We start from the raw sequence: 233,408 nt of genomic DNA, 5'->3' as shown, positions 1-233,408 counted from the left end.
TATCTGTTTAACTTCACAAAGATGCTTCCTGACTTATCAGTTTTTCTAGCATTTTCTATTTTCATTTTGCCTCACATGATACAGTTCAAATAAAGGCAACACAAATAATAGATGTACAATCCTGTCATTCTCCACTGTAACAGTGACAGAAAGCCAGAAACAGTATCTGTTTAACTTCACAAAGATGCTTCCTGACTTATCAGTTTTTGTGTAAGAGAATGTATTGGAATGCAATAGAGTAATTGGAGCAAACAGCTGGTATCTACCACCAACCTCAGTAGAACTTTAGCTTCAGTCCAACTCACAGTAGAAAAGAGAAAGGAGTAAGAGAACACCATGGAAATGGGTAATTTTGCAAGGTGGAAGTAGTCATGTCAGTTCATAGGGTACCAAGTTAGAAGCATAAATATGAATCGAGGAAAAAAAACTTGTTCATCATAAAAAGAGGAGTAGGATGAAATGTAGAAATTGCATTGGATCAAAACAAATCACACAAGAGATTCTGCAGATGCTGGAAATCCAAAGTAACTCATACAAAATGTCGGAGGAACTCAGCAGGTTGGACACAGAGTGGAATAAAGAGCTGATGTTTTGGACGAGACCCTTCATCAGGACTCAAAACAATGTCTTCTTTTCAACATTAAATCAGAGAAAATATTAGGTAATTCACTGTTGAACTAAGATTTGGAAAGGAATAGGAAAAGCTCAACTTATCAAGAGATGCTGCAGACTCATTACCACTCCCTTGTCCCACACTACTTCCACTAAACTGGAAAGAACAAAAAAAGGGAGGAAATTAAGCAGATTTAAGTGTGTATGGGGTGACTTTCCCAAAAGCATTGCAAGTTTTTTAATATTTTATTTTTGTCCATTCCTGTTTCCAGACAGTCTGATTACTTTTTAGTACAACTGAGAAGGCAAGTCATACAACTGGTCCTGCATGCCTTGCAAGGAAGATGGTTTAATGGCTGGAGAGTGAGGGCACACCTGGGTGGGATTGTGGGATTGGGTTTGGAGCAAAGGACTGAGACTGCTGTAGGGAGTTGCTCTCGAGCAAGAAGTGGGGTAGAGAGAGCAAGAAGTGACAGAGTTAGTGAATGGGAGGTTGTACGTGGTGATAGGAGTTGTATGGAAGAAGGCGAGTGGCAGGTTTCTGGGAAACAAAAAAATAGTGGCCGATTGAGTGGCTTATCATTGGTGATGAAGGCAGTAGAGAGGATTTAAATAAAAGAAGGAAGGAAGAGTTTAAGGTATTGTTGAGTTTTGAATGTGGACCTGTTTCTGATATCAATCCAATGAGACTAACTAGAGAGATATTGTGGATGCAAGCCCTTTCTAAAGATGGGCACTTGCAGTATTTTGTAAAGATGGTAAGCAACGTGGGAAAGCTTTGGGGTTTAAATCTGTGGAAGGAAGGAAAGTAACACCAAGGAATTATATTAGTTTTGGGGAGTAGTCTCTGGAGTTCTTCTAGATGTATCCATGTAAAAATAATTTAGTCGGGGGAAAAGTTGTTGCACTAAACACTTGAAAAGGTTTTGTGATGGAGTAAGAACAGACTGCTTAAATTTGATGGAAAGAAATTGCTGGATAGAATTAATTTACATTATATGAATAATAGGGTTTAAGTCTTGTTGCCATCCCCTCGGAGATGTTTTCAATGCCAGAAGTTTGGCCACGTAGCAGCTGCATATAAAGGTAAAATGCATTGTGGTAGATGTGGTGGAGAATCATGATCATGGCAGTTGTGGAGAAAGTGTTAGGCTAAAATACAGCAACTGTTGAGGAGAATGTAGCTGTGTTTATGCAGCGTATCCTGTATATAAGAAAATTATGTCAGTGCTACGTGTTCATGTGGACAAGGGGATATAATATGGAGAGGCTCTGCAGAAAGTACAGAAGACAGGGACCTAATAATATTCAGAACACAGATAAAGACAGTGTGTAAAATGCATTATTGTATAACAAAGGATTTGTTGATTGTTGATAAACTTTCATGGTAAATGTGGTGAATTGTATAGCACAAGATAAAAGTAAAAAAGAAAAAACTAAAATTATATTAAAAGCTGCAGAAAAACATTTTGAGATAAAAGACTTAACTCTAGAAGTTGTTAGCGATGCCTTACAAGGAGGAGTAAATATTGTTCGGACTTCAGAGTAGGGTTGTTAATGTTTTTCCTTATCCTAAAATGGAATGCCAGAAGTCTGTTAGGTAATGTTCAAGAATTTAAGAAATTTATAGATTTACCCAATAAGCCTGAAGTTATATGTGTACAGGAAACCTGGTTGAAATCTTGTCTAAGTTTTAATATACAAGTTTATGTTGATACTTAATAATACACAGTTGAGAAATTGAGGAGGGGTGGTTACCTTACTCAAAAATGTGTTATGGAAATTGGGGTTGTTTATGAGTCAATTGTGGTTGAAATTTGGGGAAAGAACAGTAAAGTATAGATAATAACTTTTATAACCCTTATGAAAGGTTAACACCTGATATATCGGAAAGTGAGCATGGAAATGGGAAAGTAAGTCCATATAGCATGGGTGTTTTAATGCTCATTGTGCTAAGTGGGGTTGTAGTGACACAAATGTAAATTGGACAGTGGTGGAAGAGTTTCTGCAAGAAAAATGTTTAGTGTGCTTGAATGATGGTAGAAGTACAAAGTTAAGTCTATTTGATAACATTGTTTCTGCTATAGACCTTACGCTGTTATTTGAGGATGTCACAAGTATGTGTAAACAGGAAGTGTATAATGATACAACAATGGTGAGTGATTATATCCCCATTATCTGCACAATAGGAATAGATGTATATCAGCAGAAAGGTTCTCATATCCCTGGATGGAATTTTTAAAAGACAAATAGGGATGTATTTGATGAATTATGTGATTTCCTGATCATTTGATTTTATAGAATATTAGTTGAGTAATAATACCTTGTGCTTTATACTCAACCCAATAGCAAAGGAATCAGTTCCCAGATCATTGGGAGATAATAAAAGGAAAGCTGTTCCCTGGTGTCAGATGAATGTCACAGAGCTGTGAAGGAGTGAATAATGCTTTTCGGAAAGTTAGGCATTATATTTTTCATATTAGATCAAAGAGCTATAGTTAGAAAGGTGTGGGGGGGAGGTTTGAAAACTTGATGCATTACCAGTTTTCTATGGTGGGGAGAAGGTTGCAGTTACCAGCTCTGAAAAAGCAGAATTTTTAGGAAAAGCAGACGTCAGTGTACATAGTTCAGCCAAGTAAGTGAAGAACAGAGGTCTAAGAGAGAAACAGTCTTGATAAGCAATCCTTAGATTGTTGAGAAAAAATTGTTCCAGTTCCTATTTGAATGTTGAACTTACAATATCTAAACTTAAAAGGGCTGTTAATAGTGCTGGTTACACATCACCTGGGAAAGATGATATTTGTTATAATAATTTACATGGTTATCAAATTTGAAACTTATGTTGGTTTTGAAATTTTTTAATACAATATGGGTTGAAGGATGAACTTCCTACTTCCTGGAAATTAGTGGGTGTTACTCCTATACTGAAACCTGGTAAGGATCAATCAAATTTTTCCAGTTATAGTCCTATTTTGCTAACCTCACATTTATGTAAGATAATGGAATGAATGGTTGTAGCAAGGCTTTCTTATTTTGTGGAAAGTAGTGAATAATTTGCTGTATACCAATCTGGATTTCGTAAAGGGAGAATGACCATGGACTTGGTGTTAAGTTTGTAATCTGATATTCATGAGGCCCAAGTTAATAAGGAATCAGTGGTAGCAGATTTCTTGATGTAGAGAAAGCTTATGATATGTTATGGACAGAAGGGTTGCTGCATAAACTGGAAACGATGGGAACCAGTGGTAGAATGATCAATTAGATTCAAGATTTTCTTTTATGTAATAGAAAGATACAAGTGTTGGTGGGAACAACATTTTCATAGACAGCGGCTATACGTTATTAGGAGTTTGAAGAGATTTGGCATGTCAACAAATACATTCAGAAACTTATATAGTTGTACTGTGGAGAGCATTCTGACAAGGCTACATCACTGTCTGATATGGAGGGGCTACTGCACAGGACCGAAAGAAACTGCAGAAGCTTATAAATTTAGTCAGCTCCATCTTGGGTACTAGCCTACAAAGTACCCAGGATATCTTTAGGGAGCGGTGTCTCAGAAAGGCAGCATCCATAATTAAGGACCTCCAGCACCCAAGGCATGCCCTTTTCTCACTGTTACCATCAGGTAGGAGGTACAGAAGCCTGAAGGTACCCATTCAGTGATTCAGGTACAGCTTCTTCCCTTCTGCCATCCAATTCCTAAATGGAAATTGAATCTTTGAACACTACCTCACTTTTTTTTGATATACAGTATTTCTGTTTTTGCATGTTTTTAAATATAGATTCAATACAGATAATTGATTTAGTTGTTTACTTACTATTATCATTATTTTTTCTCTCTGCTAGATTATGTTGAACTGCTGCTGCTAAGTTAACAAATTTCACATCACATGCTGGTGATAATAAACCTGATTCTGATTCTAAGGAGTATGAGATAGAGAATGGGACTCCACAGGGGAGTGTGTGTAGTCTACTCTGTTTTAATATTATGATTAATGATATTTTCTTAAATGTTGGCACAGACTTTTCCAGATCATTATATGCTGATGCTGGTGCAGTGTGGAAGAGAGGCAGGAATAGAAATTACATAGTTCGGAAAATGCAGACTGCTATTAGTGAAGTAGAGGAATTGGAACATCGCTGGGGGGGTTAAATTTTCTGTTGCAAAGACTCAAGCTATTTGGTTTTTTTTCAAATTGATCTCGTTATATGGTAAATCTCTGAAACAAGAGTCAGTGGTAAGGTTTCCAGGCATGTGCGTAGACACAAGGCTAATATGGAAGGTGCATATGAATAAAATTCTTGAGAAATGTAAAAAATCCCTCAATGTGCTGAGGTGCTCAATTGGGGTGCAAGTAGGAGGTCACTTAAACAAATGTATATTGCTTTGATCAGAACTATTTTTGATTTTGGATGTGTTGCCTCATCAGCACTAGCTTGAGCTGGATTTTGAACTTTAATTGACTTTAAAGCCCCTAGTTAAAGTCCAAGCTCAATCATTGAGATTATGTTGTGCTGCTATTAAATTATCCCCAATTTTGGCATTACTGGTAGAAATGGGTGAAATAACTTTACATCTATGCAGGTTACATCTGGGTTATCAGAAGAGGATATAAAGATGTTCATCCAGTATTGGTAACCTTAGAAGAGTGTTGGGTACAATGCATTCATAAGGTCTTCAGTTTTGGGTGGATGGGAAATAAATGGTCACAAAATCTTGGATTGCTCAGTGTGGAATAAGGTGCCAGTGTACACCTTTCTGTCACTCCTCTGTGGGTTTTCCCTTTGTCTGAGGTTGATTTGGTTCTTCAGGAAAAGATCAAGATGAAAGTGATTGCATATTAGTGGCATAGCAAGGCAGATATTATGGCTTCTTACATATCTCCACAGATGGTTCAAAAGATCAATTGACAGGTCATTTTGGTGTTTCTGTTTATATTCCAAAGTTTCATGTGACTATTAAGAAAAGATTATCAAACAAAGCATCAGTACTCATATCTGAGATTGCTATCATTTTCGTCTTAGAATGGATCAAAGAAGTTTGCCCTGATTATGTACAGTACTTTTGTGCTCTGATCCATTTTTGGTTTTGACATCTAATAAAACAGCTATTTCAAATTATTGGGCAGACATTCTTCTTGAGATTAAACAAATATACATTTGTTTAAGTGACCTCCTACTTGCACCCCAATTGAGCACCTCAGCACATTGAGGGATTTTTTTACATTTCCCAAGAATTTTATTCATATGTACCTTCCATATTAGTCTTGTGTCTACGCACATGCCTGGAAACCTTACCACTGACTCAACATCTGTTGAGGCTGCAGGGTCTAGGTGTGTGTATATATTTCTTATGAGTCCATGCTAACGTTGAGGTTGAAGGAAACGAGGTGGCAGATATTCTAGGCAGCACTGTTCCCTCTAAGCTGTGTGGGTGCATGGCTGCGCAGAAACTGAAACACTCCCACACACATAGCCTTTGTTGCTGTGCAGCTGGAATAAACATAAATGAGAAAAAGTTTATGAAATGTGATTTTTCTCTGTTGTACAGTATTTCATTACATTCTTTCAATTCAGAAATAAAATCTTAATTGAAGATATTTCAGTTTTCATTCTAAATATTCATAGTATGCACGTTACAAAAAAAATGAAAGCGCCGCGTAATTTTCAGGCCAAGTAAAAATTTACTGCTCAGACAAATGGTTGGTCCATGCAGCTGTAAAAAAATTAGAGGGACTTGCTAGTCAAGCAATCAATGAAAATTAAGGATATAAATGAAATGGTGCCTTTGCATAAAGGGGAAGTTAAAACCATAATTCAAAAGCGCATTTGATCATTGTGGCAACAAATTAAGGATAAGGAAAAGAAAGGTTGCTATATATATAATTCAGATGGTGGGAACTCAACTGGGAGATTCATGTGAAAGGAGGGAATAAGTTATACCAATGTGTTTTCGTATTGGACATATTAGGTTGAATATTGTTCAGAATTAATATGCATAATACTGGCATTTGTACAGAGCAGCATACAGTATACTGTTTGCAGCTCCTATGAGATGCAAAGGAAACAACTACCGGTAATTGCTAAACTGAGATCTTTGGGACAGACATAGTTTAACTGGAAAGTTTGTTAAGATATCACTGCCATGTAATGTATATAAGTGTGTACTTAACTTTCTGAAAAGCATTAGACTTTTTGATATTTTGATTTTTGTTTGGTGGGGGTGGATTTAGTGGGCGTTTATACTTCCTGTCTCCGCTCCACACTCCAACTCAGTAGATGGCGGTAATGCACCTCATGTTGGTCTGCCAACCGCTAATAAACTTTGCGAGAAGGAGAGAGAAAGTCATACGGCTGGGAAAGCTGGCAGCTGGGTGCACCGTGCGTCGGGACCACCGACGTCCCTCGTACAATTCCAGTTGCCTGTGACGCCAGAGAAGCGAGCGAGCACGTGACCTCGCCGCAAACGCTTCCTTCCGTGTTTTGGTGGAATCCCCGGCCGCGCGCGCGCGCGCATGCGGAGCGAGTGAGGGAAGACGGGAGCGAGCAGGCGGGCGGAGCGTCGGGAGCGAGCAGCCAGGGAGAGAAAAAAACTGCGGCGCAGAGCTGTGGGCAGCAACGAGAGCGGCAGTGGAGTCGTTGATATAAACAAAAATCAAACCCCCTCGGAGATATCCCTGATTAGGGACGCAGGTAGACAGAAGGAGAGAAGACAAAGGCTCCAGGCCCTGAAGTGAGGGAACGACGCTCACCAACTGCCGTCTTCTCCTTCCCCGTGTAGGTAGGCAGCCAATGTTATTACCCTGCAAGCCTGCTTTGTCGCCATTTTGGCCCAGTGTTTGTTGTTATTATCATCGTGGGTTTTACCAGCCGCGTTACGCCGTCCTTCCCATCTATTGTCGTTGCATTTTATAACCAAACGTACACTGCTGATTCTTTTTTACCCCCCGTTGCGCCGAGCCACCCGTGCCCAATGGAAGGTTATTCCAGTGTCAGTTTATTCGTGTTTTCTTTCATTTGTTTTGTGGCCTAAACTTGCAGCTTGTGTTTGTTAGTCCACAGTTCCTATTTGTGTACCGCAAAGTGGATTGTTGGAAATCTACTTTACAATGTTTTTTTTTGACGTGGGATGTGGTTGCAGTTTATCTGTTCGGACTGGATCGGTAAAGATGGAACCTTTGTTTTGAGTGTCTTCCACTTACAGGCATTAAACAACGCAAATAATGTTTGAACGAGCCTGTCCCGTGTGTGGGTTTAGCTGTCCACGGCTGCCATTTCTGACAAAGTGGAATATTATCTCTTCACGGCTACACTCTACTCGTGTGAAGGATCCTAAACCATCTATAATTTAATGTCGTATGTTTATATATCGTGTTATTCATTGGCATTGCAGACGTTATCAATTACTTAGATCAGTTTCTAATAATGTTTACGGCAACTCTTAAGTTCTTCGTAGAAGTTTTAGTTTACTTTCTTTATCACCCTCTTCAGTGTCATGGATATGTTAACTTCGGTGGAGCCCAAACTGAAATTATTTTGCATTTCGTAATTTTTACCAATGTGAATTAATGACATAGTTTAGACACGAAGTTCATAAGCATTTTTATACTTGAAATATTAGTCTAATGGTCATTGACGTGTTAACATGAACAATTATGAATTTGCACATTCAAGTAGGTGTGCTTTATCACTCCGGCATCATTTCATAAATTTAGCAAGAAAATTCAAATATTTTCAGTTTATAGGCAATATGTTATACTCAAAGACATTCTGAGTTGTATAGAGAGACAGGAGTCTGGAATTTAAATCAACAGACAATATGCTGCTGAAACTTGGTTCTTAAATCTGCTAAGATGTATTCTGACATCCCTTGGTATCTAATGACCAAAACATTTATGGAGTTTGCCTTTTCTCCTTTAGCCCCTTTACCCAGCAGTGAAGAGTTTCCATTCACTTAGTACATTGTTTCCAGCAGTTCTGTTTTGTATTCAATGCCTTCTATGCTCACTTTGATTGTCAAAACATGGAGGAACCATCATAGACTGGTGACTTCAGTGTCTGAGGCCGATGTGCGAGCATTCTACAGGAAGGTGAAGTATCTGGCCCACATAGGGTACCTGGTCAAGTACTGAGGACCTGTGCAGATCAACTTGCTGTAGTGTTCACTGAGATCTTTAACCTCTCGCCTCAGCAGTCTGAGGTACCCACCTGCTTCAAGCAGGCTTCAATTACACCGGTGCTTAAGAACATGGTGACTTGCCTCAATGTCAAGCATCCAGTAGCACATATCCACAGTGATGAAGTGTTTTGAGAGTTTGCTGATGAAGCATCAACTCCTGCCTGAGCAGCGACTTGGATCTGCTCCAATTAGCCTACCAGCACAACAGATCCACAGCAGATGGCTCTTCACTCAACCTTGGAACATTTGGACAGCAAAGGTGCATACATCAGGATGCTTTTTATCCGCATTCAATACAGCTCCTTCATCCCCTCAAAGCTAATCAGTAAGTTTCAAGACCTTGGCCTCAGTACCTCCCTGTGCAATTGGATCCTCGATTTCCTCACCTGCAGACCCCATTTGTGTTTGGATTGGAAAGAACATCTCTTCCACAATTTCCATCAGCACGGTTGCAGCACATGGGTGTATGCTTAGTCCCCTGCTCTACTTGCTTCGCACTTATGACTGTGTAACTAAGCACAGCTCCAGTACCATATATAAGTTTGCTGACAACACCATTGACATTGGTTGAATCAAAGGTGGTGACAAATCAGCATAAACAAGGGAAATTGAAAATCTGGCTGATTGGTGGCACAACAACAACCTCTCACTTAAATGTGAGCAAGACCAAGGAGGTGATTATTGAATTGAGGAGGAGTAAACCGGAGATCTATGAATCATTTCTCATTGGGAGATCAGAGATGGAGAGGGTCAGCAATTTTAAATTCCTTCGTGTTATGATTTTGGAGGACTTTTCTTGGGCCCAGCATGTAAGTGCAATTACGAAGAAAGAATGACAGAGCCTCTACTTCCTTAGGAGTTTACGAACATTCGGCATGATATCTAAAACCTTAACAAATTTCTATAAATGTGTGGTGGGGAGTATATTGACTGGCTACATCTCAGTATGGAAACACCAAAGTCCTTGAACTGAAAATTCTATAAAAAAGTAGTGGATAGGGTCCAGTGCATCATGGGTAAATTAACCCCCACTATGAGCATATCTACACTGATCATTGTCACAGGAAAGCAGCGTCCATCATCGGAGATCTCCACCAACCAGGTCTTACTCTCTTCTTGCTGCTGCCATCAGGAAGAAGATACAGGAGGCTCGGGACTCACACCATCAGGTTCAGGAACAATTATTACCCCTCAACCAGCAGTCTCTTGAATCAAAGGGGATCACTTCCTTCAAATTCATATTCCCTATCACTAAACTGTTCCCACAACCTTTCAAGAGTCACTTTCAAGGACTCTTCTCATGTTCTCAATATTTATTGTTTGTTTATTTTTTCTTTGTTCTTTGCACACCGGTTGTTCACGCTGTTGGTGCAGTTTTTCATATAATTCTGTTATGGTTATTCGATTTACTGAGTATGACAAAAGATAATGGATCTCAGGGTTGTATATGGTGACGTGCTTTGATAATAAACTTGCTTTGAGTTCTACTTTGCAATCATTGTTGTGGGAGAATCGCTTCAGATTGCTCAAACTCTAGTTGGGATATAGCAATATACTAAAGCAGATTGATTGGCATTTTTTTAAAGTTATTCTGGGATCTGTGGCGTGAACTTTTGATTAGACTTCTGATTAATAAAGTAACTACAAATGGGTGAAATTGCAAAACTGAATGGCTTAGAGAATTTCAGAAGGTGAAGTTCACAATTTACTAAAAAGTTTGTTCAATTCATAATGGAGGGAATAGTGAAATAAGGACACAGTCAGAAATGTGGAAGGTTACATGTTTCCTTGAGCAACCAAATCTAGTTAACATATAAAAACTATTTCTCCATTTATTTCCCTCTTTATTTATTGTCCATTGATCATCATCATTAATATATGCCATGTTGTATGATGGTCTTCCATCTGTTAACTTTATCCATGACCATGATCGTTCTTGGTAAACTTTCTACAAAAGTGGTTTACCATTGCCGCCTTCTGGGTAGTGTCTTCTTCTGGGCAGGTGACCCCAGCCATTATCAATACTTTTCAGAGATTGCCAGCCTGGGGTCAAAAATCATAAAACCAGCACTTGTGATATGCACCAGGACTTGTGAGCTGCTGATACGACCATCCACTATCTGCTCCCATGGCTTCAAGTGACACTGATCAGGGGACTAAGCAGGTGCTACCCTTTGCTCAAGTGTGACCTGCAGGGCAGCGGAGGGAAGAGCGCCTTACACCTTCTTTAGTAGAAATATATCTTCACCCCACCATACAAATTGTCCATTAACCACCCCTGATTTTTTTCAAAAGGCAGTTGTACCAATGGTAAGTTGGCATCAACATGTATCCTAACATCCAGCATATCTCAAAGTGTGGGAGGAAACTGGAGCATCTGGGCAAAATCCATGTGGTCATAAGAACAGCTTGCACATTTCATGAGACAGCAGCAGACGTCAGAATCAAACCCTGGTTGTAGAAAGTGAGAAACAGCTACCGTACCTCCTGAAGTGGGTAAAGGCATTTTGTAAATTAATATTTTGATTTGCCTGATTTGCTAAACTGGACAGCATTGGAAGATTGTAAGATTAAAACAGAATCAGAATGAAAGTGGGGCTCAGCGTTGTCAACTTCAGAACAACATGGAAGATTGGTTTAAGTCAGGAATTCCCAGCCTGGGGTGTATGGACCCCTCGGTTAATGGTAGGGGTCCATGTAATAAAGTTGGAAACCCTTGGATTAAGTCTTGAAAAGTTGACCTTATTTAGATTAGCGCTTGGTGTCTCTAATTCAGAATATTTTGAGGGGGGACTTTTGAAGGCAGTCTAACGGAATTGTCTTGGTCAGCTCATTCAGAAGGATATTACTATTCTCCACCTTAACCAACTGCTGATCAAACACAGGTGTGGAGAATTTCAGATTTGAAATATTTGAGTCAAGAAATTTCTCTTCATAGTGTTAACAGCAGTCAGAAATCCTACACACATCAGATCAGGAAGAGCTATCTTCCTACAATCATCAAATTTTTGAGCTGACTTCGACAACTCTTATCTTAGCTCAGTACACAATGGATTACCTCCTGCACTAACATGGACTTTTCTCCGATTGTGTCTATTTTATATTGGGTATTGTTTGTCCCAAGATGTCTGTGATGTTGCTGCAAGCACATTTTTCATTGTACCTGTGTCTCACTGTAATTGCGCAAATGACAATAAACTTGACTTGACTCCATTGCCCTTTGACTTTGTCCCTGATTCAAGGCCCCAGATCTTTTAAACCTACCCTTTTCAAAATCTTGCAAATGATCTTGCAAATCAATCAAATGATGGAAGGAGAGGGAGTTTCAAATATAAGAACCTCTCATTATTCTAAATTTCATGATCCAATAGACTGTTGAAAGTTTCCAAAGCAAGTTAAACTTTTCCTGAGCATGGAGACCAAAATTTCACCAGACATGCTGATGATAATAACTTGATTCTATTTCTGAATTGCATTCCAGAAGTAGTCTCACCCTAGTGTTGTATGTTGTACCAAGATTGCAGTAAAAGATAGCATGCAATTTGCTTTACTAATTATTTGCTATTCTTGCATAACAACTTTCTGAATCTTTTGAACCAGCATACTGAGTTCATTCTGTTTGACAACATTCATTGATTTTTATTTCATCTTTCTATTCCTCACTGAATAATTTCACATTTTGCCACATACCTGAACTGTTATGTTATAGCCAGCTTATTTCATATTCCCAATAAGTTTTGCAAGCTCTTCCCCATAGCTAATTGTTCCCACTTTATTTTGAATTATAAGTAAAAGTTCCTTTGTAATTGACCTTTTGATCAAAGTTAATGAAAACAGTAAATATCTTGTGGACTCTGGTAATCCTTTATACACCCAATTATAAAAATCTACCCATTAAAATAATCTTTCCCCCCTCTCCCCGTTTTACATTATCAAGTTGGGCAGTGTGAGCAAGGAGGCCTTTGCTGGGTTTCCTGCACTGAGATTATTTCCCTATGTGCCTTAGTCACAAGAATTTTTATTTCTAGGGGTGGTTGTCACAGAGTTATAGAAGAAATGGGCCCTTCAGTCCATCTACGCCATGTTAAGCTATTAATTTGTCCAGTCCTATTGACTATAACCCTCCCTATCCCTCCTGTCCATGTACCTATCCAAATTTCTCCTAAATGTTGAAATCGAACCTGCATCCACCACTTGAACTGGAAGCTTTTTCCACTTTCACCACGCTCCAAAGTGAAGGGTTCCCGCCCAACATCAGTAGAAAAAGCCTGCATGCATTTACCCAATCTATATCTTCATAATTTTGTATACTTCTATTCAAACTTCCCCCAAACCTCTGCATTTCCCATTTTGCTCTTAATATTCCTTTGGATTCTCCTTCACGTTGACTGCTGGAGCAACTTCATGCCTTCTTTTAGCCCTCCTGATTTCCTCCAAGTGTTCTCTTGCATTTCTTAAACTCAAGTACCCCATTTGTTCCTTCCTGCCAATACTTGCTATGCACTTCCTTCTTCTTAACCATGGTGTTAATACCTCTCAAAAACCAAGGTTCCGTAAATCTATTAACCTTGCCTTTTATTCTGTCAGTAACATGCAAACACTGTACTCTCAAAATTTCACTTGAAGACCTTCCACTTACCAAGAACACCTTTGCCTGAAAACAACCTGTGTCAATCCAAAATTGACAAATCCTTTCTGATACCATCAAAATTGCCTTTTCTCCGATTTAGAATCTCAACCTGAGGACCAGAGCTATCCTCCACCATAATTATCTCGAGACTAATGGAATTATGATCACTATATGCAAAGGTGTTCCCCTACTACATAAACTTCTGTCACCTGCCCTATCTTATTCCCTAATAGAAGATCTACTCTCCAGTTGAGACCTCTTATGTACTCTTATGAATCTTTTCTGAACACATTTAGCAAACTCTATTCCATGCAGCCTTTTTGTAGTATGGGAGTCCCAGGAATATGCCAAAAGTCAAAATCATCTACGATCACTATCTTATGTTTGTTGCAACAGTCTGTGATCTTGCCACAAATTTGTGTCTGTAAAGTCTGCAGACTGTTGGGTGGTCTATAATATAATCCCATTAACGTGGTTGTGCCCTTCTTACTCCTCAGTTCCACCCATGCAGACTCAGTAGATGAGCTTTCCAGTCTGTCCTGTCTGAGCACTGCCATGACATTTTTCCTGACTAGTAATGCCACCCCTCAGCCTTTAATCCCTCCTCTTTCATGTCTAAAACAATACAGTGGCAGAATATTGAGCTGCCAGTCCTGCCCCTCCTGCAACCAAGTCTCACCAATAGCTACAGTGTCATAATTCCACATGCTAATCTATGCATTAAACTCATCCACCTTTCGTACAATACTCCTTGCATTGGAAAAATACACAACTCAAACCATTAGTCCTACCACACTCAACCTTTTGTTTCCTGACTTTGTATGTAGGCTTAACAAAATCTTACCCTGTAACCACTCCATTATCTGCTCTGGTGCTCTATTCCCACTCCCTTGTGGTCAACAGCTCTCATTTCCACGTGAAACATGATTGTTATATTTCTGAAGGCCTGAAGAATCAATGTTATGATAGTAGTTTGCTGGTTAGATCCTTTTATTGTATTTGAGTGAACATTTGTGTATATTTGTATCTTGCAAGCATTCCTGCATATTCTTTAACCTCTGACATGATGTGCACTCTCCCCTGCACTCATTAAACCTGCCATATCATTTATCTGGATGTTAATGTAAACATAATATCATACAATGAGTAATTTTTTGATGAGCTGTGGCATTTTTCTTGAAATATCTCTGAAAGATCTGTTCAGAATTTAATTGCTCTTTGTGAAACCTCCTTATGCACAAATTGGCTCTTTTGTTTGTCTGTAAAACTGACCATTTATTAAAAATAATTAACTGCGAATGACATTTTGTGAAGACATAAAATACTGTTATGTTTCCATGTCTTCCATCCTTTGAATGTCAAGACACATTTTCTTTTCATCAATAGATGCAGGTGCAATATTTAGGTTATGATGTACATGGGAGTCCTCTTCAATTTTGATGTGTGTTTTATCAGGCAGTCTAAGTTAGGACATATTTAATAGAAACAATTACGTCATATCTCTTGATTGTCATTGATTCCATTGTTATAAAATAACATAATGCTTAGTTTACATCACCAGTAATTCATGGGCTTTGGTTAGGTTCAAGTCTCCAATCATAATTTTGTTCCTGAAATGTACGTCCAATTCTATCAATGCTAACAAGGAAATAAGAATACATGTTTTGCAAAGCTTTCAACCTGAACAAAATATGAGAAGATTCAAACTCAAAGGCTTGACTGTTGTGGGATCACATTAAGTTGCTTCTGAGATTTTTTTTGTATCAAACTATCAATAGGTACATTTAATGTCAGAGAAATGTACACAATATACCCTGGAATTCTTTTTCTTTGCAAACATCCACGAAAACAGGAGTGCCCCAAAGAATGAAGGACGATTAAATGTTAGAACACCAAAGTACCCCCAACCCCCCCACGCAGATATGACTTGCCTGCAATAAAATTATGGATGAATGGTAAGTAGCAGCTGCATCATGCCTTGATTCTATAATGCTGGCTTTTAAAATTGTATAACAAATCTGCTTTAATTTATGACAACTTGAAGATGCCAGCAACATTGGATTTCTGACCATATCCTTAAGAAATGGTTTGTCCCTTAATGTTGTAATAACAACGGTTTCATTTTATCAAATGAAAATTTTTTAAAAAGCTGCAGATGCTACACATCTGAGAAACAAGTAGAAAATGCTGGAAACACTCAGCAAGTCAGGCAGCATCCACTGAAAGAAAAATAATTTTTGTGTACAAGATCTTAGTTCTCTCCTAATTTTGCCAGACTTGCTGATTGTTTTCAATATTTTTGTTTCTCTTTGTCATAGGAGGAAAGTTTTGATTTTCTTTTAAATTCTACTTGTTTCAATGTTTTTTTTCCTGAAATACTTAACGAGCAACTAACTACAGCAGTGATCTCTTGTGTCATTAGGAAAGGGGCTTACCGAGAGATTTCATTTCAGTGCCAGTTTCTTTTTGTAAACTAAAGCAGTTGTGCATTTTGGGTAATCTGTCAGTTCCTCTACATGTAAGTTCATAAATTTTAGTAATGCATTACTTTTTTTTCCCATAATTTTTTGATGTTGATCTTTTCCACGATATCGCTGAACTTCATTGTGTGATACCTGGCCATTGATTTTGAATGTAACTGACGTGTGATTCTGCTTTTCTTAACGAGATAAAAGGTCACAAAATTCAGTCTATGAGCTTCAATGCCTTTTTGAATCTCAACTTTGATAAACTGAAGTTTGAATGTTTTTCAGTTTACAGGCAATCCAATGCTGTTGGGAGGGGATTGTGTTCCTAGAAAATGATGTGTATAAAGATTTTCAGTGAGGCAAAGCCATGTCATCTTGCATGCATCAAGAAACATTAAAAAAACATTTTTTTTCCAGATGACAGTGCATTTTATACTTTTCCCCCACTTTTTTTCTATGTGAGAATGCATTTTATACTCACAATTTTAGGTAGTGATTTGTGAATTCAAATTTCTGTAAGTAAGGGGTTCATCAGAATTCAGTCACTCCTGTTATTGACATAATGTCTTACTCTTTTTGTTGTTTAATTCTAGCTTATCTCTGCTTGCTTTCAATGGAGTTGAGTTTCTTATGATTATTCTCTGATTTCATGAAGTTAAAATAATTGTTACTGTTTAGTTACATTTTTAGATATATTTAGTTCCATAATATCGAAGCACTGAAAGAGGACCTTTTGCACATTGAGTCTTAGTTGACTCCCAGCAGAACAATGGCATTGATCCAGTTTCTCCCTTTTATTTCTCTGTAACCTCTCTTAGTTTCACAGTGACAATATCTGTCTCTCCTTTTCCCCCTCCAACCCCTTCTCCACCTTTTATCCTGCCACCAACAATACGTGTAATACACCCAATCAACCTTGGGTGCAATCCAGAGCCCATGGGGGAATCTGCAAACTCCACAAAGAAAAGGTCTAGATTTGACACTAGTAGCTATAGAGTAAAAAGCCACCCTGCTTTATGGTGTGTCATTGTGTCATCCATAGTATTTTTAGTGTGATTTGGGTCACTGGTTTCTAAATAACTATTCGCTTGTTAATAGTTGATGGCCTGTTGACCGATTGCTAGTAATGCTCCTTGGGGAACATAACTGATCAATGCTTTTCTAAGTAGTTCACTCATTTTAAAAATGACCTGGTCAGTAGACTTATTTCATTTGTAAAACATTTCAGAAAGACTAGGGGAATGGACAAAGCAACAGTAAATTCTATTTGATGGGTAAATAAAAGGCTTGTGAGGCTTCTGTCCTTGGTTCACAGTTCTCTAACCTGAGCTGCTGGTCCAGTCATAATTTGAGGAAAGATTGAACAGTTTCCACTTAGTTTTTTTGTATGCATCATGAGCATCTCAAGGTGGAACACAATCATTGATTGAGAGATCCTGGAATATATTTTTTGCATTCATTCATTTACAAGACTAAATGTGTTTGTGGAAGGTTGACGAGGTTCATGTGATAGATTACAGCCATAATCTGAAGGAATATGAAGACTTATTCTTGTAATCTTATGTGTTGTGTTGTCTTATGGCATATGGACACAGACAACTTGGAGATTTGAATCTATTTGTAAGAGGATTGAAGAAAATGAAGTGAAAAGGCAGAGATTGGGTTGGGGCAGTGGAGCCTGTGAAAAGATAGAAGCAAACATTGCACTGTTTTTTAGATCATTACTTGATAGCAAGTGTGACAGTCTGGTATTCTAGTGTGAGGACTAGAAAACAAGATGATCAGTATGGAGTTGTTCACTAAAGAGCAAGGGATATCTATCATTAAGGATCCCATCACTTCAGACATGCCCTCTTCATTTTGATAGCATCAGGAGGAGGTACAGGAGCCTGAAGAAACACATTGTGTTTTAAGAACAGCTTCCCTTTCACTATCAGATTTCTGAATGGACAACAAACCAACTCATGAACACCACCTCACTTTTTTTTTTTTTGCAGCCTTTTGCTTATATTATGTATATATTTGTGTGCGAGTGCGTATTGTGCGTACATCTGTTTGTGTGTTTCTATACATAGACTGGATTCAGGTTAATTGAGATGCATCTGGATCAGTGTACTTTGACCAATTAAGCAGGTGCCCCAATCAGCCAGAGTTTCATGGAAATAGTTAAAAAGCTATAAAAAATGATAAACTACTGTATAAGAGTTGCAAATTATCTACTTAAATGAAATACAGAACAAATTTTAATACCGCCAATGCTATTACGGTGCGATAAAATTGTACATTACTTCCTTCAGAGGTATTACTGGAGGAATTTACTGATGTGAATGGGGTGTCCAAGTTGGTAGTGAAGGGGCTTGTCATGTCCATTCTGGGGTAGCTCACTCACCTTTGGAGTCACTCGGCTCTCATCTTTGGCTTCAAGTAGCTATTCGCATGCGACAATGGATACCCCAGTGAAATGGGACATGCCTGTTCTAGCATGTGAAGTCAGCTCCGATGGACTTGGTGGATAAAATCAACATGGCCAAGAATGTAGTTCTGCAATGCCTCATGGAGAGTGAAGGGCATGGAAAGGCACAGAAGAAGTTATGGTTATCCACTGCAACCAAGGAAGACCCCAGTTTGAGATGACAACTTGTACCACTGGACCTGGACTTCCAAAGCTGGGCAAGTGGAAATGTCCACTTTAAAAACTCTCCCACACAGGTTTCACTGTCGTTGTTGGATACAATGGACAACCAACATGCTGCCGTGTTCTTTTGGTTGACTGTAAATGAACAAAATTAGCGCAGATACCTAGTGCAGAAAATGGATTGCCTTCACACAGTGCTTTCGATGATTGCATCCACCAAATCTTCATTTTCATTGTATCATTCAATATGATTGTCAATACCTTAATTCTCTGTAGTTCCTAACTTGTTGAAATAGTGAAATTGTTCCATTTTCACTCCTGGTCATTTCGGGTGTCTCCAATCCCGAATGCTTAAAACTGCAGTCAGCAAAACAATTCTGAATTGTCTTGCTGCTTGTTTCTCAACATCAGTGACAAAAATCACTGACAAAAAAAATGATGCTATTAAGCGCCATAGTGACCCAAAATAAATAAAAGGAATCCTGGCTATTCTCAATTGTAAGCGTTGTTCCAAATGGATTAATTACTGGGGGGGAGAGAGAGAGAGAGAGAGAGAGAGAAAAAAGATAGGTCTATATAGAGAGAGATACTGCTCTACAAAAGTCATTGGCACATATATAAAGCTGAGGTGCCGAGGTGCCTGAGACTCTTGCATGGTACTGTACTTGTCAATGTGGAGTGGAGAACGAGATTGTAAATACGGTGGGAGCAAAGGATGTTGTGAATGGCGAGGGTTGAGCACCTTGGGAGGTGCAACAGGTGACAGAGGAGTGACGGGGCGGGGAGTGGCGCAGGTGCAGACGCACCCAGCCCTGAGACACAGGTAAGGTCATTTGATTCCAGACAATTGGTTTATTGTTCTTTATAGAATGTGTGTCTGGTGTTTCTTGCTCCCTCTATTAAAGCTGATTCTGATAAGTTAGAAAGTTGTCAGGACAAAGTTGCTATACATACACATCTGGATAAAATCTGCTTTACTGAAAATGATTGAAACAATTGAATTGTGTTAATGGAACCAATCATTGATAATGGAGGTAATGAATTAGATTATATCTGGAGTACTGATCAAATTTAATTCTCAAGGGTAACATTTTGAACTAGAAAATAATTAGAAGAAAGGTTCCTTGTTCAAAGAATCTTAGCAATTCAAGCTAAAACAGACTGGGTTGATTTACTAAAGATCAGTACGAACTGGAAGAGATGTTACAGGGCAAAATAAAGTGAAATTTCATTTACCCACAGGTAATCTTGTTTGACCAGCTATATCTAGTAGTCAGCTGTTTTTCTTGAGAGTCAAGAGCCCATTGAATGGATTGTTGTGACTTTGTGACTTGCATACTGAACATTGAAGCAATGAAGATAAAGTCAGACTGGTTCTCAATTTGGAAATTATATTAATTACACTATAAAATTGTGGTACATTGTGGTTATTAATTACATTATAAAATTGTGGTATAGCATGGAGGAAGGATATTTGGTCCATATCTCTGCCAGCCCATTAAAACAACTATCCATTTGGACCTGTTGTGCTGCCTGTTGTTTGTTACTTTTCAGTTTTATTTCTTTTGTATGTGTTCTGTTCTCTTTTGTATATATTAATATGGAATCTGTTTTCTGTTTATTTCAGACTGACAATTTAATGCTAATAAAAATACTTCAGCTTTTGCCTAGATTTTCCAGTTGGATTATTGTTCTTCTTGGCAAATTTAAGAATTATTCGTTCACAACTTTATTCATACTCTGCATAAAGTTGAATGTCTCTTAAGTCTCCCCATAGTCTTAACTACTTCAAGAAGAACAATCTCTCCACAAAAATGAAGTTCTTTATGGCTGAATAAATTTGGTAAATATCTTCTGCTCCCTCTGTAGGGTATGAATATACTTTAATCAGTGTCCAGATTGAACTCTAGACACCAAAAGAATAACAAAAATATAACTGCTTATGTAAATTATTTGTCTTTCAAAAGCCACAGATCAATTTCATTTTTTAAATCAGTTTAGCTTGTTTTGCAGCTTCATAAAATTGGAAGATGTTAGTCAATGTTCTTGCAACTTTAAAAAATTGTCTTGTTTCATCTGCTTTTTTCCCCTTTTATTCCCAATTTTAACCCCCTAGCATTAAATTGTTTGCTGTAGTTTGGAAGTCTTCCTGTTGTTGCTGATTATGGTTACAAAATTTGTCGTCTACTAACATGAACTTCTGCAGTGATTCTAATGTGACCACTTGTTTTGACCACTGAGTTTTACTCTCCAATCTGAAAACAGGAATTTACTACAATGCTCTGATTTTTGTCTCAGCCAATCATGCTCAAATTCTTAAATTCTATAGACTTAAAGATTGCTGATAAATTTACTTCACGAAATCCTAATGGGAATTATAGACATTTCAACATGTGTAGTTTTTTTAAAAAGGAGAATCTCAAAGATGCTGACAATGTCATTCTTCATGGTCTGCTATTTTGCAGTCATTTCCTTTGGTATTGAGGCAAATTAATTGAACTGATGTGAACATTAAAATATTTAAAACCTGATCTTATTGAAATAATCCCCGCAAATGTTAGATCTTGTTACATGAAGTCAAAATGAGTTTTTCATGGTGTGCTGAGCTGGACTAAAAAAAGTATACAGTACAGTTCCCTCAAATAGATCAAAGGTTTTTAAAAAATATATCATAACACTAATTCATATAGTGGTCAAATTTCTATGGCCTAGTTTTTCTTCAGTGCTTTATAAAACACTGTAGGCAACTTATCAACATTTTTAGCTGATTTTGCTGAGGAGGCATAGTATGATTGGCTACTCAGTCGCCGGCCTATCATAGATGCCAGATGACCAACTAATTGCTGAAGTGTGCATGGCCACAACACAGAGATTATTTACAAATGTTATTCTTTCCCCACTAATCACAAAATGCAGATCTTCACTGTCTTAAAATTTATTGATTCTAAAGAGCTTTGGTTTTGGTCATCAGATACATTTTCTTTAATAAATGGATGTAATCTTGCGTTTTTCACCAAAGCAGCCATCAATTTTGGACCTGTTTGAATAATCTCAAACTTTCTACAATTTGAATTCCTTTATAAGTTTTATTTTTTGGGGGGATTTCTGTGTAGCAGGAGATGATGTACATGCAGGAATTTTGGGGTATTTTTGTATGATGTTTCGGATATCATGCAGTTTTGTCATTGTTCGTAATCAAAGACTTGAAGCTCTACTATGTAGATGTAACTATCAGTTTTACTTCAAGGTAATTTCCTGTTCTGGCATATTCATAAAGACCGGGCAAATGACTCTTTTTTGACTTGAGCATGGACATTTATATGGGAATAAGAGTCATACGACCTGGAAGCAATCCCTTAGGTCCAATCATCCATTCCAACCATGGCACCATTAACCTCAAAGCAATATCCCTGCCAAACTGTAGTTCACATGTCCCTTACCTTAATGGTATTGGTCAATGGCATTAAAAAGGTTGGGAGCCCCTACTCTAAACTTTTCCTCTCCATATACTTATGTAAATATCTTTAAAATGTTCATTCATAAACAAGAGAAAATCTTCAGATGCCGGAAATCCAAGCAACACATGCAAAATGCTGGACGAACTCAGAAGGCCAGGTAGCCTCTATGGAAAAGAGTACAGTCGACGTTTTGGGCTGAGACACTTCAGCAGGACTGGAGAAAAAAAAAATGAGTAGAAGATTTAAAAGGTGGGGGGAGGGGAGGGAAAACACAAGATGATAGGTGAAACTGGTGCGGGGGAGGTGGAGAGGTGGTTGTGAAGTAAAGAGCTGGGAAGTTGATTGGTGAAAGAGATACAGGGCTGGAGAAGGCGGAATCTAATAGAAGAGGACAGATGGCCATAGAAGGGGGAGGAGAACCAGAAGAAGCGATGGGCAGGCAAGGAGGTAAGGTAAGAGAGGAAAAAGTGGATGGTGAAGGGGGGGGGGGGGCATTACTGGAAGTTTGAGAAATCGATGTTCATGCCATTAGGTTGGAGGCTACCCAGACAGAATATAAGGTGGCGTTCCTTGAACCTGTGTGTGGCCTCATCGCAGCAGTAGAGGAGACAATGGATTGACATATTGGAATGGGAATTGGAAGTGGAATTAAAATGGGTGGCGACTAGGAGATTCTGCTTTTTCTGAAGGATGAACCGTAGGTATGGGATCTCCCCTTTCTCCAACTTTGTAACTCTCACCAATCAACTTTTTACATCACCCCCACCTCCTGGTTTCACATTTTGCCTTGTGTTTCTTCCTCCCCTCCCACCACCACCACCTTATTCTGACTCCTCAGCTTTTTTTCTCCAGTTCTAGTGAAGGGCCTTGGCCCGAAACGTTGACTACTCTTTTCCATAGATGCTGTCTGGCCTGCTGCATTCCTCCAGCGTTTTGTGTGTGTTGCCTTGAGAATGTTATTATTTTGAAAAAGAAAGGAAATAAACTAACTTGTTTTGCAGCTATGTTCTGTAATCTGATATTTTCAGGGGAAAATACATTTTTAAATGAAAATTGGCAAAAGACAAAACTTCCAAGTTTCTAGGGGATTACTGGCCAGATGTGCCTGCCTGGAAATGCCCGTACTAACACGTATACCATGCGTTGATGCAGAGGCTCTATATTACCAGCCTTCAACATGCCACCAAGTGTGGTCTGAGTAGAAGATAAAAGTTGATAAAGCCCTTGTCTTGAAATTTCCTTTTGTCAGACAACAAAACTAAGGCCAAGGCTTAGCATATCCCAAAGCTCTTGTTGACTTTTAACAGTTTGTTTCTGATACGTGGTGAAAGTTATAACCTGAAGTTAAAATAAATAATTAAATATTTGGAAGGAATACCTGAAACAAAATATAACATTCAAGTTGTATAGAAAAAATTTAGATAAGTAATTTGTTTTCAAAAATGTTACCTTGAAATTCCCATTGAAATCAATGAAGTCTCAGATTCATTGCAGGATCTTATTTATGAGAATGGAAATGATTGGCAATTGACATGACTTAAGGCTGGGAAATCTCAGTAAAACTGTAAATAAGACTTTGTACACACACAAACATGGACTTTTAGATCTTCTGTGAACACATAGGTGCACTCTGACCATAAGCACTTCCATAATCTTTTTCTAGTTAATACATTCCCACATGTCAATTCTTTCCTACCTTTTAACAGCTGATTCTTTTGAGTCTCCATATCGCTGCCCTTATTCTCACAGTTCCCTCCCTCCTTCTCATATCCTCATTTAGGCTTTTTTCTGTCATTTTCTTGCTCCCTGATTGTCTTCTCCATTTGTCCTTGAGTCTAGGAGTGAGGCCTTCCAAGCTATACTGCTGCACCCTGATTGCTGATTAGTGCTGCTCAAGTGCGCTCAAAGTCCTTGCAGCTGTGCTACTCAGAGTTTGCGGCCCAGAACTGCTGAAATTCCCTGGAATAGCTCAAGAGAATTTTTAGATTTTCATCCACATCTGCATTTTTAGCCCCCACTTTCCACCCGACCCCCTTGCTGCCCAATGTCAGTAGATCAGTGATTCTGTGGGTGTGTTGTTAGCTGTCGCTGCATGATCTGGATGAATGAGGGCAGTATATCATACAGTGGGACAAGAGATGAGTGGGAGCATCTCATCAGTCAGCATGTACAAAAGAACCTTATCTTTTTCTTTAACCAATGCACTGATATTTTGCTGTACTGTTTTTAAATGCATGGGACTTCTCTGTCCCATGCGTTTCTCCTGAATTCTATGCATAGAGCTCGATTTGGTAACTTTTTCATGTGATTTTCATGGATCTGTGCTGTTTAACTTCACTTTATACAAATGAGTTATTACAAAATGCTTTTGCCTTTTTTAAACATGCCAAATGAAAGCACCACTTGCTAATTCTTTTTGTGCTTGATATCTTAAATAATGCTTAGTTACATAACATACACTTCATAGTGACATGATTGAACCGAGTAGTTTTATCTTACATCAATAATTGAGAAAATGATGAAATCAATAATTGACAGCTGACTTGAATTGCTAAAACACAGGTGATTTTTATTTAAGGAAGGAACGTTAAATAACATTAGCTCAGCCAAAGCCAAGCGATTTATATATGTTAAAAGGACCACAATTTTGAAATTTAGGACAAGTGTGTACTTTGCAAGCTGTTAAAGAGAAATGTTACTTCATGAGGATGCAGGTAAGATGGTAGAATGGACAGGTGTGTGTTGGCATGGCTAAACAAGTAATTCAAAGTATGGGATTCAAATAAATAATTATTTTTTCTAAAACCTCTTAAGTATCAGAACTTTACCTTAGATGCTGATCAATATGCACACTCAATACTGTCTGCTCTGCTCATAGTTTCCAGATGACATTCTTCGCCTCCCCCCCCCCCCTCCCCCCGGCTGATTCGGAGCTGCATCGCACATTGGACATGGGGATCTGCACTTAAAAGATCCTAGCATCTTTCTGTTGCTCACTGGCTCTCAAAACTTCCAAATAGTTTTAAATGTTTGTAATGTTTCTAATGGATGTGATAGAGGTGATGGAAATGCAGCAACATTTGAAATAAATTTACATAATCTATAAAAATTATTTGAATGTAAATAGTACTTAATAATTAGCAACAGTGAAGTATTTAAAACATTTATCTGTACTTTCTTCACAAGCAAATTAATAGAGAGTGTTCATACACTATCAGCCCCCTCACCCTCCACCCCCCAAATAAAGCTGAGAATTGGGAGTGAATAACTTGAGTGCCTCTCTTCACCAAGTCACTGCTTCATTGTTGACTCACTGGTCAGTCTAGCATTGGAAATGGCAGTGGCAAGTGATCTTCATGTCATTGAATTTGAAGTGTGGAAGTCTGAGATATCATGAGATGTGATTGGCTGATAGCCAATAATTTCCTTTTGCTGAGTGGTATTGTTTCATGATCAAGAGTAAAACAACAAAAAAGGATTAGAAAAAATGTGCCTTGCTTGAAAAACACCACAAAGTACAAGTTTGCCAATTGCCAGTTTGAATCTGAACTTAATAATGGAGAAGACCCATAATTTCCTCTTTAAGTTTATGTAAATTATTTAATTATACAGGAACATGAACAGCAAAATGCTGGAAATCTGAATTAAAAAGAGAAATAACTAGAAAAACTGAATAGGTCATGTAGCATCCTTGGAAAGAGAAACAGTTAATGTTGCAGGTCTGGGACCCTTCATCAGAACTGACAAAGAGAGAAGTGGAGGCACAAGAGGCTGCAGCTGCTGTAATCTGGAGCAAAAATTAAAATGCTGGTGTAACTCAGAGGGTCAAGCAGTGTCTGTGGAGGTAAAGGTCTGATTGATGTTCTGGGTCAAAATTTGATGTAGGATTTCGACTTGAAACATTGACCATCTCTTTGCCTCCGCACATGCTGAAACCCTCTAAGTTCCACCAGCAGTTTGTTGTTAGAGAAAAATGTAATAGCCTTGATAGCAGAGAGTGTGGAGAAGGGCAATGGGTAGAACCAAGGAAATTTTTCTGATAAAGTGGAAATAAGTGAATAAAATTATGTGGTATTGGTGGGGGGTAGGGGGAATAAACCTACTAATGTTATTGCTCAAGGGAAAATCTTGCTCACATTTCTCTTTACAGTTTAGAGCAATATTTAACAGATCTCAAAAGAGAATAGTAAAGCTGTAAAACATAGGGTTCAATGCTACAGTCAGAGAAGATCAGAGGGAAAGTCAGCAATCACAAAGGTTCATTAGGATTGATTCTTGGCTTGATTACTGTTAAATCATGTATGCTTAATTGCTCTTGAATCAAACATGTGTCATTAGTGCAATATGTAAGAATTGAATAATGCATTCATATACACAATACACTAACATAGCTCAGAGGATTTTGAATTAGGAACTGAATAGCTTTTTTGCAGAATAAATCATGAGTGACTTGTTCTGGTAACATGCACATTTATGTAACTTGTGCTTTTGAACTTCCTACTGATGGTTTATCGATTTAATTTATAAATACAGTATATTCAGTTTAATTGGGACACATCGGGACCAGTACATTAAGTGGCTGTCTCAATTAGCCAAAGTTTCATGGAAATTAGTTGAAGAGGTATATTAAAAAAATGCAAACTTGTGTTTAAGTAATAAATTATGTATTTAAATGAAATACAGAATAAATTGCATCACTACCAAAACTACTACAATACTAGAAAATTGTGTTAGTTCTGAGTAGTTATGGACAGAGGAGTTCATTCAGTGTATACTAATGTGTTCTTTTGATTGACTATAAATGAGCAAAATCAGTGCAGACACTTACTGCAGATAGTGGACTGCTTTCACACAGTGGTTTTGACGGCAGCATCTTCCAAATCTTCAATTAAGTGACATAATGTCCCAAATAAATGAGGAGAATCAACAGCTTTTTTCTCAGGCTACGTCCACACTACGCCAGATAAATCCGTAACTGAAGCTTTTTCTCTTTGTTTTTACCCTTCGTCCATGGCATTTTCGTCCCCCGAAACTGGAGATTTTCAGAAACGCTCTCCAGGGTGTGTAATTTTGAAAACGCCACTTGGCCGGAGCAGTGTGGACGGGGTAACTGGAGAAATCGAAAAACGCTGTCATGACGTGCCGGATCAGATTGTGACAGCAGTGCGCCATTTCAATGTTTTCTTGAACGCAACCTAACAGTTTCAGAACAGGTGGCAACGAGACTGAAGCCAGAAGAGTCAGAAATGTACTCACCAAATACTTTGACCCATAACTTACTGAATAAATAAGTATGCTCACTTTGCTCTGTTTTCTGTCCTTGCTCATATGAAGGTGGTTTACCTATTTATTCAAGTACTTCTCTGACAATAGATGTGTAACAGCCTAATGTAACGTTATATGGAAATACAAGATATACTGATGCAGACGTGTTTTATGCATTTAAAAGGGACTTTATTAATGCAATAGAGTTTGTCAGTTTTTCAATGTTCGTCGTCAACTGGCTCATACTGTCCGTGAACTCCCTGTCGGTTGCCTGCATACGTTCCAGTATTTGGTTTTTTTTACTTTTAAGTCCTCCTGCGCGAGAGCCAACAGCTGTCTGTCTTTTAAGTTTTTCTAGTCTGTAACTGAACAAACGTGCACTATCTTTCATGACAAGATTCAACACTAAACATGTCACTTGTTTTTGGTAGATGTGTCCTGTGCATGCGCAGTAGGAGGAGATTCGCCAAAATCTCCGTTTCAATGTGGACAGAGATATTTTTAAAAACGCATAGTGTGGATGCCTATCATTTTTACTCGAAACCGGCGTTCTCAAAATTATCTGGACTAGTGTGGACGTTGCCTCAATCTGTTTTTGTTCTTTAGATTTGTCCCAAATCAGCAGCTTTCCTAATTAATTGATGGCCCAATTAACCAGAATCTATTGTATTTGCTAAACCGCTGATCCAATTGAGTTAGAAGAGTGGTTGACTGATAGGAAATGACATTACTGTTTTTAGGTGAACTGATGCCCTTATGGAAGGTGTTGCTGATGAAAGACTGGAGAAATGGATTCTATGTGAATCTCAGATGCTATTCTTTATTACCCATCAGTTTGTATATGCTATTGTCTGTATCTTCCATCTTCTTTGAATTGCTGACTTGGTTCCTGGGACAACTTTGAGAAGTGTGTTTTGTTTGTAGTGGATCTATTTTTATATTTACATTCTGCCTGAAAAACTGTAGAGAAAGCATTTAACATGGACAAATAGTCCAGATTTGCATTTCCTGTTTGGCTCTGTTCTTGGACAAGCTGGAAGTTTATAGTGAATTTCATGAAGTTCAATACTGCAAATTAGGAAAGTAATGATTTTATTTGTTCAGTTGCATTTTGAGCCGTTTTAAAATAATGGATCATTGTTTATTTTAAAATTAATTTTATGCTCCATGCCATTTCTAATAAGCATGATTGGACATTTAGCCACAGAAGTACAATACTGTGCAAAATTCTTAGGGACATACATATGCCTAGGACTTTTGCACAGTACTGTAGTAATTTTATGTATTGCACTCTACTGCTGCTACAAAAAAAAAACAATTTTCATGGAACACACACAAACTGCTGGGGGATCTTGACAGTAGAGGAGGCCATGGATAGACATAGCAGAATGGGAATGGGACGTGGAATTAAAATGTGTGGCCACTGGGAAATCCTGGGGGTCCTGCACGCATGCTGAGCTCGTTGACTTCATTAACTTTGCCTCCAACTTTCACCCTGCCCTCAAGTTTACCTGGTCCATTTCCAACACCTCCCTCCTCTTTCTTGATCTTTCTGTCCCCATCTCTGGAGGCGACTTATCTACTGATATCTACAATAAACCTGCAGACTCTCACAGCTACCTGGACTACTCCTCCTCCCACCCTGTCTCTTGCAAAAATGCTATCCCCTTCTCACAATTCCTCCGTTTCCAACGCATCTGCTCTCAGGATGAGGCTTTTCATTCCAGGACGAAGGAGACATCTTCCTTTTTTAAACTGTTACATACCCTGTAACTGGGTCACTTACCAGCAAAGATAGAGAGGTCCGTTGAAGTCTGATGGTACTATTTTTTAACAGTATTTATTGATAAAAAGACACAAAATAATATCAATGCAAACATACAGATAATATACTTCGTCAATACTAAATCTAAAAGCGCGGGTATAATAATAATCAATAAGAAATAGCTCTATCGTTGTCTAGGGGATAATGTATTGTCCGATGGAAATATAAAAGTCACTGTCATTCAAGCTGCAGCTCTTTGGTTGGAGAGAAAGACGGGTTAAAACTTGCCCATTCCTTTTATGATGTCAATCCTTCGAGAGTCGTTGGGAGTTGAGTTCCCCGTTGTTAGCTAAAAACCGTCTTTCCGTGGCAAAGGTCACCGATTCCGGGCAAATGGAAGCGGACGCACGTGGCCTTCCACCGGCTTTCGCTATTACGGGATCACTAGCGTTTCTTCTGGTGCGTCTGAGGGGCTGTTCCCACAGACCCTCTTTTATCCTGACTCACAGGGTCTCAGATGTCAATCAGGTTGAGATGATGATGCAATCCCTCCACCAACCTCCCCCTCGGTTCATTGCCTGGGGCGTCAATGCATCGTCCAGGATGCAATACACAAGTCCATCTCCAAGAGACAATAACCGGCATCAATGGGTCCGTCTCTCGGAGGCCAAGGCACATTCCGCCTTGTGGATTCGGCATGTCTTTCTCTCATTTCCTGGGTCTCCTGAATTGACTCAATAGTGATCTTGCGATTCTCACAAAGGAGGGGGCTACCCCTGCACCCTTTGGCCCCTCAGAGCTGTGGTACATTCATAACAAAACAAAGGGGCTTCCCTTCTTCCACCATCAACTCTGCTCTCCCATTTTCCGCACATCTGCCCTCACCCCATCCACCCGCCACCCCACTCGGGATAGGGTTCCCCTTGTCCTCACCTACCACCCCACCAGCCTCCAGATCCAATGTATAATTCTCCATAACTTCCACCACCTCCAACGGGATCCCACTACCAAGCACATCTTTCCCTCTTCCCCCCCCCCCCTTCTGCTTTCCACAGGGATCACTCCCTACTCAACTCCCTTGTCCATTCGTCCCCCCCATCCCTTCCCACCGATCTCCCTCCTGGCACTTATCCTTGTAAGCGGAACAAGTGCTACACCTGCCCTTACACTTCCTCCCTCACTACCATTCAGGGCCCCAGACAGTCCTTCCAGGTGAGGCGACACTTCACTCGTGAGTCGGTTGGTGTGGTATACTGCATCCGGTGCTCCCAGTGTGGCCTTTTATATATTTGTGAGACCCGACACAGACTGGGAGACCGTTTCGCTGAACACCAATGCTCTGTCTGCCAGAGAAAGCAGGATCTCCCAGTGGCCACATGTTTTAATTCCACGTCCCATTCCCATTCTGATATGTCTATCCGTGGCCTCCTCTACTGTCATGAGTAAGCCACACTCAGGTTGGTGGAACAACACCTCATATACCGGCTGGGTAGCCTCCAACCTGATGGCATGAACATTGACTTCTCTAAATTCCATTAATGCCCCTTCCCCCCCTTCTTACCCCATCCCTGATATGTTTAGTTTTTTCTCTCGCTCTCTGCCCACCACCCTGCCTGTTCTCCATCTCCCTCTGGTGCTCCCCTCCCCCTTTCTTTCTCCCTAGGCCTCCCATCCCATGATCCTTTCCCTTCTCCAGCTCTGTATCCTTTTTGCCAATCACCTTTCCGGCTCTCAGCTTCACCCTACCTCCTCCGGTCTTCTATCATTTCGCATTTCCCCCTCCCCCTCCTACTTTCAAATCTCTTACTATCTTTCCTTTCAGTTAGTCCTGACGAAGGGTCTCGGCCCAAAACGTCGACAGTGCTTTTCCCTATAGATGCTGCCTGGCCTGCTGTGTTCCACCAGCATTTTGTGTGTGTTGCTTGAATTTCCAGCATCTGCAGATTTCCTCGTGTTTGCAAATGTCATGGAATATGTGAGTGATAAACCTGGTTCTGATATTGGTCTCTATTGTGGACTGAGAGTGGCATGGGGCCAGGGAGAGGGGAATCGTAGTTGAGAAAAGGGAAGGGAGAGGATAAGGAGCAGGAAGCACCAGCGAGACATTCTGCAATGATCAATAAACTGATTGTTTGGAATCAAATGACCTTGCCTGGTGTCTCAGGGCTGGGTGTGTCTTTACCTGCACCACCTCACTGCCTGCCCCTGGCACTCTGCCAGCTGTCCCACACCCCTCCTGCCGCGCTGCACCTTTGTCATTGCCAGCATCCTTTGCTCCAGCCAGATTTACAAACTTATTTTTTGCTTCACTTTGACATATACGGTACTGTGCAAAAGTCTTGGGCACCCTAGCCTTATAAATGTGCCTGACTTTTCCAGAGTACTGTAGCTTGTCAGTATTATTTCTTCACCACTTTAAGATCTGGTCATGAATCCTAACTCTTAAAAAAAATCATTCATTTGTTTTGCAATGCCTTGTGTTAAATTCCTCAGCATACACATCACCAAGAATCTCATGTGGTCTGTACATACCAGCTGTGTGGTGAAAAAAGCACAACAGCACCTCTTTCACCTGAGGCGGTTAAAAAAGTTTGGTATGGGCCCCCAAATCTTAAGAACTTTCTACAGGGGAACTTTTGAGAGCATCCTGAATGGCTACATCACTGCTTGGAATGGGAATTGTACTTCCCTCAATTGCAGGAGTCTGTAGAGAAGTGGTGTGGACAGCCCAGCGCATCTGTAGATGTGAACTTCCCACTATTCAGGACATTTACAGAGATAGGTGCATAAAAAGGCCCTGAAAGATCATTGGGGATTTGATTCACCCCAACTACAAACTGTTCCAGCTGCTACCATCCGGGAAACAGTACCACAGCATAAAAGCCAGGACCAACAAGCTTCAGGACAGCTTCTTCCACTGGGCCTTCAGACTGATTAATTCATGTTGATACAGTTGTGTTTCGATGTCATTCTGACTGTCTTCTTGTACATACTATTTATTATAAATTACTATAAATTGTACATTGCACTTTTAAAGGGAGGTGTAACATAAAGATTTTTACTCCTCACGTATTTGAAGGATGTAAGTAATAAAGTCAATTCAGTTAAATTCAATTCATGTAACTTTGTATACCTAGTAAGGTTTGGCCCAGAGAATGTCAGGATTTGCATTTTAAATTATTCTTGACTTTACACACAAGGGGACAAAATGGTATCAAAATGATGAAAATACAGAATAGCTCAGGATATTTTAATACATTTTCAAGAGATGTTAATAAACTATTGGTTATAACGTATTGTCAAACTGCTACAGATCATCTCGAGGATATGTTGCCATGCAGTGTATGGTGCGTCCGATGAAGTCCACATGATCCACAGCAGTCACTTGTCTGGGCTGCTCTGACAGTACATTCCATGACAAATTGTTTCATGTCATGGAGTGCACAATGCTACCATAAGAAAAAGAAATAGCTTTTTTTTTTAGCTTAACTTCATAAGATTTGAATAGAATACTGTTTAGATTATTGGCTACAGCTCAGAGATGGACAATATTCTCATTTAAATACTGAACCAATTGAGGTGACTGGATGCAATTGTTAAATGAGTATGAATAACTAAAGATTTTGCATTCAGTTAATTAAGTAAACTCTGGAATTGAAAAGCTGGTATCTCTTTAAATTTTCCATAAAGCTACTTCATCTGGTTCACTGCTTTTTCCTTTCATTATGAGATCAGAGAGCCTCAGCCTGGTGTAGTAAGTTGATATAGATTCACAGCAGTGTCATTGTTGGTTAACTGCCCTCTTTAATGGCTTATCGGATCAGTCAGCAGGAGGGCAATGAAGAAGGGAAGTAAATGCTGTCCTTTTGTAGATGAATTAAAAAATACTATTAATTTTTATGTTGGGTGTTTGGATGCTGGAAATCCAAAGCAACACACAAAATGCTGGAGGAACTCTGCAGGTTAGATAGCATCTTTGGAAATTTATAAACAGTGGACATTATGGGCTAAGGCCCTTCTTCAGGACTGGAGAGGAAGTGAGAAGACACTAGAATAAAAAGATGGGGGGAGGGGAAGGAGCACAGCTATAAGGTGATAGGTGAAGCCAGGTGGGTGGGAAAGGTAAAGGGCTGAAGTGGAAGGAATCTGATAGGAGAGGAGAGTGGACCATAGGACAAAGGGAAGGAGGAGGCAACCCAGGGGACTTAATAGACAAGTGAGAAGAGGAAGAGGCCAGAGTGGGGAATAGAAGCAGAGGGAAGGGGGAGGAAATTTCTTTCTGTCACCATAAGGAGAAATCGATGTTCATGCTGTCAGGTTGGAGGCTAACCAGATGGAATATGAGATGTTGCCAATTTTGTCCTCTTCTACTTCGGAGAGACCCGTCATAAATTGGAGGTCCACTTTGTTGAGCACCTCCACTTCATCCACCAAAAGCGGAATTTCCCACTGGCCAACCATTTTAATTCCTATTCCCATTCCGACATGGTGGTCTGTGGGTGCCTCTTGTGCCTCAAGTGAGAAAGGGGCATGCCCTGGGTGCTGGGGGCCCTTAATAATGTACGCTGCCTTTCTGAGACACTGCTCCTTGAAGATGACCTGGGTACTTTGTAGGCTAATACGCAAGATGGAGCAGATTAAATTTACAACTCTTTACAGCTTCTTTTGGTCTTGCGCAGTAGCCCCCCCGTCCTCCCCAGTGCCAGATAGCAATGCATAGGAGGGCCTGTCAGGATTTCTTTTACCATTTTAGTCTGCAAGGTTTATGAGTAAAAGCATTTGAAAGGCGTTATGGTGTTAATTTTCACTGCTGAGATGAGAGGAGCGTTGTTCGAGTAGCAAGGTGAGCCACTCTTAAAATCTACAGCTGAGGGCTAGGTGGTCAGTTTACTATTGTCTCTAAATATCAGGCAATTGTGGTGGCAGTTTTTGTTATCTGCAAAGCGGAGGAGATACCAATGTGCAATTTGGAGCTCCATAAACTGGAAATGGTGTTGGAACAAATAAAATAATAACCACCTTTTCAGGTTTTGTTTGGAAGGGTTTTTTTTTCAGAATTAGGTTTTAATCACTGTCTTATGACATGAAATTTGTTTTGTGGCACCAGTACAATGCAAAGACAGTTACTGTAAATCACAAAATACATAACCTGTATTTTACATAATCACATCATACCCTGATGATAGCATGTCACGGATGGTGAGGTTCCCCAAATATGTGGAAGGAAATGTGTCTGTTTTTAATGAAGGTGATGATTGAGAGCTCCTCTCTAAGCAACTGAGTGCTGAAAGGCAAGATCAGCTTTCATCTTATCTTTTTTTTTATTTAAGTATGCACTACTTGTATCAGTTGGTGTAACATGTAGAAATGGTTATATGTGCAAATATTTAAATTCCTTTGTGGTGAATTCTAGTTGTTCCTAAACTATTATTGCCAGTATCTCAGATGGGTGCTACATCAGAGAAAAAGGTATTCAGATGTAAATAACATGTAAATGACTATTATCCAAATTATCATTCAGTATTACATTATTTGCTTCTGCAGCAATCTGGACTTGTTACCCATTGCAGAGGGTTTCAGTTTATTTCCAGTGGGGGTGGAGGTGTGGTAAAATGAATATTGACCAGAAAGATGTTGACTGAAAATGGTCGCCTAGCTTCATACAATTGCTTGTGCTGCTGGTTAAGTTGTTCATGATGAGTATGGAAAATTGTTATTGAAGTTTCATTGTATTTTTTCAGAACTATGATTCTCCACCTTAGTTATCTTTTTGTTTCTCTTTAATGCAGGTTATTACTGGAAACGCCAGGATTATACTGACAGAGCAAGGAAAAGCATGTTTTTTGGTTTGGCTGTAGAGGATGAAAAGATGTGTCTTACTACAATCAGCTCTGAACTATAAAAAGTGAAAGCTAATTGGACAATTGACTTTCAATTAACAAAAAGTATTTGAAAGAGGGAGAAACATTTAAAAAATTTTGTTTTGTTTAGTATTTCTGGATGTACTGTGTAGAGGTTAGATTTAGAATTATTGTGTTGATTGTCAACTTTTAGGATAAAAACTTTTTGAACCACAGTTTCTAAGAGTCACCTGTAAAAATGATGGAAATGAGATGATTCAAACAGATGGTCAGACTAAATTTGTAAATGTGAACATTTATTGCATTCACAAAATCCAATATATAGACACACCGCTTTTTTAGTTCTAATTATGTTGTAATCAAGTCTTAAGCAGGCAGTAAATTTGTCCTTTTTTGTAATGTAATTTGTTTTCCCTCTCTGTGTCATTTCATTGAAAATATTAATGAGGTGAGCGATGTTCTTCCTCCTCTCAGTTTAAAAATAAATTAGCTGGGTAAACTCTAGGTTTATTTCTAACACTTGGAAAAAGCAGAAAATAAAATGAACAGCTGAGGGTTGGATTGAGGTGCAAGCGAGCACAGAGTGCTGCTTCTGGTCCTGAGTGGCCAAATCACTCTTGCCAGCATTTATCAATCTGTCTTGGTGAGCAGAAGAAACGTCAGTGCCGGAAAATCAAAGCTGAGGGCCCAAAGAGCTCTGCTTGGAGGTAAGGTGTTGCTTCATGATCTTGGATTAATTTAGATATAACTTCAGAGAGTTAAGTGAATTCACTTTGCAGCTTTCAAATAATGTACTTGTTTTCTGATGTATAACTCTTAAGTTTCTAATCTGTAAATTTCTGAATTTTTTTGAATAATATAAGAGACCTAATGAAGTTTCTGTCTCCAGAAGAATATCTTTGCTCATGTGCTGTTTGAGAAGGTTGAAATACTGCTTATTATTTCTGCATCAAACCTGCTTGCTTTCACTTAGTTTGGATTTAAGCTTTTAAAATTGTTGAATGAGGGAGTGTGGTTGAAAGGTGGTTAGTTTCTTGTAGTTCTTCATATTTCAGTGCAGTAGCTTTCTCCAGTAATTTTTAGGAACAGAAGATCTTAATGATAGGGATAGGTACTTCATTTGAATCACTTGGAACAATGATCTCACCAGGAAATTATTTTCCAACAGTTTAAGATCATGAATCCCAAGATCCCAAGAAAAAATCTTGCCCCTTTCTCTACCCCTGCTTCCTGAATATCAATGTAAAATTGTGGGAATTGAAGTAGGAGAGTTGTGGTGAAAGATAGAAATGTTTGTTTTTTCATGACCTAAACCGTTTTCATGGCTTGTATTGGGTTTGGCAATTGCACGAAAACAGGGGAATCTAGAACTAGGGAGGCACAGGTTTAAGGTGAGGGGGAGAAATTTAAGCAATCTGATAAATAAATGGGAAATATCTGCAATGAACTGCTGGGGAGGTTGTGTATCCCAATACAGTTACGTTGTTTAAAAGGCACTTGGACAGGTGTTTAGATAAGAAGAATGTTGAGGAATACTTGTAATGCAGGCAAATGGCAAAAGTGTGGATAGACAATGGTCAGTATGGACAGGGAAGCTCCCTTTTCTGTCCTGAAAAATGCTGGAGGAACTCAGCAGGTTAGGTAGAATTGATGGAAATGAATAAACAGTCGACGTTCCAGGTCAAGACCCCTCATCATCAGGACTGGAAAAGAAGGGGGGGGGGGGGGGAATTTGCCAGAATAAAAATTTCTGTGATTTTGCTATAAGAATTTCAGGTATATGTTGTTACATCCTCTAAAACACAAACTTTCCTTACGTACAGCTGAAGCACCTACAATATGGAATGCTTAATAATGAATGTCATGAGATAGTTACAGGCAAGTCAGTTATTTTCCAATATCTTCGATGACTTTGGACTTTATTTTCTGTTTTGAGCAGAATATGCAGGTGAAGTGTTGATGGTTGTTGCTGAGGCAGATTCAAGTTGTACATGAAGGGTAACAAATGAAAGGCTCTCTCTTTATCGTAGACTATTGCAAAGTTGCTTTTGTGTTATTCTCTGCTATGTCTTTTGAATGTTTTTAGCTAAAGACTTGAGACGATGGTTTTTAGAAGCTATGAATTAATTTAAAGAGCAAGAAAAATTTTTAATGTCAAAATGGATTAATCAATGTACTTGTTAGTTGGAGGATTTAGTGTTTTTTTGGTTTTTTTTCTTACTGTTTTTCATTTATGCAGGATCCTGGCCATGAGGTTTGATACCTCACTTCGTTGACTGGAAAACACTGGACCTAAATGGCGCAGCATGACTTTGTACCTGCTTGGCTTAATTTTTCAACATCTCAGTCTTCAGCTAAGGTTTGGTTCAAAACTTTGAGATAGTAATTTGTTTAGTTTTAAGTGTATGTTCAGTCAAAGATTGTTTCATTGTATTGATAAATCTTAATAGTATATTTTCAGTTGAAGCCACAGAACAAATAGTTACAGTATTAGAATGCTGCAAGGATTGTCCTTGTTCTCAGTTGCAACTACATTTCCAAACTGCAGTTTAATCTGCCACCACTGCTGTCTTCCACAATGCATTCCGGGCCCAGTTTTGTTTTTTTAAATCCTTGTCGTGTTGGTGGGGTGGAAAATCCTTGCCAGAATTGTTGTAACTAATGTTTAAAAATACTGGGAAAAGATACTTGTGAATTAAACATAATGAAGATGGACTATTGCCTCAATTAAATCTGTTGGTGTTTACCTGTCATGCAATTAATCATCCGTATTTCTTCCAAATCACAGATTTATCATTCCCTCTGTCTACCTGTCCTCCAATTCAGTCTTCGGTGTTGACACTGCTACTGCTGTGATCTTTACTCTAGAAGTTTTTTTTTTTCTGATTCATTAATTGGATAAATGCAATTTGGTAGCTCAGCATTTATTGTCCATCCTTCAGGGCCCCATATCCAGGTTGTTTCCTCAGCAGAGAGCATGCACATAACTCTATTTGAAGTTTGTGTTCTGACTAAGCCAGATAACAGATTACCATAAGACCACAAGATGTAGGAGCAGAATTGGGTCATTTGGCCCAACTAGTGTGCTCCGCCATTTCATGGCTGATCCATTTTTCTTCTATGCCCAGTCTCCTGGCTTCTCCCCATATCCTGTCATGCCATGACCAATCAAGAATCTATCAGCCTCTGCCTTAAATATCATAAAGATTTGGCCTTTACAGATTCACCACTCTTTGGCTCACAAAACTCCTCCTCATCTCTGTTCTAAAAGGACATCCCTCTATTCTGAGGCTATGTCTTATGGTCTTAGACTCTCCCATTCTCTCAACATCCACGCTAACAGGGCCTTTCACCATTTGATAGGTTTCAATTCTGAATTCTTCTCAATTTAAGTGAATCTAGGCCCAGAGCCATCAAACACTCTTCATTTGGCAAGCCATTCAATCTTGGAATAATTTTCGTGAACCTCCTTTGAACCCTGTCCAGTTTCAGCTCACCCTTCCTAAGTTAAGGGGCCCAAACCTGCTCAGAGTACTCAAGTGAGGCATCAGCAATGTTTTACAAGGTGTCAACATTACATCCTTGCTTTTATATTCTAGTCCTCATGAAATAAATGCTAACATTGCATTTGCCTTCCTTGTTACGGACTCAACCTGCAAATTAACCTTCAGGGAATCCTGCATAAGGACTCCCAAATCCCTTTGCACCTCAGTTTTTTGTATTTTCTCTCCATTTAGAAAACAGTCAACCCTTTCATTTCTTTTACCAAAGTGCATGACCATACACTTCCTACACTTTCCATCTGCCATTTCTTTGCCTATTCTTCTAATCTGTCTCATCCTTCTGTAGCCTCTCTGCTTCCTTAAAACTACCTGCCCCTCCATCTATCTTCATACTGTCTGCAAACTTTGTAACAAAGCCATCAATTTCATCATCCAAATCATTGATATATAACTTAAAAAGAATCGGGCCCAACTCAGACCCCTGTGGAACACCACTCGTCACTGGCTGCCAGCCAGGAAAGGCTCCCTTTATTTCCAATCTTTGCCTTTTTCCAGTCAGCCATTGCTTTATCAATGCTAGAATCTTTGCTGTAATATCATGGGATCGTAGCTTGTTAAGCAGCCTCATGTGTGGCACCTTGTCTTAAGGCCTGTTGAAAATCCAAGTACACAACATCAACTGATTCTTCTTTGTCTATCCTGCTTGTTATTTCTTCAATGAATTCCAACAAATTTATCAGGCAAGATCTTCCCTTGATGAAACGATGCTGACTGTGACCTATTTTTTCATGTGCCCCCCAAGTACCCTGAGACCTCATCCTTAACAATCGACTCCCAACATCTTCCCAACCACTGAGGTCAGACTAACTGGCCTGTAGTTCTTTTTCTTCTGCCTCTGTCCCTTCTTGTAGAGTGGAGTGACACTTGCAGGTTTCCAGTCTTCTGGAAGCACTCCAAAATTTAGTGATTCTTGAAAGATCATTACTAATTCCTCCACAATCTCTTCAGTCACCTCTTTCAGAACTCTGGGGTGTACACCATCTGGTCCAGGTGATTTATTTACCTTCAGACCTTTCAGTTTCCCAAGAACCTCCTCTCAGGGGTCACACACTTCATGACCCCTGCCATCTGGAATTTCCACCATATTGCTAGTGTCTTCCATCATGAAGACTGATGCAAAATGCATTCAGTTTGCCCGCAATTTCCTCATCCCCATTACGAACTCTCCAGCATCTTTTTCCAGTGATCTGATAGCCGCTCTTGTCTCTCTTTTACACTTTATACGAAGAAACTTTTGGTTGTACCTAGGTTGTGGGAACATTTTAATCATGGGGCAAGTGAAGTTGACCATAAGACCATGTGTGAAATTTTCCCCTTTTGTTCAAAAGCCTAATAATTGAGGGGTAATAATTATTCCTGAACCTGGTTGTGTGAGTCCTGAGGCTCCTGTACTATCTTCCTGATGGCAACAATAAGAAGAGAGCATACCTTGAGTGGTGGGGATCCATGGTGATGATGGATCCTTCTTTCCTGAAATAGCGTTTTGTGTAGATGTGCCCAATGGTGTTCAACAAGTCAGGGTGGATGCATTGCATTGAAATACATAGTACGGAAACAGGCGCTTCAACATAATACATCCATGCTAGAAGAGATGCTTTTCCAGAGCAGTCCCATTTGTGTGTTTGGTCTCTATCACTCTAACCTTGTACTATCCATGAATGTGTCCAAATGTCTTTTAAATCTGTCACTTCCTCTGACAGCTTGTTCTATATACCCACCACTCATGTTGTGAAAATGATAGCTACTCACAACTTAAATCGGTGCCTTCTAGTTTTAGATTCCTCTACCCTGACAATTCAATGAGAATTCATCTTATCTGTGCCCTTCATGATTTTGTCTGCCTATTAGGCCACCCTTCAGTCTCCTATGATCCAGGGTGGAAAGGGCCCCAGTTTCTCCTTGTAATTCAAGCTCTTTAGCTTAGTAATGTCTTTATGAATCTTTCCAACACACTTTTCAGCTTAATGTCATCTTATAGCTCAGTGGCTATGACTACACAGAATGCCAAGTGTGATCTCACCAACATTTTGTGCAGCTGTGATATGATCACAACTCTTGAGTTTATTGCTCTGACCAATGAAGGCACACATGCCAAACACCTCCTTCGTACAATTTTACAATCATATAATTCTTGATATCACAAGCAAATTTCATGCCTATCCCAGGGATTGTTTTTCATCACAGTTGCAGAAGGGAAACTGTTTTAACTGTTACCCTGAAGATCTCTGGTGATGCACCCTATGAGAACTTGCCTCAAGCAACCTTAACATAACTTAAATTTCAGAAATGTTTAACTAGGAAATAATTTATATGGGAGGGGATGGCTACTGGAGGGAGCATACAGAAAATTATAACTTTTGAGTCCTTTCTGTTGAACCAGAATTATTTTCCTTACCAGCTCTTGGTTTGCACATTTAATGTAGAGTCAATTTACTCACCATACTGAACACGATAAATATATGAATTACATCATAAGCTTCATTAATTCAAGCTTTACAAGAATCAGGTCATGATACAGTGTTTTTGCTATTAGAGCAGTTGATACTTTTTTTAAAAAAAAATAGATTTTGCTTCTTAAATGTATTTTAAACATGAGCAAGATACAGGTGAATAGAATTTACCCACCTGGCCCCTCAGCAAGTAAAATTCTGTTTTATTGTGGCTCCAATTCTTCTTCTGTGGCCAGATCCCCATAGCTCTCAATCCTCCACTTAATAAAAATATCTACTTCCCTTTAAATATTTCTAATGAAGTATCTCTTGAAAAACTGGAAAAACTTCACAACCCTCTGGGGAAGAGTTCCAGTAATTCACTGGCTGTTTTAAATACTCACTGGAATTTAGAAGATTGCGGGGGGATCTTATTGAAACGTATAAAATTCTAAAGGGATTGGACAGGCTAGATGCAGGAAGATTGTTTCCGATGTTGGGGAAGTCCAGAACGAGGGGGTCACAGTTTAAGGATAAAGGGGAAGCCTTTTAGGACAGAGATGAGGAAAACTTCTTCACACAGAGAGTGGTGAATCTGTGGAATTCTCTGCCACAGGAAACAGTTGAGGCCAGTTCATTGGCTATATTTAAGAGGAAGTTAGATATGGCCCTTGTGGCTAAAGGGATCAGTGGGTATGGAGAGAAAGCAGGTACAGGGTTCTGAGTTGGATGATCAGCCATGATCATACTGAATGGCGGTGCAGGTTGGAAGGGCCAAATGGCCTACTCCTGCACCTATTTTCTATGTTTCTATGTTTCTAAATGACTGTCCCTTGAAGCTATGTCCCCTCATCTGAGACTCTCCCATGTGAAAACATTTTGACAACTACTTTATCCTCGTCCTTGTTAACATAGAACACAAAATAGTACAAAACAGGCCCTTCAGCCCACAATGTTATGCCGACTCTTAAACCCTGCCTCCCATATAACCCCCCACCTTAAATTCCTCCATATACCTGTCTAGTAGTCTCTTAAACTTCACTAGTGTATCTGTCGCCACCACTGGCTCAGGCAGTGCATTCCACGCACCAACCACTGTCTGAGTAAAAAACCTTCCTCTAATATCCCCCTGAACTTCCCGCCCCTTACCTTAAAGCCATGTTCTCTTATATTGAGCAGTGGTGCCCCGGGGAAGAGGTGCTGGCTGTCCACTCTATCCATTCCTCTTAATATCTTGTATACCTCTGTCATGTCTCCTCTCATCCTCCTCCTCTCCAAAGAGTAAAACCCTATCTCCCTTAATCTCTGATCATAATGCATACTCTCTAAACCAGGCAACATTCTGGTAAATCTCCTCTGTACCCTTTCCAGTGCTTCCACATCCTTCCTATACTGAGACGACTAGAACTGTACACAGTACTCCAAGTGTGGCCTAACCAGAGTTTTATAGAGCTGCAACATTACCTCGCGACTCTTAAACTCTGTCCCTCGACTTATAAAAGCTAATACCCCGTAAGCTTTCTTAACTCTCCTATCTACCTGTGAGGCAACTTTCAGGGATCTGTGGACATGTAGCCCCAGATCCCTCTGCTCCTCCACACTACCAAGTATCCTGCCACTTTCTTTGTACTCTGCCTTGGAGTTTGTCCTACCAAAGTGTACCACCTCACACTTCTCCAGGTTGAACTCCACCTGCCACGTCTCAGCCCACTTCTGCATCCTATCATTGTCTCTCTGCAATCTTCGACAATCTTCTACACTATTCACAACACCACCAACCTTTGTGGCGTCTGCAAACTTGCCAACCCACCCTTCTAGCCCCCCACATCCAGGTTGTTAATAAAAATCACAAAAAGTTGAGATCCCAGAACAGATAGTTGTGGGACACCACTAGTCACAACCCTCCCAATCTGAATGTACTCTCCTCAGCACGACCTTCTGCAGGCAAGTCAATTCTGAATCCACCTGGCCAAACTTCCCTGGATCCCATGCCTTCTGACTTTCTGAATAAGCCTACCGTGTGGAACCTCGTCAAATGCCTTACTAAAATCCATGTAGATCACATCCGCTGCACTACCCTTATTTATATGCCTGGTCACTTCTTCAAAGAACTCTTATCAGGTTTGTTAGACATGATCTGCCCTTCACAAAGCCATGCTGACTGTCCCTGATCAGACCATGATTCTCTAAATGCCCATAGATCCTATCTCTAAGAATCTTTTCCAACAGCTTTTCCACCACAGACATAAGGCTGACTGGTCTATAATTACCCGGACTATCCCTACTTCCTTTTTTGAACAAGGAGACAACATTCGCCTCCCTCCAATCCTCCGGTACCATTCCTGTGGACACGAGGACATAAAGATCCTAGCCAGAGGCTCAGCAATCCCTTCCCTCACCTTGTGGAGCAGCCTGGGGAATATTCCTTCAGGCCCCAGGGACTTAACCGTCCTAATGTATTTTAACAACTCCAACGCCTCCTTTCCCTTATTATCAACATGCTCCAGAACATCAACCTCACTCATATTGTACTCACCGTCATCAAGTTCCCTCTCATTGGTGAATACTGAAGAGAAGTATTCATTGAGAACCTCACTCACTTCCATAGCCTCCAGGCACATCTTCCCACCTTTATTTCTAATCGGTCCTACCTTCACTCCTGTCATCCTTTTGTTCTTCACATAATTGAAGAATGCATTGGGGTTTTCCTTTACCCTACTCACCAAGGCCTTCTCATGCCCCCTTCTTGCTCTTCTCAGCCCCTTCTTAAGCTCCTTTCTTGCTACCCTATATTCCTCAATAGACCCATCTGATCCTTGCTTCCTAAACCTCATGTATGCTGCCTTCTTCCACCTGAATAGATTTTCCACTTCACTTTTAAACCCATGGTTCCTTCACCCTACTATTCTTTATCTTCCTCACCGGGACAAATTTATCCCTAACATCCTGCAAGAGATCCTTAAACAACAACCACATGTCCGTAGTACATTTCCCTGCAAAAACATCATCCTAATTCACACCCGCAAGTTCTAGCCTTATAGCCTCATAATTTGCCCTTCCCCAATTAAAAATTTTCCCGTCCTCTCTGATTCTGTCCTTTTCCATAATAATGCTAAAGGCCAGGGAGCGGTGGTCACTGTCCCCAGATGCTCTCCCACTGAGATCTGTGACCTGACCTGGTTTGTTACCTAATACTAGATCTAGTATGGCATTCCCCTAGTCAGCCTGTCAATATACTGTGACAGGAATCCGTCCTGGACACACTTAACAAACTCTGCCCCGTCTAAACCATTGGAACTAATCAGGTGCTAATCAATATTAGGGAAGTTAAAGTCACCCATGAAAACAACCCTGTTATTTTCACACCTTTCCAAAATCTGCCTCCTAATCTGCTCCTCGCTATCTCTGCTGCTACCAGGGGGGCCTATAGAATACTCCCAATTAGAGTAACTGCTCCCTTCCTGTTCCTGACTTCCACCCATACTGACTCAAAAGAGGATCCTGCTACATTACCCACCCTTTCTGTAGCTGTAATAGTATCCCTGACCAATAATGCCACCCCTTCTCCTCTTTCCCCCCCCCCCCCCCCCATCCCTTTTAAAGCTCTGAAATCCAGGAATATTGAGAATCCATTCCTGCCCTGGTGCCAGCCAAGTCTCTGTAATGGCCACTACATCATAATTCCATGTATGTATCCAAGCTCTCAGTTCATCACCTTTGTTCCTGATGCTTCTTGCATTGAAGTACACACACTTTAGCCCTTCTACCTTACTACTGTTACACCCTTTATTCTGTTTCTCTTTCCTCAAAGCCTCTCTATATGTTAGATCTGGCTTTACTCCATACGCTTCTTCCACTGCTCTATTGCTCCGGGTCCCACCCCCCTTGCAAATTAGTTTAAACCCTTCCAAGCCACACATTAAGTTCTGATATTTTCCATTAAAGCACCACTCATTCATTTTGGCTCTAAAGAACACAAACCCAGCCTCTTGATAGGACAATTTTCTCATCCCAGGAAAAGGCCAGAGGTTGTGATTATAAGGCACTGGTGATGACTCACTTTGAGTATTGATCACAGTTTAGGGCTCCTCATCCAAGAAAAGATATGTTGGCATTGGAAAGGGTCCAGAGGAGGTTCACAAGGATGATTCCAGGAATGAAAGCGTTATCAGAGTAGATGTGGAAAGGATGTTTCTCATTGTGTGGGTATCTGGGGCAAGAGGGCACAACCTCAGGCTAGAGAGGTGTTCATTTAAAACAGATGTGGAGAAATTTCTTTAGCCAGAGGATGGTGAATTTGTGGATTTTGTTACTAAAGGCAGCTATGGAGGCCAGGTCACTGGGTGTATTTAAGGCTGTTTAATAGGTTCTTGATTAGCCATGGCATCAAAGGTTACGGGGAAAAGGCCAGGGACTGGGGCTGAAGAGGGGAAAGAAAGGTCAGCCATGATTGAATGGCAGAGCCGACTCGATGGGCCAAAATGGCCAAATTCTGCTCCTTTGTCTTATGGTGCACGCTATCCCTACTTGAGTAAGGGAATCAGAACTGTGCACCAGTCCTTCAAGCATGGTCTCAGCGACATTCTGTACAATTATAACAGACATTCCCTGTCTCTAAACTCCAATCCCTTGACTATAAAATCCAACATGATGTTTGCCTTCCTAATAACTGACTAAACTTCTTGTGATTAATATAATCATAACTTTTATTCATATTCATAACCTATTATGTTTTAAGTGTTAATATTTTATGGTGTTTTTAAATAAAGATGATTTGGCAGTAATAAGTAATGGAAATACTGCAGTTAATATGTTAAACCATTTTATACAATTGTGATTTTACTTTTTAGATAAGCTTTCTAGAAACATACGTAATTCAAAATACACAAAGTGCTTTCCAGCCAATTAACTGTTTCAGATAATTTGTACTTTATTATCTCACTAAATATTTACTGCACCTAGTTGATTTTGTGGCCTCGCAAGGTGTAGCTTAAGTCGTGCAGCAAAATAGCAACATTAGTGAAAATACACTTGTAGAAGGCACAATTAATTTCACATATTTGAACATCTTTTTTCTTATAGTCTACTACTACCAGTGAGAAACATGGTGATCATTTTGCCCGGGGTGATGGTCGATTTGGATTGAGTCGTAGAAGACATAACTCCTCAGATGGGTTCTTTACTAATGGTGTACTCCGAGCTGCTGGAGGTAGGAAAGGTACAAGTTAATGGTTACACATTTCCAGTTCTGGATGAAAAATTGTAACACTTAGTTTCAGATGGTATTGCAAAATGTTTTCAATTACATGAGGTTTTTCTTCGGTTTTATTTATTTCTGGGTATATATGAAGAGGAAGCTTTGTTTTATTTTGAAATGTTGTAGCGGTGTGCTACACGCAGCGCTAAAATAACGACACGGAGTTGGTAAACTGCAGTTAAAGAAGATTTTATTCGAACTTCACAGCCTTGCTTTAAAGCTTCCCTGATCCCGCCCTCCCCAGGCGCGGATGCTGTAGGGGGCACGCACTCACAATCCCCCGCAGGCTTTTCTTTTTGTTGGTGAAGCAGACCTGGCGCCCTTTTGGGACTGGCCTTTATGCCGGCGCGCTGGCTATTTGTGAGCCGGTTCGAGTGCGCTAGGAAGTGGGTCGCCACAATGTGATTATATTAATAAAATATCTGGTATAGTGAATTTTCTTAATACTTCATTCACAAACCCATAAGGAAGCTTATGTGGGTCAAAGATGACCCGGGACTCAGGTCGGCTGGTGTTTACAGGATTCCTTGTGAATGCAGAGCAGCCTATATCGGCCAGACAGGACGCACGGTGGAAACCGCATCAAGGAGCAACAGAGGTGTATCCGTTTGCGTTACCCAGAGAAATCGGCGGTAGCAGAACATTGCATTTGCAATGGCAATAGGAATGACTTCAGTAGGTACTACAGTGCTGCGCTAGTGGCTTGTGGGACCATCTGGTGAGGGAAGCCATTGAAACAAAACTAGAGAAAAATAATTTTAACAAAAATGAAGATCTCGCTCTAAGTAAGAACTGGAATTTGATTGTAAGCAAGGTGGGTCAGTGGAAAGCTAACTGATTGAGGACTAATCAATCAGGAAGGATGGATGACTGGGGTATATTTACCACCGGGTTAGACATGCTTAGGCATTATCTCTGATGATGGTGACAGAGTTTGTCATCGAAGTGTCAGTTAAAATCAATACCCGTACCCAGCTGGTAGCCTGGAAAGAGTTTGTTCATCATATATGCCGGGAAAGCACAAGATCCTTTTTCAGTTTTCTTTATGTTTGGTCACGATGGTGGCATATTCCCGGAATGAGACCAATGGCCAAACGTGGCAACATTCACTGTTGCTGCATTGGTCTCTCAAATTTCCTGGCAAGCACATGAGGGAGGGTTGCTTTCAGTGACATGTCCCAACATCCTTGTAGCTTGAAATAGCTTTTGACAGGGCATTCACCTTTTGTAACCATTTGGAGAAAATTGCAGTTAAAGCTTCAGCCATAAGCATGCAGGTAGCATTTGTGGTGCTGACACAGTGGTACTATTGCCCTTGACTCTTGCACTTCAATCTGATTGAAGTACTGCCAGAACTCATTGATGCGTAGCTGAACCTGGCATCTTGGGCACTATTAAAGTTGTAAACTGATTATACTCCATGGTAGAATTTTGCAAGGGTTTTTTAAAAAAGTACATGTAAACAGTTCTTAACTCCTTTTTCACATTGTTCCGTTCTGCCAATTGACCAGATAATTTTGTTTCCTAAGCCCAAGATTTTCTTCAGCTCTAACCCAGCTTGATGTTTCCCACTGCTGCTGCATATCACTTTTTGCATTTCTCAGGATGCTGAGAATTGTCAGACACTCCCACCTACCGATCCATTAGGACCTCACTAACTTTCGCTTCCAGCCCCAGTCCCCAGTTTTAAAGAACTCTTTCAAGTCCATCTGCCCTTGACTTGTAAAATTCATCAGTGCTGCTTGGTAGAGAAAACAAGTTTGGACTTGGAAAGCTCTTCTGAACAAGGAACTCACTTGAGACCAAAAGTCTAGGCTGCTTTGGCTTCGCCAAAATCTAAGTACATTGGCAGTTCTGAACAAAAATTGAATGTAAATTGGGTGATGTAGTCACTTGATGTATATATGGTGAATCAAACTTCCTTTATAACTCTGGTAACCAGCATCAATCATTGGATTGTCCAGTCACATTCAACTCTCGATAGAAATGTCATGGAAATTACCTTTTGAGTCCATTCCCTCTTATGAAAAGCTATTACAAACTCATAAACCTCTGATGGGCCACTTTATCTGCTCCCTGTACTGTCTGATTTTGTTTGCTTTTTTAATACAGTTACATAGAGATTCATCTGAGGTGGTAGAGAACCATATTTGGGCAGAAAAAGTTAATGTGAGCAGTGAGTACTAACTGAAGTTTGTGATTGCTCCGAAGTGTTACCGTCCTACAACTTATGATGATATATATATATATAGACCCCTGTAATTTATGTAGGAAAAACTTCAGCATAAGAAACAAAAGTACCTGGTTAATTAACAAAATGGAAAGTTATCATGAATAAACACAAGCAATCCTGCAAATGCTGGAAGTCCGGAGTAACACACATAAAGCTGACAAGCCATAGAGGTGTTGTGGACAGCGTACAGTCGGCCCTCCTTATCTGCGAATTCCGCATGCGCGAGTTCAACCAATTGCGAAAACCTGGAAGTGCTCTTCCAGCACTTGTTCAAGCATGTATAGACTTTTTTTCTTGTCATTATTCCCTAAACAATGCAGTATAACAACTACTTTACATAGCGTTTATATTGTATTAGGTATTATAAGTAATCTAGAGATGATTTAAAGTATATGGGAGGATGTGCGTTGGTTATCATGGATCGGGATTGAAAAAATCGGAAGTTCTCGTACTAAGTAAGTTGGAACAGGTACATCCGGTATTATTTAGCGTCAGTTAGTCAAACGTTTGTCTTAGTGTATAGTATATATTTTACCTTTCTATGCATATAAAACAATTAAGAACGTATGTTTCAGCGCCGGGCTCAGGAACAGAAGTTCTTGGGACTTGGGACAGATCGCTTCTGAGTGCGCTCTCCACCGTGCCGGGTTGATATAGAGGATCAAAACCCAATAATTAAACCACTGCGTTGCTTAGTAATAATTGTAGCTTTCATCGGGGCACAGCCTTTCTCACTTATCCTTTAAAATTGTTCCAATCGTTTACCGACGTAGCCTAACGCTTTTACAATGACCAATGGTGTTTCACCTCTTTCTGATCGCTTTATTATTTCCACTTTATTTTCAATCGTTATCGTGATTATTTTCATGAACAGAAACACTGCGGATTCAGATCTCTGCCACTGGGTCCTAATGAACACAACACTGAGCCAGGTTAAATAAGGTCTTGGGGTCCGCTGGGTCCTGAGGTCCACCGCATGGAGACAGGTTGAATAAGGAACTTGAGCATCCGCGAATTTTGGTATCCGCGGTGGGGGGGGGGGGGGGGGTGTCTTGGAACCAATCCCTCGCGGATAAGGAGGACCGATTGTATTCAGGACCCCAAACAGGTTGGCGGCAAAGTACCTGATATACCACCTAAGTAGCCTCTAACCTGAAAGCATGAGCATTGATTTCTCTAACTTCTGGTCATTTCCTCTCCTTCGCCCTGCTTTCTTTTTCTGTTTCCTATTCTGGCTCCCATTTTATCGTTTCTCAGCACCTCCCTTTTGTGCCCCTTCTCCTTCCCTTTCTCCCAAGGTCCTCTTTCCTCTCCTGTCAGATTTCCTCTTCAGCTGTTTTCCTTTTCTACTGATCACCTCCCACCTTCTCCCCCCCCCCACCCATCACCTTCCAGCCTGTACTCCTACCCCTAGCTCCAACTTTCCCCCTTCTTTTATTTCAAGTCCTGAAAAATTGGCTCTCTATCTCTCTCCATAGATGCTGCCTGATTTGTTGAATTTTGTGTGAATCACTTAGGTTATTGTGAATGGAGTAAAGAGAAGGTTTTCATATGCTTTCAGTACCTACTGTATACAAAAGAATATTTCATCACATTTGGAGATGGAGTAATAATGGCTATCCTTTAATCTATGCATTTCTATTTGTTTCCAAAACTTTGCTTCTCCGTTGTCAATCTAGAGGATGATTTGTTTACTTGCTGTATTTTTGTCAGATAAATAATGAGCAATATTACTATGGTTAGTTGTTTTTACTGATTTTGGATTTCAGGCAAGATTTTATTAGGCAATAATGTTATGAAACATTGAGTTAGTCTATCATCAGAGCAGCAGACAGGAATAATACTGTGCCTTATACTTAACTAAAGTTGTCATTTCACTTGTCAAGTCTTGATGGTAAACATCAGGTATGAAATAACTTGTAGGAGTACACCATCAATGATAGGATGTAACTGATCTTTGCAGAAATATGGCAACATTGACCATAGGTAAAGGCTGCTTTGATTTTTAACAAAATCTACTTACCTGGTCAATTGGAAACTAGGACTTCATGGAAACTAGACTGACCAATTTAAGATATCTTTTCCTGTGCCACCTTTTTGAAGTAGAATCGAAATTAGTCACTTTTTTCTTGTAAGCTGGAGGTTTTTTGCATTTATGTTGTTTTTATGTGTTTTTCAGCCATATATTTTCGATACAAAATTAACAAATTTGAATAATTATAACAATTTATATGCCTAAACATATTTTCTGTTCTTTAGTTTCAACTTGAAATTGTTTCCAATTTGTTTTGTTGAGAGACTCCTTTTCCATATTAAATGGCTTAGATTCCATAAATCTTTGTAGTTCACTCAAATTTAGTTTGGGAAAATCAAAGAATATATATAATCTGCAATTTTAATAAAATAAAAAAAGCAGCAAAACTAGATGTGAAAATTCACACCATCAATGCATTTGCAGTTTTGTTTAATGAAAAGACTAATACCTTGCAATTTGTTTAATTTTTAGATGGTTGCTATCAACCTTCATTACTTCGTCATGATTCTGTTGATTCGGGCGTATCTAAGAATGTTCAAGTTAACCTTGCTGGAAGTCAGGGTTGGAAGGAGAATGCAGCTTGGCACAGTGTAACTAGAGGTCATGATGTAGTCAATCAGCGTGGTGGTGGTGGTGGCCATAGGCACTGGAATGGCAACTTCCACAACCGGAAAAGCTCAGGATTCCAGGACAAACCACCAGTTGAGGTCAAGGAAGAGAAAAAGGAAGAAAAGGATGAAAAGCTTCAATTTGAAGAGGAAGACTTTGTAAGTATTTTTGTAGCATCTGTGCAATAGCTATTTTGAAATTAAATGTAGACTAGAAAATGGGAATTCTATTTCAAGTATTAAGTTTATTAAATTATATTGGATAAACTCTCTTTAAACAGCCGTCCTTGAATCCTGATGCTGAAAAGCAGCTGAGCCAGAGCAGACCTGTGAGCACACCTGCAGGAGTATGGGGTAAGAAGACAGTAGCATGTATTTAGATTTGGGTTCATTTATTTAATTGTACATTGAAACATACAGTGAAGTGCATTGAATATTGTTGTGGCGTCACAGTTATTGTGGAAATTCATATAGTTTGAAAGATACTACATTGTGTTTGCTTGCTCTTCTTGTAAGTCTCAAGTATGCTCTGAGTTTCTGTATCAGCTGCAGGCTTTATCAGACAAAACAAGTTAACCTCAGTGTGCCTGATACTGGAGGGCCATAATTGGAAAAGATAATGGGGACAAGATGCAAAATTAATCTGCCACCAGTGGAGTTTAAAAATAAGAAGTCCTTCACAATACAGAACACTAAGTATTCATTCAGGTTTTCATTTCCTAAGGGGACATTGTTGAGAAGTGAAATCCTCAGCATTTATAAGTTGGGGTAAACTTAACTTCTGATCTTAAGTGATGCAGTAGCTTCCCAAATGTGGGACAAATTCAAAATTAGATTTAGGCAATCAGTTTTGACCAGTATTAGTATGCAGGGCTGATATCTGTAAAACTTTGGTTTAAGTCAACTGTCGATTCACTTACTGGCCCCTCAGTCAGCTCACCCTGTATGTAGTACTTCTATATTTTCAGAGCAGAGTGAGCAGCTGATCAGACTAGCAAAGATCATCTGCTGTTTGGGGTGAAGCATGACTATTGCAATCACCTCTGACTACTACTTCACCCTCCCTTCTGTTTTTTTTAATCCTCGTCTGCTTTCACCTCTCACCATCAGCCTCTGTCTCCCAATTCCAGCCATCACTCCTCTTCCTTCACTTAGGACCTATTGGTCCCTGTCTCATCCCTCTTTGTACTGACTGCTGTACCTCTCCTCTCTGTCCTAATGCAGAGTATCAACCTGAAACTTTGACAATTGCTTTCCTGCCACGAATGTTACTCAACTTGCTGAGTTCCTCCAGCAGTTTGTTCTTTGCCTATGACAATGGTCTTCGTGACTGAAGAGGGAACCATGGCTATAAAAGAACATTACATTGCTCAGAACAAAGTCATAATTAAGTCTTGATTTCTAATGAAGGTTTCAGTGTGTTCAGTGAATGTGGTGTACTAAACTTCATTATGGGAAAACTTAAATTGGAATGCTCTTTCAGTTAATGCAACATAATGAATACTATCATTTATCAATTGATTCTAAGAGGCAGGATCTACTAACATTTGAGTAAACAAAGACTAGTCAACATAGCTTTGCATGGGAAATCATGTTTCTCAGATATGTTATTTTTGTTTTGGAAGTGAATGAGAGGATTGATGAGGGCAGGATGGTGCAGTTTGAGAGGGAGAAGATAAAGTCAGATGTATCAGTGGAGTAAAGAGAATTACAGAAGCATGACCTGTGATTGGAAGGACACACTAGGAAGGATGATGGCGGGACAGAAATGGCTGGAGTTTCTGGGGGTAATTTGGGAGGTGCAGCACAGATGCATCCCAATGGAAAAGTCATATTCTAAAGGGAGGATGAGGCAACCATGGCTGACAAGGAAAGTCAAAGACAGTATAAAAACAAAAGAGGGTGCATATAATGTTGAATACTGGGTGAATGAGTAGTCTTTGGAGTACTGCGTCTGTGTCTTTATTGATGCTTTGCTGCATGCTTGAGTGCTTGGTGGGGGTCGCCGATGCTTTTTTTTGTGCTGGGGGGGGCTTTGGGGTTTGAACATTTAACTGTCATTCATTCCTTGGGGCACTCCTCTGATTTTGTGGATGTTTGCAAAGAAGAAGAATTTCAGGATGTATATTGTATACATTTCTCTGACATTAAATGTACCTTTGAAACCTAATATAGCAAAAATTAGTGGGAAGTTAGAGGATTGGGAAGCTTTTAAAAACCAACAGAAGGCAACTAAAAAAAGCCATGAGGAGAGAAAAGTTGAAATATGAGTGTAAGCAGGCCAGTAGTACAAAAGAGGACACCAACATTTTTTCAGATATATAAGGAGTAAAAAGGAGGCTAGAGTGGATATTGGATTGCTGGAAAATGATGCTGGAGAGGTAGTAATGGGGGACAAAGAAATGGCGGTTGAAATTGATAATTCTTTTACATCAGTCTTCACTGTGTAAGACACCAGCAGTATGCCAACAATTTTAGTGTCAGTAGAAGTGAGTGTATTTGTTATTAAGAGAAGGTACTTGGGAAGCTGAAAGGTCTGAAGGTAGATAAGGCACCTGGACCAGATGGATGGGCTACACCGCAGGGTTCTGAAAGATGTAGCTGAAGAGATTGTGGAGGCATTAATAATTCTAGTTTCTAGAATTGTTCTGGAAGACCAGAAAATTGCAAATGTCACTTCAGTCTTTAAGAAGGGAGGGAATTAGAAGAAAGGAAAATATAGGTCAGTTAGCCTGACTTTAGTGGTTGTGAAGATGTTGGAGTGCATTATTGAGGATGAGGTTTCAGGGTACTTGGAGGCACATGATAAAATAGGCCAAAGTCAGCTTGGTTTCCTTCAGTTGACATCTCTCCCGACAGATTTGTTATAATATGTTAAAGAAATAACAGGCAAGGTAGACAATGGAGAGACAGTAAATGCGTTTACTTGGATTTTCAGAAGGCCTTTGACAAGATGCCATGCATGAGGCTGCTTAACAATGTATAATAGATTGAAGGCCTGAGTTAAAGAGAAAGGTTGGGCAGGCTAGGACTTGATTCCTTGAATGTTGGAGACTGTGGGAGAGTGATGTTCAAAGGTTTTTCAAAGGTGCATTTAATGTCAGAGAAATGTATACAATATTCATCCTAAAATACTTTTCCTTTGAAGCCATCCACATTCAGAGCAAGAAGGCGGCAAGTGAAATGGCTAAGGATTTCCAGAGCGAAGGCATTTTACTACTCGGTAAAAGAGAAGTAAGACAGCGCAGGTGTGTGATGTCAGCCAGTAGAGCAGGAAAAGTTTAAAAATAATGCCATATTGAGCACAGAGTGAGAGGTAGCAGAGTGATAGGGTTTTGGCTCAATGGGCTTAGGCGGTAACAAGGCGAGGTAGGTTTACCTGTGTTAATTGCGGAAAGGAAGTATGTGTGTGAGGCCGGTTTTTTGTGCTCAGTGTCAGATGTGGAAAGTCCTGGAGTCTCCCAGCCTCCCGGATGGCTATATCTGCACCTGGTGTGTCGAACTGCAGCTCCTGAGGGACCGAGTTAGGGAACTGGAGATGCAGCTTGATGACCCTAGTCTGGTCAGGGAGAGCGAATAGATGATAAAGAAGTTATAGGCAGGTGGTCACACTGGGGCCACGGGAGACAGACAAGCGGGTAACAATCAGGAGAGGAAAGGGGAAGAGCCAGGTACCAGAGAGTACCCCTTAACAATAAGTACTCCTGTTTGAGTACTGTTGTGAGGGACAGCCTACCTGGGGGAAGCAACAGTGGCTGTGCCTCTGGCACAGAGTCCGACCCTGTGGCTCAGAAGGGTAGGGCAAGGAAGAGGAAGGCAGTAGTGATAGGAGACTCTAAAGTTAGAGGGTCTGACAGGCGATTCTGTGGACGCAGAAAAGAAACTCGGATGGTAGTTTGCCTCCCAGGTGCCAGGGTCCAGGATGTTTCAGATCGTGTCCAAAATATCCTGCAGCAGGAGGGAGAACAGCCAGAGGTCGTGGTAGATATTGGTACTATGACATAGGTAGGAAAAGGGAAGAGGTCCTGAAAAAAAACTACAGGGAGTTGGGAAGTAAGTGGAGAAGTAGGACCGCAAGGTTAGTAATCTCGGGATAACTGCCTGTGCCACGCGCCTGTGAGTATAGGAATAGAATGAGGTGGAGGATAAATGCGTGGCTGAGGGGTGGGAGCAGGGGGCAGGGATTCAGATTTCTGGATCATTGGGACCTCTTTTCGGGGCAGGTGTGACCTGTACAAAAAGGATGGGTTGCACTTGAATCCCGGGGGATCAATATCTTGGCGGGGAGGTTTGCTGAGGCTACTGGGGAAAGTTTAAACTAGAATTGTTGGGGGGGGGGGGGTGGGAACCGAACTGAAGAGACTGGGGAAGGGGCGGTTGGCTCACAAATAGAGAAAGCATATAGACAGTGTGTGAGGGAGGATAGGCAGGTGATAGAGAAGGGACGCGCTCAGACAGACAGTTTGAGATGTGTCTATTTTAACGCATGGAGTATTGTGACAAAGCAGATGAGCTTACAGCGTGGATCAGTACTTGGCGCTATGATGGGGTGACCATTACAGAGACTTGGATGGCTCAGGGACAGGAATAGTTACTTCATATGCCCGGTTTTAGATGCTTCAGAAAGGTCACGGAGGGAGGCAAAAGAGGTGGGGGCGTGGCACTGTTGATCAGAGATAATGTCACGGCTGCAAAAAAGGTGGACGTCATGGAGGGGTTGTCTACGGAGTCTCTGTGGGTGGAGATTAGGAACAGGAAGGAGTCAATAACTTTACTGGGTGTTTTTTATAGGTTGCCCAATAGTAACAGGGATATCGAGGAGTAGATAGGGAAACATCCTGGGAAGGTGTAAAAATAAGAGTTGCCATGATGGGAGATTTTAATTTCCCAAATATCGATTGGCATCTCCCTAGAGCAAGGGGTTTAGATGGGGTGGAGTTTGTTAGGTGTGTTCCAGAAGGTTTCTTGACACAGTATGTAGATAAGCCTAGAAGAAGAGAGACTGTACCTGATTTGGTATTGGGAAATGATCCTGGTCAGGTGTCAGATCTCTCAGTGGGAGGACATTTTGGAGATAGTGATCATAATTCTATCTCCTTTACAATAGCATTGGAGAGAAATAGGAACAGAAAAGTGTTTAATTGGAGTAAGGGGAATTATGAGGCTATCAGGCAGGAAACTGGAAGCTTAAATTGGAAACAGATGTTCTCAGGGAAAAGTACAGAAGAAATGTGGCAAATATTCAGGGGATATTTGTGGAGTTCTGCATAGGTATGTTCCAAGGCGACAGGGAAGTTATGGTAGGGTACAGGAACCATGGTGTACAAAGGCTGTAATAAATCTAGTCAAGCAGAAAAGAAAAGCTTACAAAAGGTTCAGAGAGCTAGGTAATGTTAGAGATCTAGAAGATTATAAGGCTAACAGGAAGGAGCTTGAAAAGGAAATGAGGAGAGTCAGAAGGGCATTGGAAAGGAGTCCTTCTTCCATGAGAAGGCCATGGCGGGCAGGATTAAGGAAATTCCCAAGGCATTGCACAAGTGTGTGAAGAGCAAGAGGATAAGATGTGAAAGAATAGGACCCATCAAAAGTGACAGTGGGAAAATGTGTATGGAAACGGAGGAAGCAGCAGAGGTACTTATTGAATACTTTATTTCAGTATTCACTATGGAAAAGGATCTTGGTGATTGTAGTGATGACTTGCAGCAGACTGATAAGCTTGAGCATGTAGATATTAAGAAAGAGGATGTGCTGGAGCTTTTGAAAAGCATCAAGTTGGATATGTCGCCGGGACCGGATGAGATGTACCCCAGGCTACTGTGGGAGGCAAGGAAGGAGATTGCTGAGCCTCTGGTGGTGATCTTTGCAACATCAATAGGGATGGGAGAAGTTTTGGAGGATTGTGGATGTTATTCCTTTATTCAAGAAAGGGAGTAGAGATAGCCCAGGAAATTATAGACCAGTGAGTCTTACTTCAGTGGTTAGTAGGTTGATGGAGAAGATACTGAGAGGCAGGATTTATGAACATTTGGAGAGGTATTAGGAATAGTCAGCATTGGTTTGTCAAAGGCAGGTCGTGCCTTATGAGCCTGATTGGGTTTTTTGAGGATGTGACTAAACACTTTGATGAAGGAAGAGCAGTAGATGTAGTACATATGGATTTCAGCAAGGCATTTGAGAAGGTACCCCATGCAAGGCTTATTTTGTAAAGTAAGGAGGCATGGGATCCAAGGGGACATTGCTTTATGGATCGAGAACTAGCTTGCCCACAGAAGGCAAATAGTGGTTGCAGACGGGTCATATTCTGCATGGACCAGTGAGTGGTGTGCCTCAGGGATCTGTTCTGGGACCCCTACTCTTCATGATTTTTGTAAATGACCTGGATGAGGAAGTGGAGGGATGGGTTAGTAAGTTTGCTGATGACATAAAGGTTGGAGGTGTTGTAGATAGTGTGAAGGGCTGTCAGAGGTTATAGTGGGACATTGGTAGAATGCAAAACTGGGCTGAGAAGTGGCAGATGGAGTTGAACCCAGATAAGTGTGAGGTGGTTCATTTCGGTAGGTCAAATATGATGGCAGAATATAGTATTAACGGTAAGACTTTTGGCAGTGTTCAGGATCAGAGGGATCTTGGGGTCTGAGTCCATAGGACGCTCAAAGCAGCTGCGCAGGTTGACTGGTTAAGAAGGCATATGGTGTATTGGCCTTCATCAATCGTGAAATTGAATTTAGGAGCCGAGAGGTAATGTTGCAGCTATATAGGACCCTGGTCAGACCCCACTAGGAATACTGTGCTCAGTTCTGGTCGCCTTACTACAGGAAGGATGTGGAAGCCATAGAAAGGGTGCAGAGGAGATTTACAAGGATGTTGCCTGGATTGGGGAGCTTGCCTTATGAGAATAGGTTGAGTAAACTTGGCCTTTTCTCCTTGGAGCAATGGAGGATGATAGGTGACCTGATAGAGGTGTGTAAGACGATGAGAGGCATTGATCATGTGGATAGTCGGAGGCTTTTCCCCAGGGCTGAAATGGTTGCCACAAGAGGTCACAGGTTTAAGGTGCTGAGGAGTAGGTACAGAGGGGATACCAGGGGTAAGTTTTCTTTTATGCAGAGAGTTGTGAGTGCGTGGAATGAGCTGCTGGCAACGGTGGTGGAGGCGGATACGATAGGGTCTCTTAAGGGAATTCTAAAGAGATACGTGGAGCTTAGAAAAATAGAGGGCTATAAGGTAAGCCTAGTAGGTTTTCTATGTTTCTATATAAAAACAGAGACGTGCCTCCAAAGACTAAATGACAGTTAAAAGTTAGAACCCCAAAGTCACCCCCCAGCTCTGTTCCCCCACGTGTTAGCAGCAGCAAGCAACTATCCCCCTCCCCACCAGCAGAAAAAGCATCGGCACCTACAAGCGAGCACTCAAGCATGCAGCAAAGACACAAAGTACCCTAAAGACTACTTGTTCACCCGGTATAGGTGTATAGTTATAGGGGTGTATAAATCATGAGGGCACTGATGAGGTGAATTGAATTGAGTTGACTTTATTATTTAAGCACAGCAACATTGAAAAAACACTGTTCGTGGAACATGGAAAGAAAAGTGGGGTTTTAGCCAAATGCAGCAAATGGGACTCGTATAGATGGGAATTCTGGTCGGCATGGATAAGTTTGGTCAAAAGGCCCATTTGTATGCTGTTTTGTTCTATGATTTGGTTTAAATGTTCACTTATCCTATTTGATAACGTAATTCATGTTGTTGTTATTGTGACAGAAGAAACATCTCGGGTATTTGAAAAACCACAAAAGACAAAATGTATTGGGTTTACACTGACCTTTATTGGAATCTAATTTCTGGATATAAGAGGGTGTTGAAGGAATGATAATTTCCTTTGGATTTTCAGTAATTATCTTAGAATTGTACTCAAGTTTCTGAGGTGCATGGGAATCTTAAGCTTATTACCACTGGTATGTGTGAAGTGCATTAAATAATGTTGTTTCAGCGAAGCTTGCTGCCTGCACTTCAGCATTGTATTGAACACAGTTGAGCATTTCTGGAATCATTCACAGTTAATGCAGCAGATGTTATGTAAGCATAGAAATTACACGTTTGTTTTGATGTTTGAAATCCTAAATTAAAAAGATTAAACAATTTTTCAAAATTCTTTATCCATATGAATCCAGAAAATCCTCCAAGTGCCAAGCAGCCTGTTTCCAAGATGCTGGTCATCAAAAAAGTTTTGAAAGAGGAACCAATATTCTCAACAAGCTTTTCTTCCTCAGGAAATCATCTTTCAAGCGGCAACAAAAACACTGCAAGCCCAAGTGTTTACAAAAATCTGATACCGAAACCTACAGTTCCTCCCACAAAGGTAGAGCAGTGCGTTTCTTTTTATATTAATTTTTCAAAGGCATGCTAAACTCTGAAATGAAGGTAATTGTGAAGATGAACATTTTTTAAAAATGAATAACGCACTAGTAATTTCCTATGAATTCCAAATTTGATTTTATTTCATCTTCAGTTGATTAAGTGTTAAGTGTATCTTGTAAAATTGCACTTGGCATAATATTTTCATCTTATTAAGCCCCATTCCAGAAGATGTTTTCACATATTCTGGATGAAAGTAACTGCAATAATAATTCATGGAGTGTAATCTGCAATATCATTATATATACTTGGAGTAAATGTTTGATGGGACTGTAAGTATAATCTACTGTATCAGTAACAGCCAAGAATGAGTATGTCAGGCACTAAAGGTTAAACAGTTTCATTTAATTTTCATTCAGGATACAGGAGAGGTTCTAGCTTTTTACTTTATAATGCAGTCATATATACTGATTGTACCTCTTTATATACAAGTAATTTTCTGCTGGATCAAGTTTGGTCTTTAATATCCACTTGTTTTAACCCCTTCTAGCATGTATAGATCTGATAGTTTTTCAGTAATGGTGTGCAACTCTTTTGGAAGTATCATAAGGTGTTATGTATGCCCTGACCTCCAACCATCATGTGGCATTAGGACAAGTACTGTTGGGATGGGAAACAACTTCTTCCCCCAGGCTGTGCTAGTAGCATTATACTGTTCACTTTTTAACTTGAGTTGTAAATGCACCTTTTTATTTGTTAATTTACTTGTAGTACTATTACTTTCTGTGTTGTTTTTGAGTTATATGTACTGTGTTGTGCACCCTGGTCTGAAGGAGCATTGTTTGTTTGGCTGTATACATGTTGAAATGACAATGAATTTGATCTTGAACCTGAATCCTTGTACCCCACACTGTGCCACCATTGTTCCTTGTACTTCATACAAGAATATAATATTTCCCATCATTCATAAATGAAAGGTTTGCATGCACTATTACAGGATTAGCAGTAACACAAGATTTATTATCTAAAATCAAACCATTTGGAGAGGCATAATATGATTAGGAATATGTCAGCATGGTTTTGTGAAAGGCAGGTCATACCTTACGAGCCTGATTGAATTTTTTGAGGACATGACTAAACACATTGAAAGTAGAGCAGTAGATGGAATGTCATTTGACAAGGTACCCAGTGCAAGGCTTATTGAGAAAGTAAGGAGGCATGGGATCCAAAGGGACATTGCTTTGTGGATCCAGAACTGGCTTGCCCACAGAAGACAAAGAGTGGTTGTAGACGAGTCATATTCTACATGGAGGCCGGTGACCAGTGGTGTGCCTCAGAGATCTGTTTTGGGACCCCTACTCTTTGTGATTTTTATAAATGAAGGTTGGAGGTGTTGTGGATAGTGTGGAGGGCTGTCAGAGGTTACAGCGGGATGTTGATAGGATGCAAAACTGGGCTGCGAAGTGGCAAATGAAGTTCAACCCAGATTAGTGTGAGGTGGTTCATTTTGATAGGTCAAATATGATGGCAGAATATAGTATTAATGGTAAGACTCTTGGCACTGTGGAGGATCCGAGGGATCTTGGGGTAAGAAAGCATACGGTGCATTGGCCTTCCATCAATCGTGGGATTGAGTTTAAGAACTGAGAGGTAATGTTGCAGCTATATAGGACCCTGGTCAGACCCCACTTGGAGTACTGTGCTCAGTTCTGGTCGCCTCACTACAGAAAGTATGTGGAAACCAAAGAAAAGGTGCAGAGGATTGGGGAGCATGGATTACAAGGATGTTGCCTGGATTGGGGAGCATGGCTTATGAGAATAGAAACATAGAAAAACCTACAGCACAATACAGGCTCTTTGGCCTACAAAGTTGTGCCGAACATGTCCCTACCTTAGAAATTACTAGGCTTACCTGTAGCCCTCTATTTTACTAAGCTCAATGTACCTACCTAAAAGTCTCTTAAAAGACCTTATCGTATCCGCCTCCACCACCGTTGCCGGTAGCCCATTTCATGTACTCACCACTCTCTGTGTTTTTATATAAAAAAACTACAACAACAAAAACTTACCTCTGACATCTCCTCTGTACCTACTCCCCAGCACCTTAAACTTGGGTCCTCTTGTGGCAAGCATTTCAGCCCTGGTAAAAAGCCTCTGACTATCCACACGATCAATGCCTCTCATCATTTTATACACCTCTATCAGGTCACCTATCATCCTCTGTCGCTCCAAGGAGAAAAGGCTGAGTTCACTCAACCTATTCTCATAAGGCATTCTCCCCAATCCAGGCAACATCCTTGTAAATCTCCTCTGCACCCTTTCTATGGCTTCCACATCCTTCCTGTAGTGAGATGACCAGAACTGAGCACAGCACTCCAAGTGGGGTCTGACCAGGGTCCTATATAGCTGCAACATTACCTCTCGGCTCCTAAATTCAATTTCACGATTGATGAAGGCCAATACACCATATGCCTTCTTAACCACACAGTCAACCTGTGCAGCTGCTTTGAGTCGTATGGACTCGGACCCCAAGATCCCTCTGATCCTCCACACTGCCAAGAATTTTACCATTAATACTATATTCTGCCATCATATTTGACCTATCAAAATAAACAGGTTGAGTGAACTCAAGTCTTTTTTCCTTGGAGTGACGGAGGATGAGAGGTGATCTGATAGAGGTTTATAAGATGATGAGAGGCATTGATCGTGTGGATAGTCAGAGGTTTTTTACCAGGGCTGAAATGGCTAACATGAGAGGGCATAGTTTTAAGGTGCTTGGAAGTAGGTACAGAGGAGATATCAGGGGTAAGTTTTTTACGCAGGGAATGGTGAGTGCGTGGAATGGGCTTCTGGTGATACAGTAGGGTCTTTTAAGAGACTCCTGGATAGGTACATGGGACTCAGAAATTACCTAGAGTTATCCATAGCCCTCTATTTTTCTAAGGTAAGGACATGTTCGGCACAGCTTTGTGGGCCAAAGGGCCTGTATTGTGCTGTAAATTTTCTGTGCTGTTGGATCCATGGCCCTTGTTGTCTCAAGACTGCAGACCATGCTTGATGGTCTTGATCACCTCAGACTCTTTCCATGTGGAGTATGAGGAGGCTAATTAAAAAATATAAGGGAGGCATAATCTCTTGAACAATCTATCCAGCAACCTAAACGAGCGCTTCTTGCTTAACTGGAGTGTTGGTCATGCTCAGATAATTTACAACCGCTGCAGAATTTTTTTAACTGGAGAGGATGCAGTGTACAAATAATACTTTAAAATGATGACTTGCCATTTCAGTAGAAGACACACTGAGCCGTCGAGAGGAGTAGCTCATCTACCATCAGTGTATTGTGTGTCAGTGAAATCTGTGGTGTAAAGATCTTTGTATCACAATTCTGGCAATTTTGTCAAACCTTGTGGATTGGATTGCTGTCAATTTTAAATGTTTTTGATGGAAATTAATGCAGCAGACAATGATGTGGTTATGTAAAGGAGAGGTGACTTAGCAGGGAGCAAGTCTTAAAGGTTGTCGGCATTGTCACTGGTGTTTTAAAGCTTATTCTAAAACTAAAAGTGAAGTCATTGATTAACAGGCTTGGTGATTTTGGTGTTTCCGATGATCAGACTGGTGGGCTTCAGGGAAATGAACCAGTTTCAACTGAAGCTCATGATTTCCCTTGCTTTCCTTGTGTCAACAAATGCTTTCTGGGTTCTGAGGTCATTGGCCTTTGAACGTATATTAGGCCAGAGTATAGATTTATACTCTGGCCTAACCTCTAATTCCCCCACATCCCAGTCCCTAAATTCCCAGACCTTTAGCTCCTTTCTGTCCCTAAAACCATCCTTCTGAACCTAAAACTTTTTTTAAAAAAAACACTAAATCTGAGAATGTTGATATTTACCCATTTCTTGATGTGCATTTAGCCATCATCTCATCTGGTATCAGCAAGTGGAGATAGCAGGAAATCTGGACAGTAGCTGAGCACAGCACCATGCCCAGTATTTCTTTGTGATTGTGTAACATATATTGATGACACCTTTTGAAATCCCATTACATTTTAGTCTCTGTGCTTTATTCTACAACAATGCCTGATTTATCTTGAAATCTAAAGATGTAAACCTGCATCAGACAAAAATCTAATGCCTATGTGATACGTACTTCATCTGTTTTACTCGTTCTATTAAATAATCTCGAGTTAATAGGTATCCCAGTACATGCTGTACTGGTTGGTTTTTCACTTGATTTGTTTACTGTAGCCTTTGGCATTATCTATTTTTACTGTTGCAAATCGGTTTATGTGCTATTGTAATACTATTCAGTAATGTTTATTCTTTGTTGTACTGTATAATGCTTTCTGATTTCTACACCATGTAGGTAGATAATCCTCTTGGACATTAACCCTGAAATAGATGTTTGAAAATTTCCAAAATTATCTTGTTTCATTTGGTACAATTTCCAAACTGAAATGTATGACCTAATCTCCCACCAAAGTAGTCTGGCAAGTCCCACAATTCTATCACGTATAAAATTAATTTTAAAGAAGCGAGCTCATCAGCACCACCTTGTGGTAACTTGAATTGGCAGTTTAACAGCAATGTCCACAGCTGAAAATTTAAATTAAAAAGCAAACAGCAAAACTTTTGGTTATTGAATATAGATTTTTTTATTGAAAAGTAAACTTCTTAAAATTGTTCAACTCTATCCTTTGGAAAAAAGACATATGCTGGACAAGGAAAATACAGTATTTAAAGGCACCCTGAGAATCAAGATCATACCAGATTACAGAAGGAATTAGAAATTTGGGCAAAGCAACGAGTTAAGTGAATTCTCTCCAACTGAAAAATGATAGGTAATGATGTCAGAATCAGGTTCATTTTTCACTGGCATATGTCATGGAATTTATAGTTTTGTGGCAGGAGTACAGCACAATACATAAAATTATTATAGGTTACAATAAAAATATAAAAATAGTGCAGTAGACAGATAAATGTTAATCTGGTGTCAGAAATTGATAATTTGTAAATGATAGCTGGAAGGCAATGTGATTTAATAATGTTACAATTTGCATCAAAATGCAGGAAAACGAACAGATTTGCAGACTAGAGAAAAACAATTTGAAACCCCACATGCATTAACTAGGAAATATCATTATATCAATGAGTTAGATCTTGAGGATTGTAAGCAAATTCTTTTCTTTTTCTTCTGCAGGATTAGATCAATATTGTAACATTGGCTCGGACATATTTGAAGTTCTTGTGCCAGCTCTTTAAGCAATAAAAGAATGTTGAACTGATCATCAAGATAAAGAAAAAATAGGCAGAAATAGTTCAAAATTGTGAGGATGTAGCTGTCAAGCAAGATTAGCTAGTCTAGACCTCGATTCTAAAGGAAGATCTGTAACCAGGTTTGATTGACTAGAAACTGATGCATGTAAGAGAAGTAAGAGAGCATTGACATATGTATTAACCAGTCAGTTAACTGAAGAAATATTTCTCTGCATTAGAAAGTGGTGTTTGTAGACACGTAGTTGAAATGACTAATAAAGAAAGGGAATGGAGTGACACAAAAGCAATGGAAGAGAAAATTCAAATGGGACGTCATGGATTATTTGGTCCAATTGTCTGATCTTGTGCTATTTTTGAATGCATTATTTTTATTGAAGGCACTTGTGAAAATGTATATTTGTTGCACCCTGCAATTAGATTTCCACATTTCCTTCCTGTTTTCCAGATATTAATTTATTCAAAATTGATCATTCCTTAATGTTAACACGAGGAAATCTGCAGATGCTGGAAATTCAAGCAACACACACAAAATGCTGGTGAAGCGCAGCAGGCCAGGCAGCATCTATAGGGAGAAGTACTGTACTTCTTACTTATAGGTGCTGCCTGGCCCACTGAGTTCCACCAGCATTTTGTGTGTGTTGCTTGATTCCTTAATGTTCACTCATTTCATTTGAATTCTAAGTTTGAGAGTTTCTGTACTGTGTTCTGTGGATGAACATATCTGCATGACTGACAATTCAACAATCTGGATTGATACGCTCAGCAACTGGTTTAACTTCTGAATTCAATTAAATTTACCGATTCAGATGTTTTCTGGTTCTGTACTCCTATCCTCCTTGATTAAAACTCTCATTTATGCTATAATTTGTAAACAGAGTATGTCAACCATGCATTTTGCAGCCATCATTTTCCAGAACAAATTCAGCAATCTATGGTGCTTTCAAATATTTTATTCACTTCTCATTGCTCTTTTTGCTTAACTTTTAGCTCCTTCCTATATTCTCATTCTATTTAATACATTATTTTGTATTGAAAGTGATGAAGTTTTACAATGTGTCATATTGATCTTATATTCTTTAAGCTTTTGATAATTGTTTTTAAATACACCACTACTCATGTCCTCTCATTTGAATGTAGGTGTGGCATTTAATATCAGAAAGGCTATGTACGTAAACTATGGAAATGGATAATTAAATATCTTGCATAGTATTCCCCTCAACTGTGTTTTACATAGTCATATTTATTTTGAAACAAAAAAATCTTGTTGAAATTCTGGTCAAAAGAATGAATAAACACTTGTTAAGTTATGAATATGACTTTTACATTGTATTTCTTTGTGAAGTTGCAAAAGATACACAAATTGTCCAGTATTTCCTTCACCAACCCCAGCTTATGTTTTTCTTCCCACTGGGCAAAAGCAGGTACTAGAAGAAACTGCAGACAAATTCATGTAAATATTGATCAGTATTTTTTTCATCTTGCATGCATAATTAAATCCCTGCAGGTGGACCCTGAGTTTTAAACACCCATACAAATGAGCAGTGGAGCGAATGGGGATGGGTTTGCATCTTCTTTCAGATGAGAACATGGCATTTCCACATGCTTTCTCTCCCATCTCCCCACAACTACAGCAGATGGTGGCTGAGTCATTGAGGCTGGCTGGCTGCTGCTCACTGTCCTGTTCAGCTGTTTTTGTGATCATCTCCCATGTATTGTGAGAAATTCAAGTTACCATCTGTTCTGAATAAAATCCTGTTGTAACCTGGGGATGCCCTGTATTGATTATGTTATGAGAACCTCTTTCAGATACTTTTTGTAGTATGCTTAAATAATTTGCTGTAGTTCATGTATATTTGTGCAAAGGTAAAGATAAAAATGTATTAAAGGTCCAAAGGTTTCCTACCATGTATTTGCCATGTCCGACAATTTGGTGGTCATTCTTTAAGATTTGTTGATTTTCATGGACTCCTTCAAGTCTTCAAAGTTTATGTAATCTTGTGCTCAGAAAATTAATAGAATTGCTTTTTTCCCCATGTGTTCTCAATTATAGCAAGGCCCATGGAAATCTGCTGGAAGGGAGAACAAACCTGGCTTGCATTTTTCTGGCCAAGATTCAGCATTTACAAGCCCTATTGCAATGATCAAACCTCCAGCACAGTTCAGTAGCACTTCTTGTCACATCTCCCCGAAAGAGGTATGATAATAATGAAAATTTTCTTAACACTGAACAATATTGTCATTTATTTTCCTTATGTCAAAATGGCAATGTGTTTTGAAAATCGTCTTAGAAATTCTAATCTAGCTAGAATTCTGAAATTACCCAATTATGGGAAGCTCATCTACAAGAAAATGTGCAGGAGCTGGAAATCCAAGCAACACACACAAAATGCTGGAGGAACTCAGCAACCCCAGCAGCATCTATTGAAAAGAATAAATAGTAGACATTTTGGGCCAAGAGCCTTCATCAAGACTGGAAAAAAAAACATGAGTTTGGATCAAGAAGGTGGGGGAGGGGAGGAAGAAGTACAAAATAGTAGGTGATAGGTGAAACTGGGAGGGGGAGGGGTGAAGTAAAGAGCTGTTGGGCGAAAGAGATAGAAAGCTGGAGAAGGGTGAATCTGATAGTAGAGGACAGATCAGAGGGAGGTGATGGGCAGGTAAGAACATGAAGTGAGAGAGGGGAATGGGAATGATGAAAGGTGGGCGGAGGGGTGCAATTATTGGAAGTTCGAGAAATCAATGTTCATGTCATCAGGTTGGATGCTACCCAGACGGAATACAAGGTGTTGCTTCTCTGAACATGAGTGTGGCCTCATCAGGGCAGTAGAGCTACCATGGAAATCTAATCACTAGCATATTCTGAATTTTTTTATTGTGTGCTTCTTACTCCAAAGAGTAATTTGTCTGTATGTGAAATGATGGGAGTTTGCACTGATACTGCTCTTAAGTGCAAAGTATGGAAGGGAAGTGTTATTTTATACATGTTTTAAAATTGCTTTTATGTCAACAGCTTCATACTTAGAGAATGTCACAAAGTGGAGTCCTTCACTCATTTGCGTCATGACTAACCTGTGCCTTTGTTTCATTTAAGTTCCATATCCCTTGATATCTAAACCTCCAAAAATATAACACATTTTGAGAATTTTAATTGACACTACATCGTAGAAAGTTCCAGATTTTAGCTAAGTGCATTATGATTTCGCTTCTAAATGAGGGAACATACTTTTTAAGATATGTCCTCTTGTTTTCAAGTTCTCTTCCAGAGGGTTTTTACCAAAGGAAACAGGTTATCTGTATCTTCTGTTAGATTTAATTTCATTTTAAAGGTCTCTCATTTGTCATGCCTCTACCTCCTGCATTGATTTTCTAATTGTCTTAAAGCTGACTTGAAAATTTAACATAATCCTGTGGTGTATGTACTTTGTCTGCTGGAGCATCATTCCTGTCTTAAGTTTCATTGAAATGTCATAGTGAATATTTTTGAACTTTTGGTTACAAAGCTTGCAAAATTCTTCAGAGGAACAAAATTAAATTTGGTGTTTGTGAAATCAGATGAATGTACTTTGTACCTCTGTCAAAATAGCATTGCTAATCAAAACTTTTAATCCCCCATGCTGATGCACACATTTTGAAATGCATTTTTAAATGATTCAGCAGTTCATTTGACAGTTGTGTATGATGTATGCATCTTCAACTTCAAATAATAATTGAAAATACATACAGTATATTTTAGTGACCTTAACAGGAGCAAAATTAATATCTTTTGTACTGAGTGTGAAAAAACATTGTTTTATTCCCAGACTCCTTCAAGCACCACTCCTCCTATCGAGATGAATACGAGTCGACTAATAAAAATGACTCGTGTGAAGACTGACAAGAAGAGCGAGTTTTTGAAAGGATTAAAAGATGACCGGAATGGTGAAATCTCAGAACATAGAGATTTCAACAAATTAGAAGTTAGTGAAATTATGGATTTTCATTTAATATGTAATATTTGCTGGGTCAACGTGGCTTGGAATGGAGTTGTCTAGTCCCACAACCTTGCCTGTTTCCAGCGCTCAGCCATTACTTAAGGTCATGTGAAGGAACGCAAATTGGCCAAAGTCTGGCTGCTGTGATAGTGGGGGTCATGATGTATCTTAGTTTTGGTACTTCTGTCTGAAAGTGGTCAATATGTATTGCCTCCATTCAGACCAAGATGAAGTAGGATAGCAGAGCTTCAGCCATATCTGGTCATTCTGATACTGCTTGGCTCTGGATTTGGACCCTACTGTACATGTCATGCTGTAATGCAACTTCTCTGAGCTGGCATTTCATGGCATACCTCAGTGAATTGGAGTTGATCCCTGGTTTCATGATAATGGATGACTGAAGGATATGCAGGTTAATTTATCTCAATGCTCAGTTATCAGAAGGTAGATCTGTTCTGATTCTATTCCATTTGATGCAGTTGTAGTGCACTTCCCATGAAGAAGGGTACAGATACATCTAAAGCTTGCACACTGGCTACTTTCAGTGATTTCGTGGGCAGGAACATGGGCCGTAGGTGGTTTGTGAGGACTCCTTGTCTTATTTCACTCACTGTATGTCACAGACTTAGTCTGGCATTGGTATCCATCGGAACACAGCCAACGGAGGCAATGGTAATGCCACCAAGCCACTCTCATAAGCCATAATGTTCCCTACTCCCAGTACATTCTGTGCCATTAGTATATGCAGTGGTGCTCCCAAGTGTTGCTGATCATTGAGTAGTATTGATTTATTAGTGAGGGAAGATCTTAGATGGTAATCAGAAAGTTTTCGTGCTAATATTTCTGATGCCATGAGGTGGTGCAAAAAAGATTCACAATGATGTTGTCTGAATTGGAGGGAGAAATTGGATAAGCTTGGTCTTATTTTCCAGGTGTGAGGGAGAGTGAGGAGGGACATATTAAGGGTGCATAACATTATGAGGGGCATCGATGGGATCTAAGGTCAGTATCTTTCCCATAGCAAGGGTGTCTGAAATTAGAGCGCATAGATGTGAGCTGTGAGGGAAGATTTTTAAAGGAGAAATTTCGCACAGTTGTGGTAGGCAGAGCTGTTTCTAGGCAATATAACTCTATGGATTGGTTTCTGGAGTGTGACAAGGGCTAGTGTCTCCTGCCTGCACACCTAGTAAGGGGAAGTAATCAGGATCTATGGTGGAGTGATTTGGCACATTGTATGAAAGGTATAATTTGGTGATTGTGTCCACTGTTGTTTGATTATTCCTTGAGACTGCTTGCAATTTGGGCGTGAGTCCCCAGGTGATGGTGAAGTGGACTTTGCAACATAGGTAGACCAGGTAGACTTCGCAATTTCTAAATTAGGAGTCTAGGTCGATTTTAAAAATAAATAAATAAATAAATTTGTTTTCAGTTAGCAGTGCAGTCAGTTGAGTGACTTGCAAGTCCATTTCAGAGGGGGTTTAGTTTTAGCCCTACTATTTGTTCTGGCATCATATGTGGTACTTATGAGATTAAAATGCTAGGATGTAGATCATTAGCAAACCATATGGATCTTTACAACACCATAGCAGTTTTTGTAGTTGTTACTAACTGCTTGTTTTCTTCCCAAAGAGAATTAAATGTATTTAAATTCCACAGCTGGCATAATGAGATTTGAATTTGGGTCCCTAGATTGTAAGTCCATGTCTCTAGGCTGTAAGTCTGGATTATAGAGCATATAAATATCATCTTCAAGTTATATATTTTTATATTTAGATCCTAACTCAAATTCCTGTCTAGTGACAGACTATTGGGAATGTTCACTTGGAGGTAAATGGGGAAATTCTGTTAACTTTGGCTTGAAGTGATGCATTTAATGACAGATCTGTAAAGTTTGAAGGGTAGAAGTAATGATTTTGGAGAATCAGTAATGTTAAAGTCCCCCTATGACTTGATACAGAACTATCAATACTGAAGTTGTTGATAATTTTTCAGCTTTCACAAATATTCAGTTTCTATTAATGTTGTTGTGTTTATGCGAAAGTTCTCAGACCAAGAATTAAACTGTGTCCAAGTGCATCGTATCACTGAAAAATAATGAAGAAAATATCCTTCCCTTTAATTTGTCATGACATAGAACTTTCACTTCTGCTCACATTTCTAATAGTTCTTTTTAATGTATTATTTTGTGCTATCAAGTTAATTGGCATACTTATATAATTCCTTGTGCTTTTTAAAATCAGAAACAAAAAAACTTTAAGAAAAATTGTTAGCAATAGCCTACAATTCAGACAACATATGTAGAGAGGAAAAAAGCAGCTAACATCATCCTGATGAAGTATTATACATACAGTAGTTATTGCATGTTGATTTCCATTTACTTATCAAAATGTTACTCCTTTTTCAAAAATTTGAAATTAATTGAAGCACTAACTTCTAAAATCAACATTCCAAAGCAACCATTTTGCAATAGCACATAATTTACTTTAACTTTTTTTTTTACCCTACCCTGTAGGACTGTGTCCATGATATTCCAGAGCACCAGGAAAATGGGAAAGCAAATGGTCATCAGCATAATCTCTCCTTCTTTGGTCCAGAAAAAAACTACCTTTCCAGTTCTCTTGAAGCAGAACATAGGTATGAATATCTAGTTGTTTGTGAGACTTAGAAAAAAATAATTTAAGTTCTTTCATCACATTGGATGATACTTTTAGATTAAGGTTTGGTAGAGACTGTTGGATCTCTGACAATCAACAGAGAGAGACGAATTCTTTGAAGAATTGAATACAAGCAGCTTTGTTGAGTGTAGGTTGACAGTGGACAATTGTTTTTAATTTCAAGTGACTTAACACAAAATGCATGCTCTTTCAGAAGGGACTGTGATCCAGATGAAGGAGCTTTATGTCACTCATGCCCAGGAGAGATGATCTTACTCAAAGCACTTCAACTGGATGAAGCATTATCTCCACATCTGTCACATGATGTTCACAAGACTTTTGTATGTTTGTGTGAGATCAACTCATTCTGTCAATTCTTTGTCAACTCCTACTACCTCTGCTAAGGGTTGACTTCTCAAATGTGGGAAATAGTCAATGATTTTGAGGATTTCCAATGAACCTTTGTCATCAGAAGGCAAAGTGTTGCATTGATGGCAGGGTTTATTTACTTAGATATACAGCACAGAATATGCCCTTCTGGCCCTTCAAGCTTTGGGCCATGAGCAACTCACCCATTTATCCCTGTACTAATCATGGGAGAATATGCATTGACCAGTTAACCGACTAACCTTTGGACTGTGGGGGGAACCAGAGCACCCCGAGGAAACCCAAGCATTCCATGGGGAGGATGCACAACTTCATTACAGAGGACACTGGGATTGAGCTCCGAACTCTTGTTTTCCTTTAAACGCTGGAATTAAACCTGTTTTCATATATCCATTAATGAAGGTTTTATTTGTCCTTGACAAACATGCTTAACACCAACTCTGGGAAATCCATCTTGATGTAGGTCAAGTGGAGCCCACTTGAAGACTACAGTGTTCCTCTTGGATGAGCCCATGCAAGTAAAGTCAATTTCAACAGTACAGCTGTCCACTGAATTTTGAGAAGTGGGGTTGGTGCTTAAGATCAGCATGAGATTCTAACAGTTGAAAATCTATGTACATCAATGGAGCACTTCCAGGCAGTGATAATATCTGTAGAGTGAAGGTCCCTTTGTAAACTTCTGAACTTGAATTTTTACACAGATTATTGAAAGCAATGGGTTGGCAAGAGAGCCCTGAGAATGATGATAACTTCTCACCTCTGACTGAAGATGAGCTCAGGGAGTTTCAGGTTAAAATTGAGCAGGTGTGTGTTACAGCATTTTAAAAATACAATTTCATTGAATAGTTCTTTGTTTAAATGCAAGATTAATTGTGTTTTGTTGGTCAACTAGTAATATCATGAACTTGAACTCAACAATCCCATTTGATATTTGATCTTTGAATCTTTTCTGTCCTTCCTAGAACAGCACATTTCTGTTATATATTTTGTGTATTCGTTAATTACCAGTGCTATTTTCAAATCAAAATATAGGTTATATTTGACTACTTAAATATAGAAAAAATGTTCCCCAGGACTGCATGGAGTTTAAGAACATACGAAACAGGAGCAGAAGTAGACTATCTGCAGATGTGGCAATGGACTCTGTTCTATCTACCTGCCTTTTCCCCATAACCCTTAATTCTCCTGCTATGCAGCAATCTATTAAACAGTGTCATAAATATACTTAATGAGGCAACCTCTACTGCCTCTTTGGGGAGAGAATTCCAATGATTCACACCTCTCTGGGAAAAGCAGTTTCTCCTCATTTCCATCCTAAATCTGTTCCCCAGAATCTTGAGGCTATTTTTCCTAGTTCTAGTCTCGGCTATCAGTGGAAACAACCTTCCTGTCTCAATATTATATATCACTTTCGTGACTTTATGTTTCTTTATGATTCCCTCTCTTCACTCTGACTTCTAACAATATTTATATCTTTCCTCATTCAAGGAGACCAGAACTGCACTCAGTACTTCAGGTGTGGCTTCAACCATACCCTGTGCAGTTGCAGCATGACCTCCCTACTTTTAAAATCAATCCCTCTAGCAATGAAGGGCAGCATTCCATTTGCTTTCTTTAAAGCCTGTTGCATCTACAACCAACATTTTGCGATCCATGCACAAGCACTCGTAAATCTCTGCACAATAGCATGCTACAATCTTTCACCATTTACATAGTAATCTGATCTTAATTCTTCCTTCCAAAGTGGATGACCTTGCTTTACCAACGTTGTACTCCATATGCTTGCCCACTCATTTAACCTATCTACATCTCTCTGTAGATTCACTGCATCCTCTGTACATTTTGCTTTTCGATTCAGTTTAATGTCATCAGCAATCTTCAATGCACTTCAGTCAGCCTCCAGTTCCAAAACGTTTGAAGAAAATTAAAGCCAACTCAAAATATGAATGGCCATAATGAAAGAACTGCTGAATCAGAGATGAACTTTAAGCAGAAGGAAGGATTTGCAAGAAGTGTTATGATTGGAACATCATCCTAATAAAAAATAAAGTAACATTGTTCCAGTTTGGTTCAATAAAAAGTGTACGTTTAATTTAGAATGGTGTCAAAATCCCTTTTCAGGAGTTGAAGGCTTTATGTCGTGCATTGTTACATGTGCATTGTTTTAATGTTCTACATTAAACCTGTTCAATTGGATATGAAATACAAAGAGATTAACTTGGTATGTTCTGATCATATGAAATTTGCTCTGTATTTTAATGAAATCTTAGATTGTTTTTTTTTTGGTGTGAGTTACTCAAGTAATTATTCAGTAACCTCCTTATTATAAATATCTAGACTACCACTTGAATGGCCATGTAATACAAGTCTGCTAGGCAGGTGTTGAAAATAAAATTTCATGGATATAAATTCTATAGAGTCAGAGTCATGCACAAACACACCCTTTAGTTGATGAGTTTTATTTAGTTCATGGAATTTTATATCCATGAAATGAATTTATATGCTATACATGTTCAAACCGTATTTGTGTTTTGGTTAAATTCCTTTAAGATTATTTCTCATATTTTAATTCTGGCCATGTGCCAAATGATTTATTCCAACCATTTCAGTCCATTCAAGAAAGTATGACGTAGTGTTGAGCTGTTGAAAACAGATTTTGAATCTACACATCACTTAGATAAAGTTCTCCTCTCCATCTTTTTGTCTCCCTTCCCTCTTTCTTCTCCTTGCCCCACCCTCCTTTCTCCTCTGTCTTCCTCATCATCATCTTTGTCCTTCAGCCCAATTATGAGGAACATTTTTTATTTTGATAAATTAGGTTTGATCAAGCTTCTTTTAAAGTTGGTAAGAAAACAAAAGCAATTGCATTTATTTTCGCAGGTTAAGTATTTGTATTCACTTTTATAGAACCCATCAACTCTACATTATTCTTTATTTTGCACTATTTATTTATTTTGTGATTAATAGTAACTTTATGTCTTTGCACTATACTGCTGCACAACAACAAATTCAGGCCATATAAAAGCAGTGATGATAAATCTGATTAACAACTGAACGTTTTTTTTAAAAATCACATCTTATATGAAGACTGGCAAATCCAAATTCATTTAATTGTTCTTTTGCAGCTGAAGAAAAATGGCTTTAGGAAAAATGGTTTTCAATTGAAGAGCCCATGTACAGCTTTACATTTTTCCCAATGGAGAGGCACTTTCAGTCCGGGGCTTCCTGAAGACTCAGATTCTGAAACTAGCAGTAGTACCAATTCTGATGATGATGCCTAAACTTGGTACAAATGGAATTCACGATATATGTTTTCTTATAGCTGAAGGACTAAACTTACTAAAGCTCTTTTGGCACAGAGTTATATTTTTCCATGCACAAAGGGAGATGATCATATCCCAAAGAAGAGAATTTGCTTGTCAAGCTTTTTTTCTTTTTCCTTTGATCCGCTGGTCCTGTCGAATGCTTCGTAGAATGAAATATGTCAATAAAGAAGAAAGGGGGCAAAGCACATAACAAGTAATCATTTGCAAGGAGGAAAATGAGTATTTTTTTTCAAAAGCTTGGAAAAAAACATTTGCAGACAATTAGTAGGAATAGCAATGTGATAGAACAAGCAGTATAAGTGACAAATCATAATATTGATGATAAATTGTCAAAAATAAATGCTAACTACATACGTTTTTCAATGTCGTGACATTTTGGGAAGTTGAAACAAACTTTGTCACAAGAGGTTTATCTCCATTTCTTTGGTACAGTTGTAAAATATTCACAATAGGATCTTTTAAGTTCTTCAAACAGCCTTGATATTCAGGGTGGAATGTAAAATATAAATTTTGTGAAATTTCAAAGATTAAGATTATTTTGATAACGTTATTTACAAATTTAAAAAAGTGGCTATCACATATGAATATCTGTATGAGAAAAACTACTGCATTAAAATAACTTGGAATAAATATTTTGCATCAGTTTGCCAAAATGGTTTGTGTTTTAACAATTTTATTGAGATATTTCTTTAAGTTGCTGTATAAATAAATGCTTTTGGATTAAATCATCGACAATGAAAATCAATTAAGCATATGCTGGTATTGAGCTGGAATGCATTACATGATCAAACAGAGCATTCAGTACATGAGTTCCAAAATTACTGCCTGTCGATTAAGATTTCAACAAGCCTGTAATTGTTATTGAGGATCATATCCATTGAGTGTTTCTTGAAAGTTATAAAATATCAACTTTGTTTTAAGTAATTTTAATTTTTTTTTAACTCTGGATGGTTATTTGATTGTTATCTTGGAATTTGGTGAATGCATTTGCAACTTATCCCACAAAGATAATTGCTTTCTGAGTATCAGCAAAATCCTTGTGATGATCATTTCTTTTTGTAAAAGATTGGAAATTTCAGATTTATTGACCCCCCCCCCCCCCCCCCCCGCCACAGCTACCATTTGAAATTCTGAAAACTTGAATGGAGTTGTTCTGTGCCACTACTCTCATTAATGAAGGTGATAAAAAGAGGATTAATCTCAAAGAAACCTTGAGTTGGTGTGTCCACAAATATTGCATGGTTTATGTGTTGCATTCTGGATGGCATTGGTATGTTATCACATGTTGTGGTACTCAAAAAAAGCACAATTTTTTTCCAGTAACGATATGAAATGGGAATAAAATTCCTGCACACATAGATTGTCATGACATCATTAAAGCAAAACTTGATATTCTATTTTATACCTGGAGAAGCTAAGAAGAAAGTCAAGTGCAGCAAATTAAAATCAAGTACCGGTAGGTTGACTTCTAAATGCTGAAGTCAATAATTATTTACAAGAGACTTCTGATGGACTCAATTTGTGTAACTAACAGGACAAATACAGCATTAGTTCAATTGATTTCAAAGCTTTTGTGATGCCATATTAAATTCTAAAAGAAATATTAGTGCATATTTCTAAATATGAGTACAAAAGGTAATAAATTGATTGACTTAATGTCACTTTTGCTTTCTTGTTAATGTGGCAATGTAGCTTGTGCAATTAAGTAGGATTATGGCAGTCATTCTTGCAAAGACTGCCAGTTCGAAATGCCTCACCCTCCTGGAGTATCTTAGCAACAGTAATCTTTATACCAAACAAAACACCACTCTGAAATGCTGTCCGTAATGACTATATCTTGGAAGAAATAGAAAAATTGCTTCAAAATACAGGAGAAGCAGGTTTGTTGCAGTGGGATGATGGGGTTGGTGGGAATTGAAGGCGTTCTCTGTATTTTGCTTCAATTTTATACAATATGCTGGTAGTTAGTGTTTTTGTTGATGTTGTCAAGCAAACATCCGAATGCAAATGATTTAAAACAGCACCTTTTGAATTTGCTGTAGAAACAATTAGTACCAAGTTCTGCTAGTCATTGATTTTGCAGTTAAATATTAGGACTTTTTTGTGTTGGAAAGAAAAACTGCGCTGCAAATTTAATTTCCCAGATTACTTGAAATAAGTGAAGACAAAGATCAGAAATGATATTGAGGTAGTTTTATTCTCTGAATCCTACAAAAAAAAACAAGAAAAACTTTTGAATACCTATTGGTACAATGTTTTGTTATTTCTGTAGAAAGATTGAAAACTTATCTGATCACAGATTTGTGAGTTGGAGTTCTACCAAGCTTTTGCCTTAAAGTAATTGAAGAAGACTTGTACTTCAGAATGGTCGATTCAGGGAATTTCCATTGCCACAATTGTAACATGAACTTCAGATCCTTGGGGTTATTGGAGAAGCACAAGGACAAATTTTGTATTGGCAGTTGTGTTGAAGATTCATTCTTGTTAAATGAAAATCCAAGAAACAGCCTGCCTGGAAATCATGGAAACAAAATTAGCAGAATAAATGAAACAAGAAAAATAAACATTCCAAATCATATGGTAAGGCAAACCATGTTTTCAATGTGTACATTTTTATTATATTTAAAACTATTGTGCAGTGTTTTGTATTTTTAATCCCCATGAATTATTAGATAATTGCAGGTGCTTATTTTCTTTGGTATTCTACCTTATCCTCACCTCCCATACTGTAAATTTGTTGAGTAAATCTTGTCTCTTTTCCATGTGGTGCTGCCTTCTTTTCTTTATAAGGTGGTGGACTGTGAGCAGAAAGATCCATTATAGTCAAAGCTCTTCTTAATCACAATAAGGAGCGTAAAGGGAGACATCTTGCACCTCTTAATTCATCCATTTTGAAAGCCAATTATAAATTATCTTTCAGTGAACTACTCCTGTAAAAATTTGTACACTTCAAATGTTCGGATTGTAGTGACTTTCGGTAAGCCCTTATACAATGTGCTGTTTATGAAACTGTATTGTCTCTCACAGTTCTGTCCTTGTGGGCATGGAAATTTATAATGTGTCATGAATTCCTTTATTCTGTTTGAAGATTTTTCCATTTCCGGTGCATTAATGGAAATGTTATGCTATTCCATTTATGTGCTACGGATTAATAGAATTTAGTTATTCTCATTCAGTTTCAATTGATATCCACCCCCAGAAGAATGTTCTTTCTGGACTGATTGCTAAATATATGATATCTCTGTTATAGGAAGGGAAATATGATATCACAAGAAATTTTAAAACCAATCATCCTAATCTTGAGTTGGCTTTAATGGACCATATGAAGGTTTGCACCTATATTTTGGAAGAAAGGGCAAATTACTTCTATCACAAGTAATAGTGTTTTAGGAGAGAATAGCATCATGGTGAAAGAAATACTGTGATTATGAACTTGGATTTTTCTGAAAGATATTCAGTAAAATGACCTGAAGTAGAGGTCAGACTGATAACTGCTCTCAAATGCCATCAAAGTTTCTGTATAAATTTTTGTTATTTCTCTCCAGTTTGTTTCCCCTTGAAATTAACTTCAATGCAGCACTTTATCTTACAAAGCTTTTCTTGGGAAATGCAACACAGATTCCAGAGCTGTTTATATAATCCTTTTGTTTCACCTTCTCTGTCTTGCCTACCTCTTAAATGTTTACATTTAGTTCCTTAAATAAATGGAGTGCAATGAAGTCATTGCAGATGAGTCTTACTTCAGTGGTTGGTAAGTTGATGGAAAAGATCATGAGAGGCAAGATTTATGAACATTTGAAGAGTCATAATATGATTAGGAATAGTCAGCATGGCTTTGTCAAAGGCGGATCGTGCCTCGCGAGCCTGATTTGAATTTTTTGAGGATGTGACTAAACACATTGATGGAGGTAGCGCTGTAGACGTAGTGTATATGGATTTTAGTAAGGCATATTGAGAAAGTAAGGAGGCATGGGATTCAAGGGGACATTGCTTTGTGGATCCAGAATTGGCTTATCCACAAAAGACAGAGTGGTTATAGATGGGTCATATTCTGCATGGAGGTCGGTGACTAGTGGTGTACCTCAGGGATCTGTTCTGAGACCCCTACTTTTCCTTAATTTTATAAATGACCTGGGTGAGGAAGTGGAGGGATGGGTTAGTAAATTTGCTGATGACACAAAAGTTGGGGGTGTTGTGGATAGTGTGAAGGCTGTCAGAGGTTACAGCAGGACATTGATAGGATGAAAAACTGTGCTGAGAAGTGGCAGATGGAGATCAACCCAGATAAGTGTGAAGTGGTTCATTTTGGTAGGTCAAATATGATGGCAGAATATAGTATTAATGGTAAGACTCTTGGCAGTGTGGAGGATCAGAGGGATCTTGGGGTCCGAGTCCTTAAGACACTCAAAGCTACTGCGCAGGTTAACTCTAGTTAAGAAGGCATATGATGCATTGGTCTTCATCAATCGTGGGATTGAGTTCAGGAGTCGATAGGTAATGTTGGAGCTATATAGGACCCTGGTCAGACCCCACTTGGAGTACTGTGCTCAGTTCTGGTCGCCTCACTACAGGAAGGATGTGGAAGCCATAGAAAGAGTGTAAAGGAGATTTACAAGGATGTTGCCTGGATTTGAGGGGGGCATGCTTTATGAGAATAGGTTGAGTGAACTCAGCCTTTTCTCGTTGAAGCGATGGAGGATGAGAGGTAACATGATAGACGTGTATAAGATGATGAGAGGCATTGATCGTGTGGATAATCAGAGGCTTTTTCCCAGGGCTGACGTGGCTAGCACAAGAGGGTTAGATTTTAAGGTGCTTGGAAGTAGGTACAGAGAAGATGTCAGGTAAGTTTTTTATGCAGGGCGTGATGAGTGAGTGGAATGGGCTGCCAGCAACAGTGGTGGAGGCAGATATAATAGGGTCTCTAAAGGGACTCCTGGATAGGTACATGGAGCTTAGAAAAATAGAGGACTATGGGTAACCCTAGGTAATTTCTAAGGTAAGGACATATTTGGCACAGCTTTATGGGCTGAAGGGTCTGTATTGTGCTGTAGATATTCTATGTTTATAACTGTCTTCCTGAAATATATGCTTTTGAATAGTAGTTAGGTGTATACTTGGAGTGGATGAATGCAGCTTCAGAACAGAAGCAGCTCAATACCATACAGGACATAACTTGGTTGGTGGGCACCCCACCCACAACCATTCCATCACTCATTCCCTCAAAGCACAGTAGCAGAGTTTGTAACATCTGCAGGATATACTGCAGCAAATCAGCAATACTTTTGAGACAGCACCTTTCAAATTCACAACCTGTACTTAGAAGGACAAGAACAGCAAAAGCCTGGGAACATCACCCTTGGAAGCTGTTCTCCAAGCCTGTTGCTTGGAAGTTGTTGCAGGGTGGTGCGGCTCATTGGGCTGGAAGAGGCTGTTCTGCGCTTAAATAAAAATAAAGCTGCACACCATCCTGACTTGTAAGTGTATCACTGTTTCTTCACCATTGTGTCAAAATCATGGAGCTCCATTCCTAACAGCATTGTGGGTATACCTGCACTTGAAAGATTGCAGCGGCTCAAGAAGGCATCTCACTATCACCTTCCACGGCAATTAGAAATAAACAAAAGCTCACAATCCTTGAAGGATTTTAGAAAAAGCCACAAGCCTCAGGATTACAGACCAAATGCAGGAAAGCAGAGTTAGGCCAGGCAGCTCTTCAAAAATTGGTGCAAGTATGTGGCCTCCTGTGTTTTATGTTTTCCACAATTTTCACCTATCTAATTAACTTCTCAAAAAATTTCATATTGGATGTTGCATTAATTGTTCTTAAATACTTTTAATGTTTGTTAATATTATTCAGAGTACAGCATCTGAGACTGAATTGGTAGCAATTGCCTCCAAATCACAAGATTGTGAATTCAAATCCCACTGAAGAGATGTATTTTGAAGTTGGATGTTTAGATGATTCTGAAAATGTGGGAATTGACTTACAACAGAGACTCTAAATGCAGCTGGCTATACTTTCTGGAGTTTCCTAGAGGTTCTGCAGCGATTTTTCAAAAAGAACAAGGAAATAATTCCTGGCGAATATTTATGCTTCTAATCAACATTGGGCTAAAACCAATGATCCTTTCATTATAGAGCTTTCCTGAAGAAATCTGGCAGCAGTAACACTATAATAGTACATTATTGCTGTAAAGAACTATGTAAGTGCAAATCTTTATTCATGTCAGATGCTCTATTGTGGGCATCATCCATTTTTATTATTTAGGGATACAGTGCAAAATAGGCCCCTCTGGCCCTTTCAGCCACACTACCCGAGCAATCCCACAATCCTGATTAACCCTAACTCAATCAATGGATGAGTTACAATGAACAATTCACCTATCTGGTATGTCTTTGGACTGTGTGAGGAAACTGGAGCTCCTGGGTAAAACCCACACATTCCACAGGGAGTCTCTGTAGAGGGCATTGAAATTGAGTTCCAAGGTCTGGAACAGTCCGAGCTGTAATAGTAACCGCTACACCACCATGCTGCCCTTATTACTGTTTTACCTTGGAACTTCAGCTGTCTGCTTCTGTTGATGCAAATGGGGGAAAAAAGTTATATTTCCTAAAGAATACCGAAGTGATATAGTAGATTGGGATTTGGAAACTAATTCCTGAATCATTGTAATCTATTCTATGCTTCATGTAATGTGTTGTATATGTGTTTTGTCAAAGAAAAAAATCTATGTCATCTGACTATGGCATTTTTAGATAAGCCAATAGCTGAGATTAATTTAGTGATTCTTTAGTATTCGGCAACTTAATACATAAAAGCACACAGACATGGTTAAGAGGTTCAGTTGTTCAGACCAAATGTCAGAATGGGGAAAAAATGTGATCAAAGTCACTGACCATGGAATAATTGTCAGATGGGATGGTTTGAGAATCTCATAGGATTTTCACACAAGTCTCGAGAATTTACAGAGATTGATGTGAACAACATAAAAACATCCAGTAAGAGGCAGTTCTGTGGGTGATAGAGGAGAATGACCAGACTGGTTCAAGCTGACAGGAAAGTGACAGTAACTCAAATAACCACTCGCTACAACAATGGTGTGTGGAAGAACATCTCTGAACGTGATGAACCTTGAAGTGGATGGTTACTGCAGCAGAAAAGCATAATAGGTTTCACTCCTCTTCATAATAAAGTGGCCACTGCACGTACTTCAAGGGACTACAAGGAATTTTAGCTGCTGTTAATTGTAGTTCAATCGGATTACTTAAGCTGCAACTTTTTTAAGGCGAAAAGGATTTTTGCTGATTTCTAGCATCTGTACAATTCAATACTATCACTTGCTGACTGAGGACAATCCCCATACCTCGATCGAAGCACCTTTTTGTATGCTTTATAAAGCTGTTTAGTTCTTTATACTGTAAATCTTTTTTCTAGAGATTACTTATTGTAACCCAATGGTGGTTCATTTATTCAACTTGAGTTGTAACACTCATCAAGAAAGAACATTTAATTCTTATCCTCGCTCCTAATATTTCCAGGAAAAGAGAAATAAAGAATGGAAGGTACTTAACTAACATGAGAAAACTAATCATGTTTGTATCAATTCACTTAAGGAAAGAGAATTGAAACTCCCACAGTTTCGCCAGCCAGAAGACAGTTTGTCTGACAGTCGTGCCTTTAGAAAATTGACTGATGAGGTAAGGCCAAACCCAGATGAAAGAATGTATTAAATAATGGAAACTGATGATATGGAGTCATAAGATTACTATAAATTAAAAATTTGTAGTGTTCATGGACTGATCTAAAATCTGATGACACGGGGGAAGAAGCTGTTCCTAAATCGTCGTGTGATTCCTCAGTCTCCTGTACCTCATACGCAATGGTAGTAACAAGATGAGGGCACATCCTGATGGTGGTTCTTAGTAATGGATACTACCTTGAAGCAGCACCTCTTAAAGATGCCCTCAGTAGTGGGGAGAGTTATTCATGTAATAGAATTTACAACCCTCTGCAGTCTCTTGCCATCCTGTGAATTGCAGCCTCCATACCAAGCTTGATGCATTCAGTCAGAATGATCTCTGCAGTACATCCATTGAAATTTGTAAGTATTTGGTGACATACCACAGCTCCTCAAACTCCTAGCACAGTAGAGCTCTAGGTGAGCAGTAGAGTAGTGAGCCAAACATGCAACCTTGAGGTGTGTTTGTTTCTGGGAATGGGTAATGATGGCACCAAAGTTCAAGTTCAGTTTGTTGTCATTCAATTGTACACATGTATGTCGCCAAGTGAAACAATATTCCTCCAGACCAAGGCGCATAGCACAGTACATTTAACTCTCACATGCAACACATAAAATAATATTACCAAAAGTAAATTAACAAGTGATAATGTGCATTTATGACACAAGTTTTAAAAAGTAAACAGTATAATGTTACTGATGTTATGCTGGCGTTGTCTGCATAAGTTATTAGTGAAATATTTACAGTATATTTAACTTATCAGTGTATCACTTTCATTAATTCCACTGCAGTGATCATTCTGGAGGCTTGCCTTGCAAATTATAAGCAGGAAGCATGTTCGGTTTTTTTCCCATTCTTATCAAGTTAGTTTCCCTCAATTATTCCACAGATAGTCAGTGTCATCATTTTGATGAGCTTTGAGGTTGTATTTGTATCCCAGTTCAGAGGAATTTGGGATAGAAGCCATCTTTAAGCCTGTGGTACCTGCTTTCAGGTATACTCTACCTGATGAGAGAGAGAAGAGAAGACAGGTTGTCCGGCGTGACTGTCTGATTATGCTGGCTGCTTTACTGAGGCAGTAAGAAGTCTGAACAGAATTCATGGAGGGGAGGCTAATTTCCATGTGCCCATAACTTTTTGTAGCTTCTTGTGGTCATGTGCAGAGAGGTTGCCATATCATGCCATGATGGCATTTTTATTGAATGCTTTCAGTTAAAAGTTGGGGTCAAAATGGACATGCCAAGCTTCTTTAGCCTCCAGAAGAAGTAAAGACATTTCCTTGGCCATGGCAGCTACTTCTGTATTCGCCAGAGAAGCATCTATAACTGGGAGCAGCAGTATTATGAAGGAGGTGTTTAAATATCATGGGACACAAAAGACTGATAAATTCCCCTGGCTCAATGAAATCAAGCCCTGGATACAATGAGGGAGGAAATAACTGGGGCCATGATGGAGACTTTTGCATCTATATTGGCCTAGGTTTGGTGTCAAAATTCTTTTAATGCTGATTTTTTTTTTTAAGAAGGACATCAAGTTAGCCAACTAACTCTATGTCATCAAGTTTTGTTAGTGTTAGAAAAATTAATGGGAGAAAAGATGAAGGACTTGTGTACACTTGGAAAGGCAGAGGCAGATCAGGGACAGAATTTCTACCTCACTAATTTAACTACATCTTTTGAGGAAGCATTTAAGAAGACTGATGAAAGCCGCACACGAGATATTGTCTGAATTGGCGTTAGTAAGGCATTTGACGAGGTCCTTCATGGTTGGTTGGTTGGTTAAGAATTTCAGGTGTTACATACCCCGTAACTGGGTGTCTGACCAGCAGAGAAAGAAGAATCCGTTGGAGTCTGGTGGTACTATATTCAAAAGTGTTTATTAGTAAAGTAAGCAAATCAATACCAATAATGCAAATATATAGATAACACACATTAGCAATAATAAACCTAAAAGTGTAGGAATAATAATAAGCAATAATAAACAAGCTCTATCGATGTCTAGGGGTAAATGAATTGTCATAGAAAAGTATAAAGTTCAGTTCATGGTTACTGAGGTAGATATGGTTGTTATGTTGTAATCGTTGGAGGGAGAGAGAGAGAGCGAGCGAGATGTAACAGCTACAGTCAGGCAAACCTTCCTTTTCGTTCTTGATCCGTCGTGTTGTTGTGGCCATTCAGTTATGACCCCTCTGTCCTTCAGATAGACAGTTCTTCTGTGGTGGACTCGTCACTCTGGCATGAGTGGACACACACACAAGTCCCCACCGGCCCTGCTATAACACTGTGAGTTTTACTGACCGACCTCCTGGTTCAGTCTCCGAAGCCCCACACCTTCCCGTGGGTTCCAACACTCAATCAGCATCCACTAGTGTGTCTCCTGGTGTGTCTGAAGGGTGTCTCTCCAGACCTGACTTTTATCCCTACTCACAGGGTCTCAGCTATCAATCAATTTTGAATGGCTGTGTCCATCAAACCAGCCCACTCCGGCTGTTTAACACTGAGGAATGTTAATGAACAGAATGGTATAAGATAAATAACCCTCTCAGAAGTCATAACACGGTGAATCAACAAGTCTCTCTCCCCTCTGTTATCTCTCTCTTATCTGTAGCAGATGTTCTTGCATGTTTTCTTTTCCATCTCTCTCTCTCATGAGCAGCATAGCAACAGTAATGGTTTGTGCTTCTCCCGGGGGGGGGGGGGGGGGAGGGGAATATGGGCAACTCTGCACCCCATTGTCCATCAGAACTGTTCATCCTCCATAACACAGGCATGTGGAATCCAAGGCAAACTGGCTGATGGGATCCAAATTTGATTGGAGGCCAAGTGTAGTAGTGTGTAGATGATTTTTTTTTATTGGACATCCATAATCAGCAGTGTGCTGCAGGGTACAGTGCTGATATCCTTGAAGTGATGATGTATTTGTGGTGAACTACCGTAGATGTCGGATTATAAGCCGCTACTTTTTTCCCACATTTTGAACAGCTTTGAACACTGCGGCCTTTACTACGGTGCGGCTAATGCATGATTTTTTTTCATGCCGCCAAAAACATTTTGCCTCGTAACAGTAGACCAATAAAATTGATGAGTAGTTCACAGAGGTCCAATGAAATTGTACGATAAATCAAGCGCACTTTCACAATTAAATTATTGTAAATCAGTCATTTGTACTCACCCTCATCAACATGGAAAACACTCGAAGAAAAGCATTGTGCTGCCTTTATGGCAGTTATTTAGTTTATAATATTTTCGCTTAGTAATTCATTTGTTAGTTAAAGTTAGAACTGTTTTAACTATATTTGTTTTCTGTACTACATCCCGGGATGCTATGACGTCACACCCGGTTTCGCCGCGTCTTGTGGGATACCGGTTTGCGATAAACGGGACGGCGGGGGGGCGAGCGGCGGAGCCAAAACGCTGCTTTTAAGTTAAAGGTGATCAATAACTTTTCCTGGTAGGCTGCAGTATATATATTTTTTACCAGTCGTTAGGAGATATTGGAATGTTGTTCAGTAAAAAAGTATACGCAACGTATATTTAAAAGTAGCCACGTTACAGGCACGGTTCGAAAAAAAGCATTTGCAATATGTATTTGTTTATGTTACCATATGGATTTAATTAAAAGTTAAAAAATCCTCACGTGTAATATCTTTCTGTGTAAGTATCTCATATTACAACGTGGGACACCTGCGGCCGAAAATCCGGTGCGGCCGAAAATCCGGTGCGGCCGAAAATCCGGTGCGGCCTAAAATCCGGTGCGGCCTGTACAAGTACAAAATTGATTTTATTTCTAAAATTAGAGCCAGCGGCTTTTAATCAGGTGCGCTCTGTGGTGCGAAATCTACGGTAGATATACCTGTCTGACTGCTCCTGTGGCTCCTCCCACAGACCCTGCTGACTGCTCCTGTGGCTCCTCCCACAGACCCCTGTATAAAGGCGACTGTGGGCTGCTGCTCTCCCTCATTTTCCCCAGGATGTAGTGTTGTTTATTCTTCCAGTCAATAAAAGCCGATATCTCGTTTCCTAAGTCTCAGCGTGAGTTATTGATGGTGCATCAGTATTAACAAGTTAAATGTGTATGAGGATGATATGATTAGTGTGACTGAGCAGGTTAGCAATGCTAATTCTCCTGCTAACCTTGCCCCTTTGCCCAATTAGTCACTCTTTGTTCTGTTCCTGGTCTAGTTTCCCCAGTAGTTCAGACTTTGCCCACTGGTTCTCCTGTTCTTGGGAGTTCACTGCTCACATACCCCAACAGTAAAACAATCGCTAGCTTGGCTACTCAAAACAATCCCTTCAGTTAACATGCTCTACTGGTTTATAACTCATAAAAATAAGGATTCTAGCCACAGGCTTTCCCAAGCAGTTTCATTTATCTTTACTCACACTTAGCGGTGTGTAGGTAAATTTGTAGAATGGCCCCAAAAGACCCAAGGGGCAGTTTGCGGCATTCTAAAATAGTGGCAGGGTTCGTGGGAGCCGGTGCACTACACCCTACACAGGCAATGCCACTGGTGGGGAGGCATTATTCTTTTATATTTATCTGAGCATGTGGACATGGATCTATGGGTTTAACTAAGGCATTTGTTGTGGAATAAAACTGTAGGATGTTAGAATCCCTGTTTAAAATGTTCCAATTCTGCATTTGAAATAATTATTATGGTCTGGTCATGTGATTTACAACCCCCTCCCCCCCAAACCAACAGCAGTATTTCCTGGTTCCTCTAGGCCAGACAGAGGCAGATTTAAAACCCTCAGTCTGGCTTTGCCATAGAAATGTTTGCGGTTGGTGCAAAGTTATATTGGAATGTTAAAGGTGAAATGTGTCATGGAGAAATCCTCTGTATATTTGTAAATTTTTGTACATGCTTGCTTTTCATTCGTCTACTTGCAAATTTCTTTTTCCTCACAACTTTAGGGCAGCTTTTTCCTCCTGGCACTAAATAAAACTGCTTTGCACTAATATGCTGTTACAGCTTACCATCTGTTTTTTTTTTAAACTGGTGACCCTCGTCAGGGTCAAAAAAGGCAGTATGCATCAGATGAACTGAGGGACCAGTTTCTTTGCTGTGAAACTCTGATTCCATGACTAGTAAGGGTAAATGAAAGGGAAACATTTATAATAACGAATAAGAAAATTGCAGAGAAATGAATACTATGTGACTGTCTTCATGGAAGAAGACACAAAACTGCTAAAAAAAAAAATAAATTTGGAGAACCAGAGGTCAAGAGAATGAGGGATCAAAGAAAAGTATTAGTGGAGAAGTTGCTGAGTGTGAAAAGTATTAAGCCCGAGGGACCCTATGTTCCACATACAGAGTTTTGAAAGGATGAGTTCCGGAGGTGGTGAAATTCCTGGTTATCATCTTATAAAATTCTTGGGTATTTAAATTGTTCCTGTGGTTGGGAGAGTAGCAAATGTGACTCCACTATTTTAAAAACAAGGAGAGAGAAAACAGGGAAACACTGACCTGTTGGAATGATGTCAGTGATAAGCAGAGTCCTAAAATTTCAAATGAAGGTAACAATAGAGCACGTTGAGAAGTGTTTGGGGCTGAGCAGAATTGGCATGCTTCTATGAGAGAGATATCATATTCAAAGGTTTCAAAGGTACATTTAATGTCAGAGAAATGTATAAAATATACATCCTGAATTCTTTTTCTTCACAACCATCCACGAAAACAGAGGAATACCCCAAAGAATGAATGACAGTAAAATATTAGAACCCCTAAGCCCCCCCCACCACCCATGCATAAGCAGCAGCAAAGCAAAGATCCCCCCTCCCCACCAACAAAAAAAAGTATTGGCGAGCCCCACCGAGCACTCAAGCATGCAGCAAAGCATCAATAAAGACACAGACTTGCAGTACCCCAAACACTACTCATTCACCCAGTAACTCGACATACCACAGGCTTTCTCTCTCCCTAATAAGGGAAAAAGAGATGTCCCCATTTCACAGTGAGAGGGGAGACATAACAAAACAACTTGCTGATTTATGATGTTAAAAGTCTGTTAAGTCGCTTTTACTGAGCTCTGTGCCCAAAGAACTTAGGTTTCTGGGCACACAGCCAGCAGCCAGCTTGCTGCTTTCAATCTTCAGTCTCCCATGACATACCAGTTTCCTGCGGAGTCACCGAAATCGAGTCCGCCCGCTTCCAGAGCCACGAAATCCTGGAGCCCTGAAGGTGCGCTGGTTTTCGAGGCCGCGTCCTTGGTATATCGAATAGTGGTCAGTCATGAGACTGCAAGAGCAAGTTCCATTCCCGCAAAGAACCGAAGTCAACGTGTAACTCCAGGTCAGGGTCTTCAAAAGAACCCCCAAAAAAGGGAAAAAAACCAATCCATTGGATTCTCACAGGATGTGACTGGTTGAGTTGATATACAAGAAATCAATGAGCCTTGTATACAGTGCCTATGAAAAGTATTCACCCCACCCCCTTGGAATTTTTCAAGTTTTATTGTTTAAAACATTGAATCACAGCGGATTAAATTTGGCTTTTTGTTACACTGATAAACAGAACAAAATCTCTTGTGACAAAGTGAAAGTAGGTCTTTACAAAGTGATCTAAATTAATTACAAATAAAAAACAAAATAATTGATTGCATCAATATTCACGCCCTTCAAGTCAGTATTTACTGGATGCACCTTTCACAGCAATTACAGCCTTGAGTCTATGTGGATAGGTCTCTATCAGCTTTGCACATCTGGACACTGCGATGTATCCCCATTCCTTATAAACCTGCTCAAGCTCTATCAGATTGCTTGGGGATAGTGAGTGAACAGCTCTTTTCAAGTGCAGCCACAAATTCTCAATTGGATTGAGGTTTGGACTGTGACTTGACCACTCCAGGACATTAACTTTGTTGTTTTTAAGCCATTCCTATGTGGCTTTGACTTTATGCTTGGGGTCATTATCTTACTGCAAAACAGACCTTCTCCCAAATCGCAGTTCTCTTGCAGACTGCATCAGATTTTCCTCCAGGATTTCTCTGTATTTTGCTGCATTCACTTTACCCTCTGCCTTCCAGGCATGCTGCTGTGAAGCATCTCCACAGCATGATGCAGCCTCCACCATGCCTCACAGTATAGATGGTGTGTTTTTGATGTTGTGCAGTGTTTGGCTTATGCCAAACATAGCATTTAGTTTAATGGCTAAAACTTGACTTTGATTTCATCAGAATCAGGTTTATTAACATTGGCACGCGTCGTAAAATTTGTTAACTCAGCAGCAGCAGTTCAATGCAATACATAATCTAGCAAAAAATAATAAATAAGTACATCAATTACAGTATATGTATATTGAATAGATTAAAATTATGCAAAATATAGAAATATATATTAAAGTGAGGTAGTGTCCAAGGGTTCAATGTCCATTTAGGAAGGGGATAGCAGAGGGGAAGAAGCTGTTCCAGAATTGCTGAGTGTGTGCCTTCAGGCTTCTGTACCTCCTACCTGATGGTAACCGTGACGGAAGGGCATGCCCTGGGTGCTGGAGGTCCTTAATAATGGACACTGCCTTTCTGAGACACCGCCCCCTGAAGATGTCCTGCGTACTTTGTAGGCTAGTGCCCAAGATGGAGCCAACTTAATTCACAACCCTCTGCAGCTTCTTTTGGTCCTGTGCAGTAGACCCCCCCCCCCCCCGGCATACCAGACAATGATGCAGCCTGTCAGAATGCTCTCCACGGCACATCTATAGAAGTATTTGAGTGTATTTGTTGACATACCAAATCTCTTCAAACTCCTAATGAAGTACAGCCGCTGTCTTGCCTTCTTTATGACTGCATTGATATGTTGGGACCAGGTTAGATCCTTAGATCCTCAGAGATCTTGACACCCAGGAATTTGAAGCTGCTCACTGTCTCTACTTCTGATCCCTCTGGGATTGGTATGTGTTCCTTCATCTTGCCCTTCCTGAAGTCCACAATCAGCTCTTACGTCTTACTGACATTAAGTGCCAGGTGCTGTGGCACCACTCCACTAGTTGGCATATCTCACACCTGTACGCCATCTCGTCACCACCTGAGATTCTACTAACAATGGTTGTACCATCAGCAAATTTATAGATGGTATTTGAGCTATGCCTAGCCACACAGTCATGGGTATATAGCGAGTAGAGCAGACCATAGAACCTTCTTTCAGCAACTTCAGAGTTTCTCATGTGCATTCTGGCAAATTCTAGCCGAGATTTCACATGAGTTTTTTTTCAAAATGGGTTTCTCTTTGCCATTCTCCCATAAAGCTGTTACTGATGAAGCACCGGGGCAACAGTTGTTTTCTTCCATCTCAGCCACTGAAGCTTGTATCCCTTCTAGGTTGTCATAAGTCTCTTGTGGCCTCCCTCACTAGTCCCCTTCTTGCACGGTCACTCAGTTTTTGAGGACAGCTGCTCTAGGCAGATTTACAGCTGTGCCATATTCTTTCCATTCCTGAATGATTGACTTACCTGTACTCCAAAGGATATTTAGTGATTTGGAAATTTTCTGTATCCATCTGACTCCTGACTTGTGCTTTTCAATTACCTCTTTGTGAGTAGCTTGGAGTGTTCTTTTGCCTTCATGGTGTGGTTTTTCCCAGTATACTGTTACGTACCCCGTAACTAGGTCACTTACCAGCAAAGATAGAGAGGTCCGTTGAAGTCTGATGGTACTATTTTTAAAAGTCTTTATTTATAAAGGGGCACAAAAATAAGGTTAATACAAACATTCAGATAATATACGTCGTCAATACTCAATCTAAAAGCGCGGGTATAGTAATAATCATCAATAAGAAATAGCTCTATCGTTTGTCTAGGGGATAATATATTGTCCGATGGAAATATAAAAGTCACTCAGTTCCTGCAGGCTTCAGCCTTTGGGGACCACTGGGTTTTCACTTGTTGGAGAGAGAGAGATTTGTGAGAAAAGGAACTTGCCCGGGTCTTTTGATGAGGCCAATCTGTTGAGTCGGGGGAGTTGGTTCCCCGTTGTTAGTTCAAGAAAATCGTTTCTGTGGTACCCGCCACCGGCTCCCAGGCAAGGGAACCGAACGCACGTGGCTTCCTTCAAATGGCTGCCCGCTATTACGGGATTGCTAGCGTGTCTTCTGGTGCGTCTGAGGGGCCGTCTCTACAGCCCCTCTTTTATCTTGACTCGCAGGGTAGTAGATGTCAATCAGGTTGGGGGTGATGCAATCTCTCTCTCAACCAGCCCACTTTGCCCGAGGGCTTGCACGTAGCCTAGTCCCCAATCCACAAATGTGTCTCCAAGAGACAATGGCCAATGTCGCGTTATTTTGCATCGCCGGGGAACGAGGCATCCGGCACGTCTCTCTCCCATTTCCTGGGTCCACTGACCCACCCCCTCCCCCCCCCCAGTGCTCTTGCGATTCTCACAAAGGAGGGGGCTGCGGGCATAATACCTCCCCTCTTAAAAGCGTTTTTTACCAGCAGTTAAAAACGAAGTAGTACAGAGTCTTACAGGATTTTAGAATCTAACACAATACAAAAGCTTTTATTTTCACTACAGAGCAATACAGTTAAACATTTAATTCAACATCTAAACAGTTAACGATTACAGTGTCACTTCCTTTACTAGCTTAACATCTTGTACCTTACTAAAGTCTTATAGCATCAGATTTCAACTTAATAACCACCTTTTTTTTTCAGCAAACAAAACTAACGAGTTGTGATCTTAAGCTTACATGTATATTACCACAGGTCATGCAAATACCAATTGTTATGTTGCTTTCAACTTAACAGGCAGGCTTCCAAGGGGTTTGTCATTATTCACATGCTTTGCTGAAATCCCGTACAACCGGCTGGGTTATTTAAAATGACGCCCTTCATTAACCGTCGTCTCTTTTCTGGTGAGTCCCTACGGGAGGAACTCGGGTAGTTTGGCGAGGTAAACTCTTGCCCGCCTCGTTCATAGGGGTTATTTTATCAACACCATGTCCCAAACTTAGACCATTTCCACCCAATTCTTTAATTTTACACAGGTGGCTAGCCCTCTCGTCAGGACCCTTCAGGCTATTGGTTTTTAATTCGAACTCTTTGTTCAAGCAGCATTTCAGATTCTGCCTCGTCATACCCCATTCTGGAATAGCAATAGGGTGGGGGGCCCCGGCATCTCCCGGCTTAATCTGTAAGCGATCTGCAGGGTTTTAAATTTCTTCATTCGATTTGGGAACTGCAGATTTCCCGTTTCCTTCACTAATAATATTTATCTCCCCAGTTTTGAGCTCCGCATTAAGTTTCACCACCCCTTCAAGCACAAACATCAGGGAACTCTCACTTCCCACGATTACCAGGGTTAACCCCTTTTCCACTGAACCAAGTCTATCTGACCCAAAAGGACAGCCATCTCGTTCAGCTGAATCAAATACCTCAGACCTTTTCTGAGCTCCGTGACTAGGTTCAGGACCACGTGCATCCCCATCTTGGACACACTCAAACGGGACATTGACCTCTTCCAGGCTTTCAATATCTGTACCTTTTTCAAATTCTAAATTCCCCTGATCCTCCCAGTTACTCTCTGGGCGACTCCCTTCCGGAGTAAACTCAACCCCACGGGCTGAAACAACCCCATCTGCCAACCAAGCAGACTTCTTCAAGGCAAGGGCACCCTTTTCATCTAGGACTGCCCTCATTTCATTGTCGGGAACACCTTTAGAATTTTCAACTTCGTCAAGCAGGTCTGCACACCAGACAGATCATCCATGTCCAACTCTGGACCTCTTAACCGCTCTAACGGTTCCTCATCTTTATTTTCTGCCTCTAGAAACTTGCCCCTCGTTAAGGGTAGATCTACCTCCTCTCCCTTACTCTCTTTCACTTTACTACTCTTCGCTTTACCACCCTCTAAACCCTCGTGGCACAGGGTCGGTAAAAATGTCTCGGCCAAATCGAAACTGGCCAGATTTAAACTGCTCTCGTTCTCAGCTGCCGCTCTCGACAGGCTGCGAGTGACCGCGCATGCGGGATAGCTCTTGGAAGCTATGGGCGGAGCCTCAACATGCACAGGTGGTTTTATCAGTGTCATGGCTGTCCAAACCTTACTCCTGGCTAAATCGTTACCAAGGAGGACATCCACGTCAGTTCTCGGGAATTCTGATGGCACCCCTATTTCAACTGGTCCAGACACCAGCTCACAATCCATAATGACCTTATGTAAGGACACCATTTCTATCCTTTTATTTATTTCCTTCACCGCTACCATGCCCGTTTTTCGACCAAACTCTAGTACCTTACTGCTGATCAACGACAGCTCAGCCCCCGTGTCTCTCCAGATCCGTACGGGAATTGGTGGGTCCCCCTTCCTCAAAGACACGGTTCCGTGAGACAGACAAGTCTCAGACCCTTCTCGTACTCTGTCTACCCAGGGCTCTCTTGTCGATTTACTGATTACCACGGCACATCCGATAGGGACTGCTGCTTTCCCTTTTCCCGTCTCCCTCCTTGGAGCAAAGCACCGAGACACAACATGCCCGCTCTTCCCACAATTAAAACAGGTCAAGCCCGGAAATCTCTGGCCGTCTGGCCTTTCCCCCTCAACCTTACCACCAGCTCCCGGCGGGACCTCTGCCTCAGCCGGCGGACTTTCTCGATCGTTCCCACGGTCCCTCGGGGAACTTTTATTCGAGGAAAACTTTGCCTTGTGGGTTAGGGCATATTCATCTGCGAATCTAGCAAATTCTGATATGGACTTATTCGGCTTCTCATTCAAATACATCTGGATCTCCTCCGGAACACAACCTTTAAATTCCTCAATCAAAAATAACTCCCTGAGACGCCCATAATCCTCGCCCACTATTTCTGCGGTGCACCAACGGTCCAAGAGCACCCCCTTCTCATGGGCAAACTCGGTATACGTCTGATTCCACCCTTTCCGTAAATTTCTGAACTTTTGTCTATATGCTTCAGGTACTAGCTCGTAACCCCGGAGAATGGCCACCTTTACTTGGTCATAATTCTCTTCCCCTTCCTCCTCCATGGACAATGCCGCATATGCCCGCTGCGCCTTCCCCCTTAACACACTCTGTAACAACGCCACCCACTGTGCTCTGGGCCACTTCTGATTCACTGCCACCTTTTCAAAAAGCAAGAAATAACTATCAACATCCGTCTCCTCGAACGGGGGTACCAACCTCAACACCCGACTAACATCAAACCGCTCCTCTTGGTCCGACCCCTGACTTCATTGCTCTTGCTTTAACTTCTCCATCTCCAAGGCATGTTTCCTCTGTCTCTCTGCCTCCCTCTCCTTCTCGGCCCTTTCCTCCTTCTTCCCAGCTGCTTCCAGCTCTTTTAACTGAAGTTCATGCTCTCTTTGCTTCTCAGCTCTTTCCTGCTCCCGTTTCACCTCTAACTCCTTTAGCTGGAGCGCATGCTCCCTTTGTTTGTCGGCCCTTTCTCTCTCTCTCTCTTTCTCTCTCTCGGCTGCTTCCAGCTGCTTTAACTTAATTTCATGTTCCCACCTTAATTTCTCCAACTCTAACTGAGCTGTCCCACTAGCTGGTACCTTTTCAGGGATATTTTCCAATACCTCAGCTGCAAACACATTCTTCTCAATGTAATACTGAGTTATGGCCCTTCGCACCTCCCGCTTTTTCATTGACGACCTCACCTCTGCAAGGCTTAACCCCTTCGCCAAATTTACTAAGTCTGATTTGGTGGCCGCCTCTAGCGCCCCCAGAGTCGGGTTTCCTATAAATTCATCCACGTCCATCTTTGCTGGTTTCCTGTCTGGCTACCCGCGTACCAGATCCAAGTTTGGACTTACAAGCCCGATTCACTGGCCCTCAAATTTGGTATCAAATCCTGAGACGAGATCCCCAAGTTGTTATGTACCCCGTAACTGGGTCACTTACCAGCAAAGATAGAGAGGTCCGTTGAAGTCTGATGGTACTATTTTTAAAAGACTTTATTTATAAAGGGGCACAAAAATAAGGTTAATACAAACATTCAGATAATATACGTCGTCAATACTCAATCTAAAAGCGCGGGTATATTAATAATCATCAATAAGAAATAGCTCTATCGTTTGTCTAGGGGATAATATATTGTCCGATGGAAATATAAAAGTCACTTAGTTCCTGCAGGTTTCAGCCTTTGGGGACCGCTGGGTTTTCACTTGTTGGAGAGAGAGAGAGATTTGTGAGAAAAGAAACTTGCCCGGGTCTTTTGTTGAGGCCAATCCATTGAGTCGGGGGAGTTGGTTCCCCGTTGTTAGTTCAAGAAAATCGTTTCTGTGGTACCCGCCACCGGCTCCCAGGCAAGGGAACCGAACGCACGTGGCTTCCTTCAAATGGCTGCCCGCTATTACGGGATCGCTAGCGTGTCTTCTGGTGCGTCTGAGGGGCCGTCTCTACAGCCCCTCTTTTGTCTTGACTCACAGGGTAGTAGATGTCAATCAGGTTGGGGGTGATGCAATCTCTCTCTCAACCAGCCCACTTTGCCCAAGGGCTTGCACGTAGCATAGTCCCCAATCCACAAACGTGTCTCCAAGAGACAATGGCCAATGTCGTGTTATTTTGCATCGCCGGGGAACGAGGCATCCGGCACGTCTCTCTCCCATTTCCTGGGTCCACTGACCCACCCCCTCCCCCCCCCCCCAGTGCTCTTGCGATTCTCACAAAGGAGGGGGCTGCGGGCATAACAATACTGACTTGCCAACAGTTGAACCTTCCTGATGCAGGTGTATTTTTACTACAAATCACTTGAAACACTTTGATTGCACATGGATCTCCAAAAATAGATCTCCATTTAACTAATTATGTGACTTCTAAAACCAATTGGTTGCACCAGTGATGATTAGTTGTCATTTTAAAGGGGGGGAGGGTGAATGCTTATGCAATCGGTTATTTTGTGTTTTCATTTGTGATTAATTTAGATCACTTTGTAGAGATCTGTTTTCACTTTGACACAAAAGAGTCCTTTTCTCTTGTCAAACAGCCAAGTTCACTGTGCAATGTTGTAAAACAATATAACATGAAAACTTCCAAGGGGGTGAATGCTTTTTATAGGCACTGTATTTGTAACTTCAAAAGAGTTTGTGAAGGGTCTCGCACAGGAGGTTGGTTAGTTTGGTTGGAGAACACAGAATTGAATATGTACTGACATGGACTGAGAGCTGGTGTTTGGTCTGAAAGAAGAGTGTGAATAGTTGGCAGCCTGTGGCCAGTGCCAGTAGGACCCAAGATAATTACTATATTTAGTAACAATTTGGCTGAAGGAATAAACTGTTATGCTCCCAAGTTTACTGATGATGCTAAACCAGGTGAGGGTGTGAAAATGTAATGAATATTCAGGGTTATAAAAATGTTGCTTTAGTGGGTGAGAACATCACAAATGCAATATAATGTGGAAAGAGGTTATCTGGTTCATTGCACAGAATAGAAAAGCAGAATAATTTTTAAATGATGATTGAGTGGGTAGCATTGAAGTTCAAGGTGACCTGGATGAGCTTGTGCACGAGTCACTGAAGGCCACCATGTAGGATGGCAACTACTATGTTATCTTTTATTACAATTGAACGAATACAGGAATAAGGAAAATTACTGCAATTATGCTATAACTCTGAGGCTGAATGAGACTGCACATGGATTTTAGTCTGCAATTTCCAACTCCTTGCCTAATGTGTGCCTTCCTGAGAGGGAATGCAGCAAAAATTCATTACACTGATTCCAGGGATTGCAGGTTAACTAAACGATGAGAAATTGAGTAGACTGGGATTGATTTGAAGATTATGAAATCTCACTGACACTCATCAAATTCTTTCAGAACTTGGCAGGCTAGATGAGGGCGGATGTTTCTTATGGCTGATGAGAAAGGAGCTCAGGACTGATGTTTCAGAATAAAGTGTTCAGGTTTAAATGACGGTTCTTCACTAAATAGATGATGAGTCTTTGGAATTCTCTACCCTAGAGGGCTGTGGAGGCTCAATAACTGGGTTTATTCCAAATAGGATGATAGTTTTTTGGGCATTGAGGGATGGAAACCTCCAGTAAAATGGTGGTGCTCACACACAGTGGCTTCTACAGGGATAACCAAAGGTGTTATGGTCCTTTTTAAAAGTTATTTTTTGCAATCACAAGATCCTGCTGGACATTAAAAACTTAAAGTTCTGCGAGTTGCTCATTGGCAGAGAAACTGAAGGAACTGGACTCGGTGTGGATCGTGCTGCCGCCTGCATCAAAGAGGCATTGGAGGAGTCAGTGCATGAAGGCGATGTGCAGTCTAACAGCAAGTGATCATCTTGGTCTCTTGTGATCACAAGACCCTGCTGGGCATAGCTAATGTGGGATGTTGCAAGTCCGACTCACTTGGCGGACTGCAGGAGAGCTGTGTGCCCTAGGTGATAGTGACAACTATGCTTCAAGCCGCAGTGTTGCCTGTTCACAGCCATCGAGGGAAGAGGCATCGGTGTGCTCCACCAAGTGCCAGAGGCAGTGAGGCATGATGTCCAAGCTGGAGTTGGTGCTGCCCACCCCCCATCCCTTCCGGTGTTCATTCGGCAGAAGACAAGCCATATTGTGTTCAACTGCCTACTGCTGCAACATCCATGAACTCAGGGACTTGCACTATATTTTTGCTTGTATGACTGAATTTTACTGCTGTCTTATGTGCTATATGTGCCTTTTGCTGTTGATGACTATCAGTGCTGTGTTTTGCACCTTGGCCCCAGTTACGCTGTTTAGTTTGGCTGCATTCATGTACGGTTGAGTGAGAGCTAAGCTTGAGCTTGAAGGGAGGTGGTGCAAGAAAATGGAGATCAGAGAGAAGATCATTGAAGGGATAAGTGAGAGAGTGGGATCTGAGCCAATAAAAAGAAGCATGGTGAAACTGGAAAGGCCATTTTGGCATGGGCCAGGGTTAAGGTGGGAGGCTTTGGCAGAACAGGTTTCAGTGAGAATAGACGGAGGCTAAGGGTGCTTCTGAGTCATTTGGAATAACTTAGTTAGAGCCGAAGGTATAACAAGCCACAGTGAATTCGAAACTTAAAGGTTTCAGAAAGAAATCACAGGTAAGTGCAGGTAAGTTTTTTGTTGTCTGTAAATCCTTGGTCCTTAATTCAATGTAGGCAGGGTAGTAGAGAGGTTGGTGGAATGCTCCTTCTGTTAATAGGTGGGATTTCAGGGTACCTAACAACCTCCCTGATGACTGCATCTGTGGGAAGTGCACTCAACTTCAGCTCCTGATTGACAAAAACCTCACAGATGAAGCTTTTACTGAGGTAGTCATGCCAAGAGTGCAGACTTCAGATAATAGATGGGTGAAAACTTGGAGTAGAGTAAATAGTGCAGTGCTCCCTGTGCCCATTTCTCCTCAGCTACAAGTGCACCCTGGGGGCGAGACAACCTATCAGGCCGCAGCAGCAGCTGGACTTGTGGCACTGTGGCCAGGCTTCAGGAAAGAGGCTCAAGAGCCAATGTAATCCAAGGTAATAATCTTTGGATTACTCTCGATGCTACGTGCTAGTCAGGGCAGAAATAGGATGATAGTAGAGATGAGTGAGTGGCTGAGTAATTGGTGCAGGTGGTAGGGTTTCAGCAGGGAAGAGTAAAGTCAAGCAGAATGATAGTGGTAGGAAGCTCAATAGGGGAATGGACAAGAGATTCTATGGCTGCAGAAGAGAATTCAGGATGATCTGTTGTCTTTTTGAGGCATCACCAGTGGAAAGGATGAGTGGTGTCAACATCTCTGAAGGTCTAACCTGGGCCCAACATGTTGATGCAATTACAATGAAGGCATGATAGCCATTAGGAGTATGAGGGGACTTGGCATGTCACCAAAGGCTCTCGCAAATTTCTGCAAATGTACTTTGGAGAGGTTGCATCACCAGCTGGTCTGAAGAGGTCCCTGCACAGGATGGGAAAGAGCTCCAGAAAGTTGTGAACTCAGCCAGCTGAGTCATGAGCACTAACCTCCATTGCAGACATCTGTAAAAACATGGCATCCATCATTAAAGCCCCTTCCACTTTACCTAAGACATACCTTCTTATTGCCACAATCAAAGAGGAGGTACAGGACCCTGAAGACACACATTCAACAGTTTCTTCCCCTCCAGCATCACATTTCTGCATGGATAAGGAACCTATGTACACTACCTCACTATTTTGTTCTTTCTGCACTGCTCATTTAATTGAATATTTTAATGTATATTCTTATTGTGGCACAGTTCTTTTACTATTATGTTTTGCAATGTACTGCTGCCACAAAACAAAACAATTCATGACGTACAATATGTCAGTGATACTGAATCTGATTCTTATTTTGATTCAGGAGTTCCGGTTCAGGATGTCTTAGAGTAGCCAGGGAATATTCTCAAGGGAGAGGGTGAGCAGCTAGAAGTCATGGGGTTCATTGACACTATCGACAAAGATAGAAAGGGGGAAAGAGATCCTGTGGAATGAGTACGGGGAGTTAGGAAAGAGTCTGAAGAGCTAAGGTAATCCAAGGTAATGATCTTTGGATTACTCTCAGTGCCACATGCTAGTCAGGGCAGAAATAGGATGATGGTACAGATGAATGAATGGCTGAGAAATTGGTGCAGGGGGTAGAGTTTCAGCCTCTTGGATCATTGGAACCTTTTCTGGGGCAGAAGTAACCTGTACAAGAGAGAGGTATTGCTCCTAAACTGGAGAGGAACTAAGATCCTGGCAGGGAAGTTCGCTAGTGCTACTAGGGAAGTTTTAAACTAGTTTGGCAGGGGGATGCAAACCAGATCTCTAGGTCAGAAAGTGGAGGAATGAAGAGGAAGATAGATGTCAGGGGCAGTAAAACCAGGCAGGAGCGAAGTAATAGGAATCATGGAATGGATAGTTTGAAGTGTATGAATTTTAATGCTAGGGGTATTATGGGGTATTATGATGAACTTAGAGCATAGAGCTATGAAGTTGTGGCCTTATAGAAACTTGTTTGAGAGAGGGACAGGAATGGCTGTTTTGATGTCCCAGGGTTTTTTGATGTATCAGAAAAGATAGAGAGGGAGGTAAAAGAGATGGGAGAGTTGCACTACTAATCATGAACAAAATCACACAGCTGCAGTCATAGGGGACATAATGGATGTCTTGTCCACTGAGTCTATATGGGTAGAATGCAAAAACAGTGCAATCATTCTGATGGGACTGTATGACAGACTCCCCCAGCGGCCACCAGGAGACTGAGGAACACATGCAAGCAGATAAAGGAAAAGTGAAAAATCAATAGGGTTGTTGTCACGGGGAACTTCAATTTTCTTAAATTGAGACCTTCTTAGCGCAAGTGGTTTAGAAGGGGCAGAATTTGTTAGGTGCATCCAGGAGGGTTTTTTAAAATCAAAATGTAAATAGTTCAACAAGAGGAATGACTGTACTGAGCCTAGCCAGGTCACTGAAACTTCTGTGGGTGAGTCATTATGGAACAGTGACCAGAACACAACTCAAGTTTTAAGTTAGCTGTAGATAAGGATTAGGATGGAACTTGTGGGAGAGTATTAAACTGGAGCAGGGCAAATTAGGAGAGCGTTAGGCAGGAACTAGGGAGAGTTAAATAGGAACAGATGCTTTGGGGCAGGTTTCCAGCTAACGTGTGTGATGCACCATCAATAACTCTCGGAGATGTGAAGCGAGAGATAGGCTTTTATTAGCTGGAAGAAAGCACTGTCAGCAGCAAGAGACCATCACACAACATCCTGGAGACTGAGGGAGGAGCAGTGCCTCCAATCGCCTTTATACAGGGGTCTGTGGGAGGAGCCACAGGAGCAGTCAGCGGGGGGGGTGGGGGGGGCGTGTCCAGACAGGTATATGTAGTTCACCACAGTGTGGAGGGTGTTTAAAGATCAACTGCATAGAGTGCAGGACAGATGTGTACCAGTCAGAAGGAAATTCAAGGAAGGCAAAGTAAGAGAGGCTTGGATGTCAAGAGAGGTGATGAATTTAGTCAAGAAAAAATAAAAGGATGTAAAGCTTAAGAAACTAGAATCACTCAAGCCCTTGAGTATCATAAAGAAGCCTGAAAAGAACTCAGGAATGGAATTAGAAAAGCCAGAAAGGGCCAGGAAAAGTCCTTGGCAAGTAAGATTAAAGAGAATCCCAAGGCATTCTATTCAAACATCAAGAGCAAAAGGCTAAGTCAACTCAAGGATAAAGGGGAAAGCATTTGCTTGGATGTGGAGGATGTGGGTGAGTTTCTTTACATCAGTATTTATCAAGGGCAAGGACATGGAGGATAGGGAGATCAGTGTTGTGCATATTGATATGCCAGAGTATTTCAAAGTAAAGGAAGAGGTGGTTTTGGGTCTCCTAAAGAGCATTAAGGTGGATAAATCCTTGGGGCCTGATGGGATATACCGCAGGATATTGAAAGAGGCAAGAGAAGAGATTGCTGGGGTTTTGACCAATATTTCTGTGTCCTCTCTAGCCACAGGTGAGGTTCCAGAGGACGGCAAAGTAGATAATTCAAGAAGGGAATCAGACCAGTGAGTCTCACATCAGTGGTAGGGATGTTACTGGAGATAATTGGGGATAGGATTATTGAGCATTTGGAAAACCATGGCCTAACTGGGGAGAGCCAGCATGGTTTTGTGCAGCGTAAGCCATGTTTTACGAATTGAGGTTTTTGACAAGGTGACCAGTTGGTTGATGATCGTAGAGCTGAGGATGTCTACATGGAATTTAGTAAGGCGTTTGACGAAGTCCTTCATGGGAGGTTCATCCAGAAGATTAAGATGCATGAAATCCATTGAGAATTGGCCATTTGGATTTTGGACTGGCTTGCCCATCAAAGACTAGTAGTGGTTGAAGAGTCTTGTTTTAGGAGGAGATCCATGATGACTGGTGTGCCACAGGGACCTCTGTTGTTTGTGATGAATACCAACAACCTGGATGAAAATGTCGATGGATAAGTTAGCAAATTTGCACATGATACGAAGATTGGTGGATAGCCTGGAAGACTGACAAAGAATACAGCGGAATTCAGATGAGTTGCAGATATGAGTGGAGAAATGATAGACTGAAGTGCTGCACTTTGGGTCAAATGTAAGTACAAGACCCTTAACAGTGTTGATGAGCTGAGGGATATTGGAATGCAAGTTCATAGTTCCCTAAAAGTGGCTACACAGGTTGATGATAGGCTGGTTAAGAAGGCATATGGCATGCTTGCCTTTATTAGTTCAAAAGTCAGGAATTTATGTTGCAGCTTTATAAAACTCTAGTTAGGCCACATCTGGAGTATTGCAAACAGTTCTGGTCCCACTATTAAAGGAAGGATGTCGAGGCCTTGCAAAGAGTGCAGAAGAGGCTTACCAGGATGCTGCCTGCTTTAGATGACAAGAAGATGGGCAAACGTGGGTTTGTTTTCTCTAGAGCAATGGAGCCTGACAGGAGAACTGATAAAGTTTTATAAGATTATGAGAGGCAGAGATAGAGTAGACAGACAGTATCTCTCCAAAGTATAGGGTTGGAATGTCTAATACCAGAAGGCATGCAGTTAAGGTGAGATGAGTAATTTCAAAGGAGATGTGAGGGGCAAGTTTTTTTTTTAACACAGAATGATGGGTGCTTGGAATATACTGCCCAGGCTGATGATGGAGGCAAATACATTAGATACGTAGAGACTTTTAAGAGATGTTAGACCATAAGACCATAAGGTACAGGAGCAAAAGTAGGCTATTCAGCCAATTGAGTATGGCTGATCCAATTCTTCCAGTCATTCTCACTCTCCTACCTTCTCCCCATACCCTTTGATGCCCTGGCTAATCAAGAACCTATCTATCTATGCATTAAATGCACCCAATGACTTGGCCTCCACAACTGCTCGTGGCAACAAATTCCACAGATTTACCACCCTCTGACTAAAGTAATTTCTCTGCATCTCTGTTCTAAATGGACGTACTTCAATCCTGAAGTCGTGCCCTCTTGTCCTAGACTCCCCTACCATGGGAAATAACTTCACCATATCTAATCAGTTTGGGCTTTTTAACATTAAGAATGTTTCTATGAGATCCCCCCTCATTCTCCTGAACTTCAGAGAATACAGCTCAAGAGCTGCTAGATATTCCATGCAATAATCCTTTCATTCCTGGAATCATTCTCGTGAATCTTCTTTGAACCCTCTGCAATGTCAGTAAATCCTTTCTAAAATAAGGAGCCCAAAACTGCACACGATACTCCAAGTGTGGTCTCATGAGCGCCTTATAGAACCTCAACATCACATCCCTGCTTTTATATGCTATAGCTCTAGTAATGATAACCAACATTGCATTCACCTTCTTCACCACCAACTCAACCTGAAGGTTAACCTTTAGGGTATCCAGCAGAAGGACTCCCAAGTCCCTTTGTATCTCTGCATTTTAAATTTTCTCTCCATCTAAGTAATAGTCTGTCCAGCTATTTCTTCCACCAAAGTGCATGACCATACACTTTCCAACATTGTATTTCATTTGCCACTTCTTTGCCCATTCCCTAAACTATCTAAGTCTTTCTGCAGGCTCCCTTCTTTCCTCAATACTACCCGCTCCTCCACCTATCTTTGTATCATCGGCAAATTTAGCCACACATCCATTAATTCCATAGTCCAAATCATTGACATACATCGTAAAAAGCAGCGGTCCCAACACCGACCCCTGTGGAACTCCACTGGTAACCGGCAGCCAGCCAGAATAGGATCCCTTTATTCCCACTCTCTGTTTTCTGCCGATCAGCCAATGCTCCACCTGTGCTAGTAACTTCCCTGTAATTCCATTGGCTCTTATCTTGCTAATCAGCCTCTTGTCAAAGGCCTTCTGGAAGTCCAAGTACACCACATCCACTGCATCTCCTTTGTTTATTCTGCTTGTAATTCCTTCAAAGAATTGCAGTAGGTTGGTCAGGCAGGATTTTCCTTTCAGGAAACCAGCTGGCTTTGGCCTATTTTGTTATGTGCCTCCAGGTATTCGGTAATCTCATCCCTAACTATCGATTCCAACAACTTTCCAACCACTGATGTCAGGCAAACAGGTTTTTTGTTTCCTTTTTGCAGCCTTCCACCCTTCTTAAATACTGGAGTAACATTTGCAATTTTCCAGTCATCCGGTACAATACCAGAATCTATTTTTCTTGAAATATCATTGTTAATGCCTCTGCAATCTCTCCAGCTACTTCTTTCAGAACCTGAGGATGCATTCCATTAGGTCCAGGAGTTTTATCCACCCTCAGACCGTTAAGCTTCCTGAGCACCTTCTCAGTCGTAATTTTCACTGCACAAACTTCACTTTCCTGACACCCTTGAATGTCTGGTATACTGCAGATGTCTTCCACTGTGAAGACTGATGCAAAATGTTCATTCAGTTCCTCTGCCATCTCTGTCTCTCATTATAATATCTCCAGTGTAATTTTCTATTGGTCTTATTTCTACCCTCAACTCTATTTTACCCTTTATATAGTTAGAAAAGCTTTTAGTATCTTCTTTGTTATTAGTCGCCAGCTTCCTTTCATGATCCACCTTTTCCTTCCTAATGACCTTCTTAGTTTCCTTCTGCAAGTTTTTAAAAGCTTCCCAATCCTCTCTCTTGCCACTAGCTTTGGCTTCATTGTATGCCCTCTCTTTTGCTTTTACTTAGGGTCTGACTTCACTTCTCAGCCATGGTACTGTCCTTCTTCCATTCAAAAATTGCTTCTTATTTGGAATTATCTGCCTTACACTTCCCTCATTTTTTGCAGAAACTCCAGCCATTGCTGCTCTGCTGTCCTTCCTGCTGGTGTCCCTTTCCAGTCAACCTTGGCCAGTTTCCCTCTCATGCCACTATAATTTCCTTTATTCCACTGAAATACTGATACATTAGAAATTAGTTTCTCCTTCTCAAGTTTCAAAGTGAACTCGATCATATTGTGATCACTTTCTCTTAGGGTTCCTTAACCTTGAGCTCTTTTATCACCTCCGGATCATTGCTCAACGCCCAATCCAGCACAGCCAATCCCCCAGTGGGCTCAGCAACAAGCTGTCCTGAAAAGCCATCCCTTGGACATTCTACAAATTCTCTCTCGAGGTCCAGTACTGGCCTGGTTTTCCCAATCCACTTTCATGTTAAAATCCCCAACGATTATCATGACATTGCCTTTCTGACACACCTTTTCTATCTCGTGCTGTAATTTGTAATCCATATTGTGCTGCTGTTTGCAGGCCTAAATTTAGATAGGTATGCAAATATAAGGAAGATGGAAGAATATGGACATTTGTAGGCAGAGGGGATTAATTTAGTTAGCAATTTGATTGCTAATTTAATTCATCTGGCACTATATTGCGGGTTAAAAGGCATGTTTCTCGGCTGTATGGTTCTATGTTCTATCAGCCTAAATACCTTGACAAATTGTGGAGTAGGTTTCATTCTTAAGATTTGAGAAACTCTGTTGGAGTGCATTATATTTGGAGCCAGAAGTAGAGGGAATGAGTTATTTATAATTCATATTTTGTCAGTTTGGAGTATTTTCTCACCAGGCGACCAAACCAGACTTCACAATAGTCTAGTGTGAATCAAGGATGACCAGGACAATCTACTTTTTGCAACTGTTTTATTCAATTTTATTTCATAGTTGAAGAAATTTTGTTTCAGAAAACCTAACTTGTCAATTTTTCTTGCAAAATCTATAGATTACTGCACCTTTCGATCAGTATCATATATTGGATTACAAAATAAAGCCTCAGCAAAACTAATTGATAAGTTTCACGTTTGGACCAGATTAGAAAGTGTAACTAAAAGTTTGCTCCAGGGATATTGACTTTGAAATTCTCACAACAGAGTCGTGCTTTTTCTTTATTGTTCCAAGTTTATGACCCTTTTGTTTTTGTCCCTTTGTTTTCAATATGTATATTCTGCAGCATTTCATTTCTAACAATAGATCACTGCATTTGATTTTTTTTGCTATTTTTACATTCATTTAGTTTCACAAACTACAGATGTCAATTGAAGGAAGCTTGCCCACGTATAGATCTTGGCAAGAGGAGGTATGTAAAAGCTTGTGGTTTTCTTACTTGGGTTGGTTGCTACATGCTGTGTACATCAACATGAGCCTCATGTTGAGATTCCAATTGACATTTCCTTTCCACTTCAACTAAGCGCAGAAAAAGGTGATTTCAAGTTGCTCCTTACATGCAAGGAATTTAGCAAAGGAGACCATTCAGCCCCTCACTAACCTTTCAGTACAATAACCAGCCCAAAGCTGACCCTCTTAGCTTTGGGTTGGCTATTATCCTGAAAGGTAATTTTCTTTCTGTATTCCTATAATATTTCCTTACTTCAAATATTTTTGCACATCTCCTTTAAAAATACAGGTGTCTTTGTGTTATTCACTCATTGTCAAATCATTTATGGATGTCTGCACAGAAGTTTGGCCTTCCCAGTTAAAGTATATATTGTAAACACCAAAATGCTGAGTGAAATTTCCAAGGGAACTCTCATTTAAATACAACATGACTGATTAATTATGGTCAATCATTTGTTGCTGTAACACAAGAGCTTCAAACAGCGCACTCAGTAATCCTTGTGTTACCATTTAATTCACAGTTGAAGGCTGTGACTGTCCCAGTAATGGTCTGTTGAACAAATGATTCCAATTTAGGGTGAAGCATAGCTAGAAATGTCACACCCAGAAGACAAGCTGGACACAAAGCCCTTCAGTATGAATCGAGCCCAATATATATGTTATTGATATTTTACCTGATGGCATATTTCTCAGAATATTGAAAGAAGCAAGTGAGGAGATTGCTGAGGCTTTGAAAAAGTATCAGTTACAAATATGGCTGGAAAAGTGCAGATGGAGTTTAATTTATGGTAGTGTCCAGTGATGCACTTTGGAAGGCCACTGAAAGGAAAATATAGACAGTTAATAGCATTAAGGTACAGAAGGATCTTGAAGTTCAGTTCCATAGCCACCTGAAAGTGAGTACACGACTGAATAAAGTGGTAAACAATGAGCACAGCTTGCTTGCCTTCACTGAAAGAGGTGTTGAGAATTAGAGTTAGGATGTCATGCAGTAGTTATATACCACTTCAGCCAGATCACACTTGCGTGCAGTTCTAGGCATCCCATGAATAAAGGATGTGAAGACTGGAAAGGGTGCAGAGGATATCTACAAGATGCTGGCTGGATTAAAGGATACAGGCTATAAGAAAAGGTTGCTCAAACTTGGCTTGATCTCCCTTCCCTGTCAGGGACTGAGGAAAGATCTGCCAGGATTTTAAAATTATGAGAGACACAGATGGGTTAAACAGTCAGAATCTTTTCCCTAAGGTAGAACTGTCTAATGGAAGAGGGCATGCTTTAAAGGTTGTGTGGAGTGTGGTTAGTTTAAAGGTATTCTTTACAGTTGTTTTTTTTTTTAAATGCAGACTGCTAGGTGTCTGGACTGGATTACCAGGGGTTGTAGTGGAAATAGGCAGTTTGGTTGAGCTGAAGAAGTATTTTGATGAAGACAAATATGGAATGAAAAGAAGATAACACAAGAAGAGGACATTTAGTGCAACTGGACATCAAGATCAGCACAACACTATGAATCACTGACCTATCCAGCGTTATGTTGTTCTATTTATGTTCTACTGAAAGTCATCTTGGAGAAAGATACAGGATTAGTGATGGAGCAGTGAAATGCAAAATGGATGAACCATTTTCCATGGTATCAAAGAAAAATAGAAAATTGGTGGACAAAGCCTCTATCATTTTGGCATGATAGGCTTTCCATAGTCTTGCATGAAAAAAAGTTAGTGTTAGGTATTGAAGAAACTAGTTGAAAAGAATATCCCTTGGTCTTTGCTGAGCCTGCTGATTATTTTACTTTATGAGCCTTGATCAATTCTTTTAAAAAACAGAAAGGTCATTAATGCGTGAAAGGATAACATCAGATCTTTAAATTTTCACTAATATCTAGAAGTGGATACTGTAGCAACCACAGGTGCTCCTGCTTGATGGTATTCAGTTACTCTCAATGAGATGAAATTGTTAATTCCAACTTCTATTTCTAGAATATGGAGTGAATTTAAAACTACTGTGTAATTTTTTTTTAATGAAAATTTGTTAAATTTTCTCAGTTTTCTTGAAATTTGCTGTCAAGACTTTTAAAGCTTTGTGAAGTTGTATTAATCAATGTTGTTCTCAGCAAGCATATTGTGCTTGGATTCACCCTTGGTTCTACCTCCTCTCTTTGCTTGAACCCCAGATGTATAGCATAATCTTAGCTTAATTTACACAGCATTTGTTAATGAATAGCTTTGTCACACTTGCAGTGTCTAATTGGTGCATAATGATCATGTTGGTAATATTGGTAAAAACAATTATGTGCAATAACTCAAGAAAATTGGCATAATTTGTTTGTGGAAGTTCAACTAAGAAAATTTAAACTTTTTAAATAAATAAATATTCAACAGTCTGAGGTGAGCCCCAGAGTCCAGCGAGAGTGGGAGCACCTAGAACGTGTACGAGAAATATCTGAAATGCATGGCCGATATCTAGCAGACATTCAAGCTCGTAACAGGGAACTGGAGGAGCAAAGAGAGGGTAAGGAGCTTTATACAATCTTGCCATCAATTGCCAACTAAAATGGACTTAGCTTTAATTAACATTCGTTCTTCAGTTATAACAAATATTTGTAGATAAAGGTAGAGTTTAATTACCAATTCTCATAGAAAAGCATCATAAAGTTCTTCTGGAATCAACAATAACACCATGTTTTCTTCAAGGTGTGCACCATCCTGACCTGAAAGCTTGTTGGCATTCATTCATTATTGCTGCGTCAAGATCCCAGTGAAAATAGCAATGATTGGACCTTGTGTTAGTTGGAAAAAGAGACCTATCACCATTTAGAGTCCGATTGGAGATGAGCATTTTATTCTTTTTTGTGCTAGAACCAGCCACATCTCCTTAATAACCTATGACAAAAATTGAAACTTTAAAAAAAAATACCATAACATAGAACAGTGCAGGTCCTTTGGCCAACGATGTTGTGCCAGTCTTTTAACCTACTCCAAGATCAATCTAACCCTACCCTCCCACATAGCCCTCCATTTTTCTTTCATCTAAGTGCCTATATAGGAGTATCTTAAATGTTCTTAATGTATGTACCACCCCTGGCAATGCATTCCACACACACACCATTCTCTGTGTTTATAAAAAAAAAACCTCTCTCTGACAACCACCCCGCCCCATAATTTCCTCCAACCACCTTAAAATTATGGCCCCTTGTTTTACTTTTTCTGTTATGTTTAGTAATTTCAAAATGTTAAACTAATTCAAATGAACTCCAACTCAATTGAAAATGCATCTCAACTATATACATCACATGTTATATGATGTTGAGTTGTCATCAACTCATGGCAACCCTATAGATAGTGTAGTTGTCCACAGATAGGGTTTTCATGGCAAGATACAGAAGTAGATTGCCAGTTCTTATTCCACACAGATATTGCTGCTGCACAGGTTAGGACCAGTCAGATTTGATCTCAGGGCCATCTGCCTAGAGGTCCAGTGTTGATATCATTACACCACCGGCTGTATGTTATATAATACAACTCCCATATACAGGCACCCACAGAATAGGAAATTTTAAATTGTCCCATTCAGGCCTAAAGACTTGATCACTATGGAGGCTTTTGTATTCTTGTGGGATAACGTCTTTCCTCACAAGGGAGGTCACTCTGCCTGGCAGGTGAGACTTGTGGCTGTGAAACAATCTCAGGTTCTGAGGCCACCTCCATGGTGGTTGGAGGAGATGACTCTGAGATTGCAGGAATTGGTTCTAATAGCTCCGGACACCTTTCTTCTCATGGTTTGTGCATCTTGATCTTGGGAAAATGCTTTTAGTTCACTGGAGTATTGTCTTATTAATCCTTCTATTTCCTCCTTTACAATCTGATCTCTTCTCTTGGTTTCCTCATCCACAACATGATCTGATGAATTTTCTGTTTTCATACCTCCATTGACTCCTTTCTTAGCCTTCCATTCATCAAGCTGGGCTTTGATCTGCCTTTATAAGCAACTACCTTTACAAGCAACTTTCATCTCCCACTTGAAGTTCATACAATAATTTCAATGCACACAGAGTAGATTCTGGTTCTTAATACTCACAAAAGATGAATGCTTGCAACTTTCCTGAAGCTCCTTAAACTCTGCCAGCTAAAACCAAACCCATTTCTTAAGTAACGGCCTCATTAATATATCAGCTTTCTCAGATATGTTACCGACAAAGACTGCTGTAGTCAGACCACTGCTTTTGAGAAGCATAGTCCTTCCATGATCTAATATGCTTTCTAACCAGAAGCATAAAGGTTGGCACCAACACCTCTTTACTCTCTGTTAGGGAATGATTCCTGGTGTTCGACATGGAGACAGTTGTGGAATCATCCAGTACCTTTCTTAATTCACTTTCGGTTGACTTAATTGCAGGGAGTGTGGCATGCAAATGGTAGATGGATCTCTAATCAAGTTGTAGTTGTCTCAACCAATCACATCCCAACAATGTTAGTCCTCCTGTTTTTACGACAGACAAGCCCAATGTGGCTTGTTGGTTGTTGTATTTCACTGAATTGAATGTCATTCCCACAGGAGTTGTCTTTTCTCTAGTATAAGTTCTTAATTAGATATATGCAGGCTTTGGTTTAGAATGTTTGAAATGCCTGTCAAATGTATTTTGTGGAATGCCTGAAGAAGCTGAACCTGTGTCCAATTCCATATTAATTTAATACTTCTGGTGTAAACCCTATTGCTTGTCTATTGTTAGTTTTTACATTGTAAGTCAGTCTGGTGTCACACTCATCACTATCAGATTTTTCATTAACAGCATGCAGATTAGTGCTCTTTTTGAAACTGCAACTTGACTTTTTAGCTTTTTTTCTTTTCCCTGTCCAATCCATATATTTTTGTCTGCCCAACATGCTCCTGGTATGTGTCCTACTTTGTTGCATTTTCTGCAAGTTTTGCCCTTAAACCTGCATTGGTCTGGTGCATGTGAGCCCCTGCTACAATGGTAACACAATGTATTCAACATAGCCAGTTTCTGTTTAGATGTTGCAATTTTCTTCATGCTCACTTTCATTCTTGACTGCAATTCAATTGTGTCTCAGCTGTTTCCATTGAAACAACAATTTCAACTGTTCCTTTAAATGTAAGCTATACTTCAGTTAGAGCTGTTTTTGAATGTTTTCTCACAAGATTCTGCTAACTAAATGATGCCTCAGTGTATCAATAAGTCCATCATTGAACTGACAGTGCTCAGGCAATCCCTTCAATTCAGTGACTTATGTTGAAATGGATTCCCCTTCTTTTAGATTCCATAAGACCATAAGATATAGAAGCAGAAACAGGCCATTCGGCCCATTGAGTCTGCTCCACCATTCAATCATGGGCTGATCCAGTTCTTCAAGTCATCCCCACTTCCCTGCCTTCTCCCCATACCCTTTGATGCCCTGGCTAATCAAGAACCTATCTATCTATGCATTAAATGCACCCAATGACTTGGCCTCCACAACTGCTCGTGGCAACAAATTCCACAGATTTACTACCTCTGACTAAAGTAATTTCTCTGCATCTCTGTTCTAAATGGACATCCTTCAATCCTGAAGTTGTGCCCTCTTGTCCTAGACTCCCCTACCATGGGAAATAACTTTGCCATATCTAATCTGTTCGGGCTTTTTAACGTTTGGAATGTTTTATGAGATCCCCCCCTCATTCTCCTGAACTCCAGAGAATACAGCCCAAGAGGTGCCAGGCATTCCTCATACAGTAACCCTTTCATTCCTGGAATTATTCTCGCCAATCTTCTCTGAACCCTCTAATGTCCATATATCCTTTCTAAAATAAGAAGCCCAAAACTGCACACAATATTCCAAGTGTGGCTTCACGAGCGCCTTATATAGCCTCAACATCACACCCTGCTCTTATATTCTATAGCTCTAGAAATGAATGGCAACATTGCATTCACCTTCTTCACCACTGACTCAACCTGGAGGTTAACCTTTAGGGTATCCTGCAGAAGGACTCCCAAGTCCCTTTGCATCTCTGCATTTTGAATTCTCTCTCCATCTAAATAATAGTCTGCCCGTTTATTTCTTCCACCAAAGTGCATGACCATACACTTTCCAACATTGTATTTCATTTGCAGCTTCTTTGCCCATTCCCCTAAACTATCTAAGTCTCTCTACAGGCCCTCTGTTTCTCAACACTACCTGCTCCTCCACTTATCTTTGTATCATTGGCAAACTTAGCTACTAATCCACAAGTCCAATAGCCCAAATCATTGACGCACATTGTAACAAGCAGCAGTCCCAACACTGACCCCTGTGGAACCCCACTGGTAACCGGCAGCCAGCCAGAATAGGATCCCTTTATTCACACTCTCCGTTTTCTGACAATCAGCCAATGCTCCACCCATGCTAGTAACTCCCCTGTAATTCCATGGGCTCTTATCTTGTTAAGCAGTCTCATGTGTGGCACCTTGTCAAAGGCCTTCTGAAAATCCAAGTACACCACATCTACTCCATCTCCTTTGTCTACCCTGCTTGTGATTTCCTCAAAGAATTGCAGTAGGTTAGTCAGGCAGGATTTTCCTTTCAGGAAACCATGCTGACTTTGGCCTATTTTGTCATGTGCCTCCAGGTATTTCGTGATCTCATCCCTAACGATCGATTCCAACAACTTCCCAACCACTGATATCAAGCTAACTGGTCTATAGTTTCCTTTCTACTGCTTCCCACCCTTAAATAGCAGAGTAATGTTTACAATTTTCCAGTCATCCGGTACAATGCCAGAATCTATCGATTCTTGAAAGATTGTTGTTAATGCCTCTGCAATCTCTCCAGCTACTTCCTTCAGAGTCTCCAGGAGATTTATCCATCCTCACACCATTAAGCTTCTCAGTTGTAATTTTCACTGCACAAACTTCACTTCCCTGACACTCTTGAATGTCCAGTATACTGCAGATGTCTTCCACTGTAAAGACTGATGCAAAATACACATTCAGTTCGTCTGCTATCTCTGTGTCTCTCATTACAATATCTCCAGCATCATTTTCTATTGGTCTTGTATCTACCCTCAACTCTCTTTTACCCTTCATATACTTAAAATTAAGCTTTTGACATCAGTCGCCAGCTTCCTTTCATAATCCATCTTTTCCTTCCTAATGACCTTCTTAGTTTCCTTCTGCAAGTTTTTAAAAGCTTCCCAATCCTCTATCTTGCCACTAGCTTTGGCTTCATTGTACGTCCTCTCTTTTGCTGGTTTTAGGGTTTGACTTCACTTGTCAGCCACGGTAGTGTCCTTCTTCCATTTGAAAATTGCTTCTTATTTGGAATTATCTGCCTTACAATTCCCTCATTTTTCACAGCAACTCCAGCCATTTCTGCTCTGCTGTCCTTCCTGCAAGCATCCCTTTCCAGTCAACCTTAGCCAGTTTCCCTCTCATGCCATTGTAATTTCCTTTATTCCACTGAAATACTGACACATTAGAATTTAGTTTCTCCTTCTCAAGTTTCAAAGTGAAACTGTTCCCTAAGGGTTCCTTAACCTTAAGCTCTTTTATCACCTCCGGATCATCGCACAACACACAATTCAGCACAGCCTATCTCCTAGTAGGCTCAACAACAAGCTGTTCTAAAAAGCTATCCCTTGGACATTCTACAAATTCTCTCTCTTGAGGTCCAGTACTGGCCTGGTTTTCCCTATCCACTTTCATGATAAAATCCCCAACGGTTATCATGACATTGCCCACTGACACGCCTTTTCTATCTCTTGCTGTAATTTGTAATCCACATCCCAGCTGCTGTTTGGAGGCCTGTATACAACTGCTATTAGGGTCCTTTTACCCTTTCCATTTCTTAACTCAACTCCTAGAAGAACAGAGTGATCTAGGAATAATGATGCATAGTTCCCTGAAGGTGGAATCTCATGTGGATAGGGTGGTGAAGAAAGCTTTTGGTATGTTGGCCTTTATAAATCAGAGCATTGAGTATAGGAGTTGGGATGTAATGTTAAAATTGTACAAAGCATTGGTAAGGCTGAATTTGGAATATTGTGTACAGTTCTGGTCGCCAAATTATAGGAAAGATGTCAACAAAATAGAGAGAGTACAGAGGAGATTTACTAGAATGTTACCTGGGTTTCAGCACCTAAGTTACAGGGAAGGGTTGAACAAGTTAGGTCTTAATTCTTTGGAGCGTAGAAGGTTGAGGGGAGACTTGATAGAGATATTTAAAATTATGAGGGGGATAGATAGAGTTGACGAGGATAGGCTTTTTCCATTGAGAGTAGGGGAGAATCAAACAAGAGGACATGAGTTGAGAGTTCAGGGGCAAAAGTTTAGGGGTAACACGAGGGGGAACTTCTTTACTCAGAGAGTGGTAGCTGTGTGAAACAAGCTTCCAGTAGAAGTGGTAGAGGCAGGTTCGATTTTGTCATTTAAAGTAAAATAGACAATAGACAATAGGTGCAGAAGTAGACTATTCGGCCCTTCGAGCCTGCACCGCCATTTTGAGATCATGGCCGATCATCTACTATCAATACCCGGTTCCTGCCTTGTCCCCATATCCCTTGATTCCCCTATCCATAAGATACCTATCTAGCTCCTTCTTGAAAGCATCCAGAGAATTGGCCTCCACTACCTTCTGAGGCAGTGCATTCCACACCCCCACAACTCCCTGGGAGAAGAAGTTTTTCCTTAACTCTGTCCTAAATGACCTACCCCTTATTCTCAAACCATGCCCTCTGGTACTGGACTCTCCCAGCATCTGGAACATATTTCCTGCCTCTATCTTGTCCAATCCCTTAATAATCTTATATGTTTCAATCAGATCCCCTCTCAATCTCCTTAATTCCAGCGTGTACAAGCCCATTCACTCTAACCTCTCTGTGTAAGTGTGGTGAACTACATATCCCTGTCTGGACTGCTCCTGTGGCTCCTCCCACAGACCCCTGCTGACTGCTCCTGTGGCTCCTCCCACAGACCCCTGCTGACTGCTCCTGTGGCTCCTCCCACAGACCCCTGTATAAAGGCGATTGAGGCCTGAGCCCGGCCTCATTCTCCAGGATGTAGTGATGTTCATTCTTCCAGTCAATAAAAGCCGATATCTCGCTTCTTACGTCTCAGAGTGAGTTATTGATGGTGCATCAGTAAGACAGTCCAGACATCCCAGGAATTAACCTCGTGAATCTACGCTGCACTTCCTCTACAGCCAGGATGTCCTTCCTTAACCCTGGAGACCAAAACTGTACACAATTGGACAGGTATATGGACAGGAAAGGAATGAAGGGTTATGGGCTGAGTGCAGGTAGGTGGGACTAGGTGAGAGAAGTGTTCGACACGGACTAGAAGGGCCAAGATGGCCTGTTTCCATGCTGTAATTGTTATATGGTTATATAGAGACTCTACACCTTCCGATCCTACGTCATCCCTTTCTAATAATTTAATATTATTTCTTATACACTGGGCCACACCACCCGATACACTGTATATCCTTGGACATTCAGTTCCCAATGGCAACCATCCTTTATTCAAGTCTCAGAGATGGCCACAATGTCATACTTGCCAATCTGTAGCTGAATTTCAAGACTGTCCATTTTATTTCTTATGCTGCATGCATTCATGTACAACACTTTCAGTCCAGCTATTCCACTTATGAAACCTAAAGTGTTCTGCAATCAACAATGTATTTCATTCAAAATGGTCCTGCGTTGTATTGACAATATCAGCAAATTTCATTTCACATTTCTGCTGGTTAGGTTAGAGCAGTCAAACTTTGAAGCCAACTGTATGCCTTTAAACCCTGTGCACACAGGAAAATTGGCAATTGTTACTCATTGCCTGTTTCATTTGCTTCAAAATATTGTTGAAATTGCTCAGTATATATGAGCCAGTTACCTGTAGAGTAATCAAACTCATCAATATTTCCAAAGTAGCCAGTCATTTCTGCCTTTTTGAAAATGATTGTTGTCACCCTGTACTTATTCTTAATGAACAAATGAATTCTTCCATTTACTGCCTGCATTTTTTTTAACTCGACAATTTCTGTACATGCTGGGCTGTGTATTCACTTGTACTTTTTTAAAAACTCAAATATCTTGTTGCCCTTCACATGCTCAAAAGTCATCTCAGGTTTGTTTTAAAAATACCTCCATCAACAATGTTATTTTTTGTAACTTTAGAATGCTGAGTAAGACTCTGGGAATACGGGTCTAATTTTGTGTTTGCTTTAAGCAAGGCGCACAGGTATTATGTGGTAGTATGATGATGTATATAATTCACGTATTTATACTTATAACCCATAATGAATTATTTAAATGAACAAGAAAGTTTAATCAAACAATATAGATACATGATTACTCAAATGTTATTGAAATATTAAATACTCAACCATTTCTCCCTTGGGAAAATGTCGCTGGATGTCCAGTCTATCTATTGCCTCTTATCATTTTATACACTTCTATCAAGTCTCCTCTCATGCTCCTTTGCTCCAAAGATAAAAACCTTAGCTCGCTCAACCTTTCCTCATAAGACATATTCTCTAACCCAGACAGCATCCTGAAGGACCTCTACACCCTCTCTAAAGCTTCCATATCCTTCCTATTAATAAGGTGACCAGAACTGGATGCAATTCTCCAAATGTGGTCTAACAAGACTTTTATAGAGATGCAATGTTTTGTTTCCCCCCCCCCCCCCAAGAAATACATCAGCGGTTAGAAGAGCTTTCATCTAAAGAGCACTTCACAATCCACATTGAGCAGATGTTGCTGGAGCTCAAGGCAAAGGAGGAGAAGAACCAGCAGTCACTGGATGCACTCCGAGAGCAGATTGAACACCTTCATATGGACACTGTGTGCGTATCAATGTCAACTGGAGATGCATAATTACATTAATTTTGTTTTGTTCTATTAATTATTCAGTAAATGTTCCGGTTGGCCTTAATTGCTTTTACTATTTTTGAGACATTTACTGTTTTTTATTTGGAAAGCCAAACAAAAACATTGGTTTGAATCTTACTCGTAAGTGGAAGCATGTGTTAGGAGGTTCCATGCATGCAAACTCAAACCGGCTTTGGGATGCTGAATCTGTAATTTTTGTTTCACAGTTTCAGTTAAGATGGTCAAACGTCATTTTGACAAGATGCCCCATTTTTTAAAATCCTGCGAGTTATTTCTCAGCTTCTCTGCCAAGTTAGACCTAGTTAAGTTTCATGATCTGAGTATTTAGTTAGGGATTTTAGGATAATGGATTTAAAACAAATGACAATGCAAGTTCATTTAAGTTTAAAGAAAATAATTTTTAACTTCTGAATATTGTAAATAATGTTAGCCTCAACATATTTTTAAATAATTTATATTTTATCTTTAATTGTTCCAGCAACATTTAGAAACTGTTAAATCACCTTCGCAGCATTTGTAATCAGTGAAAGTTGTGACAACGAATGCTGTCCCTCAAATCTTTCAGTCCCTTTAGCTCACTGCTGGAGGTGCGGCCGTTGCTCAGGCTATGTGGCTTTGGTAAAGTCGTTTATTATTATCATGTGTACTGAGGTACAGTGAAAACTACATACTGTCAATATAGATGAATTCATTACAACAGTGCTTGGGCAATACAAAGTAAAACGGTAAGAGTTTATATAAACTGTTACAGTGCAAGGAAAGTGCAGTGTAGGTAGACGGTAAGGTAAAAGATACAATGACCAAGTTGCTGAAGTCAAGAGACCTTGAGCCAAGTGGGTATGTGCTTTCAGGCTTTGATTCTTCTGCCAGATGGAAGACAGAGTAACTAGAGTGGGTAGAATCATTGATTATGCTGACTGCTTTCCTTTTTTTAAAAAATATATTTTTATTGAAGGAATTACACAATACAGAATACATAATAGATTACATTTTCCTCCATTTTGCTTTTATATCTTACCCCTAACAAGCCTCCCCTCACCTGCCCTCCCAGAACATACCATGGCAGCTAATGTATTTACAATACAACGTTCACAAATACAAGTACGGACATTTCACAGCCATACCCCCACACTACTTCAAGACAAAGGCCCACACACATCCACAACATGTCAGATGATCCAAAATGCACTCATATTTCAATTCATCAACCTCAATCACCCTGTGAGGTAAATCACATGCATGTTAAAAGGGAGGCAACTTCCCAAGTACAATCAAATGCCCTCAAACTAGTAGGTAATTTCTTAAGACTCCCAAAATATGACAAGAAAGGTCCCCATTTCGAATAGAACTTTTTCACAGACCTCCTCAAAGTGAATTTAATCTTTTCTAATTTCAGAAAAAGCATTATGTCCTCTAACCAAGCAGTAGTAGATGGGGGAGCGGCAGATTTCCAGACCAGCAAGATTCTCCTGTGGGCCAATAGTGATGTAAATGCAATGATGCTTTCATGAGGCAGCTGGATGTGTAGATAGGGTCCCATCGAGGGAAAGCCTGTTTCCGTGATGTGCTAAGCTGTGTCCACAACTCTGTGACTTTTGCAGACATAGGCAGAGCGGTTGCCATACCAAGCAATAATGCACCCAGATAAGATGCTTCCTGTGCTGAATTGATAAAATTTGCAGAAGATCGAAGGGGCATGCCAAAATTCCTTTGCTTCTTGAGGAAATAGAGGCACTGGTAGTTTTCTTGGCCATATTGTCACTGTGGTTGGCCCAATATTCAAAACTGATGTAATTTTATGTATTCTGGGCAATATTTTGATGCAAATATTCTACTTGTTAATAAAACCATAGCACTACACTACAGCATAAAAATAGGCGCTTTGACTAATCTAGCCTGTACCAAAACATTAATCTCCCTAGTCCCATAGCACTCCACACCCCTCTTATCGACGTACGTATCCAAATTTTTATTAAATGTTGAAATTGACCTGCCGTCCACCACTTCCACTAGCATGCAAGAGAAAATCTGCAGATACCAGAAATCCGAGCAACACACACAAAATGCTGGAGGAACTCAGCAGGCCAGGCAGCACCTGTGGAAAAAAGTACAGTCGACTTTTGGGGCTGAGACCCTTCAGCAGGACTTGCACTAGTACTTCATTCCACACTCTCGCCACCCTCCAAGTGAAGAAGATCCCCCACACGTTCCCCTTAAACATTTCACCTTTCACTGTTAACCTATGATCTCCAGTTGTAATCTCACCCAACACCAGTGAGAAATGCCTGCTTGCATTCTTCCTATCTATACTCCTCATATTTCTGCAAGTCTCTATCAAATCTCCCCTCAATCTTCCACGTTCTAGGGAATAAAGTCCTAATCTATTCAACCTTTCCCTATGACTCAGGTTCTCAAGTTCCTGCAACATCCTCATACATTTTCTCTGCACTCTTTCAATCTTAATTACATCTTTCCTGTAGGTTGGTGACCAAAACTACACACAATACTCAATTAGGCTTCACTGACCATATAACCATATATAACCATATAACAATTACAGCACCGAAACAGGCCACCTTGGCCCTTCTAGTCCGTGTTGAACACTTCTCTCACCTAGTCCCACCTACCTGCACTCAGCCCATAACCCTTCATTCCTTTCCTGTCCATATACCTATCCAATTTTACTTTAAATGACAAAATCGAACCTACCTCTACCACTTCTACTGGAAGCTCATTCCACACAGCTACCACTCTCTGAGTAAAGAAGTTCCCCCTCGTGTTACCCCTAAACTTTTGCCACTTAACTCTTAACTCATGTCCTCTTGTTTGATTCTCCCCTACTCTCAATGGAAAAAGTCTATCCACGTCAACTCTATCTATCCCCCTCATAATTTTAAATACCTCTATCAAATCCTCCCTCAATTTTCTAAGCTCCAAAGAATAAAGATAGATAGATAGATAGATACTTTATTCATCCCCATGGGGAAATTCAACTTTTTTTTCCAATGTCCCATACACTTGTTGTAGCAAAACTAATTTACTTAACTCAGTAAAAAATATGATATGCATCTAAATCACTATCTCAAAAAGCATTAATAATAGCTTTTAAAAAGTTCTTAAGTCCTGGCGGTAGAATTGTAAAGCCTAATGGCATTGGGGAGTATTGACCTCTTCATCCTGTCTGAGGAGCATTGCATCGATAGTAACCTGTCGCTGAAACTGCTTCTCTGTCTCTGGATGGTGCTATGTAGAGGATGTTCAGAGTTTTCCATAATTGACCGTAGCCTACTCATCACCCTTCGCTCAGCTACCGATGTTAAACTCTCCAGTACTTTGCCCACGACAGAGCTCGCCTTCCTTACCAGCTTATTAAGACGTGAGGCGTCCCTCTTCTTAATGCTTCCTCCCCAACACGCCACCACAAAGAAGAGGGCGCTCTCCACAACTGACCTATAGAACATCTTCAGCATCTCACTACAGACATTGAATGACGCCAACCTTCTTAGGAAGACCTAACTTGTTCAACCTTTCTCCGTAACTCAGGTGCTGAAACCCAGGTAACATTCTAGTAAATCTCCTCTGTACTCTCTCTAATTTATTGGCATCTTTCCTATAATTCGGTGACCAGAACTGTACACAATACTCCAAATTTGGCCTCTCCAATGCCTTCTACAATTTTAACATTACATCCCAACTCCTATACTCAATGCTCTGATTTATAAAGGGCAGCATACCAAAAGCTTTCTTCACCACCCTATCCACATGAGATTCCACCTTCAGGGAACTATGCACCATTATTCCTAGATCACTCTGTTCTACTGCATTCTTCAATGCCCTACCATTTACCATGTACAAAAGACAACTAATGAAGTCAGTTTCAGTATTATCTGGAGTAAAGGAAATAATAGAGACATGAGAGAGGAGTTGGCCAGAATCGATTGGAAAAGAACAGCAGGGATGGTGGCAGAGCAGCAAAGGCTGGAACATCTGGAAGCAATTTGGAAGGCACAGACTATATACAACCCAAAGTGGAAAAAGTATTCTAAAGGCAGGATGACACAGCCATGGCTCACAAGAGCAGTCAAAACCAACATAAAAGCCAAAGAGAGACTGCTGAAAAATAGAGCAAAATTTAGTGGGAAGTTAGGGGATTGGGAAGTTTTTAAATACCATCAGAAGACAACTAACAAAATAATTAGGTAAAGGTGGAATACAACAGTAAGCTAGACAATAATGTTAAAGAGGAAGAGGATACCAAAAATTTCTTCAGATACATAAAGTGTAAAAGAGAGGCAAGAGTGGATATTGTTCCACTGGAAAACTGCGCTGGAGATGTTATTATGGGGCACAAGGAAATGGTGGACAAATGGAGTAAGTATTTTGCATCTTGTATTTGTGGAAGACACCAGCAGTATGATGGAAGTTCTGGGTAACGGGGGGAGGGGCATGAAGTGTGTGAAGTTACCATAATTAGAGGGAAGGTTCTTGGGGAAACTGAATGGTCTGAAGGTATACAAGTCATCTGGACCAGATGGTGTACACCCTAAGGTTCTGAAAGAGGATGGTGAAGAGATTTAGGAGGCATTAGTAATGATCTTTTATCACTGGATTCGTGAAGACTGGGAAATTGCAAATGTCACTTCACTCTTCCAGCAGGGAGAGGGGCAGAAGAAAAGAAATTATAGGCCCGTTATAAAGTAGATCGTAGTCAGCATGGTTTCCTCAAGGGAAAATCTTGCCCGACAAATCTGTTGGAGTTCTTTGAAATGCTCCTCCACCTGTCTTGGAAATCTTATAAATCTTGTAATCTTTGACTTGTAAATCTTGTACATCTTATTTTTTAAGGTAACTTATTTTTTCTGTTGTTTTTTACTTTTCTAATATTTGCATATCTGTGCACTTGGAATGCTACTGTGACACTGTACTTTCCTTTGTGATCAATAAAGTATCTATCTTTGTATTGTCTGCAAACCTTGCAACAAAAGCCATCAATTCCATCATCCATATCTTCGACATAAAAAGAAATGGTCCTAACACAGACCCCTGTGGAACACCATTAGTCACAGGCAGCACATCCTTTCTCCGATAAGGGACCCAAACCTGCTCACAACACTCCAAGTGAGCCCTCACCAGTGCTTTATAAAGTCTCAACATTACATTCTTGCTTTTATATTCTAGTCCTCTTGAAATTAATGCTAACATCACATTTGCCTTCCTCACCATTGACTCAACCTACAAATTTACGTTTAGGGAATCGTGCATAAGGACTCCCAAGTCCCTTTGCACCTCAGTTTTTTTTTTTGTATTTTCTCTCTATTTAGAAAATAGTCAACCCTTACACTTCTTTTACCTTTACCATGACCATACACTTCCCAACACTGTATTCATTCTGCCATTTTTTTGCCCATTCTTCTAATCTGTCAAAGTCCTTCTGTAGATTCTCTAATTCCTTAAAACTACCTACACCTATCTTCATATGACCTGCTAACTTTTCAACAAAGCCATCAGTTCCATCACCCAAATCACTAACATATAACATAAAAAGAGCTGGTCCCAACACAGACCCTGTGGAACACCACTAGTCACTAGCAGCCAGCCAGAAAAGGCTCCCTTTATTCCCACTCTTTGCCTCCTGCCAATCAACTATTGCTTTATCCATGCTCATATCTTTCCTGTAATACCATGGACTGTTGTCTTGATAAGCAGCCTTATGCGTGGCACCCTGTCAAAGGCCTTCTGAAAACCCAAGTACACAACATCAAACAATTCTCCTTTATTGATCCTGTTTGTTATTTCTTCAAAGAACTCCAACAGATTTGTCAGGCAAGATTTTACCTTGAGGAAACTATGCTGACTATGGCCTATAAAGCACTGGTGAGGCCTCACTTGGATTTTGTGTGCAATTTTGGGCTCCTTATCTGAGAAAGGATGCTAAAATTGGAGAGGGTTCAGAGGGGATTCTCGAAAATGAATCTAGGATTGAATGGCTCGTCATATGAAGAGCATTTGATGGTCCCAGGCCTGTATTCATTAGAATATAGAAGAATGAGGGGTGACTTAATTGAAATCTATCGAATAGAGAAAGACCTTGATAGAGTGGATATGGAGATGGTATTTCCTATGGTGAGAGAGTCTAAGACCAGAGGACACAGCCTCTAAATAGAGGGGCATCCTTTTAGAACAGAGATGAGAAGGAATTTGTTTAGCCAAAGAGTGGTGGAAATCATTGCCACAAGCAGCTGTTGAGGCCAAGTCTTTATATATATTCAAAGCAGAAATTGATAGATTCTTGATTGGTAAGGGCATGAAGGGATGTGGAGGTAGGCGGGAGACTGGGGCAGAGAGGAAAAGTGGATCAGCCATGATGAAATGGCAGAGCAGACTCAATGAGCCAAATGGTCTGATTCTGCTCCTATATCTTATGGTCTTATGGTTTTGAATGCCAAATGACTGAACCTTCTTGACCAGCCTCCCATACAGGACCTTGCTAAAGTCCACGTAGAAAGCATTCACTTCATCAACTTACCTTGAAAAGCTTAAACAGTTTGGTTAAACATGTCTTACTGTGCACAAAGCCATATTGACTCTCCCTTATCAGTCCTTGTCTATCCAAATATTTGTATATTAGTCCCTTAGACTGCCTTCCAATAACTATCCCACTACTGACATCAGGCTCACTGGCCTGGCCTATAATTTCCTGGATTATACATAGACCCTTTCTTAGACAATGGAACAACATTAGCTATCCTTCAATCCTCTGGCACCTTACCCATGGCTAATGATATTTTAAATGCCTCTGCCAGGGCCCCTGCAATTTCTGCGCTAGCCTCCCACAAGGTCAGAGAGAGCACCTTGTCAGGCCCTGGGGATTTATCCATCCTAATTTTCCTCAAGACAGCAAACACTGCCACCTCTGTAATCTGTAGAGTTCAATACCTCATTGCTGCATTTCCTCACATCCGTAAATGCAGTGTCTGTCTTCCAAGTAAATACAGATGAAAAATACCCATTTAAGAACTCCCCCATTTCTTTCAGCTCCACTCAAAGATTACTACTCTCTTCAGATTTTGTCCCTTGCTATCGTTTTGCTCTTAATATATCTATAGAAGCCCTGAGGATTCTCCTTCATCTTGTCTGTCAGAGCAACCTCATGCCTTCTTTTTGCCCTCCTGATTTCCTCAAGTGTTCTCTTGCATTTCTTATACTCCTCAAGTACCTAATTTGTTCCTGTCTGGCTATACGTGCTCCATTTTCTTAACCAGGATCTCAATGTCTCTCAAAAGTCAATGTTTTATTTTTTATCTGTTAAACCTGGTATCCTTGCTTTTTATTCTGACAGGAACATACAAACTTTGTACTCTCATATTTTCACCTTTGAAGGCCTCCTATTTATGAACTACATCTTTGCCAGGAAACAACCTATCCCAATCAACACTTACCAGATCTTTTCTGATATCTTCAAATTTGTCCTTTCTCCAATTTAGAATCTTAATCTAAGGACCAGACCTCTCCTTTTCCATAATTACCTTGAAACTAATGGCATTATGATTTCTGGATGCAAAGTATTCCCCTACACAAACTTCTGTACCAGCCCTGTCTCATTCCTTAATCGACTTTGTATCGCACTCTCTATAGTGGGGACTTCTATGTAGTGATTAAGGAAACTCCCTTGAATACATTTGACAGACAATTTCCCATACAGCCCTTTTACATTATGGGAGTCCCAGTCATTACATGGGAAGTTAAAATCACCTACAACCTTGTTTCTTAACTGCTTAACAACTTTGTTTCTTGCAGCAGTCAACAATCTCTCTGCAAATTTGTTCCTCCAAATCCCGCACACTGTTGAGTGGGTCTATAATATAATCCCATTAAACTGGTCATGCCTTTCTTATTCCTCAGTTCTACCCATAACACCTCACTAGACAAGCTCTTCAAACTGTCCTGACTGAGGACTGCCATGACATTTTCCCTGACTAGTATTGCCACTGCTCTCCTTTAATCCCTGCAGCTCTATTACGTCTAAAACAGTGGAACAGTGGAACATTGAGCAGCTAGTTCTGCTCCACCTGCAATCAAGCCTCGCTATGGCTACAATGTCATAATTCCATGTACTGATCCATGCTCTAAGCTCATCCACCTTTCCTACAATATCCCTTGTATTGAAATATATGCAGCTCAGAACATTAGTCCCACCACGCTCAACCTTTTGATTCCTCTTTCTCTACAACTGCTCCACTAACTGTTCTATTGCTCTGGTTCCCATTCCCCTGCAATTCTAGTTTAATCCCCCCGCCCCCCACAACCTATGCAGCACTAGCAAACCTTCCCACTAGGATATTAGTCTCCCTCCAGTTTAGGTGCAAACCATCCCTTCTGTACAGGTCAGAATAGAATACTGTAATATTGGACAGATTGCCATGAATGATGTTTGCAAATTAATCATTAGCCAATAAACAAAGTATCCAATTGCATCCAGCATAATCACCAACTCTCTCTTCCTCTTTGCATGCAAATATTCTATCATACGACTATAATTATTAGGATCCAATGCACCAGTTAACACTTCTTAACTGTAATTCCCAACTGATGGTTTTTAGAAATAAAACTTTAATGGCTTCAATACAAGCCATTTTGTAATCCCTATGTGGTACATAATTTTGATCTTAAATTGACATATAATGTTGTATTTCAATATTTTTCTGTAAACAAATTTGATAGTTAATAGAATAGATAGTAAAATACCAAAATACTGCTGATGTTGAAAATTTAAAATAAAAACAGGTAATACTGATTCTCAACTGCCTGTTGATGATTGACCTGAAATGCATTTCTTTCTTGCAAGTTCTGTTTGATCTGCTGACTGACTTGAAGTAGTTTGCTGTTCCAGTTAGAAATTGGGTTAGAATGTCAACATGACCAATGTTCATCCTGGAACTCTAAAATAATCCTCTAAAAGATTTATCTCCTAAGCACTCACTTTATGAACATTTCACCTGAAAATCATTCTATTCTTGCCTATTTCTCAGGGTAAGTCTGTTCTTTAAATTCTGCAATTTACTGATTTGTAATTATGTCCTTGTCATAGTGTCAAACAGAATTCAGTCAAAGTTTCGGAGAACTCTTCAGTGGAGAAAAAGGAACATAAAGTGCCTTTTCCTGTGGTGTCATTTTCCAGTTCTGAAAGCCTATCTGCTGAAATAGGGTTAGTAGAAAAATCATTTGAAATATTGCTAGAATGCAAAATTATTTGCCCACTGGTGAAATTGACCATCTTTTTCTGTACTGAAGCAATAATATTCAGAATCCTATAATTTGCATGTCTGTTGAATCAGCCATTTATTGTTGCTCTAGCACTGACTGTAGAAAGTGCCACCATGTGCTTCCACCCAGTATGATAGACAACTGTTCACTTCTACTCTAGTTTTTGGCATATGGTCTTTTTGCTGTCTATGTTACTAAGTGGAAAGGTGGGTTTGTGAGTTGAAGGTTGTTGCAGCTTACAATGAAACATTGGCAGAATGCAGAGTTGTGCTGAGAAGTTGCAGATAGACTTCAATTTGGAAAAGTGTGAAGATAAACTTGTAGGCAGAGTACAAGTTTAATGGCACGTTTCTCAGCAGTGTGGTGGATCTTGTGGTCCAAGTCTAGAGATCTCAGATTTGTTTGAGCAAGTTGATAGGGTGGTTAAGAGGGTGTCTGGTGTGTTGGCCTTCATTGGTCAGGGGACTGAGTTCAAGAGCAATGAGGTCATGTTGCAGCTCCAGAACACTGTATTTGGCGTATTGTGTTCAGCTCTGGACACTTTATGATAGCAGCATGCAAACTATCCTTAAGCCTGGTGTTTTGAAACTTCTGTCATTTGCCCAATTGAAAGGGGGAAAGAGATAGTGAACAGGTGTGAGGGTCTTTGATTCCTTTGGCTACGTTCCTGGGGGAAAGTGAAGGGTATATTGAGTCAATGGAGGAGAGGCTGTGTTTCCAAGATGGACAAAGCTCTGCAATTTCGTAACAACTTTGGTATAGCAGTTGCCATACCAAGCTGTAATGTATCTGAATAAGAATCTTTCTATGGTGTATCTGAAAATCAGAGTGGGTCAATGGGCAATTGTCAGTTTTTCTTAGCCTTCTGAGGAAGTAGAAGTGCTGTTGTATTTCTAACTTTCACATACGGCATCTCCTCGGCATTTCTTTTATCAGCCTTCTGTTGCCTTGAAAAGGAGGCCAATGTTAAAAATAATCTTAAGATTCCTGAGTCCTGTTGAGTATTTAATAAACTCTTAATTTACTATCTGTGGGTTCAATTTCCTTGACACAAATAATTAAATGGAAAAATTAAAATTCTAAGTACCAGTACATCTGTGGAAAATTCATACATAAGAACTTTGGTTTGTTTAGTTCTGTACTGTATCAAGAACTTTTCTTCACCAGTAAAGGGCAGTTTAGATTGATGAACGTGAACCAATATGCTGGCCTGTGGTATAGTAGCATCCACACTGGACTTCGAATCCGGCTGGCTCATGCATGCTTTCCATCTGTGCTGGGTTGAGTGTCGAGCTAGCAACTCAGCCTCATTTAAAAAAACAGACAAAAAGTGCTAAAGAAATGGCAAGGTTGCCGCCCAAAGCGCCACAAGGCACGGAAAGGAACGACAATATGGACCAATAGAATCATCAAAACCAAGATTTTTCTTTTAAACAGGTAGCCTAAGCCTATCTGACAAGATATAATGAAGAAAATATTATAAAGGTGGTACGTCCAGTCATTAATATTTGACAGGACATGGCCTAGGCAGCCAATGAAGAACTGAGCATGCAGATTATTCCATGCCTACAGCAGTCACAACAAGTGTAATGGGTAGTGTCAGTGAATATTGGTGCCAGGATATTGTAGACAGCTTCTGCAGTAAGAGAAGGAGGAAGTATCATTGTCATTAGCTGATTTGATGAGACTATATTTGGCCCAAGTCGATGATCTAAAGAACTATTGTACACAGCAACTATCGGGTATATTGGGAATGTGAATTAAGTAATTTAAGTGATTTATAATTATGCTAAGAGCACTGATAGCAATTGTACAAAGTGCCTTGTTAAAGAATGGTATTGTTTGTCTTCCATACATAGCAAAGTTGAGCTGCTGTAAGACAAAGAGAAGTTGCCAAGATACCATCTCTCACTGTAGAAATGGTTCAAACAATTTGCTGCCATCCTGTCAAATTTTGTTAAAGCAATAATGACAAGGTTTCATATTTGGTGTCTTTTGCTCATTTTAATATACAGTCTCCACTTTTTTATTCATAATTCATATCAATTCCAGTGGAAATTGCCAGATATAATGGCTGTCGGTGAGGAACTAATGAGTGGCTGTCACGTTCCCAAACTCCTCTACCCCAGATCCATTCAAATTGGACAGAAAATTCTGTCTCCTTCTGTTGACTGAGGTCTTGAATGATATACTGTAAACAATCAAATTTGATGCACCTAGAACCTTGTCTCATCCGATGCGTTCCCCTGTTTACTTTGTTTCAAGGCATCAGCAACCAAAGTACTTTCTGAATGTTTCCATATTAAATACTATTTGTTCAATTGAGGAATGAAGGATTTAGATGAAAGAATCCCAAGCTTTTTCTTGGTGCAAGCTATCTAGAGTCTGACATAGCTGAGAACCACTTTGGTCCAATGAAGATGTCATAGTGGAAAGTTAAAACTGGAGATACAACAATTTTTTTACATTCAGATAAAAATTAGATTTCTGAATCATAGTTTCTTCTTTCAGTGCACTGAAACTACTCTACCTTCAGAATGGTGGAAATGATCCTGCTATACTTGCCCAGATGAATGGCCTTCAGACAGAGGCTCAACTTCTGGAGAAGTCTATTCGACAACCGAAAGAGAAAAAGAAAAGTCGGTAAAATTTGTCAAATTTATAGAATCCATCTGTTTTTGGAATAATGAATGTTGCAGTTGAAATTATATTTGTCCTGCCTAACAGGATCTATTATGTTCTTGAATACAGAACATGAGCCACCTCATAAGTCACTGGATGCTGAGCTCCTGGCTGTGGAACTTGAGAACCAGCTCCTGGAAGATGAAATACTAAAACTTAAATTTCAAAGAGAAAGGAGGAAGCCTGTTGATGGTAGGTCTTTGGCTGTCAGAAATGGGGCTCATGCATACTACATGAGTAATTTACCAGAATGTACGAGTAACTATGCAGATCATCCTACTATTTAGAGGATTTCTGATCTAAGTAAGCAATTATTGGTAAAGTGCTTAGTAAATTTGCAATTTTCATTAAACTAAGAGGAGCTTGATATAGCACTGAGGAAGGAGTTCTTAAGTTTTGAAAAAGTATAGCGAAAATTACAAGGATGTTGCTGGGACTTGAGTACCTGAGTTATAGGGAAAGGTTAAATCTGTTAGGACTTTTTAGAATGTTGCTTTATTTTTACTTAGCGACACAGCTTGGTATCAGGCCCTTCCAGCCCAACGAGCCTGAGCCGTCAAATTACACCATGTGACCAATTAACTTTCAAACCCATGTATCTTTGGAATATGGGAGGAAACGTAAGCACCTGGAGGAAACCCATATGGTTGTGGGAAGAACACACAAACTCCTTACAGACATTGGGGGGAATTGAACCCAAGTCACAGACACTGAAACAGCTAACTGTTGTGCTACCGTGCCACCCCTCACCTTTTTTTCTTGGAGCAGAGAAGAATGGGGAAAGAATTGACAGAGGTATTTAAAATTATGAGGGGATAGATGGGGGTAAATGCAAACAGGCTTTTTCCCACTGAGATTGGGTGAGGTTAGAACCAGAGGTCATAGGTTAAGGTGAAAGATGATATATTTTAAGGGAACCTGGAGGGGAACTTTACTCAGCGTGGAGCAAGTGTGGAACGAGCTGCCAGTGGAAGTGGATTCAATTGCAACATTTAAGAGAAATTTGGATAAATACATGGATGGAAGGGAGGTTGCTGGGACGAGGCAGAGTAACAGTTCAACAGCCAAAGGCCCTGTTTCTGTGCTGTAGTGCTCTATGACTCTAAATTCTCTCTACTATAATTCTGAAATTAACATCTTCCTGGCTGCAAGGCTCATACTGGAATAATTTGGTGACTTTGAAACTAATTCAGAGTAGTCAGGGTGATGAAGGTTGAAGGACTGTTTGACAACAAGGGAGATTGCTCCTGAATCTGACCATACGATCAACCTTGTAATTTACATTTATTGACATGTTACTTTCGAATGGTAAAGTGGCTTTGTTACACCACCATTTATTAAGGAAAAAAACAGAAGATAAAATTAATATCTGTATTTATTAGTATCTGTGTTCAGACCTGGAAGACTATAAAGTTCATAAATGCAAGAGGAGAAACTATTCCTGAACTTCATTTAGAACTAGGTTGTAACACAAGCGGAGAAGTTGTAGTGGGAATAGGAAAGGATGCCCAACAGGTTCCATACTGTCAAGGTTAACCAGAGAACAATTTTCCTAATTTCCTTCTAATTAATTCTCTGTAGAGGAGACTGCACCTTAACAGGAATTATAATATATATGCATGAACTACTGTTTCACCTGAAACGAATGGGGTTTTAAAAAAAGACTCCATGTGGTTTTCTTAAAGTCACATCAGCAAAAGCTGACCTGCTGAAGGATGAATAAACGTGAACCAAAAGAAGAAAAATAAATGCAAGATGGGTTTTTAATTATAGAGAACAGAATAAATAGCAAAGCAGAGATCTATTGTTGTTCCTCTGAGGGTATAGATTGTATCTGAGGATAAATGTTAGTTGAAGAAATGTCAAAGTATTTTTGAATGGCCAGCGTTCTTCGTCCAAAGAGTTTTAATTATGTTGAAGTCAAAATACCAGAATGAGCTATACTCAATTTAAAATGTGTTTTAAGTAAATTTATGTATATATATCTACTCAATTATTTTTAATGAAATTTGCTCTACATACTGTAAGCATCTCAATAGATTTTTGAATAACAATTTTGCTTTATTGAAATATAGTTGCACCTGTGTCCTTCAAAGAACAGACTCCTTCCAGTTAAGCTCAGTTGTGATGTAACAAAGCTAGACCATTAATTGATTGTTCTACCTCTTCTTTGATGTGGATTCCATTGTTTCTTCTTGCTAATTTATGCATGTGCTGTGCATTAAGTTGCAGCTAATTAAAATATTTTAAAGTTGCTGTATTTTTCAGTCCTAAAGCATGAAAATACATCTACTTTGAAGAAATGAGAAATATATCCATCCTAACATTTCTGTCAGTGAAGTTTGTTGAAATCATATCTCGTTGTATTTTTTACAAATATTAAATAAAGTATTTCAGAATGGAAAAAGTTGTTTGTTGTTAATAACCTAATATTAAGTACTTTTTAAAAAAACAGCTAAGGAATATATATTGAGAAAGGGTTGATCTTTTTATAAACATAGTTCTCGCTACAGAGCCATGCAACCATTTCCATAATCACATTTATTTAAAACTACTTCTTCGCTCCCTAAACATGAGTGACATATTGCTTATTGTTATCTTGGTTTGAGATTTTCATTCTCTGGAATAGAGAAGCTATGCTATCATATTCAAGCCAGCATACAGTGATTTATAAAATCATTTAATTTCAAAGTTCAAAAAGAATTATCGAAGTACATATATGTCACCATATACAACCCTGAGATTCATTTTCTTTTGGGCATACTCAGTAAATCCAATAACCATAATAGAGTCAATGAAAAAGTGCACCAACATGGTGTACAACCAGTGTGCAAAAGACAACAGACTATGGAAACACAAAAATAAATAATAACAAATAAGCAATGAATATCAAGAGTATGTGACGAAGAATCTTTGAAAGCTGAGACCATGGGTTGTGGGAACGTTTCAGTGAAGTTATCCCCTTTGGTTCAAGAGCTAATGATTAAGGGGTAAAAACTGATCTTGACCCTGGTGGTGCGAGTCCTAAGGCTCCTGTACCACCTTTGTGATGGCAGCAGTGAGAAGAGAGCATGACCTGGGAAGTGAGGATCACTGATGATGGATGCTGTTTTCCTGCACAATGGTCCATGTAGATGTGCTCATTGGTGGGAAGGGCATTATGTGATTGACTGGGCTGTATCACCCACCATTTGTAGGATTTTTGGTTCAAGGGCATTGGTGTTTTCATGCCAGGCTGTGATGCAGCCAGTCAATATACTGTCCACCACACATCTATAGAAGTTTGTCAAAGGTTTAGATGTCATGCTGAATCTTTGTAAACTCCTAAGAAAGTAGAGGTGCTGCTGTACTTTCTCTGTATTCATACTTAGGAGATGGGCCCAGGACAGGTCCTCTGCAATGGAAACACAGAGGAATTTAAAGTGGTTGACTCTCTCCATCTCTGATCCCTCATTCCTCATGGACCTCTGGTTTCCTCCTCCTGGTCAGTAATGAGCTCCTTGGTCTTCCTGACATTGGGTAAGAGGTTGTTGTTTGGGCACCACTCAGATTTTCAATCCCCCTCCTACATGCTGATTTGTCACCAGCTTTGTTTCAGCCTGCGATAGTGGTGTTGTTAGCCAACTTGAATATAGCATTGGAACTGTACTTGGCCACACAGTCATTAGTGTAAAGTGGGTAGAGCAGGGACTATGTAAACATTCTTGTGGTGCACCCGTGCTGATGGGGATTGTGGACGGGATGTTGTCACCAAACTGAGCTGATTGGAATCTGCAGATGAGGAAATCGAGGATCCAATTGCAGAAGGAGATATTGAGGCCAAGGTCTTGAAGCATATCGATTAGCTTTGAGGGGATGGCAGTATTGAATGCTGAGCTGTAGTCAATAAAGAGGATGCTGATGATTTCTTTGCTGACCAGATGTTCCAGGGTTAAGTGAAGAGCCAGTGAGATGGTATTTGCTGTTGTCCTGTTGTGCTGGTAGGCAGATTGGAGCAGATCCAAGTCACTTCTCAGGTAGGAATTGATATCTTGAATCAACCTCTCAAAGCACCTCATCACTGTAGTGCTACTGGATGACAGTCATTGAGGCAGATTGCCTCATTCTTCTTAGGCACTGATGTTATTGAAGTCTGCTTGAAGCAGGTGAACACCTCAGACTGCCAAAATGAGAAGTTAAAGTTATCATTGAACACACCAGCCAGTTGATCAACACAGGTCTTTAGTACTTGGCTAGGAATCGCATCTGGGTCAGGTGTTTTCCATAAGTTCACCCTCCTGAAGGATGCTCGCACTTTGGCCTCAGAGACTGAAATCACAGAATCACTGGGGGCTGTGGGAAGCTCGTGTTGGTTCCTCCATGTTTTGACAGTCAAAGTGAGCATAAAGGACATTTAGGCAATCTGGAAGTGAAGCCCAGTTGTTGCCAATGCCGCTTGATTTTACTTTATTGCAAGGTGATAGCATTCAAGCCCTGTCACAACTGTTGAGTATCTTTCATTGATTCAAATTTAGTCCAGAATTGCCACTTCACCCTTGAAGTGGCTTTCCGGAGATCATACGTGGACCTCTTGTAACTGTCTTGGTCACCAGACTTGAATGCCTATGATTTCAGACTGGTGAAGAACTTCAGCACAAAACATCAACTGTTTACTCTCACCAACTAACCTGGTGAGTTCCTCCAGCATTTTGTGTGTGTTATTTATTATCATTGGTATGTGTTGTGAAATTTGTTGTTTTGCAGCAGCAAAACACAAAAACTATAAATTACAATAAGAAATATACAATCAGTGGCCACTTTATTAAGCACCTTCTCTACCCAATAAAGTGGCCACTGATTGTACATTTGTTGTCTTCTGCTGCTGCTGCCCATTCACTGCAAGGTCTGATGTGTTGTGTATTCAGAGATACTCTTCTGAATATCACTGTTGTAATGTGTGGTTATTTGAGTTATTGTCATCTTCCTGACTGCTTGAACCAGTCTGGCCATTCTTCTCTGACCTCTCTCATTAACAAGGCATTTTCACCCACAGTACCAGTGACCCAGGTTCAATTCCCATTTCTGCCTGTAAGGAGTTTGGACATTCTCCCTGTGTTAGGTTCCCTTCGGGTGCTCCAGTTTCCTCCCACAGTCCATAGATGTTGGTAAGTTAATTGGTCTTTGTAAATTGTCCCATGATTAGGCTAGGACTAAATTGGGGGTTGCTGGGCAGCACAGCTCGATGGGCTGGAAGAGCATATTCCACATTACATTTCAATAAATAAATTAATGCCGCTCGCTGGATGATTTTTGTATCTCACACCATTCTCTGTAAATTCTCGAGACAGTTGTACATGAAAATCCCAGGAGATCAGTAGTTTTTTGAGATACTCGATCCACCCCATCTGGCACCAACAAACATTCATGGGTAAAGTCACTTAGACCATATTTCTTCCCCATTGTGGTGTTTGGGCTGAAAAACAACTGAACCTTTTGATCAATTCTGTATGCCTTTATGCATTGAGTTGTTATATATGTAAAATTAAATAAGTAGAGCAAAAAGAGAGAAAAATAGTGGGGTAGCATTCATGAGTTGGTTCATTGATACATTTACAAATCTGATGGCTGAGAGGAAGAAGCTGTTCCTAAAGCACTGAGTGTGTCTCTTTAGGCTTCTGTACTTGCTCCTTCATGGCAGCAACGTGAAGATTAATTTTATCTCTTGTAAAGCCATAATTGTATCAGTGCTACTGACATCTCTTAACCAGACTGTCTTGACTTTAAGACTGTGCCTAAACAGTCCAATATCTAACTAAGTGATTTGTACAAATTATAGTCCTTTTATGTGATTTGATGCTGATATTTAACTGTCATTTAACTTTTTAATAGTTATCACTTTAAATTATAATCTTTAAATGTAATGTAATTTACAAAATTGTTTTGTGGAAAATTGGCTGGAATTATCTAAGTGTGACTCATCTGAAGTTAGTTGCTTGCAAAGACAGTGAATTAATCACCAGTTGCTACAGATCATTGTCGATCCAAACTGCGGGACCTTATGGATGTCAAGATGTGTGATTCCTGTGCATTGTGCCTCCAGCCATTGTTAGCAATTAGTCTTCCACATCTAGTGCAGGAAGGTATTCTTCTGTTCTGATTATCCCAAGTTACTCAACAGTGCCCGTGGCAGGAGCAGTAGTTGTACATCTCTAAATATATATCGGCTTAGCAGCTAGTACTGCTTCCTAGGTTTGCTTGGCATTCCACAATTGAGTTGTAACAGCTGGCTCCAATTCATAACTCACCTTATTCAAAGGTCATGCTCCAAGAGTTGTCCATGTTTTCCCCATGAGCACTTGCCCTTCCATAATAATCATGCTCCAAAACTTTAGTGGCTCATGAACTGCAGAAGCATCTTCCCATGAGATAAGCAGCCTTCGACCATCTTGTTTCAAGTTATTTGTGACAATTATAATCAATGTTTCTTGCGGCAATGCATCTCTAGGTGCTAATAATCCAGAATTTGTTGACACAAGGTATAATGTAAAACTTAAGTACAGAAATTCATGGCTTTACCAGTGGCTTTTTAATATCATCAAAATTACTACTGGGTATATCTTCTATGTGCCTATCACAGGAGGTCAAATCTTAAATTATTCATTTAATATTAAATGACCATTTAAAAGGAATGTTGATTGAAGCACCAAAAAACTGAAAGCCACCAATCAGGCATAGTTCATTCATAATTGGTGTGAGGGCACAATTATAAAACACAAAAGGTGGCTATTTGGCCCACCGTACCTTTGGCAGGTCTTCAAAAGACACATACAATTGATTACACTCTGCCTGGTTATTCATTGTAGACTATTACATTTTACCTGTTTATGTATATTTCTCTTTAGCTTTTGACAGTTAATATTTCCATCAGCCCTGCAGAAAGCATTACATTTTTATAGGCTTTTCAAATATGGTGACAAGAACAGGGATAAGTCCAAAATCAGGGCGTGTACATGTTGTAATACCTATAAAATGTGTCAGTAATTTCATTATAATTGATCTGAAACAAAATTTCTTAACACCTCACACATTCCATTTCATCTGAATCCTGTATTGTGACAGTGTGCCTATTTCTAGAAAATATTTAAAGCTGTATTCTTTCTGATTGACCAGTCAATTCATGTCTTTTGTATTTTTGAGTTTGTTCAAAGCATTTTGTATCGTTGGCTTAGACAGAATTGATCAGAATCAAGTTTATTATCACAATCATTGTTTTGTGGCAGCATTACTGTGTAATGCATAAAATTACTGTATATTGCAATAAGAGTATATAAAAAAAAAGTGATACAGAAAGAGAGCAAAAGAGTAAGGTAATGTTTATGGCTCACAGACCATTCAGAAATCTGATGGCAGAGGGGAAGAATTTATTGTGTGCCCTCAGGCTCCTTTACCTCCTCCCTGATGGTAGTAATAAGAAGAGGGCATGTCCTGAATGGTGAGGGTTGTTCATAATTGAAGCCACCTTCCTTTCTTTCTCAATCTTTTTTTATTAAGTTTTGAATTGAGGCATTTTTTTTAAAGATGTCCTCAATGGTGAGGAAGATAGCATTAGGACAAGGATTTACAGTGGCATTAGGACAAGGACTGTTTGGATGGAAAACAGTTTCTTCCCTCATGCTGTGAGATTACTTGTCACCACCTAGGTCTCATCATTATGAAATGCCAGTAGTGTTATATTGTACTTTTTGATTATTGTTGCAAATGCACCTTATGCTAAATGTAAATATTCTGGAATATGTTTTATTACTTGTTAATTTCTTTGTGGTAATATTACTTTATGTGTTGTGTGTGAGTTATTATTTTTTATTAGTTTTTTAATACATTTTCTACATAGCTACAGATTAAAAAAAACCCGGATCAAAATGAAGAACATCGATACTGTGCAAAAATAAACATAAAATAATAATATGATACAAAGAAAGATAATTGAGAAAGCACCCAAATTGAAGACATGTAAAATTAGTATCCTCCCCAAGCCCCGCAACAAAAAAAAACTCCAGACCAACCACAACACAATATAGAGGATATAAATCAGGACAATCAAACCCCCAAAACTGTAAATACACTTAGCAACAGAAGATATTAATGCCTACTACAAAAAAAAGGGAGCTGAAAGCAAGGGACCGAAAAAAAACCCTAGTTAAGAAGAAGGTTATGAAAGTACTCAATAAAAGGTCCCCAGACCTTATGGAACTTTAAATCCGAATTAAGGACTGAGTAATGAATTTTTTCAAAGTCTAAGCAGGCCATAATATCGTTAAGCCATTGAGCATGTGTGGGCGGGGCAACATCTCTCCATCTAAGGAGGATTAAACGTCTAGCCAGGAGAGAGGCAAAAGATAATATTCGACACTTAGTCGAACTCAGACGTAAATCTGTCTCACCCCAGAAACTTGTGTGTGAGTTATAAGTGCTATGTTGTGTTCCTTGTTGTTTAATTTGGCGACATACATATGTATGATTGAATGACAGTAAACCTGAACTGAACATGACGGAGCTCACTGAGATTGCAATCTTCTGCAGCTTTTTCCAATTCTTTACAGTTCCAACTCCATACCAGGCAGTGATGCAACTGTTCAGAATGCTCTCCACCGTGCATCTGTTGAAATGTACTCGTTCCTTCAGTGCCATATCCAATCTTCTTAAACTCCTCAAGACGTAGCCGCTGGCATGACTTCCTTGCGATAGCATCTATGTGTTAAGCCCAGGATAGATCCTTTAACATGTTGCCACCCGAGAACATGAAGCTGCTCATCCTTTCCACTGCTGATCCCTTGTGAGGACTGTTGTGTGTTCTCCCAATATTCCCTTCCTGAAGTCAACCATCATTGTAACGTTTATCATTGCAAGTAATTTATGTCTTTATCCACCATTAGACTAAACAATTTTAAAATGCATTCATTCTCAATAATTTGCATTTTCTTTGTTGCATTGTTATTGACTTGCTCTTTTTTCTCCACAGATGGCAGCATGTGCTTAAAAAGAAATTGGTGCTCATAGTGTTAGTTTGGTGTTAAGGCTCATTATTCCATTAAAGGGAACAATCATCAAACAAGGCTTAAAGTTAACTGAAAAATGTTAATACTAATATTGGATATCCAAAGTGAAGAGATGCTTGTGGATATTATTTCATTTTAATAAATACCAAGATACTAACAACTGGTCACATCTTCGTGTTTTACTGACTATAAATCCAACCCTTTGTAAAGCGATCCAGTATTTGTGTATGAGTAGGACAATAGAAATGCAAGTTGGCATTATAGAAAATTTGCTGAGGGAAGTAGATACTATCTGAACAGTAAAGGTATCTCTTGATTTATTGCAGAACTGGAAAAGGAGGTACAGGAGATGCAGCGTGAACACATAAACAAAATGAGTGACCTGCAAGGAGAAATTGAGATGCTAAAAAGTGAAACACACAGAATGCGAAGAGGATTGAGGTCACCTCATCATATGCCTCAGCATCCACTTCCTCCACCACCACCTCCTCCTCCTCCTCCCCCCCAACTAGGTCCAAACCAACATGCTTGGGTTCCACATATGGTAAGAACATTTCTTTCCTGTACCAGTTACAAAACTGATTGTTTTTACAGAAAAAGATTTAAGATTTCACCTTTTAAACTATTTCTAATAGGATTAGTTGGTGTGCTTGATATGAAAGCGTCACTATAGTTTAAGTAAATTTATTTAGGAATTGTTAAATGGGATTGATTAAATATTTAATTTGGACTTGTTGAGAATAATTATATAAAAGCCGATTTTCATAAAGCACTTGTCATGAATTCCACATGGTTGCTGATTTGTTATTTCAACTTCATGGTAAAAAGCTATGTAACTTATAAATATATGTAAAATTGTGTCCATGGTCATGCATCGCACAGCTGGCATATACTTTGCTTGAAATATATCTCCTGTGACACAAATCAATTTAAATTCACACAAAATGCTGCAGGAACTCAGCAGGCCAGGCAGCATCTATGGACAAGAGTACAGTCGACGTTTCGGGCCAAAACCCTTTTTGGGTTTCAGGGTCTCGGCCTGAAATGTCAACAGTATTCTTTTCCATCGACGTTGCCTGGCCCGCTGACTTCCTCCAGCATTTTGTGTGTGTTGCTTAGATTTCCAGCATTTGCAGATTGTCTCTTGTTTGTGAATCAATTTAAATTCAGTCTGGAATGATTGGAGGAAAATTATCCTTTTTTGCTTCATGTTTTAAAAAAATAAAATTAAAATTTATCAGTGTATTGCCAAGATTGATATTATAGTTGTCTCTGTTATTTTTATCCTTTTCCACCATTTACTATGCCATGTTAGAGGGCATCCATTCTCTTATAGCTTGCATTTTCTTCTCTGCATTTTGGTGAACTTGGCATTTCTCTACTTCAATGGGACATGATATCATATACCGTATATAAAAAAATGACTTTATTACTCAAATTAGTAGTAAGTTTTCGGCTAAGGTTCCTGATGCAGTCAGGGGGCACATCACCAAACTAGTCTGAAAAATAACTGGAAAAATGTTGATACTGGTATTGCAGATCCAAACTGAATCTTTGCATCTTTCAGAATGAGTGTCTCACACTTTGAACTGTCTCAAAACATAATCATCCTGATATGTGCTGATTAACTATTTTAAAGGGCACCATGAGACCTCAAACGCCTCTGATTGCCAAGCATTTCCTGGATCCTACCGATGCGTTGGGGCCTGCACCCTATGATCCAGTGTAAGTACTTATAGATTATAAACAATTGAATCTGTCTGTCAACTATGACAGGTTCTCTGCAAGTGCTTGATGCACAATTGTCCATTAGCTAACATTTCCCAGTTTCTGATGATCATTTCCTGAAGAATTTCAATTTTCACTTTTGTGATATGCTGTGGTTCTCACCAGATGCAGATTATAATTTTTTTTTCCTGTGAGTATTATCTTTATTTTCCAAAGCACTGAACTATTTTAAAAGGCATCTATTTCCTCTTTAATACTATACCATAAGACATAGGAGCAGAATTAGGTCATTCAACCCATCGAGCTTGCTCTGCCATTCCATCGTGATTGATTTATTGTACGTCTCAAACCCATATTCCTGCCTTTTCCCTGTAAACTCTGACACTCTTCTAATCAAGAGCCAACCTATCAACCTCCGCTTTAAATGCACCCAATCATTTGGCCTCCACCACAGTCTGTGGCAATAATTTCCACAGATTCTTCACTCTCTGGCTAAAGAAACTCCCCCTTATCTCTGTTCTAAAGGGACATCCTTGTAGTCTGAGGCTGTTACCTCTGGTCCTAGATTCTTCCACAATTAGAAACATCCTCTCCGCATCCAATCTGTCCAGGCCTTTCAATATTCAGTATGTTTCAATGAGATCCCTCCTTATTCTTCTAAGCTCCAGTGAATACAGGCCCAGAGCTTTCAGATGCACCTCATATGTTAACCCTTTTATTTCTGGGATCATTTGCATGAAGCGCTTCTGAAATCTCTGCAATGTCAGCACATTGTTTCTTGGATATGGAACCCAAATCAGCTTACAATACTCCAAACAATGCTTAACGCCTCAGCATTACATCCTTACTTTTATATTCTAGTCCTCTCAAAATGAATGCTAACATTATATTTGCCTTTTGTACTACTGATTCAACCTGTAAGTTAGCCTTTAGGCAATCTTGCACTAGATCTCCCAAGACCCTTTGCTCTTCTGATTTCTGAATTCACTCTCCATTTAGAACATAGACTATGCCTTTATTCCTTCTACAAAAGTGCATGATCATGCACGACACTGTATTCCATTGGTGACTTCTTTTGTCCATTCTCCTAATCTGTCCAAGTCCCTCTGCAGATTTGTATCATCTGCAAACTTGGCCAAAAATCAACAATTCTATCATACAGACCATTAACATATCACATGTTAGGTAGTGGAACCAACACTGACTCCTGCTGAACACCAACCAATGAAGGCCCTCTTTATTTCCACTCTTTCACTCCTGCCAGTCAGTCAGTCTTCTGCCCATGTTAACATCTTTACTGTAATACCATGAGCTCTTATCTTGTTTAGCAGCCTCATGTGTGGCACCTTGTCAAAGACCTTCTGAAAATTCAAGTACACAACGCCCATTGACTCTCCTTTATCTATCCTGCCTGCTATTTCCTCAAAGAACGTAATAATGAGTTGCACGTTTTTCTTTGCATTGTTGTTGACTTGCCGTTTCAGCTCTACATGATGCAGCTTTGAAGCTTCTAAATTTTGGCCCACTCTCCTTTGGCATTTGCTGTACCTCTCAGGATAGAATCCACTGTTTCTTAATAGGGAAAGGAAAGCTATGTTACTAAATGTCTGCATGCAAGTTTTTCAGGCATCCAGTGGCATAAACAAATATGAAGCAAAAGAAAGATATTTAGAATTTGTTGTGAATTTGCTGTAAGGGCAAGGAAAGAGAAAAACTAATGAAATGTCTAAACTGGCAACTAACAGGGTTGTTAATCTCATCCAAGGATTCACATCAGATGGACTCCGTGAAAGTGTTTATTTTATGCTTGTACTAGTTATAGTTCTATCCTAAATATTGTCTGTATAGCCCTGTGCATAAGTGCAAACCATTCATCAGAGAAGCTCCAGTTTTGAAATTATATTAAAATGACAAGTCCATCCAATTTAAATGATACATTGCCACTCCTTAACATTGTAATGATGACTTTTTTTATTTTGTTGGCTTCAACCCAAAAGCCAGCACTTGTATTGTTAATTACCTTTCATATTTGATGTCAGTAAAAGAAATAATGGCCTTATTTATATCATATGGTACAAAATCATTTCCAATTTATAAAAAAAACAGAAGTTTTGGATAATCTCCACCATTCAGTTACCGAAGGTAATCCATTCAGGTGCAGTGCATGGTTACTTTTGCATTTGTCTTTATTAGTTCTATAACTTGTCCTTTCTGTGATATTTAACTAATATAATGTTTGTGTCAAATTGATGTCTTTAATTTTAGGGCAGGTTTTGTAGTTTTCTATGATTTCCTTCTTGGCCTTGACCCAACCTATCGGCTCATCCGCCTCGTTACTGGTTTGTACAATAATGGACAGGAGATGGGGAAACCATCAGCCTTGCCTGCTGTGTGCTGTGAAATGGGAAATGGGCCTCACTACATGTCTGAAGGACTCAAGGGCAACTTTGGAATTTTATCTGCAAGGCAACCAGTACCAAGGTAAAAGTGATTCAACAGGTATCTTGTGTGACCAAGGTAGTCTGTTTATATTGTGCGTGACTTGTCCTAAAATTAAATTGTTGAAATGGAATATACCTAATATAGGGTTGTGACAGGAGCTGACCAGAATTCAGTTCTGATATACGGATTTAACTTTACAGATTGATATATTTCTTTTCTGTTTACCTTATTTCTAGAAATAGTTTAAAGAATGAAATTTGCACATGAAGTATTAGTGCTGCTGAAAGAAATTTTTCAAACCAGATCTAGTTCTCATTTTTACAATTTAAATACAGTCTGAAGTTCCTCCTATAGAGCCAACGAAGTTTAACATTAACTCCTGTCAACTTAAGGATTTTTTACCTTCTGATTTACAATGTCCTCCAATCGCCTTGACTTAAATCACAAACAAGCCACATCAGAAATGACAGGGTTATTGAGGTATATAAAATTGAGAAGTACAGGAAAGGTAGATTCATATCAGAGGTAGATTATACTAGAGAACACAGGTTTGGGGTAAATGAAAGTGACTCAGAGGGATCTAAATGGGACCACCTTCACTCGGTGATAAGTGGCCTTATTAAGATTAGGGGGCCTTTCTGGTCAGCAGCCGGTAACTGGTGGTGTTCCTTGGGGGTCATTATTGGGACCTCTTCTTTTCACGTTATATGAACTTATGGCTTGTAGCCTGGCTTGCTAATGGTATGAAGATAGGTGGAAGGGTAGGTAGTGTTGAGGAAGCAGGGAGTCTGCAGAAGGACTTAGATTGATTGGGAGAATGGGTAAAGAAATGACAGATGGAATATAGTGTCAGAAGTGTATGGTCATGCACTTTGGTAGAAGGAATAAAGGAATAAATTATCTAAGTGGAGAGAAAATTCAAAAATCAAAGTGAAAAAGACTTGTGAATTCTTGTGCAGGATTCCTTAATTTGCATGTTAAGTCAGTGGTGAGGAAGGCAAATGCAATGCTAGAATTCATTTCCAGAGGACTAGAGTATAAAAGCAAGGGTGTAATTCTGAGGCAAAAACAGTAAACACTGGAAACAACAGATCAGGCAGCATCTGCGGAGAGAGAAACAATTGCCATTTCAGGTCAAGAATCCTTCACTAGAAGTGGAAAAGAAAAATGTATTCTGAGTTGCAAAGCAGATAGGAATGTAGAGAGCAAAGGGGAAATGTCTGTGTGAGAAGACACAGTAAAATTTTTAAAGAAACAGTTCAAAATTTGGCAGTTAGTGACAATAGAGAGAAAGGAACAATTTGAAGAGGAAAGGGGCCACCATATCTGTGGTGGAAAATAAAGTTAAAAAGAGCAGGAGGTTACCTTGAAGTTATTAAATTTGGCAATGTGCCAAGATGGAAAAAGAAATGCTGCTTTTGAAGTTTACATTCAGCATCATTCACACTATAAAGGAGGTCAGTGCTCCAAAAATGTAAATATAATCTTAGCTCAAGGAGCAGCAACTGAACTATCACCTCTGATACTTCATGGCCTTAAAGAATTGATATTGATTTTAACAACTTCAAGTAAGTTCTCCTTTTTTCCCCCTCTCTTAATGGACATGGCTGTACTCTGCTACTTCAATTTATTTATTTTGATTCTATCTCTAAAAGGTGTTTGTTTTAGGGATGTGATTATCCTGACAGCTTTGGTCTGTACACTATCAAAGACATTCTGCCAATCCTCACCATGCTCACACTTTTTGTAGCAATGCATTCTTGTCACGTTTTCAGTTCTGGTGAAGGGTGCTTGATCAAAAACATCAAATTCCTATTGCTCCATCAGCATTAATGCTGCCTGAGCTGCTGAGAGTTCCATCATCTTCTGTGTTTTGGAAAAGATCATAAGTCCTTTATCTTTTTTATGCTTTCTTTGTGTATGTTAACAGAGTACACCCTGCCTTTGGAATCTCTCTGGTATTTGAGCTCCAAGCAGCAGGAGGCTTTGATCTGTATGGGCTGGAAATTCAGCGGCTGGTTTCCAGAGGCTGGGCAAAGATCGATATATTTGATAATCACAACCAAGTTATCAGTGGCCGATGGAAAGTTCCAATACGATCTCTACCAGTAAACCCATCCCTCAATACTAGCCAACTCAATGGAATTCCTCAGGTACATTCAGGTGATATTTTGATTTCAAAACAAAAAAAGCACAACAGTTTTTTTTAAAGATCTATTCCCATTAGTATTCATGCTGCTGCAGGTTTAAGGCTGATGATTTAAAAATACTTTTAAATGCACAAGCTCTTTCAATCCATCTTTGCAATGTACCTTTTCCTCATGGTTTCATCTCATATCTTTGCCCTTCCTTGTGAACCCTGAAAACTCTGCCTCAATGTAACTATTCTAATATTGTATATCCTGAAATGCTGAATTTAGTAACAAAGTTGTAACTTCCTTGGGGGGGGGGGGGGCCCAAAGAGGCATTACAAAATTATTAGCAGTTTCCACCAGGATAAGTCTGTAGCTGATGAGTTTCAATGTGGTTGGGACTTATACACATGTACAATTGAATGCTGAGGTTTATAACCTACAGATCAGTGGATGAAGCTACGTTTATCTCAATACAGTGTCCAGCAGTGGATCTCAGTTTTGCTAAGTATTATTCTGGGTAATCAGTTGCCTGATCCAGGCACAGTGGCAGGTTCTCCCCTCTCCGGTGGCGTAGCAGACCAATCCTCAGCGATCAAAGGCAGGTAGCCGGTGTTCACTTTCTGGATTCACCTCGATGTTTTAATCTCCCTCATTGCTTTAATCGGCAAATGATGGAAGCTTTAATCGGCAAAATGGAGTCAAATATCAGCTTGCGTCCCATCCCACAGCCTGCCGGCCATGAGGTTTGCACATGCTACCTCTGCCTCCCGGAATCCTCTCGGAGACTGCCGAGCGCTGAAGCACCCAAACGATCTCCAAACTTCTGCATTTGCCTCAATATTTCAACCTCCCTTGTTTCTTTATTCGGTGAATAATGGAAGCTTTAATTGGGGAAATGGAATTGAATATGCTCGCGCCTTGTCGCTGGTAACTCCATGCAATGAGCCAAACCCAGCACAATGCAACGTATATTCCCAGTCACTTTAGGAATCATTCATAATTGTCAGAATTTATTTTACTTTTATTTTACTGATACATTGCAGTTCAAGAACCTCAATTTTTACCCTAACCTAAACACAGGACAATTTACAATGACTCACTTAACCTACCCGATACATCTTTGGACTGTGGGAGGAAGCCAGAGCACATGGGGAAAACACATGCATTTCACAGGGAGCACGTACAGATTCCTTACAGATGACACCAAAACCGAATTCTGAACTCCAGCACCCCAAGCAGTAATAGCATTATGCTAACCGCTATGCTACTGTGGCACCCTAAGTTAAGAAGTTTATAAGTTACAGGTGTTTCCTTGAAGATTGGGATAGTGAGAAGAGAAGTTGTGTATTGCTTTGTGCATATTTAGATAGCAAAGTAATGCAACATACAGATTTTGTGTTTTTAGGAAAGCTCAGCAGAAACAAACTATTTCCAGTCTTCAGTAAATGTTCATTTGTATGCATTTGCTTAGGTTGGCAGTGCTGAGCTCTATCTGAGATTGGTAAATGCACGCGATGCTGAAGTGCAGTCAATGGCCAGTATTGATCCCCACAGTACATCCATGTATCAATATCCGCCTTTGGTAAGTTTTACTGCAAATAGAATTTGATCTTCCAAGGCAGCTATAGCAGAGTGATACCATTCCTGAGTAAGAAAAGCATTCAGGCAAATTGAGCTGGAATCTGATGCAAGGTTTCAACCCAAAACATTGATAATTCTTCTCCTCTGACAGCTGCTGTTCTGCTGATTTCCTCTAGCGGACCGCTTGTTGAGCTCGAAACCCAATCTAGTTGTGTTGTAGACTGTTACGTAAACCCCGTAACCAGGTAACTTACCAGCAAAGATAGATGGATCAGCTGAGTCGGATGCTACTATTTTCAAACGTTTTATTCAATAAGGGCACAAACGTATGGTTAATACAAAACATTCAAATCGTCAAAACTCAATCTAAAACACCGGAGTAACCATAATCAATCAGAAATAAGCTCTTTCGTTGTCTAGGGTATATAATACTGAGTCCAATTGGAAATATAAAGAGTCACTCTGAAGTCTGCAGGCTTTTCCCTTTTGGTTTCACGTGTTGGAGAGAGAGAGAGATAAACGGAAAAACTTGCCGTTTACATCCATGGAATCAGGGGAGCGATCTTCCCCGTTGTTAGTTAAAAGCGATCTTCCGTTGGTTCCAGCCACAAACCCCGCATTCGGAATTTAACGCACGTGGCTTATTTCAAAATGGCTTCCCGTTCCCATGGGAAGCGGTATCGTGCTTCTTGGTGTCTCCTTGGTGCGTCTGAGGGTCGTCCTCTTTCAGACCCTTCTTTATACTGCCTCACGGGATCTCAGGTGTCAATCAGGTTGCAGGTGATGCACTCTCTCTCTCAACCAGCCCACTTTGCCCGAGGGCTTTACAATGTCCCTGCGAGTTGGCACGTCTGCAGTTCCCAGGTGTCTCCTGAGAACAATGCCACAGTCTCCAGCTTTTGTCCCAGTGGAATGTCTTTCCATTTCCTGTGTCCATTTAGCCTGTCTCTCTCTCTCTCTCTCTTGGGTCATTGACCCCCCTTTTTCTAGGGCTCTTGCAATTCTCACAAAGGAGGGGGCTGGTATCATAACACCTCCCCTCTTAAAAAGGTTTTTACCAGCGGTTAAAACCCAGAGTGGTACAGTCTTTCAGAAATTTTGAATCTAATACAATACAGAAGCTTTTCTTTTCACTACAGAGTAATACAGTTATACATTCAAGTCAGCATCTAAACAGTTAACAAGTACAGTGCCCCTTTTCTTTAATACCTTACCCTACCATGCCCTACATCGCATACTCAATTCAACACCTGGATAAACAATCCGCTAGCACATTATCACTCCCCTTTATGTGCTGGATCTTAATATCAAATTCTTGTAGCATCAGACTCCAGCTTAATAACCTTCTGTTTTTGTTTTTCATATTGTTCAAGAATACCAGCGGGTTGTGATCGGTATAGACCACTAGGGGTCTTTGCGCCGGACAAATGTACACTTCGAAATGTTGTATCGCTAACACAAGCGCTAACAATTCCTTTTCCACGGTAGAGTAATTCCTCTGGTGTCTATTGAACTTCCGAGAGAAATATGCTACCGGGTGCTCCACTCCATCCCCCGCTTGCTGCAATAGGACTGCTCCTGCCGCCTCATCGCTGGCGTCCGTGGCCAAGGAGAAGGGGGTTAACAGATCGGGCGCTTTTAACACCGGGTCATGGCACAGTACGGCTTTTAACTTTTCAAAGGCATTCTGACAAGAATGACCCCACTCAAATTTTTCCTCCTTCTGCAGTAATTTTGTAAGGGGGAGCGCAATGTCCGCAAAATTTTTACAGAATTTCCGATAGTATCCCACCATGCCCAGAAACCTCCTCAGGGCCCTTTTATTGGAGGGTACCGGGACCTCGGAAATAGCCCGGACCTTCGCCTGCACAGGGGCCAACTGCCCGTCTCCCACCACATACCCCAGATAGGTGATCGTGGCATGACCAAACTCACTCTTAGCGAGGTTTACCGTAAGGTGGGCTGCCGACATTCGGGTAAACAAACTTTCTACAGCCCTCAGATGCTCCTCCCAGGTGTCATTCCAAACTACCACATCGTCAAGATAAGCCTTGGTGTGGGTTAACCCCTTTATCACAGCGTCTATCATCCGCTGAAATGTCCCTGGGGCATTTTTCATCCCAAACGGCATAACGTTGTACTCGTACAACCCAGACGGGGTGACAAAGGCTGAAATCTCTCGAGCCCGGTCCGTTAAAGGAACGCACCAGTACCCCTTTAGCAAGTCAATTTTTGTGATGTACCTTGCCTTCCCCAGTTGATCAATGCAATCATCCACCCGGGGAAGAGGGTAAGCATCGGTCTGGGTAACCGCGTTGACCTTCCGATAATCGGTACAGAATCGTATGGTCCCGTCCGGCTTTGGGACAACCACGCAAGGAGAAGCCCACGCGGATGAGGATTCGCGGATTATCCCAGCAGCTAGCATATGTTCAATCTCCTTCTCTACCAGCTGGCTTTTCTCAGGATTCATCCGATAAGGGGCTTGTTTAATAGGTTGGGTTGAGGTAGCTATCACATCATGTTGTGTCCCATTACACCTTCGGGGAACATCTGGGCATAAGTCTGCATGCCGGTTAACGAGCTGTATTACCTGCTCCCGCTGTTCAGGCTTTAAGTGGCCAACTTTACCCGCAAGATTCGCCAATACGACAGAGTTCTCTAATCTGGTAGGGACTATACCTATCTTGTCGAACCGTTCTGGTTCCTCCTTACCGTCCCCCCCAACTTCATCGGCTTTCATAGCCGCGCCAACAACCGGGGGGGTGGGTTCGTGATACCCTTTTATCATGTTCACGTGAACTAACTGGGTCGGCTTTCGTCGGTCGGGGGTTTCGATCACGTAATTCAGCGAGTCTATTTTCTTACGCACTGTATATGGTCCTTGAAACCTCGCCCCCAGAGGGTGAGTAGCTACCGGGAATAGGACCAGGACCCGGTCGCCCACGTGAAACTCTCGTTCTCTCGCTCTCTGGTTATACCACTGACCCATCTTTTCCTGAGAGGCTTTAAGGTTTTCGTTTGCCAAGGCGCATACTTGACGCAGTCTTTCCCGGAATTTCAGCACATAGTCGACCACACTGACTTGGGCGGTCGGGTTAGACCATTTTTCTTTCAGTAGGGTTAGGGGTCCCCTGGGCCTGTGACCGAAAACCAGTTCAAACGGACTGAACCCCAGGGAGCACTGGACTGTATCCCTTACGGCAAATAACAAAAGGGGTAAAGCCTCATCCCAGTCTCGAACGTTCTCCTGGCAATAAGCTTTAAGCATGGTCTTTAGGGTAGCGTGGAACCTTTCCAACGCTCCCTGTGACTCCGGGTGGTACGCAGAGGCCATAATCTGCCTCACCCCGAGCTGGGTCATCATCTGCCGAAATACGTTCGACGTGAATGTACTTCCCTGGTCTGATTGTATCTCCTTGGGAAGCCCCACGGTGGTAAAGAATTTGATAAGGGCCTTCACCACCGCAGAGGTCCTAATACTACCCAGAGGCACGGCCTCGGGAAATCGTGTAGCGGCACACATCAGGGTCATGATATACTGCCGCCCACTCGCAGTTTTAGGTAAGGGTCCCACAAAATCCACAATGACTCGGGAGAAAGGCTCCTCACATGCGGGAATAGGTCGGAGGGGGGCCTTAGGGATAACTTGATTCGGCTTACCCACCACCTGGCAGGTATGACATCTTTTACAATACTCAGTAACATCTTTCCTCAGATTGGGCCAATAGAATTCCCTCTGAACCCGCTCTACGGTCTTCTTTATTCCCAAATGCCCGCCTAAAGGTCCCTTATGGGCTAAGTCAAGAATGTCGTTCCGATATACTTTCGGGACTACTATCTGACGTAGCACCGCCCAGTCCTCATCGGCCTGCACCGCAGGGGGTCTCCACTTCCTCATCAACACCCCCTCCTGGAGATAATAACCCTCTGGCTCTGCCTCCAGTTCAGTCTCGGAGAGAACCGACTCTCTCAAGGATACCAGCTCCTCGTCACCATTCTGTTCCCGTACAAACTCTCTTCTGGCTAAGGACCGGTCTACCTCCTCTCTATTTCCCACTCGTTCCTCCCTACTCTCCGTTTTCCCTTCCTCGGACTCTCGTTGGTACAGAGTCGGTAAAAAAGTTTCGGCCAAATCAAAACTGGCCAGATTCCACCCGCTCTCTGTCTCAGCGGCCCTTTTCGACATGCTGCGAGTGACCGCACATGCGGGATAGAATTTTTTTTCTGAGGGAGGGTCTTCAACTCTCACGGGCTGGGTGGTCAGCTTCACGGCGGCACCCATCTTCCCACCCGCTAGGTCGTTACCCAGAAGGACGTCCACTCCTTCTCCTGGCAATTCCGGCAGGACCCCCAGATCTACTGGTCCCGACACCAACTCACAATCTAGAAAGACCCTATGCAAAGGCACGACCTCGGTTCGGTTCCCGATACCTCTAAGGGCTACCTCCCCCGTGCGAGGGCCGAATTTTAACACATTACGGCTAATTAACGATAGTTCCGCCCCCGTGTCTCTCCAAATTCGTACAGGGATGGGGGGGTCCCCTTCCCTCAAAGACACGGTTCCTTCGGACCTAAATGTCTCCCGCCCCTCCTGTATTCCCTCTGTCTGGGGCCTGCTTGTCGATTTTCGGATCGATGCAACACAGCCTATGGAAATAGCTGCTTTCCCTCGTTCCGACTCCTTCCTCGGAGCAGTGCATTTTGATGCAATATGTCCCACCTTTCCACAATTAAAACAGTTGAAACCAGGAGATCTCCAGGTTTCTTGTCTGTTATCCTCACTTTTTGTGCTAGCTCCCGGTGGAGTTTCTCCCTTAGCCGGCGGACTGTCCCTACCGTTCCGACGGTCTCTCGGGTAACTTTTTGGCGAGGAAAACTTTGTCTTGTGGGTTAGGGCATATTCATCTGCGAGCCTAGCCATCTCTGAGATGGACTGATTCGTCCTCTCATTTAAATACATTCGGATCTCTTCCGGAACGCAACTTTTAAATTCCTCAATCAAAACTAGCTCCCTGAGACGCCCATAGTCCTCGGCCACCTTTTCAGCTGTGCACCAACGATTCAAGAGCACACCCTTCTCATGGGCTAGCTCGGTATACGTTTGATTCCACCCTCTTTTTAAATTTCGGAACCTTTGTCTATACGCCTCAGGTACTAACTCGTAACCTCGGAGAATGGCCTCCTTTACTTGATCATAATTCCCGTCCCTTTCTGTGGGCAGCGCGGCATATACCCGCTGTGCTTTTCCTCGTAACACACTTTGTAACAACGCCACCCATTGCTCTCTGGGCCACTGCTGATTCTCTGCCACCTTTTCAAAGAGCAAGAAATAACTATCAACATCCGTCTCCTCGAACGGGGGGACCAACCTCAACGCCCGACTAATATCAAACCCCTCTTTCTCTCCCCCTTGAGTTCTTCGCTCTTGTTTCCGCCTGTCCAGCTCCAATTCATAGTTCCTCTGTTTCTCTCTCTCTTCTGCTTCTAGCTGCTTTAGTTTGAACACCTGCTCTCTTTCCCTCTCGGCTCTCTCGGCTTCTCTCTCTGCAGCCTTCTGAGCTGCGTCTATTTCTAGCTGCTTTATTTTAAACTCATGTTCCAGCCTTGCTTTCTCCAACTCTGCCTGATTTGTCCCACTCACTAATCTCCTTTCGGGAATATTTTCCAAATCCTCAGCTGTAAACACCTTCTTCCCAACGTAATGCAGTTGTATGACCCTTAGCACTTCCTGCTTTTTCATTGCTGGCTTCACCGCTGTGAGGTCTAAGGCCTGCGCCAAACTTACTAAGTCTGATTTTGTAGCCTTCCCTAGCGCCTCTACCGTCGGGTTTTCCATAAATTCCTGCACATCCATCTTTGCTGGTTTCTCGTCTGACTACCTGCGTAACCAGATTTAAGTTTGGACTTACAGCCCGATTCACTGACCTCCCCCCTTTTGGTGTCAAATCCCGGACGAGCCCCCACTTGTTACGTAAACCCCGTAACCAGGTAACTTACCAGCAAAGATAGATGGATCAGCTGAGTCGGATGCTACTATTTTCAAACGTTTTATTCAATAAGGGCACAAACGTATGGTTAATACAAAACATTCAAATCGTCAAAACTCAATCTAAAACACCGGAGTAACCATAATCAATCAGAAATAAGCTCTTTCGTTGTCTAGGGTATATAATACTGAGTCCAATTGGAAATATAAAGAGTCACTCGGCAGCTATAGCAGAGTGATACCATTCCTGAGTAAGAAAAGCATTCAGGCAAATTGAGCTGGAATCTGATGCAAGGTTTCAACCCAAAACATTGATAATTCTTCTCCTCTGACAGCTGCTGTTCTGCTGATTTCCTCTAGCGGACCGCTTGTTGAGCTCGAAACCCAATCTAGTTGTGTTGTAGACAAAGCCTCTTTCTTTACAAAAAGAACTGCAAGTCTCTCAGAAGATCTAGTGTTCAGTTCTAGTTTATTCTAAGCTGATAGAAAAATTGATACATTGATGGTTTATATATCTGTAAAAAAAAAGCTGAATTATGTAGTGTTACCAGATCTGTAGATTATATGAAGGATAATAGTTGTTTCTATTTATAGGTGGCTGGCCGTTCTGTACCTCCTGCTGAAAATCTGCCTCCTCCTCAATACCTCTCTTATCACACTTCTCCAGCTCATTATCACCCTCTCACTTCTCACACTGGTCATGTTGACCTCCCTCCCAACGATGGACGCAGTGACCTCCGCAAGTCCAATCAAAGGTGAGAGTGAGAAAGTAAGATTGACCCTTTCTTTGACTCCTCTTGGTGGGCTGTCACGATCTGAACTCACCATTGTTAAGCCCGAAAAGATTTACATTAATGAAGTAAAAATAACTTGTAAAAAGATCATTTTCATGATTATTACAAATAAAGTTTTCTCATATGAGATGATCTCATTCAAAGCAAAATCATATGTTGTATTTATAGTGGAAACTGTGATGTTCATCAGGTTTGTAGAATCTCATTGCATTTTATTTAACAAGACACTATATAATAATGTCAGCTCAGAAAGTACTTTTACCTTGTTTTTGAAATTCAGTTCAGTTAAACAACTGTGAAAGATCACATCATGTTTGCTGCTGATATATTGTTCTAATCCTAGTTTTAATAAAAATTATTTTCTATAAAAATGTTTTAATTGAATCAAATCTTTGTGTTATGATTGAATCCACTGTTTTGTTTTGGAGTTGTGAAGTAAAAAGTACTGAGAGTTTCAGTAGGGCAGGCAACATTGCAGATCAATAACCTTTTATCGGTTTCCATCAATTGGTTCAAATGCTTCAATTTAATATCAGAGAATGTATACAGTATGCAGCCTGAAATGGTTGCTCTTCACAGAGGCACCCATGAAACAAAAACCCCAAAGAATGAATGATAGTGATATCAGAACCCCAAAGATCCCCCCTCCACACACAAGAAGCAGCAGAATCATTGACCCATTTGCGCCAATGCCCCACCATGCAAGCAATGGCAAAAGCCCCAAAGAGACCTTGATCTAGAGACCATCAAAAACTCAGAACTTCAGTATCTCAAACAGGACCTCTGACACCAGTGGGGAAAGCGAGATTGCTCCTGCAACAACAAGAGCAGGATGCCAGCAGCTCACTGTTACGATCTTCTGCATCGCTTCTCCAAGCCCCCTGACTCAGGGACCAACAGGCTCTCACCCTGAATCAAGAGAGTGAGAGGGATCGCTCGAGTGCAGGGCCTCCTTCCAACAGCAGCACTCACCGCCTGCTTGCCCGATGTTTCAGTCAGGGAAATCGGCAAGGATCCGGATTGTCTGCAGGCCACCCCTGACGGTGCATGTCTTCAACTATCAAAACTCAGGGCTGCATGGCTGGTACGGAAACTCACTGCTTGCAGAGAACCATAGTCTGAGCTGCAGCTGTAGATCACGGACTCCAACTGAATCCCAGCCAAACTGGAAAGAAAAGCAAGACATGAGAAAGGAAGGATAAGCTGTTTCGGGAACGGTCTGGAAGAAGTTGCCTGGGTCTACGTAAACCTCTTATGCCATCTTTCCTAGCTCCTCCCACTGTCAATCAGTCATTCAACATTAAAAAAACTTTTTTCTTAAGAATACTGTTTAATTTGCTGAGTATTTGTAGTATTTTCAGTTTTAAATTGATCTTCTTGTATATACATTCCAACTGGAACTGAGGAGTCACAAGTACATTTGGATCAACTTTGCACCATACTCAATGTGACCTTTTCAGTATGTTTCATTCTTTTGTTACATGTCAATGAGGAGGGAAGACCTGCACACCAGGTTCCAAAAGTTGTCTCACTAATGCGACATATATTTTCTAAGTGGCCTATACTTTTCTAATCAAATCCTCATGCTAATTTTTAATTATGGTGACACTCAGTTTTCTTAGAATACCATCATTACCATCATTCTAGTCTTATTTTTATTGTTTATTGTTATTAAGATACAGCACAGAATAGGCACTTCTTCCCCTTTGAGCCACGCTGCCCAGCAATCTCCCATTTTAATCCTATCCTAATCACAGGACAATTTACAATGACAAATTAACCTACCAACCAGTATGTCTCTGGATTGTGGGAGAAAACTGGAGCACCTGGAGGAAACCGCCATGGTCACAGGGAGAACATACAAACTCCTACAGACAGCGGCGGGAATTGAACCCGTGTCACTGGTACTGTAAAGCGTTGTACTAATCATTATGCTACCAGGCCCCCCTACAAATTTCTGACCATTGAAAAGGAAACCTATATTTTCTACCAAAGTAGATGTCTTCAATTTTTTTTTGCTATACACTACCTTTCATGTGCTATATCTCTGCCTATTCACTTATCTGTTCATATCCCCCAGAAGCCTCCTCTATTCTCCACTCAGCTTCAGTTAGAAATCAACTTTGTGTCTTCAAATGTGGATAAATGGCCCTTGGTATCTACATACAAATAAGTGCTTTGAAGGTTATGAACACCCAACAACACCAATTTAACCCTAATAACCCTAAGACCTGGTAGGTCTTTGAACTGTGGGAGGAAATTATAGCACTCAGAGAAAACACATACATTCCATGGGGTATATGTACAGAGACCCCTTACAGAAGATGCCTGAATTGAACTGTGAGCTCCAACACCCTGAGCTGTAATAGCATTGTACTAAACACTGTGGTACCGTGGCATCCTTACGAGGTCCAAGCAAAATTGACTCCAAGCTCTTAGTCCTGGTACTCAGCACCTTTCTTTACAACACCGCTGCCACAATTACCCTCAGGAGTGGTGCCCCACTAGGCTGCATCCTCAGCCCTCTACTCTCTCGCTTTGTATGCCCAGATTCCACACATACAAATTTGCAGATGATACTGCTGTTGTGGTCTATATCTCAGATAATGGTGAGTCAGCACTGGAAGGAGGTGGAGATCCTAGTATCGTGGTGTCATGATAGCTTTTCCGTCAATGTCAGCAGAGGCTTGGTAGGAGGGCAGTGCACGTGCTGCTGTTTACATCAGTGTTACTGAGGTTTAGAGGGCTGAGAACTTCAAGATCCTTGGGAGGAGCATCAGCAATATCCTGTTCTGGTACAACCATATTGAGGACACGGCCAAGAAAACTCACCAATGCTTTTACTTCCTCAGGAGGCTAAAGAAATTAGGCATGTTCCCTTTGACCCTCACCAGATTTTACTGATGCACCAGAGAAAGCATCCTATCTGGGAGCATCACAGTTTGGTGTAACAGCTGCTCTACTCACAACTATAAGGAATTGCAAGGAGTTGTGGGCACAGTTCAGCACCTCATGGAAATCGGCCTCCTCTCCATGGACTCTGTCTACATTCCTGCTATCCTGGCAAAGCTGCAGGCATAATCAAATGCCCCACCCACCCTTAGCATTCTCTTCCCACTCCCCAGCCCCATCAGGCAGAAGATACAGACGCCTGAAATCGTATACCACCAGGCTCAAGGACAGCTTCTATCCCCTTGTTATGTAGCTTTTAAACAGTTCCCAAATACAACGAGATGAACTCTTGACTTCACAAGCTAGCTTATTATGAACTTGCCCTTCATCTACCTTCAATGCACTTGCTCTTTATCTGTGACACTTTATTTTGCATTCTGTTATTTTTTCACCTTGTACTATTTCAATGCACTGTTGTAATGATCTGTATGAACATTCAAGACAAAATTTTCACTATACTATGTGACAATAATAAGACAATTTATCCTAAACCTAGAAATTATTGTATTCATTTCATTAATCAAATCTCAACCTACATCTATATATTACTCCTTGTCCCCAACCTCTAATTGTTAAATTTTACATCAGACTGCAAAAAAGGGCTTGCAACTCTGCCAAGACATTTACTCAAGTCACTCGTCTGATATCCCCTCTCCCAAATCTTTGATACGTACTACCAGAAAGGACAAGGCAGTGGGAATGTTGGCAGTTGTTGGCTCCTCTCCATCTTCATTCTGGTTTTGAAATTTATTGTTATTTCTTTGTTTCTGAGAGTAATTCCTAGAGCTGCTTATGCAAAAGTACAAAAGAACCTTCAGCAGAAGGTCTGCAGTAGTTCAGGGAAGTCTCAGCCTGAAATGTCGCCTGTACTCTTTTCCATAAAGGCTGCCTGGCCTGCTGAGTTCCTCCAGCATTTTGTGTCCGTTGCTTGGATCTCCAGCCTCTGCAGATTTTCTCTTGTTTATCATTGGCAATGTATTTCCATAAGTAAATATTCAGCTGAAAATATTATTTAAACACAATTCATCCTATTTTTGGAAGGCAAATCCGACACACACTTTCCGATTCCATCTTAGCAGCAAATTCGTGGATGAATTCCCAAGTGGATTTACAAATTCCCTAATGCGACTCTTAACATATAACCATATAACAATTACAGCACGGAAACAGGCCATCTCGGCCCTTCTAGTCCATGCCGAATGCTTACTCTCACCTAATCCCACTGACCCGCACTCAGCCCATAACCCTCCATTCCTTTCCTGTCCATATACCTATCCAATTTTACTTTAAATGACAATACCGAACCTGCCTCTACCACTTCTACAGGAAGCTTGTTCCATGCAGCTACCACTCTCTGAGTAAAGAAATTCCCCCTCGTGTTACCCTTAAACTTTTGCCCCCTAACTCTCAACTCATGTCCTCTTGTTTGAATCTCCCCTACTCTCAATGGATAAAGCGTATCCATGTTAACTCTATCTATCCCCCTCATAATTTTAAATATCTCTATCAAGTCTCCCCTCAACCTTCTACGCTCCAAAGAATAAAGACCTAACTTGTTCAACCTTTCCCTGTAACTTAGGTGCTGAAACCCAAGTAACATCTAGTAAATATTACATCATGATGTAACATCATGACTGTGCAGAAGATTTGACTTAACAGCAAAGTTGCAGAGATTTTCTTGATTCTCATGAAGGGGATGAGGGTTCTATTTTATTTCAACTTTATGGCAATTAAATTGCTCTTGCATTTACTATACACCATTGTGCAGCAGTGTGTTTATCAGCAGGAATCCTTCATGTCAGATTGCAAGTCAGCACCAACATCGATAGGAAGAATTACTCAAAAGCCAATTTAATTGGGAGCCTTTCTAATGACTTAAGGGAGAGAAGAGAATGGAGTGAAAAGGATCCCAGTGTACAAACATGAAATGGAATCTGCAGGCAAGTGAGAGAGTTGTCCCAAACCCGACTTCCCTTTTTACAGCTGTCGAGCTGTGTCAAGAGGAATCCCCTTTACCAGGACTTCAGTCTAAGTCCCCTTAACTTCCCAAGAAGAATTCCTTGGGTATGGCAGATAAACAGTTGCATTATCATCATTAGGGATAAATGACTCCAGTGAGAAGCTGATGGTACCCATCATAATGAAGGTTTGATCTTAATGCTGGACAATTTTTCAGAATAGCTCCAAAACACTGTTGTATGTGAGTAGCAAAGGCCATAAAAGTCCAAATATCTGTTTTGTTTTCTGCATTACTTAATGATATATATTTTTAAACACAGGCAAGAGGTTAGTTAAACTTTGATTAAAAGACGCTGAACTTGTGCAGTATTGCACTCTCAACTTTAGTAAAGTTATTGGGTCTGTTCACATTGAAATAAAGATTTAGTGAATTAATAGGACACAGGTGTAAGGTATGGGAACAACTTGTAAACAGGCTTTTTGAATGGACCAACAAATAATGCAGCATTTTGAAGAGCAAACTGCAGCTGAATAGTCAGAGCAGTAAGACAGAGCATCATTTGGCTAGTGGTTACATACTCTACAAAGCAACCCAAAGTTAAAACTCCCAATAGTTTCAGAAAACTAAAAAAAAATGCTGATTTATGTTCTTACGTGGTCTGTAGATATGTGTTGGAAAGTATATTAACTGGTTGCATCATGGCCTGGTATGGAAATACCAATGGCCTTGAACAAAAATCCAACAAAAAGTAGTAGATACGGCCCAGACCATCGAGGGTAAAGCCCTCCCCACCATTGAGCCCATCTATATGGAGCGCAGTTACTAGAGAGCAGTATTCATCATTGAGAACCTTCACCACCCTGGCCATGCTCCCTTCTCACTGCTGCCATCAGGAAGAAGGTACAGGAGCTTCAGGACTCACACCCAGAACAGTTATTACCCCTCAACCATCAGGGTCTTGAACCAGATGGGATCACTTCACTCAACTTCACTTGCCCCATCACTGAACTACTGAACTGAAGTCAGTTATGGACTCAATTTGAAGAACTCTTCATCTCATGTTCTTGATATTATTGCTTACTTATTTATTATTGTAATTTTTTTGTATTTGCACCATTTGCATTATTTTGCACATTGGCTGTTTGTCTGGCCTGTTAGATGTGGTCATTCATTGATTCTATTGTGTTTCTTGGATTTACTGTCTATGCCTGCAAGGAAATGAATCTCAGTGTTGTATGTGGTGACATATATGTACTTGATAATAAATTTGTTTTGAAATTTGAACTTAAGCTAGACAACAAATATTACCTCATCAGTATTTCCTGTATAGAACAAATGAAAATAATGTCTATTTCTGTTCGTATTACTCAGGTGCCATAAGTTTAACATTATTTCTAAAAGTAAGGGAGAAATAAGACATAATCCTGTTTCCCTCTGCAAAGGAAATTAATTGCATGACCTTTTTACAAAAAATATTATGAAATAGAATTTCTAAGCATGTTCCTTCACTTACAACCCTTGAACCACATGGCCAAAATATTTAGTTCACCATGTCTAGAACCAGAACTACTTACTTGGCAATTGCGCACATTTTACATGTAAAATTAAATGGTGATGTATTCATAAAGAGGTCGGTTACCAATCTTTAGTTCACAGAATAACTAAGAAAGCTAAGTTATAGTTTTAGCCTGATGAAGGGTCTTGGCCCAAAGTGTTGACTGTACTCTTTTCCATAGATGCTGCCTGGCCTGCTGAGTTTCTCCAGCATTTTGTGTGCGTTGCTTGGATTTCCAGCATCTCCAGATTTTTTCTTATTTTTATATTTATTTATATTAACTCTCTGGTGATGAAAGAGAAAGTTCAGCTTTTTTTCCTCACACGTACATCAAAAAAGACAGTGCAAACGTGCTGTTTTGCTTCGACGAGCACAGTCCACGGATTGTGCTGGGGACAGTCAGCAAAGTGTCACCACACTTCCAGCACCAGCACACAACTCACTAACCCAATCCCTCAACCATATGTTGTTGGAATGTAAGCGGAAACTCAAGCAGTCATGGGGAGAGTATGCAAACTGCTTACAGAGGGTAGTGGGAATTAAACGCTGATTGGTGATCACTAGTGATATAAAGTCTTGCCACAGTGCTGCTCATGACGAAACATCAAATCCAAGTTAGTTGATCATAATACTTGACAACAGGAGGATCAAGACTGAAATTTGGTAACAATTTAGATGCTGTATTATACCTATTGCAATAATCTCCTCACTTGTGGAAGACTATTTACACAATCATGTAGATTCTCCTGTTCAAAAATCCACATGATAATGGAAAGCTACGTATCATGAGAGAAATGTTATGGTACAATAACCCACAAATCCAAGCTGAGCAACAATGAAAGGTGAGGCCAAAGCACTTCTAAATAAACAAATAGGCAAAAGAAGATTAAACAACCAATTTTGGTTGAATAATTCACAGTAACATCAGGGCAACCAGGAATCAAATCTTCAGCCAACTTGTGGATGCCGGTGCAGAGTGCATGGAAATGCTAAAAGGAAAAGGATAACGGAATGGATTCAAACTGATTTTACATCAAAAAGGTAGCATTTTTCTCCAAGTGTGAAACATGATATCGTGCCAAGTTTTAATCATAATTTAGTATTTCAGAAGAGATTATAGATCGTTTGATATAAAAGAATGCTGTCTGCTTAAATTTTGATATTTGTATTTTCTCTTCCAGACTTGATGATGAAAGTAACTTAGTTGTACAAACAGCCAGGGAACAGGACAATGAAAATGTACTGGATAAAGCACTTGTGTTAATTGTGGATCGTGTAAAAGGGGCCCCGAATGGAGATGGTAGCTTGAGATTCACTGGGTACCATCAGAGAACAGGGAAAGTAAATATGTGATGTATTTTCATGAACTTTCAATTAGCCTACAAAGCAAATATCCATTTAAGTTTGGGCCTTGTAGCTTCAAAACCAGCAATTTTTTAAATATATCACCCAAATATGTTTGCATATGCTTTTAAAAAATGCATTGTAGTGTATTTGTAAGACTATCTTGAATTAAATCTTCCTTTGGTAGGTGATTGATACAAGGAATTCTGGCCTGTTATGGAGCACTACTTCCGTGAAATCTAATATCAAACAAGGCTACTTCATCTTTGGAGAGCAGGAGGTAGGATTCCTGATGGAAGTATCACTGAAAAAATGTGCAGTTACTGTATAATGAGCATTCTAATTATTATTGAAAATAGTTACGTTGATCAGTATTTTATATAATATTTAAATTCTCAGCTTGTGGAGCTTGTTGATAAGTTTAGTATTTATTGACAATCTCCTGAAGTGCTGTTTCATACAAAGGACCAGGCCATGCTCTTTTCTCACTGCTGCCATCAGGAGGGAGATACAAGTGCCTCAGGGCTCGGACCACCAGGTTTTAGAACAGTTACTAATCCTCCACCATGAGGCTACTGAACAAACTACACTCATTCCACCTCTGCTGTTCCCACAACTGATGGTCTCACTTTAAGGACCCTTTATCTTGTTATTTCATGCTCGTTCTTTATTGCTATTTATTTGCATTTGCGTGACTTGTACAATTACTCTACAATAGATTTGCTAAGCATACCCACGGAAAAGAATCTCAGGGTTGTATGTGGTGACATGTACGTACTCTGATAATAAATTCTACTTTGAACTTTGGACAGCTTGGTGGCTAACATGTGCATTGGTATGGAGTTACACACGGGTCCTACTGACCAAGGAAATAAAATGGTTATTTTCATGATAATCTATTTTTATCTGCAAGGTTATTTTTATTCACATATGAGGCTGCTTACCAAATTAAGAGCCCATAGTATAACAGAAAAGTTACTGGCATAGTTAGTGCATTGGCTGATTGGTAGGAGACAGCAAGTGGGAATAAAAGTATTCTTTTCTGGTTGGCTGCCAGTGACTAGTGGTGTTTTGCTGGGGTCAGTGTTGGGACTGCTTTTTATGCTGTATACCAATTATTTAGATGAAAGAATAGATGGCTTTGTTGCCAAGTTTGCAGATGATACAGAGATTGGTGGAGGGGCAGGTAGTGTTGAGGAAACATGTAGGCTGTAAAAGGACTTAGTCAGGTTAGGAGAATGGGCAAGAAAGTGGCAAATGAAATATAATGTTGGAAAATGCATGGTCCGGCCCTTTGGTAGTAGAAATAAATGTGTGGACTGTTTTCTAAACAGGGAAGAAATCCAAAAATCTGAGGTGCAAAGGGACTTGGGAGTCCTTGTGAATTACACCCTAAGGGCTAACTTGCAGGTAGAGTCAGTGGTGAGGAAGGCAAATGCAATGTTGACATTCATTTCAAGAGGTCCAGAATACAAGAGCAGGGATGTGATGCTGAGGATTTATAAGACACTGGTGAGGTCTCACCTTGAGTATTGTGAATAGCTTCGAGCTCCTCATCTAAGAAAAGCTGAGTTGGCATTGGAGAGGGTTCAGAGGAGGTTCACAAGGATGATTCTGCAAATAAAAGGGTTATCTTACAAGGAATGTTTGATGGCTCTGGGCCAGTATTTGCTGGAATTTAGAAGGATGAGGGAGGATCTCACTGAAACCTTTTGAATATTGAAAGGCTTAGACAGAGTAAATGTGGAAAGGATGTTTCCCATGGTGGAAGGTCTAGGGATTTTGCCATGGGTGGATATGAATGTTTAATTCAAGGATTACTGGCTCAAGTTTGGGGTTATTAGTTCAGTAATGTAAAAGTACTATCATATCCTGCCCATTTATGAAACAGAGACATAATTTGTGTAATATTGCAATCACTTAAGCTAGATTAAACGTTAAAATAATACTCTGTTCATTGCATTTCGGGCGAAGTTCCAGAGAATATAGTTCAGAAATATGAAGATGAAAGTAAAAAAAGATTCTGGAAATCTCAAATAAAAACAGAACACCGGAAATTTATGGGAGGTCAGTCAACATCTGTGGGAAGATAAGTGGGAATAGTGGAAGAAGAAAGAGGAGTTTGCACAAGAGACACTTGACAGTGTTCATGATTGGCTGAAGTGTAGTGTTTGTGGGAATACAATGAATTACATTTTAAAGAAAGTGCCAAGGAAATAAAATTGAATTTGTAAAGTGCAGTGCTAGTATGGTCTAGGGCAGATAGCTTTCATGAGGAATTGAACATAGGGAATGTAGAATATTGTTCAGTCATGGAAAAAAAATGAAGCATTCGGAAGGATTCAGGATGGAGCTCTATCATCAAGTATGGTATTGAAAAAGGGATGTACAATGAACTTAGTGAAGTAGGAGTGGAACTGCCAATTGGAGGGAGTGGTACATGTTTCACAGTTTGAAACATGTCAAAATCAGAAAGGATTCTGAGTTCAGGTAGTTAACATCTGATGAACTAGCTGTGATCCTTCAATGTATGATATTCCATTTTCAAAGAGAAAAATAAAATATTATGTCTCTGTGAACTATTATCTGAATCTGTGACCCCCAAAATAAAATTCTCATGAATGAGTATATCAGCTGCACGTCATTTGTTAACATATTTACTGTAAGTCATGGGGTTGATGCAACAAAGTGTATATAAAGCTGTTGTCCTGTTGGAAGAGAGGCTCCTGGTCGATTTGATACTTCCCATTTCAGCTCCACATCCTGCTTGATGGGTCTACTTGAAATGTACGAACCTAACTGCAGTACTAGTGTCATTTACTGCTGTGAACGAGAAACTGACTACTGATTGACTTGGCTAGTGTGTTCTTTAAATCTTTCCCCATTTGTGAAGAGTTGTCCCTTGTGTGCTCTTTTAAACCTTCCCCTCTCACCTTAAAAGTCAGGCCACACTTGGATTATTGTCTCATAGCTAGGAAAGATTGTGTTGTCATTGGAGAGAGTCCAGAGGAGGTTCACGGGGATGATTCTGGGAATGAAGGGGTTAACATATGAGGAACATTCGGCAGCTTTGGGCCTGTACTCACTGGAATTCAGAAGAATGTGGGGGCATCTCATTGAAACCCACCTAATGTTGAAAGGACTCGATAGGGTGGATGTGGAGAGGATGTTTCCTGTGGTAGGTGTATCCAGAAATAGAGGACCCAGCCTCAAAATTGAGGGGCAACCTATTAGAACAGAAGTAAGGAGGAATTTTTTTTAGCCTAGTGGATCTATGGAAGGTTCTGCCACAAAATGCAGTGGAGGCTAACTCCGAGTGTATATTTAAGGAGGACGTTGATCATTTCCTGATCGGTCAGGGCATCAAAGGATATGGTGATAAGTCAGGTGTGTGGGATTGAATGGGATCTTGGATTAGCTATGATGCAATGGTGGAGTGGACTCAATGGGCTGAATGGCCTAATTCTGCTCCTATGTCTTATGGTCTTATGGTTTAAACCTATGCCCTCTCATTTTAGATTTTCTTACCCTGAGGAAAAAGACTACTCTTGACCTTATCTATGCCCCTCATAATTCTATATAAGCTTACCCATTGGTTACATGCTATCTGGGTCTCTCTTTATAACTCAACCCCTTCAGTCCTGGGAACACCCTTATGAATCTTTCATGCACCCTTTCCTGCTTAATGACATCATTCTAACAGCTAGCTGACCAGAACTGTACACAATGCTCCAAGTGCAATCAGAATCAGGTCCTATTATCACCGGCATGTGTCGTGAAATTTGTTAACTTAGCAGCAGCAGTCCAATGCAATACGTAATATAGAAGAAAAAAAAATGTATTGCATTGAACTGCTGTTGCTAAGTTAACAAATTTCACGACACATGCCGGTGATAATATATCTGACCGCCAACAACTAATGCAGCTGTAACATGATGTTCCAGCTCTTGTCCTCAGTGCCCTGAATTGACGTTTTGCCAACTGAGCCAAAAATGACAATGCTAATTTTTTTGTCCCCACAGATGTCATTCTATGATGTGATGCCTGAAGAGGATATGATTCTGATCATCCGTTTTTACCACTGGCCAGATGGAAATGTCACAACTGCACCTTGGGACATTAACCAGAGCATGGAACAATTAATGGAGAGTGAGGAATGGCTGGTGGCTTGGGGAGTGCTAAAACTGTCAGCACGTGCAGATTCTTGTAAGTTGATAATAATAGACACCAGTTCTGAACATTGGAAGTTCACAGCTGTTTTATGCAAGATTTGGCAAGTTTGTTTTATAGTAAGTGTGGTGAACTACATATACCTGTCTGGACACGCTCCCTGCTGACTGCTCCTGTGGCTCCTCCCACTGACCCCAGTATAAAGGTGATTGAGGCCTGAGCCCGGCCCTCAGTCTCCAGAATGTAGTATGGTGGTCAACTACTGCTTGTTCTTTCTTCCAGTCAATAAAAGCTGATATCTCGCCTTCACATCTCAGAGAGAGTTATTGATGGTGCATCAGTAAGTAAAAGAAACACTAAAGTCAATGATCTCCTGTGGTTGCATCTATATTCGAGAAACTGAACATGGGTTGAAAGACTGCTGTGTGGAGTCCACAGGGGTGACACTGACCGTCTGGTGCCTGCCACTTCAATTCCTCTCCCATTCTGTGTTGTACATGCTCTCCTACACTGGTTATAAGGTTGAGGGACAGCAGCTCACTTTCTGTCTGAGCACGTTACATCCATCTGATCTCAAGTTCAACAACTCCGGACCGCTTGCTTTCAACGTCTGTCTAAGAAATGGTCACTGCTGCTTTGTCATCCATCTGTGATAGTGGCACCGCTGAGCACTGCCAACAGCTTTGCATTTCAGAGCAGACAGACTTTGTGCAGTAACTTGATTTACTGATGTTACAGAAAAGAGGTGAAGGGAGTCGATATCCATATTTTCAGGAGGCTGCAAGAATAGAATGAAGGTCCGGAATAAAAGTTACCATCTTGTAGATGGAGTTGAGTTTAAAGTCACAGTTGTACACTATGGAAACAAGCCCTTTAACCTTTGCATCTCTCCAAACATCCATTATCTCCTGATTCCAATCCTACTATCTTTCTATTTGATTCTCCCCACCTTCCATCATCCCCTCAGGTTCCATTTGCAAACGCACTTGGGGTAAATTACAGTGGCCTAATAATTTTAGCAGCACACCAGTCAATTTGGTTTTTGGAGGAAACTGAAGCAGCTGGAGGAAGCTCATAGAGTCATAAGGAATGAAGCAACAAGTCTTCTAGCTGTGACATTGTGCTGTCTGTTATCAGAATAATATCAAGAATATTCACAGTGCAGAATGGATAGCATAAGACAAAGGACAGAATTAAACCATTTGGTACATTGACACTAATCTGCCATTCATGACTGATTTACTCATGCGTTCTCCTTCCTTTCCTCTGTAACCTTTGACGTCCATACTAATCAAGAACCTATCAACCTCTACAGCTGCCTTTGGCAATGAATTCCACATATTCAGCACCTTCTAGCTAAAAAAATTACTCATCTTTTCTGTTCTAAAGGGACATCCTTCTATTCTGTGCCCTCTGGTCCTAAACTCACTCACTATCGGAAACATCCTCTCCACATCTCCTCTATCTAGGCCTTTCAATATTCAATGCAATCTCACCTCATTCTTCTAAACTCCAGTGAGTGCATGCAAATGTGGCCATCACTGTGTCAATTAGATTTTAGACAGAACGGATTGTCTGTCTATGGTTATGAATGTGGAAAGGTTTATATAGAAAAGCACTGTGATAAATGGCCAAATGTATTGTGAAACTAATTGAAAACATGAATTTAACCAATTAGTTGTTCAAGCCACATGGTGGCATTCTGTAACAGTCCATCTGAGAATAAAGGATCTATTTCAACATCATCATTGGATCATCTCCTGGCCAGACATACTAGAAATGCCATTTTTCATTCCATGTGCTTTTTTAATATCATGAGTTCAAGACCTGTTCTGGCAGTGTAAGTTGGGTGATGAAGTTGTATTGCCGATCTTGCTTTCCAACAAAATGCATTGTGCAAAAATTCTTCATATCACTCATGTTTATCTTGAATTATTTGAAATTAGCATTAGCAACTAAAGCCTAACGTGGGATAGATTATTACACTCAAAGTTTATAAATATTATTTTTGGTACATTAAAAAAAAGTTTTTTTTTGTGTTAACTGCAGACTCCTTGAAGACTCAAAGTCCTGCTGTAACATGGAACACTGGGACTCACACTGTGACATTGTTTCACGTACCTGTCCCTTCTCCTCATGATCTTCTGGTGCTGGTATGCAAGAAGTCCTCCTTCAAAACTTTCCCTACCATTGTTTTAAGTCAAAATTCTTTCATCAAAAAAATTGTATTGTAGTAATATTCAAAGGGGAACCAGTCAAATTGGTTCATTACTCTGCAATATCAGTGATAGTTTGTATTGTGAAGATCTTCATGGGTTTTTGAATTGCCTGTATTGACAAACTATTTCCAAAACTGCTCTATGCCCGCTTGACAAAGTACTAAGCTGGGAATATTAAACTGTAGTATCATGCAGCTGTAGAAGAACTAAAATCATTGTCCTAATATGATAAATGCAGTCAGACCTGATGCAAATAACATTTCAAAGGATGATATAAAATCTAAACGGAAAAACGGATCCACCTCTTCAATGTTCCATACCTTATAAGAGAATCATGTTTCATTGATGGCCTGGACTCTTTAGATTTTGTGTTTTATATTCTGTTTTTTCCACTAGCTTTTTTTTTGTTGTCTTTTGCGTGATTTGTTTTTTTTTTGTGCGTTGAGAGTGGAGTTTGATGTTTTTCTTTCCATGGGTTCCATGGTTTTTCTTCGTTTTGTGGCTGTCTGTGGGGAAGAAGAATCTCAGGATTGTATACTGTATACATTCTTTCATAATAAATGTACTTTAAATCTTTGAATAAGAAGGAAAGCCACTGAATTATTGAAGGCAATATTAGGTGAGGATTATCGCAAGACAATTGTAGTTTGTTGTACAATTGTCTTTGGATCAAACTAGATTTATAATCTCAATGCCATATTGTTGTGATGTGGTGAGATTTGTCATTTAGTTGTTTGTGCTTCTCTTTTTTAAAATCTACAGTCTTTCACTTTGCTAACCTCTGTCCTCTGTTTATATTTGCTTTACTTGGTCTCCATTGTTCCGCTCTAGTCCTGAGAAGAGCCCTCAAATTTCTGATAAACAAACTGGCAAAATTTGTTCCACAGGTGCAATGCCCAGGTGCAACAGACAAGAATATTCTGACCCCAGTGAAGCAGCTCATTAGTAATGCTCATCTCAGCCGAAAAAATGAAATATATTTTGTACCAGCAAAGTGATTGTCATTTTAATTATTATATTTATTATAATTTATTAAAAAACTTGAAATAATAATATTGAAAACAAAATTAGATTATCTCAGAAATATTATTTGTAAATAGAATGGAAAAATATATCCATTTGGAATAATCAAAGTTCTATTATCAAGCTTATCAGATATTAGGAAAAAGAGAAATTGGCTTCAGTTTAAAAATTATGTAACAAGCTGTCAATTTATCTTGTTTTCATGACTGGGAAAATAGTCTGCTTGTTCTGAGGTGAAAGTGTAGAAGTTCTCATGCGTCACATTCATAAGAGATGTTGCATAAGGGTTGAAGCAGACAGAATAAAACCTGATTATTCTCTGATGTAAGCATGTCTTTCCTAAAGCCTGGAGAACACCTGCACGACATATGGCAACCTTACGGGAATGCCACAGTACGACTCCACCTGTTCACTGGCAGCAGACCCGCAGCTCTCATTGCTCCAGAATCGCCTGCTGATACAAACACACCCAAAGAATGGCCTGCCGTAAGTAGCAGCAAATTTGCTTTCAAATAACCTTTACAACTCGGACAATTTGAATGTCTATGTGGCATATTAAATTATAGAGAGAAAATTGCAATCGAATTTTTACCCGATGCGGGTAAACAGTAGCAATAAACAGAGCCATGCACTGTTGTTGGGGATGTGGGAACACATACATGTGGCACATGTGAATCAGATTAAGTATTTAAAAATTATTTAAATGAAGTCAAGAACCTGGTTCAAGCACTCTGGATGTTTCACTGCCATTCCCAAATACTGTTCAGTGCACACTAGCAGCAGAAGCAAATTTCTGCAGCAGCAGGTTTACAGACCTAAAGAGTATTTTTAGCTTGCTTTCTCGAATGAACAGTTTTAATTTCTTTTGCTGCATTATTAGAGATTTTGTTTTGCATTTTTGTTTACTGCAGCCTCTTCCTACCCCCTTTACTTTACTATCTATCAGTCATGGGAGTTTCACTCTGAGTTGCAGGCAAACCTGCTGTGAGAATGGGTGTTTGTTTAGAACTCTTCTTTCGCTCCTTGGATCAGAATTGCAAGAAGGATGCCAAGAAAATTCATCACAGTATCTGAAACAGGTGTTACAAACTTATTTTTTGTCAATCAGCACTACTTGTACAGTTTTTTTTAATTAGTTTTTTTATACATTTTCTACATAGCTACAGATAAAAAACCCCAGATCAAAATGAACATTAATACAGTGCAAAAATAAACATACAATAATAATATGATACAAAGAAAGATAATTGAGAAAGCACCCAAATTGAGGACATGTAAAATTAGTATCCTCCCCAAGCCCCGCAACAAAAAAAACTCCAGACCAACCACAACACAATATAGAGAATATAAATCAGGACAATCAAACCCCCAAAACTGTAAATACACTTAGCAACAGAAGATATTAATGCCTACTACCAACAAAAAAAGGAGCTGAAAGCAAGGGACCGAAAAAAAACTTTAGTCAAGAGGAAGGTTATGAAAGTACTCAATAAAAGGTCCCCAGACCTTAGGGAACTTTAAATCCGAATTAAGAACTGAATAATGAATTTTTTCAAGGTCTAAGCAGGCCATAATGTCGTTAAGCCATTGAGCATGCATGGGCGGGGTAACATCTCTCCATCTAAGGAGGATTAAACGTCTAGCCAGGAGAGAGGCAAAAGATAATATTCGACACTTAGTCGAACTCAGACATAAATCTGTCTCACCCCAGAAACCGAACAAAGCAATTAAAGGGTTAGGTTCTAGGTGGTGATTCAGAATATGCGATAACGTTATGAAGACATCTTTCCAAAATTTTTCCAAGCTAGGACAAAGCCAGTACATATGAATGAGAGAGGCCTCGCCCCTTTTGCATTTATCACAAAGCGGACTGATGTTAGGGTAAAATCGAGATAGTTTAGATTTAGACATATGGGCTCTATGAACAATCTTAAGCTGTAAAAGGCAATGGCGAGCACAAAGAGAGGTTGAATTAATTTGAGAATCGAGTCCCAAGTCTCATCAGATAAGGAGGTATTTAAATTATGCTCCCATGCCATTTTAATTTTATCCACAGGGGCACGTTGTAAGGCTGCTAATTTATCACGAATAGATGATATTAAACCTTTACCTAGTGGATTAATAGAAAGAAATAAGTCCCAGTTTTCTTTGTGATATTTCTTCTTTATTAGATTTTGCAAGTGTGAGGTATATTTTGGAAGGTCAAATGCAAGAGGAAAGTAGACAGTAAATGGCAGTTGCCCTCAGAGTGTTGATGTACAGAGGGGTCTTTGGGGCTCCCTGACAGTGACAACATCGGTAGATAGATAGGGTGGTAAAGATATACGTCAAGCTTGCCTTTATTACAGGAAAAGTTCTAGATTCTAGCATGGATAAAGCAGTGGCTGATTGGCAAGAGGCAAAGAATGGGAATAAAGGGAGCCTTTTCTGGTTGGCTGCTGATGGCTAGTGCTGTTCCACAGCGGTCTGTATTGGGACCGATACTTTTTACATTATATGTCAGTGATTTGGATGATGGAATTGATGGCTTTGTTGCTAAGTTTGCAGACAATATTAGGTGGAGGGGCAGGTAGTTTTGAAGAAGTAGAGAGGCTCCAAAAGGATTTAGACAGATTAGTAGAATGGGCAAAGAGGTGGCAGATGGAATACAGTGTCTGGAAGTATATGCACTATGGTAGAAGAAATGAAAGGGATGATTATTTTCTAAATGGAGAGAAAATACAAAAAAATGAGGGGAGATGGATAAACAGGGATTGTTTTTGTTGGACAATGGATAGCAATATATAAAATAGAGAGGAATGAATAGGGTAGTCAGTCAGAGTCTTTTCTCAGGGTGGAAATAACAAAGAAAACATAGAAACATAGAAAACCTACAGCAGAATACACAGAATACAGGCCCTTTGGCCCACAAAGCTGTGCTGAACATGTCCTTACCTTAGAAATTACCTAGGGTTACCCATAGCCCTCTATTTTTCTAAGCTCCATGTACCTATCAAAAAGTCTCTTAAAAGACCCTATGGTATTCACCTCCACCACCGTTGCTTACAGCCCATTCCACACACTCACCACTCTCTGCGTAAAAAATTTGCCCCTGACATCTTCTCTGTACCTACTCCCCAGCACCTTAAAACCGTGCCCTCTCATGTTTGCCATTTCAGCCCTGGGAAAAAGCCTCTGACTATCCATACGATCAATACCTCTCATTATCTTGTACACCTCTATCAGGTCACCTCTCATCTTCCGTAACTCCAAGGAAAACAGGCCAAGTTCACTCAACCTATTCTCATAGGGCATGCTCCCCAATCCAGGTAACATCCTTGTAAATCTTCTCTGCACCTTTTCTGTAGTTTCCACATCCTTCCTGTGGTGAGGCGACCAGAACTGTGTACAGTACTCCAAGAGGGGTCTGACCAGGGTCCTATATAGCCGTAACATTACTTCTCAGTTCTTAAACTCAGTCCCACGGTTGATGAAGGCCAATGCATCCATATGCCTTCTTAACCACACAGTCAACCTGCGCAGCAGCTTTGAGTGTCCTATGGACTCGAACCCCAAGATCCCTCTGATCCTCCACACTACTAAGGGTCTTACCATTAATACTATATTCTGCCATCATATTTGACCTACCAAAATGAACCACCTCATACATATCTGGGCTCAACTCCATCTGCCACTTCTCAGCCCAGTTTTGCATCCTATCGATGTCCCACTGTAACCTCTGACAGCCCTCCATACTATCCACAACAACCCCAACCTTTGTGTCATCAGCAAATTTACTAACCTATCCCTCCACTTTCTCATCCAGGTCATTGATAAAAATCACGAAGATAAGGGGTCCTAGAACAGATCCCTGAAGCACACCACTGGTCACCGACCTCCATGCAGAAATTGACCTGTCTACTACCACTCTTTGCCTTCTGTGGGCAAGCCAATTCTTGATCCACAAAGCAAAGTCCCCTTGGATCCCATGCCTCCTTACTTTCTCAATAAGCCTTGCATGGGGTACCTTATCAAATGCCTTGCTGAAATCCATATACACTACATCTACTGCTCTACATTCATCAATGTGCTTAGTCACATCCTCAAAAAATTCAATCAGGCTCGCAAGGCATGACCTACCTTTGACAAAGCCATGCTGACTATTCCTAATCATATTATGCCTCTCCAAATGTTCATAAATCCTGCCTCTCAGGATCTTCTCCATCAACTTACCAACTACTGCAGTAAGACTCACAGATCTATAATTTCCTGGGCTATCTCTACTCCTTTTCTTGAATAAAGGAACAACATCTGCAACCCTCCAATCCTCCGAAACCTCTCCCATCCTCGTTGATGATGCAAAGATCATCGCCAGAGGATCATCAATCTCCTCCCTCGCCTCCCACAGTAAGTAGCCTGGAGTATACCTCATCCGGTCCCAGTGACTTATCTAACTTAATGCTTTTCAAAAGCTTAGCACATCCTCTCTCTTGATATCTATATGCTCAAGCTTTTCAGTCTGCTGCAAGTCATCACTACAATCACCAACGTCCTTTTCCGAGGTGAATACTAAAGCAAAGTATTCATTAAGTACTTCCACTATCTCCACCGGTTCCATACACACTTTTCCACTATCCTATTTAGTGGTCCTATTCTCTCATGTCTTATCCTCTTGCTGTTCACATACTTGTAGAATGCCTTGGAGTTTTCTTTAATCCTGCTCACCATGGCCTTCTCATGCCCCTTCTGGCTCTCCTAATTTCTTTCTTGAGTTCCTTCCTGCTAGCCTTATAATCTTCCAGATCTCTATCATTACCTAGTTTTTTGAACCTTTCGTAAACTTTTCTTCCTGTACCTACTATCCTTTCCCTGTCTCATTGGAACGTACCTAGGCAGAACTCCACACAAATATCCCCTGAAGATTTGCCACATTTCTGCTGTACATTTCCCTGAGAACATTTGTTCCCAATTTATACTTCCAAGTTCTTGCCTGATATCTTCATATTTCCCCTTACTCTAATTAAACACTTTTCTAACGTCTGTTCCTATCCCTCTCCAATGCAATGGTAAAGGAGATAGAATTATGATCACTTTCTCCAAAATGCTCTCCCACTGAGAGATCTGACACCTGATCAGGTTCATTTCCCAATACCAAATCAAGTACAGCCTCTCCTCTTGTAGGCTTATCTACACACTGTGTCAAGAAACTTTCTTGAACACACCGAACAAATTCCACCCCATCTAAACCCCTTACTCTAGGGACATGCCAATTTGTATTTCGGAAATTAAAATCTCCCAACACGACAACCCTGTTATTATTACACCTTTCCAGAATCTGTCTCCCTATCTGCTCCTCGATATCCCTGTTACTATTGGGTGGTCTATAAAAAACACCCAGTAGAGTTATTGACTCCTTGTTTCTAACTACAGAGACTCAGTAGATAATCCCTCCATGACTTCCTCCTTTTCTGCAGCCGTGACACTACCTCTGATCAGCAGTGCCACGCCCCCATCTCTTTTGCCTCCCTCCCTGTCCTTTCTGAAACATCTAAAGCCTGGCATTCTAAGTAACCATTCCTACCCTTGAGCCATCCAAGTCTCTGTAATGGCCACAACATCATAGCACCAAGTACTGATCCACGCTCTAAGCTCATCCACTTTGTTCATGATGCTTCTTGCATTAAAATAGACACATCTCAAACCATCGGTCTGTTCTCTATCACCCTCTCCCTCTCACACTGCCTACAAGCTTTCCTCATTTCTGAGCCAACCGCCTCCTCCTCTGTTTCTTCAGTTCGGTTCCCACCCCCCAACAATTCTAGTTTAAACTCTCCCCAATAGCCTTAGCAAACCTCCCTGTCAGGACATTGGTCCCAATGATCCAGAAATCTGAATCCCTGCCCCCTTCTCCAATCCCTCAGCCATGCATTTATCCTCTACCTCACTCTATTCCTATACTCACTGTCACGTGGTACAGACAGTAATCCCAAGATCAATACCTTTGTGGTCCTGCTTCTCTCCTAACTCCCTGTAGTCTGTTTTCAGGACCTCCTCCCTTTTCCCACCTATGTCATTGGTACCAATATGTACCATGACCTCTGGCTGTTCACCTTCCCACTTCAGGATATCATGGATGCGATCAAAAACATCCCAGACCCTGGCACCTGGGAGGCAAACTACCATCTGCGTTTCTTTCCTGCATCCACAGAATCACCTGTCTGACCCCCTAACTATAGAATCCCCAATCACTACTGCCATCCTCTTCCTTTCCCTACCCTTCTGAGCCACAGGACCAGACTCTGTTGCCACCGTTGCTTCCCCCAGGTTGGTTATCCTCCCCAACAGTACTCAAACAGGGGTACTTATTGTTAAAGGGGATGGTCACAGGGGTACTCTCTAGAATCTGACTCTTGTCCTTCCCTCTCCTGACTGACTGTTACCCACTTACCTGTCTCCTGAGGACCCAGTGTGACTACTTGCCTGTAGCTCCTCTCTATCGCCTTCTCACTCTCCCTGACCAGATGAAGGTCATTGAGCTGCATCTCCAATTCACTAACTCGGTCCCTAAGGAGCTGCAGCTCGACGCACCTGGCACAAATGTGGCTGACTGGGAGGCTGGGAGTCTCCCAGACATCCCACATCTGACACCCAATACAGAACACCAGCCTCACAGATATACTTCCTATTCCTCACAAGTAGCTTACCTCGCCTCGACCTATTAGCACTGAAGCCTTGTTGAACCCAAGCCCTCCTACTCTGACTCTCTCTACTCTACACCCGCTCTATAAAGCTGTCTTTTTAAAATCCTTCCCTCCGGTCTAACTCGCCGACATCCATGCACTTGCGCAGTTGTGCCTCGATCAAACCGCTGAGGGAAAAAACTGTCTTTTGTAAAATCCTTCCCGCCCAAATACTAGATAGCAGAAGCTTAAGGCAAGAGGGAAAATTTTAAGTGAGATATGTTAACTATTTTTCACAAAGGGTGGTAGAGATGGTGGAAGCAGATATGACAGCAACAGTTAACAAATATTTTGAAAAATACATGAACAGCTGGGGAACAGTGGGATACTGAGCAAGCAGATGGGATTAGATTGGCAGACACAATGACTGCAAGGCCTGTTCATGTGTTTTATTGTTCTAGATTTACTACCCGCTAATTAGGGGCTCTGCTTCTGAGTCAGGCAAAAAATGAAGGTGAGGGTCGGATGAGCCAAGGAAGTAGGTCTCTGGAATAGGAGTGTGGATAAAAAGCAAGGGAGGTTTTGGTGGGGTGGAAAGTCAAGGAAAGTAAGCCCAGTGATAAAGAAAGCAGAGGTGTACATCACGTTTCCAGGGAAGGTGGAGCTGGGAATGAGGAGAAACTGGGTCAATGACAGGGGCATGGAATGAAGGTGACAGTCAAGATCCAGGAAATGCAAGGTAGGTCAGGGAATAGGGGAAGGCAATGTCACCTATTTTTAATTTATTTACACACTAATTCATTTATTGTCATCTGGATATCACTGACAATGCCAGCATTGCTCATCCCTAAACGCCCTTGATAAAATTGTTGTGAGCTGCTGTGGTCCTTTTGTTGAACGTCCTCCTACACTGATGTCAGGGAGGGAGTACCAGGATTTGGACGTGTGAACAAGATGGGACAGTGATACTTTTCCATGACAGGATGGTGTGGAGCTTGTGTGAGAACCTGTAGATGGGGTTCTTGTTCACTTACTGTCCTTGTCATTCATCAAGGTAAGGGTCAAGCGACATGCCAACACAGAATGCTGTCAAGGAGGATTATCACCAGGAAAAAAAAAAGAGGAACTTTAGTTCCTAAGTAAGAAACATCACCAAAGCAAAAGCAAAAGGAATTGCCTTGCTACCAAACCCCATACACCTGTCTTCTTGCCATATCCTTTGATGCCCTCACCAATCAGGATGCCCTTGTCCATTTGTCACTCCCAACTGATCTCCCTCCTGGCATTCATCCTTGCAAACGGAACAAGTGCTACACCTGCTCCCTCATTTAGGGCCTCAAACAGTCCTTCAGGTGAGGCAACACTTCACCTGTGAGTCTGTTGGCGTCATCTACCGTATTGGCTGCTCCTGGTGTGGCTTTCTGTACATCAGTGAGACCCGACATAGGTTGGGAGACCACTTTACTGAGCACCTACGCGCTGTCCGCCAGAAAAAGCAGGATCTCCCAGTAGCCATCCATTTTAATTCCACTTCCCATTCCCATTCCAATATGTCAGTCCGTGGTCTCTTCTACTGTCATGATGAGGCCACACTCAGGTTGGAGGAGCAACACCTTATACTCTGTCTGGGTAGCCTCCAACCTGATGATCAGAACATCAAGTTCTTGAACTTCTGGTAATGAACCCCCTTCACCATTCCCCATCCCCTTTTCCCTTCCTCACCTCATCTCCTTTCCTCCCCATCACCTCCCTCTGGTGCTCCTCCCCCCTTTTCTTTCTTCCATGACCTTCTGTCCTCTCCTATTAGATTCCTCCTTCTCCAGCCCTGTATCTCTTTCACCAATCAACTTCCCAGCCCTTTACTTCACCCCTTTTCTTTACCTCCAGTTCAGATCAAGGGTCTTGGCCCGAAATGTCGACTGTTTACTGTTTTCTATAGGTGCTGCCTGGCCTGCTGAGTTCCTCCAGCATTTGATATGTGTTGCTTTTATAACTTATCTCCACACACAATATTATTTAGCTTGTCTACATACATCATGCAAGACAATCGCCACCATCTTTGCCATTTACTGGAGGTGATGGATTTGACCTGTATATCGATGGGGCGCGATTCCTCCCAGATGCTGTCACCGTCAGCAGAGTTACTGGCCGAATGTTTGACCGGAACTATAACCAGTGAGTACAGATTGTTTTGTGCAAGAGCAGTAACTTTTAAGCTTGGGGTAGAAAATGCCATCAATTTTCATTTTAGTACATATTTTCTTTTAATCTACTGTTAAGATTAGACTTTTGCAGTGCAAAAGATTAGGCTTTTGCTTTCTCCACGACGAGACTGCTGTTGTATTTTTATATTTCAATGGGGGCCTCTAGTGGCAACATACTTGACAAATGTTCCGGTCAGAATCCAGCAATGGAAAGCTCTAGATCCAATTTACCTAAACGCCACTGGCAATATCCAGATGTAATTATAACTCCTTTGAGGAGGTGGTCATCCATCAAGGCTAGAATCCCTCCAAAAATTATAGGCCTAATTATCAGTGTTTACAATTGAGCTTCCTGAATTTGCTTCCTTATGAGGGCTGCACTGATTTGGTCAACTTAGTGTTTTTTAGGCCGTGAATTGGCTTGAGCAGCTGTTATTTTATAGAGTAATTCTGCCATGATTTCCTCTCAAAATAAGCATTGAATTATCTGTTGATAGTGGCTGACTGACCTCATTAAGGAAACATGACCAGTTGGACAAGGCATTGGATGCCCCTTAGACTGACTCAATTACAGAGTTCCAGGAGGAGAGGAGAAAAATTTGGGGGATAAAGCATGCCTAGTTTCTGGCAAAACTTTATAAATGTCAACTTTATTTGATAGTTCTTCCTTGTCTTTACCAGTGTAGAAGTATTAAGCAGTTTAGTTACGAAGCAGTTGAATGACACTGTTGCCATAAATTATATGTTAAAATCAACTAATATCAATTGCATCTCAAAATCAATGGAATCCTGGAGAAACGCAATGAACATTTTTTTCTGTACAGCCAATGTGCAAATTTAAACCTAAAGCACGTGGTTAGAACTTCCAGTTGGTTTCAAATATTCACAATCTTCGATCGTTTTTCCTGAGCTTCTGAGGGTTCATCACTTTCACTTGGACAAGCAGCAGAAGTGAAAGTCCATCCAAAGCCACATCACAATATTCAAATCTGTTGACTTGATTTTTCTTTTGCCTGAAGAAGAATGGACACTTTTCCCTTACCTCTTATATGATGGAATAAGACATTCAGAGATCATTAGTAATGTGTTCTGTTTTAGAAACGTTTATTAAAAGGGCTTCCCACTGGCTGATGTTGCAAAGTGAATGTATTTCTCAACTGATTAACATTAAAATTACGGTGAAACTCACATTTATCAGTTATATACTACTTCACATAAAACATATCTTCCTTCATCCTTTTACTTCCATTTTGTCAAAGAATTGGTCCAAGCATATCTTCGGGGATTGATCTGAACAGTAACATATTTGAGCCCTTTTACGATCACCGTGTCGAATTCCGGAACCCTCGGATGCCACCATCAGCTACGTTACTACTTAAGGTAATTGCAAATTCATAGGTATTTACTGCATATTGGCAGAAAAATAACCACAGTGTGCAATGGAATATGTGGAAATCAAGTATATATCTGCTGGGCGTCAATCCAGTAGAATAATGCCAGAAAATGAAAGCAGGATTCAATTTAACACATACATTTAATACGGGGCCATAAATAGAATGCTTAATTATATTGCTTGGAACATAACAAAGCTGTAGAGCAAAGGAATCAGTGAACGTGTATGTTATTGAAGTCTGCTTGACGCAGGAGGACAGTTCACACTCCCGAAGTGAAAGTTGAAAGATCACAGTGAACACTTCAGCCAGCTGATTGGCACATGTCTTCAGTTCTTGGTGAGGTACCCCATCTGGACTGGATGCTTTTCATGGCTTTACCCTCCTGAAGGATGCTCGCACTTTGGCCTCAGAGACTGAAGTCACAGGGTCATCTGGGGCTGTGGAAGTTCATTGAAGTTCCTCCCCTTTGATGGTCAAAGTGGGCATAAAAGGCATTGCGCTTATCTGGGAGCAAAGCTCTGTTGTCACCTATGTTGCAAAGGGAATTGAGTACAAGAGCAAGGAAATCCTTTTGCATTTGTACAGAGCCCTGGTGAGACCACACCTGGAGTATTGTTTACAGTTTTGGTATCCAGGGTTAAGGAAGGACATCCTGGCTGTAGAGGAAGTGCAGCGTAGATTCACGAGGTTAATTCCTGGGATGTCTGGACTGTCTTACGCAGAGAGGTTAGAGAGACTGGGCTTGTATACGCTGGGATTAAGGAGATTGAGAGGGGATCTGATTGAAACAGATAAAATTATTAAGGGATTGGACAAGATAGAGGCAGGAAATATGTTCCAGATGCTGGGAGAGTCCAGTACCAGAGGGCATGGTTTGAGAATAAGGGGTAGGTCATTTAGGACAGAGTTAAGGAAAAACTTCTTCTCCCAGAGAGTTGTGGGGGTCTGGAATGCACTGCCTCGGAAGGTAGTGGAGGCCAATTCTCTGGATGCTTTCAAGAAGGAGCTAGATAGGTATCTTATGGATAGGGGAATCAAGGGATATAGGGACAAGGCAGGAACCGGGTATTGATAGTAGTTGATCAGCCATGATCTCAAAATGGCAGTGCAGGCTCGAAGGGCCGAATGGTCTACTTCTGCACCTATTGTCTATTGTCTATTATCTATTGTCTATTGCTTGGTTTTGTATGATTCTGAAATCATGCTTTTCTCACTTAACAACCTTAGCTTAATCGAGATCTGCTTAAATTTAGAGAGTGACTGTGATGGTTTAATAGTTATTCCCAGTTTTGGAAGGCTCCGTTTGTGAAGTCTACTTGCAATGTTGCTGTTCCTTAAGAGCAGAGTGCTAGGAATGATGGGTTAAATGCCAGAATCAGCATGTCAAGAGTTTTCAGAGTTCTAAATGAAAGAGAATGATGATTATAATCCACAGAAATCATTTTGAGGGTCAGAAATAAAACTATTTAACACTTCGAATTTAAGAACATGAGTTTAAGATTCAAATGATTGAAATTGTAATTGATTTGCCAAGATACAGAGACGAGCTTATCCTGCATGTTGTTACGTATTTGGGGAAGGGAACAGAGAATGGAAATGTAATTTAAAAAATATCTCACTGGAATAGATTAACAGAAATTTGAGTTTACCAAGACTTCTAAAAACTGTTAATAAAATGATTCAAAGGGCAAAAGAAATAGATGAGATATATAGGGGCAATTCAATACAGAAGCAAAGAGAGGCGTGAATATGTACAGACTCATTGGAGCTCTATATTTACTTTTAGACACCCTAGCAAAGGATAATAACTTCATTTTAAAAGTGTGTACTGTATTAACTGACTCCATGTTAGAAATGAAAGGATAGTAGTGTAATCTTGTGTTGAAAATTTTTATGTATGTTCATTAGAGCAGTGAATGATGGAAACACAATAAATGCTCTGATGGGATTTGAAATTGGAATTATGATTGTCATGTGTACTGAGATACAGTGAAAAACCTGTCTTGCCTACTGTTCATACAGGTCACTATCCTAAATAACAATGCAGATAAAGTATAAAAGCTACAGAGTAAGTGTAGTACAGGTAGACAATAAGATGCAAGATTATTACAAGGTCAACGGTCCAACTTATCTCACTAGGGAACTATTTAATAGACGTATAACAGTACGGTAGAAGGTGTCTATATGCTTTAGCCTGATCTCTAGTTGATGATCGATACCTATCAAACTAGCTTACAAAGAAAGTGTAAAGGAATCAATGTTAAAGTGGATGGAAAGGGTGGAAGATTGTTTGAACAGTGGCATTACAGGCTGTTTGGGGCCTTTGTACTTGATAAAAGTGCGAATGCAGATCAAGAACAAACAGAAAATGGTTCAATTTAGATTTCTAATGCCAATGTAATACTTTCAAATTGAGTATTAATGCATGATAATCATTGATGGTAAAACTAGGTGTTGACATTTGTAATAATGAATCCCAGAATGTGATTTTTATAATGGTAGTGTTTTTGCATGTGATCCTCATAATGACTCTCAAGAGGTCCTGAGAATGTGTTTCCATTTCCAACTGGATGATATACAGGTGTTCCCTCCCCCCCTTTACAAAGGCAGAGCGTTCCTATGAAACCTTTCTTAAGCCAAAATGGCATAAAGTGAAGAACCATTAATCTATATGGGAAAAATTTCTGTAAAAGTGAAAATCCTCTTTGTAATGCGAAAACAGGTTACTAATGTAGGTCTTTTGTAAAAGTGAAGCGGACATTTGTAAAGCGGGGGACATCTGTATCTGCTTTGTAATAGTGGAGTAAGTAAATGGAACTGATATATGGAACTATGGAACTACATAGTTCAGGGACAAAAGGTCACAGATTTTAAAAATCTGGGTGGAAGGTGAACTCAGAATGTAGTGATCCACTACTCACTCCTCATAGACCTTGTTGCTACAGAGCCCATCAGTACATTTACGAGAGGCATTTGAGAGAAGATCATTTGCAGGACGATGAGGAAGTGGAAGGAAATGGGACTGATGGGAGTGCTCTGCCAGAAGTTAGCGTGCACTGTGGGCTCATGATGCCAAGCAACATTTTCAGGAGCATCCAATGTGCTAAATACTTACATTTTTCATTAAATGTGATGTTCCCTAGGTTTACACCATTGACAGATTCAGTTTGAAGTTGGTTTTGATTGGCTGGGCAGCTCTGAATGTCTTTGTGGAGTCAGGCAATGAAAGGGCCCCAAATGTGGATTCTGGAGTGGTTCAGGTAAATAATATCCAATGCACAGAATGAGATAGAAGTTTACAGAATTAAATATTATTGTGGTTTATTGCCATTCTACTAATAAAATCATTACATATAAAATCTTATTATTGTCCAATATGTTTTGATGGGAAGGGCAGAATGATCCAGTCTATAGATGTTACTTTTATTTCCCTGTTCCTAGTTCCCTCTTCAATCTCTTCCACATGATCTTAACTGCATTTTACAGGAGCACCATTGAGAGCATCCTGACAAGTTGCATCTCCACCTGGTATGGGAGCAGTCAACCAGAAATCCCTACAAAGGACTGTGAGAAGAGCTGAGAGGATCATAGGGGTCTTGCTACTATCCATTAGGGACACTTACCAGGAGTGCTATGTACGCAGGGCACTTAGTATTATTAAGGATCCCACCCATCCATCCAACATCCTCTTTGACTTTCTACCATCAGGCAGGAGACTCCAATGCATAAAAACAACAACAGTCAGGATGCGAAACGGTTGCCTCCCCAGGTCATTGGGCTTCTGAGCTCCCTGCCACAATGTATTCAGAGTATCTCTGATTAATCTGTTCTGTACCTTACAATATTTAACATCAATGCACTTTAGTTTGTTATTTATGTGTGATTCATCTGTAGATTTTATCTTTACCTTCATATAAGTTATCGTGTGTTATGTGTACTACTGTGCTTTACACCCTGGTTTAGAGAAATGTTGTCTAGTTTCTATATAATTTTATGGTATATATGTTATATTCATGTGTATAGTTAAATGACTGTAGACTTGACTTGAGCTGTTCATTAAAAGATTATTTGCTAAATTATTTATGTAATCTCTTCCACCCTACCTCTTCTCTCTCTCTCTCTCCCATTTCTACTAGCCTTTGAAGTTAAGCATTGGGCTTCCAAAAAGAAACAACCAGTGGGCACTGGATACTAATAGCCAGTGCACACTCCAGTGCTTGAGCTCTAATAATATTCAGCAAAACAAGTCCAGTTCCATTCGACCATTGCAGAGCAATAATAAAACATGTAGTGCTACTATATTAATGCTCCTTTCACCTTCTTATCCTTTAACTTTGAACAAAGGAGCTTTCTTGTCCTCCTTTGTATTTGTACCTTGCACGGATTGTTTATTGTGCTAATTTTACAATGCTACCAAGTACTGTACTATAATGATTTTGGCCTGACTCCATGTCTTTTGGCTGAATAAAACAGAGGCATTCAAATCATGTGGCTTTGAACATGAATAGTGAATGTCAAGTACTATTTGACAATGCAGATCTTCGGTGCTCCAGGTGATGCTCAATGTATGTCTTTGAAAAAGTGTTACAGGACTGTAGACCTGATTGGTCGACATAAAGTTTGAGTGCACCATTTTCTGCTGGTGGCATTAAGTCTCCCCAGTCCTGTTCAACCTGTAATTTTTTTTTGTCAACGATCATCACAATAAAAACATTTCTGTGCAGAGAAAATTTCATTAATCTTGGTGACAGTCTTGTGGGGAAAACCAAATTCTTGATCATTAATCTGAATTGTTATTCACAAATGGGTCTACACACCACAGAGCTATTTCACACAAGCATTTTGAAGGTTATTCGACTATTTATCACTAAAAGTTATCCTTCAAATTTAATGGCTTTCATAGCAATAAATCTGTATAATTGAAGGGAGTGAATTAATAGAACCTCAATTAGCTTTGATGGAAACAGATCTCATCTGTTTACTGTTGAGATGCAGAGGGGGAAGATAACAGTACTCTCAATACAAATATTGCCTGAGCTTTCTTTGAGAGATGCAGGAAAGTCAGAATTGTGTACACTATTTAATTTTGTGTGAAAACCAATCAAACATGTATAAACAAGGTTATATTCATATGTTCAAGTGCTTTATGCACAAATAAGATTAACTGCACAATCCTGATATACCTGACCTCAGCAGATTTCACAGATTAAAATGGAAAACTGACACTGAAAAACTTCAGTAAAACCAACATTGCTCCATTTGTATACATTAGTTACTCAAAGTTCATTTTTATATTTCACTTTTGCTATCTTCCGTATCATGATTTTTTTTCATGTTTTTATTTTTTTTTTTACTTTGGAAATCCAGCTGATCTTTCCCAATTTTATCCCCCTGATGTGACAGATCTCACTAAACGAAGGTGCGCACCAGCTGCGGTTGTACTATGATGGACCTGACCCAGATAAGCCATTATCAGTCAATGCTGTTACAGTAGGAAGGTGAGTCTCGTTTCAGTGCTTCAAAGTGTTGCAATGGCAACATGAGTATGAAACAGACACAAAACGCTGGAGGAACTCAGCAGGTCGGGCAGCATCTATGGAGAGGAATAAAGATATGGCATTTCAGGCCAAGACCCTTCATGAGTTCTGATGCTTCATGCACCCATGCTGAGCTCATCAATTTCATCAACTTTGCCTCCAACTTCCTCTCTGCCCCTAAATTCACTTGGTCCATTTCTGACACCTCTCTTCCCTTTCTTGATCTCTCTGTCTTCATCTCTGGAGACTAACTGCCTACTGACATCTTTTATAAACCTGCTGATTCCCACAGCTATCTCGACTATACCTCTTCCCACCCCATCTCCTGTAAAAAATGCTATTCCCTTTTCTCAGTTTAGGGATGTATCGCCAAAAACATCTTTACCTCCCCCCTCCCAACTTTCTGCTTTTCACTCCCTCCGTGATTCCCTTGTTCATTCGTCCCTCCTGGAACATATCTCTGTGAGCGACAAGAAATGCTATATCTGCCCATTTGCCTTCTCCCTTAACTCCATTCAAGGCCCCAAATAGGCCCAAGTAACACTTCACCTGTAAATGTGTTGAGGTTTTCTATTGTATCCTATGCTCCTGATGTGGCCTTTCTACATTGGTGAGACCTGACATAAATTGGGGACCGCTTTGTCGAGCATCACTGCTCCATCTGCAAACCATTGTAACTCCCATCCCCATTCTTGGAGCAACACCTCATATTTTGTCTAGGTAGCCTCCAACCTATGACATGAACATCAATTTTTCCTTACAGTATTTTTTCCCTCTCCCTTCCCTCTTCTTCTATTCCTCACTCTGGCCTCTTACCTCTTCTCATCTGCCTATCACGTCCCTTGGTGACCCTCCTTCTTCTTTTTCTCCCATGACCCACTCTCCTCTCCTATCAGATTCAGTTTTCTATAGCCCTTCACTTTTCCCACCCATTTGGCCTCACCTATAACCTTCTGGCTGGTCCTCCTTCTCCTCCACTCACCTTTTTATTTTAGTGTCTTCCCCCTAACTTTCCAGTCCTGAAGAAGGGTCTCGACCCGAAACGTTGACTATTTACACGTATTCATTTCCATAGATGCTGCCTGACCTGCTGAGTCCCTCCATCATTTTCTGTTTGTTGCTCTGGATTTCCAGCATCTGCAGAATCTCTTGTGTTAAGGAAAGGGTATTGTTATGATCTTGCTGTTGAAATTTGTATTTGTGTTCTTAAGTGCAATGGAGACACAATAAATGTTTTGATGGGATTTGGAATTGGAAATATTGTCACAGGTACTGAGATGAAGTATAATCCTTTTCTTGCATACAGTTCATGCAGATAAGATGATTACACAGAGCATTGAGGTAGAATAAGGTAAAACAATAACAATGTAGAATAAAGTGCAACAATGATAGAAAAAAGTGCACTGCAGGAAAAACAATAAAGAGCAAATCATAATGGGGTAGATTGTAAGGTCAGGAGTCCTATTTACCATGTTTAATAGTTTTATATCAGTGGGGTAGAAACCTGGTGGTACGTGATTTCAGGAGTTTGAATCTTCTGCCTGATGGAAGAGAGGTGAAAAGAGAATGTCCAGGGTAAGTGGGAAGTCTTTGATTATATTTTACGGATGCAGTGAGAAGTATAGACAGAGTCTATAGAGGAGAGTCTGGTTTCTGTGATGTGCCGAGCTACGTCAACACTATCTGCAGTTTATTGTAGTCAGGCGTAGAACAGTTGCTATACCAAGTTGTTCTGCGTCTAGATAGGATGCTCTCTATGGTACATCGATAAAAATTGGTGAGGATCAACAGTGACATGCCAAATTTCTTTAGCCTTCCGAAGAAATAGAAGCATTGGTCAGTTTTCTTGGCTGTGACATGTACGTGATTGGAGCACAGGGTAGGCCTTTGGTGATGTAGGAAATAATTAAGTATATTTATGATAACTCTGAAATTAGGATTGAGGGAAGCATATATGTAGTTACTCCTCAAAGCATAAAGAGAAATGAGAAAGATTCTTGATTAGAGAGAGCCTTGATATGGGGTTTGAAAGTATTGATCAGTGGAAAGATCACAAATAGAACTAGCAATCGGATAGTTATTTTTCAAAGAGCAAACACATGCATGATAGCGCTGAACCAACACTATCACCTCTAGAAGGCCACATCCAAACACATTTTCTTTCCTTTTAGGAACATTCCATGTGCTACATTACTGGTGAGATTGGTGAAGGTACAAACTGACAAGAACCTCCAAGTTTTTGAGAGAGACAAGGTACCCAAAAGTGAATGGATTAAACTTGGTCTTTTCCAGCCAAGGCCAAACTATGAAGATAAAGTATACTATTCAGATAAGGCCAGACCAACCACAGGTGAAAATGATCTGTACAATGCCATGGTTAACAGGTAAGACAGCTGAAAATTCTTTATATTTTAAGATAAGACATTCTTACTATATATGACAGTAATTTGGAAGTGGATTAATTGTGGTTATTTTACACATTTGCATTCTGATATTTAAAATCAATAAAGTAAGTTTTTAGGTTAGTCTTCAAAAATTATCTGATTTATCTCTCTGTAAGTATGTGTTAATTTGTATTATTGTGTTTCTTTGCCTTGTGAATTATAGGAATGTTTTATTCAAAAAAGAATGATATAAATTTAGTGACAGGTATTAAACTATATAATTATTATACTGAGTACTACTGACTTCAATGGATCATTGAAGTTCAGTGCACATTTGGTACATATAACAATGCAGCCAGGGACTTTATACTCTGATCCCTATTATTGCAAAAATAGATAAATTGTCAGATGTAATTAAATTTTCTGTTGCCATTCTCACTTTTCAAAGTCAGTCAAGCTCTTTTCTGGCTTCAATAACAGTGCCCGATCTTACTTTTTCTCCTTTGTATTAATGTGATTTAAAAAAATACTAAGGCTTATGAAGGTGCATTTATCCCAGATTAGGGCTGATAAGGTTGCAACAAGTCATGATTGTACTTTCTGTCAGATTCTAGTTCTGTTGATTGAGTTCCAACTTCATCAATGTTTGGAGCTACCTAGCAATGAGGAAATTGACCTAGGCATAAAAAAAATAGTGCAGATCCAATCAGCTAATTACTGCCTATTGTGAGACATCAGTAAAATGATGAAATCGAGAAGCCAACAACCTGCTTAGTCAGACCCAATCTGAAATTTGTCACGACCACCCAGCACTTGATCTCGTAACAACCTTGACCCAAATAAGAGCAAGGGACCGAATTCCACAAGTGAGGTGAAAGTGATTGCTCTTGACATCAAGGCAGTCTTTGGAACTTTGTGGCATCAAGGTAAAATAAGCAATATGAGGAGAGAAATGCAATGGCTGGAATCAGACTTTGCGCAAAGGAAGATGGTTGTTGGAACTCTGAGGGCCCAGGACATCACTGCAAGAATTCATCACTGATCTTTGTCCAACAGTAAGGTTAGAAAAGGAGATGAACGATGTTCATTCTGATTTACGACTGAATTGATTAGAGGTACAAGTGACTGCAGATGCTGCCATCAGCTTGAGGAACTCTGAGTCAGGCAGCAACTGTGAAGGCAAAAGGGATAGTGGACATTTTGATTTTTTTACACAATTAATCAGTTCACCCCTACATACAAATAGATCTAGACAATTTTTCAGTTTAGTTAAGTGGCAAATAACATTTATATCAAGAAAGTGCTATGCAATGACTCTCCCTCAATAAGACTTTATAAAGGACTGATGAGGCCTCAGTTGGAGTATTATGACCAGTTTTAGATAGATAGATAGATAGATACTTTATTCATCCCCATGGGGAAATTCACCTTTTTTCCAATGTCCCATACACTTGTTGTAGCAGAACTAATTACATACAATACTTAACTCAGTAAAGAATATGATATGCATCTAGATCACTATCTCAAAAAGCATTAATAATAGCTTTTAAAAAGTTCTTAAGTCCTGGCGGTTGAATTGTAAAGCCTAATGGCATTGGGGAGTATTGACCTCTTCATCCTGTCTGAGGAGCATTGCATCGATAGTAACCTGTCGCTGAAACTGCTTCTCTGTCTCTGGATGGTGCTATGTAGAGGATGTTTTAGGGCCCATTATCTTAGAAATGATGTGCTGAAACTGAAAAGGGGTCAAAGGAGGTTCACAAAAATGATTTGAGGATTGAATGGCTTGTCATATGAAGAGCATTTAATGGCTCTGGGACTGTATTCACTAGAATTCAGAAGAATGGGGGGAGACCTAATTGAAATCTACTGAATTGTGAAAGGCCATGACAGAGTGGATGTGGAGAGGATGTTTCCTTTGGTGGGAGAATCTAAGACCAGAGGACACAGCTTCAAGATAGAGGGGCATCCTTCTAGAACAGAGATGAGGAGGAATTTCTTTAGCCAGAGAGTGGGGAATCTGTGGAATTTATCTTTATGTATATTTAAGGCAGAGGTTGATAGATTTTTGATTGGTCAAGGGATGAAGGGATGAGAGGAAAAATGGATTAGCCATGATGAAATGGTGGCACATAAACAATGGGCCAAATGGCCTTTATGGTCTTATTAATGGGAGTATAACCATCTACGTTTGCTTTTCCCATGAGCAGTTTCTAATGTATCTACCTCTACCACTACTCCTGGCAACCCATTCCATACACCCACAACTCCGAGTAAAAAAACCTTATTTCTGACATTCTGCCTATACCTTCCTCAAATCATCCTAAAATTATGCCTCCTCATATCAGCTAATTCCACCCCAGGGAAAAGTCTCTGGCTATCCACTCTATCTATACCTCTTATAATTTCGTACACCTCTCACCTTCCTACCCTCCAGAGACAAAAAGCACTAGGTTGCTCAGTCTTTCCTCATGAGGCATGCTCTCTAATCCTGGCAGTATTCTGGTAAATATCCTCTGCACGCTCCCTAAACTTTCCACGTCCTTCCTATAACAAGGAGACCAGAAGACAATACTCTAAATGTGATGTAACCAGAGTTTTATAGAGCTTGTTATCAACTCATGCAGAAACTTGGAGGAATCTATGGATGCGGACCCCAAGATCCCTCAGTTTCTTCACACTATTAAGAATCTTGCCATTAACCCTTTAATCTGCCCTCGAGTTAGATCTTACAAAGTGTATCACTTCACATTTTTCTGGATTGAACTCCATCTGCTACTTCTCTTCCCAGCTCTGCATCCTTTCAATGTCCCATTGTAACCTGCAAATACCTTCTGCACTTTCCACAACATTTCATGTCACATCTGCAAACTTACTAGCCCACCCTTCCACTTTCTCCTCCAAGTTATTTGTAAAAATCACAGAGCATATCACACTCCATCAACTACCACCCTTTGCCTTCTCTGGCCAAGCCAATTCCAAATCCATGCAGGCAAGTTTCAATGGATCCTATGCTTCATGATTTTTTGGAGTCCATCATGGGGAACCTTGTCAAACATCTTACTAAAGTCCATATACACCACATCCACTGCTCTACCTTTATCAATTTGTTTTATCACTTCCTTGAAGAATTCAATCAGTTTCATGCCAGATGAACTGCTCCTCTCAAAGCCATGCTGACTATCCTTAATCAGACTATGCTTCTCCAAATGCTTGTAAATCTTGTCTCCAAGAATCCTGTCCAATAGTTTGCATACTACTGAATAATACTCACTGGTCTATAATCCCAAGATTATTCCTATTAACTTTCTTGAACAAAGGAGTAACATTTGCCACCCTCCAATCTTCTGGTCCTACTGTGGCCAGTGAGGATGTAAAAATCGTCACCATAAATCAGCAAACTCTTCCCTTGCTTCTTGTAGTAACCTGGAGTATATTGGAGAAATGTAGAAATCTTGCTGTCTGGAAAAGTTTATAGGCTTTGGAATAGAATAGTTATCTTAATTCTCAGTTCTGATAAAGCTTCTGTATCCAAATATTAACCAACTTGAATTTCAGATTTTCAGCTTTTATATTTTCCTAATGCCTAGATTTCGGAGTTGAGTGGTGTGAAACTTTTTAAGGAATTACTTGGAGCATTATGACTTCTTTGCTTCTCCCTGTATGCATCCTTTGCTGTCATAGAAACTGATTCCTGGTTTGTCTACATTCAAAGCATTGAATTAAATTGTTTTCTGTTTTCCCCTTCAAAGATTTTCCTTTGTGACACTTGTTTTTTTTTCCAAGATCTTTTATTTCAGTCCGAGAAATGGTTCCATTGATAGCTGGCAGCAAAGAACAAGACTTTAGGACAGATATTGAACTACAAAATTGGATTCATATGAAACTTTCAAAACAGGTGGATGATAAGCCGTTGGCTTTTAACTTGACTTATGTAAGCAGATACCTCACTACATATGGCATAAAGGTGTGGTAAGACAAATTAACTAAAGTTATTAATCTTTTATCAATAGAAAATAGTAAAAAGTATGGAACTTTTGTAGAAAAATAATTATATACCATGCTTGCCTTAAACATCCCATTAGGCATATTCCATTTTGAGCCTTAAGCACTTTGTGAGGCCCCCTTCACAAGATTCTTTTCTGCTTGACTGCAATTAGTGCAATGAATTTTATGATCAATACTTACAAGTGCTGCTAGACAAACCAATGGTTTTTAAAAACACCACTGGAAGGTGCCACTTAAAGGGTAAATTTTTTTTTCACATTTTTTACTTTGAATCTTAGCTCCATACTAAATTTGCACACCACTAACATTCTGCCAGTTGCAATCTCTATTTGGGCAGTTTAACAAATAACGATGAGTTGGAACACAGGAAGGAGGTGGAGAGCTTAGTGATATGGTGTTATGACAAGTGTTCTCTCATTGTCAACAAAAGAGTTGGTCATTGACCTCAGAAAGGGGGTGGTGATCCTGCTCCTGTTTATATCAACAGTGTTGAGGTTGAGAGGGTTAAGAGCTTCAATTTCCTAGGTGTGAACTTCATCGATAGCTTGTTCATGGCCATGAAAGCTCACTAAAGCCTCCACTTCCTCAGGAGGTTAGGGAAATCTGGTATGCCCCTCTCATCTCTTACCAATTTCTATTGATGCACCTCAGAAAGCATTCTGCCTGGATGCAAAGTGACATGGTATAGCAACCTGCTCTGCAAGAAACTACAGAGCTGTGGACACAGCTTAGCACATCACAGGAACCAGCCTCCCTTCTATGTACTCTGTCTACGCTTCTCAACGTCTCAGTAAAGCAGCCAGCATATAATCAAAGACCTCACCCAACCCAGATGTTCTCTCTTCTCTCCTCTCCCATCCAACTGAAGATACAAAAGCCTGAAAGCACACACAACCAGGCTCAAGGACAGTTTCTTATTCCACTGTTATCAGACTCTTGAATAGAACTCTTTTCTGATAAGATGGGCTCTTGGCCTCACAAACTGCTTCATTATGATTTGGCACTTTAACATTTACTTGCATTGTACTTTCTCTGTAGTTTTCACATTTTATTCTGCATTGTTATTGATTTACCTTATTCTAGCTCAATGTACTGTGCAATGATTTGATCTGAGTAAACAGTATGAAAGGCAAGCTTGGCGCTGCATCTTAGTACGTGTAATAATAGTAAGCCAATACCAAATGCCAATAACAGACTTGGTTGACATCTAGAGCATTTGTTTTTGCTGTGGCTCCTTACTGCTGAATGCCTCTTGGAAACTACCAGACCCCACTGAGCATTGTAAACAAATTGCATCCTAAGGCCCAACTTGACATGTCCTATACATGACAAGTTAGGTTCATGCAATGTGTACATTGAGATTGTACCCCAACTTGGCTATGGTCTTATTAGTGTACTGATTTATTTTAAACTGACTTCTATATTTTGACTTTTACAGCTATCCCTTCTTTAGATAGAAATGTTTAGTTAAAGAACATTAGTATTCAATTTGTCCAGCTGTGGTATACTGGAACTACAGGAATCCCCATGAATTGGTCAGCTCTGCAGTGTTTGGGACTAGATTTAAGGGCAGCCAACAGTCCATAAGGAATGTGGTGGTTGGTGCCAGGTCATGTGCTGGTACTATTTGGCCTCCCTGGTATCCAAGATACTCAAAAGTAACACAGCGCTTTGCTTCAAATCCTGTCTCACTGGCTGTTTATTGTACTGTAATATATGGTTCAGTGCCAATCAAAAGTATTTTCACTTTTCAGATCTGAATAGTTTTGTCATTTGAGCATACTGTAAAATCCCATCTCCTGCTCACAGTATCTGAAGTTGCCTGGTTTTCACATCTGGTTTAAGCTTATTCAAACAGAAACAAAATATTTCCATTTCATTCCAGGCTCAATGAGACCATTCAGTCACAGAGCATGGAAACAAATCCTTTGACCGGCTGAGGTTTTGTTAGCCCTCAAGCATGTATTTGCATTAATCCCACACTGATCTCATTTTATTCTCACCGCATTCTCATCTACATTCCCTCCCGATTCTACCAGTCATCCGCACTCTAGGGGTAATTATAGTGGCCAAATAACCTACCCTGTAGGAGGAAACAACATCACTCAGAAAACGTGACTCACAGGGAGAATGCGCAGAGCCACATGGATAGAAAAATAGATTCTGATTTTGGATCCCCTTATTTCAATATCTTTCCAAATTTATATGCTTGTAGTTTATTTATCTCTCTTGCTTTATTTTGCAGTTATCTGTGGACAGAGCCAATAATTTACCCTGGGATAGCTTCACATTAGCTCACACATCATTCAATCCACCAGGCGCTTACTATTACGGCAGTCCATGGGCAAAATATGATCGCCCAACGTTCATAGACAATGTAGATTTTAACAGCCTGCAAAAGTGCCCAGTATGGTTGGATAATTTTAAGGTAATATGCATTCAGCTTCAACAGTTGCATGGTAGATTATATCTGACTGCATATTTTACAACCTGGAGCTAATAATAGTCATGCTGAGTTGCTACTTCACTCTTCTTATTAAACAAATGTATTTAATCATCTATAAATACATAAACATGTTGGCACATGGCCTAGTGGGCAAGGCATCAGACTAGTAACCTGAAGGTCACTGGTTCAAGCTTCAGCTGAGGCAGCGTGTTTGTGTCCTTGAGCAAGGCACTTAACAACACACTGCTCTGCGACGTCACCAGTGCCAAGCTGCATGGGTCCTAGTGCCCTTCCCTTGGACAACATCGATGGCGTGGAGAGGGGAACGCCTGCAGCTTGGGCAACTGCCGGTCTCCCATACAAACCTGCCCAGGCCTGCGCCCTGGAAACTCCAGGCGCAGATCCATGGTCTCTCGAGACCGACGGATGCCACCACCAAATACATAAATAGGCCAGTGATGGAATTCACATGATTATCAATTCAATAATGTACTTAACAAGATTAGTTTGATATTGTTAGGACATCTTGCTCTTCTTTTCAAACTGGTACTATATGATATGGAAATTAATACTAATAAATGTAAATGACTAAGACTTCATGTCAAATCAGACAGTGTAGGATTAGGTGACAGTCTCTGGAGGGAAGCACAAAATGTTGATCACAGTCACTGTGTTATTGATCAGCTTACCAGTGTTTCTAAATATTCTAGAACTGTTCAACATGCAGTGTGATGGAAACATCTGGCGAGGTTATAGAGCAGAAAATTGTAATTCGTGATTATAGCTTTACTCCAGATGCAGCACAACTCTGAAATTCTTCTCCGGATGGCCACAAAACCAGAAAGAAAAGAACGGCAGCACAATCATCAATCCTCAAATCCCTCCTCCCCTCACAAAAAAAAGAACAAAAATGGAACGGGCACTTTGATCCCAAATCCACCGCCCCTGCAGACAAAAAATAAATGAGAAAGATCAGGAAAAAACGCAGAATACAAAAAAATCTAAGACTAAACAAAAGTCCACAGTCCAAGTCATATCCAAAATGCAGAAAACCTGGACAACATTCTTCTTTTTCGTAGCAGAGCGACCTCACTGGCAATTTAAAAAGCAGTCTCCCCTCTCCGTAACAGAGTGATCTCTCCAGCGACAGTCATCCCAAAGCAATAAAAAGGCAGGCAGTCTTTCTCCCTCATTGCTTTAACCGGCAAACAATGGAAAACTGTTTGCAAAATCAAATCGAGCATCAGCTCTCAGCCTTCTCGCCATGAGGTTCCCACAACTTGCCTCTGCCTCCTAGAATCCCCTCAGAGAGTGCAGACACCCAAATGATCTCCAAACTGCAAATCACAGACTCCAACAGTTCCAGAATCACATTCAAGATTAAAACAAATGTAAAAGACATAAAATATATGGTTTTATGATCTATCCAGAAGATGTTGGCCAAGCAATATCCTTGAAGACCTACCGTCCTTCTCATCAAAGTGCTCTTGGGGTTATATATAAGCCTGATGGACAGGGACTTGAGAAGGAACCTACATGGTCTGTGCTGCTGCCCATATTCTTGTATATGGTCATGTATATGGGAGGTACGTGTACATGGAGTTGCATAGGAAACTACAGTGCATTTGTAGGTGGCACTCGCTACAGATACTTTGGAATAGATGTATAGCGACTGGACAGATTATCAATTAACTTGGCTGGTTAGTTCTGGCAGTTGTTAGCCACAAGAAAGTAAGTTACAGGACCCACACCACCATTTTCAGGAACAGTAATTACCCCTCAACCAAAGAGATAACTTCATTTGCCCCATCACTGAAATGTTCCCCACAACCTATAGACTCACTTTCAAAGACTCTTCATCTCATGTTCTCAATATTTATTGCTTATTTATTTCTTTTTGTATTTGCACAGTTTGTTGTATTTTACACACTGGTTGAATTCCCAGTTGGTGTGGTCTTTTGTTGATACTATTATGGATTTATTGAGCATGCACACAAGAAAACAAATCTCAGGCATGTATCTGGTGACATATACATAGTCAGATAATAAATTTGCTTTGATCTTTGAACAGCCTACCCATAAATAGCTCTTACTACATGCAGCTGTGGTCTTCCATTTGTTGAGGAGATGTAACTGTCCTTCCATTTAGGGGTGATTCATTTAAGTCCTTTTGTTGATGAGATACAAGTACAGAATATGTGCCCTTGCAGAGCAGAGGGAGTAATTCAGATGATCCTTAGTCTAAGTCGGTTAGTGGAAAGTCGCACATGTTTAAGGATTTCAAAAGCAGTTGGTTCTAGGTTAAAATGCTGCAAAAACATTTTTCTAACGTGTTTCTTTAAAACCCACAGTCATTTCCCAGACGGGTTTACAACAAGTACCTCACTGTGATTATCCACCTTCATGAAGTTACTTGCTCCACACTGAAGGCTGATGCACTTAAGTATGAAATGAAGGAGCAGGCCTGGACTGCTTTACAGGTGTTTTCTAAAGGTTACTGCAACACTGCAATTTATCATCTGCCACTGTATCAAGGAGCGCCTGATCAGGTATGAATTTTTTTCTATGTATAAAAACACAGCACAGAACATCACATCACAATTACTGATGGCCTCGAGATGTAGATTTAGTTCACTTCATTTGATTTACTTCCTTGGATATTTGTACCAGCATGACCACTGCAAAAGGAATGGTCAGGAGTGATAAATGGAAAACCAAAACTTCAGAAGTTTTGGGCAATCCAGGCCAAGCTTCACTGTTTAAATTCTACCTGGTATCCAGATTGCAAATTAGGAGATAGGGACCTAGATGAATAGAACCGCAGGACGAATATAGATTCCTCCCAGTTCCCATAGCTATGCCTCATAGATGATCTGTCCACTGCAAATTATCCCATAATGTCAGTAAGAAACAAGTCTAGGGGCAATTGCAGAGAAGTTGAGGAATGAAACCAAAGTATTGCTTTGGTGGGAGCTGGAAGATACCCGATGAGTCAAATGACCTTGCTACTACAAGTACTAATGGTTCAGGACAGATTAAATCCTTTCAGCACCAACTGCACCACTGAAGAATTAGAACAGCTCAGGAACTCCTATAAAGAGAATTAAGATATTTTATAATTCTCTTACTAAGAAATTAAATTTGTGAACAATTGAATATTTTAAAATCATTGCCACTGTGATTCCTTAAGGAATCCCAAGAACATTATGAAAGGCTGTAAAATCTTCAAGTTATGCTGTCAAACATATCGAACATTGAAGAAAAACATCAACCTTTGTAGGCTGATGTCAATTAAAACATTCCCTAGAACTCAAACTCAGTAACTTACCTTTTAAAAAAAGTTCTGTAACTGTTTGTATGATAAAAAGTTAGTTTCATTTTGCATGGCAACAATTAATTAGTATTGTCACTCTGGCATCCCCAAGAAAAGTGCAACACAGCATAAGCCCATAAACAGTATTAATTAACCTCCAGTAACTTACCTGGAAAGCTTAAAAAGCTCTCCAGTGTCAAACTGTACATGATCTACTTTACCATTTCAAAAAAGAACGATGTTTACAAACTGTGAGAATTCTTCTTTCCACATCCCCGTCCCCACATAAAATCATCTGTATTCGATTCACTAAGTTTGTTTCCCAACTGTTATCCTCATTTATGCAAAATTGAAATTTATCAAAGTACATGTAAAATAAAAGGATCTAGAATAGTCTCTTCTTCAACTTCCAGCCGGGTACAGATATTAATTTTCACCAACATTTTGATGACAAACTTCGCCATCTTTATCAGGGATGATCCTAGGCATAGCTAGTTTGGTGGTATAGATCTCCCCAGTCATCCCTCCCTCCTGATTGGTTAGTACTCAACTTATCAGGTTTCCGCTGTCTGACCTTGTTTACAATTGAATTCCAGTTTTACTTGGAGTGAGGCCTTTGTCTTTGTTAAAATTCTTATTCTCTGGTTTTATTTCAATGGCTTCCTTTACCAGGCAGTTCCAAAAGCCATTGGTGCAGCACTGTAGTTTTCTGTCAAAGTCCATCCTATGGCTATTGCGAATGCAATGCTCTGCTAACGCTGATTTCTCCGGGTAACACAAATGGATACACCTCCTATGCTCCTTGATGTGGTTGGAAGGATTGCCATAATCCTGAAGAAATACCAGATGAATACCATCCACAAACCCATAAGGAAGCTCAAATCACAGTTTACAAGGGTCAAAGATGACCAAGGACTCAGGACAGCCGGCATTTACAGGATTGCCTGTGAATGCAGAACAATGTATATTGGGCAGATGGACGCACAGCGGAAACCCACTTCAAGGAGCATAGGAGGTGGGTCTGATTGGGTTACCCGGAGAAATTGGCGATAGCAGAGCATTGCATTCGCAGTGGCTGTGGGATTGATTTCAATGGTACAAAACTACTGTGCTGTGTCAATGGCTTTTGGGACCACCTGGTGAAGGAAGCCATTGAATAAGACTCGAGAAAAAGAATTTCAACAAAGATGAAGGTCTTGCTCTATGTAATAACTGGATTCGATTGTAAACAAGGTGGGACAGCAGAAACCTGATTGTTTGAGCACTAGCCAATCAGGAGGGATGGATGGCAGGGGTATAAATGCCACCAGACTAGACATGCCTGGGCATCATCCCTGATGAAGGTGGCAGAGTTTGTCATTGAAATGCTGGTTAAAATCGACACCTGTACCTAGTTGGAAGCCCAAGAAGATTTTATTCTAAAGTACATGTATGTCTCCATATTCTATGCTGAGATTCATTTTCTTGCGGTCATTCAAACTATATGTAAAGAAACACAATAGAATCAATGAACAACTGCACACAAAGCCAGACAAACAACCAATGTGCAAAAGACAACAAATTGTGCAAATCCAAACAAAAAAACCAAAATAATAATGATGAAATAAATACATAAACATTGAGAGCATGAGTTGTAGAGTCCTTGAAACAGGCCATAGATTTTGCAACCAGTTCAGTGTTAGGGTGAGTGGAGTTTATATTCTCTGGTTCAGAAGCCTGATGAGTCAGGGTAATAACTGTTCCTGAACCTGGTGGCAAGGTTCCCTGTACCAGAGCATGACCTGGATGGACGCTGCTTTCCTGCAACAGCGCTCTGTGTAGATGTGCACAATAGTGGGGAGAGTTTTACCTATGATAGGCCGGGCTGTAACCACTACTTTCCAATTCACAGTATACTTGCAGTTGTAGGTGTAGGCTCTAGCTTTCCAGCTAGTGCCTGGACTACCATTCTGGACAAGCAGTGCATCCTCATCTCTCACTATTTACCATAAATAATGGGTGTAGAAATCCAGATTGGGTTTACAATTGCCAGCTGTTGCTCTAATATTTTTGCCTGGAATTATTCAAAATACCATAAATGCCTAATAACAAGTGGCTAGAGCAATAGCATGAACTCTGCATGATGAAATCCACTTTCTCCCTAAGTCCTGATTCTAATGCTCTTCATCTTTTCTTTCATTCAGGATGTCTTGACTGCATTAGCAAAGGGAGACTGTCAGAGTATTCTGGATGACCTTGTACATAAGAATACTGTAAGTGTCATGAGAAAAATAAGGGACGTTTAGTTTGAAATGCAATTCCCTTAAATGTATTTTCCTGCATAGATTTTACGGCTGAGGGGTGCGTCAGTGCTTGTCCGTATTGCAGATGGAAGAAGGGATGAAGAGCTGGCAAGATATTCTGAACGTGTAAGCACAGCGTTGATTCTATTTCAGTATTACTTCCTTTTTCTATTGCTTCTCAGCATTAGAACATTTAAAAGCTTCCTATTCTTAGGTGAAAATATGCCTTGTAGATTTGGTCATTCTCAGTCCTACAGCACTGATAGATTCTTCTCAAACGAGACTTGCAATGCTAATATTGAGATTAAACTTTTACTTTACAGAAGTTAACAGTAGCAGGCCAACAAGCTTAGTCATTTAAATAAGTGATGGACAACCATCTTCAATCTATTTACCATCTTTATTGTCCATATTAAAATATTCATATACTGAACTTTTAGCAAGTGTGGCTCTGGTTACATTGAAATTTATCTTATACACATGTATAGTTTTTCCAGCAGGTTCTAATTATTCCTTTTCTCTTAAAGTATATCAATAGATCATATTTGTCACCTGAGCTCATCGAACAGTATGAACCAGAACCCAGTAATGTGTTATTGAGGCAGCTGATTCCTGCTGGCCTGTCTGTGGGAGAGTTCAAAACACAGTTATCTCAGAAATTCAGAGAGGTATGAAGATTAATTTCCATGTTGACAAGTTTTCTAATCTAGAGTGATGTACCTTTTTTACCCCCTACGCTTGTTCTCAATGGAAGAATGAAAACAAAGGACATTCAAAGTCAGATTATCACTGATAATCTGTCATAAAACTTGTTGCTTTGCAGCAGTACAATCCAATGCATAAAAACTACTATTTTACAATAAGAAATATAAAAAGTGCAAAATTGTCAAGTATTGTTCATGGACCCTTAAGAAATCTGATGGCAGAGGGGAAGGAGCTGTTGCTGAATCATAGTGTGCATCATCAGGCTCCTTGTGGTGGTGGGTGGGGGTCCTTAATGATGGATGTTGCCTTTGAGGCATTGCTTTTACTGCCCATGAAGAAGTTGGTTGAGCCTACAACCTTCAGCAGCTTCTTCTGATCCTGGACCTTGGCACCTCCATACAAAAATGTTGGTACTGAAGAGGCACAATGCCTCAACATCCTCAATCTAGATTTCCTTATGAGAGACGGAGAACAAAAGTAATGAGCTTGTCAAGCCTACAGCATTGCCAATTGAATGGTGAGGATTCTGCACTCTACAGGGAAAGCAAAGATACTTGACTACTTGCTTTAATAATTCAGAAGTGTAAAATCGTGATTCAAACTTTCTATTCCAAATCCAACATCCATGAAATTTCTCACCCTTGGTGCAAACTACTTTCGTTGAATGTAGGCCAGATTGACCAAGTCTAACAATTCTTGGGAATTTCTTCATCTACCCTTACTGTCCCCAATGGAAGTATTTCCTCACCATCATTTTAGCTGCACATGTTAACTAAATTCTGAACTATCCTCAGAAATAAATTTCACTTTACTAGCCCTGAATTTGCAACAACAAAATGCCTGTCTTATGAGGATAGGCTGAGCAAGCTAAGGCTTTTCTCCCCCTCTTTGGAGTGAAGGAGGATGAGAGGCGACTTCATAGAAGATGTACATAACAGGCATAGATCGAGTGAATAGCCAAAGATGTTCTTCATGGCGGAAACAGCTAATGCCCGTGATCATCATTTTAAGATGACTGGAGGGAAGTATGGAGGAGGGAGATATTAGAGGGAAGTTGTCTTTAAACACAGAGTGGTGGATGCGTGAAACATGCAGCAAATTGTGATGGAAGACGCAGATATATCAGGGACATTTGGGCATTTAAGGCTACTCAAGTGTGTAGGGTTAGATTGATTATAAGAGTAGGTTAAAAGGTTGGCACAACATCGTGGATGAAGGGCCTGTACTGTGCTCTAATATTCTGTTCTAAAAATCGCAACTATAAGAAGATTGCACCAGAAAGTGATGACACTTTGGTAGTAATGTACAGTACAACATTAAGCAGGCACCAGAGGAGCTGAGCACTGATCAGCTGTCATGAAACAACAAACCCTAATGCCTTCCCTATCATTGTGGGGGATTTCAACCAAGCCAGCTTATAGAAGAACTACCACCAATATATCACTTGTGGAACCAGAGGAGCCAAACCACTTGACCACTTACATCAACATCACGAACACTTAGTGCCATACCCCGCCTGCACTTTGTGAAGTCCAGTCACCTAGCTGTGCTTGTACTCCCGGCGTAGAGTCAGAGACTGAAGACTGCAGCAGCAGTGGTGAGGACCAAGAAGGTATGGTCAAGGGGAGGTGGTAGAGTGCTTAGAGGACTGCTTTGAATTGGTGGACTGGACAATATTCAGGGATTCATCTACTAATCTAAATGAATATGCCAGTTATCATCAACTTCAAGATCTGTGTGGTAAGTGTGTGCGTTCGAAAATATACCAAACTTACCCACACCAAAAGCCAAGAATGAACCAGGAGATTTCAGTTTGATGAGGGCTAGATCTGTGGCATTCAAGACTGGTAATCCAGAACTATACAAATAGTCCAGGTATGATCGGAAGGCTATATTCAGAGCAAAAAAACACCAATTGCAATTGAAGTTAGACGGAATCAGATGCACAGCAGCTTTGGCAGGGTTTGCAGGCCATTACTTCCTATAAAGCAAAGCTAACATCATGAATGGCAGAAATGCTTCACTCCCAGATGAGCTCAATATCTTTTATACATGCTTTGAAAAGGGAGAATAAAACTACACTTGTGCAAATCCCAGCAACATCCTTTGGTGTTGCAATGTCTAAGACCTAAGCTTCAAACCTCCTGTGCCCCTAGATCCTCGATTTCCTCACTTGTAGACCCCAGTCAGTTATCTCCTCCATAATTACCATCAGAGAAGATGCACTCAGGGGGCTATGTGCTTAGCCCCTGATCCACTCACTTCACACTTATGACTGTGAGACTAAGCACAACTCCAATGCCATATTTGTCATTGGCTGAATCAAAGGTGGTGACAAGTCAGTAGATAGGAAGGAGATTGAATATCTGGCTGAATAGTGCCACGCGAACCATCTCTCACTCAATACCAATGGAGGTCGATAAGTCAGTCCTCATCAGGGAAATCAGGTGTAGAGGGTCAGCAACTAAGTTCCTTGGCGTTATCACTTCAGAGGACTGTCCTGGGTTCAGCACACAAGTGCCATTACAAAAAGTACATAGCAGTGCCTCGACTTTCTTTGAAGTTTGCAAAGATTCAGCATGTCATCTAAAATTCTGACAAGCTTCTATAGATGTGTGGTGGAGAGTATACTGACTGGTTGTGTTGTTGCCCGGTATGAAAATCCTATAAAACGTAGTGGATATAGCCCTCTCCACCTCTCAGTACATCCACAAGGAGTGGTGTCGCAGGAAAGCAGCATCCATTATTAAGGGCTCCTACCGTTCAGGCTATACTCTTATCACTGCTGCCATCAGGAAGGGGTTACCACCAGGTTCAGGAACTGTTGTTGCCCCTCAATCATCAGGCTCTTAAACCAGAGGGTACAACTTCACTTACCCTAACCCTAAACTGTTCCTAAAAAACTATGTTCTCACTTTCAAAGACTCTTCACCCCATGCTCTTGATATTTATTGCTTATTTATTATTACTGCTACTTAGGGTTCTTTGGTGTTTGCAGTTTGTCTCTTGCATTTTCTGTCCATCTTGTGTGCGATTTTTCCATTGATTCTATTGTTCCTTTTATTGTCCCACAAGAAAACGAATCTCAGGGTTGTATGTGGTAATACATTGGGCAGTAAATTTACTTTGAGCTTTGATGTTACCTTGTGGGGTCCTCATTATTGACAACAGTCAAGATTTAGTATTTCTGACTGACCTCCATTTAGGGATTGCAAATACTTTGAGTTTTTCTGAGCAACTGTCCACAGCGTCTTCTGCAATCCAGGTGCCACAAGGGGAATCCAGCTTGGTACCTCATCCACAAAATAAACCAGAGGTTGTGGCTTGGCAAACTGTTAGAATGAGGCTCTTTAAGACACCTGCTTTTCAAAGTCTGATCTTAGCCTCATGTCCATTTTCTTGACAGTTTTCAATTATTCTTGAGTCACTTCAAATACCTCTAATTCAATTACTCATCAGTAGGATACACTGGTGCAGCTAAAGTGTTTTCCCTTTTTTGCTCCTCTTCATTGATTAGATTTGCATCTCAAAACTGGTTTTCTTTATTGAAGGTGAATTAATATCACTGTAGGTATACCCAGACCTGTTTGCAAATGACTTGTCTCCTGCTTTCCAAAAGACTTTCTATCCACAAGTCAGCGTGATCTACAGTACTGTGCAAAAGGCTTAGGCATATACAGCCAGACTTTGCACAGTATCTGTGAATGGGGAGCAGAGAGAGTTTATAAATCTGGCAGGAGCAAAGGATGCTCAAAATGGCAAAGATGGAGTACTCTAAGACACTCAGCCCCGAGACATCAGGCAAGGTCATGATGCGTGTATTCATTACAGTTTCTTTGATGATTCCCACTCCTCTCCTTTTTCACTACCATGATTCTCCTCTCCCTGACCTGGAATCAGGTTTATCATTACTCATTCTCATGAAAATTGTTTTTTGTGGCAGCAGTACAGTGCAATGCATAATATTAGTATGTAAGAATCAGAAATATACAGCACACCAACAGGATCTACAGGCTATCTAGTCCATTTATACTGCCTACTTCTGTCAACCTGCACCCGGATCCCTGCCACCCATGTACATCCAAACCTCTCATTCCCCTTTCACCTTTAACCTATGACCTCTAGTTGTAGTCCCATCCCACATCAGTGGAAAAAGCCTGCATGCATTCACCCTATTTTGTATACCCCTACAAAATCTATTCAATTTTCTACCTTCCAAGGAATAGTCCTAACCTATTCAAATTTTCCTCCAGTCTCAGCAATATTAAACATTTTCTCTGTACTCTTAACCTCATTTATATCTTTCCTGTAGTTCGGTGATTTAAACTGCACACAATACTCCAAATTAGTCCTCAAAAGTTTTATACCTCTTCCACATCCCATCCACTATACTTTGATTTATGAAGGCCAATGTTCAAAAACTTCCTTTACAACCCTATCAACCTGTGCCACCACTTTCAATGAACTATGCACCTGTATTACCAGATCCCTTTGTTCTACCACACTCCTCAGTGCCCTACCATTCACTGTGTGAGACCTACCCTGGTCATTCCTATCAAAATGCAACTTGTTAAAAACAACAGACTCAACACCAATCTGTAGCACTCACTTGGTCACAGGCCTCCAGTCAGACAGACAACCGTTTACCTGCACTCTCTGGCTTCTCCCACATCCAATTTACTACCTCATTTCGAATGCTGAGTGACTGAACCTTCTTGACCAACTTCCCATGCAGGATGTTGTCACATGCCTCAAGTCCAGTAGATAACATCCACTGCCTTGCCTTCATCAACCAGTATCCAGTGTTGTTGAGGGGAAATGGCCATAGGGGTACACTGCATTCATTGTTTTACCCCGTCTTTCTCCTTGTCCTTCAGTTACCTGTGTCTTGCACTTTGGGTGTATCTCCTTCTCTACACATCTCATCACACCCTCAGCCTCACAAATGATCAGGAGTTCATCCAGTTCCAGCTCCATAATGCAGAGTGTCCAGCGGCAGTCATCTTGTCAGGGAAACTGGTGACCTCCCTGCCTTCCCACATCCTGCAAGAGCATTCAACTATTTTTCCTGGCATCCCCACTGTTCACACAAGCATCTCCTTCTGAAGCCTCAAAGCTAAAGCATCAAATAACCACCAACACTCTCCACTCAAATGATGGCCATACCACTTGCCCCTGCCTTATTTTAATTTGCTCTTGCCTATCAATCCCAATTGACAACTGCTCAAAACACAAATCTGCCATGAATTAATGCCTTGTGTACTCAACTGACGAATCGGAGTGAGCCACATATTCTCATGCTTCGGATTACTGATTGGCTGCTGCTCAAAAAAAGTACTATGCAAAAGTCTTATACACCCTAGCTATACATGGTTAACACTTTTGTACAGTACTATAGAATACTCTCCACTACCTGGATAAATGCAACTCAACAAGCCAAATGCCATCCAGAACAAATGAGCCCACTTGTTTGGGCATCAACCACCCAAATCAAATCATTTCCTCTGCAAAGTAGTGACTGCAGGATAAAATAATCCTGAAAATTGCAGTTACTTATCTTCTCCCAACTTCCTCTCTCCTACCAGGATATACTAACTCCCACCTCCATTCAGACTTAATACAGCTGGTTATTGGTCCAAATCTCTCAACTACTGAACAAGGAATTAGTAATAATCTCACCACGACTATAGGGCTTTCAAATCGTTCATCTCCTTTAGAAGCAGTTACTAATTGATAAGATGCTGGCCTAGTCAGGAATGTTCCGAGCTGCAAAAATAGAACGAACTCCATCTCTACCTTGTATACAAATACCACCACAGCTCAGTAGAAGAATATAAAGTTTCAATCCTGAAGGATAATTTCATTATTTAAGGCTCCTTAAGGTTGTAGTGGGGATAAGCTCTCACTACTTATTAAATGCTCCCAATGTTTAGCATCTCAAATAGCCTCTGACAACCAAGTCCGACTCCTGAACTTTGTGTGGCTTAGCTACTGAACCTGGTAGAAATGTTTCTACTGAAAGAAGAAAGGGTAAGGGCATTACTGGTGCCTTACAACCAGTCACTTTAGGCCTTTGGGGCTTATCAACCATGGTTGGCAGCTCACCTAGGAAAATGAAAACTCTGATCTCAAACCTCCACTGCCTTGTGACTATACCATCTCACTGGGGTGGCTTTGGGAATAAACAGAGGGAAAATCTGGAGCTGGAGTCCCTAAGGCAGTCTCATCTTGAGTTCAATGCGGACAGGCAGCTCCTGGTGCCAAACTGAATAGCAGTGACCGATACCTTTAGAGTCATCAGCTGTATGGGGAGGGGCAGCCTGCTGCAATGGCAACAGCTTGCTCTCCGTATCACACACAAAAAAAAAGGGATTTATCCCCGTGACAGAATATTCAAATTACTTCCTCACCCCCCGATTCCAGAGACCATTCATGGTATAAAAGGTAACTTTTGGAACCATTAATGTTGCCCTCACCTGCATCAACGTGCTCATCCCATCTTCCTGGCATCTTAACAGTGATAGAGCTCCTCATCCACACCTACTACCCCATAAGCCTCCACAAACAATACATCATTCTCTGCAACTTGTGCATCTTTACCTCCCATCCACTCTCCAGACTGCTCCCCATGATTCCCTTATCTATTTGTCTCTCCCCACTAATCTTCCTCCTGGCACTTATCCCTGCAAGTGGCCAAAGTGCTGCACCTACCCATTTGCCTTCTCCATCATGTTCAATCAGGGTCCCAAACAGTCCTGGTGAGGCAACACCTTGCCTGTAAATCTGTTGGGGTCATCTGGTGCTTCTGATGCAGCCTCTACATTGGACAGACCAATGATAATTTAGGGGACCGATTCATCGAACACCTCCTGCCAAAAGCGGAACTTCTCGGTGGCCGAACGTTTTAATTCTGATTCCCATTCCTTTTGGGATGTCATAACATGGCCTCCTTTTGTGCCATGATGAGGTCATAGAGGGTAGAGCCATAACACCTTGTATCATGGGTAGCCTCCAACCTCCTGGCATGAATAGTTTGAATGTACAATGTGGTTTTAACTTTTGAAAAAAAAACAAACTGCCATCAACCATTTCAAACATGACAATTAAGTGGAACTGCTGCCAATTTCCTACGAAATGTGTTCACTGACCTGCATTTCCATATCATTCTAAAATAGATGGTGTTATTTGGCCAATTTCATCCTCAAGCAGTCATCCACTAGTTCAGAAAGAGTAACTTCCAATTTAACAGGATTCATCATTCCAATGTTCTTTTAATGCAAAATATTAGTAAGTGGACAAAACTGCTTAAAAATGGAGTGAACAAACAAGAACACTGCAGGGATCAAGTTAATAATCAATAGTTGCAAAAACTTTTATACCAGGGAATTTAGAAATATACAGCAATTAACTATTATAATTTTCCCTAACATCATTCCATACATGAATCAAAAGTCAGATCATTTCATAACCAATTAATGGACTGCTAAGTCTTACAAAAGGAAGCTACATGTTGTAAGTTATGTAATGATAGGCTCTTGCTCTCTTCCTAACACCATTTTTGAACTCTGCAGCTCATGTCAAGTTGAAGTTCTCCAAAGTTCGATTCATACCAGAGGACCAACAAGCATCAGCCAGAAACCAAGCCAATAGTATTGCAACTTCCAGCATTCAGCTAATAATATCGCAAGAGGTTTCTTGACAAATTACCCAACTTGTGAAAGATAAACCTACTTTCAAAAAAAAAAATCATTGGGAAAGACACTACATAATGGAAACCACAAACAAAACAAGGTAAATAAAGTTGAAAATAAAAGATTAACTGAGTATGTTACTTTTGTTTTTTGGATAGCCTTGGCCGTAAAGTGGGACTTAGTGTCATGTAATAGGCATCCGAGTTTGGAGTAAGATTCTGAGATGCAGAGAAGAGCACCTGAACTCTTGTATAGGTATTGAAGCAAAAAAAAAAGCAAGCAAGCAGATTTAGGATCTGTATGAAATTCACTTAATGTTGAATTATGGGATCAATTTATGAAAAGTCTTTTGTTTGCAGACATCTCAACCAAATACCTATGCACCCAATTCAAGTAGCAAAATGAACAGTGCTTAAGAACAAGCAACTTGAATTTTAGCAACTACAAATTTAACCATCTGGAATAAGCAATAGACCACCTACAAACGAAACTGAACCTAATGTTTTCAAATCTGCTCTTGTCTATTGCTCACATTTTGGCCGAGTACCCTTACTACAGGAGAATACAGGAGAATGTAGCTCTACTTTTATATTTGTAGATGGCAATATCAAATTTTAGAACAGTGCAGGGAAAGAAAACCCACCAAGAAAGCTAATCATTCCAGCTCTTTGTAACCCTCATATTCAGATTTACTGAACACTTAAGTTACTGCACATCCCAAGACTAGAATTCTTAGCAACATGTGGCTGCCATATTGAAAAATGTAATTACAAACTGAACATATTCAGATGCAAGATAATCCCATATCCTCTACCATTTCAGAGATATACATTAACTGGCCAAGAACTTTTTTGCCAGATAAAGCATCCATTGTATCATTGGCCATCATTATTCCAAACAAACTGGAATAAAACTTAATACTGACTTCCTGGTGACAACAGTAAGCTAAATAATATTTTGTATTCAAGTTATTACAAAGTGTTGGAGGCCAGGACAAAATACACTTAAAGCTCAAAGTTTAGGTGCCCAAAGCTGTTAACTGAGACCCAAATTTGCAAATGACATCTTTATTGAAGATTTTCACAATGTTACAAAAAGTTCAAAAAGCCAATCAAAAATACATTATATACAAAAACAGTCCTGTATGTGGTGGAGTATGCCAACTATCTAAATATTAACTTGTACTTTGAGCTTCTGGATCAGATTTCTTTGGTGAAGCAATTTCTTCTGACTGAAAAGAAGAAAAAGTAATTAACTATTTTGCACATAACAGACCACAAGCTTTTACAGTCAGTCATACCAGTTTACAGGTTATTGCAAATACAAGTCATTGCCAGTTGCAAATTCGGGAGGGGGAGGGGGAGGGGGAGGGGGAGGGGGAGGGGGAGGGGGAGGGGGAGGGGGAGGGGGAGGGGGAGGGGGAGGGGGAGGGGGAGGGGGAGGGGGAGGGGGAGGGGGAGGGGGAGGGGGAGGGGGAGGGGGAGGGGGAGGGGGAGGGGGAGGGGGAGGGGGAGGGGGAGGGGGAGGGGGAGGGGGAGGGGGAGGGGGAGCTTTGACCCTTGATTAATGAGTGTCAAGATTTTCCATTTCTTCAATGTATAGAAGTGACTCCAGAAGGGGAAAAAACTCAAAATACACATTATCTAGTGGGAAAGATCTTCTCATTATTACATATGCACATAAGATTTGTTTACCAAAATGCACGGCTAGCATGTTACTAAGTCAATTCCCTCCACATTGACATGTTAATTTAATAAGCACATCCTTCTTGGTAAAATGTAGATGACATTGTACATACAGTATGTTGTACCCAATAGCAGAAGCTTAAGAAAAAGTTAACGTTGAGTCAGAATACCCCAAATACAAACTACACCACAGTAATACTATAAAGTCAAGTGTCATCTTTGAGATAAAGATGAGATTAAAGCTCCAGCCAACTACGACATTTTGTTTTTAAGTATTATTGTTTTCGCATATACTTGTTTCAAAATGATTTTGATTTTCAGATAATTGGATCATTATCACAATGTAGACAGACAGCTTTCAATATTGCAACAATTTATGGGTGGATATAAAAAATCAAACTAAAGTAATAGAATACAGCAAGAGAAGACAGGTATGAAAATCCAATGATACAAAAACTCACTTTCATTTTCGCAGGAACTCCATTCTTGTCATGGGCATCACCACATCCACCATTCACTGAAGACTCCTCCTGCTTCGCTTTTTTAGGATCCTTAGTGTCTCTCTCAGAGTCTTCTGGCTTCCTCTGTAATGAGGACTTGAGAATTGTAAATATTTTTACTTAAACATTCTATATACATTAATATTGCCACGTGATTACAAACTGCCATTTTTTCCCCTTGCATTTTCAATACAGGAACTTTATAGATGCCATGAAAAAAACAAGAAAATTTTATTCTACAATTTCACAAGTTAGCCACACAGTCCTTCAGTTAGCTTTTTAACAAATTATTGATTCAGGCAATTTGGTTTTCTGTATTTTTGATAGGAAGGAAAATGTCAAATTCAGGGATTTACTTAAAGGCAAATTATCACAACTATTCAATTACTTAGGTGTGAGCAATAACCCAATTTTACTTTATTAACCAGATTTCCATGAGACTAGACGTGGAGAAATTAAAGTACCTCCCTTAACTGAACTGAGAAAATAGGGGGCTGGGCAGGAGTAATGAATCTTCACAGCCAACCTTAGGTACAGATGAGTGTCTTTAAGTGCCTAAAAATGGCATAGTTAAAAAATTAAATTTACTACATCCATCCTCTTGTCTCTCCACATCCACTGGCAAGCTAAAACCCCCTTTTCTAAAACTAGTGTATACTTAAGCATTGGTGGCAAACTGGCTGAACAATCCAATTCTTGTATAACAAACTTGTCTAAAATATACAACCATGGCACCGAAAAGTTACAATAATTCCAAACAGAACAGTTCAAATAATAGACGCACCTTCTTCCTTACTAGGTGAGAGATGTTGGATACAGAATTTGAGCTTGATGTAGGTGCTTCACCCGTTTTTCCAGACTGAATCTACAAAATTCAGACAAGTAAAATTAACAATCTACCCAAAGAATTACAGAACATTTGTAGTGGAGATATAGTACAAATACTCACAGCTGACGTTGGAGCACTATTTGCAATGCTTTCTGTCACCGGAAATGCAGGTGTTCTTGACTAACAAAAGAAATTCATAGTATAAACGGGTAAAGGCAATACAGAAAATAAACTTTGTGAAATTAAGTGACAAAAAAATTGCACTTTAGGAAATAAAGAACAGTAGGATTATTAGGCAAAAAGGTGAACAAATTGCAAATGGTATTGCAATTTAAATACAACTCTAAACAGGATAATTAGGCAAACAGAGGTCATGGCATTTGTAATGGATTCTCTTACAGAACACAAGAACCATGTAGAGTTTTGGTCTGTACTAAGAACAGAAATGTCTGCAAAGAAAATTTGCTTAATGTTGCAACCTTTGAATTGTTCAACCTTAAGACAACAGGGTTAAGAAATGAACATGTTCTCAACTGAAGAGAATCCAAAGCCAAGTCACTAATATAAACAGAACCAGTTAAATCCAATAATAAATTGGGAACACAAGACATGTGATGCAAATCAAATGCAGACATGGACAATTGGATTTTTTAAATATATACACACACACAAAAAGCATATTTGCTGATTAAGAGGCAAACATAAATAGGAAGAGGTTGATGCACAAGGATCAGGTCAATTGGAATAAAGACTAGCCTCTTCCCTGGATAATCTTGTTACCAAACATGCCCATCTTTAAATTTAAGATGAACTTCAATGAGATCCTTGCACCTCCCCAGCTCATTCCCACTATAACTGAATGATAAGCCACTGAAGAGCTTCACATCACTCTATTCAGACTATAGTCATGTAGAGTCTTACAGTTAATGAACTGCATACACATACACTGACCAAGGTTTCCTGAAGTGCCTTGGTTGCTTTCCCATCTTTGGATTCTTCTGCATCCTCAATTTTTGCCTTTATTTCTGGTAACAGCTCTTTAAGTTCTTCAACTTCCTGCTTATCTTCAGAAACCGTCTCATTATCTTTTGCTGGCGATTTGCCTTTTTCTTCTGCTTTTTCAATTCTTTCTGTTAACATAGCTGCAAATAAAGCACAAAGCTTAAAAGTCAAAACAGTTCTTCCCCCACATCACCCGGAACAAAATCAAGTGGTTGGTAGCCACATGTTACTCACTCAAAACACAGGTTCCCCAACCAAGGGCAAAACGATATGAACAGAATTTTCTTGCCTACTACTATCCCTTTGGCACATTTTCCCTACTAAAAATCTCTGGCTTCAAGTGGGCATTCAACCTTTTAGGAGAAGTGTCAAAGATTTCTTGATGCAACCAGTAATGTCAAGCTTAGATGGCACACCCTGTATCCCGAGAATAGGACCCGTTTCCAGATGTTAGCTAGTGTGAACTGCTCTATTTTCTGTTTATATCACCTCATTTCCTGATGAGTATTAACCCATGACATCAACAGCATATTCTTCTCCTGACTTTGAGTTGCTCCAGCATTTTGTGTGAATTTCCAATATCTACATAAACTCTTGTTTATGACCTCCCATTTCACTTTTTAAGTTAACCTTGCTGATTAATCTCCCAACAGAACAATGCCATCATTCCAACCCTAGAAACAGCTTAACGAACTTTGCATTTAGAATCTATCTGGCAAACTAGACACCTCATTAGGCTAGTACCATAATCCCTACTGGAACCATGAAAATCAGCTTCTTTTGACAACAGGGCATAAAATTTAAGTTTGAATGGAAGTTTATTTTCCTTACCCAACCTTTTCTCTATAACACTGAAAGACTCTTTGAAGTGCTTTAGAGAGAAATCATGTTGATTATTAAAACTGTATGCTAGCCCCAGTTGATAGTGGGTCTCTGCCAGCAGCCGGTTGTGTGGATCAAGGTGTTTTTCCTGAATGGTCAGGCATTCATTAAAATCCTCAATGGCTTGTACATAGTTCTCTGGAACAGAAAAAAATTGCATCAATCAGCAGTAATTATTCTACCCAATACAATACATGATAAACCTCATGTTCAGCTTGCTCAATGTCAACATTTTTCCAACAAAGACCACAGATTTTTCAACCTACCAGACTCTATTCCCACTTCACCCAACTTCAGGTAAGCCTGTGCCGCACAGAGCTGTATTTCTTTGGTTTCCTGTCTGAAAATTTGACCAAAATTGAATGATGCAGATTACAAGTAAATTGATTTGTGCAACAAGTACTCAATTCTTATTCAGAACTAAAATTTTAAACTCCAAATACTGAAAATTTACCTTTTGAAGATGATTTTTGCCAGTTCAAGCATTTCCCAAGCTAACTGTAAATTGTCCACCTCTTCACTTTCACCATCCTATAATAAATAGTTGATTTTTTAAATTCCAGATTAAAATCTCAGATAGATTTTGTAGTTAAAGCAGTACACCCACCTTTTCTGTAGTATCTTCATTCTCATCGTCACCTTCACTAGCATCTGCTGCATGAGCACCTGGAAATTTTGTAAATTAGGAAGTAGAGCTTAAAATTTGTGATAATAGAAGTTGGCTGTACTATTGGTTAGTCACTTAATTTAGAGAAGTTCTTCAATTAAATTTAACACCTAAACTTTTCTACCCAGGAACTTTCTCCAAAGGATGAAGTGCCAGAATACTGAACAAGCACCACAGCCAGTCTCTGGAAATGTTTTGACCAATTCTTAATCCCATTTTACAAAAGCTCCCAATGCTGCATAACAAAACGATATTTAACTATGTGACCCACTTTACACATCCCTGGAAATTACAATCTTATGACATACGTGTTGGTCTTTGACCTTTAATCCATTTGAATCACAAGTTAATGCAAAGTTAAACTGCTTGTAATTATTAGACTTTTCCACTAAAGGCACAATATACCACACAAGTGTTTAAAATAAAAAGAACCAATACACCAGTGATTTGTGACAAAGTTTGCAACTCCCGTGATGTCAGTTTTATCCCAGTGAGGAGTAAGCATTTAAAAAATACCACTTTCCTCCATGGTCTTCATAGTTAGTATCAAGTAGGAAATTTTACAAAAGAATGAAAAGAGATTTGTGCCATTTTACCCCAACTTGTTAATCAGAACACTTGTCCTTTAATTTATACCTTCACCCTCATCCATTGGTTCCTCACATCCTGTAGTTCCATCCTCTTGCTTGCTATCAGACTTCTCCGTGACTTTGTTTCCTTCACTGTCGGCACCTTTGATGTTCTCTTGTGATGGCTTCTCATTCAATTTGTCTTGAACCTTTTGGGTGTCTTTTTCCAAAGGAAGGCAGATTTTTCTTTCCAGGTCAATTTTACCACTTTCCACTGATGCATCAGTAATTGCCTTCTCATCCCCATCTTCTGGCGCAATAATCTCTTTAGCCAAAATGTTTTTGTCCTCCAGAAATTTCTCCACATCTTCCTCTTTAACACCATCACCACTTTCCTGATGAGAACCCACTTCATCCATTGGTTCACTTTTACCATTCTTATCAAGGTCATCCAAAGATCCAGTTTCCATCCTTATTTCACTTTGAGTTGTGTGAAGCTCCTTTGCAAGAGTGTTCACTTCATCAGCTTTCTCTGGAGGATCTGTTTTTTCTTCATGGTCTACATCCTCATCACTAGAAATGTTTTCAACTTGTACATTGGTTTCTGCTGGCTTATTAATCTGTTCTTCAGCTAGTGCTGCATAGACCTGTTCCCTCAATTCTTCCCTCTCTTTTTCTACATGCATTAAAGGAAAAATGCACAAAATTGGAATTCCCAAGACTGGTATGAGCAAATTAAAAAATAGTCACAATTGAAAAGGTGATCAAAGTGGAAAAAAACAAGATGAGACCATTAAGATATAGGAGCAGAGTTACACCATTTGGCCAATGAAGTCTGCTCTGCAATTTCATTGTGGCTGATCATTTTCCCCTCAGCCCTCTCCCAATAACCATTCATGCCCTGATAAATCAAGAGTCTCTCAACCTCTGCCTTGTATATAAAGATATAATTTGGCCTCCACAGTCACCTGTGGCAACAAATTCACCACTACTGACTGAAGAAATTATCATCGCCATTCAAATGGACACCCCTCTATTCTGCGGCTGTGCCCTCTGCTCAGAGACTTCTGCACTGAGGAAATATCCTCTACACGTCCACTCTATTGAGGCCTTTCAATGTTTCAATGAGGTTCCCCTTCCCCCCCATTTTTCTAAATTCCAGCGAGTAGAGGCCCAGAGCCAAACGGTCCTCATAATGACAAGCCTATGACCAACTTTTGAACCCTCTCCATCATCAGAACATTTGGAGTATGGCGAGCACCCAAAACCACTCACAATACTCCAAATTCACCAGCGCCTTCTAAAGCCTTTAACATTACGTCCTTTATTTTATAGTTCAAGAAAAAGTTTGGGAACCCTTTGCAATTATCTGGTTTTCTGCATTAATTATTCACTGTAATCTGATCTTCATCCAAGTCACAACAAATACAATTTGCCTAAACTAATAACACAACCAATTGTACTTTTCATGTCTTTATTGAACAGTTTAATTATTCAGTCCAGGCTGAAAAAAGTGAGTGAACTCCTGTATTTAATAAGTGGTAGAACCTCCTTTAGCAGTAATAACCTCCAAATGTTTCCTGTAGCTGCTAATTAGACTTAAATAGTGAGGAGGAATTTTAGACCATTCCTCCATAAAAAGACTTTCAGTTCATTAATATTTCTGGGATATTATACCTTGCATGAACAGCCCTCTTCAGGTCATGCCACAGTATTTCAATTGGGTTAAGGTCTGAATTCTGACACAAATTATCTTCTTTTTGAAACATTTTGTTGTTTATTCACTCGTGCTCTCCGATCATCATCTTGTTGCATCATCCAACTTCTATTAAGCCTCAGGTGACAGACTGCCACCTTGATATTCTCCAGTAAAATGTCTGATACAATTTTGAATTCATTGTTCCCTCAACAATTGGAAGCTGTCCAGGCCCCAAGGCAGCAATGCAGCCCCAAAACACGATGCTCCTTCCACCATGTTTCAGTTAGAATGAGATTTTGGTGTTGGTGTGCAGTGCCCTTTTCCTCCAAACATTTAGGCCAAGGTTAACATCTGTCTCATCTGTCCACAGAACATTGTTCCAGAAGCATTGTAGAACATCCAGGTGGTCTTTTGAAAATTTGTGTAGCAGTGTTTTCTTTGGGGAGCAGTGGCTTCCTCCGTGGTGTTCTTCCATGAGCACCATTCTTGTTCAGTGTTTTTCCTTACAAGTGGACACAAAGAGACTTTAGCAAGTTCTAGAGATTTCTATCAGTCTTTTGCTGTTACCTTTGAGTTCTTTTTGAACTCCTTCAGCATTGTTCATTGTGCTCTTGGTGTGATCTTTGCAGGATGCTCATTCCTAGGGAGAGTAGCAACAGCACTGAATTTCCTCCATTTGTAGGCAATTTCTTTTACTATGGACTGATGAACACTCAGGCCTTTAGAAATGCTTTTGTAGTCTTTTCCAACTTCACTTAACACTACAATTCTTCTTCTAAGGTCCTCTGAAAGTTTGATCGAGGCATAGTGCACATAAACAGATCTTTCTTGAGAACAGCAGGCCCTGTCAGTGACCCAACTTTGTCTTTTCTATAGGGCAGGCTACCTCTACAACTCACACCTCTAATATCAATCTCTTGATTGGAACAAGAGACTCCAATTAGCTTTGTAGGTCTCAGCCCGAAACATTGACTATACTCTTTTCCCATAGATGTTGCCTGGCCTGTTCCTCCAACATTGTGCATTGCTTGGATTTCCAGGATCGACTGATTTTCTTTTGATTGTGTGTTATCAGTTTAGGCAGATGGTTAGTCTATTATTGTGGCTTAAATGACGATCAGATCACAGCTTTGAGCAATTAATGGAAAAAAAACAAACAGGTAATTATAAAGGGTTCACAAACCGTATACTCCAGTCCTCGCAAAATTAATGTTAACATTGCATTTGCCTTTCTCACCAGTGACCGAGCCTTCAAATTAACCTTTAGGGAATCCTGCACGAGGAAGCTCATGTCCCTTTGCACCTCAGAATTTTGAATTATCTCTATATTTATAAAATAGTCTATATATATTTATTCTACCAAAATGCATGAACACTGAAACACTACTAGTCACCGGCAGCCAACCAGAAAAGGCTACCTTTATTCCCACTCGTTGCCTCCCACAAATCAGCCAGTGCTCTATCCACGCTAAAAGCTTTCTTACAATCCCATGGGCTCTTAACTTGTGCACCAGCCTCATGTGTGGCATCTTGTCAAAGGCCTTCTGAATATCCAAGTACATAAAAACTACCACTAATTATCCTTTGTCTATCTAGTTTGTTATTTCTTCAAAAGAATTCTTTCATTTTTGTCAGCAAGATTTTCCCTTCAGGAAACAATGATGACTACAACCTACTTTATCATGTGCTTCCAAGTAGCCCTAAACCGCATTCTTAACTATCATCCCAACATCTTCTAACCACTGAGGTCAGTCTAACTGGCCTATAATTTGCCTTCTGCCTCTCTCTCTTCCTGAAGGGAGAAGTGACAATTGCAATTTTCCAGTCTTCCAGAACTATCTAGAATCTAGTGATCTCTGAAAGATCATTACTAATGCCTTCATAATCTCTTTAGCCAGCTCTTTCAGAACCCTGGGGTATATTTCATCTGGTCCAGGTGACTTATCTACCTTCAGACCTTCCAGTTTTCCCAGCACCTTCTCTCTAAGTAATGGCAACTTCACTCATTTCTGCCCATGATACTCTTGAAATTCTGGCATACATGCTGCTCGTCTTCCACAGTGGAGACTGATGACAAACCGAATCAGTATTTTACATTTCTTTGTGCCCCCCCCCCCCCCTCCACCCCATTACTTTTTTTCCAAGCACAATTTTCCTTTGGTCTTGTATCTATTTGTTGCCTCTTACTCTTTATATCTGAGGAAGCTTTTGGTATCCTCTAATATTATTGGCCAGCTTACCTTTGTATTCCATCTTTTACCTCCTGACTCACCCCTCCCCCATGTAAAAGTTTCATTCTGTTCCTTTTTAAAAGCTTCCCAATCCTCTAACTTTCTGCTAATTTTTGCTCTATTATATGCCTTTTGGCTTTGATTTCGCTTATCAGCCAGTTGCATTGTCCTATTTTTAGAATACTCCTTTGGGATACTCCTATGCCTTCCAAATTGCTCCCAGAAATTCCAACCATTACATCCCTGACAGCAATCCCTTCTGATCAACTTTCATGCCTCCGCAATTCCCTTTGGTCCACTGTAATAGCGATACATCTGACTTTGGTTTCTGTCTCTCAAACTATAAGGGCGAATTCTATCATATCATGATCACTGTTCTTTAAGGGTTCCTTTACCTGTCAACACTACATCAATTCCAGTTCACTGCAACACACCCAAACCAGAATAGCTGATTCCATAATGGACTCAACAATGAGCACTAAAAAGTCACCTCGTAGGTATTCTAGAAATTGCTGCTCTTGTGATTTAGCACCAACCTGATTTTGCCAAACTACCTGCATATTGGAAACACCCCCCCCCCCATGACTATTGTAACATTGCTCTTTTGACATGCATTTTCTATCTCCCTTTGTAATTTCTAGCAACATCTTTGCTATTGTTTGGAGGTCTGTACATCTTCCATTAGGGAGTTTTAAAACCCTTGCAGTTCCTTAGTTCTAGCCACAATGATTCTACATCTTCCAATTCCATGTCACCTGCAAGGATTTGATTTCTTTTTAAACCGACAGAGCCACACCACCCCCTCCATGTGCCTGACCTTTCAATACATGTGTATTCTTGCTTGTTAAGCTCCCAGCTATCATCTTTAGAGCCACAAATGAGGTAGATTAATAATAATTTGAGATTAGTCAGCAGGTTTTTATAGAAATCGAGAGGCAGAGGTCAACCTACATTTGATTGACTAATACAACCCCATGAAATAAATTTTGGCCAAGCAAGCAAAATGTACATTAATTATTCAATATTTAAAGTTGATTTAATTATAAAATTGTGCCTGTCACAGTTAAAAAATCATTCCACAGAAAAGGAAAGCAAACACTTCCTCTCCAAACTGTGCTCCATGTGGGCCTAGAAACAACGTGTAGCATAAACCAGCTTAAATATCAAACTGAAGCAATTTCTAAACGCTCAAAAAAAAATTCTAGGTACCAACCATCTACATTCGCTGCATTTTCTATCTTGGGGCCCTCGGCTGTTGCTGTTTCTTGATCATCTTCATCCTCCTCATCATCATCATCATCATCATCATCAGGAACTCCTTGAAGGGCATTGCCAAGCACACCCCTCTCCATTCTGCAAGAGAATAACTGTATCTTGTAGCTCAGATTCCGTAAGATTTTTCTTTCAAATCCCTTTATCCCAAATTCTCTACATCAAGTTGTAACAATACCAGAAAAAAGCTACTATAACAATCAGACCTACAATTGAGGAACCCAAACAAATATGACCCATTTTCCAAACGGAAACAGAAGCAATTTAATCCAGATTGAAACCCAAGCCTCTAAACTTTCTGCTTACTATCTACTTCGTGGTTGATTTTTAAAAAAATGAACATAATGTTTAAAACTGTTGGGACTATGTTATACAAATTAATGTGGGGAAGAAATGAGTGAAAATTCTTAACAAGCAAAAAATCCACCATGGTTTAAAAAAAATGTAGTCTGCCCTCCTTATCCGCGGGTTCCGCATGCGTGGATTCAACCAACCGCGGATCAGGAAAACATGGAAGTTCTCTCTCCAGCACTCATTGTTTGAGCATGTACAGGCTATTTTTGTCATTTTTCCCTAAAAAACAGTATAACAACTATTTACATAACATTTACATTGTATTAGGTACTATAAATAATCTAGAGATGATTTTAAAATACAGGCATTCCCCAGATTATGAACAAGTTCCGTTCCTGAGTCTGTCTTTAAGTCGGAACGGGTGCACCTGGTATTATGTAGCCTCAGTTACGACAATTAGCTATAATAATTGTAGCTTTCATTGGGGCAGGGCCTTTCAAATGCTCCATTGACCAACTGTAGTCTAACCCTTTTCCAATGACCGATGGCATTTCACCTCTTTCTGATCACTTTATTTTCAATCATGATCATGATTATTTTCTTGAACAGAAACCCTGCGGATTCAGAGCTACGCCAGGTCCTAAAGTACACCGCACTGATATAGGTTAAATAAGGTCCGGGGTTCCGCTGGGTCCACACCACATTGAGACAGGTTAAATAAAGGGACTTGAGCATCCGCGGGAGTGGGTCCCGGAACCAATCCCCCGTGGGTAAGGAGGACTGACTGTATTTTGATTGCTTTTAACTAACGACATGTTTTGTAATGAGATTTGTTCCATTTTCTTCCCAAATATTAGTGATCAGATTTGTCAACTAACCTTGCCAACTCTAGAAGAGCTTTTCCATAACAGAAGTAGGCTTCTCCACATTCATCAGCTATTTCTCCATGTGCAGTACTCCTAGTTGTTTTAAAAGGGGAAAAAAGATCACTTTCATGCACAAATCAGAACAGCAAACAAACCCAATAAATACACATTAATAAGATGTCATGAAAGACAACTTGTGCACATATGACCTGTTAAGGCACCTGTCTTGAAACCAAAAACCTGAAATGCCACTTTCCATTGGAACTTGCCAGGTTAAGCAAGCTTTGGTTAAGTGGAGCAAATAAAGTGTTGCAGTCTTAACACTTCAATACCAGTAATCTCAAAAAAATCTGCTAGTCTGGCAGTAAAGTCCTAAATGTGCCCAACAAGTAGCAGTTTTACTCTATTCAGGGTCACAAGTTTCAGACAGGCTGTCTAAACCTCCTACTGATTCAGTAAAGTAGACCTCAATCAAATACCCCAATCCATCAGGTAGAAGATACAAAACCCTTAAAAACTAGGCTTAAGGACAGTTTCTATCCTGCTGTCTAAGGGACTCTTGACCCCAGTCCATCTCACTATGGCCTTGCACCTTATTGTCTGTCTGTACTTACTCTGTAATTCCAACACTGTTAGTGTTTTAACTTGGACCACCTCAATGTACTGTTGTAATTAACTGATTTCATGGTTGGCATGTAGTTTTTCCAGTCTGCCTCCTTACTCATAATAATAAACCAATTTACATCCATGAACTAGCACAATGTACTTACAACAGCCTGCATGCATCCTGAAAGGCATTGACAGCTGCTGCAAAGTCTTCCATTACCATGTGCCTTTTGCCTGCCCCAAGTAACTTCATAGCTTCCACACCATCAGTTCTATAAAATAAAAGGTGTTGTTAACTGAGCAAATCTGTTTTTGACAAGGGTTTATCACTTTCACATGCTTAAAACAAGAATATCTACCTTAAAATTGAGAGAAATATCTATTTTGGCTTTTTAAAAACCCATAAACACAATCTAAAAATAATAGAATTTTTCAGGAGCAATCCATTGTTGGTTATCACTGCCTGAATAGTAACCCATTAGAACAGGGGTTCCCAACTTTTATGCCATGGAGCCTTACTACTAACCAAGGGATCCACAGACCCCAGATTGGGAACCCCTGCATTAGGGCAGCCCACGGTGATGGAGAAAAAAAACTAGACAAACTTTCATATATTTAAATCCCAATATGCACAATAATCCATGAGTGTTTGAGAACTGCGACACTTGCTAAGGAGGTAACTGTTTAAACTTAAAACACCTGAACAAAATAGATTTGCATTTGGATCCAACAAGATTTGAGTATTTTCTTGTTCTGAAGAGGCTAAAATGTTGGGACAAACCAATTCTGAATTAATGGCTTTCTATTTCAATTCAGAACCTTGCTGTATCTTTGTGTCAACATACACAATGCAACCTGATGAACAGAGTGATTACATCTTATACACTGGTTTGACAATTTCACAGAATGGGACATTTATGGACCAGGATAACCTTTTGCAAATCTCTTCTGTGATGGCTCACCTTCCCATGCTCATTCTGAATAGACAGATACAGCATCAAAAATAAACTTCAATAGCATTTCAAAAGATAAGGAATTTTAAAATGTAATGAGCATTTCTGGATCCAGAGAATCTCTAAGCTAACTTCTCACTTCTCTAATCCATCTCCAAATTACTTAAACTATGAAGTAAACTGTCACTCAGTATGGGAAAGCTACTGTATAATTTTAAGTCCCATTAGATCACCCACTCAACTTCAAACTCAAGGAAATTACAGCAAAACCAGTCTTTCCTTCATTAAATAGACACCTTTTGACAACATCCTCAAACTCCTCTGACCCATGTCTCTTATAACAATTTTTCTGCAACATACCCTTTTGAAAGCATTGATGGTTTCAACAGACCACTCATTCTGACTTTCAGACCAAATAACAAAAAGAATTGAATTAGCACCAGCAGATCCTTTGAGCCTGCTCTGCCATACAACATGAACATAAATAATCTACCTCAACACCATACTTCTTGGAAGATGAGTCACTGTAGTGTAGAGGAGTTTCACCAGAATGTTGTGTGGATGACTTTCTGGAGGTTGGGCTCACTTTCCTTTGAGAAGGCCAAGAGGTGACCTGATTGAAGTTTACAAGATTATTAAGGTATGTAGATAGGGTATGGAGCCAAACATTTTCCATGGGTGTTGAAAACAAGCTGATGCATGTTTAAAGCAAGGGACAATAGATTCATGGTTTTACACTGAAGAGTACTGATTCATTATAGCATTTTTTCCTCCTGTCCAAACACTCACTTTAAAGGCTGATTTATACTTCTGCGTCAAATGAACGCCGTAGGTACGGCGTAGCCGCGTAACCTACACTGTACCCTACCGCATAGCCTGATGTGCACCTCTCCAAAAAATGTAACTGCGTGTCACGGCAACGCAGACCGCAACAACTGTGATTGGTCTGTTTGGTAGCATTGCATTTCCTCCTGTCTATAAGCATACTGTGCATACACTGATGCGAAATAAATGGTTGCAGACGGTGAACCAAATCGTCAAATCTATCTGCCGACATCCGAAAATATTTGAAATGCATTTCCTCGTCCTTGTCTCAGTGGCCAGACAAGCACAGAAAATTCACCCTTTTGCCTCAATCCGTTCAATGGTCATACATGCCACCTCCTCCAACGTCTTCTCTCTTTTCTGCCTTACAGCAATCTCAATAAAAGTAACCCTTGTTCAACATTAGCTCCAACTCCAACATGATGTGCTCAGTCGCCATTGTTTGGAGTATACGAAGAAACTCTACACAGTGGCATAGAAACCCCACCACCAACTAGCGTTTTGGCGGTGAACTGCAGAGCAACGCAGACACACTAATGCACAGGTATAAATGCTCACAACGGCACAGGCTGCTTACGAAGGCTACGGCATAGGCCACTACACAGAAGTACAAATCAGCCTTAACAGACATCTCAGTAACACAAAATGCTGGAGGAACTCAGCAGTTCAGACAGCATTTACAGAAAGGAGTCAGCTGAGACACTTCACCACGACATGCCGACTCTATTCCTTTACACTGATGCTGCCTGACCTGCTAAGTTCCTCCAGCATTGTGTGTGTTACTCTAGATTCCTAGCATCTGCTTTCAAAACAGACATCTCAGGCTCCATGCTGTTATGCCAGGAACTCACATGAACCAGTGCGCTGAGATGCAGGCAATGATAGAGACTGACAGTACACGTTCCATTATCTCCTTGGAATCTGTCACTTCCCCCAACAAACGCCGCACACATGAATAATAAGAAACAAGATGTAAAGAAAGTTTAGAATGTCACAGATCAAAGTATAGTCATGAAACAGAACTAGCTAGGCTGGGATTTTTCCTTTGGGAAGGAGGAATTCAGAGAAAATGATTAATTGCATATAAAATTATAAAAGACAGTAGAGAGCTAAACCTGGAAGGGTCTTCAGATAGCAGTTGAAGGGATTACAAAGACAGTTAACATTGGCCAATCTTGCCTTCAAAAAAAATGCAAGGGCAGAGAAGGATCTATTTTCCAAGCATGGAGATTTACAACACTGTCAAAAAAAGAAACAGTTTAAATTAGCTAGATGAACAGTTGAATTCCTGCAACCAACAAGAACCCTTCCTGCTTTACAAGCTGCTGGTGCACTACCACCTTTGGTGAAGCAACTCCAATAACTATGCTGAGGCAAGTTACAGGATTTAGACTTCGTAGTGGATAAGGAACAGGAAGACGCATATTCAAGTCAGGAGTTTGTGCTGCTAGAAAAGTTCCACTTCATGCTGCCCTTGTCCTCCTGGGTTACAAAGAGCTGAGAGATGCTTTCGTAGCAGTCAGGCAAATGACCAACGCACTTTGACATGGTATATACTGCAGCTAAAGCACAATGGTATAGACTGAATTTTTAGAAAGGTGGATAGAGGCTATGATGAAAATATATTTAAGCATTATGGAGCTACATGCACCTAGACAGATGGAGACTATACTACTATATGTACCAACATGCATGTTTATTTGGGGTTTTGAGTTTAAGGGTCACAAAGTAATGTTACAGCTCTAAAAAATTCTAATTAGATCGTTATGTTCAGAATTGGTGCCTCATCATAGGAAGGATGTAGAAAATTTAGAGAGGGCACAGAGAGATTTACCAGGGTGCTGGCTGGAGTAGAGGGCGTGTCTCATGAAGACAAGTTGAGTAAGCTAGGATTTTTTCTCTTTGGAGCAAAGGAAGATGAAGGGCGACTTAGAGGTGTAGATGACACAAGGCATAGTTTAAGTGGATAGCCAGTATTTATTCCCCAGAGCGGAAAAGGAAAGTACATGGGGGGGGGGGGGGGGGGGGGGAAGAAGAGAGAATGTCAGAGGCAAATTCTTTTTCTTTACATAGTAGCAGGTGCATGGAATGCCCAATCAGGATGTTAAAACAATGGCAATCTATGTAGGAGGGAAGGGCTAGATGGATATCAGAGCAAGCTAAAAGGTTGGCATAACACCTTGGGCCAAAAGGCCTTCCCTGTGCTGTAATATTCTATGTTCTACATACAATTTGTGCCTTACAGATGCAGCTTTTCTATCAAGTCATCCATGTCAAGTTACTGTCAGTGATGTTCATGGGATACTTACTTAATGTCAATTTTTTTGAAAGTACAAAATTAATACAGTTCCTTGGGGACAGTGTTTCCCGTGGCTGAGGCATCTACAATCAGGGCCAATCTCAAAGCAAGGTGTTCAGTTGTTAATGATTGTTCTTCATCTCAAGACAATGAATTACTGCAACTCTATCCAAGACCAGACGAAAACTCAATGCAGATAATTTTTTTCCCTTTAAATATTAAGAATCTGAAGAGATTTGGAGATTGATGTGAAGTGTTGCTAGAGTAAAACAAAAAAAAGCCATTTTCTTTTTGAGTGGAGTGCTGACATAAAGGCTGCCGTACTGCTTCTACTTCCTCAAGTTAATTTGGTTGATCAATATCAAGGTCTTGCTTCAAGGAGACACGGAATGCTTGTTTCTGAAAACATAAAAATTAGGTACTGAATCTTTATCACGACTTCAGACATTATAGAATTTCAGTCATTGAGCAAGATGAGACTTATCCAATGACATCCCAAAGAGTTTCCACAATCTACACAGCAAAAATGAGGACCAACTGAGATTGATCTTGGAGTAGTATAAAAGTTCAGCACAACATCAAGGGCCAAAGGACCTGCAATGAGCTATAATGTTCCAAAATGGTTAAGCCTAGATTGCAGGAATAAATGACCTTCACCATCTTTTGCAATATACAGGACTGCATTTTCACTAGAACCTCTTTACTACCATATATTACAGGTCACCTTGCTGTCAAGGTGTCGACTGCACTTTGTTCTTTTGTCCATCTTTGGACCAAGCTCATCAAGTCTGAAACTAAATACTGCTTAAAAAACCTCAAAGGACAATGAGTTAGGTTGTTTTTTGGACTGGTTTAAGAGGTATTTGAACTTCTTTTCATGCTATAATCTTCTACTATAACTTTTAACGACCATCTAGAACCATGGAACTTCTATCCAGACCATAGAAATATGCAGGTAACATCTGAACAATAAATACACTACTCCAGACAACTGTTTGGCTAGACCAAATGAAGGTGCTGAACATTGACGTGCCTAAGCTATATTCTACAAAGCCTATTTGTTTGCCCCCATTACACAGTCATTTATTCAATTTTATTGGTGGTGGAGCAGAATGAACATATCAGAATACCCCGTTTTTAAATTCATCTAGTCCTTAAGGCAAAGTAATACCCAGAAAGAATAACTATTTTGTATATAGTTGCAAGAAAAAGTTTGTGAACCATTTGCAATGACCTTGTTTTCTGCATTAATTACTCAAAATGTGGTCTAATAGACGAACACAATCTGCCTAAACTAACACAAAAATAACTGTACTTTTCACGTCTTTATTGAACACATTATTTATTCATTCAGTCCAGGCTGGAAGTAGTATTAACGCTTGTATTTAATAACTGGCAGAACCTCCTCTAAAGTTCAAAGTAAAATTTATTATCAGAGTACATGCATGTCACCACATACAACCTACAACCCTGAGATTCTTTTGTTAGCAGCAATAACCTCCAAACATTTCATGTAGCTGCTGATCAGACTTTCACAATGGCGAGGAAGAAATTTAGACCATTCCTCCTGTTTCAATTCATCAATATTTCTGGGATACCTTGCATAAACTGCCCTCTTCAGCCCATGCCAAAGCATCTCAATTGGGTTAAGGTCCAAACTGACTTGGCCATTCCAAATTTTTTAAAAAATTATTCCGTTGTTGATTTACTCGTGCGTTTTGCATCTTTGTCTCGTTGCATCACTCAACTTCTATTAAGCTTCAGACGACAAATCGCTACCCTGACATTCTCCTGTCGATACAAAATTGAATTCCTCAACAACTGCAAGCAGCCCAGGCCCCGAGGCAGCAATGCAGCCCCAAACCATGATGCTCCTTCCACCATGCTTCACAGTAGGGATGAGCTTTTGGTGTTGGTCTGCAGTGCCCTTATTCCTCCAAACATAGCAGTGTACATTTCTGCCAAAAATTGCAACTTTTACTTCACCTGTCCAGAGAACATTGTTCCAGAAGCATTATGGAACATCCAGGTGGTCTTTTGCAAACTTCAGATGTGCAGCAATGTGTTTTTTTTAAAAAAAGGGCAGTGGTTTTTTCCATGGTGTCGTTCCATGAACACCATTCTTGTTCAGTGTTTTTCTTATAGTGGACACATGAACGAAGACTTTATCAAGTTCTAAGGATTTCTGCAGGTCTTTTGTTGTTACCCTTGGGTTCTTTTGAACTCCTTCATTGTGCTCTTGATGTAATTTTTGCAGGGTAGCAACAGTACTGAATTTCTAATGTTTGCATATCATTAGCTTAGGCAGATTGTGTCTGTCTATTATTGTGACTTAGACAAAGAACAGACTACATTATATGAGTAATTAATGCAGAAAACCAGGTAGTTGCAAAAGTGTTCACAAACTTTTTCTTGCAACTGTAAAAGAAAAATATATTATCTTTGTGAAACCTCAACCACTAAATATTGCTAAGTAACACTGTAAAGTGCAGATGTTGGAATCGACAGCAAAACAAACAGCTGGAGAAAATGATTGACAGACGTGGGAAGGAAAGTACCACCGATGCTTTGAGTTAAGACCTCACATCAGAACCAGTCACCAGACTTCGGTATTATGATATTGGGGAACTGGAATTCTAAGTGCAATCAATATCCAACCTCGCTGATTTTTTTTTTTTTTTTTTAAAAAGACTGCAAAGCCACATATCAGTCCCTGTAGAGGCATACCGAAGGCAGTGTTCAAAATTAATCTGAATTTCACGATGGTATTGCTTCGCCTTGTAACAGGTCAGAAACTACAATATCCATATTGGATCACTCACAGATGCAACCAATCAAACTTAGAGCGGATTCAACCGCCAGTTTCACGAGGGGAAAAAAAACTTTCAAGCGCAAATGCTAACAATTCGTTTGCTCGCGATTTGAATGTTCGGAATAATCGTTACCAGTCGCCCGAAACAATATCACGCCGACTTCCGCGAACCCATTTTTTTTAAGTTTACGAGATTACACCGCGGCTAGTGAAAGGATAACCAGGATGCGTTTTCCAGGCAAGAGAAGAAAGTGTCAGTCATCCGGAATAAAACTGGGAGGACACGGATAATAAACGGGGACTTGTACAATGCGGCAGCCCAGCAGAAGCGTTGCATTTACCGGACTGCTGTCCGAACGGTGACCGTGACTCCGAGCTCGTTGCCAGCGGACCACGGCGGGCGCCGACACCGATAAAGCGAGCCCGGGGGCAGCGAGGCAGGACAGGGCCGGGGCTGCGTGCTCCCCCTTCACTCACTCACTCACCCCTCGGCACTGCCTGCGATGCTGGACGTGGAGGCGCTCGGTTCCTGATCCGCCATTTCAAACGCTCCCTCAGGATCCTGTTCGCTTGCCGCCTATAAATTAAAACGAACCCGCAGAAGCCGAACAGGAAGAATATGTACCGAGCCAACAAACTACTCCGAATATTTCACTGGCTTTCTAACCCCTTCAGTTTAAAATATGGCAGCGGAAAAAAGGGCTCTTGTTCCCGCTTTTTATTTACCCCACTATACGTCACTTCCGGTTACCTTTCACCTCGGCGCAACTGGCGGGAAAATTAACCCTAGAGGTTCATTTATTCAGGCGCTGAAACCTTCGCTGTTACAGCGTGGCAGCAAAACTAGGAATAATCTGTTCATTGTCTTCAGAATAGGATATCGCTTTTGTTAAACAGGGCCGCGGCAATGATGCCAAAATTACTTGTAGAAGTAAAAACGAAAATGAGAGACGTAGATACAAAGAGAAAAAAAATAGGATGATAAAATTATTAACCATGATTGATTGGTTAGCAAAGTCAAGACATAAAACCAAGAAATGCTCTATAAATAAATAAGCAAAAAGAATCTTAAGAGAGTGGAGCTAAAGATGCTGGAAATAAATAATAAAAAAGACAAAGTCGAATTTATTGTCACATGCGTAGTACGTGTACAGTACACACTGGTGCAAATGAAAACTTCTTTTTAACAGCATCCTAGGTAAAGAGCATCGGTATAGATTCCAAGACCTTTCTGAGTTACCCTCTTGACTCCTAGACCATATGCACAGCGCCCCCCCTCCCTCCGCAATCTGGCCATTACATAAAAACTAAGAAGAATTGATTCAGTGAAACAAACTAGGAACTGCAAACTCAAAAGTGGTGACAAATACTTACAAGAATTATTTACATTCATTTAAAGCTGCAAATAACATTTAATTATAGTAAAAACAATTTTCATTAGCAATTTAGCTATTCTCTACTTAATTGCTTTCTCACCTTTCAAAGAGATGGATGGGTTTGGCCTTAGAATCCCAAATCCAGTACTGTAACTTGCAGTCTCTTTTATTACTTTGAAAGGAGTTGTGCGACTGAATTAAAAATTATATTCCACTAAATATCACGTTAGACAGGCAATAAAGAACATCTTGACATTTTTCCACAGTGCAAGATCATTTCTTTCTGCAACCAAAAGTCTTGGTAGGAGTTTTTGAACCTCAGCTTCAGTTCAAAGTCATTTTGTAGCGAGATCAGTTCTTCCTTCATCCTCCCTGTTAATTCCTCATTACAAGTGTTCAGGAATATGTACGTGCTGATTTTTTTTCTACAAATCGGTTTTTGGCCAAATCTTCCCGATTCTGGTAAGTTAAACTACACTGTACATACATCATTTCTACTTTATATAGGCTGTATATTTATCATATCATTCCTGCTTTTACCACATGTTAGTGTTATTTTAGGTTTTATGTGCTATTTGGTTTGATTTGGTAGGTTATTTTTTGGGTCTGGGAACGCTAAAAAAATTTTCCCATATAAATTAATGGTAATTGCTTCTTCGCTTTACACCATTTCAGCTTATGAAAGGTTTCATAGGAATGCTCTACTTTTGGATAGTGAGGGAAACCTGTATTTAATGATTGGTGCAGCTGATCACTTAGATTTTTTGCGACAAGATGTTGTCTGTGATGAAGCAAGCATAACCAAGAAACAAAGTGGACTCCTCCAACTCCAGAGTAAATTCCCAAGTATGTTGCACAATATGCCTTCCCCATTCTCTGATATTTCACCTATTCATCTTTGAACAGAGTTGTTATTTTGTGCTATCTCTTTAATTATTTGGTTTGGTGACCTATGGAAAACCATACTCAGAATCTCCCTTACTGCTGGCAGAATCAGTTCTTCTCCAATTGTATGGTGTTTTCCAGATTTAGATATGAGCAATGAAATGCTGTATGAAGTATGCAAAGCATCACTATGTCATGAAGTGCTGGCAAACATATTTTGAAGTCTTTTGTGTTTTTCGGAAGGTTTCAAAAAGTGACTGACAATCAGCAAAGTACTTTTTGTTTTTGTTTGTTTTATCAGAGTGGATTATTTTCTAATGTTTGTGGAGCATGGATGGTTGCATTGCCTCATTTGAAATAACTTTTTCACACAGCAGATACATTTGCTGCCTTTGGTTGCTTGGTGTTTCTGTAAATCCATATTTCAGATACACCACATGATGCTGTCTACTCTTCTTTTTCATTTGGTCTGCTGCTGCAATTTTGTTATGGATTAATGACCACGATCAACCACCTATTGTTAAAGTCCAATCTCAAGTGCTGCGATCAACAAATGGGACTATTTATGATGTCATCATTGCTCAGGCAAAACCTGACTTTCTGCCTGAAGCTACATAAAAGTGGACAGCGATATCTCAATTGGGCTGTGGGCTAGAGAAATACTGTGAAGGCCATTCGAAAGGGCAGATTGTGAACTTTACCCCATTAAACACCATACCCTATTTCACAGAAATTGTGCCACTGCATGATTAGAGTACAGGGATCATATTGCTAACGTTGTACTACAGTAGTGGGCTACAAAAATGAGTGTGCTGGGCCCAGAAACAATTCAATTTCTTCAGTCCAGATTTTTCATGATATGCCAATTACAGAAGTGTCATACTGCTTTTCAACAACTATAATGCACTTTAAGCAAAGTCTAAGAGAATGTTGGGTTAGCAAGAGATGAGGTGATTACTGATCATTGAAGGTCAATGCTTATAATAAGTAATTCCTTAAACCAATAATCCCTTAGCTACACACCTTTCTACTGAGAGTCCCCACCCCCCCCCCCCCCTTATCATTATCGCTGATTTAGAAACTCCCACCACCTTCAGGAAGTGATACCACCAACTTTGGAAACCACTGGTATAGAATGTAAAGCCCCTGGGATCCCAAATATAATTTATGAAAGGAAAATGTTGAAAGTACTTAGAATTGTGAGCTGCCTCTATTGAAAGAAGAACTTGGGTTCTTGAAAACTTCTAAATGTTTTTTCCTCTGATCTGCCCAACCTACTGAGTTTTGCATTTTATTTCAGGTTCCTGTACTTGCAGTGTTTTGTTATATATTTCTGTACATGAAGTTGGGTATGATGGGCATGAATATTGGTGTTCCTTTGCTACCAGATGGTCTGACTTTTATTACGTCGACCTGGTGCCAGTTTGCTGTCTTTTTAAGAAGTAGCACTGAAGATCTTATAAGGACCATGGTGGAATGAATTCCGTGAGAATTTTTTTCATTAAATAGATTGTGAACATTAGTTGTAGGGGTAGAATGTAAGATATTGGATGTGGTAAACACTTGAAAGAAGGAAGGTTAGAGATTGAATAATTTTGACAAAAGTAGTGTACTGGGACTGCTGAATTTATTACGACACCATTAATGTGCATGCTCAGGATGTTGGTAATGTCGGACTGGCTGATTTTCCATATTATTTTAATTAGTACTCGAACACACTTTAAATTCGGGTTTTTAATTAGCATTTACATCGTAGTATAAATTTTCCAACAAACCCAATAATTTGAAAATCCAATAATACATGAAGATGGGACTTCAATTACTTTAAAGGGAGTTTGATGTTGAGTGACTGCAAAATCCTACGGCATGGTGTGTTCACAGAAATGGCCAAAAAACAACAGAAACAGGCCCTTACGGCCCACTTTGCCCATGCCAACCTTAATGCTTGTTTACATTAGTCCCCCTTGGCCGTGTCAGGCCTTGTATCCCTCTACTTCTTTCCTATACAAGAATTTGTCCAAATGCTTTTAAACATTGTCTATCTCCACCAGCTTCTTCAGCTTGTTCCAGCTGAACCATAGGGGTGAAGACCACGACCCCACCCCTCCCCAGCATCCTTTTGGCCAATGTACGATAACTGCAGAACAAGACAGAAGACCTCAGAACAAAATTGCTCTAAAAATATGTAAAGGACACTATGTATGCTGTTTCTCTCCAGCCCAAGGATTATTTGATCCTGCATGGACTGAAAATTAATTTTGACTGAAAATGAAAACCAAAATACTGTAGATAATGGAAATCTAAAATAAAGACTTTCCAACCATCCAGGGACCCAAGCAGCCCTTCCAGTGACATAGCACTTCAAATATAGAATGGTACAACACAGGAACAGGCCCTTTAGCCCACAAAGTTGTGCAGAACTAAATAAATTACTAATGAAATGGCCAACACAATGAATCCCTTGTTCCTAAACAATGTCCATTTTCCTCACATTTGTGTGCCTATCTGGACATTTCTTAAAAATCCCCAATGTTTCTGCCTCTACCAACACCAGAGGCAGCACATTCCAGGCACCTACCACTGTGCAAAAAACTAACCCCTCATACCCAATGCTGTCTCAGGTACACACACACACACACACACGCACACACACGCACGGACGCACACACACACACACACACACACACGCACGCACGGACGCACACACACACACACACACACACACCCCTTTTGCTACCGGAGCACAAAGGAATTTAAACTGTGCACAAAAAATTGTCACCCTCTACCTCATTAGCATGTTAAGTATATTTCACGATCATACATAGTCACATTTCCTTTTCTGGTTTCTGGTACAGAGTGTTGACGATGTGGAATTTGCAATGATTTGTCTGCATATTTTAGAACTGGCTTATTTTTACAGTTTTTATTGAAGAAATTATTCAGTGTGCACATGGTGCTGTCACTGGGCAAAAAATTGCACAGCACAAGATTTTTGCGCACACTAGTCATTACAATTTGGAGGGAACATTGCTCATAGCTCCTTTGAAATTACCGTAGATTCCGGACTACAGAGCGCACCTGATTAAAAGCCGCTGGCTCTAATTTTAGAAAGAAAATCAATTTTTTACTTGTACAGGCCGCACCGGATTTTAGGCCGCACCGGATTTTCGGCCGCAGGTGTCCCACGTTGTAATATGAGATATTTACACAGAAAGATATTACACGTGAGGATTTTTTAACTTTTAATTAAATCCATATGGTAACATAAACAAATACATATTGCAAATGCTTTTTTTCGAACCGTGCCTGTAACGCGGCTACTTTTAAATATACGTTGCGTATACTTTTTTACTGAACAACATTCCAATATCTCCTAACGACTGGTAAAAAATATATATACTGCAGCCTACCAGGAAAAGTTATTGATCGCCTTTAACTTAAAAGCAGCATTCGCTCAGATCCAATGCCGCTCCCCCCCCCCCCCGCCTTCCCGTTTATCGCAAACTGGCATTTTTCCCACAAGACTCTGCGAAACCGGGTGTGACGTCATAGCATCCCGCGATGTAGTACAGAAAACAAATATAGTTAAAACACTTCTAACTTTAACTAGAAAATGAATTACTAAGCGAAAATATTATAAACTAAATAACTGCCATAAAGGCAGCACAATGCTTTTCTTCGAGTGTTTTCCATGTTGATGAGGGTGAGTACAAATGACTGATTTACAATAATTTAATTGTGAAAGTGCGCTTGATTTATCGTACAATTTCATTGGACCTCTGTGAACTACTCATCAATTTTATTGGTCTACTGTTACGAGGCAAAATGTTTTCGGCGGCATGAAAAAAAACCATGCATTAGCCGCTCTGGATTAAAGGCCGCAGAGTTCAAAGCTGTTCAAAATGTGGGAAAAAAGTAGCAGCTTATAATCCGACATCTACGGTACTCCTTCTCACCTTCAAAGCATTAGACATTTCAACCCAGGGAAAAAAATACTGTTTGACTACTCTATCTATTCCTCTGATAATCTTATAAATATCTCTTAGATCTCCCCTCAGCCTGTGCTGCTCCAGAGAAAGCAAACTAAGTTTGTCCAACCTCTTGTTATACCACAT

General features: G+C 40.2%; 4 protein-coding genes across 8 annotated transcripts; 3 read left to right on the top strand and 1 right to left on the bottom strand.

The window, feature by feature from the left end:
* The first annotated feature begins 7,156 nt into the window (after positions 1-7,156).
* Positions 7,157-75,694, top strand: gpbp1l1 (GC-rich promoter binding protein 1-like 1). 3 transcript variants are annotated; one of them, XM_073062962.1, is made up of 12 exons: positions 7,157-7,392; positions 34,805-35,583; positions 37,116-37,235; positions 45,951-46,086; positions 50,865-51,160; positions 51,283-51,355; positions 59,172-59,359; positions 66,682-66,825; positions 68,432-68,587; positions 71,115-71,236; positions 72,345-72,447; positions 74,769-75,694. In XM_073062962.1, the coding sequence occupies exons 3-12, from the start codon at positions 37,173-37,175 to the stop codon at positions 74,922-74,924; spliced, it is 1,437 nt and encodes a 478-aa protein (XP_072919063.1). In that variant the 5' UTR covers positions 7,157-7,392; positions 34,805-35,583; positions 37,116-37,172; the 3' UTR covers positions 74,925-75,694. The 3 variants fall into 3 exon arrangements, with proteins under 3 accessions (XP_072919063.1, XP_072919062.1, XP_072919064.1); XM_073062961.1 differs by having other exon boundaries at positions 7,157-7,396; XM_073062963.1 differs by having other exon boundaries at positions 7,158-7,396; positions 45,951-46,077.
* A 555-nt stretch (positions 75,695-76,249) lies between these two features.
* On the top strand, positions 76,250-168,341 carry ccdc17 (coiled-coil domain containing 17). Its single transcript, XM_073062443.1, has 19 exons — positions 76,250-76,849; positions 77,242-77,549; positions 82,587-82,670; positions 106,588-106,650; positions 109,067-109,196; positions 117,346-117,499; positions 126,634-126,750; positions 129,321-129,448; positions 129,561-129,683; positions 138,853-139,070; positions 140,166-140,251; positions 142,520-142,735; positions 144,627-144,849; positions 146,303-146,413; positions 152,996-153,156; positions 160,844-161,003; positions 161,194-161,286; positions 165,029-165,212; positions 168,283-168,341. Exons 2-19 carry the CDS (start codon positions 77,334-77,336, stop codon positions 168,339-168,341), a joined length of 2,526 nt encoding a protein of 841 aa, XP_072918544.1. The 5' UTR covers positions 76,250-76,849; positions 77,242-77,333.
* Positions 168,342-168,748: 407 nt separating this feature from the next.
* LOC140736622 (uncharacterized) lies at positions 168,749-207,135 on the top strand. The gene is made up of 13 exons (XM_073062442.1): positions 168,749-168,904; positions 177,098-177,252; positions 178,541-178,661; positions 181,819-181,935; positions 184,079-184,173; positions 186,384-186,596; positions 190,383-190,563; positions 192,850-193,032; positions 195,402-195,599; positions 198,547-198,615; positions 198,688-198,771; positions 199,173-199,313; positions 206,922-207,135. The coding sequence occupies exons 1-13, from the start codon at positions 168,749-168,751 to the stop codon at positions 206,934-206,936; spliced, it is 1,728 nt and encodes a 575-aa protein (XP_072918543.1). The 3' UTR covers positions 206,937-207,135.
* Positions 207,136-208,092: 957 nt separating this feature from the next.
* Positions 208,093-227,780, bottom strand: nasp (nuclear autoantigenic sperm protein (histone-binding)). Of its 3 annotated transcripts, XM_073062960.1 has the most exons (14): positions 227,518-227,780; positions 220,308-220,415; positions 219,550-219,630; positions 218,319-218,458; positions 213,243-213,851; positions 212,547-212,605; positions 212,394-212,470; positions 212,206-212,279; positions 211,889-212,077; positions 211,001-211,197; positions 210,176-210,235; positions 210,011-210,091; positions 209,188-209,322; positions 208,093-208,272 (listed from the first exon to the last, which is right to left on the bottom strand). In XM_073062960.1, exons 1-14 carry the CDS (start codon positions 227,571-227,573, stop codon positions 208,216-208,218), a joined length of 1,923 nt encoding a protein of 640 aa, XP_072919061.1. In that variant the 5' UTR covers positions 227,574-227,780; the 3' UTR covers positions 208,093-208,215. The 3 variants fall into 3 exon arrangements, with proteins under 3 accessions (XP_072919061.1, XP_072919060.1, XP_072919059.1); XM_073062959.1 differs by lacking the exon at positions 213,243-213,851 and having other exon boundaries at positions 209,188-209,310; positions 227,518-227,776; XM_073062958.1 differs by lacking the exon at positions 213,243-213,851 and having other exon boundaries at positions 211,007-211,197; positions 227,518-227,774.
* Positions 227,781-233,408: the final 5,628 nt, after the last annotated feature.

This window comes from Hemitrygon akajei, chromosome 12, assembly GCF_048418815.1.
Source record: "Hemitrygon akajei chromosome 12, sHemAka1.3, whole genome shotgun sequence".
Taxonomy (NCBI): Eukaryota; Metazoa; Chordata; class Chondrichthyes; order Myliobatiformes; family Dasyatidae; genus Hemitrygon; species Hemitrygon akajei.
This window is presented reverse-complemented; position numbering and strand designations above follow the sequence as displayed.

Excerpts from the sequence above, each read along its gene's own strand:
- ccdc17 (XM_073062443.1), top strand. The coding sequence starts at position 77,334 with ATGGTCGATTCAGGGAATTTCCATTGCCACAATTGTAACATGAACTTC. Across the intron at positions 82,671-106,587 it reads TTAGAAAATTGACTGATGAG|TTTCACAAACTACAGATGTC; the intron begins GTAAGGCCAAAC and ends ACATTCATTTAG. Across the intron at positions 129,449-129,560 it reads ACCGAAAGAGAAAAAGAAAA|AACATGAGCCACCTCATAAG; the intron begins GTCGGTAAAATT and ends TCTTGAATACAG.
- gpbp1l1 (XM_073062962.1), top strand. The coding sequence starts at position 37,173 with ATGGCGCAGCATGACTTTGTACCTGCTTGGCTTAATTTTTCAACATCT. Across the intron at positions 68,588-71,114 it reads GAGATTTCAACAAATTAGAA|GACTGTGTCCATGATATTCC; the intron begins GTTAGTGAAATT and ends CCTACCCTGTAG. Across the intron at positions 72,448-74,768 it reads TTCAGGTTAAAATTGAGCAG|CTGAAGAAAAATGGCTTTAG; the intron begins GTGTGTGTTACA and ends GTTCTTTTGCAG.
- LOC140736622 (XM_073062442.1), top strand. The coding sequence starts at position 168,749 with ATGTCTTTCCTAAAGCCTGGAGAACACCTGCACGACATATGGCAACCT. Across the intron at positions 184,174-186,383 it reads AATGCTGTTACAGTAGGAAG|GAACATTCCATGTGCTACAT; the intron begins GTGAGTCTCGTT and ends CTTTCCTTTTAG. Across the intron at positions 190,564-192,849 it reads TCACTACATATGGCATAAAG|TTATCTGTGGACAGAGCCAA; the intron begins GTGTGGTAAGAC and ends TTTATTTTGCAG.
- nasp (XM_073062960.1), bottom strand. The coding sequence starts at position 227,573 with ATGGCGGATCAGGAACCGAGCGCCTCCACGTCCAGCATCGCAGGCAGT. Across the intron at positions 219,631-220,307 it reads CAGGATGCATGCAGGCTGTT|GAGTACTGCACATGGAGAAA; the intron begins GTAAGTACATTG and ends TAAAACAACTAG. Across the intron at positions 212,078-212,205 it reads TGAAGTGGGAATAGAGTCTG|AGAACTATGTACAAGCCATT; the intron begins GTAGGTTGAAAA and ends TTTCTGTTCCAG.